Source organism: Podarcis tiliguerta, assembly GCF_965153285.1.
Source record: "Podarcis tiliguerta genome assembly, chromosome: 8".
In the NCBI taxonomy this organism is placed as follows: domain Eukaryota; kingdom Metazoa; phylum Chordata; class Lepidosauria; order Squamata; family Lacertidae; genus Podarcis; species Podarcis tiliguerta.
This window is the reverse complement of record NC_139541.1, coordinates 58,371,995-58,660,352: the sequence shown is the minus strand read 5'-3', so window position 1 is coordinate 58,660,352 and position 288,358 is coordinate 58,371,995. Positions and strand designations below refer to the sequence as shown.

The 288,358-nt window shown below is 46.1% G+C and overlaps 5 protein-coding genes and 1 long non-coding RNA gene across 12 annotated transcripts; 4 read left to right on the top strand and 2 right to left on the bottom strand.

Moving 5' to 3' along the window:
- Positions 1-2,652: 2,652 nt before the first annotated feature.
- SFPQ (splicing factor proline and glutamine rich) lies at positions 2,653-20,141 on the top strand. Of its 2 annotated transcripts, none has more exons than XM_083453271.1 (12): positions 2,653-3,677; positions 5,795-5,983; positions 6,106-6,407; positions 6,519-6,614; positions 8,147-8,343; positions 9,070-9,154; positions 9,356-9,473; positions 9,708-9,756; positions 9,839-9,960; positions 18,127-18,174; positions 19,523-19,592; positions 20,051-20,141. In XM_083453271.1, exons 1-10 carry the CDS (start codon positions 2,967-2,969, stop codon positions 18,148-18,150), a joined length of 1,893 nt encoding a protein of 630 aa, XP_083309397.1. In that variant the 5' UTR covers positions 2,653-2,966; the 3' UTR covers positions 18,151-18,174; positions 19,523-19,592; positions 20,051-20,141. The 2 variants fall into 2 exon arrangements, with proteins under 2 accessions (XP_083309397.1, XP_083309396.1); XM_083453270.1 differs by having other exon boundaries at positions 12,695-18,174.
- A 7,194-nt stretch (positions 20,142-27,335) lies between these two features.
- TMEM35B (transmembrane protein 35B) lies at positions 27,336-34,494 on the top strand. The gene is made up of 3 exons (XM_083453281.1): positions 27,336-27,642; positions 30,474-30,654; positions 32,718-34,494. The coding sequence occupies exons 1-3, from the start codon at positions 27,535-27,537 to the stop codon at positions 32,846-32,848; spliced, it is 420 nt and encodes a 139-aa protein (XP_083309407.1). The 5' UTR covers positions 27,336-27,534; the 3' UTR covers positions 32,849-34,494.
- Positions 34,495-45,376: 10,882 nt separating this feature from the next.
- Positions 45,377-53,136, top strand: LOC310683382 (platelet-activating factor receptor-like). Of its 2 annotated transcripts, none has more exons than XM_083453276.1 (2): positions 45,377-45,938; positions 47,789-53,136. In XM_083453276.1, the coding sequence occupies exon 2, from the start codon at positions 47,796-47,798 to the stop codon at positions 48,798-48,800; it is 1,005 nt and encodes a 334-aa protein (XP_083309402.1). In that variant the 5' UTR covers positions 45,377-45,938; positions 47,789-47,795; the 3' UTR covers positions 48,801-53,136. The 2 variants fall into 2 exon arrangements, with proteins under 2 accessions (XP_083309402.1, XP_083309401.1); XM_083453275.1 differs by lacking the exon at positions 45,377-45,938 and adding an exon at positions 46,200-46,513.
- Positions 53,137-63,180: 10,044 nt separating this feature from the next.
- On the bottom strand, positions 63,181-247,795 carry DLGAP3 (DLG associated protein 3). Of its 3 annotated transcripts, none has more exons than XM_083453267.1 (13): positions 247,689-247,795; positions 122,499-122,596; positions 99,027-99,149; positions 97,123-98,213; positions 85,475-85,680; positions 84,233-84,347; positions 81,881-82,124; positions 80,492-80,832; positions 75,241-75,326; positions 69,966-70,390; positions 68,365-68,456; positions 66,790-66,933; positions 63,181-64,677 (listed from the first exon to the last, which is right to left on the bottom strand). In XM_083453267.1, the coding sequence occupies exons 4-13, from the start codon at positions 98,146-98,148 to the stop codon at positions 64,459-64,461; spliced, it is 2,898 nt and encodes a 965-aa protein (XP_083309393.1). In that variant the 5' UTR covers positions 98,149-98,213; positions 99,027-99,149; positions 122,499-122,596; positions 247,689-247,795; the 3' UTR covers positions 63,181-64,458. The 3 variants fall into 3 exon arrangements, with proteins under 3 accessions (XP_083309393.1, XP_083309395.1, XP_083309394.1); XM_083453269.1 differs by having other exon boundaries at positions 84,233-84,299; XM_083453268.1 differs by lacking the exon at positions 99,027-99,149.
- A 4-nt stretch (positions 247,796-247,799) lies between these two features.
- Positions 247,800-271,091, top strand: SMIM12 (small integral membrane protein 12). 3 transcript variants are annotated; one of them, XM_083453283.1, is made up of 3 exons: positions 247,800-247,889; positions 254,188-254,297; positions 270,081-271,091. In XM_083453283.1, the coding sequence occupies exons 2-3, from the start codon at positions 254,291-254,293 to the stop codon at positions 270,374-270,376; spliced, it is 303 nt and encodes a 100-aa protein (XP_083309409.1). In that variant the 5' UTR covers positions 247,800-247,889; positions 254,188-254,290; the 3' UTR covers positions 270,377-271,091. The 3 variants fall into 3 exon arrangements, with proteins under 3 accessions (XP_083309409.1, XP_083309408.1, XP_083309410.1); XM_083453282.1 differs by lacking the exon at positions 247,800-247,889 and adding an exon at positions 252,486-252,565; XM_083453284.1 differs by lacking the exons at positions 247,800-247,889; positions 254,188-254,297 and adding an exon at positions 267,373-267,455.
- On the bottom strand, positions 263,547-267,164 carry LOC310683388. The gene is made up of 3 exons (XR_014514392.1): positions 266,978-267,164; positions 266,071-266,134; positions 263,547-263,938 (listed from the first exon to the last, which is right to left on the bottom strand). It is a non-coding gene; the product is annotated as an uncharacterized lncRNA (long non-coding RNA).
- Positions 271,092-288,358: the final 17,267 nt, after the last annotated feature.

Genomic DNA, 288,358 nt, shown 5'->3' with positions numbered 1-288,358 from the left:
GTCTGATTTTAATAAACCCAGACAGGACTCAGTAACTGAACTGTTACTGATCTGATGAGTCTCTCTTCACAAAAGTATCACTGCAATTTACAATCTATTAATAAAAACTAAATCTTTTGAAAATACAAAAAGCAGCTAAATCTAAGGCTTTCTTTTTTAAAATAATGCAAATAAGCACCCAAAGCTGAGACCTTAAAAAAAACCTGTTGAGACAAAAATGTTTTTGAATTCTGCTGGAAACTACAAACAGTTGGGTGCCTGTTGTATTTGTTCCATAAAACAAGGGCAGCCACACTGGAAGCTCTGCTCTGACCTGCTGTGGAGTGTTGGTTTTCTGATATTTTTAGGGACTTAACAGAAAGAAATACTCTCCTGCAAGACACAGTAACTAATGGGCATGTAAGGGGCAATATATAAAATATATAATAAACAAGCTTGTTAAAACGGTGTAAGATAAAACAGCCATCAAAGCAATGGATTCAAGTCAGGGAATCTAGAAAATTCTTGTCTAAACATGTGTGTCTTCAAGAGCTGGCAGAATGCCTGTATTGATGGGGAGTCCCATAGTTCAGCAGGGAGAGCAGTCCACAACACGTGAAAAAGTCTGGCTCCTTGTTACCACAAATGCAGTTCCATAACTGGTGGAAATAAATCCCCACCAGCACTCATGATACTCACTTCTGGTATTGTGGCCATTGTCTTTAGGTTAGAGAGAATAGGATGAGAGAAAACAAAGCAGGGGGAAAGGAAGGGGGGCTGCATTGTACGACAGTTTAATTCTGAATTGCCTTGTAATTCTTTACTACAATTCATTTTTCAGTGACAAAAATGAAGTCTGGAACTATGCTAGCCAGGAATGACTCTGTCATTGAGTCTGCCAGTGAATAAATAGTAGACTTAATGGATGAGAGCAATCCCACTTTTATCCATCTCAGCAGCATTTAATCTGACTATTATACATTGCATCAATAGTTTTAAAAAGAAACCAGGTTTCCAAAGTGGTATAATCCATGATGAATCTTCCAGCATTTACATTTACGAGGTAGGAACCACTGGCAAATAGGAACCGCTCAGGATAATTAAAAAGTCCCCCCCCCTTCTTACTGTCTTCTGGCAGTTAGTAAAGTTTAATTATTGCAGGGTAAATAATAATGAAGAGTTGTCTTTAATATGTAAGGCCTGCTTCCTTTTGTATTGTACCAATGTTGTTTTGCAACACCTTGATTTTAATTTGCTGCAAGCTGCCCACTTTAATGTGTAAGTATTAGAAGGGCAGATGGGTCAATATTGAAATAAATAACTGTTGCAAGAAAACCAATAACTGTTGTAAGGAGCATTTACAAACTGCTTTCCCCGCCCCAGAACGGGGAATAGCTGACCATCGCCTCCTGCGGCTGTGCTCTGAGACACCTAGTGGTAGGAACATTTTCTGTCCTTGGCTTATGCAGCCTCACCTCTGAAAAGGACCGTCCATTTTGTTTAAGCGCGGCCATCACCATCAGACTCATTCTGCTGACTGCTAGCACCACTATAATGTCAAACTGGCAATCAAGAGGGGGAAATGCCTCTGGCTTAAGGTCAAAATTCCCACTAGTACAGGGTCAGAACTCACAATCGTTTTGAGGATGCTTAGTAATTGGTAGCGACCAGTGTTTTTTTTTCTAGAAAAATAGGTTCTGGTACTCACCATGAAGTTGTTACAGTAAGTGCCACAATTTTTAACAACAACAAAAAAGAGGTGCTGGCACTGCGTACCATTGAGTACCCCCTTTAAAAAAATCTCTGGTAGTGACCATGCTGGGGGTTTACTTTTGAGCAATGGGGCCTGGTAATTTCACAGCAGGCTTACAATACAAACTTTTGCATGGGTTTGTCAGTTTCCTTCCTTCCCAAAGGACTCTGGATATTATGATTTTGTGAAAGAGGCAAGCAACTGCAAAGGAAATGGTTAACTTTAGAAATTATGATAAATGCTAAAATTTGCTCTTTTACGGTTGTTCTGGTCTTTTTTGCTATTAGCTCCCTTAATTTGACGCATACAAATACAGTACGTTTTTCACCCAAATACAGAAGGGTTGTTGTGTAAGTTTGTTTCAAGCAAAAATGAGTCTTGTTGCATCCTAAGTTGATTATGGCAGAAACTTTCCATCACATGCATGAGGTATTACCTTAAATTGTGCACACATGGATTGGCATGCGGTGGGGAACTGAAAGCAGGAACAGCAGGGCAAGTGAAAAAGGACCATGGTAGCAGTTTGGTGCTGGACCCACTTTAGCTATACAGTACTGTATAGCAGTTTTAAGATTACTGTCATGACCACGTTAACACAGCATTTATAGGAATATAATGGTAACAGTTGCACAGCTATTTATTATACGATGCACGCAATAATGAAACTGGGTTAAACCCATAGCGAACCACGTGGCACCCATAGCCTCCAGCTAGTCTGCAGCAAGGCTCTCTGGTATGCGCACAATCTGAACCTCTCTATTAGTTACATATATTAGTAAGCCACGCCTTCTGCTGATCAAACGACCCAATCAAAGCAGAGAGAAGTTAACGGACGTTGCCCGCCTTCTATCTACCAACTCAAATGCCTATTGTATAATTTCCCTGTCAATCTTTCTTGTATCGCGCCTCACTATTGGTTTAGTGAGTTGCATAGAGGGAGAAGCGGATTTTCCCTCCGCCCTTTTTTCCAGAGAGGGAAACAACTTGACAAACTGATTGGTTAATGTCCCCATCAATCCGACCAGGGCGATTGTTTATTGGATTGGCCGTGGAGGGGAGAAAGAGAGGCGGAGTTTGCGCTTGTACTGCGAGGCTATATAAAGGTGGGACAAAGGCGGCAGCGAGGCCGTTTTTACCTCAGCGCCTGCTGCCATTTTGATCTTGGTCGGACTCCGAGGAGGAGAAAAGAGTCGTGTCGCTGTACGGTACCACCCCAACCGCCACCATTTTTGCCATGTCGAGAGACCGTTTCCGTAGCCGTGGAGGCGGCTTCCATCGGCGCGGAGGCGGCGGAGGCCGAGGCGGCCTCCCGGGGAACCACGACTTCCGTTCGCCGCCGCCGGGCATGGCAGGCGGGATAGGCCAGTCCCGCGGGGGCCACCACCACATTGGCGGTGGCCTTGGAGGCCCCCCGAAGCCGGAGCCTGCCAAGCCACCCAGCTCGGCCTCCACTCCGCCTTCCTCCGCGGCCTCCGTCTCCGTTTCCTCCAGCCCAGCAGCCGTGACGCCTTCCGTGGGGCCCACCCAGAACCAGGTCGGCCAAGCGCCTCCGGTCTCTTCCTCCGCCCCCACTCCAAACTCGACCTCCGCTCCGGCTGCCTCCGCGGGGCTCCAGAGCGGCGGCCGAGGTGGGGATCAGCCGCCGTCTCAGCAGCCGTCTGCGCCCCCCAGCCAAAGTCCGGTCCAGGGGGGCCCTAAAAAGGGTCCCGGTCAGTCCTCCGGAGGCGGCGGGGGACAAAGTGGCTTAAAGGGCGGGCCGGGAGGCCCCCAACAAGGAGGAGGCCCCAAGGGCGGAGGGCCCGGACAGCACCGCGGCGGCGGCGAGAGGCGCGGGGGACAAGGCCAGCATCAACACCAGCACCAGCACCCTTCGCAGCAGCAGCACCAGCACTCGCAGCAGCAGCAACAGCAGGGTGCCGGCGGGGAGAAAATGTCGGATGCGGAGGTGGGTAGATTTGTGGGCCCTTAACAAGCCCTGTCATGACAGGCATTCGGGACAAGATGGCGGCTCATACGGCTCGCTATTCTCTCCTCGCCCTGTGCGGCGTTCCTCGGCGCCATTTTGATTGCTTGAGGAGCGCATGTGCAAGAGGTAGTGGTGTTCGGAGAGGCTCCGCGCGTTTGCTTCGGGGGAGTGGGCGTGGCCATGAGTCGCTGAAAGGGGTGGAGTCGTCAGTGGTGGGATTGAATAGGTAAAACTCACTCAACTTAAATCTTGTGGTATCTTGGTTTTTAAAAAAATATGTCCACCGTTATTCACATCTTGTCCCGAAGTTTACTCTGCCCCCAAATTCTTATTCCAGATTATGCATTCTGTCGTAGCAACAGCAATGGGAAATCTTGCTCTTTAAAGGTGGCGCTTTAAAGCTGTTAACAATGAAAATAAAGTGACTGGAAGTAGTTTACGGATCTTAAGATGGGGGTGAGAGAGGACAGGCATTTAGCGCTACAATATACTTAACAAATGAAATGATTTGTTTTTTGAGATAGGCGAATACCCATTGTGCCTATTGCAGTTTGACAGGGAAAACACTGTTGAGTGGAGTGGGAAATCATTAACGTCCCAAAGGCTGTGTAGAAGTGTGATGGGTGTGTGAGTAAAGAGCAAAGGAGAGCTTGCATTATGGTTGCTGATATGCTCTTACTAGTTCTTGAGAAATGTAGGCAGTTTAGCCCTACAGTAGTCTGGAATGCTTTTTGTTGAGAGGAGTTTTGCTCCAGATGAGGGGCTGGCTGTACTGAGGCTGCTGTAGAAAAGGCAGGAATTTGGCTTGTCATAGAAGTCTTTCTGTACTTGTGTGTAGGTATTTATTCTAGCCATGTATTGGTGAGCTCTGAAGAATGGTATTAACAGGATTATTTCAGTAAATGACATTTGAATGGACTGGAGCTTAAGTGCCTGTTCCTGTTTTGGAGGCGCTGTATTCACAGACTTGGGGATAGGCTGGGTTTGATGAGCTACAGTGGCCGTAAAGGGATAAAGCTAGTTTCCAAAGCAGGATTATACCACAGAATGCAGCATAGTATGACTGTGAAATGTAAGCATTGACTGTAGCACGCTATGCCACTGATAAAACTCCAATTTATGTTCAGTGATAATTCTAGTGAGTGTACAGATCGTATGCTTAGTAGGGATAGTGTTCAATAAGGAAATTAATGCTCTTTTTGACAAATACTTTTTGTCATGATTCTAATTTGGAAAAAGTTATTCGGTCTAGAGGAGCATATTTTGGTAAGAATTTGGTATGACGGGTGGAAAACTTTGAAGTACTTTGGAAATTGCAGTTGTCATAAAAAGACAGCATTGTGGCAGGCATCAATTAGAATATATTTCCTTTCCAAAAAAACGGACATACTGGAATAGGAGTTATTGAGTAACATGTACACTGATTGATTGTGAAGCCTAGTTGAATGGGAATGGAAAATGACTAACCAAGTGGCTGTAAAGCTGCTTGGTAGGGGTTTTTTTTCCGTCTAAGAGGAAACCTTGTTTATTAAAAAATTGCAACCATTGGTTATGTAAGCAAGGTGATAGCTTGGGGTAGGGCAGAAGAGTACGGTAGAACTGATTATTACAGATCGGTGTGCTGGTCTGGAATTTTGACATGCATGTAGCAAGGCACTGGAAGTGTGCAGTTCTGTAAATGTACATAAGAAAGGGAAGGTGTTAAAAGTAACTTGATTGTCTTTTAGAGCAGACATGGGGAATCAGGAACACACATACCCTGATGTTACTGAACCCTGCACTTCCTATCAGCCCCACCTACTATGGCCAATATAGTCAGGGATGATTTTTTTATATGTAGTTATAGATATTTGCTATGTATGTTTTTTGATATTTTTGATGTACAACGCAACTAAAACATTTGTTGAAAAGTGGTTTCTTAAGCTTTAAATGTAAGCAATAGGAGGTTATAGTTTAGCAAAATCTGGAGGGTGAGACAGATTAGCTGCCGTTATTCTCGGGAGTAGGTTCATATTTAGCATAATATTTGCAGAGTTGCATGGTTAGCAGTTCCTGTAAGCTTAGTAAATAAAGTGTGTCATTAATTGTATTTTTAGGGCTTTAAAGCCAATTTGTCGCTTCTGAGACGGCCTGGAGAGAAGACCTACACACAGCGCTGTCGTCTCTTTGTTGGGAACTTGCCTGCTGATATAACGGAGGAGGAATTTAAGAGGTTATTTTCGAAATATGGTGAACCTGGTGAAGTCTTTATCAATAAAGGAAAAGGCTTTGGCTTTATTAAACTGGTGAGTGTCATTTCTATAAATTTTTCATATGTGTTATACATAATATATTATTGCTTAACGTTCTGCATAGTTTGAAGGTTAAGAATTTAAAAGACGTAACATTTTTGTTAATCTATTCACAGGAATCCCGAGCTCTGGCTGAAATTGCAAAGGCTGAACTTGATGATACTCCCATGAGAGGACGGCAGCTTCGTGTGCGTTTTGCCACCCACGCTGCTGCTCTTTCTGTGCGTAATCTCTCCCCATATGTATCCAATGAATTGCTGGAGGAAGCATTTTCTCAGTTTGGCCCAATCGAAAGAGCTATTGTGATTGTAGATGATCGTGGCAGATCAACAGGAAAGGGCATTGTTGAATTTGCATCTAAGCCAGCAGCTCGGAAAGCATTTGAACGTTGCTCTGAAGGTGTCTTTCTTTTGACAACGTGAGTAAATGTAATAATTGATTGGAATTTGTGTGGTTATGGTATTTTTTAATCCATTACATGCAACTTGAAATTTCCAGCAACGATTTAAAGTGTCTTTTGCTCTTTTAGTACTCCAAGACCTGTTATTGTGGAGCCCCTTGAACAGTTGGATGATGAAGATGGTCTTCCAGAAAAGCTGGCTCAGAAAAATCCAATGTATCAAAAGTAAGCACATTTACCATTGATTTTACCATAGATTTCTAAAAAACTCTGGTTATTTGGGGGTCTGTCAGTCATGCCTTCTCAGTGATGTGTGTTTTCTGAACCTAAAAAGCTTTGAGAAATTTCCCATTAAGCTAAATGGATAGAGATTTGACATATTCATTTGATTGTTAATTTTGCTTACTAAATGCACATCATATTACATGATGTATCTGAAAAGTTTTGTTAATAGCTAAAAGTAGTTGAAGTGACATATATTGGCCGAAATTCAGTAAAATGCAATTAGTGTGCTGCTGAAATTAAAACTTTATGTGGGATTACTCCAAGACATGGGAATTCAATAGCATACTTTACTCCAGAATTGGGAAATTCTGAGACTCTGTGGGCCAAGTCCTTGTCACAATCAATCCTGCACACCAAATTTGACAGGTTTGTTGGATTTCAGACCTGTCAATCACATGATGTCACACAACATGATTGACAGGCGGGTTGTCTTAGCCACCCATCAAAGCCTCTTTCTTACCACCTGCCCAGTGCTGCAGGAGGAGCGAGCAGCAGCAGCTGAAGGGGGAATGAAGACAATAAAAAGTTTGGGGGTTTTTTGTTTCTGCAGTTCCCTCCTGTGGGAAGCACAAGAAAGAAGCCTGCAGTTTACATACTTGCTTTGGCTTTCTGTGCAGATATATAGCCTATGGCTGGCGAAATACTTAAGCAGCGCAATTCAGAATTTTACCCTGTCTTGCCATACATCGGCTGAAGTCAGCAGTGTTTGTCCATGGGACATGGGTTTCCCACCCCTGCCTTCCATTAAGGTTAAGAGGGAAAGGGCAATAAACCTGCTAGCACAACATAAATTCTGCTGCTTTGGGATAGCAATTTGAAACATTTTACATTTGGCTAGTATTGCGTATACCTTGAATTTTAAATACGTGATTTAATGCTGACAGGATTAGAGCCCAAATCAGAACCACTGAAAAACGAGAGAGGTATCAGTCAGTATGCTGAAGGGCACCCCAAGGTTTGCAGAAGTTTAAAAAATCAATTGCAACCCCCAGCATCCTAATGAGAACAGAACTCAGTAACTACAGGATACTGGATTTATTAGAAAAGGAAACAGAAATTAGTGTGGCCTTGTTCGGAGACAAGAAAGACATCCAACATGTTACTTTAGATTCCACTTATCTAGTTCAGTGGCTTATTAGACATGTTTTTGTCTTTAATTTTATTTTATGAAACAGCACCTTTATAAAAGTGGATAATTCTCTGCAGTACTTTTCCCATCCGATATTTCTGTTCATTTGTCCTAATCAGAAGAGTAACTCGCTGCAGTTTTTTTAGCTAGTCCTTTTTTCTATCATATATTAATGGTTCTCAGTAACTATAGTGATACCAATCTAAAAATTCCTTTATGTCCTAATTCTAAGTTTCCATATGGATTTTCACTAGTCCTGAATTTCTCATTTCTTCTTGCTGCTGACCATTTTGGCAAATTAGCTCTACTGTCATTATTAACTGGATTTTCAATTGGTATCTAGGGAGAGAGAGACTCCTCCACGGTTTGCACAGCCTGGAAGTTTCGAATATGAATACTCTCAGCGATGGAAGTCTTTGGATGAAATGGAGAAACAACAGAGAGATCAGGTGGAGAAAAACATGAAAGATGCCAAGGACAAACTGGAAAGTGAAATGGAAGATGCATACCATGAGCATCAGGCAAATCTTTTGCGCCAAGGTATTGTGCCAGTCATTTATTGATTTTCCACATCTCCTCCCTAGACTCAGAGCGCTTGCAAAACTTGCCTGAAGAGCATTATCAGCGGAACTGAGGCCTTCTGAAGCTATGTGAGCTTTTCTGGGAAGAAGTATCTTCACCTATTGGTAAAAGGGTTCTGCAGAACCTTCTGGGTCCACTATTCCTACAGAGGCTAAATAAGCTCTGGTTCCTGCATTGCCAGGGTTGTGCTAGACTACTATTGGGGATACCTTCCAACTCTATAGTGCTAGGATTCTGTGACCTACTATTGTATTCAAATATGTTATGCAGCGCAAAGTACATGATATCTTGCTGCAAGAGCTAACTGTAGAAATCTTTAAAGTACCTAAATCCCATTTACAAATGGAAGTGTAATGGCTGGAATGCTTCTTGGAGAAGCACTGCAAGATGTGAATGTTGTCCACTTCAGACCACCGGCTGGAAGTAGTTAGGTCAGTGCCAATGCATTGTTTGCCCCATATAGGTATATATGCCATCATAAATTTGAGGAGAACAATGCGAGTTTAAGCAGGGGAACTAGACAGCTGGTTGTATTATGTAGGGGATAAAAATTTCACTGCTAAAACTTACTTTAGCTTAACTTCACACATGACTGCTTTTTTAAAAATTCTGATTCTGTCTTGGAATGAGCAAGATGCTTATTATGTATGGTGAATTGGTGATAATGTTAAATCAAATTTTCAGATCTCATGAGGCGACAAGAAGAACTGAGGCGTATGGAAGAACTTCACAATCAAGAGATGCAAAAACGCAAAGAAATCCAGCTGAGGTAAAACTGCTTTTTTGTTTCGTGTCTTGGAGTGCTGTTTATCATGTTTGTTTCTTTAATTGTGTTAAGATTATCATTGACGTTGGCTCTTTCAACAAAGTTTGACAGTTTCGTGATACTTAATAAGTACAGAGTTTTAAGTTCACAGAGATGAAGAATTTAGTGATATTCTGGAATCTAATGGATAATCTGAATTTTCAGACAGGAAGAAGAGCGCCGTAGGCGGGAGGAAGAGATGATGATCCGCCAACGTGAGATGGAAGAACAAATGAGAAGACAGAGAGAAGAAAGTTATAGTAGAATGGGTTACATGGACCCTGTAAGTTAGGGCTATGAGAATCCCAGTAATTGGTTGCCCAGGTGCTTGCACCTCATGTTTTGATCCCTAGGAGTTCAAAATACATTCTTGATTCTGTACTTGGAATTCTAAATTATTCCTCCAGTTTTGCTGTCTCATGAGACATAGTGCTATCTTACTCTAATTTGTGTATCAAGAATGCAAAGCATGAAGTGTTTTACTCTTTCCTAAAACTCTGTATTTTGCTTTTTGTAGAGGGAGAGGGACATGAGAATGGGAGGTACCAGCACAATGAACATGGGAGGTAAATAATTTTTCAGTTAAACCTTTCACACAAGAATGATTGTAATCTATCCTGCATATAACCACCTGGATTTCTTTTATAGATCCTTATGGTACAGCTGCTCAGAAATTCCCACCTTTAGGAGGTGGTACTGGCCTTGGCTATGAAACCAGTCCTGGAGTTGGACAAGCATCTATAAGTGGCTCCATGATGGGAAGCGATATGGTAATGTATCCTGTGGCAGCTTGACTTCAATTCCAAACAAATTCCGTAGATGTGAAGCACCTCTTACCTGTTTTGATTCTAGGTGATCTGCATTTTGAGTTAGGCTTCCTTTTTCCAGAAGTGTGAATAGTGCAAAGCAAGGGGCTTGTTGGGCAATGAAAAGCTGAGCCATGTCTTTGCTTGGTATGGTGGGAGGTCTACTTGGACACTCCTGCTTCGGTTATTGCTCTACAGTAGCTGGTTGGGTTTGGAGTTCTTTGGTTAAGCTTGGAAGGAATTCATCAAGTTATGTCTTTGGAAAAATTACAAGTTCTTGTTGTTAGCTTAATGAGCAGAAGTGGTCTGTCACTTTCTGAACTTGAGTTAACTGTGGGACATAAAAGTGATAGTGAAATACTTGTAAAATAGATGGAGGCACACTCTTCCAAGCCTAATTATAATCACTGCACCCTGTGAAACCCATACTTTTTACTACTTAATGCAGCTGATTAGTCACTTGTAGATAGTAGTGAGCAGTCAAATACAAACAGTATACCGTATTGTATTTGTTGGCTTCTGCCATAGCATGTGAACAAAGCAGTTCTTGCTCGGGGTAGGCAGGTTCTCATTGTACGGTACTTCTTGATTAAGTTGCTTGTTGATGCTTAAAGGACAATATATAATTCGGTCACGATGTTTAGATACTGCTTAAATTACCTTACTTTAGGAGCCCTGTTGGATGAGATCAAAGGTTTGTGGCCAATCAGATGCATCTGGATGACCACAAGGAAGACGTGAAGGCAGTAGCGCTCTTTGAATTTGCTGCTCCCTAGCCAACTGGCATGTAGATGCATTGTGCCTCTGAATTTGGAGGCGATGCATAGTGCCTCTGAATTTGGAGGCTCTGTATAGCCATGGTGGACTAGTAGATATATTGATAGATTTTTCCTCCATGCATTATGTCTGTACTAGTACAGTAGGCCTTGTAAAAATATGCAGTCACACTATATGTGTGGCATGGTCTCTGGGCCTGCTTTGAATAACGTAATGGCATGGCAGCAGTGCTCATAACTGGAAAAAAAAATATTCTGTAATCCAAGTGTAGTCAGTGCTGGTGTGGTGTACACATACACCTTAAGGGTATGCTCTAATCCATGATTTAAAATTCATGGCCAAGTGTGGGGACAAGATGAATGTGTGCATTACAGTTTTTTGCTCACTAAGATAAACTACTAGTACCTTGTGTACCACTTTTTTTGTGGAAACAAAATCCTCCCCCCCAAGGAAAACTAGTTCTTAAGATGGTGTCCTATGAACTAAGTGACCTTGCAGTTTAAAGGATTAACAATTAGTTTTAGGCTTCTATTGAAATCGTATAAACAGTGCATATGAAATACTCAAAAGTCTTGGAACTGGTGGTATTGGAAGAATGCTTGAAGTTCCAGTGGGCAATGCTTTGCATGTAGCAATGTGCTGCCTTACCTGCTAATAATCTTTAAAATTAGACTTTCCTCACAGGATACGCTCATTCTTGGCCTTTGGGTATTTTAAAATAACCAGGAGGAAATTTTACTAAGGTTGCTTGTTTGCACACTAGGAATTCCAGACTCTTGGTGATTCCAAGATTGGATACCTATGCAAATCAGTGAAGGGCTCATGCATGTGATTTGTCATTAGTGATTTTTGTGGTTGGAGCGTTCTAGGTTTTGGTTTGTGGGATTACTGGGGAGAAAACTGGGTGTGTGTATATGAGCCTTTCACAAAATAAATCTGCATGTGTATCTGGTTAAAGGGATTCATACAGTTAGTTTTCAAAGGAGCCATGCTGAATGAATTGGCTTCTAGAAAGCCTTTTTTGTATGAAAGTAGTTCTAGGTTTAACATCACAGGACTAAACATGAAATATTTGATCCATTTCACTCTACTTGGTGCCTAATAGCTCAATAAAAGAAAATACAGCAGATAATTGGAAAGTTAACTGCTCTGCTTTATCATTGTCTGAACTTTTGTGAATCCATGGGAAACCAATTGAAAGCATTCAGTAACTGCAGAGTCATAGTGGACTTCTTGCTAAACCTCATGAGGTTAGGGACCTCCATGGGGCTGTTTAGAGCAGTCAAACTACTTAAAAAGCAAAAGGCTGTTCATATTACTTTGTCTTGGTTAGGTAAATCTATCATTAGGCTCATGTTATTCCTTGTTCTTCATTGGTGTCTTAACAACTTTTGCTCTCAGATTTCTGCATTTTCAGTAAGCAGACTGTAGTCTTGAGTCATGACAAAAAGAATGGTCTCATACTCTTAAACTGGTGAGTAGTCATCTGCTTTACATAAGATGACTCCTTTTGGGAGCTGAACCTGGCCTATGGCTAGGCTTACTTGGGCCTTGTTGACTGACAACTTTGTGCTGCAGTACAGATGAGCAAAGTAATTGTGGCAGACTCCCAGAACGCTCTTTTTGAGACAATTCTTAGATCAAGCCTATACTAATGATTACATTTTTAGCACTTCAGGGAGATCTTTTTGCTGAAGCAGGCATTTGAGAATGGATCAAGTTGGGAACATACCTCAAGGCATGTATTAAATTAAACTAATTATTAAATTACCCTTTTTTCCTTTCTATGTTCCCGGTACCCTGTGGATCGGCTCAATGGTGATTGTATCGACGAACGTTGACTACGGAACCTTCTAAAATATATACTTAAAACACATGGACATCAACTACATATAATGAACTCTTTAATATGTTCTAATAGCGCCCAGAGCGATTTGGGCAGGGAGGTGCGGGGCCTGTAGGTGGCCAGGGCCCTAGAGGAATGGGGCCTGGAACTCCAGCAGCTTATGGGAGAGGGAGAGAAGAATATGAAGGCCCAAACAAAAAACCCCGATTTTAGATGTGACTTGTAGATTTTCATTCCAGTTTGTTTCGTTTGTCTTGTTTAGACACTACTTTTTTTTTTAATTCTTGCATTTTAGTAAGAAAGCTATGTTTTTATGGATGTTAGAAACTTAATGACCTAGAATTTGTAAGTGGTCTGGGCAAGAAAAATATAATTATGTAATGCAGTGTTCAAAACCTAGCTTTTTTGATGTATAACGTCCCTACCTTGATGGCAGTGTACGGTGTGCCATTTGAATTCCCAAGTGTAAACTTTTTTTACTGTGCTAAAATAAATAGATTAAATGTAGCAATGGTTTTTATATCGTAAACGTTATCCTTCTTGGATCCAAGTATACAGAGCAAAGAAGCTGCACCTTCCATTGTGCATACATTGTTTGAAATCTAATTTGGTGTCTGGCACATGACCTGGGTGCTGCTTTGCTGTAAAATGTCTTAATTGAGCTACTGACCTATCAATATGCAATGAGACCTAATTAGATGAGTATGAAATAACTTAAGAGGTGGACTCACCTTGAAAATACACCTCTACGCTTGTTCTACCAAAGTTGCAATGCAGTTAGTGTTAAGGGGCTTAAAGGGCTTTAATTGCCCTGCAGTTAAGGAAGCACAGGCAATCTGATGCAGATACACAAAACTTAGACTTTAGTCTTGAGTAAGATGGTCGGAGAAGGGAAATGTGTTGGCAGACATTTGGTAGTATTTGCTGCTGAGTATCTTAAAAGCATCTCCCATTTCAGGTTTCATAACATGGCTTGTATTGAACTTCTATCTGAACTTCTTTTAAAGGATTGTTCAGTGAGACATGCCCCCAACATGTTCAGTGCTATAAGACCTGGCTGCCCTATTTTACTGTTAATGTTTAATCAGAATGCTTAGAAAACACTCAGAATGGGAGGGTACTTGTGTTTTATAACTCTTCTCGTTTGTGAACTGGAGTACAGAAATGAAAGTATCCTTTGTCACTTTGGGGTTAATAATGCATAGCATCCTGCACTGTAGTAAATTGCCAGACAAACCTGATGCTTGAGGTTCTAAATATTAAAATTTGGAAGTTTTGAACCTCAGGCCACACTATACATTTGGTGTTAAATCTAGTAGGGTGGTTAAATCTTTCATCCTTAACTTATTAAAAGACATGTATGAATTCAAGGTGTCCTGGGCTCCCTACCCCGATGGCACCTAAAATGCTGGGAGCAGTGTTTCCCAGTTCAAAAAAATACTGTGGTTGATGAAATGAAGATCAACCTGCTTGGTTGGACCATTCTCTACATTTTATTCTGGATGTCTATTCAACAATTGACTATTACAGCTTTTAATCCTTCAAATGTGTTGCTCTGTTTTGGCAATAACAGGCTATCTGTAATGTGTTTGCAACAGGAGCAGATAAACCTTGGTGCCATCAATTATTACATCTTGATCATACAAACTATTAGCACAAAGCTCTGTGCTGTGCAACATTTTAAATGCAAGAATGCTGGGAAATGGTGGTTAAGGCTGCTGGATGATTGTTTAGTGTTTCAGTTGGATTGGGCTACATTTCCACAACCTTTCAGGAAGTTAGATCCAAAACCAGCTGCTATAGGAACAGTAGGGAAATGTTTAACTTGCAGTTCTTGAGCTGGATACCTGTGTAGAGAAACCCTTGTATACAGGTCAGTGAAACGTAAAAGTTCAGCTTCATTGTCATTTGATATTAGGGGCTCAGTCACCTGCAGGTCATTTTCTGAAAGGGTGTTCATGTGACACCCGCTGGAAGAAACTCAGATTGACAGTGGTGGGGTCTCTGGACGTGGACACTAATTTTCAGTTTATTTTTCAGATTACATGCCATTTTTCCTTAGGATGCTGGCACATACCCTAAACCATGCTCTTTTCTAGTACTGTAATCTTGAAGAGTGAAGGAGGCTGATGGTCCCATTACCTTCCTAAGGTTCATTTCTTGTTTCATTCTGTCTAAATCTAGGCTGATGTTAAATCTGGACAGATATAGTGAGCTGCAGTTTATTCTTTTACCTTACCTGGCAAGTCTTGACAACTGCACATTTAAATACCTGTATAGTAGTTTGACTTCAAAGCATAATAAGCAGGACCCCAAGTACCAGCAAATTAATTGATTCAGAGTTCTCATTGAATTGGGTGTTCTATTTAGTTTTTATCTTTTTAAAAATGTGTTTTAAACACTTCTTTGGGCTTATATGCAGGTCCTTTTTGAGCAGAAGAGTGACTATTACACTTCTGCATGCCCACTATGCTTTCAGTCAACAAAAGGGCCTCCATACAAATTCCTCTATCTTCCCATGTTCTTATATACCTCTAGCATGCTATAACCACATCCTTGCCAGTTATAATGAAAAACTGAATTTATGTTTCTGTGCGTATTTTGTGGTATCTGCTTTTTTTAAAACAACTTCTTGGCATCTCCTGGGCAACCACTTGTGGCAGCATGCTTTTTTCTGGAGTTTGAGACTGCAATATGACACTGTTTAAAAAGTAGTGGCCTGCTACATAACAGCACTTAGTCAGCATTTTCGCAGTGCATAACTGTGAGGAACGTAGTACCACAAGTGGACATTAGGACCTGGAAGTAGTATTCCTGCTTGCTCCGAGATTCTCTTTGTCGCCTGCATACAGGTAGGTAAAAAGCACTATAATCTAACTTGGTGACTTTCTGTGTAATCTTGCTGTGGGGGTACTCTGGCATCACACTTCTGACCATGGGATTTCAGTGCAGCACTACTCATACTGTATGATGCTTAGATTTGAGGCCTAACCTGCAATCAGCATTAGGCAAGCTAACCGTGATGCTGAGATGTGTGCCTCAGACCCGTGATTCCTTCGTGCATATGACTTTTTTCCATCTTTACTGTGTACCAAAAAGATTCTTAGAGATCAACGGGGATGGGAAAGGGAGTACAACTTGTAAATATCTACTTAAGGTCCTGTTTGTTGCTCATAGGAATAAGTACTCTTAATACATTTTACACTTTCATGGCAAAATCCACATTTCAGCCCTTTATTGGCTAGAAAGCTATATATTCATATGTAACTTGCCCTGGTTTCTGGTTGGGGAGTGGTGTTTTGTAACTTTAGTGGTTAGTTATGTAATGTGTTTGGGTGGCTGTGGAATAATGGTTGTGGAATTTGTTCAAATGATACACTGATAAATCGAGAACTCCCACTTCTCATGTTCCATATACATCTTACCAAAAAGGTGTAGCTTCTTCTGTTTCATTGATGGTGAAAATACATAATGGGGTTACATACCTAACATGTATTACCCTCCAGGTCTGTTGGCTTTGTTTGCTAGGTAGTTCAATATTCTGTGTCTTAAAAAAAGTGTTTTCCATCTGATCTGGCACAAGAATTAGAAATATTTTACTTTGGGCTGAACTGTGCTTCTGTCAAACGTAGGTACTGTATTTCAAGGACTTAAATAATTGAGCAGGATTCATTAATGAATCTTGCGTATAGCAGCAGCAGTCTAAGACTGGATAAACATGTCTTCTGTACTTTTAACAGTTTGCCACCGAAAAGTGTGTGTGAAATACTGGTATGAGCAGCATATGCATTGTGCAACTAATTCCGCCCAAGCTTAAGCTAGATCTCCAAAATCTAGTGATAATAGTTCCACTAGGAATGCAATAAAACAACTGCAATAGTTGGATTGCAAATATGTACCAGCCACAGTACTCTTTTTTGACCAGTATGCCCAGGGTTTGCTTGGTGTGGGATGATAACCAGTAAGTGTGGATCTCTGCATAATTGGGTTTAATAGATATTTCTCACTTAGATCAGTTGAATTGGAATAAGGCTGTGGGGTACATACTTAAATGACAAACAGAAATACAGTACATATCCTAGGCAGTAACTCGTCTGCTGAAAATACCACTTTGTCAGAGTGGCATGATAAATAACAAAGTGCTTGCATTGTATTCCATTTTTAAACTCTTCATTCTGGTCTTTGAATACTTTTGATTTCTTACAAAAACTGACTTAAGAGCTCAGAAGTGTGGTGCCAGAATACATTATGCGTAATCTGCTAGGCGGTTCCGATTACTGGTGCTGTCAGGAGAGAAGCACTTCATAACCTTGTGGGGGAGGGAGGCTTTACTATACTGAGTGTGCAAAGCTTTTATTGGCTGCAGTCCCTCCCTGATAGCTCAACAGATGTTTGAGGATAGATCGGCATTCAAACAATATCTGCTAATGATCTTCAACTAATCAGGAAGGCCTATAGTCACTCATTCTAAATGGAGCCCAATATGAAGAGATTGTGCTTTTTTAGGTTTGTTTGGACCATTGGTTGTTTTCCACCATCACAGCTAGCAAGGTTGGAATCAACAGGTCAGTTGCAGATCTGCCTTTATGCCACTCAACTGGGGTTAAGCAAATGCTGTGAGGGTGGTGGGATTGGGAGGGGGAGGAGAAAAGGGAGACCTTTCCCACTCTGGATTGTTGCATTAGCATGTGCCTATGAAAACCCATGGTGGTATATATAAATTCCCCTCAGACAAAACTTGCATTTAATCCCTGTACAATGTGAGATGTGGGAATGGATGACGGAAATAGCTAGTGATTGAAAAGACCATAAATTTGTGTTGCTCTATCCTAAAATGTGTGTTCCTTCCATTTTGCAAAAGTACTAAGCTAAGATGTGGACTTGAGGAAACTGGCACATTGGCTGGCTGGCAGTGTCTCTTACCTCTTAAAGGGCTCTTTTAAGAGTTAGTTACAGGTGGAAAGGTTGTCTTTTCACTCTCTATATGCCCTTAATGAGACTGAAAAGGGACTTGGGGGGAATAGAGGGACAGCTGCAGAAAAAAAGCTAGAAAGATTGATAAACAAATTCCAATTTCTGTTGTGAAGATTTCAGGAGACATTTAGACTGGCCTTCCTTTAGTTCAAAGGACTATTTGCTTCGGGGTTGGGGGTGTATGGCAACAATTCAGAAAAGCAACCACATAGTTGAATGCAATGGCTTTGCATCTGCACGTAAGGGGTAACGTACCTCTGGCTGCATATCCTTATGCTTAGGTTGGCAGTTGGGATTTAATTTATTCAGACTAGTTGTGTTTGTTCACTATAATGTGTTTCAATATTTGAAATAAAGCATTCAGCTTCTACTTGTGCCCCATGCTACTTCCCAACAACTGAATATTGATAGAATTTGTAATTTCCCCTCAATTTACTATTCCATACATTACTCTTACGTTTAAACTTAAAACTTTGTTTTCAGAAACTCTGCAGTCTGTATTCCCTTAGTAACTTCCGTTCTTATCCTTATAGGTGAAGGCAATACCAGCTGGGTGAAACCAGAGTGCTTCTGTGTATGAGGTAAGACTCTCAAATGAATGCATTTTCCTGTGACCAGGTGCTAAACACTTAGGGATAGGGGCTGTTGATTGCTGAGATCAGACTTGAATGTTAACAGTGATTAAGGGTTGAGATTATCTCCATCATCCGTCTACCCTTAAGATGGAGGAATCCACCTATGCAGTCCTGCACCTTTCACCTGCAACATGGGCTGCAGGATCCTGCCACTTAGCTGGTTTCCACTGTGCATTGTGGAGGTTTGACCTTTCCTTCTGGTATAAGCAAATGGATGGGGTCACAGAAAGAAAAGGTGTTTCTGCCTGCTTTTGCTTTGTCTGCCCACTGCTGGTATGTAGCCCCCAACCATTTCCTCTGAGGAAAAATGCAGCCCTTTATTTGAAGGGTGTCTACCCAATATACCTTATATAATCTTTATCCTTCCTGTTGCGCTATCTTGTTTCTTCCCTCTGACTTTGTCATTGGCTAGCAACACTAGAGGTAGCAGCCGAAGAAGTAGCAAGTTTCTGTCTATTGATTCGTGCAATTTATGTACTATGTACTTGGTGGTGTATGGTAGGGAATACTAGCTCTGGGTTTTTTTCTTCACTTGATAAGGGCAAGCCTATTTTCTTAAACCGATCAACTATGGTTTCAAATTAACAAATGTACAGTGATGTCTGGTGTTTATTCAGAAGTAAGCCTTATTGTGCTAAGTGAGACTTTGAAACTTAAATAAATGATTTGCTATCAGAAAATTTGTAGCATTAAATACGGAGTGGAAAAGTGGCTTTTACCCTTGCATTTGGAAATGGCTACTTTGTTGGCATTTTATGTTTGTAAGTCCCCAAATCAAGACACAGGTTGACCATGATTTTAGAATTATTATCATGTATCACTTAAGAAGTATCCTGTAAGGGAGTCTCCTTTGTTATATTGGTTCAGGGAGGTAAGCAAGAAATTCTAATTGTTAGCTGTGGCAAAAAAAAAACCCCTAAACTATATACTAGCAAAGATCAGGAAATTCTCGCTTGATGCTAATAAAGTTACCTAAGGTTTGGCCATTCTTTAATGGTATATTTGTATAAGTGGTAGATCTTTATCCTGTGACTTCCTTTGATTACATTAATTGTCCCATATTGAATGTTAATACTACAATGAATTGATAACTAAAATTCATTGCATTGGAAGCATTTTATTTTGAGTTAGAAGTGAAAAGAGCTGAGAGTCCCTTTCCTAAAGAAGTGAAGTTTATCCCACCGTTAGCCAGTACCAAATTACCCTTAACGTACCTTCAGTGAAAAGCTTTGAAATAATGCCTATTTGGATTTTTTCTTAGTCATGTAGTAATTCAAACTTTACTTTTTTACAGTAAGCATTAGCCAGTAGGTCCCAGCATGATTGAATGAAGGAGAATGGAAAACCATAACTATGCTATAGAGGTATGTAGTAGAATAGCTGCAGCTAAACTTTAGGACATTTTTACCATAATTTGTTTTTGTAAGCAGCCATTTTCTAAATGCATACTTGGCATTACAGGACAAATGTGTTAGAAGGAAGAAAATTGCTTATGTGTAAGTTAATACTAATTCAAAACCATGCATGTGAAAATGCTGATAAGCATACAAATGATGCCACTCAAGTAGAAACATCCTTCTGAACAGTGCTGCAGTCCTGTTACTCTGGAGGGGGAAATAGAGAGGTTCAGAATCTGGTAATGTAGCTAAAATGTATGTTTCTCTTAATATACTTGCTGTGTTAATTTGTATCTGATATGCCAGGTTCTGATTTAATATTAATAATAGCATCACTGATGTTTAGCTGTTAAAACTTTGCTCTTGTTTTAGCTGTTGAATGCATACTGTTTCCTAGTGCTAAGCTTCTAACTTTTATTCCGCAGGAGAAAGAAGCTGTTCCTGCATTTCGAAGGAAAGTTTACAGGGCTTCAGTTGCAGTCTCTTAAATTTTCAATAAATTATTCAAACTTTGAAGTGTGATTACTCTCCTTTATAAAAAGTTCATGCAGTGCTCTAATATAATTTGAACTCCTTGAAAATAACAGATCAGGAAAAAAATTGATTCTTACTCTTGTTTATCAAGGTTTAGAAGTGCTAAACTTGAGTTATGTACTTTAAGTGAAAATTGCTTTTAGAAGGCTGAGTAGGACATGCTTAGGATTGTAATAGCAGAGGAAGTCCCACTGAATTGATTTTCAGAATGCTACAGCATGGTTACCAACAAGAATGTGATACCCCATCAACATACTACAACTGGATGCCTATTTGTTACTAGGCCAGGTTCAAAGTTTTACAATTGATATATAGATTGGGAACAGTTTACTTAAGGGATTGCCTTGCCCCATGCGTCACAAAGGAGCTACCTTTGGTGTCAATAAGACACCAGGGAGACACTGCTATATTGTGCTAGACACTTGCTGAAAACTATTTCAGGAAGTCCGCCCGCTTCAACAGTCATGCCGCACTCCCCCCCCCCCCAAAAAAAGAACCTTGGTTGTTACGGGTGCTGAGAGGTGCTATTACACCCCTTACAGAGCTACAGCTCAGCACCCTTGACAAGCTACAGTTTGCAGGTTTCTTTGGGGGAAATTAGGACTCTTAAATGTGCTCCTAAATCCACACTGACTAGGGACTCATCACACCCATGTCATACATTTAAAAGCACTTGGATCCAAATCCATAAAGGCAGAACAACTGAACTACTGTGAATCAGTTTGGATCCAGGTCTCTGGAAACTCTTGGACTTCTAACTTACATATATTCTTCCAGGAATAACTGATCACCAGCTGTGTGCAAATGGGGTCTCCTGTGAGCCTAAATGCAGCAAGATTGATGTTATGGAAGCAAAGCAATTAAAATAATTTCCCCATCGTTGTTGCATGGGAAAAGACCATTCCTGTGAGCTGTTACTGGCATGGGTTGACAGTAGTGCTTGCACCAAGAAACGAAATTTTGATTTGAAATTTTGCCTGTAATCTTATCATTTAGGAAATTCCTCATACAACCCTTTACCATCTGCTCATTAAAGAATAGTGGGAGATACTACCTTGTACAGTGGAGATTCTCCCAACACCATAACATTCAAGTTGACTTAATAGGATGTGTTTTGGGGCAGCAGGGGTAGCCTCATGCTCTGGTGACAGGCTGTCCTGAAATACTGTGATGTATTAGATGGGGTTGCCCTTAAAGATGGTTCAGAGGCTGCAGGTAATGCAGAATGCATCTCCTATGCTACTAAGTGGAACATCCTGATGAGACCATATGTCACTGGCCCTGAGAGTACTACATTGGCTGCCAGTGAGATTCTGGGCCAAAATCAAGGTGTTAGTGCTACCAGATAAAGCCCTAAATCAGGCGTAGGCAAACTGGGACTAGATGTTCTGTGACTGCAACTTCCATCATCCCTAGCTAACAGGACCAGTGGTCAGGGGTGATGGGAACTGTCCTAAATCCAAGTACCTGAAAGAGTATTTTCTTCAGTATCTACCATCTCAGACCCTACAATTGGCAGGTTGGGCGTTTGTAGTGGTGCCACAAGCGGGGGCTGCTTGGTTGGTGTTGATCTGTGATGGAGCCTGTTCACTGGTGGTTCAGTATTTGTGGATTGCCCTAGTATAGGGTCCAACTTTTCGTATCAAGTGGGCCACAAGAATACTTGGACGCGGAACCCACACGCTGCACACTGCAGGGGTGGGGGAGTATGGCCAAGATTTGATGCCTCCCCCAAGCCCTCACATCAAGGCTCTGGTAAGGTCCTAGAGCCTCCTATGTCTTTCCCAAAGCTGGGAAAGCACAAACTGCTTTCAGAAGGTGGGAGGACTGTAGGACACTATCAGCACTTACGCCTCGGTCTCAAAGCCCAGCACCTCACCAGGCTTTGGGAAGGCAGCAACAGGCTACCAAAGATGGCACTGGGGTGTCATCCTGCCTTAGTGAGATCATCCTGCCTTAGTGAGATGCACCTTCATAGGCTTTGAAAACACCTCTTTATCCAGGCATTTTATGACTAAATAACCATGTTCCTGGCAGCTCTTGAGTTATTGGATGAAAGAATGTTTTCAGTTCTCTACAGTGTTTTAAGACTCTTAAATTTTTAAAAATTAGGAATGTTTTTTTATAATGCACTTCAAAAAATTGTGGATGTACCGGTATTTGCTATTCTGGATACAATTTTTAGCTAATGTGTTCATCTTTTAAATTGCGAAATATCAACAGAAAAACACAGAACTTTTCAGGCTGTGTTTATTGAATTAATCCCACAGCATCCCCTTTGTTTTTATGAAAGCCCATTTTTAAAGTTTTTCTTTTGGGAAAGTTAAGCAAATTCCTAATAAAATGGGTTGGTTTGCTGATGTATTCTATTCCTGAAGGCAATCAAAAACTCTGAGCCCCTTCCTCACGCTTTGATATTTTTGTGCAAACTTAGGCTCTTCTCCCACTTCCATTCATGTTAGACTATTTTCTCTTAGTGCCGCGGCCATTTCTCTAGGAGGGAAGGGCTCCTGTTACAAAGCCTGTCGGCAAAATTAACCCCACACTGTTGCTCATAAATATTGCATAGAGTTCAAGTTTTGAATTATTGATCGTCAAACTTGGATCCGATGGAAACCAAGAGGAAAAAGCAGCTGGAGGTCATTCATAAATAAGACTGCAGTTGCCCTCCTCATTAAGGAGCCTAACCTGTCTGGTAGCGGTAATGAAGAGAGACTACAGTGCCGATATTGTTTTTGTGGGCACAGGGAGGGCTCCACTGATTCCATGCCTACCTACACGCTTTTCCCATCTTGGTAGTTACCAACCTGGCAGCTGGAAGTTAATGGAAAAGTATAGCCAACTCCTTCCTCAGGTGAGTTTTCTTTTCTTACTGCTCTTCTGCCTTCTGAGAAGCCTTGAGGTATAGCTATACATTTCCATTTTCTAAAATGAGGAACTTTGGCTTTGCCTGCTATGTGAATAGGTGGTGGTAAACCAAGACACAAAGTTTCAAGGTAAAAAGTTGACACAAGAAATTATGATGCAGCAGTATGGAAACAACGGTTGAGGATGTGTCCCAGGGTTTTGGCACACTGCAGCGCCACTGAATTATAAACTTAAGCCATTCAAAATAAAATTGTCTCTAACTTGATTCTCCTGGAATCTTAAATTGATCATGGAGTACTAATGAATAGTAGCTCCCTACCTCCCTACAACAAGAAAACCCCTGGTAAGTCTTTGCTTTGGGAAAACTTGCAGGTAGCTGAACAGAAAACAAATTCTGTAAGCAAAGCACCTGCCTTGTGTCCTTTAGCCCTAGTTTCTCATTTGCCTGCTCCCCACAGTACTGCTGCTTCTCAAATCTAAATTTCAGAGCAACGCGTCTATGTGACATTCAGGTGGAGCAAATGCATTGCCGGTAGGGATGTCTGGTTCAATACTTTGCCCCAGTTTCTGGAGGATAAGTTGTGTGAAAGGTATTTTAGAGAAGGGGTAAACAGGAGGGCACTGTGTTGGCAATCTTTGCTTCAGAGGAACCAGTGGTCTGGCTTTGTATAAGACAGTTTTCATGGAGACCACTGATGAAAAATGCAGGGACATCTATTAGCATATTTTTTTAATGGCTGCTTCAGTGTTTCCATCCAAAATGTTTTTTATGATGAAAAGTGAGTGCACAGCCTTCATTATTTAATAGCTTATATTTAAGTGTGGTAGCTGAAACACAACCCAGTCATTCCCCAAGTTGCCAGAGTTCAGGATTAAGTGATGTCTTTTAGGTTGTTAAAAATGTATTTATAGTTTATTTTGGAAAGTAACCTGCTCTTCAGCCAAAAAAGCTCCTTGTGCAGCTTACATACAGTCCCTACCTGGGGCTGCTAATCTAAAAAACCATGACACAGACAAGGAAAATGGGACAGGAAGGGAAAAGGAAAATAAAATTCAAAACTCGGGCACCGATTTCTAAACAGGTGCTCTTATAATGATCAGCTGGCACAGCGTAGGGGTAAGAGGTGCTTGGTGGAACGGGGCTCACTGAGGTTGACTGCTGATGGGAGACAAATTCTGGTGTTGCTGCTTAACCTAAACGAAAATTAGCAGTAGCCAGACTTCTTGACATGTTTGCTGTTGATCATGCCTGAAATAGGAGGGTGCACTCAGTAGGTTTGCACATAGGTTGTATAACTACAGAGCTGTGGAACTCCCATATTCCACACTCTTCAGCGAGCTCAGACTGCATATTTCCCTGTTTTACCCTTGCACAACAGCTCTGTGAGGTAGTCCAGGCTGAGACCTAGTGAGTGACCCAATGCCACCCACTGATCTTTGTTATTTGAGCAGGGAATTGAACCTATGTCTCCATTGTCTGGAGTGAACACACTCACTCCTAAACCCTATATTGCCATCTTCACTGGGTCTACCTCTGAGGTCAAGACCAGGCATCATCAATGGAATGGCCAGACCCTCATTTCCATAAAGATCACAAGCCACACTGCCTATGCCACTTGGCCACCAAAATCAGTAGTCTTACTAGAATCAGAATTGTAGAGTTGGAAGGGATCCCAAGGGTCATCTAGTCCTGATTTCCTGCAACGTAAGAATCTCAACATAGAACTGTAGAGTTGCAAAGTTTCTGGGATTGGTGTAAAACATTGCCAGTTGTTTCCAACCAGTGTTAGAAACTGAGATATGAAAGCTAGGCACTAAATGGCCTCTTAAACCTAGGTTATGGGCACAAAAACGGAATGTCTAGGTGCACTTTTTTAAATAACAAGAATACAAAGCTGAAAAATGAAGGAACTGCAGCTAACATATGTTCATTTTTCACATGGTCCTGTCCTTCACCTGCCCACCTCCCTAATATTCTTAAGAGGGTCTCTTCTCCAGTTTTCAGAGAGTAGCTGGAAGAGGGGAAGCAGAAAAACACCCTCCTTCCATTCCGCAGTTTTAATCTGAAATCTTAGGTGCAATACTGCGCCCACAGCCCAGAAACTGCTTGCGCTAATGAAATTCCCTGTCGCAAAATGCACCTAGAATAATGGGAGTTTCGAACACTGCTTCCAACAATCCAAACATTGAGATTTCTTTTTAATCAATCAGAACAGGTACAAAGGCTGGAAGAATGTAAAACTGCCTTTCCTAGAGCTTCCTGCTGGACCAGTTCAGCCAAAAGGTGTTGGAATTCTGAACAACCTCTCTTCTACTAGGAGGCCGGGCAGCTGCCTGAAGCAAAAATGCACCTATCTTCACTTTACCAGCCCTGTTCAGCTTGCTGTGAAGCCCTCTCCCTGCAAAGCTAGGTGTGATCTTCCACCAGGATCTCGCAGGCTGGCTGCTTGCTCCACAGTGCAGGACTTAATGGTCAGTGGGATGACCTGCATATCATCATCATCTAGAGCAAACTCGTCTTTGCTGCCCCAGATTACAAGACCAAAGACAGAGATCCATGTTTATGTCCCCAATGGGAAAGTGTGTCCTGATGCTGAGTCACTGGATGAAGGTTTCTTGGAAGAGATGGACAATAAACCCAAATGATCTCGACCTACAAGATTCCAGTTCCTGAAAAACATTCAACCCATAGCTAGCTGGGAATGGAGGGTGGGGGTTTGGAGGAATCTACTTTCTAGTGTGGTATCAGCGTGGATGTTAAGAGCAGGTCAGCAATAACTCACACAGTGCCTGTGAAGTTAACTATTCAAAGTAATCAGCTCAGAAGGCCAGGCCTAGTGAGCACAGGAACTCATCCTAGTAGATCTTGCACTTATGGGGCAGTTGTGGGGACTGAAGGTCGCTGCCTTCCCAAAGCTCTTTGTCTCCTCCTCTGGTTCCTTCCCAAATGGGGTGAGGTTCCTTCATCTTGCTTGTCTTTGCTCTGCACTCTTGAAATATAAAAACATAATAAAACATTAGACATTAAAAAGCTTCCCTTTACAGGAATTTCTATGGTAGGGTGGTTTCTCTTTGCACTAACACTGCCCTCTCCCAGCGGCGAAGGAAGTCGCTCAGGCACCTGGGGCGGGGCGCACCATGGGGCCTCCGGAGTCTGCCTGCTTCCTCCCACTCAGTTGCCCTACAGCTGGGGGGGAAGGCAGTAGGCAGACCGTCTGGGCAGCACAGAGCCTGCGTGCGCCGAAGCCACTGTGTCTCTCCCAGGAGAGACATGTGGCTCAGGTGCACTGCAGGCCCCGTGGTGAGTGCTGCCCAGCATTTTGTCACCCCCTCAGTGGTGACACCTAGGGTGGTCCGCACCCACCGCACCCCCTTCTTCTGCCCGAGCCCTCTCCACCCAGTCAAGCAAGAGATATTATCAAAGATCAAGGACACATACCTGCAAAGCTTTAGAAGAGGATTGGGCAAATTCATGGGGGAGATGGAGGCTATTTATTGCTGGAGACCACAAGAGGGGATTGCGCTCATGTGCTTATATCTAGCTTAAGGTTTTCCTGCAGGCACCTGGCTGGCCACTGTGATAATGAGATGGGCCATTGGCCTTAGCCAGCAACCTCTTACGTTCTTGGTGTCTTTTCCTCATCACCAAACAAATTATTTCCAGCGATTAGGGAAAGCCACTCTGCAGGTGCTCAGAACCACCTTCTTTGATATTGCACCTATTCTGAGGTCGAGAACTGATGAGTCCTAAGCTTGCCACCTGAAACACGATGGCCAGTCCGTCCCTGCCTGTGGAAGACCCCACCTGCAAACACCCACATAAGTACAAAATACATTTCTAGCACAAAACCTGCTTATTTGCCAAGGCATTTCAAGCAGTTGGTGATTGCTCTGTTGTTTTACTGCCTCTTTTAATTTGGTTTTGATGAATAACAATAATTTGTGTTTATCTTGCCACACGTTACATTGTTTGCATCCTACCATGTATTAATTAGGGGTGATATTACATAAAAAATGTATATTTAAAGAGTTGAACCAGAGCAGAATGGGTTTGGACACAACGTTCCGCTTTACAACATTAAAATACTATCTGTAGGTGGTCTTGATTTATTATCAATTTTCTCCTTAAGCATCGTTCTTCAAAGAGAAGTCCTTAAACAGTTGAGAGCAGGCAGCAGCGACCATCGGCTTTTAATCAAGCTCTCTGCACATGCTTAGGGACACCCTCGCCCGTTCAAAGGTGCCAGGCCGTTATCACACCGCCTATTTACTTGCAAAACAGCGCCTCATCTTTCACCCAACTCTGTCGCGACTGTGTCGCGTTTGCGCCGCCGGTTCGATTACCGGAGCCAGCGGTGGGTGGGAAAGAAGACAAGGAAAAAACCCATTTTTGGTGGCTGCGTTTCCTCCCCTCCCCGTTTCCAGTGTTTATTTCCCTCCCCCTCCCCCCGCCCCAGCTACCAGTAAGCCAAAGAAAGGGAAGGAGAGAGCGAGAGAAGCCAGAGCCATGGCGCTGCTCTTTTCCGCCATCCGCGTGCTCCTGGGCCTTTTCTTTTCCGTCTGCGGGGTCGTCAAGCTGACCGATCGGATTTCAGGCGAAGTTTATGAGCAGCTGGTGAGCGGCGAATCGGGTGTGCAGGGGAAGGGAAAACGGTTTAGCAATGGCTTTTTTTTGGGTGCGTGGGGGGAAGAAAGGGAAGCGTGCAAAGGAGCCCTCCTCCGCTTTGCTTTGCAATTTGTTGCAACTGGGTGTGGGCGAAGCTGCGCAGAGGCAATTAAAACCAAAAAAACACCGCTCTTTATTCCCCACCGGTATTAAATCGTGCAACCGATCCTTCATGCGTGCTTGCCCGGAATAAAGGCTTATTACTCCCGAGGAAGCGCGCAGCCCACCCGCAACACGCGTTTACTCGCAAGGAAGCGCCAGTGAGTTCTGCGGAGGGGAGGGGGATCCCTCGCCGGGCCTATTCCCGGGACACGTTCCTTAAGCAGAGGTAAAACGTCGCGGGGTTTTACGGGAGGGAGGATGCTCACTCTTCATTCAGTGCATGGATTTACTTACGAGTATACGCGCCAGATTTGCACGGTTCAGAGCCTGGTCGCTTATACAGTACTCGGAAGTACGTCGCCTATTGGATCCATCGGGGCTTTTATAAAAGCCCGCGTGTGCATTGCCTTTGGCGCGTTAGGCTGCAATCCCGTGCACGTTTACTTGGGAGTAAGCCCCCTCTCACCCGTGAACAAAGTAAAGCATACTTCCGAATGCACTTGCATAGGATCGGGTTGGGCACGCAAGGCATTGCAATCCTGTTAGAGACGACAGACAGTTGTTTATCGTTTTTGCAGTGTCCGCCCAACAATCATGCTTCTGCAGCTCTTAATCCCGCCTGTCGGATTTGATATAAGTGCGCGCGCGGTGTGGACGGGCTTTTAACAGTTTTGGAGCGGTCTTGGACTCCGGATTGTGTCAGAGCGAAATCTGTGATTTGGGGATTACTTGTTGGCTATTTTGCCATCGCAGAACCCCAGATTATTCGAGCAGGTTTAGATGATTCGGTTTTTGTCCAAATCTGACATCTCCGCCCTCTCCTGGCTGCCTGCTGAAACAGTTTTTTGTTTTGGCGCGAATCGGGTTGGGGTTTGAATTTTGTGAGCCTTTTCCGTTTCACTAGTCGAGTTTGGCGGGAATTCAACAGAAAAGAAGAAAACTCTAGCCAGTACCTCCCCAAACCAGATTTGCTCGCCAAACCAGATTCAATTGTAAACATGAACTTATCAAATGCTGCCTATTGATAATTGATTCAGTTGTACAATAGTGTGATTAGTCTATTTATTGAGCCTGCCATTAAATATATATATATATATAAGGGTGGACTCAGAAAGCCAAAAAGGTTGTAATGTGCAATTCAGAACAACAAATATACGGAACAATATCTAAAGTAGTTTGGGGTTGGATTGAAGAGTTTCATTCTGAACCTCTCTAAGCCTGTGACTTTATAGCTGCAACATTTCCCCACCCAGTGGCTGGAGGGGATGTCACCAAGATGTCTGCAAGGTTTGACTTGCTATCTGTGCTGAATCCAAAGCATTGGCCTTGGTGCCACCCCAAACCTAAAAGGGGAGTTGGATCATGTGTGACGCTTCCACTTTAAGTTCGGCCTGTATATGGGTGTACATAAACCCACTGCCATGTGTACCACTGCCACTTTGGGCCTCTCTGAAAAAGCTTGAGCAATGAGATGCAGCTTCATAAGGGATGGAAGGATCTGGCCCTGTCGGTTCTCTCATTTCTCATTTTTGCAGTCTTAAATTCAGTTCTCTACATTTCTGCAGCAATCATTTTTTTTTTTTAATCCTCATGAAAATTATTCATAATTTTTGGACAGATTCCTCCTAATAAACATATTTATGTATTCAGTTTACTAATAGGCACATTTTTGCAAATTCCTCTAATATTCATTTCTGCATGTTATTTTCACTAATACAGTATATCGGTTTGAATGCACACTTCTCCCTAATATGTGTCTGTTGAAAAGTTGTCTGTTTTGCCAGGCCTGAGCAGGCAGTCAAGAATGCATCCTTCCACAGTGTTTAATTAACACTGTTATTATTTTTTTATGGCTTTATTGGATGGTTTTTATTACTCTGGGATAGCTCAGTTGACACTCTTAATATCAGGGTTGTGGGTTCAAGCCTCATGTTGGGCAAAAGATTCCTGCATTGCAGGGGGTTGGAATAGATGATCCTAGTGGTTCCTTCCAACTATGATTCTATGATACTTGTATACCATATGATTCTATGGGGACACGCTTGCACCATTTTGTGGCCCTGTCACTTTTTCTGCTCTTTTTGATGTGGCAGACATTACGCCCCCCCCCATGGCATCCATTTTGTGTTATGCCATGTTCCCGTGGCTTCCATTTTGTGACCAGTGCCCATAACTTTCTCAACATTCCGGGTGTGCCAACTAGCTCAAAATAGGTCGGTGCCCTCTTGATCTAGATCAGTGTTTCTCAGCCTTTGGGGCTCCAGCTGTTGTTGGACTACAACTCCCACCACCCCTGACCACTGGTCCTCCTAGCTAGGGATGACAGGAGTTGTAGTCCCAACAACAACTGGGGACTCACATTTGAGAAACATGGACCTAGAGAGCAACTTGGAGGAGCTAACCACTCACTGGAAAAGGAGGGGCACTTCCTGTGTGGCTCCTCTCTTCACCTGCCATTCACCCCTTTGCAGCCATCTCACTCATGGGCCCAATTCCTGTTTCTGGGGATGTTTGCAAGGTAGGGTGACCACTGAACCACCACCCATTTAACTCTTTTACACTTATTGATTTATGGATTTATTATATTTATATCCCACTTTTCCTCCAAGGAGGTCCTAGGTGGGCACCCTAAACACTACACCACACTGGGGCTTTTTAAACTCTTTTCTCTATTCCAGAAATCGCAATTTGTACAGTTTGCCGACGCCTTTCCTCTGAAGGAGTTTGGCTACAAGCCAGAGCCGATCCAGTACCTGGAAACGGTGGGCTGGATAGAACTGTCGGCTGGTTTGCTCATGGCCTTTGGGCCTCAGCTGCTGCAGGAAATCAGCAATTTTGTGCTCACAATCGTCATGATAGGTAAGAGCTATGCAGGGGTCGGCTATTTCCCTTCCGCAAGGTGTAGAGGGGCTGCTGGAACAGAGTCAGACCAATGGCCCTTCTAGGTCAGTATTGCCTGCACTGACTGGCAGCCACTCTCCAGGCCTTCAGGCAGGAGTCTTTTTCCAGTGCTCCCTGGACATGCCAGGGACTGAACCTGGGACCTTTCGTGTGCAAAGCAGATGCTCTGCCACTGAAGTACAACTGTTCTTCAGGAGCTGAAGTCTGGCTGAAGGTCCTCGTTCTTGAGTGTTTCTGATCTCAACTACAGATGAGGCTGTATTGGTGCTGAAAGCAACAGTGTGTTTTGTTTCTCAAGTGTATGCTTATAAATAATGGGTGTCAGCCATATTGGTTTTAGGGTTAAACATAGTATATCACTTCGGTCCGGAATGGGGAACCTGTGACCCTATAGATGCTGTTGGACTGCAGCTCCCATTGGCCATGCTGGCTGGGGCTGATGGGCTTTGGAGTCTGCCAACATCCGGAGGGCCTAAGAATTATTCTCTGGCTCAGTTCAGCAGGTTGAACTGTGTTACAGAAGCATAGAAGTCTGCATTTTTCTCACATAGCTTCAAAACCAAGGAAATCCCCCTTATTACTTGAGTTTGAGCTCTGTCCCACCTCATAAAATTGTTTCTAAGGTATTCAGTTGATCTTGCTTGGGAAGCAGTGGTGCCTCAGTGCAGAGATGCTTGCTTTTCCTCTGCTCAACCTGTAATTAAAAAAAATAAAAAGTACAAATGGCACCATTTTCTCTCCTCACAAGGAAACTGGCATGTAATGTAGCTCTTCAGTCCCTATTATTTACATGTTGATGTTTTATTTGGTTACAAATAATAAACGTGACTCTATTAAAAGCTGCCCAACTTCTGCGCATGACAAAGAGTGAGTCTGTTTGTGCAAGTTCCAGTAGGGGGCACCAGAAGCTAATTAGTTATCCATGTTGCTTGCTAATTAAGCCACTGTTTTGCAAAAGTTCCTCACATCAACTGGGAAATTCTATTTTTATTCAAAACCCTGACCTTAATTAATGCTATGCATGCTTGTCTTCATGATGATACCAACCGCCTGGAACTTTTTAAAAATTATTATTACAGATGTACCATTTTTCTAGCTTTGGGTAATTGACTACTGATATAATCACTCCTGGCTCCCTTAAAGCTGCATTTGGATTTTACCAGGCCCCTGAGTTCCTATGGGTAAAACTGACCGCAGGAGCAGCAGATCTAGTCAGAGGGTGGTGGTGGTGAAGGGAAAGCTGGACAGCAACTGGGTAAAGCTGTTTTGTATATCAGGACTGGCATACAGGCTGATACTGCTCAGAAGGATACATTTTTCTTCTCTACATCAGCATCATTGTGTGTATGATGTTTTGCAGTGTTTCATGTGCCAGAAAAAGCAGGCCCCTGACCCAGGGAACAAACAGCCTGAACACCACAATCCTATGTATATTGCTCAGAAGTCCCAGGGAAGGTTTAATGGGCTTACTTCCAAGTAAGCGTGCATAGAGTTAGGAGCTGAAGTTTTCTAAAGCAGAAAAAGTAGGACCCCTGCTTTATAAGGGATGTCAGGAGACTGCATTATCTAGCTGTCTTCAATATCTTTTTTTAAAAACCGCTTCTACAGTGGGTCTCTTTTTACTCTTGTTGAGTTATTTTTATGCATCTTAATTTTTGGTTGAAATTTGGCATGATGAAGAAAGAGAGAGATTCCTAGGCAGGAAGTATTCCTGCCAAGGCAGACAAAGTGATTTCACAGAGTTCTCTCCAGCAAATTTTACAGGAAAGCTATGTAAGCCTTAGTCCCTTCATGTGCCTATCTGGCAAAACATGAATGGGCTTGACTGCAATAATGTCCCACAGGTAGATCCATTAAGATTAATGGATCTAAGTTAACGATGGATCTAAGTTAACGATGCCCAAAAACAGGTGCAAGTTGAGGCTAGAGATTGCCGTGGTTGGAGAGTCGTTTGGCCAATGAATCTCCTGCTTTTTTTTGCAATTAATTTTTTTAATATTTCCCCCTTTGTCTCTTTGCAGGTGCCATCTACAGCCTCTTGGTTTTGAAGGAGCCCATTGCCATGTGTGCCCCGGCCACTATCTCCCTGGGTCTTCTGCTTCTCCTCAATATCCGGGGAAGAGGCAGACCCACCAAGTCAAAGTTTGAGTGAGGGGGTGTCGAACTGGAGAGGACAGAAGGGGAGAGTTCGGAAATGGCAGCAAATCTCTTGTTGGCCCTTTTTTGTCTGTGTGCTTTCCACCCCTCCTCCCCTTGCTCGGTCCTTTTTAACTTGGTATAAACTGGGTCCTGTGGGTGTATGATCCAGGGGGTGTTTGTGACCTTGAAATCACCATAGATCGGGGGATGAAGCCCCTTTTCAGCCCAGGGGCCACATTCCCTCCTGGGTGACTTTCTGAGGGCCATATGCCAGTGGTGAGCAGGGACCACAGGCAAAAGCGGGCACAGCAACAAATGAAGATTTTACCTTTGTACTATAGGTTAATTTCTACACACACTCACAGTCCCTTTACCCTCCATTCAGACAAGCCAGAGACAATTATCAGACTTAAGGGACACTTCAATCAGGCAAAAATGGGTGTGAAGCAGAGCCAGTGAGGCCTGGGGGGTGGGGTGGGGTGGGGGCACAACCAGCAGAGTCCTAAGGGTCCCGACTCCTACTTTAAATCAATGGCAGCTAGACTTTGGGTCTTTCTCAGTTACCCCGTTCACCAGTGTTCTTTCCCATCTTAGGCCTGGCGTAAGTGCTAAATTAGCCAGGTGCTGCCTTAATCTTTGAATTTCATAGCTTGGGGAAGCAGAGGAAGGAAATGGAGGGGGATGTGTGAAATACATTTTGGGTAATCCTTGGGAGAAAATAGAAGCACACTTAAAAACAGCAACACCACCAGGCACAGGACAGTCCCTTTTTTGGCTCAGGGCAAACCATTTCTGTGGGGTTCATTGAGTGGCACTGAAGGATTTTGTTGGCTACTATGTGAGAGAAGAAGCTGCCCCTACCACTGACATATGGTCTGTCCACTAAGATACAGCTGCTTTCCTTTAAATATCAGATCATTGGTCCGCCTATCTCAGTATTGTCTACACTGACTTGCAGTGGCTTTCAAGGATTTCAGGCAGGACATTCCCAGCCAGGAATTGAACCTGGGACCTTCTGCATCCCAGGCAGAGCCGCGGCCTTTCCCCCAGTATTTCCCTGCTGGGAGAGTACTTCTCAGCAAGCCTGCCTCTGGAAAGGGTGACAAATGCTTTCCTGCACTTATATACTCTTTGGCATTCATGATGAACCTGGGGTGGGGAGGAAGTTCGCCAGAAGAGGAAAAGCTCTCGCCCTGCTGTGGACCTGTTAAGGTCCCACCATCTCCCCTCTCCACCTGCCTGTCCACTGAGATGGCCACCAGAGGCTCTTATGCAGGAGATCTTTCCCTCAGGGCAGGAATATGGGGACCAGCTGAGGCTCTCCAGCTGCAATTCCCTTCACCCCAGTCCTTTTGCCATGCTGGCTGGTGCTGATGGGAGTTGAAGGCTAGAAAACATCTCCAGCGTCACCGGTTCCTGCCCCTGTTCTAGAGATTAGGCATGAAATGAGCAGAGGTTGGATTTTTACTGTGGTTTTCTGATTATCAAAGTCCTTTACTAGACAGGTGCACAAGGCACTGTAATCTAAGAACCAGCCAAAGTCCATCTTGTTTCAGTCATTATATATTTTTCTGGTGCTGGCTTTACTGATCCGCTTTGGCAATGTTTTTCTGTTTCTTTTGACTCCTTGGTGATTAAAGTGTTGACTGATTTTTAAAACGTCGTTTCAGTTTTTCTTTGTTTTGAGGGATGCCATCAGAGGTTCGGATAGCCAGTGTTAGAGGAAGGGGGCAGAGTCTTTTTCAAAAGTAAATAAATAAAACAGCCGGTTGTCAGCAGGCAAGATAAAAAGACATCATGAATCTTATTTGGCCTGAGAGGAGAAAGAGAGCATCACCCTAACGTTGTCCTTTACTCTAGGAACTTAACAAGAGCTGAGCTGGGGGTGGAGGGAAGGCTGAAGAGGAGACACACCTGCCCTCAGTGAAGCTGGGCAGAGGAGATGGAAATGGATCAAATGAATGTTTCCTTACTGCTTTATCTCCATGCCAGGAAAGCCATCGCCTAGTCGCTTCCTCTGTGTTAAACTCTATATGTTAAAGGCACAGGCACTGAGCCAGTTTAAAACATTGGCAGCCCTTCAAATAGGGATCCAAAGTGCAGGTAGTCATGGAGCCCAAATACAAGACCCTTGCTACCTCTTTTATCCAAATGGCCTGTGGGTGGGCCGGTCATCCCAACAGTTTGGCTGTGCGGGAGGCACACCAAATCATTTTGAAATAAGCAGCTGGTATTTCTGCTTGCTTGCTTTGAAACAGCAAAGTGTGAGTGTGATGAAGTTGTGCTTTGTTCGTAAATGTGCTTAATTCCTTAAAAAAAAGGAGGAGACTGTCTCACCATGGCAGTGAGAGGAAGGTTCCCTGCATTTGCCCTCGGGCAACTTTCCTCTGAAAAAGGTCATCCATTGTGAGACTGAGCTTCAGGCACCAGTCCCTTTTGGTCCTGCCTCCATGTAGGATAAAACAGATATTTTTAACGTCTGCAACAGGTGTGATGGGCTCCTCCTGAGATGAGGCCAATTTGCTCACTTCTCCGTTGCTGGGTGACAAAGCAATGCTCTTGGCAGAGGCCTTCCTTGCCTTGTCTAGATTTCCCTTCTATTTCTCAAGGAGGCCTACCTTGTTCTGCTTTTGATAGGGAAACTTGTCAGTCTAAGAGAGCTTTCTTATGGACTTCTGACAAACCAGTTTTAGCCTCCCCCCTCTTGAGGAGAAAGCCACAAAGCCAAATTCCACATTCCATTGCCGGTTTAGTCCTTTTTGCCTATAGAAAGAATACAAATATGTAATATCAGGGCTGATGTTAGAGTAAATCATTTGTGGAGTGTGGCAAGTAATATTGTTTAGAGCGGTGTTCAGTTCCATACTTGGATAGCCTCATAATTCTACCACCAACCTTTCTCCAGAGAGAAAGATCCGAGCAGCTAACTACTGGGTCCATAATTTCTTCTCCTTCTTGGGAGTCTTTCTCCACTCCCTTTTTGCTACCAGAAGTTCAAGAATTTACTCTTGGTGCTACAAATCACATGCAATAATTTACACAGTGGTGATGAAGGCTGCAATTCTAACCCTAGATTCCCAGGGGTAAGCTCCATTGGGCTTGGCAGGGCTAACTTTTGAGTAGATGTCCGTTGTGTAGTGGACATCTCTTCATTGCAACCCTGAAGCCATACCCTCATAGCTAGGCTCCTAGACTACAGCAAAAATTAAAAAAAGTTTACTACATGATGGCATCCATATCAAGCCAGCTTTTCTCTCACTTCCTCTTTCCATTTTGCTGTTCCTGGTAAAGATGCAAAATAGATAGATAGAGGAGATCTATCTATCATCTATCTGCAGCAGAAATGTGGAGAACTGAATTTAAGTTTGGAAAAATGAGAAATGGAGAGAGCCATGTTTGAAAGATGCCTCTCCCCCATTCTACACACCAGCAGTGTGTGTGTGTGTGTGTGTATTGCTGGAAATGATTGTTGCTGTGGGTGAAGGAAGAAGAATCCCTCCTTTTCCTTCTCTTCCTTAGTGCATTCCCAGGCTCCTTAAGTCCTCTCCAGAAAATTTGCTAGCACATAGCTCACATGGTTGGGGAATGTTTACATGCCTTCCTGTTAATCATTTGCTAATCTCACACTTCCTAGTACATTTCACTCTCATGTTCTTAGCTGCAAAAAGTCCAGTTAAAAATAATAATAAACAGTTTGATTGGTTACTAGGGCAATGGGAGGCGGGGTGGGTTTTAATTTACTAAAGTTCTTGGTTTGGAACCCTGCAAAAGAGTGGCAGTCTGGAGGTCTGCTCAGAGTGGTTCTGCTTTTTGAAAAGTATAAAATTCCTTTTTTTCTCTGTAGTTTTCTTCCTGCACTCCTATATAGAAATCAAGATGAAGAAGTAAAAGAGACCAGAATGATTGTTACTGCTATTAATTAAATATATACAGCTTACATGCCAAAATGGCTTCTAAGTGGTTTATAAAAAATCGTTTATAAAATTCATACATAATTAAAATACACTGTAAAACAATTACCGGCACATTAAAAAGGTAAAGGTACCCCTGCCCGTACGGGCCAGTCTTGACAGACTCTAGGGTTGTGCGCCCATCTCACTCAAGAGGCCAGGGGCCAGCGCTGTCCGAAGACACTTCCGGGTCACGTGGCCAGCGTGACATCGCTGCTCTGGCGAGCCAGAGCCGCACACGGAACGCCGTTTACCTTCCCGCTAGTAAGCGGTCCCTATTTATCTACTTGCACCCGGGGGTGCTTTCGAACTGCTAGGTTGGCAGGCGCTGGGACCGAGCGTCGGGAGCGCACCCCGCCGCGGGGATTCGAACCGCCGACCTTTCGATCGGCAAGTCCTAGGCGCTGAGGCTTTAACCCACAGCGCCACCCGCGTCCCCTCACCGGCACATTAAATCACAAGTAAAGTATACATTAAAACAAAGCAATTAAATAGTTTTAACAGTAAAAACTATCAGATGGGGAAGTTCAAGTTCAGGGGAATGCTTCCCGAGATAGGTGTATTTTCAAGAGCCGGTGGCATGCCAATACTGATGGTGCTTTATATTTCAGCTGCTTTAGGGAATTGCACAATACCAGTGCCATCAGGGAAAAATCCTGGCTCCATATTACCTTTGGTGCCATCACTAAAATTGTCCATTGAAACATGAATCTATTGTGAGCACTAGATTGTTTGGAATCCACTAAAACAGATGGTAAAGAAACCCATTGGTAGCAACTTGCAAAACGAAACAATGCAGTCATACTTCATTTACTTAAATTTTTTGTACTTTGTCTTTCCTCATAAAAAGCACAAGGTGGCTAGCAGCATTCTCAAATCATAAATCAACAGTTGAAAATGTCAGGAGGAGCTTGCAAGCCTATATCCATTTTCCTGGGAGTAAGCCCCATTGAATTCAATGAGAGCTACTTCTGAGCAGACATGGGTCTGCATTGTAAAAAGCAGAGAAAGGTGCTTCGAATAGGCAGAGATGGCTAAAACCAATAAAAGCACCACCTAAACCATTTAAAAGGTTCTGCAAAGCCATGTAAGAGGAGCTGTACTTTCCCGTGAGCTGTAGAGCAGCCACCTTGTGGCCATTAATTTCACTGCAGACAGGTGGTAGTGACAATAAAGGTTTATTATTATTATTTATTATCCAGAAATTGCTGGACTCTGAGCTTCCCCTCATCTCTCACCACTGACTGCACTTGCTACTTAACAACAATTCTCAAGATCACTTACAATGATCAAATGAGACAGCAATACATAATAGAAAAAATTGGGTGATAGACCATGGAATCAGAGTAGACTCATTGAAATTAATGGATCTGTTAAGTCAATTTCAGTGGATCTACTCTGAGAATGACTAACCTTGGCTATCCTCTGTTTTATACAAGCAGCTCACAATAGAGAAGGGACTTTGAGCCTTAGATGGCAGTCATACCCAATCCTGGTTAAGGACAATTAAAAACAGAGTTTTGGAATTTTAAAAGGGGTTTGCTGCCTGTCTAGACATAAGCCATGATGGGGCCCTTTCTTCATTTTTGGCACCACAACTTCCAAATGGAAGTCGGGCAGGCATGTACTTAACAGTGAATTGAAGAATTGCACAAACTTACCTACATTCCCCACTCCTCAATGCCTTTTGCCTTTTAAGGGTTATTTCTAGGTTTATTGGAAGGTGGTGGTACAGAACAGTGCTTTAACCCATCTTGCTTACTGAAGCTGCTAAATTCAGACTTTTAAAAAATTATATCTTCTTCTGAATCCTCCACTGTGTTGCAAATCAGAGCGCACACTTTTTAACATAAGCATAATTCAGCCTTTTGGGTGTCTTTGATGCTTGGAAGTTTGAATGTCTCTTTGAAAAGGCAAAAGAAAAAAACAAAAAAAAAGCTCTAACTTTGATCTCTCTCTTTTGTCTCCCTGCTCTCTTCCTTCCACAGCTGTTACATTTGGAAAGTGAACCCCCACCCCACCCCCTGCCTCTCAGGCAGCTTTTATGCCTTTCTTATGGGGTGTTCACTGAGTCTCAAAGGGCTGAGCAAAGTGGCTGCTCAGTTAACTCTATGCCTGCTGTTTAGTTAGAATGCCTGGATTGGTGGTGCTGCTGGTTCCAGGATTTGGGAGCCAAGATGCTCCTGTAGGCAAGATGCTCACAGTGCCCCCCATCCTTGTTGTGTGCTCAACTCACCATCCTTGCAATTATTATTATTATTATTATTATTATTATTATTATTATTATTATTTCTCAGAGCAACTTCACCTCACCTTGCTTTTAGAACTTTGAGAAAGGGTCAGTGAGAACAGAGTGATGACGCTTTACAATTTTATTATATAGTAAGATAGGCTATCCCACCTTTCCTCCAAGAAGCTCAAGGAGGTATACATGATTTTCTCCCTCTGTTTTGTTCTCAAAGGAACCCTGTGAGGTAAGTTAGGCAGTTACTGGCCCAGTGTTGCTGAATGTGGATTTGAACTCTTGGCTCCTGGATCCCTAGTGAGACACTCTAACCCCTGCACATGAGCTACTCCTTGTTCTTTTTCTCTCCCACTTGCTCAGAGATGGCAGATAAGCAGGCAACAGCTATGAGGAAGAGGAACAGGAGGTTCCAGGGCAAAGGGAGGGTTCCTTTGTCAGCCCCAGGGCCACATTTCCTTGGAGGCAACCTTCTGGGGTCCTCATGACTGGTGCATGGGGCCGCGAGCAACAAGTGGTGGAGTGACAGATGTGATGCTTAACCTTTGCTACATTCCAGAATGAAAAAAATGGTGGGAGATCAAAATAGCCACATGTGTCCCATTGAGGCCAAAAAGTTTTTCTGGGCTTCCCACAATCGTACCATCAAGTGCTGAGCTTGCTGCTGGCTCTTCAGATAGATAACCTTGAAAGCAAATGGTGGATAATGAAATCTGAGAAGACCGAAGGGGGGTTGAGCAGGGCTTTAAGTTTCCAGTGCTGTCCATATTGGGTGCGAGTGGGGCTACAGTGACCAGCAATGCTCTTTGTCTTTGTCTATGGCTAGCGGGAATGAAATTAGTTATGGAAGGAAGCCAATACACACAAAATGTCATGAATGGTATAGTCAGGCTGCAGTGTGTAGTATCCAGAGACAGGCAGAAGGTAGACTAGGGCCTACTGGTGGATCTCAGGGATTCTTGACACCCAGCTGTTTAACGATCAACAGCAAAACAACTTTCCTCATGTAACTTAGGCTGTGGAAATGAAGAAAGCTTTGGGAACACAGCAAACTGCCTTATGCTGAATCAGACCAGTGGTCCATGTGGTTCAACAATGTCTACACAATGACTGGCAGTGGCTCTCCTGGATTTCAGACAGGGATCTCTCCAACCCCGACCTGGAGTCAAGATGCAGGGGACAGACCCTGAGAACTTCTGCATGCCAAGCAAATGCTCTGTCACTGAGCTGTGGCTGTATTCCCTTAAATTGCCTGTTTTAATTTTAGACTCTGAATGGTCTTATGGATGGGAATAAGCTCTTGTTTTACTTGCTGGGTTGTCTTAATGGGATTGCTTCATGGTGCATTTTAATTATGGCCATTTCTATTTTCATGGGATTGTTTTAATGTGCATTTTAATTATGGTGTATTTTTAATTATTCTGTATTTTAAGAATGTCATACTGTTGGTTTTTAGGCTTTGCAGGCCGGTCGAAATCCGTTTGGGCATTAAGCAGTATATAAATGGAATAACAACAGCAGCAAGACCTACTGTGCCATTGTACTTCAGGCTTCCTCCAGCTGTTGTGCAAGCTTACAACCTGTTATGTAGCAAACCTGGAATTGCTATCAGCAGTGGTACTGCCTCCTGAATCAGGGACCCCTCCATATTATCTACCTGTCTCCCTCTGACACAGGAGTTTCCCCATGAGATTCTTACAGAGAAGCTGCTGATATGTGGGCTGGATGAGCTAACTGTTAGGTGGATTTGTAGCTGGTTGGCTGAGCAACAGCCAGATAGTGCTCACTATAATGCTTCCTCATCATCCTGGGAAAAAGTAACAAGTGGGGTGCCGTAAGGTTCTGTCCTTGGCCTGTTGTTGTTCAACATCTTTATAAATGATGGATTGAGGGGATACACACCAAATTTTCAGATGACACCAAACTGGGAGGGAGAGCCAATGCCACAGAAGACAGAATCGGGTTTCAAGATGACCTTAATGGATTGGAGAACTGGGCCAACGATGACAAAATGGATTTCAATATAGACAAATGTAAGCCTACACACTTAGGCAGGAAGAACCAGTTGCACAAATATAAGATGGGGACACCTGGCTTGCCAGTATTACATATGAAAAGGATCTAGGTGTCTTAGCTTAAGGTGAGCCAACAGTGTGATGCAGCAGCAAAATACCCTAATGGTATTCTAGGCTGCAACAACAGAAGTATAGTGTCTGCTCTGTTCTGCCTTGGTAAGACCACACCTGGAGTCCTGTGTCCAGTTCTGGGCACTACAATTTAAGAAGGATCTTGACAAGCTAGAACATGTGCAGAGGAGGCTGACCAAAATGATCAAGGGTTTAGAAGCCATGCCTTATGAGGAACGGTTGAGTTTGTTGGGAATGTTCAGCCAGGGAAAGAGGAGACTGAGAGGAGATGTGATAGCTATCTTCAAATATCTAAAGGGCTGCAACATGGAGGATGGAGCAAACGAGGACCAAAACCAATGGATTCAAGTTAGAAGAAAGGCGATTCTGATTAAACACCAGAAAGACTTTCTGATGGTAATAACTATTCAGAAATGAAATGCCCTCCCTTGGAAGGTGGTGGACTGTCCTTCCTTGCAGGTTTTTAAGCAGAGGTTGGATGGCCATCTGTCATGGATGTTTGAGCTGAGATTTCTGAATTACGGGGGGGTTGGACTAGATGACCCTCAGGGTCCCTTTCTAATCTGATTCTGCAGTTCTGTGATGCTCTTTTTGTGCCTTTCCTTTGATGAGAAGAAAGGAGAGAGGGAGGATGAAAAGCTAAATGCCAAAATGGGACATGGGAGGGACAAGTCTACTCACTTCAGCTCACCAGATGAATATGTGTGCATGCATGGAAATAAGAGGAGCTTCCTTTGCTGGGATCCCACACTTTGGTTATTCAGCTTTCCAGGCACTGTACTGTTAAACTTTGCAGGATATGGTGGGCGACCTAGCTGCTTTTGTTTGCAGAGATCCTTTTTTCCGGTGCTGATTCATATCCTCTCCCCGTTTCTTTGTGCTCTGTTCTGCTGACAATCCCGCAATGCAAGTTCTGCCAAGACAAGAGCAATTGTGTATGTGCAACATGCATTGTGGGGGATGGGGCTGAAGTGGGGAGGGAACCAAGCACCACCCCAGAAAGTGTGTCATTTTGGGGAATGAGAGGGAGGAAAAAAAATATCACAAAGGTTTAAAGGACTGTGGCTGATTCTTTTTAAAGGCAACATTGTTTCCTCTATTTTCAGGTGGTGAGTGGCATTTTTTATGTAGCCCAAAACAGCTCCATGGGCACAAGAGAAAGATATCAGTAGGTTTGGGAGAACCTCAAGATTTGTAGAAATAAAAAGAGGGAAACCTAAAATCAACAACAGTGAGAGAAAGGCCTGCATTCTGCCCTGAGGATGCTACAATCAATGTTTTTGCCTCGTGGGGGTCATGTGCTACTGTATTTTAATACTTTGTTGGAAGCCGCCCAGAGTGGCTGGGGAAACCCAGCCAGATGGGCGGGGTATAAATAATAAATAATAAATTATTATTATTATTATTATTATTATTATTATTATTATTTGCGGCTGGGCTCGCTTCCTTGAGCCAGCTGCCACTATCTGCCCTGCAGGCAGCACAATACATTGGCAGCCCTGCTACTCCTCTTGCACTGTGTGTGATGTGTGAGGGGTAGATGAACACTGGGTTGGACTCATTGGCCTCCTGGTGTCCCCCCACCCCTAGCAATGCCACTCTGACTCCTGTTTCCTTTGGGGAAATCCGCTTTACATACACGCACAGGTGCACTGCCCCACGGCCAGCTGCTGTCTGCACAATTGCAAGGATTAACCTCTGACAGGGAGGGTTGTGCGTGTGGGGAGAAAGATAGAGGGAGGCCACGGGGGAGGGGGGCAAATCAAGACTCGCACATCAGAGAGAACACAGCAGGATTTCTTGAGAGGAACGCACCGTGGGAGCAGGGAATACAGACCACCATGGAAGGGTAAGAAGGTTATTTGGAAGAGACTTGGAGGTTTCCTGGGTTGGCAGGGAGGTGCCAAGGATGTGCTGGAGGCTGGTCCATTAGGGAAAACGAGGTGCTGCCCCACCAACCTTAGTCTGCCCTCAGGCAGCCCCCACCTGCCTTCCTTCTGGGGATGCAGGAGAAATTCGATACAGTTGGCCTTGAAAGGCAAATCTACTTAATTCCCAGTTTCTGAAACCAAAGCGCAACCTTCCTCCAAAAGGCGCACTTGTCCGAATTTTGCAATGCGGTTTTCCAGCCCAAGAAGTGTGTACAAAAATGCAATTGCTGTGCATAAGAATGGATACATTGGGGGAAATAACATACACAGAAGGAAAATTGCATAGCAAAAAATGTGAATGGTAGGAGAAATGGAGACTAAAATGCTGGTGAGTTTTCTTGAGGTCCCACCTCACCAAACTGATGAAGAAATGTGGAGAACTGAATTTAAGAGTAGGAAAATAAGAACCTGAGAGAAACCAAAACCAACAGACTTGTCCATGCCTAGACTGAGACTTGAGGTTTTCCTGGGTCGGCAGGATGGTGCCGAGGAGCAATGGTGGATGGTCCATTAGAGTGAACGGGGTGCTGCGCCACCAACCTCACTCTGCCCCCAGCCAGCCCCCACATGCTTGCCTTCTACTTACAGCCACTTCCAGGGATGAAACTACTCACCAGCTTGTTCCTCCTGGGGCCCTGCCAATCTGCTCTTTTATTTTGGGCGTATTCTGCAACAAGTTATTGAAGCAACTAAAATGCATCAGGTGGATTTATTCTGCATTAGTTTGTTCTGTATTGCTTCCCCAATGCAGGAACAAACAATACTAAAAGTGAGATCATGTGTGATCTCACTGATGGCATCAAGAGCACAAATCATCATGAACGTGCAAAAAAAAAGGATGTGTGTGTATAGTCTCATTGTTGTAGAACTCAGCAGGGAGGAGGATGGGAAGCGAACTAGAACTACAGTGGTACCTCGGGTTACAGACGCTTCAGGTTACAGACTCTGCTAACCCAGAAATAGTACCTCAGGTTAAGAACTTTGCTTCAGGATGAGATCAGAAATCGTGTGGCGATGGTGCGGCAGCAGCGGGAGGCCCCATTAGCTAAAGTGGTGTCTCAGGTTAAGAACAGTTTCAGGTTAAGAATGGACCTCCGGAATGAATTAAGTTCTTAACCCGAGGTACCACTGTAGTTGGCTCTGCCTGTCATTGGCTCTGGCGCCACCTACTGTTGGCCTCCCTGCCTTCTGCCCTATGGGGCACCAGCCACCACTTCCAAGGTGAAAGCACTGAAAGATTTTTGGAAGGTTCAGCTGGGCCAACTGGGGTGAAGTGGGCTATTGGAGCTGCAAGGATTTGCCTGGTTGTGTGTCTAGGTATTGAGTTGGAGGGAGGTTTATAGCCCCAGGTGCCATTTCAGATGCTAAAGCAGCCATCACCAGCCTTGGTTTCTTAAGCACTTCCATGCTTGGTTTTAAAATTAGAACTGCCACTCTTTGCTCTGCAAAAAGGGAGTGAACATTGACATAAAGGGCACACTGGCTGAAGTGTGGAAAGATATGTAGCTTGTGGGGGGGGGAAGAATGATGACTGGGCAATGCCATAAACTCTTAGCCTGGGAACACCTAATGGTCAAGAATGATGCTTATACTGGATGGTCCAGAGCAGAGGCAGATTTAGGAAGTGCAACTGGTTGTCCTACACTGGGTGCTGAGCTGAGAGGGCATTGCAGGGGGTGCCACAACAAGAAAGAATAATGGAAGGCAAGAGGGGGTGATGAATGTTGCTGTTGCACAGGGTGCTGCTGAAATTTGAGAGCCCAAAGTTTGCCACAGGTCCAGAGTGACCTAGCATCCTCTTTCTATTTAAATTATTTGAATGAAACCAACAATGCTATCTCCACCCCATTGCTGTGGGTACATATGCATTGGCCTTCCCCAATGTGGTGCCCTCCAGATGTTTTGGATTACAACTCTAATCAGCCCCACCCATTGAACAGGGGCCATGCCAGAGAGTCGGAGTATGAAATTCACTCCCACATGATAAAATGACGGCCAACAACTTGGATAGCTCAGTTGGTTACAGCGCGGTGTTGATAACGCCAAGGTTGCAGGTTTGATCCTTGTATGGGATAGCTGCATATTCCTGCATTGCTGGGGTTTGACTAGATGATTCCCAGGGTCCCTTCCAAGTCTACAAATCTATGATTCAATGAAAAGGGGATTTGACAAAATCACAGAGGACCAAGCTAGCATTAGCTGTCATGCTTTGTCCCTTGCCTTGAGGACACCTCTGCAGCCACGGCAAGATGAAGCCACATGTGCACATATGCAGAGGTTTATAACTTTCTGGCAGACAAAACGTAGCTCCCATTTGAACTCGAACTGTGCTTTCATCCCCCGGAAAAGCTGCCCTCCTCAAGACCCGTGCTCAGTCCCATTTTAAAGATCTCAACCATCTCATCAATTAACCCTTTGTAATGGGAATCCCCCCATGAGACCCCACACCCTTTTTGCTTTGAAGCCCAGCTCCCCTGACCCTGCATTTTTACATGTTGAGCCAACAGAAGAAAACAAAAAACCCTCCCAGCTACTTTTGCGCTGCCAAAGCTGGATTTTCAAAACTTTTGCGAATACTGTAAATCGACAACTGTTTCCACCTGCCTGCTCTATCCCTGCAGTGTTTTGCCCAGCTGGTATCGAAATGACTCAGTTGTGATAAATAACCACAAAAAATGATGACAGTCGTTTGCTAGCATGTTGCAGAAAGCTGGGCTTTAAGTGGGCTTCTTGTGCATGGGTAGTTTGGCTTGCTGGAAGCAGAGACAGAAAGGCAGAATTGCATCGAGACACACTGTGCTTCGCTCGCCAGGATTTCGACTGCATTTGCTGGGTAAGAATGGAACCTAAGCTGATTTAGGAGCACCGATCTCTGCTCTGGAAAGATATCGACTCTGCCCTGGAGCTCATTTCTGTGCAATAGATTCACTGAATTCCCCAACATTTTTTATTGTCCGGGCTCCTCTGCAGCTTGACCCAAATAAATGTTGCAGGTGGTATTGCATGGTAACTCCATGGGGGGGGGGGAGGGATGGGGGGGAAACCCCTCCACCTGCTCAAGATCTACATGCCAAACTGTTGCTAAAGGCACAGGAGCAAGGGCAGTGAGAAAGGTTTGGCAACCTCTAAGATCCATCAACTATAACTGGGACCAATTCAGACTACTTCTTATTTAGCTTTTATTTTATTGTTTTAGTGTTATGTTCACTCAGGAAGGCTTGATATGGAATGCTAGAGGGATCTTGGAAAAATGATGCCTGTGATTTTCTCCAGTGTGAGTGTGCTCAGGTTTGAGCAACTAGGCAAAACAGCAGAAGACGCCAGTCTGGTTCCAAATTATTTCATTCTGTTGTGGTTTCCCTTGCAGAACTGTATGGCAGCAAGAAACAATCACCCCAAATCTATCTGGTAAAATGCTAGCTAATCCATGTTTGTGTGTAGGGCCAGTTTAGTATAAAGCATTTTGCTAATGAAGAACTAGGTATTTTTTCTGTTAAAATGTCTGTGTGTCAGGTGTATTTGTTGTGTTTTTTAACCTCCTTATTTAAAAGTCAAATCAACTTTCTCTCCACTACACCAGACAAGAAACAGTTGATGATGTTATTGGTGGGAATGTGTGTGTGAAATAATAATTGAGCTACTATTAAACCCACAACTACCTTTCTTCAACCTCGATGGGGTAATTTTCAGCTGGATTTTTGTTGCAAGAATAATATATATATTTGAATTTGGCATCCACAATTTCAATTCCCACTTTGCCCCTAGTTCCCCTTTGTTCTGACCCAAGGAAAATAAACCTTGAACTACTTTTTGCTTTGATTAGCCGATCCATGCTTTGGATTGCATTTCCTTTTTCTCTGCCAAAGTTGGGGAGGAGAGAGAGAGAAAAAGAGAGCGGGAGGGAGAGGAGATTTCACTAAGCTAAATGTTTTAGCTCCTCCCGGCAGCTTCAGCTGTGCTCTGGCTTGGCAGTGAGACTCGGATAAGAACAGGTGAACTGTGTTGGGAGCTGGCGAGGCACGGGACTTTCCGGCGCTAAGCCCCGGCAGCTGCTGGCTGGAGCCAGGAGCCATGTCTCCACCAAAGGGTGGAAGCTCTCGGAGGCATCTCCTTGCAGCTGTGCTACCCTTTCCTCCAGAAGAAACTTCCAAGCATCAGAGCAGCGTGCTGGAAAGAGAGAGTCAGACTTCCTGGAATGCAAGTGGGCTTTTCCTGTGCTTAAAACTTTCTGAGGATTATTGCAGTCTCTCTCTCTCTCTCTCTCTCTCTCTCTCTCTCTCTCTCTCTCTCTCTGTGTGTGTGTGTGTGTTGGCTTCTTCAGTCTTGCCTATCTTGCTCATCCCTTTTCTGTCTGTGCCCATCTGTCCATCCATCCATCCATCCATCCATTGCCTTGATCATCCATGTACTAACTAACCCACCATGTCCTTTCACTAAGAAAGTGTTTTGTCCATCATTCAACCATTCACTAAAAAAGTGTCCTGTCCATTATTCATCCATTCAGTTGATCTAGCCATCTACCCACACTATCCATCTGCAAAGTGTTTCCCACCCGCCAGCCATAAACACCCACAAACTGGTGTGCCACCTTCTCCATCTCCCTATCTACCCCCTTCTTTCCTCATTGATTTTGCTTTGTTTTGGTCTGATGACGAAACTCCCTCCTTTCTCTTCTTCTGGCAGCATTGGGATGAACAACTCCACCACCTCCGGGCTGGTGGTTGGCCAGTGCCGGCTCAACGACCCTGTGCAGTTCATCCTGGTGCCGGCTGTCTACTGCCTTGTGTTGTGTGTGGGACTCCCGGGCAACGTGGCGGCCTTGCTGGTCTTCTTACAGAGCGGACGGGTGAGGAAGGCTATCCGCATCTACCTCATCAACCTGACACTGGCGGACATCTTCTTCAACCTCACGCTGCCATTCTGGATCCCTTACTATCTGGCTGAGGGGCATTGGGAGCTGCCGGAGGCCTTCTGCCGCTTGGCTGGAGCCACTTACTACTTGGCTACCTACAGTGCTATGGCCTTCATGACGCTCATCAGCCTGAACCGCTACTGTACTGTTGCCAAGCTGGAGATGGCTTTGAACAGGCCCTTGGGGGCACTAGTGGGCTGTGCTGTGGCCTGGCTGCTGTGCTTTGCCTGCGCAGTCCCCTCCTTGCTGACCCAGCAGACCTACCAGGTGGAAGCGATTAGCATGAAATGCTTTGAACAACACTCGGGGAGGAGGAGTTATGCCTGCGCCATGGTGGTTCTGTTTGCAGCCTCCTTCCTGGTTGTGTTAGGGGCCTACATGTCTATCATGAGATCTCTCTCGGCCTCAGCTGGCACCTGCCAAGGTGGGCACCGCCGGCGGGCACGTGCCATGGTCCTGGGCATGCTGCTGGTGTTTGTGGTCTGTGTGGCACCCTACCATCTTTCTCTGGTTCCCTGGGTGGCTGACCGCATGGCCAGTTCCTTCTGCAGCCCTCCGTCTTTCTTGGACAACCTGCACATGTTGAGTGTGGCTCTGTTGAGCCTCAACAGCTGCATCGACCCCCTCATCTATTGCTTCTCCATCAAACGCTTCCGGACTGATTTGTGGACGATGGTGCGGAAGGTCGTACGCTGCCTCCCGCTCCCCTCAGCGGTGCCGCCGCCACCACCAGAAAACAGATCTCCACCCAATATTCGGTCATCATCCTTAACTTCCTCATAGCTGGAGTGAAGGTCCTTCAGATGGAACTATCTCAACCTCCCTTTCCATCATTTGGACTTGATGTTTTTGAATTTGATATTGCCTACAGACCTCTTTTTGACCAGACTGTGGCTTGCAAATACCAACCATACTGTTCCTGTCTATCATCCACATGGAATTCATGAGGTTGAAAGGGGGTTGGGTTGGCAGAGCTTATACAACCAGGTTTTTCCAACCATGGTCAAATCAAGTGATCCACAACTGGTGCAGAGGTAAAGCACAATTTTAAAAGGATCACACAGAAATGGCTGGAAATGAGAACAGACAGTGAATGACCTGGCCATAGCTGTAAAGCTCCAGTTAATAGGTTATTTTCCTGGATGGCTTCATCATTTTAGTTCAGTGGTATGCAACCTTCAGCCTGCAGGCTGAAACAGGCATTATCAGATTTCCCCATTTGGCCTGTAAGGCTGTTTTGGCCAAGCCCCACCAAGCTGCCTGATGCCCACCTGATGTCATATATCGGGGCTGGGGAACCTCTGGACCTTCAAATGTTGTTGGCTGCCAATTCTCATCAGCCTCAGCAATAATGGTCAACGGTTAGGGATGATGGGAGTTGTAGTCCAGCAACAACATCTGGAGGGCCACAGGTTCCCCAACCTGGTCATAGAGGTGTGGGATAAATAAAGATGCAGTTGAGGTTGGTTGTGTTTTTTTTGCAGGAAGTGATGATCAGCTGATCAGTGGTACTTGCAAATCCCTGTGCACTGACCTCCACATGCACCAATCCTCAGTGATTGCTGGGGCTTTCAGCGTGCTGTTTGTGGGTCTTTGGAAGCCCTGTGCCTTTGCCTCCACCGTTGAAACTATGCAGGCAGAAACAGACCACGTGTTGTTGTGATGTCAGATGATTGACAGGTGGGTGGCCCCAGCCACCTGTCAGATTTGACCCATGAGGATTGAGGGGGATAAGAATCTGGTGGCTGGAACCAATGTCCCAACCCTTGTTTTAGGTTAGAAGTTGGCAAATAGGGGGATGATGACAAATGTGCCGACTCTTCGTTGGCCGGATATGGTTTCAGGGTGTTCCAGATGCTGACATAGGAACATAAGAAAAGCCTGCTGGACTCTGTACTGATTGCCCATCTAGTCCAGCATCCTGTTCTCAGTCAGATGCCTCAAAGGGAAGCATGCAAGCAGGACCTGAGCACAAGTAGCCTCTCCCCTCCTGTATTTCCAGCAACTGGCCTTCAGAGGCGGAGTGGAGGCAGAACATACTCACTGTGACTAGAAGCCCTTGGTAGTCTTATCCTCCATGACTTGGCCTAATAATGGAGGTCCTCCACCCCTGAAGGCCACCCTCCACTTCCCCCTCTCCCTTTACATTAACGTCCTTTTACTGTTCACAGACATTGCGCAATGAAGCTTCTCCTCCCGCACATCGCATCATCTCTGCCTGGGTCAGCTTCTCTTGTTTCTTCAGCCTCCCCAGTGTAGGCTTCTTGCTTCCCTCCCCACAACTTGCTTACCTGCTTTGACTTTTGGAAATGAACTCCAGCTTGCTTTTCTGGCTTTCAGTGGTGCCTCACCCACCAAGCATCTTGCCTTGGCTTAGCCTACTCTCTGAAGGAAGGCCAGACTGAAACTTGCCGGTGCTTCACAGATTAAAAATGTAGAAAGGACCGAAACATTGTCTTGGCCTGCTGTATGTGGAGTTGTCAGCTTTTTAAACATACCTTTGTTGCTGTGCCTTTAATCTCGGACCAGATCACTGCCACAGGTTTTACCCAGACATTCCTCCTGACTGAGCCTCCTCTTTTAATTACTCTGTTGTTTTAATGAGATCGTTTTATTGCCTGTTTTATTTATCTATCTATCATTACATTTCTATCCCGCCATTCCCTGCCCCCCCAGGACTCAAGGTGGCGTACATCATTCTCCCCCTCCCCATTTTATGCTTGACAACAACCCTGTGAGGTAGGTTAGGCTGAGAGACAGTGATGAGCTGAAAAGTCACCCAGTGAGCTTCAATGACTGAGTGGGGATTTTTGAAGCCTGGTTGGCCAAGTCCTAGTCTGATACTGTAACCACTATGCCACACTGTCTATACAGGTTTCTATTCCAAGGTTTTGAGTGGTTTTCATATTTCAGTGTTTGAATTGATTTGTGTACTTGTAAAACACCAAGAAGCCTATTTTGACATTAACCAGTATATACAGTGGTACCTCAGGTTACCAACTCTTCAGGTTACAAACGCTTCAGGTTACAGACTCCGTAACTTGGGTTAAGAATTTTACTTCAGGATGAGAACAGAAATCACACAGCGGTGACGCGGTGGCAGCGGGAGGCCCCATTAGCTAAAGTGGTACCTCAGGTTAAGAACAGTTTCAGGTTAAGAACAGATCTCTGGAACAAATTAAGTTCTTAACCTGAAGTACCACTGTAACGTAATCATAACTGAGAAAAAATGTAATTGCTGGAGCTCCTGCTACTATTGAAGGCACAGCTCCAGGGAATGGTTGAAAAGCTGGCAACTCTGGCTGTAGATATCCAATTTTTTTTTGGCAACAGACAGTTGTGTGCTGGCTCCTCCTGAAGCAGGAGGTGACAGTAAACTGACCATGAGCACATTTCCCTTCCCCCCCACCCTTTTAAAAAAAGCATCAATGAAAACAGGGGCAAGATACAGCCAGGGACACGTACCAGTGAATAAACACTTTCCCACACCAATGGGGACAGTCGGTGGGTGGGTGTGTACTCCTTAGAGTGGCCATTTATCCATCACCAAAAAAGAAAGAAAGAGGACAAAAGAGGATACAGATTTGCATAAAATTTGCATGTGCTAATTTATATGTACAGATGCAAACTTAGAAATGATTACTGTAATTTAAATAGAAATACAGTTCATCTCTCCATAGTAGGGAAGACTGTGACCAGGTGTCCTCTGTGCCTGCCTGCTCAGTCTGTTGTCCAAATGCTGATGGTGGTGGCTGGCCAACTCTGAGGCCTCTCTTGCTCTCCCTCCTTATGGTTCTTGTATCGTTAAATCATTCCTGGACTGGACACCCCTTCCATTAAAGCAGTAGTCTTCATCTGGGGACTTGTTTCTTAATTCTGTACCGTCTATTTGCTTGCTTGCTGCTGCTGCTGCTGCTGCAACCCACCTGAGATCAGGCCATGTCCCACCAGCTGAAGACCAATGAAACAGAGGACGGTTTCAAACAGACGACTGGCAGCCCTTCCAATGGAGGACCGTCCTCTGTAAAGTTGGACATGGGAGCCACCCTGATCCCATAGAAGAACATGGGACTTCTCCAGTGCCAGATTTTATTTATTCACTCTGGCCTTTTGAACAGTTCTCCATAATGTCTGCAGTGCCAATCATCTTTCCTCAAGCCAGCGGCAGACAGGCCACCTAGGAGAAAGGCCACTGCTCAGTGGTTAAACACCTGCTTTGAAGGCAGGAGTCCCCAGGTTCAATCGCTGACATCTCCAGGTGGAGCTGGGAGGGAACCCAGGCTGAAATCCCAGAGAGCCAGTCAACAAAGACAAACGCTGAGCTAGATGGACCCATGGTCTGATTCAGTATAAGGCAGCTTATTACGTCCCTATAAAATTCAAATAAGAAACCAGAGAGCCACGATGTCAAAGGTTGACCAGGCCCCTCAGCATGCCTCCCAAGCAATGCTCTGGGCCTGGAGTAATCAAACAGTAATTATTTTAATTCTTCTTATTAATTCTTCTTCTTAATAATAGTAATAATAATAATATCATAATCATCATCAGTATTGTTTCCATTACGGCTAAATTTCATTACAATAAAAATGGAACCACACGTCACAGTCACTGTACAGTAGTTTGTTTTGTCTTAACGAGTGGAAAGCCTTCTGCTTCTAGGCACATTGCTAAGAACTAAGATGTGGACAGAGGCTGAGATCGAGAGAAGACCGCCTCTCGGTTCCCTGGCATGGCATTGAGAAGACAGGCCGGGCACCAAGTTTCGGAGGTGGGTCGCCATCCCTTCGTGTCTCTAAGCTACAGGCAGATCTCAGCACGGTGGAGGCCCCGATTCCTGGGAGAAGCTCCTGAGATCCACCTATTTTTCAACAAGTTACTAAGACATGAGGTTGTTGTGGAATTCTTCCCACTGACTGGACAAGACTTGGCCCAGGGGGTTGAAAAGATTTGGGTGCGCATCCCACTGGGATGTCCTCCTGCACTGAAATGATGGTGCAGTCCCCATTCATTTCAGAGGGACTCATGGAAGAGACATTCTTTGTGGGTTGTGCCCATAATAACTAAGGTTGTTTGGGATATATAGATAGAATCCTTAAAAAAAAAAAAAACCAAGGGGGGGGGAACACCTTATGATAACTTTCATAGTTGATACAGTCATGGCTAATAAAATTAACATGTTGGATCTAGACTTCTCCATGCATGCTGCAACTGGGTGTACCCTCCCAATGTGTCAGACCACAACTCTTGTCAGCCAGAGCTGGCATGACTGGTGATGGGAGTTGTGGTCTAAAACATCTGGAGGGCACCAGATTGGCCAAGACTGATTTATGCACAAAAAGGAGGCCAATGAGAAAAGGAGGTTGCCAGGAAGAGCAGCACATTAGACACCCATGGAGGAAACTAAATAGTACAAAATTCAGCCAAGATATGCATAATTCCCAAGGCCTGTTGGAGATTAACACAGGTTAATGTGCACAATTCCTTCTTCGTGGAACGGTTATGCACACATTCTCCATGAACCCTAGTGAATGTGCACAGTGACTGGTTCTAATGCACATTAGCAGCTCAACTTACATTTTCCTTAACACACACACACACACACACACACACACACACACAGAGCAATCTTGCCCTCTTCGGCTATTGGGTGGAAAGTCTATGTTCTGTCAGACAAATAATTTCAATGTTTATCTTCTCCAGGATTTGATTTAGAAAATAGGGTGGACTGTGCAGTCCTGTATACGTCTAATCAGAAGGATGCCCTATTGAGTTTAATGGGACTTACTCCCAGAGGTGTGGGAATTGCAGCCTAAAAAATAACTGTTAGGAAAGCCTTTTTCAGAAATGTCATTTTAGAGGCTATTTATCAAAAGAAAGGACTATTTCTTTTTAAAAAACAAACAAACAACCAATCCACAAATGGCTAGAAATTTGGGTTATTCGGTCTTTTCCAATGCAAAATAAAACAAACAAAGGGTTTGGGATGAGCCTGGTAACCGTTATCAAAACTCTTTTAAAAACAGCAGCAGCAGCAACTTCCTTCTGATAAGTAAACACTGCAATTTTATGCAGAAAGAAAGAAGCATGATTTTTTGTGGTTTTTTTGTATGATGGTTGATACTAGATGGTAGATTTCTTAAGGATTATATGCCCTATGGGTTTCTTGCTAGTGCTACAGTTATGTGATTAAAAGTTAAACTTTTATACTATACAGTTATATATCCCAACCAGCCTTAGCTGTTGTGCTTGTCGGTCACTCAGAACCCTTCAGTATGGAAGTGACGTTAAAACCTTGCAGGTGAGGGATGGACGGCAGCCACTGAAATTATGAAATATCACTTCCACCTTGTGCCCTGAATATGGTTGGTTTGGGGAGCTCCAGACAGCACATTGCTTACCCGTGGGATTTCCCAGCATCTATCAGTCAGGAAGTTCCATACAGTCCAGTCACGGCAGCCAATCAGGGATCACGCTCCCAGGATGCCAGGTGGCACACAGTCCCTTGCCCTTGATTTGGGCCTGTCCTTGCTTGCGAAAGTGTGGCGAAGAGCAGGGTCCGTGGCACGTCTTCCATGGACTCCTTCCGGATGAGGTGGAGCCTCTCCTAAGTCAGCAGTGGAGGGTGAGATTAAAAAGGCGCCTCCAAAAGGTTTTCACAGTGCGGGGGTGGCGGTGGGGCTCCTTGGTTTCGAAGCCTCAAAAAGTAGCACTTAGCTTCATCTTCCCCCAGATGCCGGATTGCCAAAAATCCCTGCTCCCTGCTTTACTTGGATATGGCACCCAACTGCCTCCATAGATGGAAGAAGTTTGGGCAAACTCTTCCCCTACAACTCCATGGAACATGCTACATTGTGGGTGCGCTGGGAAGGGAGGGTGTGTGTGTGGACCATGTGACTGTGAGCAGGAAGAGAGCACAAGGATGCTAAAGGATGAGAACTTTGGGGATCACCAGGAGGAGGGCACAGAGGAACCCAAAAGTGCTGGGTCTCCATCAGCAATGCCTCCTGACATTTTTAACTCACTGGCAGCGTATGCTCAAACCCAGAAAACCAAGGACTCAACCCATACCATTTCTCCCAGCCCTCACCACTGGAGGCGGCACTTACATGTAGGCTGCCCTGAAAGATGGGAGGCTTGGTGATGAGGAGATATCAAAAGGTATATGTCCAGCCCTTCAGTGTCTTGGCTACAGATGTGTGTGATTTTTGTCCCCACCCACCCCAGAGTAATTCTGCTGATTTCCTAAAACGTTTCTCTCGAAATTCTTAAAGATGCTTTTGCCTGAGCAGGACCCCCCAAATCTACCTCGAATTCAGTTTCGGGGTGACATTTGGTGGCGACTTAGAGGTGTGTGGAACTCCCCTCCCCCTGAGAAATTTCATACATCTTATTGAAATTCTTGCACCTTCTTTGTAGACATTTTATATGCGAGCAAGCCCCCCTCCCTGCATTTTGCTTTGCATTCATCCAAATTGGGTAGCACCCCCTAGTCTTGACGTTTTGGAGATATAAAGGTATAAAGAAGAGGAAAGATCTTAACTTATTTGCAGGTCTACTCCTTTTACACTATATGTGGATACACAGATTATTTGGGCATTTATGAATGTGCTACCTTTGCGGCTTTATTTACTTATTTATTTTATTTTAAAAGTCCCCTGTAGCTTAGTGCTAAGATGCAATGAACTACTTCTTTCACTTCCACAAGAATGCTTCATACTGTGCCACAGCCAAGGATAGACTGATATGGGAAACTCTGCTACCGAAGAGGCTCACCTGTTCACTGTCCAGGCACTCTCTGGTGAAAGCCAGTTGCAACTAATGCCCACTACAGTACTTTACCTCTAAAAGCGCTTCAGTGTGGAAGGTGGGAATGCTCAAAAGCAAATGGAGTTAGTTTACTCTCCACTGTGTTGGTGGGGCAGACAGCGCAGGAGAGAAATCTCTGTTGAAATTTCCTCCTGGACTGAATGAACGTGCTTTGAGATGGCAATGAGGGAATGTGTCTCTTTTTGTGAATTGTGCCCCAGAGATTCAGGACACGCCTCAATGGTTCAACTCGGTCGACAAGAGGCACAAATCCAGGCACGAAGTCTGGAATCAAATCCCCACTAAAGGCAGCTGTACACAATCAAACACCCTTCTTCTTCTTACAGTTAGTTTTTTTTAAAGAACAATTTGTCATCGTTGAAGCTCACTTTTGCTGACATTGGACTGATTTCTATGAAAAGAGAGTCACGGATAAGCGACTTTCTGGTGACCTTGGCCTGTATTGATGAAATGTTGTAAAACAATTGCTCTAAAAGGCACAGGGGAAAAAAATAGGAATGGCGCGGTCATGCTTTTAATGCCCTTGATATTTTTAATAGAAAAACAAAAAGGGGAACTTCTTAGTGGCATCACATAGGGCTCTTACGAATCTGGTCAGAGGCCTTTCAAAATACCACTGTGCCTCCATAGCAGCCTCCAACCCTCACTGCATCCTTTTGGCTCTAGGCCAAATGGTTTTCAAAGTGTGTTTTGGGGAGCCTGAAAGATGGCTGGGTGGTTTCTCAGAGGTTCTTCAATAAGAGGACTTGGAACAGTGGACAGGTTTTCCTGAAAGAGTTCCAACCATCATCACAAGGCCTGACGCCACCATGTGGCATGGTCAGGTAAATGCTGGGGCCCATCCCATTAGCGGTGCCTATAGAGGACCACTGCTAGACAGTAGTCCCCTGCTCTGGCCCCATAGGGGGCCACTTGCACCTGACATTCTGCCTTGTGGGTGGAAAAAAGAAAAAAAAGGCCATTGCTACAAAAAACTCTGTAGCGGCCATTTTGTTAACCCACAGTGTGCTAGAACTTCCTATGCATTGTGGGAAAATAAAGACTGAGGGAACAGGTGCCCACTCAGATATACCCATAGGAGGAGGACCTGCGCTCTTCAACCTTGGGTTCTCAAAACTTGTTGGGCTACAACTCCCATTCTGTCCGAACTCTGTCTAAACTGGCTAGGGGTGATGGGAGCTGTAGCCTGACAACATTTGGGGCCCTTATGTTGAAGAATCATAGAATCATAGAATCATAGAGTTGGAAGAGACCACAAGGGCCATCGAGTCCAAGCCAAGCAAGGGGACTTTTGACCTGTTGCAATGTGCATGGGTTCAGTGGCCTTTGTTCAGCCTTGGCAAACAGAAAGATGTGGAAGCTCTTCCCTCAAGGTAGAAAACTTGAAAGCTGCTGGCTGAGGCTAATGCCAGCTTCACACCACTATCCCATTCCCAGGACTGAGTGCAAGCAGTGGAGACTGGAGACAGGAAGGAAGGGGCATCCGAGCAACCAGACAGGTTGAAAGGCTCTAGGGCAGAGAAGGCAGGGACTCTGCTAGCAGCTCCACCTATCTGCCAGCAGAGGGCAGTGTTGCATTTCTTTATAAGGCATCACTCTGTGGTCTTCAGAAAGGCTCACAGATAGATTGGCTACTTGCTTACAGCAAGGCAGACATTTGTGGGATGTCTGGTGTGGGTCAGAAGGTTTAATGGTGGAGCGTCTCAGGGTGCTTCCACATGGCCAGAATGGGCATGAAAAGGATAAGGGGGGGGGGGGGAGGAAGGTAGAAGGGTGGGTCTGCATGCACTGAATGTTGGGAGCAGTAGGGTATTCCCCCACTCACAAATAATATCGCTTCATATACCCCACTAGATGCAACTCTTGGAAATGACCTTGACAATGAACTATTTTCCCTACAGACTCATCACTGTGTTCTAAGACAGGAGTGGAGAACCCCTGGCCCATAGACTGAATGCAGCTCTCTAGGGTCCTCTATCTCACCCATGGGACTCTCCCCAGACTGTGCCCCCTTCTGGCCCTGGTCCTTCCCCTCCCCAAGTATGTGCCCTTGAGCAGGGACAGGGTCTCTTGCTGCCCATTATGCCAGGAACTCCCGCCTAGACCACTGGATGCCAAGTGTTGTCCTCCAAGTGTTGTTGAATCATAGCTCCCATCATTCCCAGCCACCATGACTGACCATCACTGTTGGTCCTGCTGGCTGGGGCTGATGAAAGTTGGGAGTCCAACAACATCTGGAGGACCACAGGTGTTCCCCATCTCTGATAGGTACGCAATGGCGATTGGCGCCCACTGGGACTGGTAGGGTGGAAGGCAAGGAGACTAGCAGTAGGTGGAGTCAGAGCCCATGACAAATAGAGCCACTGCCTGACTGCTTGTAAGTAAGAGGGGCGGCAGCTGGAGGCTGGCTGAGGCCAGGCTGAGGTTGGTGGGGCACTGCTGCTATGACCTCAGGTGGATGTACATTGACTGTGCATAAAGCTAGTCACCACTGCACCCAGCTGAAAGCAATGCACTTGGTTTACAAAGGCCCGAGGAATTTGAGCTCTGCTCATGCATTCGTTGAATGCATATAGACTTGCAGTGTGGAAGAAGGATGGGGGCAAGCAAGGAGACTGCTCCCCACAATGTCCCCTTTGCTGTGTCATCCACCCTTACCTTCCCACATTGGTGGGGAAGGTCTGAAGATGGCACACAGTTGCACACAGTTCCACTTGTGCAGGTTGGGTGGTTGGTGGTGCCAGAACTCAGAGACATTCTAGCAAGTTGAATGTTGGAAGATTCAGGAGAGACAAAAAAAAGGTCCTCCACACAATTCATAGTTAGAGAAATTCAAGGAGGAGATGGCTATCAATGGCTGCTCAACTGGACATGTATGTTCTTCCTTCACTGTTGGGGGCAGAATGCCTCTGAGTACATGCTGGGAACCATGAGTGGGGCCAGTGCTCTTGCACTTAGGACCTTACTTAAGGGCTTCCCAGAGGCATCTAGTTGGCCACTGTGAGAACAGGGTGCTGGACTAGATGGGCCTTTGGCCTGATCCAGCAGCAGGGCTGGATCCATTTTTCTAGAAAAGGAGGTGCTGGAACTCACCCTCTTTCTCTTATAATGGCAATGGTGCCCACCTGAGAGGGGCCGGAATTGAGTTCCGGCTGAAAAAAAGCCCATCATATTCTTGTGATTTTACTCCATGTACTTCAGGCAGTGACATCAACACAAGTCATGGGCCAAGCATCCACCGTGGCTCCTGAGGTCAGCAGGCTAGAATGGAGGCTGCAGGCAGTGCATCCTCATGATGCTTCATCTCTGTCCTCTAACAGAGGGAGATGACTGGGAAGGAATGGGAGGAGGCACCCAGAGGTGTGTGTTGCTGCTGTTGCTACTGCCGCCCCCTCCCCCAGCAACCATTGCCTGAGGCAGATCACTTTGCTCTGCCTAACAGTAGGGCCAGTTCTGTACATGAGCCATGGGTTACTGCCAACCCCAGGTCATTTCTTTCCTTCCTCTTCCACAATGCATTGTGCTGCTTTATTGCATGCCCTAATTATCACCATGCAGTGGGTGTTTCCCCTTTTCTATAGTACCGGTCACCAAGGGCCTGATATGATGACAGAAGGGAACAGGGTGGGTTTCACTGAGCACTACGGAAAGGGGGAGATCTCAAAACTAGGATGCCATCTCTGATGGCATGGTGGGTTGTGCTTCTCTTAACATCCCATCCAGCCCTGGGAAAGTTATGCAAAAAGAGCCCCCTGAATAGACAACCCAGCCTTCCTTAACCTGGTGCCCTCCAGCTATTTTGGACTACCTGCTAGCTGGGACTGATGGAAGTTGTAGCCTAAATCAGCTTGTGGGTACCAGGCTGATGTAAGCCCCTTGAAAGCCATTGATTCATCTCATGCATATTCCAAGCACGTCACCTGTCCTAGATCAGCAGTGGCTGCCCTATTCTCTGTCCAAATAAGGACTGGGCATAGCCTGAATCAGGGCAGGAGCAAAAAGCCACCTGACAATCGGATTACAATGCCCTAGCATGAATTACAGCTCCTAATTACCTTCTCAGCTCACCCTCCCTGCATACTTGATGTGACAGCTGATGTTTGAGTCTGCATCTGAGGCCATGTCGGCTCCGTCGCCGGATGAGCCATCCCACCAATGTACTTGTTTCCACTGGAACTGTGTGACACTGGACTCAGCCATCTGCTTGCGCAAGCCGGCAAAGGAGACCCACCAACACAGTGAATGACTGTCACTGGGTTCAGCTCAGGACTAGCTTTGAACAGGGGACAGAGCTTGTACTGGCTGAAGGCTGCACACTGGGTTGTATTCAACTTACGTTTCATACAGGCTAGACCCATGGGCATCAATGAACCTAGATTAGTCATGTCCATTCATTTCACTGGGTCTACTCTGAGTATGACTAACAGTGGATACATCCCCCTAGCTCTATCTGCCAAAGTTTGCATGATGAAATACAGGCAGAGGGCATCTGCTTTGCATGCAAAAGGTCTGCGGTTCAATCCTCGCTATCTCCAGGTAGGTCTGGGAATGCCCCTGGCCTGAAACCCTAAAAAACTGCTGCTAGTCAGTGTAGACGATACTGAGTTAAATGGACTAATGGTCTGATGGAGTAGAAGAAAGCTTGCTCTGCTCACCACCATGTAACACTATTTTTGCCTCATTCAAGTTGCAGGTTGCAGTGATGGGAGCAAGGCATGTTGCAACATGAGCACTATGCCCCTGACTCCTGAATATTTTACACTCCCTCTCCCATGCACACATCTTCTGAGACTTCACCAGCCACTGTCCCCACTTTCAAGCTTAGCATTGCAGCCATAAGGTCTAGAAACTTATTTCTTGGAAGATGGGAAAAAAGCTCAGTTCTGCGGCCACCTCAACACTCTGTGCTCCTCCCCAGCTCATGGATCCAGCCATTCTGTTGGTGGGCTGTTTATTTTGCGGTCACGTTTTTTTCATTGACCCAGTGGAAAGATTAACCCAATGGAAAGATACCCTGTCATATTCAATTTAAGCCTATGCTTCTCGGCCAATGCAATATGAACAAGATGGCAACTGAGTGGGCAGGAACTGAGAAGATGAAGAGCTCCACTGTTGGTTCAGATCAAAGGGTGGGCACCTAGTCCAGCATCCTGGCTGCCACTGTGGCCAAGAAGATGCTTCTTGGAAGCCTGCAAGCATGACACGAGGGCAATCACCTTCTCCTGCTGTTGTTCCCCCAGCTACTGGTATTCTGAGGAAATGCAGGGCTGTGATGCTTGTGTAGTTAGTGCTGCTTTTGGGAGGTCAGAAACGCTAAGCTATTTCATGCTGGTCTGGACTTCTGCTTCAAGCAGGACTTAGGATTTCCTCCTAAGGTACTGCAAGGAGAACGTGGATGGGGAGACGTGACACTAGAACTCATGGACATCCAATGAGGCTGAATATTGGAAGTCCTTCTTCATGCTAAACTATGAAATTCTCTCCCGCAAGAGGTAGTGATGGCCACCAACTTGGATGGCCTTGAAAGAGTTTTAGACAAACCTGCCGAGGATAAGGCTATCAATGGCTACTAGCCACGGTGGCTGTGTTCTACCTCTGCCACTGGAGACAGTATGCCTTTGAATACCAGCTGATGGGAATTGCAAGTGGAGCCGCCGTGCTCAGGTTTGCAGGCTTCCCACAAGCATCTGGTTGGCCACTGTGGGAATAGGGTGCTAGCCTAGATAGGTCTCTGGTCTGATCCAGCAGGGCTCAACCCTGGGCCTCCCTCCAACCCAAGCACTCTGGCTACTCAATCAATGGCCTTTGAGAGGCCTCCTCCATGCCTCCAGCCCCAAACCTTGAATTTGATTTGGGAGGGTGAGGCAAAGCTGGTAATGGCTGTTGGTGTTTTGCTAGGTCCTTTTTGTCATTGTGAAATCAACTCAAGTTGATTTCTCCATGAGGAACTGGATTCAAAAGTGCCGGCCTACGCTGATTTCCTCTGGCCTCCTTTTGGAAGGTTTTCTGTGGCATGGCAGTTCCAGTCTTGACATGTATTGGAAAATACCATCATGTCTCGTCCTGGAAGATAAAACAGCTGGAAGACCCTCAGGTGATCATCTCAAACAGGGATGGGCGACCTCTGGCTTTCCAGATGTTGGTGGACTACATCACCTCGGACCACTGGGTCAGGGGTGCCAACTTGAATGAAATATTGTGGGGGCCCAGGTAAGCCTGTTGATTGCATGACACAGTGCATGAACACCATTTGAATGGCAATGCCCATCATTTTTTGCAGGGCTCCAGCCCCCTCAAATATTTTATTCCAGCGGCCAAAGCCCCCACGGCCCCTAGGAGTTGGCTCCTATGCACTGGTCCATGCTGGCTAGAGCTGATGGTAGCTGAAGTCCTGCAACATTCTGGCAGACCACAGGCTCCCCACCCCTGATCAGGTACAACCCCTTAATATGCACCAATTATTATGTTAGAAAACACAGCCACACACACAGCCACACACCCTGAGTACAACCCTTTAACATGTGCCAATTCTTACGTTAGAAAACACATGTACACACAAACACACATGACAGAATGGTGGAATGGTGGGATCACTGAGCCCCTGTATGGTGCAGAGTGTTAGTCTAGGACCAGGAAGTCATGGTTTTGAATCCTTGGTCAAGCATGAAGTTCACCTTAAAGCAGCTCATTGCATCTAAGCCCAATCTACTTCACAGGGTTGAAGAAAATGGGAGCACCTCAAAGCCACTCCTCTGGTCTCTGATGTAGTCCTTCCCACATCATCCTGCTCCCCCACTGGGTTGATGCATTACCAGAGTAGTGTAGGAGAAGTCATGAGGCGTTGTCAACGATGCTGCTCTCACATCATAAGAATCATTGTCATGATACAATATATCCTCAACCTTCCAAATCCCAAAGTGATGTTTTCTGTTCCTCTTCTAGAAAATGCCATCAACCGCTCTTAGCACCCCATAACCGCACTTAGTAGCTTATTTTCGCCGTTTCTTCTTCTTACTCTTTGCTCTCAGTGGTGAGGGTGAATAATCACGCCATCTATTTTCATGTTGATGCCCTTTTAATTTTATATATATATGTAAATTAGTCCTGTTACTCTTCCTTTCTCTAAGCCAATGGCTTTTAAAACTGTGTCCCAGGGAACTTGGGTGCGTGTCTGTGTGGATCTGTTGATGAGAAGACCAGAAAAGGTGGATAAGCTTTCCTGAAAGATCTTATCCACCACCATCCTTCTTTCATTGCAAAGTGGAATTGCAGGAGGAAGCTAGGCCGGTTCTAGGGCCTAGTCTTAGTTTACAGCCACTCCTCCAGACCTGTAAGAGGGGGGCCAAACAGATCTAGCCAGTACCCCACGTGAACTAAATGTGCAGCTTAGATCACTTCCCAGGATCCTTTGGAATGAGCAAAGGTTTCAAAGCAGGCAAATAAACATGGAGTGTTCCCTAAAGGAAGGAAGCTTTAAAAGCACTGCTTTGAGCCCAACCTAGAATCTAGTTCCTTTATAATCCCCCCTATTGGACAATTTGGCTCAAGAAGATCCTTTCTCATAGGTGTAGCTCTTCTCTGAATCTGGCTTTCATTATCCTCCATGAGCTGTAAACCCCATAATTCTATACAAGACGACTCCCTGACATGCTGTGCAGAGTGGAATTATGACTTCCCGAGTCTTGGGAATTGTGCTCCTGCTGATGCAAGAGAATGAGTCATTGGTCATTTGAGTGGTATCACCACAGAAGAGTACAGCCAATGCTATTTTTTAAGAAACCCTCATCAGCTTCCAAGACTTAGGAAGTTATAGATGCACCACTCCTCACGGAACCAGTTCCACCAAATATTTGTTGACTAGCAGACCTTCAGCCAAGTTTCTGGGGCTGATGGATATGGTGGTGGCCACCCATCCCTCTAGCTGTCTCCCTTGCTTCATCCAACTTGTGTATTTGTGTGTATGTGTTGGTGGTGGGGGAGATCTTAGTATGTTTTGTGCGTGTAGGGTGTGGGGACTCAGGCTGCTGACACGGGACGGGACGGGGTCTCCTGAGGAGACGAGAAGGCTCTCGCCATCAGAAACACAGCTGTGGTCTTGGGCAGTTTCTGCCCTTCGGTTATATTTATAGAAGTACATATACATATAATATTTATAATATAAATATTGATGGGCCTCGAATCCGTGGATGCGGAGTGACGGGGTTGTTGATGGGGGCCCCGAGCCTGCAGGACAGTGAAAAAAGCTCATGGAAAGGGGGCGGGTTAAGGGGTCGTGGTGGTGGAAATGCCCACCAATGGGAGCAGGGGGCAAAGGTTATATAAGAAGAGAATCGGAGGAATAGAAGGGGGAAAGGTTCCGGTCTGGATGGACCAGAGGAGAGCAACTGGTGAAGGATGGCAACCGCCACATCTTGCTATAAGAGCGACGAGCGAAGGAGGCCAGTTTTCACATCTGTCTGGCTTCAGGTCCATGGATTGCAGAAGTTCTTGTTAAAAAATTCAGGGATTGCGATGAGGCCTAGAGTTGCCCTCCCTGGGGAAATGATGGGACACAGATCACAGTGGTGCTGTGTCTTCTGCACGTACAGGATGGTTAGAAAAGAGGCCCCTGCCCTCACAGTCTGGTCTGGGCCTCGGGGATGTAGATCTCAATGCTGTCTGCACTTTCGGTGGCTGAGCTCTGGCGGAAGGAGGCAGCCCTCTTGGCCGCCAGGAGCCTCTTGCGGGCCTCCTGCCTCTGCCGGTCCACAGAGTCCAGGGACCGGTCCTTCACTGGGTGCAGCCGGGAGCGTGGCGGCTTCTTTGGTATTGGCGGAGGCACCTTCTTTTCCTCCTGCAAAAGGATAGAGAGGGAGGGAGAGCGGGAGAAGGAGGGAAGGCATTAGTGGGAAGGGAAGGACCCATGACAGGCACAGCGCTGGGGTGGCGGCAATGGTGGAAGGTCCTTTCCTCCCTCGCCGTGGGATATTTACAATTCAGTCATGCCAACAATGCATGATTGCTAGATAGGCTCATGATGGGAGCTGAAGCTCACAGAGTTTTCCTGTAAGTTTGCTAGAGAGAACTCTGAGAGCTGCTTCCACTGGGTCCTGAGATAGAATATCATCACCTGGCTGGGCATTCTGTTCTTTCACCTCATTCCAGCAATGTAGAACAGGCATAGGCAAACTCGGCCCGCCAGATGTTTTTGGACTACAATTCCCATCATCCCTGACCACTGGTCCTATTAGGGTGATGGGAGTTGTAGTCCCAAACATCTGGAGGGCTGAGTTTGCCTATGCCTGATGTAGAACATACACTGCTCAGACTTAACCTTAAGCTAGACTTTGTAACTGAACTACTATTTTAAGCCTGCCTGAACAAAAGCAGCTGTATCTGTTACTCTTCATCAGGTATTCTGAGTGAGTAAATGCTTTTTTAAAAACCCTTTTACAAGACTATTGGTGTGATTATTGTTTTAAGGAGGAGAAAAGGCGGAAGAACCAGGAGAATCCAGTCTGCCTCAAAGCATCCTGGATTACTTAAACTAAAAGGCTAAAAGTAGCTTCCTTTTAAGCTGCAAAGGGATGCAGTTTGCTGAACTCACAGACGTGAGGAAGGAAGGATAATATCTAATAAATATGTCCTCTAGCATCTATATATACACATCCCTACACTCGCTTCAGTATAATACCCAGAGTCTGACAGTTTCAGTTTCTCTAGGTTTCTCTGATTCCTCGTTTTTCCAGCTTTAAGTTCAGCTCTCATTTCCAGATTAGGTTGTGAATTTTTTCCCCAAGTTCTCTCCAGGTGTCCTTTATAGTGTGCATTCATGACAGTTTGTGTTCATGAGGGTATCAAAGACCCTCCAAGGTAGCAGTGATGCGGTAACCCTGGGGATGCATCGCAGGAAAACCAATAAAGGAGAAAGATGTGTGGATGACCCAGCATAAACCCGCCACTCATGAAATATTATTGCATCAATGGCACGCTGCAGAAAATGACAGCCCCAAAAAGAGCTCCAGTCTGGAGTGTGTGTGAATGCAAGTATCTGCAGGAAGGGAACAAAAGTGTTAAGAACGACGTTTAAACAAACCAATCGGAAATAGCTTTTCAGCCCAGGCTGAAGCTGCTTCCTGCCTCTCAATTCAGAGGGAATAAAGAGCTTTGTTGTTCTGCAGTTTTAATTTTAAAAAAGAAAAAAAAAAAGAACAAAGGTTCATTAAAAATGCCCAATTATTTTGCTTCGACCAGCAATGCAGCTCTAGAGCCGCGGGGAGAGAGGAAAACAGCTGTGATGGCTTTATCTGAATCCCTCGCTCGAAATCTCACAGACCACCTGAGATAAGGCGCAGGGAGGGGTGCAGAACAGCAGTGAGCTCGGGTGAGAGGATGAGCACATCCCCACTCTGCGCAGGACACACAAAGAGGAGAGTGACATTGGAAGGGCTGCTGTGCCTTTAACTCTTCCGGGTTAAAGGGGCAACACAGGGAGTGTGTTGGGTAATAAAAAGCATCACTCCCCCATTATCACTAATATGCGCATACATATTTGCAAACTTTATCCTAGTATATGCACTTTTGTACACATTACTTAGCTGGAGAACTGCATTGCAATACTCAGAGAAGTGTGAATTTCAGAGGGTGGCTGTGTTTCAGTTTGCATATTGTTTCAGAAAGTGTGAATTAGAGAGGTGTGCCTTTAAATGCCAACAGTATTTGATTTCTCCCCCATCCCTAATCCTAATCCTGGGGAACGTTTTACTGTGGGGAAGCAATCTGGTCCTTCTGAATTCTAGTCAACTTGCTATCAGCCCACATGCACCTACTTGATGTAGAATTCCACTGGCCTGGGTGCAAGATTACTTACTCATTTATACTGAACTTCCAGGGGCAAAGAACCCTGTTACAACATGCACTCGGAACCATCTGCTTCCCTGGTTGCCTTGCCCCCTTTTCCTCTCACCTTGGGCTCGATGGGTTTCCACCCATTGGCTTTGAGCTGGTGAAGTTCAGCAAACTTCATGCTGACATCCTCAATGGAGAGCTGCAGGAGGTCCCAGAATCCGGCCAGGTCCTGGAAAGTGGGCATGGGGAAAGCATTGGGGTCCTGCCAGGAAGGAGAAGGAAGGAAAGGAAAAGGATTGAGCTGGTGTCAAAGGCTCCCTCCTGTTAGGAGGCGGAAATAAACCTGGATGAGGACAAACAAGAAGGAAGGAATGGGGCAGGCGGTTTTCTGAACTTTGAATGTGGAATTGAGATACAAAGTCACACTTCTTTCCCCCCAGGGTTCTGAGGTGCACTTCACTTTTGCAACATGAAAGGTTTGCATTTTGAGTAGGTAAAAATGGCTTGCACTCTGTTCACCTTATTGGCAGGAGACAAGCCAGAGTAAGAACTCATGCAGAGATGCAACAAGGCAGCATTCTCTGAGAATGGGTCATCCTGTCATGTCTCTTCCATTTGGAAAGGGACCCAATCCTGCCCAACACAGAGATATGGTAGAACCATCCACTTTCTGATGAGAAGGAGACAAAGCAAGGGCAGTGTTTCATTCAGAGACATAGCAGACCTTTGTGCCTACAAGAGTGCTTTTAACAAGCCTGTTGATTGATCTCTTGTAGCACACAAGTACTGAGCTGCTTTTCATGTAACTTCTGATTTTTTGAGGAAGTGCTGTTGGTGCCCCCTCCCCAGCCACTTACAGTAGAATTACCCTGAGCCCTGAAAAGTACATAGAGCTGGAAGAGGAAGTGGGAAAGATAAGTCACTCTTCCAACTTCCTCCTTCAGCTCTATATACCATATTTTTCGCTCCATAAGACACACTTTTTCCCTCCTAAAAAGTAAGGGGAAATGTGAGTGCGTCTTGTGGAGCCAATGGCGCTGCACAGAGAGGGAGAGCTGCGCGGTGCCCCTTCAGCGAAGCGCCTCTCCTGGCTTCTGCCTTAGCCGTGCGCAGCCTCTTCCAGGCAGGGGGAGCCTTCATCCCGCTGCCCAGGAGAGGCTTGGCGTGGCTATCCCAGAAGCCAGAACAGCTAGAGGCTATCCCAGAAGCCAGATCCCTCTTGCTGTTCTGGCTTCTGGGATTCAGAATATTTTTTTTCTTGTTTCCCTCCTCCAAAATCTAGGTGCGCCTTATGGTCTGGTGCGTCTTATAGAGCGAAAAATACGGTACTTTTCAAGGGAGAAGAAAGGGTAAGGATGCTCACCACCTCATTGAGGTGAAAGAGGGGCAGAGTTCAGAGGATTTGTAGGCACCAAGTCAAGACTGTAAGGGCACCATTCTGCACATGGGCATCTCATTGGCAATCCCTGGCGTACAATGACACCACATCTCCAGGGAAGAACTTAGCATGGGGAGATGCTGTTTTCTACAGTAGTCTCACATCCCTTGTAAAAATGTCATTCTCCCGCAAGAAAGGAGGCTAAACCACCCACAGGTGACATCAAAAAGTGACTTAATTTTAAAAGTGACAAAAGTTGGAGGACCTAACAACAACAACAACAAAATCTAGGCACACACAAGGAGATTCCCTGACCATGTTCTGTTGGCAGAGTCGGTAAAACTGCTGGACTTTCTGTGACATCAGGAGCTGGGCACTGCCCACCGCACTACGGATCTTCTCAAGGACTAGGGAGGTACACAAAGAAAATGAGAGGGTCAGTACCACATTGCTCCAGAGAACTCCCAATGCTGGAGAATTTCCATTGGTTACCAGAGTGTGACATTAACCGTGTCTTTGCATTTAACATGCAGTTGTTTTTTCAAGACAAAAAATTAAAATGACATCAACTGATGACAATTATCTGGATGGCATCAGGCAGGCAGGGAGCCTCTATTCTCCTCTGCTGTGTTCTGGAGGAAGACCCCCTGCTCTGAAGTTGGTATTTGCATTGGTGCTGATAGGGGATAACTTTATGCCCTGATTGTGGGCTCCCCCAAATCACCTGATTGGCTAATGTAGGATGCAGGATGCTAGACTACACAGATCTTTGGTGTCATCCAGTGGGGCTCTTCCTTTATCATTATGACAACAAAATTACAATCATATAAATCTTACATTCCAATGAGGGATGGACAAACCTGTCTATTTTGTTTCCCCCTCAATTTCTCATTTTTCCAGTTTCAAGCTTCAGCTTGCTACGTTTTCACATCAATTTGTAACAGTTTAAAAAAGTTCTCACAAACATTAATCAGCACTTTAGTATACATTTATTCTAATATACCTAATTCTGTGTGCAAATTTGCTTAATATACAGTGGTGCCTCGCAAGACGAAAAGAATCCGTTCCGCGGGTCTTTTCGTCTTGCGGTTTTTTCGTCTTGTGAAGCAAGCCCATTGACGGAGTAGCGCTATTAGCGCTATTGACATTTTAAGGGCTAAAAACGGCTTTTTAACGCTTGGGAGATTAGCGGTTTTGCTGCTAAAATGCTTTTAGCAGCTTAGCGATTCAAAATAAGGGGTTTTGGAGCGAAAAAAAATTTTTTCGTCATTTTTCGTCTTGCGGAGCAAGCCCATAGGGAAATTCGTCTTGCGAAGCGCCTCTGCAGACGGAAAACCCTTTCGTCTTGCGGGTTTTCCGTCTTGCGAGGCATTCGTCTTGCGGGGCACCACTGTACACGTTTCCTCATATTTGTTATTTTCATGAATGCATTTTTACGCATACTTCCCCCCAATGTGATTTGATTATTTTTTTTAATACACTGCCTCCCAAAATTTAGCGAAGTGTGAATTTTGAAAGATAGTTGTTTCATTCTGTCTATTGTTTCAGGGAAGCGCAAATTAGAGAGGTCTGCATTAAAATGTCAACCGGACCAAATTTCTCCCCCGTCCCGAATTCCAATAGACATTTCCACAACACTCCCCCATCAAATAAAGCAAGCTAGCATTTCTTCCTGACATGGTAGCGCTCTCTCTCTCTCTCTCTCTCTCTCTCTCCCTCTCTTTTTTAAAGAACACAGAGGAACAATTCACAGTCCAAAGAATGCTGCAGTCCAGCAACAGATTCTTCACATGGACCCACAATTGTATAGCTTGGTTCCCAACCCAACTATATCTGCCAGGCTGTACCAGCTTGTAAAAGGAAGCTGGCAGCCCCAGATGGGATCCCCCAACCCACAGCACCCGGTGGAGACTCACTCTCTTCCGGCAGATCATAATCTTCAGCCTCCAGTTCCATCTGTTGGCACCAGCCTTCCATCTTCTCCACCTCCGCCTGCAACAGCTTAATGAACCACTCGCCGTCCCGGTGGCAGGGCGATGCTCGGCCAGAATCAGGCAGGCTGCGCGACCCCCTGTCCATCCAGGAATCCTGGCGCGGCACTTCCACGGTGTCGTACTGCATCTGGTAGTCTTCCCGGTAGGCCCACTGCCCTTGCGTGTGCACCGTCTTGTACACCGAGTATTGCCGCGTGGACTCCGGCTCTGAGGAATGCCGCTGGAAGGAGCGCCCAAACTGAAGGGCCTTGTCCTCCGTCGCCACCGTCAGCCCCGCCAAACCCTCCAGCTCCAGGTCAGCCTGCACGCCGGCAGTCACACTGTTGGACCGCTTGAACCGAGCGCGCCTGCGATAGGGAGGAGAGAGGGTTCGGTCCCTTGCAAGGGCTGCAAAAACCAACCAGCTTGGATTTGCAAGCACTAGGTCCTGAGTTTGATCCCCAGTGGCATCTCAAGGTAGGACTGGGAAAGGCTGCCTGCCTGAAACCCTGGAGAGTTTCAGTATCAATGGACAGCTGCTGGCCAGTGTCAACAATACTCAGTTAGATGGACCAATGGTATGACTCCAGTATAAAGTGGTATCCTATGTTCTTACAGGTATGAACCCTGGAAGTTGTGCTATACAAAAAGGCAGCCCTGTTTAGGGAATCTTTTAATGTTTGATGGATTGCTGTATTTTAATATTTTGTTGGAAGTTGCCCAGAGTGGCTGGGGAAGCCCAGCCAGATGGGCGGGGTATAAATAATAAATTATTATTAATTATTATTATTATTATTATTATTATTATTATTATTATTATTATTATTACTATACCAAGTCAACCTGCTGGTCCATATCGCTCAGTATCTATGAAGAAGGTCAGGAGGCTGCAGCTGCTGCCAGGTGGTTATATGGGGCAGTGAGAAGCGATCATCTTTCTAACTTTGCACTGGCTGCCTATTAGCTACCAGGCCCACTTAAAGATGAGTGCTGGTGTGTAAGGCCCTATATGGCTTCCGACCCAAGTACATAAAGGAGTGCCTCCCCTGTGCTTTAAGATCTTCAGGCAAGCGGCATGGGATGGGGCCTACTTGATGGTGGCTCCCCAATTATGGAACTACTGCACTGCTGAGATTGGATTGTCCCTGACATTGCTATTGTTTCAGCTTCATTTGAAAATGTACTTATTTCACCAGGCATTTAGTGGCTGGCTGTGGACATTAATGGAATGATTTGCTTGTTTGGCTGCTCTGTGTTGTGTGTGTGGAATTCATTTGTTGTAATCTTAAATGTTCTTTTATGGTGGTACTCATATATTTGCATGCTTTTATTCTTAGGTCGTGATTGAAGAAAGGGCGGGATCCTGCTTGCAGGTCCTGCTTGCAGGTTTCCCACAGGCATCTGGTTGGCCACTGTGAGAACAGGATGCTGGACAAGATGGGCCATTATCCTGATCCAGCAGGCTCTTTTTATATTTTTATGTTCTTAACCAGCGAGGCTTAATTTGCGCCAGGGCTCAGCCCTGGAATACATTTCAAAGAGAAACAGAAGAGCCTCACTGACTATGTGCAAGTTTGCACGTTCCTCCTGCACCACGGAATACCCAAAGGATTCAGAGGCAGGGCTTTCCCATGTGTGAGATGGGGGCTTGAGAGATGCTTGAACCCTGGCTCCTCTCCTTACAGAAAGGAAGTGCTGGGGATGAGGGAGAGAACTCAGAAACTGACAAGCCGCCACTGAGCAGCATCATGCCTGCGTGGTTCTATCGCTCCCTCCTTCCTGTTCACTGGCCTGTTTCTATGACAACCAGCGCTGGATGGATGCTGAAGGACTAGAGGGAGGGAGGGAGGGAGCACACAGAGCAGAGGACGTGCCAGCCAGTCCCTGACTGAATGAAGATATGGGACAGCTACATGGTGATCACCTCACATGCTCTATGATTCAAGTGTCCGCGCAGTGAACTGAAGGGAAATAAATGGGGGAAGCAAGATGCTGGACATCTCAGAGAGTCCAGAGTGCATGTTTGAGGAGTGCATGCACACACCTCAAAAGGCTTCCCTTTACGAAGTCAGACCATTGGTCCCTCTAGTTCAGCACTGTCTACACTGACTGGCAGGAGCTCTGCATGGTTTCAGGCAAGGTTGCCTCCCAGCCCTACCTGGAGATGCTGAAGATGGAACATGGGACCTTCTTCATGCAAAGCAGATGCTCTACCACTGAGCTACTTCCCCTCAGGGGGATATTCCCAGAGCCCTACCTGGAGTCACCAGGGATTGAACTTGGCTGATGCTCCATTATAGGCTTCCTCAACCTCGCCCTCCAGATGTTTTTGGCCTACAACTCCCAGGATTCCTAGCTAGCAGGACCAGTGGTCAGGCATGATGGGAATTGTAGTCGCAAAACATCTGGAGGGCTGAGGTTGAGGAAGCCTGCTCTGTTACTACTATGGCCCTTTCCCAGACAATTAAGCTGGAGTCAGGTTGTTGGCCCATCTGGTCCAATATTTCAAATGCAAAGTGGAAGTGGCTCTCCAGGGTTTCAGGCAGGAGAATTTTCCAGCCTTGAACCAGGGATCTTCTGCATGCAAAGTATGTGATCTATAACTGAGCTATGGTCCTTCTTCCCCTGATGGCTTCTAGTTCAGTGTTGTCTATATCAGGCGTGGAGAACCTGTATCCCCCTGATGTGGTTGGACTCCGAATCCCATCAGTCCCAGCTAGCGCAGCCAATGGTGGAGAATGATAGAGGCTTCCCCAATAATTTGTAGTGAGCCCCTCACCCCACAAGCCCCATTATTGGGTAGGTCTATAGCTCAGTGGTAGAGCAAGGTAGAGCTTTGCATGCAGAAGGTCCCAGGTTCAATCTTGAGGATCTCCAGGTAGGGCTGGAAAAGACTCTTTGCCTGAAGCTCTGGAGAGCCACTGCTAGTCAGTGTGGACAATATTGACCTAAATGGACTCAATGTGAGTCAGCATCTTACGTTTCTATTATAAGAAGTTAGCTACCAAGGCTTCCAAGTCCATGGATGGCCCTCTCTGGGGGTTTTGAGCCCAGGAAACTTTTCTGTTGAGAAACTGTGCTTCTCTGTGATCAACCACACACTTCCATGGGCTAAGTTGTCTGAGAAAGATCTTAGCAAGAAAACCCCCAAAGAGTTTCAACCTGTTGCTGTCGAGAGTATTGGGCTAAATCAGGGGTGTGGACATCTGTGGCCTTCCAGATGTTTTGGGGCTCCAACTCTCCTCACTGTCACATAGCAGAGCCAGAGATTAGGCATGATAAGAGCTGTAGCCCATAAACATCTGGAGGACCACAGCTCACCTGGGCTAGATGAGCTGCTGGCCTGATCCTGTATCTACATACATCTACCGTGCACTTAGAATTTAAATCCAGACAGCCCACATTCTGAGCCTGGGAAAGCTGAGTTCTGTGACCCAAATATTTTAAGCACATCTGCATAATTATTTCATTTTCTGCACATTTTACTCATCTGCTGCAAGACTCTGTGTGTATGTGGGTTGCTGAAGCTCCACCTCCTGTCCCCTGGAAATATCATTCTGCTACCCTGACTGGGTTTCAATATTCTAGCCAAACTTCTCCTACAAGAGCTGTAAGATTGCTTCCCCCTCCTTCCAAGTGAAGGCTGAGATTCTTAGAATGCAGACACAGTATACCTTTAAGGTGTATTTGAGGCACATTTCCCCCTCAAAGAATTCTGGGCACCATTGCTTACCCCTCACAGAGTTGCAATTGCCAGAAACACTTAAGAAACTGCTGTACAGTGGTACCTTGGTTTGCAACTGCTTTGGATTACAACCATTTAGGATTACAACCACGTCAAACCAGGAAGTGTGTGTTCCTTTTTTTGGATTACAACCAATTTTTTGGGGGGAGGCCCCATTGGCGAAAGCACACCTTGGGTGACAACCTGTTTTGTTTTACAACTGGACCTCCGGAACAGATTATGGTTGTAAACCAAGGCACCACTGTACCCTGAATTCTTTGAGGGGAGAAATGTGCTATGAATGTGCTTCAAAGGTATAGTGCGTATGTAGACTTTGGCCAGGGACGCGGGTGGCGCTGTGGGTAAAAGCCTCAGCGCCTAGGGCTTGCCGATTGAAAGGTCGGCGGTTCGAATCCCCGCGGTGGGGTGCGCTCCCGTTGTTCGGTCCCAGCGCCTGCCAACCTAGCAGTTCGAAAGCACTCTCGGGTGCAAGTAGATAAATAGGGACCGCTTACTAGCGGGAAGGTAAATGGTGTTTCCGTGTGCGGCTCTGGCTCGCCAGAGCAGCGATGTCACGCTGGCCACGTGACCCGGAAGTGTCTTCGGACAGCGCTGGCCCCCGGCCTCTTTGAGTGAGATGGGCGCACAACCCTAGAGTCTGTCAAGACTGGCCCGTACGGGCAGGGGTACCTTTACCTTTACCTTTAGACTTTGGCCTCATTTACACCATCCAGTTTAAGCACTATGATTCCCCTTTAAACCGCCATGGCTTCCCCCAAAGAATTATGGGAGCTGTAGGTTGCTAAAAGTGCTGAGACGAGGCCCTTGTTGCACTCCTAGCACTATAATCATCAGAGTGGTTTCATAGTCCATCCCTCTTCTCAGGGGACTTTGAGAATTGTAGCTCTGTGAGGGGAACAGTCATCTCATAACAACTTTCAGCACTCTTAAGAAACTATACTTCCCAGGGAAGCCATCACTGTTCCAAGTGGTATCATGGTGCTTTAAAGGTATAGTTCGTACACAGCCTTAGTATGCTTAAATCCAGCTCTGTGGCTTTTTCTACCCTCCAGAACAGCAGCATACGTTGAGCCCTGAGTATAAAGCCTTTCATCCTGCTTAATATTCCCCTTCAGTTCTAGCTGGGAACATGTAGCATTTGAGTGTTTTACAAAAGCGGATGGCTTGGTGACAGGGGATGTCCCGGGTCACCTATTCCATCACCGCCAGCCTTGTGTGGGCATTTGCTTCTGCCTGGCACCTCTGTGTCTTGATACCCCTTTGTTTCATGAGCTGGGAGGGCAATCTAGCTGCCCTGAGCAGCCAGCATCCGTAGCTCCACGAGGTTCTCTTGCTCGATTCTCTGGTCCAGGCTTGTGCCGTGAATATTGATTTGGGGGCAAGGGCGCATGGGGACAGCTGTGCACAGATTGCAAAAGCTGCTCCTCCTGGTGGGAATGCAAAGGACTAAGAGGGATGTTTTGCCAGCTGTACCTTTTATCTTCTTCTACTTGCACCCCGATGGAGTGGAACTCTCTGCGGCTCCTGCTTTCTGTGTCTGAATCGGATATGGTTTCCACCTTTGGGAAAGAGAAAGAAATGAGGATGAGGGAGAAGCAAAGAGGAGGAAAGATAAACAGAGAGGAAAAGGGAAATCCAGAAGTGGTATAACTTATGGTGAATTGATAAGTGGCAGAAGCAAGAGATAACAGGGAAGGGGGGATTGATAAGTGGAGGAAAGAAAAATAATGAAGGAGATGGAGACGAGTGCGAGAAAGATTCAAAATGATCAAAATGAATTGAGAACAAAGTAAGGAGAGGGAGAAAGGGAAAGATGACTAGTTAAGTGTATTGAAGTACAGAAGGGAAGCATCAGAGAACGATTCATAGCTGTGTGGGAGGGAGAGGGAGCTGTGAGGAAAGAGCACTTGCAAAACAGGCGGGGGGCATTTTGAATTCCCATCACCAGATGCAAATGGAAATCCAGATAAACCATGTGAGTGGAGAGCAGAGATCAAGTACTCAGGAGCCCTGTCCTCCCCTTTCATCCCTCCTTCCCCCGGGGATGCTGAACCTCATTCAAAGGCACAGGCCTGATGAGCGCCAAGCCGCTCCTGCAAGCCGGGTGGAAGAGAGGAGAAAGGTCACCCCCACACTCCAGGAGGGAGCAGCTGGTAGGGAATTATTTTGCGCCTTTGGCCCAAGTGGAAAACTCCACAGCAACAGTGGGTAAAGTGCTGGGCTGTACCCAATATTAACCCTACTCAGAGTAGATCCATTGAATCTAAGGCACATGACTAGAAAAGCTGGCAATCCTGGCTTTACGAAAGGAAAAAGCTTTATCTGCTAGATTTCCGCATGCCAAGAAGTTAAAGCCACAGGAGCAGAGCTGGTAACAGTGGTGCCTTGTGGAAGGCAGGGAAGCCAATGGAAGGTGGAGGCAGAGCCATTGATAAACGGGGTCAACTCAGTCTAGTTTCATCCTCTACTGAGTTCCACAAGGGCAACACCAAGATGGAGGAGGAGGAAGCTGACAACCAGGGCCCCCATAACCCCTTGACTGGCTGAGGGCAGCCTGAGGTCAGCGGGATAGCGCGCCATTTGCCCTAATGGATCTGCCTCCAACTGGCTGGTAAAGACAATGGGGGAAATTCTTGATGGCCTCTATTTGCCTTCCATGCAGTTGAATGAACCCCTACTGGAGCAGAAATTATAAATGCAGCATTTTAATTTATAAAGCTTGCATTTCTGAAGTATTGGTTTCCTCTACGGGACGTGAAGCCTTGTAGGAGTACCTTTGGAAAATGGTAGCTGTGGCTTAATTGAATCATTTTGCATCAGCTTCTCGTGCTTCGTTAAGAGCCAAAGCCCCCACTCCCAACATTTTGACCTTGTCAAACAAGCAACTGCGCACCATGAAGTCGGATCAGACACTTCCTTTCCGCCAGCTTGCCCCCTCGGCTGAACCTCTCGGATACACTTGTCTGAACTTAATTTAACCTCCCTCCACAACACCTGTGCTGATTCTTACTGACAAGGGACAGGCCTGCTAACGAAGTAGGAACAAATGGCAAGCAAAGGAAATGCAAATTTAGGAGACTAATAAAAATTAAAACTAGCAAAAGGGGAGAACATGAACCAGGTGCCTGCCTTGGAGCTCTTTTTCATTAGAAGTTTGAAGTCATCGCCAAAAATTGGAATCTTTGCTTACTGAAACCATGAAACGTCACAAACCACTGGGATTTTCCACATCTGGTCAGAAATGGCTTGAATTTCACCCTACGGGCCTTTTCTGTAACCAGTGTAAGCTAAGATGAAAGTCCTCATTTCACACTCCCTTGTTCGTAAGATAAACAATGCCACCTTTTGAAAATGACAGTCTACCCAACTCTCTCTATGCTCAGGAGGATTGAACCAGTGAACATGAATGCCAGAACTGTCTACATTGCTCCTTTGAGCTTTGGCTTCCCCTACGGAGGAGTATCATTAGACCCTCAATTTGTAACAGATCAGGGTGCATGGACATTTTGTGGAAATGGAAACGAAAGGGCTTTATCAATTTCATTCCGAATTGGAACCAGTCAAGAAACGAATGCCAGAGGAATGGATGAGTTCTGATAACCATATATTCATTTGCTTCTATGTATCCCTCGTTTGCTTTGTTTGCCCCCTTCATAGCTGGAATAGGTCAGATGGAGATTTTCAGGGGGCATGAAGAAAAGAGCAGTTTTTACTTAAATCTATTTTTAGGCAAAGCCCTGGATGCCAATTGCTGGAATAAATCCAATAGTGTCTTTAAAGCTCTAGAGACTAGGGGACAAACCCAGCAACATCTCTGAGCCTTGGGAAAAAACAGCCATGCAGCCTCAGAGTTTCTCTAAGTAAGCTCAGAGTAAGCTTCCTAATCTAGTCCAAGACAGAAGGAAAGGCTGTTCCAGATTCTACCTCCTTTCCGGCTACCTGAGGTTCCCTTGACTTCTTTAGCTTATCAAAGGGACAAGGAATCTCTGGTCCAGGCAGCCTTCCAGGCTTCTCTGTCTTGCCTCTGGGACTCTGCCTCTGGGACTGGCCCTGCTTGGCATCCTCCTTGAGTCTTGTCTGGCTAGAACCCTGGTGGTGCTTCTTGCTTGCCTGGATGGAGGATAAAGAAGGATGTGAAGTGTGTGTAGAAACTAACCTGCTGTACAAAGGTAATATTTACATGCATTTCTCCACTCACTTTTGCTTCTGGCCCCACCCAGCACTGCCATGTGGTCCTCCAAAGGTTGACCATGGGGTAAAAAAGATTCTCCCTCCCTGCTTATACTCAAATTTCTGAGACTTCACCCAATTTTTCCTCCCAAGTACCTCCAGCGTATAAAGCATTACTACTACTACCACTACTACTACTACTACTACTACTAATACTACTACAGTTGAAAACAACTTACAATCTCAAAAATAAGGTGAATGAATCATGGATGATCAAGGTTTTATTCTGGTTAGACCTGGCATTTAGCAACACCACCACCAAGCAGGGGGCTGACGGACTAGCACCCACAGACTTTGAAATGCCACCAGTGAAACAGAGGGGGCATGGGCTTTGATGTCATATACTTTTGCTCACCTCTGTATCTCCCCTACCAACCACCACAGGGGTGGCAGTCTCATTCCTAACCCCTTCCCAACTCCAGCCCAGATGCATAATGAGCCTGACCTGCGCTCAAAAATACAAACACGCAGCAGAGGTCTGAACCCTTTGAGGCAAACAATAGGGCTGTCCAATGTAGCACTAAGTAACTTGCTCCATTAGCGCAATGATTTATGTGTGCCCAACAGAACTCTCCTCTCTCCACATGCCACCCCTTAATCTGTTTGTGAGTTGGTTCCCCCAACCCTCCAGCACAGATTTAGGGAGGGCTTGGGGCACTTAAAGGGGGAGGACAGGGGGGAAAGTTCCATTGTGCAACTGTAAATACTTAATGGAACTAGTACATTGGACAGCACCCAAAGTGCCTACAAATTCACAACTGATTCACTGCAAAGGGAAATAACAGATGGGAAGAACGAAAACCGAAGACCCCGTGCACAAATGGAAAACAAAACAAACGTGGCTTGAATGATCAACACAACCAATAAATTTTAAAAATGAATGGAGTAGCAAAGCAAATCGAAGCAAAGCAGCTGAGGAACATTGTCCTGTGATCTTACATTCTCTTGCTTTGCTAGCAAGGTATTTTTTTATTGGTTATGTATTTTTAAAATGTCTAATCCAGGCTGCATCCAAACAGATCCCAGGGTAGTATGCAACAGGATCAACCATCATAGCATATGATAAAAGCCAAACATAAACTGCCATGAAACCAAAGAACACACACAACATAAAGCAACACAGAACAATAAAACTAACCACCCAATGGCTGGGCAAAGGAGCTGAGAATGCGGTTCTGTCACCAACGTTGAATGAAATAAGGTCTGCTATCAGTCCAGCTGGCTTCTGTATGTGGAATGTATGTGGCTATGTATCTTGTCCTTCTCTTAGAGATGGATGGATCTGCCAGTTTTGATTCCTCTCAGATTCTCATTTTTCCAGTCCTAAGTTCAGTTATCCACATTACTGCACCAATTTGCAATTTGTTCTTCAGAGTCTTCATCAAAATTCATCAACATTTTAGGGCAGATTTCTCACCATGTACACAGCTTTGTATGCACTTCCTCCATGACAGACACATTTTGCAAGCAATTTCTCCATGTATAATGCATTTCATATGTTATTTTCTCTTCTGGTTGCCACCCTTCTGTCTCGAGAGACAATGGAGTATGCCTCCTCTCTGGGGTGCAAGCCTAGGCAATGTGTACCGCGGTCCTAGGCTACCCAGACAACAGGAACCCACTATGGATTTTATTATTTGTACGCATTATTTGGTTGGAAAACCTGCACCACAAAATCTGGAAAAGTGTGTATTTTGAAGGATAGCCATGTTTTGGTTCATGTATTGTTTTGGAAAGTTAAAATTAAGTAGGTTTGTATTAAAATCTGAACAGAACCAAATTCTTCCTCCATCCCTACCTTCACCATAGAGTCCACTGGCAGAAAAAGGTAAAATATAAGAAACCAATAAACCAATGTTTCGGGCCAGCCTTGCATACAACCTACTCTTCATAGAATGAACAGCCACTGAATTGTACTAAAAAAAAAAAAGTCAAGGTATAAATGAGCTGTCTTTTAAATCACAAGGTATATATATCACTGTAATTTAGGTGTGTTCAGTACCTCCTGATAGTGCCACAGGTGTTTCCACTTTAGCAAACTTCTTTGGTGGATTAGAGTGATACCATCTTTTGAACTGGGCAAGGGGTGTGAAATATTTGCTGATGTATGGACAGTATTAACATCAACAGAGTAGCTGGTTCACACAGTATGCAGCTCCAGAAATATATTTGAGCTTTAGGATATAATCTATGTTCATGTAAAAATTTTACTTTTGTGTATTATGTGATATAATCTTTTATGAGAGAACTGTTTCTATTAAAGGCTGAATGTGGACCTTTTGATGGTGGAATACTTTAAAAAAGAAAACAGTGATATATATACCTCATAGGTTGGTTATAAAAGACACTTAATTTGAAACTTTGACTTTTGGGTTTTTGAGCATATCTTTAGTAGTCAGGGAGAGGTTTCCTTCTGGGTTTGTTTTCACTCACTAAATTGTGCCCCCCCCCCAGCCCGAACCTCCCTGCAATCCTGGGCCCACCCTGAACCTACCTGAACTCCGATAGATGGGCGCCATTTCCTCTGACGAGCCAAACTTCTCAGCTCCTCCCTCCCCGGGATTGTCCTGATGATGAGGGTGGAGGGGTTGGGGGCAGTCCTGGGTTGGATTGAAGGCAAGTCCAGGGACATGGCAGTGATCTTGGTGCTTTCTAGGCTCTCTGTGGAGTTGCAGCGCTTGGCGGCCTCTTTGGACCACGATGGACTCCTTTTGACTTCCCTGGGCAGGAAGCTGTCATGGGCGGACTCAGAGCTGCTTTGCGTCGTCACCGAAATGAGGGGCTTGGCTTTCATTCCTGAAGGGAGGGGAGGGGGAGCTTTCCTGTAACTAAAGGCTACACGGAGGGGTGGGGTGCAGGGTGGAGAGACAGAGATAGGGAAGGAAAGCAAAATGTGTCAATAAGAAGGGAGCTCTCTACTCATACAGGCACCTATTGGACAGGGCTCATGATGTTATATGTGGTGAGGCAATGGGGACGAGGAAGGGCTGTAGCTCAGTGCCAAACTGATTTGAGTGCAGAAGGTCCCAGATTCAATCCCTGGTATCTCCAGGGAGGGATGGGAAAGGATCATCTCCAAAAACTCGGAGAGCTCCGGCCAATCAGCACAGACAGTACTGAACTAGATGGACCAATGGTCTGACTCAATATAAGGCAGCCTCCATGTCCTTCAAGCTCCCTCATCCCTCCACTGTTTGCCTTGTTTTGGAAATGTTTCACACACACACATTTTGTTGTCATGTAACAGCATTGGCCTAGGAGTGAGAAGACTCGCAGAGGCATTCGCTAGCTATGGGCTTTCCCACCTTCCTTTCCTATACCAATTTGTGAGCCATTAATTTAGCAAGGAAATTTGGACAGGCATTTTTAAACAGATACAATATACAAACATTGCACAGTATCTCTGAGAGTGGGTCACATCGGATCAGAACAAGTTTGGGGCAGGAGCTCAGATTCAACCTTAGCCATCTCCAGGTTGGGCTGGGGAAAGTCTTGTCTGAAAGCTTTGAGAGAGCCTCTGCCTGTCAGTGCAGAACAGGGGGAGCCACTGAAGTGCCCTCTCCAACTCGCTTCCACCTCAGCTCGCACAGGAGTTGGAATTTAGCCACATCTGGAGGGGAGGGCACCACATTGAATAACCCGTGTGAAGATGATGAAGCAACTTCCTGTTGTTGGTGAGGGGGTGCAGGTCAGGAGCCGAGCACCTGCTTTGTATGCAGAAGGTCCCAGGTTAAATCCCAGCATCTCCAGGTAGAGCTGGGAAAGAATCTGCCTCTGAAACCCTTGAGAGCTGCTAACAGCCAGGGCAGACTGCACTGAGCTGGGTGGGCCAGGAGTCTGACCTGGTTCAAATCAGCTTCCGAAGTCCTGTGTTGGTACTTACAGGTGCTTGGCTTGAGAATGCTGCTGGTGAGGGGCTGGCCAGGCTGGTGGGTGGTGGTTGCCATGGTAAAGAGAGAGAGGCAGTCATCGTCCTGGGAGCAGCCAGCTTGGATGGCTCTCAGGTAGCTATGGCTGCGCATGCGGAAGCAACCGGGCAGGTCTAAGGCCTCGACAGCCTGCGACTCCACCTCTCCGAAGACAGACTCACACACGGCCTCAAACTGGTGGTTCAACTCATCGTTAATCTGAGGAAAGGGGAAGAAGATGGAGGGGCATGGAAGGCCGTGAATGGAGCTAAGACCTATGGTGCCAGGATTAAAGGTAAAGGTACCCCTGCCCGTTTGGGCCAGTCTTGACAGACTCTAGGGTTGTGCGCCCATCTCTCTCAAGGAGGCCAGGGGCCAGCGCTGTCTGAAGGCACTTCCGGGTCAAGTGGCCAGCGTGACATCGCTGTTCTGGCGAGCCAGAGCCGCACACGGAAACGCCGTTTACCTTCCTGCTAGTAAGCGGTCCCTATTTATCTACTTGCACCCGAGAGTGCTTTCGAACTGCTAGGTTGGCAGGTGCTGGGACCAAACAACGGGAGCGCACCCCACCGCAGGGATTCGAACCGCCGACCTCTTGATCGGCAAGTCCTAGGCGCTGAGGCTTTAACCCACAGCGCCACCCGTGTCCCTTAGGTGCCAGGATTAGGGATGTGCAAATCTGTCCAATTTCTCTTTCCTCCCCATTTTCACATTTGGATCATCAAATGCACTAATGAATCTTGGCTCTGGAGTCTGTTGTGGTTCTGTTTCAGTGTCTGCTTGCAGAAATGGCTGGTGCATCTGTATGGGAGACTTGAGCAAGCATTGCGATTTGGCAGAGTAAGGCTCAGAGGCATGAGCATGGGCTAGGTGTGGGGAGGCAGGGATAACCCACAGATTGTGGAGAAGGTGTGTGTGTGTGTCTGCATGTGCTATGCACCAGAACACAGAGGAGCAGCAAAGAAGCCCTAGCCCCAACCCAACCCAACTGGTGCTGCTGGTATGAAACTGAATGTGACTGTTTTGAGCTGAGACTTAAGCCAGGCAGAGAGGGGGGTGCGGGGGATCCCTCCAAGCCTCTCTGTCTGGCCCTCAGAAAGCCCAGGAGGCAACACCCCTCACTGTCCCTGCTTCATATCCCAAGTGCTTTTGAATGGCTGGAATGCACCTTGAACTCTGATTAATGGCTTTTGCTTGCCTGGCTGGAGAATACATGGGGGGATATATGGGTGGTATCTAATTAATGTGTTCAGTCAGTGCAAGGACTTAAGCTTCCACAGCTTAACTTCCCTCCCCCATGTGTGCCATACATTCCACAAATTTGCTCCAGAGGGTTGGCAAAACCCCCTGAACAGATTTAGGGAACAAATGAGGGAGGAGGAGGGAAGAAACATTCCATTGTGTTAGCTTAAATCCTTGCACTGACGGAATGACTTACTTAGCACCACTTTAGATACAACTCTGTGAGTGTGAGTGAGCACTAATTTCAAGCTACACAAAGGAAGAATACTCTTTCCCCTCTTTTTTATAAAAAAAATCTGATTAGAGCATCTCCTGGAGGAATGACATTTGCAATATTCCGAGTTCTCTACAAGACAAAGATATGCAAGCAAATTCATTTTTTAATATAACTCATTATTTCCCCACAAAATCCCATCCTCCTCTGCACCCACACTTCTGGAAGGGGAAAAAAATCCTCACTTGGGGATTCAGGTGGACACTTGATATTTCAAACTGACTGATTATGGTGGCATTGAAATATTGACAGTCCACTTGAACCCCACTAAGGAAGGTGCCCCACATTTGAAGACACATGGCCCAATTTACACAGATGTCAGTTTTCCCCTCCACTCTCCAATTCTTGTACCCCAGGGTAGGGAACCTGTGGCTCTCCAGGTGATGCTGTACTCCAGCTTGCACCATGTCTCATCATTGGACATGCTGGCTGAGGCTGATTAGATTTGGATTTGAGCATCGTCTGGAGCGTCAACAACATCTGGAGAGCATCAGGTTGGAGAACGCTGCTTTAGAGTTGTTGTTATTGGACAGAGCAATTCATTGCATGAGTCACCCACATTTGGACAAGCACCCTTAAGGTGGCTTTCAAATCCAGATGTTTGAAAAATCCAGTATGGTGAAGTGCAGCCTTGCTCACTCTGGTGCCTTCCAGATTTTCACATCCAGTTCCCACCATCCCTGAAAACTAGCCAGGGCCAGCTGGAGGTGATGGGAGCCAGAGTCCTGTAGCCGGAAGGCCATAGATTCCCCACCCATTTCTACCCAGTCCCCCTCCTGTAAGGCAAGAGCTAAAGAACAAATCACCTCACCTGCCCGGTGGTAAAGGAACGTCCATACCCTTGTCCCCGTGGCCGGATTCGGGGTGACGTGCAGCAGCTGGGACAGTTACAGATATATGAGTCAGAATAGTGCCTACTTGCAAACCTAATGAGAGACATGGGGAAGAAAGGTTTCTGAACAAAACCCAAAACATGACACGATCAGAGCAGATGGAAAATGACTCAGGGCTGGCTGGGTTTGACTTCGCAAGCTCCCTGCCCTTATCCTATCAGATAGGGGTGGGGAACTTCAGGCCCCAAAGCCAAAGGCAGCCCTCCAAGTCCCTCTATTGGGCCCTTGGAATTCTCCACAGGCCACACCCCTTCTCTACAGGCCACACCCTCACCAGTTCTCCTTCACATCTCATTTTTTTTTCTTTCCCCAGGTTGGAATGTCTGTTGCTTGCCTGATGGAGGTCAGAGAGGGATGTTTGGAAGCCAGACAAGTGCAGAAAGGTAAACTGTATATTTTTGGTCTGCTCACCCATCCCTGGTATGTAATCCTTGGAAAGTTTCCTACAATAAAATGTGGTCCTTGGGCTGGAAAAAGGTTTCTCAGCTGGTGTGGAGCATAGTTTTAAAGAAACACAAAAATGGATGGGTAGAAGCTTTATATGACAGCCCCCATCCTTTGTCATGGATCCTGAGCAGGTGTGAGGACTGTATCAAAGGAGGAAGAGCCAGCTGGATCAGAAAGAGGTGCTGAGCTTGGCACTAAGCCTAGCCAAGAGCCCCTTGTGCCTGAGGTTGCCCACCCCACCAAATTGAGTCCACTATGAGCCATGTTCTTCCAAGAAACTGGGCCCCTTTACAGCAGGGGCCGGATGCTTCCCCCTGACTCCTGCTCAGCACTGACAATGAATAAAGTGGGAGCTGATTGCAAGGTGATGAAAAGCTAAGTTTCCAGAACTACCCACTGAAGATACTCCACCCTTTAGGAAAGGAGTCAAGCCTAGAAGGGTGTGGTTTGGTCCAAAGGAGATAGAAGGCCAGTTTCTCATTTGTGCAACTGCAGTGCTTGGTGTTCTCCAAGGTCCTGAAACTCCAGTCTGGCCCTACAAACCTCTTGCCTAAGCATCCCTTCTATGTACGGGCTCCTGCTCATGGTCAAGGCATCTCACTTTACTTATCAGTTGCCACCCACTAAAAATTCCATATATTTTTTGTTCCCTGTGCTGAGCATCCCCCCCCCCATGTGGTTATATGAAAAATGCCCTGTTCTCAGTTTCTTACTTGGTTCTGGCCTGATCTACACTGGAGGAACGGCGGTACCCCTCACGCCGGGTCACCCCCTTGGGAGACACCTTGGTGCTGGTATCCGAGTCCCCACTGTCATCATCTCCCATGGCCTTGATATAGCTGCCACTCCGCATCCGTCGACAGGGTATCTCTCCATCCTTCCCTGAAGCTGGATATCCTCCCCAATCATCTTGGGGTACCTGAAGGAAAAAGAAATTTTGTGCAATGTGTGTCTTGTGCACTTATGCTGGATACGTTGAGGTTAATAGGAAGTTCCACAGAAGATGTCGGTGACAATTTATGACAGCCCCAAGGATGCAGCTATAGCATTTGAGGGAATGATTGCATCTTGATAATGTTCTTCTACCAACCTGCTCAAACATCCCTGTGAGAACGATAGCACTCTGTTTGACTTAGGAGTCCACTCTACACAACAAACTTGTATTGGTTTAAAAAACCCTTAACTGTAATAATAATCACCGTTATTTATTTATTAATACCCTCTTTATCACTGACAGGGACTCTTTGTAGCTTGGTGAGAATTTTCTGCCAGTGATCGATAAGCCTCTTCAAACTACAGTTCCCAGGGAAAGATGAGCGGTTGGGGGGAAAAGTAGGTTAGATGCCCTGAAGCTCTCTGACATCTCCACTGGAGACTGCTAAGGGATGCAAAGGTTATGGCTCTCATAAGCTGTCTGTAAAGAAACTGCCTGCCTGCTACAAATACACTAAGATCTAATGGTAGGTCCCTGGGTGGTTTGTAGCTTGCTACAGGTTCTGATTTTCAATAATTTAACAATAGTAAGTAAAATATGGAAGAGCCAAAGCACAGTGACAGAGGACATGCATTGCATGCAGAAGGTCCCAGGAATTAGGTAGGGCTGGGAGAGACACCCTCTCCGAAACCCTGGAGAGCCACTGTTAGTAAATGTAGACAGTGCTGAGCTAGCTGGGCCAATGGTCTGACTCGGTGTAAAGTAACTTCCTCTGTTTCTGAAACTGCAAGCAAAAAAAGAATAGATCTCTGCCATGATTGGGCTTGTGCTAATTACTTCTCTCGCAGTGTCTGTATTCCTTGCTTGTAAGGGCTGTTCAATTGCTTTCGACCAGGTCTTTGCTCAATTCTGCTAACCTGCTTTAGATTTATATGTTAGCTGATCTGTAGCAACTCAGATGTAGGCTCAGGTTTGCAGATGCAGATCATCTCAGTGCATGGCTCCTGGGATGCAGCATGTAATTGGTTCCACCCCAAAGTACTGTTTTGGGTCTGGCTCCACCTCAAGGTCACTATTCTGCACCTGGCTCCAGGTTGCTGGACCCCAGGGTCCTAGTAAACCTTGTTTTCTGAACTTATTACACCTCAATACAAATGGGAAACCCACTGCCCTCCATGTGTTGCTGTCCTGTGACTCCCATCATCCCTTCATGCTGAAAGGAAGCCATATCAATAAACCATAAACTGGTTTATCTGCATAGAATGGATGTGTTTTTTATGCATCATAAGATAGAAATGTGCCCAGCTATTTTCTTCTTCTGTGGGTTTTTTTCTTTGGTGTGTGTATGTCATAGGACTGTATCTAATGTTCTCTGGTTGCTGGTGCCAAGGGCTTTTGTGTTGGCACATGGGTGAGTTTTAATGTCGTACAACAGACAAATTCATTGCAACAGTTGCACAAGGGGAAATCTGTTGCATGACAGACTGTGAAATCTATTGTGCAACAAAGTTACCAGCAACCTGCTTATGCATTTCCTTGTGCAACAATGTTCTGCTGCAGCAGAAACATTTTGCTAGTGGAAGAAGTACGCTGCCAAGAGACTTTGACTTAGTGCTGCAGTGGATGGATACAACCCTTATTCCCTTGCTTCTGAAAACATCTTCTCCAGACTCTGCTGCCTTCTATCTTCATGTGAAATGTCAAAATGAATATTGCTCTTTTTACTTAAAAATATTCACAAGGGGAAAATACATCTAAAAGGAAGTTGGATTTTTAAAACAACAACAACAGAGTCCACTCAAAGTTCTATCCCTGAACTTTAAGCAAAACTTTTTACATAAAGAAATGTTGGTATTTATATATTGTACGAGTTCAGAAAAAAGTGATCTTCTGCAGCCAAATCCAAGTCTGCTAATCAACTGTTAACCCATTGTTTAATTTATGGGGTTGATCCTGGCTAACATAGTTGCAGGAGGCTGCAACTGAAAGATACTTATCTGAGAGTGAACTGCACTCTCAGACGTCATTTCAAGAAGACATACATTTTTCATCAGAGCGCATTCACACATTCAGCTACCAGCCATCAGGTGGTGATGTCAAATCAAGGGATCTACAGGTGTGTGCAAACTGGATCTGACTTGGTGTTCAGAGTGTTCCGCTGAGTTCCTGTATCCCAAAATACATTAAGCTAAGTGTTCTTAGAAGATATCAATATTTTTATTAAGATTTACAAATAAATAAGAGATGTGTACAACTGCTAAGTTCTCTTTTGGGGTGATAAAATGTTGGTACTGCAATACATTAAACTAGCCTTCACCAGCCTGGTGCCCGCCAGGTGATATGGACCACAGCTTTCAGGAGCCCATACTGAGAAGGATGAATAAGATACATGCGTAAAATTGGTTGTCCTATGTGCCATATTTTGCTTCATACACTTAAAGCAATTGTCTCCTACAGCCAAATCATATGTGAGCTTTTTAAAGAGCGGAAACTTTTTTTAAAGGTCACCCCAAATGCACCAAAGAGGTGCCAGTACTAGTTCTGGTAAGTTCCAGCTGGAAAAAAGGCCCTGACAACACACACAGAGAGAATAAATCATGTACATAGCACTGGGGGAGGGTTATTGGGTTGTTGTTGCTTTTATTTTGATTGATTTTATCCTGCGAACCTCCCTGAGACTTGCGAGTATGGGGAGTATATAAATTCTAATTCTACTTCTAGTAATAATACAAATCACCCAAACTTCAATTAGCCAGCAAAGGTGAAAATACAGGTAAAATACAGATGAGCCCTCTCTACCTCCACAGCTGATCTAAGCTTTTTTTGGGGGGGGCACACATGGAAGAGTTAAACTGGGGAAACAGTCTGGGGAAATGCATTAGTCCCCCTACCTCAGTGGCTCAGATCAACTTGCACCCCACCCCCCAGATAGCTGTTTTTAAGTTTTCTAAAAAGCCAGGGGATCTAGTGATGGAACTCCTGATACCCTGCACAGTCTGGCAATTAGGTTAGCCACTGAAGTTATCACCACATTTCCATATGCAATTCCAAATACCCAAAACATGGACTCATCAAGATCTTGCAGCTAACAGAGCTCTTTGGCTAGAGGCAACCAAAGCTGGCTTCTTAGCCCCCAGAAAGCTGGAAGCTGCCTACTTGTAGACACAACCTGACCTATACATCATAGTTCTCTAGAGCATCCTTTGACAACTTGGTGCCCTTCAGCTGATGGAAGTTATAGTTCAAAAATATGTGGAGGTTGCCAGGTTGGCAACAGAGCTTGAACCTTGCCTACCCTTCAGTTCAAGACTCTCCAGATGTGATGGACTTTCCCCAGACCAAGTTATTACATTTCCCACCCCATGGAAGCATGTCTGCTCTAGAAAGAGGCAGGGCTTTCTCCCATCCAGAAATCCTCACCTCATAGCTCCTCCGGCAGATGAAATCCCACCCATAACCAGAGCAGCAAAGCAGACAGGCAAACATCTGTCTGCACCGATGACACCCTTACCAGTTTCCGGTGACGAGTTGGCATCCCTTGGGCTATCGGGAGGAGGGCAAAACAGGTGGATGGGAGCAAGAGGCAGGAACAGACACAGTTGCCTCTTTGTCTCTTTCTCCCAGGAAACATCAAGGGATGTTTCTTTTCATCCTTGGGCCCACCCCCCTGCTGCAGTGGGCTGAGAGGGTGTCCTGAGAGGGACAGCCAAAGCGAGGGTGGGATGGGCGGAGTGTTCCCTATACAGCGGCCCCTCCCTCCAGCCCCTCACTCTGGATGGGCAATCAAGTCAAGTGTCATTCAATCTCTCCTTCCCCCTGGGGAAAACACACACAGAGAGAGGGAGAGCGAGAAGAGTTAATTAGCTTTTAATTAAAAAAGAACAAGCCCGTCATGGAGCTGGCTGGCTGAGTAAGCCTCTAAGCTGGGGGTAAGGGGGGAGTTTGGATCATGTCTGGGAGCAGAAGGATTTAAACAGAAGGAGCAGGATAAGTTTTGATATGTCCAGGCTGAGGGAGATCCTTAGGCAGGACTTTGACTAGTGCCACAGGCTGTGGAGGGTGGTCTCCAATCTTTGTTGCCCCAAGCTTGGCACCCCCCCTCCATTAACTGGAGCCTTAAATCTCAGGCTTGAGGGCTGCGATTGGCTGTTTCTGCTGAACTAGTTTTCCAGTGTGAGCAGACCCCTGTGATTGGAGAATGCTGGGAAATGGAACACTCAGGCCTGACCAGAGTTTCACATGAAGCAAAACTTTACTGTGGATTTAGCCACCTTCAGATGTTTTGGACTGCAATTCCCATCACCCCTGCCAGCAGGATGGGAATTGTAGTCCAAAACAGCCAGAGGGCATCTGCTTGGGAAAGGTTAGAAGTAGCTCAGTCAGTAGAGTAGGAAACTCTCAATCTCAGAGTCATGGATTTGAGCCCCACATTGGGTGAAAGATTATTGCATTGCATGGCGTTGGACTAGACGACCCTTGTGGTCCTTTCCAACTGTGATATATGCATACAGTGGTACCTCGGGTTAAGTACTTAATTCGTTCTGGAGGTCCGTACTTAACCTGAAACTGTTCTTAACCTGAAGCACCATTTTAGCTAATGGGGCCTCCTGCTGCCGCCGCGCTGCCGGAGCACAATTTCTGTTCTCATCCCGAAGCAAAGTTCTTAACCTGAAGCACTATTTCTGGGTTAGTGGAGTGTGTAACTTGAAGCATATGTAACCTGAAGCGTATGTAACCTGAGGCACCACTGTACAAACAAGGCTTGAGTAACTTGTGCCTCACTGAAACAAAAGCAACCTACTAACCAAATCTTTGAATTTCCTTCTCCATGAATGGGGATGTTTACTGCATCCAGTTGGGAAAGATAATGTTGTGTGGGAAACTGGTAAGAACACTTCTAAGAACTTTGTCTGGCGGGGAATGAAGACATTATTTTCATGACAAGCTTTCCCAGCTGGATGAATAGGCCTCTGCCAGCAGTGTCCATTTCATATTGTTTTAAAAATGCATATTCTGTTGCTTTCTGTGCTGTTCCTAATTGGGTTTTTTAAAGTTGTTTTTATTGCTCAGAGCAGACCTATTGAAATTAATGAACGTGACTAAGTTAGACTATCAAGGCAATGTACTAAATATAATGGGTTATATCCAACTAAGTTTCACTCATTTTTGTACATTGCCTTGATATAACTGTCTATCTGGAAGGCAATTAATAAATATCTATAACAACAATAATAACTTTTTTAAAATGAAGAACTAGTATGAGAATTTGCTTTCCTCCCTCCTCCCAACCACTGTGTCATGTTTTCAGAACTCTATTGGTTTTTAGGAGGTTTTTGCAGCTGTGGAATGGGGTAGAAATACTGTAGGATAAATAAATAAAAATGATGTTTGGTTCAAGCAGAGTAATGCTTGTTGTTGTCAGGATGTGATCTTGAAATATATTGAGAAACGTTGGGCTGTGGTCTTAGCTACTGATAACACAGGGCCCTAGAGACTCAGTAACTCACCAGTCATCTTGCTGTGTTCTCCTCTGTCATATTGAGAGAGCACAGGTTATTTGGTGAATAAGTGGGAGGGGATTTGGAGAAATTCACACTTCTGAAAACAATACATGAATGGAAACACAAATATCCTACGAAATTCATCCTTCTCTGAATTTTGCAATGCAGTTCTCTGGCAGAACAAAATGTGCACAGAAATGCATACTGTATATCAATGGAAATAGCATACAACTACATTATATTAGGGGAATGGATGGCAAAATTATGTATATTACACTAAATTGTATACAAAATGTGTTTATTAGGACTGTGGTTCCCAAACGTCCCCCTGCCCTCCACGGACCACTTGCAAATTGTGAAAGGTCTTGGCAGACTGCTTAATGATTTTTCTGTTGGCTGCAGCATTTGTAACGTGCTGTGATTGTCAATTGCATTTTAATTGCTTCTTTCATTGGACTACTACTCCCACCCACCCCAGCCAACACAACTGTGCTTGCTGGGGCTGATGGGAGATGTAGTCCAACACCATCTAGAGGAAGGCAGGTTGGCAAAGATTGACTGGGACGGTGCAAGACAGTCCACATGGAACACACAGCTTTGTCTTCCCAGCATAGTTGGGGTATTGACCCCACTGTGCACAGCATTTGCCACCTGAGGGGATGATTTCACTCTACCTAAAGGGAAGGGTTGGCCTTGTATCTCAGGCATGAAAAACTGCCTGACTCTGATCGCTTAAGCCAACTGGAGAACGTCTACTTGTGGCATTGCACTCTATAGAATACCATAGGGTGGTGGCCACAAAATGGGGCATTCTCTGCTGTTGACCCTGTTATGTGGAATGCCCTTCCCTCTACCACAGGTGAAGCAGTAGCTACCAGCTGCTTCACACAATGTCTTGAAAATATGTATCTTTTTGCTCAGACATTCCCTAACCCGTAAGATTGGACCCTGAATTATTTGTATGAACCCTCTGAATCACTTCTTTACTTGCTCTTATATGGCTCCATTGGTTTTAGGTTGTATTTTGTTTCACGCATATTGTTTTTATATTGTACACAGTGTACACTGCTTAGAGATTTTTAAAATATTAAGTGGTTTAGGGATGCTTTTAAATAAGTAAATAAATGCATATTTACACAGCTACAGCAGCCACATGCTAGAAGATCATAGAAGCAGCTCCAAAATAGCTGTTTGTGTGTTAGGTAAAAAGGTAAAGGACCTCTGCATGGTTAAGTCCAGTTATAGGCGACTATGGGTTTATGGCACTCATCTTGCTTTCAGGCTGAGGGAGCTGGCGTTTGTGCACAGAGGGCTTTCCAGGTCATGTGGCCAGCATGACTAAACCGGTTCTGGTGCAACGGAACACAGTGACGGAAACCAGAGCATAGGGAAACACCGTTTACCTTCCTGCCGCAGTGGTACCTATTTATCTAGTTGCACTGGCATGCTTTTGAACTGCTAGGTTGGCAGGAGCTGGGAGTGAGCAATGGGAGCTCACCCTGTTGCGGGGATTCGAACCGTCGACCTTCTGATTGGCATGCCCAAGAGGCTCAGTGGTTTAGACCACAGTGCCACCTGCATCCCTGTGTGTGTATTACGTGGTGGGTCTGTGTTCCTAAGGAGGGCTAGTTTCAGGATTTGGCGTCCTCCTGAAGCAGCATGTCACAGAAAGGACTAGATATGCAAATTGAGAGCCCACCCAGGAGTCTTCTGCCAGATGATTGAAGCAAACAAACAAATATAGGGGGAAGGCATGGCTATAGGGATGATGGTGAAAACGGGTTGAAAACTTAGTAGCTGCATGGGGTGCAAATGCTCCTTGTTAATTCACCCCCCAGCTTGGTTTTAATGCATCTATGTGGGCTTTTTGTTCATTCGTTCGGTTGTAAGTCGCTTTGGATTACATTGGGCAAGATAAAGTGACCAACAAATTTAATAAATAGTAATATTAATAATTTCTATTTTTATCCTGTAAGTTACTTTGAGACACTTTGGTTTAAAAAGTGACAAATACATGTCGTCGTTGTCATCATGATGTAACTTGAGTATCCCAGCTCCATGAGGGGATATATGTACATTTTCCAATCACAGTTCCTCAAACAGCAGCTGGGATGAAGAGTCCTGGTTCCTTCCAGCAGCAGTTGTTCATTTATTTTAAAGAAATACCTTTAAATGTTTTATAATAGGAAGCAAACCGGGAGAAAGAAGGGAGGGTGGTGATGCAGCAGCTGCAGCAGCTGCTAGGCTCATTCAAGCCATCTAGCCATCCAGGTGTGTGCTAGGGGAGGGGGGATGCCCTGATGATGCAGGCTGAAGGCCGGCAGGCCAGGGACCTCTGCAAAAGTCTGTGAGGTGCATGTTAAAGAGGAAGACAGGAGGAGGGGGGGGGGATGCAGGAGGAAGCCAGGGACTGAGGCAGGCAGATTGCAAAAGGCAAGCAAACCACAACCCTAGCTGCACAAGGCAGCCTGGTTGGATCTAGGGAAAAGGCAGAGGATAGGGACCGGGCAAGTCTGTCAGTTTCAGGTTCTCCCAGCTTCTCATTTATCTTGTCTTAAATTCTTTACATTTCTTCACCAAGGGGTGTGTGTGTTTTAAAATCATCCTAAAAATTCATTAGCATACCAGTGCAAATTTCTCCTACAATGCACATTTGTAATGCATTTTTTTGCATTAATATACACTGATACACCTTTTGCCTAATAGAACTTTGTGAAACAATTTCCACTAAAATTCGTATATGTTCTTTTCACTAATACATGCATTTTAATCAATGCTTGTACGTATATGTTTATGCACATTACTTGGCTGGAGAACTGCACTGCCAATTTCAGAGGTGTGAGAATTTTGAAGGATGGCTGACTTTTGACTCACATCTTGTTTTGGAAAGTGTGAATTGGGTAAGTTCGCCTTTCAATGCCACCTGAATCAAAGCCCCCCCCCCCCAGGGCAGAGATATGTGTTACAGAGTAAACATGGAGCTCCCAAGCCTGACTTTGCTACTTAATGCCAAGGCCAAGTATGCGGCAGAAGTTAACCCTCTCCCCACCCACAGTTAACCTTTTCCCCACCCACTGAAGTTCCCCTGAAAATGCCTAATTCTAACCTGATCTCCCCTTCCACCAGCCAGTATCTGAGACTGGGAGTAATTCTGGCCAGTGAAGGCTGGTCCATTAGGCTGAGTGGGGTTTGGCTCCAACAACCTCAGCTTGCTCTCAGCCAGCCCTCACCTGCCCATCTTCTTACTTACAACCCTGCTAGCAAACAAATAAGCAAGCAAGCAAATAAAAACTTTATTTACTTGCACAGTCCTAACTGTAAGAGGTTCTGGTTGTTAACAGTTGGATCTAAGCAAGCGTGGGTTTTTGTGGGGGTCATTTTATTTTCTACATTTTATCTGTACAGTGAACTGGGCCTACTGCTTGAACAATATTTCATTTGTATCAAATCATGGAGAGCTGTCTTGAGCTTTGGGAAGAGTCAGGGCAGAGATCGAAATATATGCGAGGCTTCAGAAGCAAGGAATTGGAGTGAGATTCTGGAATCTGGCTGCGTTTTGAGATGGGGTCAGAATCTTGCTTAATTTTCCACCAGGATCAAGCACATCCACCGGTAGTGCGCAGCTGTGCCAAGTCGCATCTCTGTTTCTGTCAGCCTCCTAGCCAAATGAGCGCCAACACTCACTCTGCGCATCCAGCCAGGAAAATGAACAAGAGATCCGAGGAACAAAAGGCAGAAAACTGGGAACTCAGTCCAGGAAATTAGGCAAAATTATTCTCAAGCCCTTGACTAAGAGGAATACTGCTGGGTTAACCACACAATGCACCAGACCTGTCCTTACCTCTTTAGCATTTCAGGAACCTTGGTTCCTAGGGAGGAGGACAACAGATTTACAAGGCCCCTAGGTACAAGAGCACCCACCAAATTCACCTTTCTTAATGCCTCTGGCAAAACCTTTAGACAGGGTCGGCCCTACTAGTAGGCAGAGTGAGGAGATGACCTCAGGCAGCAGAACCAGAGAGTGTGTGTCCAGATGTTGCAGTGGTGCCCAGATGTTGCCCTTTGTGTTGGACATGTTCTGTCCTGTGCCCCCTAAGGCAGCTTACTGCCCTTTGATAGAGAACAAAGAGTCCAGCACCCTAAAGCTCAAGGTGTGGCTAATCGTTCCAAGTCAATGTGCAATTCAGCCATCGACTTCTGTGGAATTCTATGGATTCCAGAGCAAGCTGACCTGACCCACACCTCCTAGAGGAATGCACAGATCAGAATGAAACTATCCTTCGGATGTTGCACCTCTCAGAATTTTGTGATACAGTATTCAGTTCAAGAAACATAGAATCATAGAAGTTGGAAGGGACCCTGAGAGTCAATGCAGGAATCTCAACACACGGTCTCCCATTCAAGTTGAAACCATAGTGGACCCTGCTTAGCTTTGCAAATGCGCTAGCAGTTTTATTGTTGCACCACTATTCAAATGTGTGGAGAAATATATTTTAAGATAAAACATGTTTGAAATGTGAATAGTTAGATAAAATATATTTATATGTGACAAAATAGGCATTTAAATAGACATTTCCATGTAGATTCACTTTTATAACTAGCTGATTAAGGTAGAAACAGGATGGGTTGGACCTGTTTGTTAGGGGGTGCGTAGTTTTTAAACTGTTTTGAGACGTTTTAGTTGTCTTGTTTTAGCACTGGCATGTTTCCCATCCCGGTTTCCTTTGGAGTAAGGGTGGGATATAGTATTAATAATAACAGCAGTAATATCAACAATAATTTAGCTTTGCTTTCTTCTAATATATTAGTGGGCCTGCACTTCAACCTAGGCCAGCCCTCCAGATGCTTGGTTGGGTATACCTGGTTCCCCTCACCCTACATGCTTGGCCCTTAGGAGACTTAGAGAAGAGCCAAAGGGGAGAGGTTTCATGCATCTGCTTCCATAAGCAACTAATTCTGGAGAGATCCTTCAGGCCCCCATGCGTTTTCTCTGGCTGCCTTGTCCCAAGTTGCCCTCCTCATTAGCGTGTGGAGCCCATTGATCAGGCCTGCGCAGAAACCGCCCTCCGAGAGATGAGCAAGGTGGTTCATCTTAATTGTTTGTTTGGGCATTATTAGCAAGAGCAATGCGATGCTCGGATGTCTTCGGACACCTTGGTAAGCTGACGCAGCCAGCGGCTCCTCAGAAACCTCGGGCCTTTTAAAACAGAGAGCCGCCTTTGTGCTGCTTCTTCTTCTTTTTGCAGGCAGAGGCTATTATAGCCCTGACATTTCTCTAATCACCGACATCAAGGTGGAGCTGCAGTGCATCATGGGAATGCAAAGGAGAGCAAAGGGAATAGAGAGCAAGACTGCAAATGGGGGGGGGGGAGCTTTCGGAATCAGCAGGAGGGGAGTCTTAAGCTTGGGGAAGAAACTGTCCAGCGAGAGCCTTTGAAAGTGATCCAGACTGGCCATTCATTGGATAGATGGGCATTTGCCCTTGGAAACAGCGTGGCAGGGAATCCGAAAAGCCCAAGGCTTGCCCCCCCACTTTCCTTTCTTCTTGCAGGCCTGGTCAGTAGGAAGGGGCTTATTCCCTGCATGCTTTTTAATCCATGATCAAACCTACGATGGACTGACTTGCAATCATGGAAGGGGGCTCCTCATATGCTGCTTGGATCAAGGCATCAAGCCCCTTTTAACTGGTACACATCTTGCAGCGCATGAGATGCGCTGTCCCAGTTTTACATGCCTGATCAGCCCATCCCATCAGCCCCAGCCAGCACAGCCAAGGATGCTGGGGACTGTAATCCAAAAACATCCCCATTCCTGATCAAGGTATAGACATCTATATCTCTGTATCTAAGGGGCTCTATGGAATGGAACTGAAGACACAAAGCTTGCTCCTCCTCTACAGCAGCGCAGCCTCTACCCACCTCCTTACCTGAAGATAATGATAGGATCGGTCCTTGGCCTTGGCCTCCTGGAGCATCAAGGCTTTCTCCGGGCCTCCTCCTGAGCTGGGGTAGGCCTCCCGCGCTTGGCTGACGGTCATGGTATGCCAGGAGCTCCGCTTGAGCGTCTGGCCATCGAGGGACATGGACATTCCTGCGCAAGCCAAGCACTTGCCCTCCCCACCTCCGCTCTTCAGACTCTTCAAGGTCAAGTCTCTGAAGGCACTTTCAGGGGTGTCCACGCAGTACTGGGTGGCCTGGTCGATGGCGTGCTGCCTCCCGGACACCATGTAGCTGCTGTCGCTGTCCAGGTTGTCGTCGGAGCTCCACCAGCCCATCATCTTGTTCCGGTGGCGGGAGGAGGAGGAGGAGGAGTCCAGCTTGCGGTCCTTGCTCTTGCTGCGCTTGCCGTGGCGCGACTGGCGGTGGTGGTGGTGAGGGTGGTGGTGGTGGTACCCTCCCTCGCCCCCCCGGCCTTCCATCTTGGTGCCGTTGTACTCGCGCTTGGAGGGGGCCTCCAGGGAGTGAGACTTGGCAAAGAGCTTCTGGACCGAGTGGACGAGGTGGCGGATGCGGCTGGGGCTCTCGCTCCGCGGCTGCTCCGTGCTGCTGGCCCGCTGGTACTGCAGGGTGTGGAAGCCGTCGTGGTGCAGGGGCAGCTGCTTCTCAAACTGGTCGAGGAGGGTGGGGGGCAGCCGGTTGATCTTGCCGGAAGGGTGGGTGGCCGCCATGCACTCGTCGCAGGAGTCGTACTGCTGCGGTGTGTGGTGCATCCTAGGGAAGGTGCTGCTGCTGCTGGCGGCTGAGAGGGGCTCCGTTAGGCTGAGCGGGGCCTCGGCAGAGCCCCGCGATGGGCAGTAGTGGTCCAGGGAACAAGGCTCGCTGGGGCTGAGGAGGTATGGCTGGCGAGACTCCTGGCTATGGTGGATGTATTCCATCGGCTGGTCGCAGGCCTCTGGGACGCAGTGGCAGGGGTGTTCTCGTGACTGGCTGCGCTCCCCATGGTAACTCTTCATGGTGTCATAACCGTGCGCTGCGTGGCCTACTCATCTTGCCATTAGTGGAGTGGCAGCAGACGAACCTACCAAGAGAAATACCAGCAAAAACAGGTAAGGGGAGAGCAGAAGCGGAGTGGTAGAACACATTTCATGCATGCAGAAAATGCCAGGTTCAATCCCTGGTGCTGGGGGGGGGGGGAATCTCTTTCAGAAACCTGGAAAGGTTTTGCCTGCTGGTGGAAACCAGGGCTAGCAGACATGCTCTCCATATGCTCTTGTATTCCACCTCCCGTAGTCCCTGGCCACTGGACATGCTAATAGAATAATAGAATTGTAGAGAGACCATGAGGGTCATTTAGTCCAACCCCCTGCAATACAGGAATCTTTTGTCCAATGTGGAGTTCAAACCCATGACCCTGAGATTATGAGTCTCATGCTGTACTGAGACAAGGAGGTGGTCTCCCATCCAAGTACTAACCAGGCCTGACCCTGCTTAGCTTCAGAGATCAGATGAGTTCAGGAATGTTCAGGGTAGTATAGCCATATACTATATGACTATAGCATGGCTGCTGTTGGAGTGCCACAACATATGGAGGCCACCATGTTGGCATTTAAAGGCTAACATAACTGATTCGCATTTTCTGAAACAACACACATGATTTCCATTTCCCCAGATTTTGGAATACAGTTCTCTAGCCAAGTAATGTACAAAACTGTATATACTTCGATGATGTGCGCCTGGAAATGCATGTGTTAGTGAAAACAACACATGCATTACTAGGAGAAACTGCTTTGCAAATCTGTGTATATTAGGCAAAATTACAGAGAAAAATATGTAGATTAAGATAAATTTGCACTAAAACGTGAGAAACAGAGAGGAACCAAAATTTACTTGCCTATCCCTAGTGTGGGGGCACATATTCAGGCTTTCTTTTTTTAAGAACAGGCATCCAAAAAGCAAAAGCAGGTGAGCCTGAGCAAAGGTTTCCAAATCTGTCTCCTCCTTGGATGATCAGCATCTGAAACAAGATGGAGAGAAGGCAGAGGCCATGGAGCGATTGGAGACCTTGATCCATACCAATCCAACCTGCAGGAACTTCAATCAAGCTCAGCACCACTGGAGAGACCTCCCCACCCCCTTAGCTCTTCGTCAAAACTTTGACTCAAAAGTGACTGCAGCTTGCAACTGGAACCAGATTTCAAAGAATCAGGGAAGGAAAAGGGGCAAAAAACCCTGAGCTGATCGCACACTTCTCAATTTCAAGCAGGAGAATTGAGTGGTGAAGCTTTTCCTGCAGGTTGGGAAGAAGTACGTTTGAATCTTCACCCACCATAACAAAACGAAGCAACCCACCACCAACCTGGGGTGGGCAAATCTGTCACTTTTCAGGTTCTCTCAGTTTCCCAACCTTCAGTTCTCCACATTTCCATCTCAGTTTTAATTTTAAAAAGTTCTCATGAAAATTCACAAGCATTTTGGGATGAATTTCTCCTTATATAGGTATGTACAATTTTGCCAAATATATACATTTTTGCAAAGCCATTACCCCAAATATACAATATATAAATCAATACACGATTGTGTATATTGTTTTTTACTTACATATGCATGTCAATGCAAACTTTACACCACTATGTGCATTTTTTTTGTACACATTACTTGGCTGGAGAACTGCATTGCAAATACAGCGAACAGCAAATTTTGAAGATGGCTGTTTCAGTCCTCATATTGTTTTGGAAAATGCAGATGGTGTGGGTTCAACTTTAAATGCAAACTGCATCAGATTTCTCCCCCATCCTCTGTACATATAGATAAATACACTTTGGATTGTGCTAGGCTCCATCTGGCAAACTGTTTGCATGGGGAGAATCCGGTGGATGATGGGTGGAGCCAGCTGGTCTAGGGCAAAGGCTGAGTGGGATGTGGGAGAATGAGGATGGAGCATTGATGTGCTGGGGGTGGAATCTAGCAGGCTGTGGGTAGAACCTGGTGTATTCAGGGTAGAGTCTGATATAGTGCTGTCAGGTGTAGTATGGCTGGAATATAGCTGGTTTGTTTATTCATCATTTAAAAGAAATTCTAAGCTGCTTAATATTTTAAAAACCTCTAAGCAGTGCACAACATTGAAACAATAAACAATATCATGAAAACAAAAATGCAGCCTGAAATCAGCAAAGCAGTAAATCAAGATGCGCTACATCCAGAGCATTCCCCTGATCCACCAAGCCCGTAACTCTATCAGAAAAGGAAATAAGATTAGTCTGGCATGACTTGTTTTTGAGACACCCATGCTGCAAGGTAGGTCTGGGAGAGACCCTTGTCTGAAATTCTACAGAACCACTGTTAGTGTAGAAACCACTGAACTAGATGGACCAATGGTTTCATTCAGCCTAGGATTCAATTGCCAGCTTATATCCTACCTTTCTTCCAAGGAGTCCTTGCTCTCACTTCCTTTCCCTCATATTTTATCCTCACAACAACCCTGTGAAGTAGGCCAGGCTGAGGGTCTGTGAATGGCCCAAGGTCACCCAGTGAGCTTCATGCCTAACAGGGGATTTGAACCCTGGTCTCCCACATCCTAGCCTGACACTTTAACCACTACACCATACTGGCTCTTGAGTGTCGGCAACCCTAAAGAAGAAGCTGGTAAGTCTGGATGCAAAAGCTGGTCGCTCTAGTCTTGAAAAGGAGATATCTGTGTACCTTCCCATTCCAGGACAAAACATTATGGCAGGAGTTGAGAAGCCCCTGTGGATAGTTTTTCATGTTATCACTCCCCCTGCCCCCCCCTTTTTAAAGTGGATTCATTTTTAGCTATTCATAAAAAATGCAAGGGTGGACGGATAGATGAATGAATGTAAGGGGGGGGGGAGAGGAGGCCAAAGGAAAAGAAAAGCAGAGGGGAGAGAGAAAAGGCACAAGGTCACTCCATTCTTGGAGCAGATTTATGGGGGCGCCATGCAGCCAGGCTCCTGCAAGCCACAAATCACACTTCAATTATTCATAAATATAAAACTGCAGCATTAAAAAGCGGGAGGGGAAGCAACTGCGGCAAGAGGCATCCTCAAACCTGCATGACGGCTGCCTTGTCAGTTCAGCTGGGATGCCAGGGAACTTGTCAGGCAAAGGCAAAGCACTCAGGCCACCCACAAAAAAGCTCCACATCTTCAAAAATGTGCAGAGGGGACCGCGACATTTCAAGCTGGGAGGATGTTTCTCTGTCACCATTGCCCTGAAGTGTCTTGGCAAGGCGCTGGGAGCAAATGTGAAGCGTAATGCACACATGCCGGGGTCTTATTGGGACCCTGAACTTAGCCACAGTTCTGGGCGACGAAATAGATCTTTCTTCAGCTTCCACCTGAGCTTTGCTGGATGGCTGCCTTTTTAAGGTTGTTTGAATCACTGAATACAAATGGAGGAGTGAAATAATTCCCTTCATTGGCTACAAGTCTAGAGCAGGAGTCCCTCCCCCCAGCACAGGGGCTGAATGTGGCCCCCAGGCCTCTTTCTTTTGGCCCATGGCACTCTCTGCAAGCCACACCCCTCATCTGCCCTGCTCCATGCCCTTCCTGAGTGCTTTTGTCTGGCTGGGATGTGTCCCTGAACTGTGACAATGACTCTTGCTTGCCTGGGTGGAGAAACGTGTGTGTAGAACCATAAGAATACAAGGAGAGCCTGCTGGAAGAGGCCAATGGCCCACCTTGTCCAGCATCCTGTTCTCACAACAGCCAACCAGATGCTTTTGGCTTCCAGCAACTGGTATTCAGAAGAATTATTGCCCCTGACTGTGGAGGCAGAGCAGAGTCATTATGGCTAGAAGCCTCTGACTTTAGTGCTGCTGGATTAAAGAAGTAGGGAGAAATTCAGCTCAGTTCACCTTTAAATATGAATCTACCTAATTGGTGCTGTGGGTGGCGCTGTGGGTTAAACCACAGAGCCTAGGACTTGCCGATCAGAAGGTTGGTGGTTTGAATACCCGCGATGGGGTGAGCTCCTGTTGCTCGGTCCCTGCTCCTGCCAACCTAGCAGTTCGAAAGCACCTAAAAGTGCGAGTAGATAAATAGGTACCACTCCAGGGGGAAGGTAAACGGCGTTTCTGTGCGCTGCTCTGGTTCGCCAGAAGCGGCTTAGTCATGCTGGCCACATGACCCGGAAGCTGTATGCCGGCTCCCTTGGCCAATAAAGCGAGATGAGCGCCACAACCCCAGAGTCAGTCACGACTGGACCTAATGGTCAGGGGTCCCTTTACTTTTACCATACCTAATTCACATTTCCTGAAACAATATGCAAATCGAAGCATATTTGTCTTTTGAAAACTGTGCTTCTCCTAATTTTATAATGCAGCCAAGTAATGTGCACAAACATGTATATATTAGGTAAATTGTTTATAAAATTGCATATATTTATGAAAACAGAGTACAAAGATGCTTTATACTGGAGAAAGTTGCTTTGCAAAAATGTGTAGATTCAGGAGAAATCCACATTAAAACGCTAATGAACTTTTGGGAAAACTTTTTCTGAAAAAGAATTTGCAAATTGATGTGGAGAACTGATGTGGAGATGGGAAAAATGAGAAGCGGAGATAAACCAGAGCCATTGGACTCTTCCACCATTAGCCTTCAGTACCTTTCAGTACCAAGAGTTGCATCAGTTACTCTGCCCTCTTGTGGCTCTAGTCATGCCACCACTGGCTCCCATCCCTGGAAGCCTTCTTCAAAGAATCCTGGGAACTGTAGCTTGTTAAGGGTGCTGAGCATTGTTAGGAAAGACCCTTATTCCCCTAATGTAGCCTTGGTCCCTATGTCTACTCATGCAACGCTATTAAGGACCTCAAAACACCCACAGCATCAGGGGTTCATCTACCTGCTCAACTTCCAGCATGAGCTATAAACCCCCATCTACCTGTGTAGCTGCTTTGCATTCTGCATAGGCCAAACTGGCTAATTCCTACTGCAAAACAATTAAAAATAAAATAAAATGGGCATGAATCTGACATTGGAAATGGCATTAGGGAAAAGCCAGTGAGGGAATATCTCGGGCTCCCAGGATATTCTGCAACTGATCTTAAGGTGGCTATTGAACAAAAGAATTTCAAATGGAGACTGCAACAGGGAACTGCCAAATTATAACCAGAAGATTCAAATCTGCATCTTAAATCAAGATAATGCTTTTTTTTAAAAGCACATGGTGTGTGTCAGTTAGGTTGCCAATGCTAGAATTTCCAGAGTGGTGCCATGTTAGCCTTCAATCCTAACCTTTATATCTCAGTAGACATGGTTAGATTTGTGTTGTTAGTCTCTTGTAACAAAATCAACAAAGCGTCTTGTGATACCTCAAAGATTAACAAATGCCAGGACTTGGTTATTACCAAGGCAGCCCTGCTAATTGCTGTTGTAGCTATTTGCTTTTGTGTAATTATCTGTCCTTTTTTATTCCCTCTGACCTTCCTCTACACACACACATCCTTGGGTTCCTCTCTCTCTCTCTCCATTCATTCATTAATTCATTCACTCAAAGACATTTTACTCCACACATCAGTTCCTAGTGTGGCTCCCAAATCAATATCAACAGAACAGTCTCTTCCCACAGGTTTATAATCTACAAAGACATGATACAAAAGGAAAAGGGACTGGGAGGGCGAAGGGAAAAGATAACTTTGACACTATTTCTTAGTAATAATTTGGGATTGTTTCATGCATCTAATGAAGTGGAAACTGGTCCATTAATGTTTATACCAGGGGTGGAGGGCCCTGGTGCCCTTCTGAGGTTGTTGGATTCCAGCTCCCATAATCTCAAGACAGGATGACCAATGGACCTGTAATGGTTCTAGGGGTTGCTCCTGCGTACATCGGCGCCACACCTGGGTGGGTTGCCTGAGTGAACCCTTTCTGTCTGGACAGCCACTCGCCCGTGGCTGTCTCAATCACTGGCAGAATCCATCAGTGGGCGTTTCTTGAACTTCTTCCAGCATAAAAGTTCTTTGACGCCTAGTCGCCGCCTACTCTCCCTGCGCAGAAGCCTTCTGTGCAGGGAGGGTGTGGGCATCGGAGGACCCGTGCTCTCCCCGCTGGTCCCCGGTGAGGAGTCTTGGAGCCACCTCGCTGATTCCCCCATCTGCCCCCCTCCTCCACTGGTGCTACGCTGATTTCCTTCCCCAGAAGATGTGCTGCTTCTCTACCTCCCGGGACGCTCTCCGGAATCCCTCTGGAGCCCTCCCTCTCCTTCTGGCTCCGATGGCAGTTCCTTGACAGGTCCTTTAAGATAGATACCTTACAGCAGGGGAGGCAAAAGCCAGGCCCTCCAGTATTCTGTGGTCTGGGGAAAAAGAAGGTGGGCAGAGACACTGCATGATAGAACTCTATAGTTCTGTAGAGTGGGGGAGAATAAGAAAGTAGGCAAACGTTGAGACTGTATGAGGTGGCCAAACAATGTTATTTGAAACTTAATGTTGCTGACCATGAGCAGAGTCTGGGACTTCCTGGAGGGATAACAACCTCACTAGGTCACCTCTAATATCCCAAAGCAGACTTCCGTAGAAGGTACCTTGGCTGCTAAAATTGGCAGGACCTCTCAGAAGGAGAAAGCAAACTGTGATGGAACAGTTTTATTCTGTTTTTAGTCCTCTGTTGGGATCCACCCAGAGTGGCTGGGGAAACCCAGCCAGATGGGTGGGGTATAATTATTATTATTATTATTATTATTATTATTATTATTATTATTATTATTATTATTCGGTGCTCCAGAGTTCCTTGCAGCTGTGCATAGAACATTAATCCACTAACATTTCTTCACAGCCCTTTCTGGGTGGAGCATCTGCTGCAAATACTCTATGTTGTATTCATTCACTCTGCACTAATGCTAAAGCAAAAGAGAATAGTTGCGCTCGTGGTTGAAGATCTATAAATGCAACTGTACTATCCTATGTAATCAGCAGTTCAAATTATATCTCAGCAGCTGCGGTGTGTGAAACAGCAGGCTGCGTGCTGCAATGCGCTTTAGTGTTCCAGTGCATGGATGTGCACTAGGGATTCATCTGCACCAGGGGTTGCCAAGGGATGCCCTCCAGAGGTTGTTGGACTACAGTGCCCATCTCCTCCAGCCAGCATAGCCAGTGCTCAAAGGATGATGGGAGCTGGAGTCCAGCGACATTTGAAGGGCACCACCTGGGCTACCTGATTTATGCAACCCTCCCCCCCCATTCAGAAATTTAACTTCCAGGGTTTCCAGCGAGGGAGGTGAATGCTGACTCATGGCTACCATAGTCATTCAAGCAATCTCAATTTTCATTAGTTAGTTTGCTCAAAAAGCAAACTTTGGGATGAAATTGGGACCATGTTTTACCAGAGGAAAAACCTTTTCTGTCTGTCCCCCCATCAGCAGAGGGGCCCTTCTGAGCCATGTTTCCAGAGGACACCCCAAAAGCTGGAGCCAACCTCATGGGTTGCATTTTCCACGTCGTCTATGTGCAAAGCAGTATGCAAGGGATTTGTTATAACCTCATTAGGACCCTTCAGAAAGCTTCCTTCCAAGGAGGAAATGACTTCGTTCCGTGCGTAGCTTGACTAATTAACAGGCATCATTAGCAATCTTGTTAGCACATTAAGCAGGGGCGCCATAGGCTACCTGGCACTGCTATTGCAACCGGAAAGGTAAATTGTACCAGGGAAAAGGTATTGGCGGAATTATGCCTTCTTGGGCTTACAGAAGAAGCAACGGTGGCGTTAGGAAAAGAATCGAAAGGCAAGTGGCAATACTAGGGCTGCAAGCTCACCCTACATAATACACACCTTAGCATTCCTATCAGGGGTGGGGAGCCTTAGGCCTGGGGGCCAAATGTGGCCCTGCAGACTTCTCAATCTGGCCCTCAGACTCCTTCCCCTTCCCACACCTCTCACTCCCAAGGCCTGGCTTCACACCCTCCTGGAATGTCTTTGCTTGTAACTCTGATAACGCCTCTTGCTTTATTGGGTGGCATATCAAGAGGGAGGTGTGAGCTTGTGTAGAAATTAGCCTACTGTACAAAGTAAAATTTGCATTTATGGCCCCACCCTCTTTTGCCTCTGGCCCCGCCCACTCCTGGGATGTGGCCTTCCGAAGGTTGCCCATAAGGGATTGCAGCTCTCAGACAGAGAAAGGTTCCCCACTCCTGATTCATATTGTGCTTCTGAATGGTCAAAGTACTTCTCGTATGTTATTTTGTACTCCTTACAAGAAGAAGAAGAAGAAGAAGAAGAAGAAGAGGAGGAGGAGTTTGGATTTGATATCCTGCTTTATCGCTACCCGAAGGAGTCTCAAAGCGGCTAACATTCTCCTTTCCCTTCCTCCCCCACAACAAACACTCTGTGAGGTGAGTGGGGCTGAGAGACTTCAAAGAAGTGTGACTGGCCCAAGGTCACCCAGCAGCTGCATGTGGAGGAGTGGAGACGCGAACCCGGTTCCCCAGGTTACGTGACTACCGCTCTTAACCACTACACCACACTGGCTCTCTGACTGCAAAATTTATTGCTGGCATCTGTCTGTCTTTGGGAGGCAATGGAGGACTGTGTCTTTGAGGGTAAGGTCACACTGTTGGAAGGTTGCAGCGCCTGCTGTGGCTGTGGAGACTGATATGGGAGAGACATGCTTTGCTGTAGCTGGGGCAGATGAAGGTGGAAGCCATGTCTGGTCCTGGAAAAGGCAGATCTGACCATGGTGACCCATGCTTTCATTACAACCTGACTGGATTACTGCAACACACTCCATGTGAGGCTACCTAGAAACTACAACTCTCCAGAATCCAGTGGTTATAGATTCTTGAACAGAGCCAGTTATCTAGAATATGAGCATCTCTTGCATTGGCTTCTGAGTCATTTCTGGGGCCCATTCAAAGTGACGCTCATGGCCTTTGAAGTCTAATGTGATACTTAAAGGATGGCCTTAGGAAGCTGCCTTGTATCATCCAAGTCAGAACATTGGTTTATCTAGCTCAGCACTGCCTACCCTAGGGGCTAGCTAAAATGGCACTTCAGGGTGTTGTTGGAGTGTAATTGGGATGGAAAAGGAACCTGCAGAACTCAGATCTCAAAGTGGATTCACTTGATTTGATCTGAGCAGATAGTGGCCTGAATCGAATCATAAGGCTCCATTAGTCTTCTGTAGAATCTGCAGTCCTAAGGATCCCATTAAAAGGTATGAGCTGTAACTCAGTAGTAAAACATCTGCATTGCATGCAGAAGGTCCCAGGTTCAATCCTTTGGTGTTTTGGGGTAAGGAATGTCCCCTGCTGGAAACCATGGAGAGTTGCTGCGTGTCAGTGTAGACAATACTGAGCTAGATGGACCTCCCTATGGGAGCACAGCTCTGATGCTGTTTTCGGGACAGCAGCGATGATGCTATATGCTGGAGTGCCAGGGTAAGTGATGGCATGCTATTGGGCGTGGTAAGTGATTGGGTTGAACATGAGGCTTTCAAGCTGGTTTGTGACATGTTAGTATTGAAGAAGACAGAGGATGAGGACAATCACCAAGGAAAGGTTGAATACTAAGAGCTAAACAGACAAATGGTCTGACTAAATCTAAAGCAGCTTTCTTTGTTCCTATGGCAGGCATAGGCAAACTCGGCCCTCCAGATGTTTTGGGACTACAGTTCCCATCATCCCTGACCACTGGTCCTGTTAGCTAGGGATGATGAGAGTGGTAGTCCCAATACATCTGTAGTGCTGAGTTTGCCTATGCCTGCCCTATGGTATCAAACCCAGGATGTTCTGCATGCAAAGCATATGTTTTATTACTGAGCTTTGGCCATATTCTCACCTATGACTCTATGTATTAAGATTGTCGACTGATGCAAACTGTGCAAAACGTCAGCCTCTGCAGGTGGGGCATAGGACCTTTTCGCTGGCTGCACTTACACTTTGGCACTCTATAAAGGCCTTTCTTTCTTTAGACAGGAATTTGGCCTGGCCTGCTGTTAATTTTAGCTCCCTCTGGCACATGAATCCTTGGTTTTAAGCTATTTTGCCAGCTGTCTTTTGTCATCTTCTTTTGCTGTTATTGCTAAGATGTCCTTTATAGTCTTTTTATTGCTTCTTGTGAGCCACCTTGGACATTTTATGGGGAAGACAGGATATAAATATTTTTAAAGAGGCTGCAACAAGGATAGCCAATGTGGTGCCCTCCAGAAATTGTTGAGTAACAACTCCCATCAGCTGCAACCAACATAGCCAGTGGTCAGCGTTGATGGTATTTGAAGTCCAACAACAACTGGAAGGCACCATGTTGGGTATTCTTAGGTGAAAAGATGATGGTCCGTTGAGAGCAAGTCTTGCTCCAGTCCAAAGGAGCGTGATGAAGTCCACTTAAAGCAATCTGGAGTCCATTCCTGATCGTTCCTATGGAGCACCACCCTTATCTTCCCCACACCTGACAGCATGTATGATGTCGGGTGTGGGGCATGTGCTTCCCCTCCATGGACTCATGAGCCATGTTTGACCTGTGGGTCAGAGGTTCCCCATCCCTGATGTAAGGAATGCACTCTGCCACAGAGCTATAGTCCTCCCTGAGTTCATCGGCCACTGACTTCTCAAGTGACAGCTTTCTCATGTGATTGAGTCACTAGATATTAATCAGTACAGGCAGAAATTCCACCTCATTTGTCTGCCATTATATCTTGCCAAATATTGAAATCTGATATTGTATGATGTCAAATAAAGATGGGAAATCTTCAGCAGCTATCTGGAGAATAATGGGGTGAGGGAAGAAATTTGCTTTTGTTTGCATTTTAATTTGAAACCACCTAATTAGGACTTCTCACAATATGCAAACTGAAACACAGCTATCCTTCAAAATTCATACTTCTTCAAACTTTGTAATGCAGTTCTCTACTTGAAAAGTGTGCATGAAAATGCATATATTAGTGAAAAATAACACACAAGATTACATACCACAATGCATTATATTGGGGAAATTGCTTGCAAAAATGTGTTTATTAATCAAAATTGCATACAGAAATGTGTTTATTAGGAGAAATTATCACTGAAGTGCTGATGAATTTCCATGAGGATTAAAAAGGGGAAAAAACAATTGCTGAGGAAATGCAGAGAACTGAATTTAAGTTTGAAAAAAAAAAAAGATATATGGAGAAAACCAAAATGAACAGATTCATCTGTTCCTACTTGGGCATTTTTAGAGGAGAATGCTTTGGAGAAAATACTTTTCAGCTGCTCTGTTGAATGTATACACCTGGGCTGCAGTTTAGTTGTTGTGTTCCTGTCCTCCTTTGACCAAGAAGAATTTCAGAAGCTGTTTCTCTGCATGACAAGCCCCTACTCCATTTACAGGAGACACACAGAGGTTCAGGGTTCCTTGTAAGGGAACAAGCTCCCCAGCTCCCAGACTAGATGAAGGATAAATTGCCTCTTGCCAGGAGGCTGCAGTGCTGGACGCCCGCAGATTGAAAATTGGTAGCTTTTCTTTGCCATCTCTGATCCCTGGCAATGTCAGGGTTTGCAATGCACTTGAAATAACAGAGCTGCAGGGAACCGCATTACAGGATGGAACCATTAGTCAGATGGCCCAAGGCTTTGGAATACCCTTAAGAAGAAGAAGTCCCTTTAAATAAGCATCCAGTTTGCAAGCTTCTCTTCACCTCTCCAGGTTTATATTTTAATGGGACTGTTTTATTGTGCATTTTAATTATGGATGTTTACATTTTAATGTTTGTGTAATTGTTTTTTTAAAAAACCAACTATTTAGAAGCCTTAGAAGCCTTGTTATGGCATTAAGTGGCATGTACACCATAAATTTAAACCAACATGATACTGCTTTGAATACACAGTTTACCCCAAAGAATCCTGGGAAGTGTAGTTTGTCAAGGGTGCTAAGAATTGTAAGGAGACCCCCTATTCCTCTCCCAGAACTCCAATTCCCAGAGACCCTTGCAAAGATGGATTGATCGTTAAACCCATCTGGGAACTGTAGCTCTGGGAGGGGAATAGGGTGTCTCCTAACAATTCTCAGCACTCTTAACAAACTATAGCTCCCAGAGTACTTTGGAGAAAGCTGTGACTGTTTGAAGTGATATCATACCACTTGAAATGCATGGTGTGAATGTGGTCTAAATTAAGTACTACTAAAAGTAGTAGTGATATAAAATAAATAACAGCATGCACATGCACCCCCCACCTAACTTGGTGGAACAGCTTTAAATATTGCAACCACTACAGCAAAAAATATATTAAAAAGTTAAGGGAGGGGGGTCGGAAAAAAAGAAAAGAAAGAAAATCAGAAAGTCACAACAGCCAACCAAGCCTGTCATTATGCAGTGAGCCAGCTTTTGTGCAGACAAATTAGATGTAATAAACAAAGTCGGGCCTGGGGATTGTGTGGGTGAGGGAGCCTTGCAATTTTCTCATAAAGATGTTGGCGCTGAGCTGTCATCCCCTGACGACCTGAAGTGCAAGGGAGACGCCTATCTGGGCGGCTCAGCACATGAGTGCCAGCTCTGGGATTCAAGGAGCCTTCAGGGCAAAGCCTCCCCTAATTCTCTGCAAACTAAGGACTCTCTTACACCACCAACCGCCTCCTGTGCTCTCTGCCATGCGACGGCAGCTGTGCACTTAGGGCAACAGGGCCTTTGCCACCATAGAGGTCCTAGGCAATGCCTGAACTTGCTGACATCGGGAGCTGACTTTGGGGGGCTCAGGCAGCAAATGGGAAGCAATAAATTTAAGGATGAAGGAAGGCTGGGGGCCAGAAGTAGGGATGGAGCATAATAGCTGAGGTGACCCTGCCATGAGGCAGCAGCAGAGTTCAGACACCATGAAGGTCTACAGCAGGGATAGGGCACTTTTGACTATCCAAACATGGTTGGACACCATCAGCCAGCCTAGCCAATGGTTGGGGCTGATAGTTAAAACTATAGAATTTACTCCCACTAGATGTTGTGATGGCTATCAGCAACTATTAGTCAGTTCTAGCTCCACGTTTGGAAGCAGTATGCCTCTGAATACAGTGGTACCTCGGGTTAAGTACTTAATTCGTTCCGGAGGTCCGTACTTAACCTGAAACTGTTCATAACCTGAAGCACCACTTTAGCTAATGGGGCCTCCTGCTGCTATGGGGCCTCCTCCTATCCTGAAGCAAAGTTCTTAACCCAAAGTACTATTTCTGGCTTCGTGGAGTGTGTAACCTGAAGCGTATGTAACCTGAAGCGTATGTAACCCGAGGTACCACTGTACTATTGATGGGAATCTCAAGAGAGGAAAGTACCATTACACTGCAGGCTTCCCCTTTGGGCCACTGTGAAAACAAGATGGTGGACTAGATGGGCTTTTAGCCTGATGCAAAAGCAAGGCTCTTCTTATGTTCTTAAGCACCACTGCTTCCGGCCTAGTGCAAACTTCATGTGCTCTCCTTATCCCACAATCCCCTTGATTCTTTTTAATGGAGGATGTAAGTGGCCTTCTTTAGCTTCTTACAGTTCCCTTGGATTGAGTTCCCTTGGATATCACCCAACAAAATAAAAACCAGGAGTGTGGAAACTGTGGCCCTCCAGACACTGATCTCAGGGAGGGATTGGTGTGTTAGTTGTGGCACCTAGTCCTCTAATATGCCACAGCCCTGTTACACTGTTCTGGGAGAATATAAGAAAGAAACCACAGTATTCCCAAATGTCAGATTCCCACAGAAGCCTTTCTGTTTTTATTTAGTGCTCCAGTAAAACAATCAATATTTTAAAACCACATGAAAAATTCATTTCCTCCTTAGTGTTGCCAGCAGGATTTCTAACAACCGGGTGAAAAACAAGAAACCGCCTGCACCTTGGAGTTAAGACTTCCCAAAGTAGGGAAGATATTTTCTCTCTTCGACTTGGTAGATCCATCACAGAAAGGCTCCAAAGTTTTGTGTCCTCTTAGGCAAGAGGCCATCAATGAGCTAGAGGAATAGAAGCAAGGCTGTAGCTCAGTAGCAGAACATATAATCTGCATGCAGAAGATTGCAAGTTTGACCCCTGGCATCTTCAGGTAGGACCGGGACAGGCCACTGCCTGAAACCCTGGAGAACTGCTGCCAGTCAGTGCAGGGCTGGGGAACTGGATCCAGCCTCTACAGGGCACTTTTGCCAGGTCACATGGTACCAGGTGATTCAGCTTCAAAGGACCAGGAGTGGATTGCATTCCTATTGCAAGCAGGGCTTGCCTTTGGCACTGGATTTAAATTCAATGCTGAATAGAAGCCTGGCTGGGATTGGGCCCATGCAGGAGCTCTGATCAGAAGCAGTGTCCGGCAGGATTGAACTTTCAGCCCTGCTTTCTGAAGGGGTCTGCTTCACCAGCACATCCCCTCGAGGAACATGCTGGTGAAGCAGCATCCAGTGGGTTCAAACATTAATTAAAACATGCTTGGGATGGGGTGGGGAGGAGACATAGCACCTCCTCCTTCCCCATCCCCTTATCCAACAGCAAGTTCAATTAGTGTTTAGAAGCCCTGATTAAACGTGTGTGTGTGTGTGAAGATGCAGAACCTCCTTTTCCCCCCTCACAACCCACCACCACCACCTCATCCGTCCCGTTTCAAGGTCTATTCTTTATTTTGTGTCTGTTTTAGTCTGGGTTTAGAGACACCGCATATATTTCCTCCCCTTTAAAATGAAAGGACTGAGTGTCCCTTACCCTGCAGGTAGGCTTGTCAGGTGATTATGACGCTGGGGTAGGACAAAGGATGCCAAACACATTAATAAACCTGTCCTGATGGTTGAACAGTCCCTACCATTCCTTCTGTCGAGAATTCCCTCCAGAAAATGATAAAATTGGAGGTCATCTTGGACACAGGACAGCACAGTTTCCTTTCTCTTGAGCTAACTTGTTTAAGAAACTTCATCTGTCTTTGAAACCTTTAAAGCAGGCTGACCTAAATCAGCTTCATAAGAAATTAAAGGATGAATTTATAGAGGCAACATTCTTGTGTACTTAATATATGTCTCTATCTCTCTCTGTGTGTATATATGCATGTATGTATGAATTATATATATTCTATATTCTGCGCCAAGGTTATCAAAATCAACATCTTCAATGCAAATTTCCACATGCTGATCTCTTTGAACAAATGCATCTTTTCAAAGGATTAGGAACTTGGGGTGGGGGCAAAATCAGTGTGAAATAGAAGATGGAAAGTGTATGAAAAAGAGGGGAGTACATGGTTGTGCAGGGGAGACACAGAATAAAATAAAGACAGCTCTCACTGCTCTTCTAGTTCACAAGTAAAGACTATGATCTTATCTAGTGTTCATGGCACCTGGAAAGTTTCTCTCCCAGGAAGGTATATTTTGCCATCATCCAACAAAGATTACCAGTTTAATCTGAAAGACTCCTAGGGTATGTTCCCCAGTTATCATGGTCCTCTTGTCCCTAGTCCATGCAGTGAACATAGCTGGGGTGAGGTGCAAGCACATGCCAAGTTTCATTTGGGAGCTTAGGCATCAGCAACTGCTCAGGCTCAAGCAGAACACATGAAAGATGCAAGTGTTGGATACAGGACCTGAGACAGCTCCAAGTGGAGCGCAGGCTGGGTGCTAACACACAAGCAGGGCGACTAGATGTTGCTTCACCAGTTGCCTGGAGTTGGCTGAGGCTTTGAACAGGATGCAGTTTGATCTGGACCAGGGCTGTGGAAACTTTGGCTCTTCAGATCTTGTTGGGAGCACAGTTCCCCCCAACCACATCCAGCATGTCCAATAGTCATAGATGGTGGAAACTGTAGTCCAGCAGCAACTGGAGGTTGTAGGTTTTCCAAACCTAGCCTGGAAAGCTCAATCCATCACAGGCAGGAAAAGCCTTCTGTATGTAAGCCCAATTGTGTGGGCTCTTGTTTTTGTTTTATTTTTTTTATTTAAAACATTGTTATGCTGCCTTCTACTAAAAAAAGCAACATTCTAGGGTAGTTCACAACAACCTAAAATGCAAATTAAATCAGCACTTTAAAACAACTTTATTTTCATTTGGCATGATTTATATACTGCTTAATTAACCAAAACAAAACACCTCTAAGCAGTTTACAGCACATACAGGAACATTTAAGGCGCTAAACTGAAATATTAGCCATAACACTAGTGAGCCATGAAGAAATGAGTTTTCAGCAAGAATAGGGTATGTTGAATTTTTCAGTTTCAAATTCCAAAAATGAGAGGTGCTAAAAAGTTCTAACATGGCTTGGGAATTCAAAAGATGGTAAAATTACTATAATTTAGTTTTGCCTGGTAAATAAAATGTGTGTAAAATTGCATAGAAATCATTAAAAAGAAATTAATGTTATTTTTATTTACATATTATACATATTTTATATTACCTGACACTTTCAGAAGGCAGAATTTAAATTATTTGGTTTCCTGGGAGCAGTTTATTTGCTGCTTAATCAAACATATACTTACCAAGCTAAATGTTGCCCAGTCACAAAAATAATGGCACATTTGAATCCCTCATACCCCAAAACATATTTTAAAGAACCCTCTCTGAAGAAATTTGCAAAAAATTAAGTTTCACCCCCTAAAATGACAGACCCTAATGATCTAATCTCTTTGCCCTGAAAAGCATCAGACAAATAAAAATATCATTTTAATGAAGCTGTTTCTTTGAACATGTCAGCCTGAAGAACAGTTCTGTGTGACTCACAACCTTGCCCCTGACACTTCAAATGTTAGTTCATTCAAAACCGAGAAGACAATCTAATTGACAATGCACTTCTTGTTTTGTGGCACGTCTCACAGCATAGCTACTTAGGCACCAGGGAAATATAGGCAGCAATAGCTAGCCTGGATTGGTTCCATGCTCTGCCTAGCCAAGTAGCAACAACAGGAACAGCTGCTTCCGAGGAAGATACAATGCAATATGAGACGATTCCTTCCGTTTGTATCTCGGTATGTACCCGAGCCCTGAGGCTACTCGTATTTCAAGATAATAAAGCTTAGTATAACAGATCCCCAAGTGGGACGCTGTTGGAGAAGTCCAGAAAAAAAAGAAGTAATTCTGAATCCAGAGCAGGGAGGGAAAAAGCAGGGAGTCAAGTCAGTTAATGGTTCCAGGCAAGAGGATTTATAAGAAAGAGGAGCTGGAGTTTCTCAGCCAAATGGAACTTGTTAAATGCACAGACCAACAGCAAGATCATCAAGTCTTAATATTGTGCTGTCGAAGGCAGGAATAATTACCACCACTGGGAACCTCACGCCCACATAATGAAGGGCCCAGGATAACATGGTCGAGGATAATTGTCATTACAAATAACTCCCCCCACCCTGTGCTTTTATATTTGCTTATACAGGGAGAAACCAGCACCCCCCCCGCTGCCAAGCTAAGCACCCACTTTGGGTTTGGGGCATTATGGGTGGGTGGTGCCAAATCCAACTTGGTGGGGGAGTAGGGGAGCTTGTAACCAATGGCTGTGGGGCTTTGGGGTGGGTGGGTTGATAGATGGGCCCTCCACCAATTGCCGACAAGCATTAATTTCCCACGGGGGCTGTAGACCTTATGGTGCTTAGCAGGAGGAACATTATGTTCATTGTCAGGCACCCCATGGCTAGAAGGCTCTGCCTAACAGCACCCGCTGTGTTAGCAATTGGAAGGCACCTGAGGGGATGCATCCACCTTGGGATGTAGGGAGGGGCTGGGAGCCAGCCAGAGATGCAGCCAGCTTTAGGGCAAGATCTTAATCTGCAGAGCAAAAGAAGGGTTGAAACACCCACCCACGCCACCTCCTTAGACCCAAAGCACATGATGTCAGAAGATCACTTTGCACATGCTCAGAGGCTCCATGATCTTCAGGCATTTTCCACTATACACCCAGATCAGTACCGGTTCTGCTGCCTGAAGCCCTTTAACTGGACCTTCTGGGGGCTGAATCAGGTATCTTTGGCACACAGAGCCCATGGCTCCAGTAACGGCCAGCCTTGGCAGAACTTTTGGATGTTCCCCAAAAAACTACCACATCCTGAAATTCTAATGGAGGCTCTAAAGATCGTAGCTGTAAGTTTCCCTGACCTATTGAGGCTCGAGGCTCAGCTTCTAGAGGAAGTGGAAGCAATAAAGAGAGCCTCATCAAAGCAGGTGTCATCAGGAAAGGGCAGGCCCTAATGAGCTCCCTGTGGACACAGCTAACTGGGATATGGAGGATGTTGTCTCAGCCAAGAGCTGATGGTGTCAAGGCTTGATATTGGCTGAAAAGGCCTCTACTGCAGTTGGCCCTGTGTCCTTGAGGGGCTGACTGTGCTGACTTAAAGGGCGCTTGTCTAATTCTGCTGGCACTGATTTCTACCCTGGGGGCTTGTCCTCTGAGTCTGAGGAAGTGAGGGAGCTCAGTCCTTACAAGGGAAAAGTCCAGGGAGAGAGTCTACCTGTTGTATTTCCTCTCTCCCTGTATTTTCCTCAGGGCAGTGCAAGGAGCCTGGGTTGGGGATCAAGACATAATTGAGCTATCGCTCACACCTTTCAGCATCATCGAAAGGTAGATGTTTTCATTGCCTGCATATATAGTTCAGTTTAATCAGTTAATTGACCAATTAGCCAGTTAAAAGAAAGTGCATTTTTTGCTGCTACCACACACAAGGTTGAAATCGTCATCGAGCTATCTACCTTAAGGTCTCATTCATGGTCAGTCACCTCAAGTTCAGACCCCCTAAGTGTATATATTAGGGTTGCCATATTTCAAACAGTGAAAATCAGGACAGAAAAGTTTTTATTCCACCCAAAGTTGTTGAGCTTGTTGGGCAAAATCACTTAAAAATTCAATTTTGAGCTATTTTTATGGAAAAATGGCAAAAAACCAGCACTGCCGACATGGGCTACGTATGGCAACCCAGACATATGGCAACCCTATATGAAATAATACATGTATCACTTTATATTTGTTTACACTGAATTGCATTTGCAATTTTATCACACATATCTGTATGCAATTTAAAATGCACAATTTTGCAAACAATTTCCCTAACTTAAAGCTTTTTTATATGTTATTTTCACTTATATGCATATGTCTGCCTTTACGCTGGCCATCTGCATTTTTTTGTACACATTACTCAGCTGGAGAACTGAATTGCAGAATTCAGAGAAGTGTGAATTCTGAAAGCTGGCTAGGTTTCAGCTTGTGTATTGTTTTGGAAAGTGCAAATGAGGTATGTTTGCCTTTAAATGCAACCTGAATTTAATTTCTTCCCCATCCCTAGTACCTAGGAACAGGCTTGAAATAAGAAAACACCATCACAGATCTGCGGATTGCAGCACCCCTTCAACTCGGTTCCCTTTTTTTTAAAAGAGAAACTTGGTTCCTTTTTTTAAAAAAGGGAAACTCTACCAACAGACACAGGGGATCAGTGATAACAAAGGCTCCAAAGGAAAATTAGTGAGTTTCTAGATTCATTTGAGGGGGGCAAATGTTTTCCTTTTCTCCCCACCCACCCATTCACAGCATACATGTATGGGGAGGGAGCTGGTAGCTGGTTTGAGTGTATTATCCACAGGACAGATGCTCCAAGATTGAAAAGCAATGGAGCGTTCAAGAAAAAGATGGCCTGAAAAGTAATACTGCATTGCCCAAGTTGTCCGACAGCAGAGCCGGACTGGCATTCATTTCCGAGCAATTCAAGGGGAGACTGAAATGTAAGTTGTAACAGACTGAAAAGTTGTCTTTGAGGAAGGAGATGGCTGACTACATGAAAAGCCACGCTTAAGGTATCATAAATAGATATGTGTGGTTGAAAGCACTTACAGAATCCCCGAGTAGACCAGCATAGTGTTCGGAAGCTGCCTTATACTGAGTCCAGACCATTGGTCCATCTAGCTCAGGCATCCCCAACCTTTGCCCCTCCAGATGTTTTAGTCTACAATTCCCATCATCCCTGACCACTTGTCTTGTTAGCTAGGGATCATGGGAGTTGTAGGCCAAAACATCTGGAGGGCCAAAGGTTGGGGATGCCTGATCTAGCTTACTATTGTCAACACCAAGTGGCTGTAGTTCTCTAGGATTACCTTTCCCAGTCCTACCTGGAGATGTCAGAGATTGAACCTGGGACCTTCTGTATGCAAAGCAGATCCTCTTACCTCTGAGCAACAGCCCTTCAACTGAGCTATGGCACTTCCTTTCGATCATGGAAAAAAGAGGAACTAGTAATTGAAGTGTACCTGGTCCTCACCAACAGGGAGGAACAAACCAAGGAAATGGAAGTCCTGGGAAACCTGAGAGGAAGTGATAATGTCCTCTTGGGTTTCATGATACAGAGGGTAGGGCCCAAACCAAAGGCTTCAAGTTACAAGAGGTTCCAACTAAACGTCAGGGATAACTTTCTGACAGTAAGAGCAGTTCACCAGTGGAATGGACTCCCTTGGGAGGTAGACTCTCTTTCCTTGGAGGGTTTTTAACACAGAGGTTGAATGGCTATCTGTCATAGAAGCCTTAGTTGAGATTCCTGCATAGCAGGGGTTGGACTAGATGACCCCCAGGAACCTTTCCAGCTCTACAGTTCTATGATTCTATGTCGTAGATATTCCTACTTATTAAAAAAAGACGCCTAAGGAGATTTGCAGCAATAAAATACAGCCACTCAATCGAGAAGCCATAGAATCAAAATAATCACAATGTTACAACCTCATTAAAATCCCATATTTAAATCCAATAAACCATTCTCCGTAGAAATTAGGATAATAAAGCCTTACTAAAAGCATCTCACAGAAAAACAGATCTGCAGATGCCTTTCAAAATGAAACACCAATTGCCGTTGTCTTCTCCAGCATTGCTCATCCTTGAGCTTCAGTCAGCTGCAGGTCACCCCTTCCAAAATAATGAGGTGACAAAATACAAAAAGATTCTGCCTTGCCTGTCTCCCAAAAACTTTAACCATGAGCTAAATCTGAACATATCACTTTCCATTGGGCTCCTGTTGTCCACTTTCTTTCTTTCTTTTATAATAATTTTTATTGAGTTTTACATGCTTATCATAGTAACAACATATTAAATAACAAAAAAGAAATACAATCTCCCAATTTTCCCCTCCCTTCCAGACTTCCCTCAACTTCCTCTTCCGGTTTTTTTACATATTAACTTCTCCTGCTTGCTTTATTGTATCTTAATGTTCAATTCCTTTATATTAAATATTGTTATGCTCTTATCATTTTAACATCCTCTTGTAATTTCTGTCTTTATTTTGTTAATTGTAAGTGTTTACTCAAACCCTGCTAGTGAGTCCATTTCTTTACATTGTTTCTGTAGATACAACATAAATGGTTCCCAATCTTTTTTAAAGTCTCTACTGTCTTTTTCTCTAAGTCTTTCTGTTAGCTTGGCCATTTCAGCATATTCCATCAACTTTTCTTGCCATTGTTCTTTAGTTGGTATTTTGTCGCTTTTCCATCTTTGGGCTAGCAGTATCCTAGCTGTAGTTGTAGCATACATAAAAAGCTTCTCTCTCTTTTGACCTGAAATGTCTAAAAAAAAAAGCTGGTCTCCTGTTGTCCACTTTCAATGGTTAGGAAATTTCCTCTAGTTTGCACAAGGATGATGCCAATTTTTCAAGTATGTCGCCATTTTGTTTGATGTTATGGTAATAACAGCAAAATAGCTCTCTCCTCTCTTCTAAAATGATACTGCCAGAAGCCTCCCTGAATTATGGTAACACATATACAGATGTATTTATTTCAACCATCTATATACCGGCTTAACATCGTAGTCTGAAAATGGTAGTCTCTAAGTGGTGTTCATTATCCTGCAATGGAATAAACTGGCCACTGTATTCTGTGCATTGGTAATCTCAAGATTGGACTACTGCAATGTGCTCTCTATGTGGCTTCCCGTGGGCCTGGGATGGAAGCTCCAACTAGCGCAGAATCCAGCTGCCAGACTGCTGATGGAAGAAGATGGCTGACAGCATGCAACACCTTTGCTAAAACATGTGCACTGACTGCTCATCTGCTACGGAGCCAGATTCAAGGCTGTTGTGTTGATATACAAAGACATGGACAACGTGGGCCCAGGATACCTCAAGGATCTCCTGAGCCCTTCCCCACCCCCAGCCTGATCCCTGAGATCATCCGAAGGAGCACTGTTTGTCGTTCTCTGTGTTGCAGAGGCCGGACTGGCTTCAGTGAGAAATCAGGCATTAAATGTCACCTGTGGAATACTCTCCTGGCAGAGATTCAGCTAGCTAACCTTCAGACATCTCTCGGAGGCCCTTTCATGCTGATAGGCCAATGCCAGTTCCACTTTCTTGATTAGCCAGTCATTCAAATGATTATCTTGCATTGTTTTTATGGTGTTTGGGGTTTTACTGTGCTCTTATATATTACCATATAGTAACTTAAATGAGCAAGCAGTAAACAAATATTTTTTATAAATAAATAAGGTTAATAAAGATACAGCAGAGATAAAATCAGTTTAAATCAACTATAAATAAAAAATGCCTGCTGGAACTGGTATATGCAGGTCATTCCAGTGTACAGTTCTGGGTTCTGCAGGCAATAATTTCACCCTAAGCCAAATATTTTACATGTGGCTTTATCTCCCACTCCAGCCACTATTTTGAACCTAGCTCTGAATGCTGTCCTGGCCTCCTGTAAATGTTGCCCCACAGCCCCACTCCTGCGTCAGAATAGTTCCAGGTGAGCATTGGGTCTTTCTTTGAGCAACATCCTGATTCTGGCTCTCTATCCAATCACTTGTCTCTGCTTTATCTGCTCCTCTCATCACTCTTGTAATCTTCCTTCCCAGTCTTGTCCACCTTCCTGCAAGATCTGCCAAAACATTTCTCCCTTTAATAGAAATAACAGGGAAATATTGACATCCTTAGAGGTACTCTGAAGTTTGCTGAAGTATGGATTTTTTTTATAAAGTAATAATAATATTAAGAACAACAACAACAACTATTTATTTATTTATTTATTTATTTATACCACGCCCATCTGGCTGGGTTTCCCCAGCCACTCTGGGCGGCTTCCAACAGAACACTAAAATACAATAACCTATTAACCTATTAACCTATTAATTAGTGGTCTCCAGATGTTGTTGGACTACAGCTCCCATCGTTCCTGAGAACTGCAAATGCTAATGTTGATAGTGCAACCTCTGGAAGACATCAGGTTGGTTACCATGGCTTATGTTACCCTAGAGGAGGGCAAGGCTGACTGGCAGGAATCCTGAACAGGAGCACTTCTGCTTGGAAATAAATATACACTGCAATATTTTGTTGCAGCAGGTATTACTTGCTCCCTTGAAGCTCCAGTCCTCTTATGGCAGATCTGGGTACTTTAACATTTTGAACCAGCATTATCAGCCTCTTGACTTGATCCTTTGTGAGATGACATTTGTTGCTCAGTATCTCCAGGACAGCTCAGTGGGATTCTGATGTCCCATGATTAAGGTCAACTGGGAAACACAGAACAGGGATCGGAAATCTCAGGATCAGGGTCCAAATGTGGCCCTCCAGGCCTCTCTGTCTGGCCCCTGAGGCTTTCACCAGGCCACACACCTTCCTGAGCCACAACCCTCACCTCCCCTGCTTTGCACCCTTCCTTGAGTGTTCTTTGTCTGGCTGGAATGTGTCCCTCAGCTCTCAGTGCTTCTTGCTTGCATGACTGGATGTGAGACTGTAGAAACTAGCCCAGTGTATGTGGGTAAAATATACATTTTGTTGGTCTTCCCACGTTTGCCTCTAGCTCTGCCCCCTTGAGAGCCAGTGTGGTGTAGTGGTTAAGAGCGGTAGTCTCATAGAATCAAAGAGTTGGAAGAGACCACAAGGGCCATCGAGTCCAACCCCCTGCCAAGCAGGAAACACCATCAGAGCACTCCTGACATATGGTTGTCAAGCCTCTGCTTAAAGACCTCCAAAAAAGGAGACTCCACCACACTCCTTGGCAGCAAATTCCACTGTCGAACAGCTCTTACTGTCAGGAAGTTCTTCCTAATGTTTAGGTGGAATCTTCTTTCTTGTCTCGTAATCTGGGAAACCTGGGTTCACGTCTCCGCTCCTCCACATGCAGCTGCTGGGTGTCCTTGGGCCAGTCACACTTCTTTGAAGTCTCTCAGCCCCACTCACCTCACAGAATGTTTGTTGTGGGGGAGGAAGGGAAAGGAGAATGTTAGCCTCTTTGAGACTCCTGAAGGGGAGTGAAAGGCGGGATATCAAATCCAAACTCTTCTTCTTCTTCTTTTGTCTGTGGCTCCTAGCAGGTTGTCCGGAACGGAATGTGGCCCTTGGGCAGAAACAGGTTGCCCACCCCTGAATTAGTGCACCACTGTCATCATCATCAGAGGAAGGAAGGAAGGAAGGAAGGAAGGAAGGAAGAAAGAAAGAAAGAAAGAAAGAAAGAAAGAAAGAAAGAAAGAAAGAAAGAAAGAAAGAAAGGGTTTCTAACTCACCAGCTAGTTCCTAAAGATCAGTTCCTTTCATATCCCCAGGAAACCCGATATCCTTAACCAGGAAGATCCTTTTCTTCCCCAGCAACAAGGAAGCAGTTCTGGAAATGAAAAAAGGCGAGTGGTGAGACTTCTGGGGAAACAAGGCAAGTAGGGATGAGGTGGAAGCCATTTTAAATGGATTTATCCATGGTATGTGGACTTAGGATTGGACCACCTCTTGAACTGGGTGCCCACTTATGTCCAAGCTGTTTGTCCATTGTAAAGTTTTTTTTAACCTCCCCCAACTAATTATATACAAAAAATACATATATGTATAATACACAGAAAAGATTCAAGCCCCATGTGGCACTATATTTCTGCGGCATAATTTTAGAATGCAGAAGTCTTTTCATAGAGCTATACGATGTACACCACCTTGACATATTTTAGGAGCTGATGGTTTGTAAATATTCTCATAAAGAAATAGAAAAATAAATACACATATAGTCCAACCACCTGCTGTGCAGGAATCTCTTTTTATTGATTTGCGTATTTATATTTTATTGAAATTTTTCAGTGGACAAAGAAAGTGTAAGAAATGAAAAACAGAAACAGGATGTCCTTGGCGTGTATGAACTGAGCTGGGTGATGGATCCATAAAAAGTTGCTTGGAGGGGCCTGATCTGGCGCTAAGGCTGGCACACAGGGCCCTGCATCCCATTCTGCCTTCACAAAAGCCCTATTAGGTAGGTTAGACTGAAAGGAGTGAGGGTGTGACCCAAGGTCACCCAGCAGGTTTTGTGGTCAAGGAGAGATGTGAACCTGGGTCCAAGTTGTCATCCGAACCACTACACGAAACTGAATCTCTCCTCACTTGCTGATGACTTGAGCATGATCTCCTGACCACCTTGCCAGTTGCCAGCTGTCCTGCACCCCGTGGCACAAAGCATACACAGAAGTGGTTGGTTGATTTCAGTGGCGCCTCCCCTGGGTTCACAGCAACTGAGGCACTGGCCTGCATATGTTCCCCCCCAAAAAGAGGGAAAGTCTCGCAGCTGGAGTTGCTGTTTTTTTTTAAAATGCTGCAGCCTCCTTGCATCAAACACCGTTCTGAAGTATAAACAGAATTTAGATTTATTGGAATGCTCCACTCTTGCCCTTGTTGTTCCTTGTAACAGGAAGTTATTTGTCGCAATTAAGAGGGAAATGAGTTGAAGAGCAGCAGGAGGTAGATTTTCAAATGCTTCTGGAAATGAGCAAAGCCTCACAATCTCCAGGACCCTCTGCCCCAAGCCAGCCAGCTGAAAACAAGGGAAATTGCTCCTGCTCTTTTGCTTGTTTGTGAAAAGCCTCTGCTGCATTTCGGGCTTGGAAATAAAAATGGGAAGGAGATGTCTTTTTAAAAAGTGCACTTTACACTCTATTCAGTGTGTGAGTGTGTAAATCAGAGATGTTTCCTAAAACTCTGCGATGTTCTTGCACCCTACGTTGATCATGTAGAGGCAGATTTTGCTCCTGCCAATATCTTACAAAGAAACTGAAGGATAGGATTGCAACATCCTCACCTCCTCACACCAAGGAGTGTTTGGAGGACACCATGCTGGCTAGTAGAGGTCAATAGCATGGGTAGGCAAACTAAGGCACAGGGGCTGGATCTGGGCCAATCACCTTCTCAATCCAGCCCACGGATCGTCCTGGAATCAGCGTGTTTTTACATGAGTAGAATGTGTCCTTTTATTTAAAATGCACCTCTGGGTTATTTGTGGGGCATAGGAATTGGTTCATTTTTCTTCTTCAAAATATAGTCCGGCCCCCCACAAGGTCTGAGGGACAGTGGACCAGCCCCTGCTGTAAAAGTTTGCTGATCCCTGGTCAACAGGGCTGGGGGCCTTACACTGACCCTCTGTCACTGGCATTGCTGTGGCTAATTGGGAGAGGGGAGAAGTGGCAGCATGGTCAAGAGAGTGCAAACTCACTAGCAGAGTCAGTTGGCACTCTCATTGGGTTTGTTGCATCATGCCATCCACGCCGCTGCCTCTCCCCTCTCCCTCTTCTTGGTAAGCTACATCCACACCCTGCCAACTGCTAGTGAGACAAACAGCAAGTTGCATATTAAAAGCATCCCAGGCCTGGCTCACTCTGCAACTGCGTGATTAATACACCTCTCCTCCTAAAATGATCCATGTACCTAACAAAGTAGCATGTCAGGAAAAACAGTGCTAGCTTAGCTGCTGTCTAATATGCCCATCTGGAGCCATGTGTCCAGTTTTGGGTACCATAGTTTAAGAAGGATCTTGACAAGCTGGAATGTGTGCCGAGAAGGGCAACCAAAATGACTGAGGGTCTGGAAACCAAGCCTTAGGAGGAACGGTTTGAGGGAGCTGTGGATGTTTAGCCTAGAAAAAAGGAGTCTGAGAGGAGATATGATGGCCATCTTCAAATAGTTTTAGGGGCTGTCACATAGAAGATGGAGCAAGCTTGTTTTCTGCTTCTTCACAGGGAAGAATCCAAATCAATGGATTCAAATGACAAGAAATGAGATTCCAACTAAACCTTAGGAAGGGTTTTCTGATGGTAAGAGCTATTCAACCGTGGAACAAACTACTTCGGAAGTGGACAGTCCTTTACCAGAAGTTTTAAAGCAGAGGTTGGATGGCCATGTGTTAGGGATTTTTTAGCTGTGGTTCTTGCATCACAGGGGATTAGACTAGATGACCCTTGGGGTCCCTTCCAATTCTACAATTCTATGCTAGTTTTTCATGTAACGGCACAGTCAAGCATTCAAATGACCTACAGTCATAAATAGTACAGTTAGAGAACAGTTTTCCTTGTGAGTGTGCAAATTCCCTCCCAATTTCCATATTCTATTCATTTTGTAGATTAAAATTTCCTTTGTTAAATTATACATTTGTTAAAATCAGGCACACTTCATTTCATTCACTGCTCAGTGGGGGACCCAAGAGTTCTTCTGCTGCCTGCAACTTTTGTTTTCCACCTGTTTGACATGAATTTTCAGGCATTCTCCTATCCCTTCTGAGATTGGATCTGCCAAATTTCAGATGGGTGAGCAAAAAAGGTCCCCCGTATAATAGATAATTAGGGCTACAGCCTTGTACCCCCTTACCTAGGATTAAATCACCTTGAACTCCATGAGTAGATATGCATAGTACTGTGTAAAGGTGCCAACTTGAATAAAATATTTGGGGAGCCCAGGTAAGCCCTGCTCTGCACAATCAATCACATAGTGTGGCACATGCACACCATTTGAATGACCAATGCCCATCAACTTTGGGGGTCCTTGGTCCCCTCAAATATATTATTGGGAAGACCAAATGGATCTTGGCCCCTAGGAGTTGGCTCCTATGGTACTATGCTATAAGAATAGGAACTACACGCTTAACAAATTCTATATCCAGATGGCAAACTCATCCCCCAGTGTGAATCATTATTTATTTATCTTACTGCATACTGTATTTATTCTGCTTTTCAAATCACTACTATCTCTCAAAGTGGCTCATATCAATCAAAAGAGACAGATGGGTCCTGCTATCAGGCTTACCAACTAAAAAGGCAAGACACTCAAGGGAAGTGGAGTGGAAGGAAAGGAAAGAGGAGGGAAATCAGTCTTTAAAGGCCAGAACAAAGTGGTAAGCTATAATGGGCATTTTTATCCAGTTCAGGCCAAGATGATCTTCCCTTCCTGATTTATGTGCTTGAGTAGCAATTGGTGACTCTTGTTCTTCTGCCCAACGGATGGAGTCAGAGTGCTATTCTTCTTTCCCCTGTTCTAAGCAAGATGGTGCCACCCAAGTGGGAGTTTGCAGAAGTAAAAAAAAAATTAGTGGCAGGGAAAAGGGAGGGAAAAGAGCCCAATGAACCCAAATGAGGAGTAATGCCTTTCTGACCAGGATGGAGCTGCTATGCTAGCTTCCAGGCAGGTGGGTTGCTGTGACTTACTGAGAGGGAGAGAGGTGAGGAGATGGGGAGGTTTCCATGGTGCAAACACTCCAGCAGGAAAGGCTCCGCCAGAGTGCTTGCACCACACTAATCTCCCTGCCATTGGATTCTTTGTCGTTTCTACTACAACAGACATAGTTACCTCTAACCAACTAAACACTACACACTGGCTTTCCATTATTATTTTTAAAAAAAGTTTTGTTTTGTTTTTGCAGGGGGAGTGGTAGATTTGCACTTGGTACACAGGGTCCCAAAGTCAGAACCCAATTTTGCTTTGCAGGAAAAAAAGAGCATCCAATCTAAATATGATTTTTCACTACTGAAGCAGAAATGAGGAAGAATGCAACGTTCACCCCACACTTCTTTTCTTAAAACATGCTGTTATGTGAAAAAAGAATAATGGAATAATTCACTTTATTACATTACTAATTATGGTGTTGTTTTATTATGCCAGGCTAAGTACAAAAACATATTCTGTATAAAAAGAAAATAAGAAGAATGGGCTTGGCGTGGAATCAGCTAATTCAGTACATAATTTTGTAGCAAGTAATTATTTGCTTAAAATGAGAATTAGCTGAAAGAGGATCAGATTCGCTCTCTCTCTCTCTGGTGGCTCACACACAAGGAAGGTGAGGATGTAATTTGTTATGAATGCATCAGCTTGTTAAATAAATACTAGATATGTTATTTTCAAAAGAGACTCTCTGCAGTGTTACAGTAGCAAGAGCACTGTGTTTTGCTGTAGCTAACCCAGCATAGGACTCAATCTGCTACAAACAGCAGCCTCTTATCTGTCACCTGTTCCATAATTTTATTTATTCATTTGCTATCACATTTATAATAATAATAATAATAATAATAATTTATTATTTATACCCCGCCCATCTGGCTGGGTTTCCCCAGCCACTCTGGGCGGCTTCCAAAAGAATATTAAAATATTGTGATGCATCAAACATTAAAAGCTTCCCTAAACAGGGCTGCCTTCAGATGTCTTCTAAAAGTCTGGTAGTTGTTGTTCTCTTTGACATCTGGTGGGAGGGCGTTCCACAGGGAGGGCGCCACTACCGAGAAGGCCCTCTGCCTGGTTCCCTGTAACTTGGCTTCTCGCAGTGAGGGAACCGCCAGAAGGCCCTCGGTGCTGGACCTCAGTGTCCGGGTAGAGCGATGGGGGTGGAGACGCTCCTTCAGGTATACTGGACCGAGGCCGTTTAGGGCTTTAAAGGTCAGCACCAACACTTTGAATTGTGCTCGGAAACGTACTGGGAGCCAATGTAGGTCTTTCAAGACCGGTGTTATATGGTCTCGGCGGCTGCTCCCAGTCACCAGTCTGGCCGCTGCATTCTGGATTAGTTGTAGTTTCCGGGTCACCTTCAAAGGTAGCCCCACGTAGAGCGCATTGCAGTAGTCCAAGCGGGAGATAACCAGAGCATGCACCACTCTGGCAAGGCAGTCCGTGGGCAGATAGGGTCTCAGCCTACGTACCAGATGGAGCTGGTACACAGCTGCCCTGGACACGGATTTAACCTGTGCCTCCATGGACAGCTGTGAGTCCAAAATGACTCCCAGGCTGCGCACCTGGTCCTTCAGGGGCACAGTTACCCCATTCAGGACCAGGGAATCCTCCACACCTGCCCGCCTCCTGTCCCCCAGAAACAGTACTTCTGTCTTGTCAGGATTCAATCTCAATCTGTTTGCCGCCATCCATCCTCCAACCGCCTCCAGACACTCACACAGGACCGTCACCGCCTTCACTGGTTCTGATTTGAAAGAGAGGTAGAGCTGGGTATCATCCGCATACTGATGAACACCCAGCCCAAACCTCCTGATGATCTCTCCCAGTGGCTGCATATAGATGTTAAAAAGCATGGGGGAGAGGACAGAACCCTGAGGCACCCCACAAGTGAGAGCCCAGGGGTCTGAACACTCATCCCCCACCACAACTTTCTGAACACGGCCCAGGAGGAAGGAGCGGAACCACTGTATGACAGTACCCCCAGCTCCCAGCCCCTCAAGACGGTCCAGAAGGATGTTATGGTCGATGGTATCAAACGCCGCTGAGAGATCCAGCAGAACTAGGAAACAGCTCTCACCTTTGTCCCTAGCCCGCCGGAGATCATCAACCAGTGCGACCAAGGCAGTTTCAGTCCCGTGATGAGGCCTGAATCCCGACTGGAAGGGATCCAAATGGTCCGCTTCTTCCAGGCGTGCCTGGAGTTGTTCAGCCACCACTCGCTCAATCACCTTGCCCATTTCTTTTCTACCTTTCCTTTAAGGAGGCTAGACAGCGTATGGGCTTTCCATCCTGTTTTATCCCCACAACAACCCTGTCCAGGTGGCTTAGGTTGAGACAGGGCACTCTATTGCTCTAAGTTTCATATGCTGGGGAGAGTCCACTAGTCAGGAGCAGAGTACATGCTTTGCTAGCCAAAAGTCCCTCATTGCATTTCCAGATAGAAGGATTTCAAACAGAAAGTTCTTTGTGAGACCTCAGATAATTGCTGCCATTCGGAAGCAGCCAAGCCTGGCCTGGGTGGACCATGTCTCCTTGGATAGAGCTCATGCTCCGAATGAATAAGGTATCAGATTAAATCCTCAGAATCTCCAGTGAAACCAGAAATCAGGGATCAGGAAAGGCAAGTGTGAGGAAGCTTTGGCCTTCAAGATGTTGCTGAACTACAACTTCCACCACCCCTGTCCACTGGCCGTGTTTACTGGGGTGGATGGGATTTGGAGTTCAGCAACATCAGGATGGCCCAAGGTCCCCCATGCCTGAAGTAAGGAGAAAAGATTTCTGCTTGAAAACCTGGATCAGCCTTCCCCAACCTGGTGCCCTCCAAATGTTTTGAGTGACAACTTCCACAATCCCTGACCATTGGCCATGCTGCTGGTGGTTGCTGTTGCTGGGGCTGACATATACTTAGGCCTCTTTATCTGGCTGTCAGAACTCTCCCCAGGATGCATCCCTTCCCTGGTTACACTACCTCTCCTCAAGCCACACTCCTCATGGTCCCTGCTTTGCTGTTCCTTTAGTGTTTCTGCCTGGCTGGAATGTGTCCTTGAATTCTGACAATACTTCTTGCTTGTCTGGATGGGGGTTAAGAGAGCCTACTGTACAAATGTAAAAGACCATTTTCTTGTGTAACAGCAGCAGACCCATTTTTTCATATAAAAAGTTTCAGGACTTCAGCCGGAAGTTGCATGTCACGCATGGACTGGAAACAAAGGCATAGGTTCACTCCCAAACCTTTGAAGGCATAGACGGTATTGAAAACTGGAATGCGTATAACTGCCTCAGTACCGTCATGAGCACAGACCTTCATGATTGTGCCATGAAAAGGATGTCTGGAGGGCCCCCAAAGCCGAGGGACAGCTGTACGTTTGCCACAATCCTGGTGGGTTTACTCAAAGCAGAGTAAAAGGGGAGGAAAGTGTGATGACGAGTTTGGCTGGCTTTGCCCTCGGCTGCTCTGTGTCCTGTTGGGAAGACGTTCTCCCGAGGAGCTGAATGTAAAATCTTTCACTCTAAGCCTGCTGACAGCAGGATAAAGCAGGATGGAAATTTGCTTAGTGCTACCCCGCGAAGGCTTTAAAACACACATATTGTTATCTCGCTGCTTGCTACAGTGACCTACATAACGGCTCAGGCTGGCTCCTGAGTTTTCTTCCCTCTTTTCCACACCACACTATTCAGCTCCCACCCCCACCTTCTCTTGCCAGGCAGATATTTTGCTAGGCCTCACATTAGCCACATCTCTCTCTCTCTCTCTCTCTCTCTCTCTCTCTCTCACACACACACACACTCAATGGCTCAGAGCCAGTGCCTGGTGGACATCGTTGTAAAAGGACCAGTGGACCCAAGATGCTGTGCTTCTGACGCTGAAGCAGTCAGGGCCCAAGTGACCTGCTCTGTTAATTCCCCTTCAGCATTCATGAGTCTCTATGTGCTCACTGCCTAACAGCATTTTCATCAATGTTAGGGTAGCAAAGGAAGGAGGCCTGTGGATCTCGAATGTTCCAGGACCCTACAGTATCTTCCTCCCCCCAGACTTTCATTTTCCTTGCTGGAAAGTACTGCTTCTTGCCATCTAGCTGCAGAAATGCAGACTTCTCTCTTGTTCCCAGGTTGCATTTAAAGGCACCTAACACTCTCATTCAGCCCCCACTTAGGCATGCCATAGGTGGGGTGTGTCACACATTCCAGTAGCTAGTAGTCACAAGCTGCTAAAGCTCTTAAGCAAGCAATAAAGCTAGAAAGATGCCCAGAGAGAGAGAGAAAGAAAGAAAGAAAGAGAAAGAGAAATTTCTGTAATTTCCTTGACACAACACAATGGTTTCTAGGGATCCAAAGTGGCATCATGGTGAAATGAATAGACTCAACCCCTTTTGGTGCAAGGAAAAAATAGGCAAAAAATAATTATTCCATTTATGAATAATTTCCTATGAAGCATCTTCAAGTGTTTTCACAACACAATAAAAACATATGCAAAAATTGCATATATTAAAACAGCAACAATTACTCTCTCTCTCTCTCTCTCTCTCTCGCACACACACACACGCACACACACACACACACACAATGCAAATCTAATACAGATATTGACCGGGATATGAATCTCCACTTATCAAAAGGAAAGTCTTCAAGTGGAGCTGACAGCAGAGTCAGTGCCTGCTTGAAATGTAATAGCAGGGAGCTCCAAAGTTCTGCAACATTAAAGGTCTGATTCTTGCATTGCACAGAATGGATCTCCTGATGAGGTGGTATCTGCAGGAGGCCCTCTGCTGCAAAGTGCAGTGATCAGTTGGGTACAAAAGGGATGAGATGTACAGGGCTCCGTGCCCCACTACCAGCCCCTTGAACTTAACCAGGTACAGGGAGGATCTACAGCTGTATAAGACAGCAGAGAGGAAAGCGTGACTGCAGGTAGAGGCAAAAGTCTCCAGGACTGGAGAGGGAGAGGATGCATGGCGAAAGGAAGATGGGGCACAACTAACTGGGAAGGCAAGTTGGGTCTGGCACTCCACTCGCCCACTCAGCTACAGCCTGCTTTCCCAGCTACGCAGAATCCCATCATCTGTTGGACATGCTACTAGCTTGGAAGCAAGGACCAATTATTGCTCATTGAACTGGCTAAACAGATAAACCTCATACCAACTTGTTCAGAAGAGGTGGGTGAGGCAACTATAAATAGGAATCAAAATTAAAGTTTGATAAGTCCTGAAGGACAACTCGCAGTTGCACCAAAGGTAGGTTGAGCAGAGATGCTTGAAGAGACAACCCCCCTCGCCCCAGCAGATAGGAGACAATGGCTTAGAGCAGCTTTCCCCAACATGGTGCCCTACAAATTGTTTTGGACAACAACTACAATAATCGCTAGCCATTAACCATTTTGGCTGGGGCAGATGGAAGCTTGGGGTTGTCTCCAATGCCAGACCTACACAGAATAGACCCATTGAAATCTGTGACTTTAATGACTAAATTAGGCACATAAATTTCAATGGGTCTGCTCTGAGTAAAACTCAGTGCATCTCATGAAGTCTAAAACATCTGGAGGGCACTCATGCAATCTGGTCTGAAGGAGCCACCTCCTGTCTTCTCCTGAGCTTTGATGATGCAATTACTTTTCTCATTAATTTGTGGATAATGACACAGGACAGGGGGATCCAAGTAGTGCCCTCCAGCTGTTGTTGGACTACACCTCCCATCATCCCTGACCAAGGGCTACTCTGGCTGGGGCTGATAGTTCACACCATTGGGAGGGCATCCTACCCTTTGCAAGAGCCTTGGAGATTATTATTTGTCGCTTCTTTTCCTCCCTCAAGAAAAAAGTTAGACACACACACAGAGAAAGGTAACCCATCTCCTGACTCTTTAAAGCAGGCATAGGCAAACTTGGCCTTCCAGATGTTTTGGGACTACAACTCCCATCATCCCTGACCACTGGTCCTGTTAGTTAGGAATGATGGGAGTTGTAGTCCCAAAACATCTGGAGGGCCAAATTTGCCGATGCCTGTTTTAAAGCATGACAAAAGATGGTTGCAAATGTGGTACTGTTTGGAGGTCATGTGAACTTCTCCAGTCACTTCCTCTGCTTGCTTCATGGCTGCTGAAAATCATACAGCTGTGAACTCTAAGTGAAGACAGTTACACTAATACTCCCCCCCCCCGATTATGTAAGAAGCAATGGATTCCAACTGCCCAGAAAAGATGTTTCATTGTAGGCAACACTGTACATTAAGTAGGAAGTCCTGAGGAACCGTTTCATTTTTAATTAGCAGAACATTTCCCTCTAATTAAGAAAGGTGGAGTGGTAGGGATGGGCTCCCTATAAAGCAGGAGCAAGAACCCCCCTGACTCAGCTTGGTATTTCCTTGGAAGTAATGTATGGGGGGGCACATGTAGATCGTTGGTGAGGCTGAAACCCGTGGTGGGTGGGGGCTGAGCAAAATGTGAGTGGCAGCATTCATTCTCTCTCTCTCTCTCTCTCTCTCTCTCTCTCTCTCTCTCTCTCCCTCCCTCTTCCTCTCTCTCCCCCCCACACCCTCTCTTTGTCTCCCCACTTCCTGCCAGCCCTCTTCTCTTCCCCCTTTCCATCCAGCAGGCTGGCAGTGGAGGGACAAGATCACTCTTGTCAGAAATCTACACTATTTGCTTGCAGAGGGCTATTAAATTTGGGATGAGGACTGCATATAATTAGCCCACATTAAGGCCAAATGTTGTCCACCTGTACATACATTCTTCAGACCTCCCAAATTTATTCCGGGCTACTTGTAGTTCTCCTGCAACATAGTAAGGTGACAAGGCACATGTGCGGAGGGGGTGGTGGTGGGGGTACTGTGCAATGCAATATAGCAATGTAAAGTTACCCACCCCACTTTGTAGCATTCCTTGATCATTGAGTTTAGTGCTGAGGCAACAGACTAGAACTTAAGAAGCTCCGAGGAATGAGAGAACAGGGTGCACTAGGGAGCTATCCTTGGTGCTGAAATCTTAGCAATTGAAACTTCTTCCCCGTGAGCCTTGTAGAACAACTATACTCTCAAGATTCCCTGATGATAAAAGAGTGGATCCCTCTGTTCCTCTATAGCCTTATGTAACACAGACCTTCAGAATAGGTGAGCCCTACTGATCTCCCCTCCACCAAAAAAGAGATAATTTTTTTATCTAATCTAAATTGTTTGCTGAAAGGGAGAGAAATGCAGATTGGTAAGGATTTTATTTAAGTTGTCAACCAGTTAGGTGGGCTGGATTCATAGATAATTTTGGGGTTACACAAACTATGTCAGGAACATGGTACATTCTCAGGGACGCAACACCATGCAAAGTCCCCAGTTCTCACCATGTGTCTTTGCTGCTCGAATGAACATATGATAGGCTCAGCATTGGTTTCTCCCCCCTGCATGGCGCTATCAGCCACTTCATTTTCCACTACCAGAGCCCTAAAAACAGAATCTCCCTTAGCTAGAACTTAATGAGTTAGAAGACCGCACAGCCATAGGCTAGGCTAGGCTTGATCTTTGTCCTTGTTGCTAAGACCCTTTAGACATTTCTTCCCTACAGGCTTAAACTTGTTTAGGAGTCATGTCCTCTCACTAGGAACCCTGGGAACTGTATTTTGGTGACAAAAGTGGCTGCTAGGGAACTCTAGGGAACAAAGGCTCCTCAGTAAATGAGAACCCCCAGGAGTTATTGGAGGAAGTCATAGCTGAAAGTAAGTTCATAGTGTAGATATACCTCCTCTTTTGCTTTTGCAGAAACGCAAAGGTAACAAGGTGTCCAAGAGTTGCAGTGCTGCCTCTGGTAATCCATCCACTCACAGCCTGAAATAACTCAGGACTCCTTGCTACCACATTATTTGAATACAAGCTGTATCCCCCCCAATAAATGTCCCCTGAGAGTGACAGAGTAGAATTCCTATATCACATTCAAATTGTGTGGTAATAAGGAGCTAGAGAGTTCCAGAAAGACATCTACTTCTGCTTCATTGACTATGCAAAAGCCTTTGACTGTGTCAACCACAGCAAACTATGGCAAGTTCTTAAAGAAATGGGAGTGCCTGATCACCTCATCTGTCTCCTGAGAAATCTCTATGTGGGACAGGAAACTACAGTTAGAACTGGATATGGAACAACTGATTGGTCCAAAATTGGGAAAGGAGTACGGCAAGGCTGTATATTGTCTCCCTGCTTATTTAACTTATATGCAGAATTCATCATGCGAAAGGCTGGGCTGGATGAATCCCAAGCCAGAATTAAGATTGCCGGAAGAAATATCAACAACCTCAGATATGCAGATGACACAACCTTGATGGCAGAAAGTGAGGAGGAATTAAAGAACCTTTTAATGAGGGTGAAAGAGGAGAGCGCAAAATATGGCCTGAAGCTCAAAATAAAAACCCCCGAAGATCATGGCCACTGGTCCCATCACCTCCTGGCAAATAGAAGGGGAAGAGATGGAGGCAGTGAGACATTTTACTTTCTTGGGCTCCATGATCACTGCAGATGGTGACAGCAGTCATGAAATTAAGACGCCTGCTCCTTGGGAGAAAGGCGATGGCAAACCTAGACAACATCTTAAAAAGCAGAGACATCACCTTGCCAACAAAGGTCTGTATAGTAAAAGCCATGGTTTTCCCAGTAGTGATGTATGGAAGTGAGAGCTGGACCGTAAAGAAGGCTGATCGCCGAAGAATTGATGCTTTTGAATTATAGTGCTGGAGGAGACTCTTGAGAGTCCCATGGACTGCAAGAAGATCAAACGTATCCATTCTTAAGGAAATCAGCCCTGAGTGCTCACTGGAAGGACAGATCGTGAAGCTGAGGCTCCAATACTTTGGCCACCTCATGAGAAGAGAAGACTCCCTGGAAAAGACCCTGATGTTGGGAAAGATGGCGGGCACAAGGAGAAGGGGACGACAGAGGACGAGATGGTTGGACAGTGTTCTTGAAGCTACAGATATGAGTCTGACCAAACTGCGGGAGGCAGTGGAAGACAGGAGTGCCTGGCGTGCTCTGGTCCATGGGGTCACGAAGAGTCGGACACGACTAAACGACTAAACAACAACAAAGGAGCCTTGGATGGCTGGATCACCTGCTTAAAATAGTTTAGAGGCAAAACAATCTTTTACAGGAACACAGAGGCAGCCCTGCAGCCCTGGGGCTACATTGTAAAGAGTTCTGTAGAATTCTGAAGTGAGTTCATGATTTGACTGGGTCACAATCTACCTCGTTTGAAACAGGTGAGTCCACTTTGGAGTCCACATTTGATGGGTTTTCTTGAAATAAAAATTAGTTTGAAAAGTGTTTGTCTTTGGCTGCATCATGCCAACGGCTGCACAAATCAGAAGGAGTCCAGGCAGAGTTTTGGGGGCAGGAGTCCCACATCACATCTGACTGCCCCTCTTTGCTTTCTGCAGCTGGGCCCTTGACAAACGACTTCATTCTTCATCCCACCTCAAATTGATGAATGTGCCTTGCTGAAATGATTGAGCGCGTCCAAGACAGCAAGGTTATTAAACCGCAATGAGAGCAAGCAGCAAGCGATTGCCAGCCTCGTTAGCATTAAGTACGCTTTCCTCAACAATTCCCTTTACCTTCAGAAGACTGACATGGCCTGTGCATAAAGAAAGGGGCTTGTGAAGAAGAGCTGCATGAAGTGCAGAGAGATAGACATTATTAGAGGAACAACAGCAGGGATCGAATGGTTTTGACTTGTGGCCACCATTATGAAAGTTGTTACGAGTGTCCTGAGCCATTTCCTGCTCTATAAGGGCTTTCTCTGTACTGATCCATCTTCTTCCACTGTTAACCTCTCCCTTTCCTAGTGCTTCCCCTTTCTGCTGCTCTGCTGTGGCAGAGCAATTAGAACAGGAGTTTCAGGTCAAGGGAATGTCTGTGTGTAAGCAGGTGCATCTTCAAAAGCCAGCAGAATGCCAATACAGATGGGCTTCTCACATTTCAGCAGAGAGGGCATTCCATAACGCTGGTGCTACCAGTGAAAAAGCCCACCTCTGCATTTCTAGAGGTAGAATCCATCTTTTGCATACAAAAGCCTGGCATTCCCAGGTAGGGCTGCAACCTGTCTGCAACCCTGGAGAGCAGCTGCACCCTATACCATGTACAGCCTCATCCTGGATCATGCTGGTATGTGACTCAAAGGCACCACATTGAACTGTACCCAGACAGTTCCCTTAGCCAGCAACACCTTTATCCAACCTGGTGCTGCCCAAATGTTGTTGGGACTCCATTGGCCACTCTGTTCAGAGCTGATGGGGGTTGGAACCTAAGCACTAGTGTGCTGGAGTGTTTAGAGTGCTGGACCAGGGTTCAAATCCTCACTCACCTGTGAAGCTGGGACTGGTCACTCACTTATCTCACAGGGTTGTTTTGAGTATAAAATGAGCAAGAGGAGAAGTAGGTAGGTCACCTTGAGGAAAGGTGAGCTATTAACACAACTAACTAACTAACTAACTAACAAACTAACACCTTAGGAAGAGGCAAGGTGGAGCAGGCTGGCCAAGAGTCTCAGCCTAGTTGTTTGCATTGCAGGTTTCCAAGTTAATATCTCCCCCTGCCCCACTGCTCCCTGCTTACTTATCTGATGGTGTCTTGCTTTTCAATAATGAGATTTGAGCCATTGGCTTATTCTGATGCTGGATATCCTACTACCAGGAAGGGCAGCTTTGATGTGAAAGGTATAGTTAATTAAGCACCTGATTAAATTTGGCAGCAGCTGCTGGGGTTGATTGAGAAAGCAAGAGAAAGATCATTACTTCTGCTGAGGCAGCAGTTGGGGAGCGGGCAGTGTTGCGGGAGGGAGAAGGGGGGCATCGAGAAATCCTACAATACAGCATTATTTCTTAATGACCCATTTGTCTTCTTGGCTCATTAACATTCCAGGAGAGATAGGAGTTGCCATAAGCTACAACCATGCAGTAATTCCTTGTAAAGTGTTAGGGAATACCTGCCACTGGGTTGTAGTCCTACTCCTACTCAGAGTAGGCTCACTGAAATAAAGCCAGGCCTATCAATTTCAATGGGTCAGATTTAGTCGGATACAACCTTCTGTTTCTTTTTCACTCTCACTCACACCTCCTGAACATGCTTGGTTATTAGATACTTAACTTTCCCCCAAATATATATATGAAGTGACATGCCCTCAAGTATCACCCATACATCTTCAAGCTCATCTTCATATCCATAAGGACTAGTAATTTGCATGGGAAACCCCAACCCTGATTTAAAATGTCCAAATGGAACTTCCAGTGTTGTGTGATAGTGAGAGTGTTGGACTCAGACCTGGGAGGCTGGGGCTCAAAACCTGCTCAGTCATGAAGCTCACTCAGTCAGTCATTGCTTCCCACAGCCTAACTTACCTCACAGGGTTTTTGTGAGGATAAAATGGGGGAAGAGAGGGTAGAACTATGCACACCACCTTCAGCTCCTTAGAGGAAAGGTGGGATATAAATGCAATAATAAACAAACCATTATCATTTGTAAGACATAGTTTGCTCATTAATTAGATCTTTGCTATTTTCAAGAGTTCATCGGTGCCATATCTCTAGATCTTCCAGCCTACCAGTTGTGTGGGTAAGGAGGCTGTATAAAATTTACAAGGAAAGAAAAGAAACTGTGTAAAATTTACAAGAAAAGAAAAGAAAACGTTGTATAAAATATTCAAGACATCTTAGAGTAATAAAAATGCATCTGAAAATATTATAATAAAAAGCAAAGGACATCAATAGAAGCAATAGGCTATATCCGATTCGTAGTCATGTGCAGCACAGACCCATTAAAATGAATGGACATCACTAAGTTGGGTCCATTCATTGAGTATAAACTTAGTCTGATGAAACACAATGGCTTCAACAAACAAAAGCCCGGTGTTGCCTTTCCCTTTAGGGGAGCTGCCCCAGTTCCACAGTAATTTTGGATGTCCTTTCCCAGCTCTACGATTTCCTTTTTGAGGTGAGACAGCCAGAAACAGTACGCGGTATTCTGACTGAGATTGTGCCATATATTTGTATCAAGGCGTCACAATATTAGCAGTTTTATTTTTGACACCTTTACTAATGATCCCTAACACAGAACCCACCCTTTTCACAGTTGCTGCACAGTGGATTGACGTTTTCAAGGAGCTGTTCAACACAATCTCTTTACTTATCAAACCCTATCAGTGTAAATATAGGAGGTGTGTGTGTGTGGAGGAGCATTGTCCTAATATGCATCATTTTAAATTTGTTTAAATCCTGTTTACCCAGTTTGGGGAGCTCTTTACAATCCCTTTAACAACCCTGAACGATTTGCTGTCATCAGCATATATAACCATACAAGTTACTACATTGGTTGCAAGTTATTAGACGGGACAGGGTGGATTATATGGTTAATCCCATCACGGCACCCTTGACCCCAAGGTGAGGGTAACGCTGATATAGAGATATATTCAGGATTCACCAGTCAATCCAACATGATTTACTGTATACATACTTTATCAGCTCGTGGACTAGAACCAGAGTGAAACAACAACCACAGTATTAGAACAACACACTGAAGAGCATTGAAATAAGAAGAGCCTTATGAGGAAACTGAGTATGTTTATCCTGGAGGAGAGTAGACTGAGAAGTGTATGATAACCATCTTCAAACACCTGAAGGGCTGTCACGTGGAAGATGGAGCAAACTTGTTTTTTGCTGTTCTAGAGGGTAGGACCCAAACCAATGGATTCAAATTACAAGGAAGGAGATTCCAGCTAAACATTTGGGAGAACTTTCTGATGGTAAGAGTTGTTCAGCCATGGAATGGACTATCTCGGAAAGCAGTACACTCTCCTTTGTTGGATTTTTAAAACAGAGGTTGGACGGCCATCTGTCAGGGATTCTTTAGCTGTGATCCCTGCATTGAAGGGGTTGGACTATTTATTAACTTTCTACCCTGCCCTTCATTTCTCGGATTCTAAGGGGAAATGATCTTTGATCGACCCTGAAGGGCAGCAGCTCTCTGGGGTTTCTTCCAGGAAATCTTTCCCATTCCTATCCAGAGATGCTGAGGATTGAATCAGGGACCTTTTGTACACAAAGCATGTGCTCTACTATTAAGCTGCAGCCAGTGCTGGGTTTACATATAAGCTAAACAAGCTATAAAGGGGCGCGGGTGGCACTGTGGTCTAAACCACAGAGTCCAGGGCTTGCCGATCAGAAGGTCGGCGGTTTGAATCCCTGCGACGGGGTGAGCTCCCGTTGCTTGGTCCCTGCTCCTGCCCACCTAGCAGTTCGAAAGCATGTCAAAGTGCAAGTAGATAAATAGGTACCGCTCCGGCGGGAAGGTAAACAGTGTTTCCGTGCGCTGCTCTGGTTCGCCAGAAGTGGCTTAGTCATGCTGGCCACATGACCCGGAATCTGTATGCCGGCTCCCTCAGCCAATAAAGTGAGATGAGCGCTGCAACCCCAGAGTCGGCCACGACTGGACCTAATGGTCAGGGGTCCCTTTACCTTTAAACAAGCTATAGCTTAGGGCCCCATCCTCTTGCCCCCCAAATATTTCACTATTAATATACTTATTCTTAATTGTATTTCAGTTCAACAATTACTTTGATAAAGTACATATTTTGTCATGTTCAAATGGCTTTAGATGCCTATTAGGTCCATAAATCACCATATAGCATATATTCAACACAAAAAACAGTGACAATTTGTTGTTGACAAAGTACAACTGGACATATAAAGGGCCCCATTACCTTCAGTAGTTTAGGGCCTCATCAAACCTAAATCCGGCCCTGGCTGCAGCCAGCACAAAGCTCCCACAAACACACATCTCCCAACACAGCCAGCTTTTCAAGGCAGACCCAAGGAAACTTTCTACTAAAACTAACCACAATCAGGGAACTTGACCTGCGTCGTGACTGGGAAAAATCTTGGTCCTAACAAAAACGGGCTGATCTCTCCAGCCCCGATTTGCAGCCAAGAAACATCTCCGAACAGCAGCAGCCTTCAAACAGTACAAGCTCAGCAAGGGAACACAGAACAGAAAGGGAAGAGCAGGGAGTTCAGAAGCCCACAGAGAAATTGGCTCAGAAATAAACAGCAAGGAGACAAAAAGGAACTCTGAAAAAGAAGCAGAGCCTCCTACGGAAGAACAAAAGAGAGTGAGATGCCCACGTGCATTGATCTTTAATAGCTGAACAGGCAGCTGGAGATGGAGCAACAGAGGGGTGTAGAGGCCATGTTGCTGTGACAATCCTGAACATTTTTGGTCGAGAGTATGCTGTTCCTTGCTGTCTCTGCGGGTGAACACAGATGAGCCATTTACAAAAAGCCCAGGCAGACAACCAAAGTACCCATTTGGTTGTTGAGGCAGATATGGATGGCTATTTCAACACACTTTCTGCCCTGGGTTGGTGCCACCTGATGGGAAGCAAATTCCTCACCACTTGGGCAGCTGGACAGCAAAGAAGCAGCCAAGCAGGACAAGGATGCTCATCTGAATCAGGGCTATGGGGGTCCTCCCTGCCCTTGGTCAAGGGCCACCCACAAGCAAAGCACAGAGGGGAGTGACCTTCTCTTGGTAAGCTTAGGCCAGCTAGTAATGAGAAAGGAGAGGATTGTGGAAGATGAAGAACAGATGTGATATGCATATGGTGCTCAAAGCACATTTCAGTAACTCTTACAACAACAAGGTAGGCTGACATTATTCCTCTATGGGACTTGCTGGCAGAATGGAAACAACAACTTCTGTCATCTAGAGTGTGGATGGAGTCATTTCTCTGTTGAGGGCCACTGGGAATGAGCAGAGCTATGGTGAGCATGAGCAAACCCAAATATGGACTGAATCTCTCTCTTTCTCTCTCTCTCTCCCCCTTTTTCCGCTACCCCTTTCTCTCTCTCTACCACCTCCTATCTTCCTCCTTCTGCCACCTCCTTTCTCTCTCTTTCTGCCATCACATCGTTCTCTCTGCCCCACCTTTTCACTTTCTGCCACTCCCCTCTCCATCTTGCCAAGGGGCACAGCATGCTCAACCTCTGACCTAGAGCATTCATGGCAGAAGTGAAATTTACACCAGGACTCCCAAGGCACACACTCTTCACTATTCCATGCTACCAGCTCACTCTGCGCCTGTCCCAATCTGTGTGGATTGCCTTGTGCTGCCGCTGCTGCTATTTCAGCTGAATGGCCTCCCCTGCATTCCCCACAGCATTACCAGGCAGAGAGAGACAGCCTTGTATCCATCTTCCCGGGGACGCCTCTCCTTGCACAGTCTTCCTAATAAACCTCAGAGGTGTCACCTCCAGCAGCCGTGTTGACAAACTTCTCCCTCCTGCCAGGTTCCATCTATCATGCAGGGAGCATGAAACATCTATCCTGACTCTCTTTTTCTGCCTCCCTCCTTCCCTCTCTCCACAAGCTTGCAGGGAATCCCTGCATTTCACTTCTGCTAAAAACCTGCTGGGCCATCATGGAACCTGACAAATAATGAGTGTCCATTTAGCTCAGTATTGGGGGTGGGGTATTTATTTCAGACCTGGGACCACATTCCCTGTTGGGCAACCTTCCAAGTGCTGTACAACAGTGGTGTGAAGGGTCAGAGGCAAGTTAGCAGAGCACACAGATGCACATTTTGCCTTTCTACTCATGCTCACCCACCTGACTCTGCTCCATCCAGGCAAGCAAGAATCCTAGAATTGTTGCGCTGAAAGGGACATTGAGGGGCAACTGGTCCAACCCCCTGCAATGCAGAATTCTCAACTACAGCACCCATGACAGATGGCAGTCCAATGGTCTGATCTAAGTTCAATGACACATTCTGTTAAGACAGAAGCACTCAAGCAGGGGGTGAAGCAGAGCTGGTGAGGGAGGTGGCCTGGGGAGAGTCCCAAGGGTCATACAGAAGGCCTTGGGGGCCCTTTTCTCCTTGGGCCTTAGGTTCCTCAACCATGGTCTACACTGACTGGCAGCAGCTCTACAGAGTTACATGGCTGGAGATGCTGGGACCTTCTGCAGGCAAAGCATTTGATCTATCCTAGCACTTCATCTCCTCCTCAAAATAGATGGTAAATTTTATAGGACAGGAAGCTGCATTATAACCATCTAGCTTGAACTTGTTGAAGGATTGGCAGCAGCAGCTCTCCAGGGTTTCAGACATTGGTCTTTCCTAGTCCTACCTCGAGATGTTGGTGACTGAACCTGAGATCTTCTGCATGCAATGTCTATGCTCTGCTACTGAGCTATGAGCCTTTCACATCACAGTGTAGCACTGCTTTGTTTATATGGTCTATAAGTGCACTCGAAGGAGGTCTTAAGGAAATGGCTGAGTGCTCCTGTGGTGGTAGAATGGACTGTGTCACTTTAGGCTGCAGGTGGGGAATCACATTTCCTTACTTGTGATTTGAAGTGGTACAGTACATCCCCAAACCACTGAATACTACTATCCTGTTCTGCTCCATGCACAAACAAGCCAAAGAAGATCCCAATGTGATGCTAAACTAACCTATATACTGCAGCTTGTATAAGCACATCATGTTTTATATCTGGAATAATTAGGCATTGGATCTGAAGATTCCCTTCCATTGTGGGTACACATTGCAGGCCAAACCACAGTTCGATGCCTGAGTCAGGTCCAAAATCCAGATCAGGTCCCTTACTTACATTACTCACAAATTCCGCTCCTTTTGCTACAGATGAGGAGGACTTCAAGTGTTTTACGATCTACAGAGGCTCCCAGGGGAAGCGTGGCTAGGCGCCAAACAATAAAGCAATAAAACTATCAAGATGCCATTTTAGAGGGGAGCTCAACACTTCCTCCTGAGCTCTCCTCCTAGTCTGAGAACATCAGTCCTTCTGCCTTCTTTGGACCCAGAGGCCAGGCCCCCCCATAACACAAAACACACCCCATTTGCAGATAGGACCAGAGTTCTTTAGGACAGCAAAGCCAACTCCCCCAAAGGAGTTGGAGCCAACTATAGTACAGACTTTGCCAGCCTACTTAAGGCTTTAGATGGCCTCAACTCTCTTTTGCAACAATATCTCCCCACTACTTGTGATTCTGACTTCTCCCTATAGAGTCCTGCTTTTGCCAGACCTGCCTTCAACTGGTCTGTTTTGCTTTGCCTTTGCTTACTTGACTTGCCTGGAAGAAACTCTGTTTGATGCATTCCCCTTCCCCTTCAAGTTGCAAGCCCCAGTGGAGCAGGCTACTAAGAGGCCATGACACCATTGCCATCCTTCATCAAATCCTGGGAGCCAACTCCCTGCTTTAGTTTTTTGGCCAAATGGGACCCTCTCTGCCTCCTCTTCTGTTACTTCTTAGAGGTAGCAAAGACAACACAGAGAGATGCATTCATAGTCTGAAGGCCCTAAAAGAGTCTCAGACTCAATGCCAGCATGTATGGACAATGGGGCTGGAGGAACTCAGCTGTTAGGGCAAGGCTGAAGACATGGATTGCTGTATACAATCCAGACTCGGAGTGTGTGCTGTTCAGCCCAAAGTCCCAGCAGTTACACTAAGTGTAGAAATCCCAGAGCCAGCACAGAGAAGGTCTCGTCCTATTGACCGGGTAAGAACAAAAGGCAAAAGGCTGCTAATGTTTATCCATGTCTGCCCAATGCAGAGGCTTCGTTTTGCCTTCTAATCACAGGGTCCAGTCTCACACACAACCCTATTTCCTTCTGTTGCTGAAGTGGGCTCAGAGGAGAGCATGTAAACATTGCCAGGTTGCTCAGCAGGTTAGGTTCCAGCTTGGACCCACAAATTTCCTTGTTCAAATCCCTGTTGTTTAGGGCCATTGAAACGGCTGGTGAAAGGTCAGTGAGCCCTAGTGGAAATTCTAGTTACAACATTTAATCCTAGGAAGCAGCATTTGCACACCCAGCCACCCAAAATAACTTGTGTTAAGCAAAGCCTAAAGCACCAAAATTCTAGAGAGTTTGATCTGGCTGCAGATTGCAGAGGATGAAATATTTTATTTATTTAGTATATTTTTATCCTGCTTTTCACATCAAGGGGTGGGAGGGGAGGGAGAGAACAGTTCTGAGATCAGGCTTACAAACTAAAAAGACAAGGCACACGAGGGAAGGAGAGTACAGGGAAAAGGTAGAGGGAGATCAATAATAAGGCTTTGCATTTATTGCTGAAATGGAATGAGATGCGATTTTGTGACGGATGTGACTTTTATGCAAATATTCCCCCTCTGCTCTCTTTCTCCAGCTTCTGCCTCATCTCTTCTGCCAGTGAATAAACGTGAGCATCTTGCTCTATAAAGAGAAGCTTTTCAGATGGAACTCTTGCATGCTAAAGTATCTTTGTTCCTGATGAGAAGCTCCAGCTGAGTCCCTACTCCCAGCCCTTGGTGTGTGTGTGTGTGTGTGTGTGTGTGTGTGTACTCTCATAGCTCAAGGGGGTTATCATTGATTGGTTTCATGCTCCACAGAAGCCCCCACTCAGTTCAATATCTTACTTTCATCTCAGTCCAAACTGATGGTTTTGAGTGACCCAGAAATGTCGACGCAGCAATCGGAAAACATCAAAATGCCTTCATGCAATGTAGAGTAGTCAAAGATGAAGTGTTTCAGCCGGCACCTGTTTTCAGAAGTTGTGGATGATTTTTTTGTCACTTTCAAGGGAGTTGGCAGGTTGCATCTTCCCCTCCCTACATCCGTTATGTACAAAAAATCTGAATGGCACCAAATTGTAGGATATCTCACTTCCTACTCTCCTGTTATTCTGTTGGGAACTCAAACACAGACATGTTTCAAATGACCCCGTTGTGTGAAGGGTACCAATTGTTTCTGGGACTAGAGGGTGGGGATGACGTCCCTAAGCAGTAGGGTGGCTATGTGCCCGACTTTATAGAGGACAATCCTCTATCAGAAGGGCTCTCTGATCCAAGGCTGATTTAAATATAAAAGAACCCTTGGAAGGGAGAGAAGGAGTGGCCTTGGAGAGGCCCATCAACAGTGAGACCCTGGGTAAGTCCAGACATGGATGACTCTGGGGTTGCGGTGCTCATCTCACTTTACTGACAAGGGAGCTGACGTCCCGCCAGAGTGGGACCTACCGTATTTTTCGCACTATAGGACGCACTTTTCCCCCTCCAAAAATGAAGGGGAAATGTGTGTGCGTCCTATGGGGCGAATGCAGGCTTTTGCTGAAGCCTGGAGATCTAGAGAGGCCTTGGAGAGGCCCATCAACAGTGAGACCCTGGGTAGCTGCTCCACTAGGGTGAGATCTATTATATAATTGAAAATGCACACTTTATGCAAATCTGTGTCCTTATCTGTCTTCCATTTTTATGGTGATGTGTAAGCGGCCATCCTAATTCTAACGGGAGTCTGACTCAAAAGGCTGGCACCTTGGTAACCGGTCAGATTCAAAACAGGAGAAGGCTTTTGCTTCTTAAAAAGCTGTGTATTTGAAGAACCATACAAACTCATTTGGGCCCAAAGTCAACCCGAGAGCTCATGCTCTCCAGCCTACCATTATGAAAGAGCACATTGACAGGTATCAGGCACAGGGCCTTTTTGTGGTGGCCTCACGTCTTTGGAAATTCCCCCGTTTCTTCCCTACTTCCCTCGCTCCCTCCTTTTTTAAAAAAAATAAAAAAGAGATCTTAAAAAACCCCTTATTCCACCAAGATTCTCTTGATTTTATAGCTAGTTATTTTGATTCTAATTTGATGTGTTTTAATGACCAAAAGCTTATCAATTGCATTTCACTGATTTTCAAGTTTGTAAGCCACTTTGTGAGGGCCTTGCCTGAAAAGAAAACATTTTTTAAAAAAGGAAATGATTTTTTGTGTGTGGAGGAGGTAACAGTGCCAGCTTGGAGACAGACTTGGACACCTCCTGGGTGGGTAGAGGCTTGTCAGCAGAGGCTGGTGAGGGTGGATGCTCTGGCAGGGAGAGAGGTGGTGCTTGAATTCCTCAACTGGCAGCCCGGATGAGTTCTGGGGTCCTGATGCAGCTTGCTCCAACCTGCTGGGTCTCCCTTCCCCGGGTCACTTCCTCAAACTCCCCTCACCCCCTTTTCGGATTAGACCAGCCCATCCAGGATGCTGTCTTGGGCCTTATGACACTGACCTCACCACTGCCTTGCCAAAACGCCTCTCAGTAAGTGGCAGTGGTGCTGATGTCTGAGCCACCCTTGCAACAGTCCTCACTGGGTGCACTGCCATCTTCACTTGGCCCTAAATGTCTCCAAAATCCAGAGCTTCCTCCCTTCCTAGTGGGATTCTCCAACTTGGCTAAGTTGCAACAGCAGGCAGGGGAACCTAAGGCCCTTCAGCTGTGGCTGCACTACAGCTCCCATTGTCCTGCCCACTGGACATGCTGGCTGGGATTGATGGGAGTTGGAGTCTGGGTTGGGCTGCTGCTGTTTATCACCCCCCCCACACACTATAGGCCAGCCTCTCTTTTACTGGCATTGCATGAGACCAATACAATTTCAGCAAATTGAATTGCAGCTGCTTTGGTTGCCCCCACACGCCTTGGAGAGATGGGGAAGAGGGATGTTTCCCTGCTCTCTGCCAGCCTCTGGTCCTTGTTTGCTTGGGAAGTGTGCCTCATTCCCTGCTTCATTTTCACCCTCTGCCGCAGCACAATCCCTGGCACCTGGCACTGGCACTGGGTGCCACCAGCATATACATCTCTATCTCCCTTGAGCAGCAGGCGGCTTAGCATTCAAGGAGCATCTGTGATTAGCATGGTTATTGCTTAGGTAACCAAAATAAATAAAATTGTGTGTGTGTGCGTGTAAGAGAAATAGACATGGTTTGTGCGAGTAAGAGGAAATCAATGGGCCCCTATCATTGCCAGACAGTCATTACTGCATTGAGAATTCATGGACACAATAAAACCACGGACAGGAAGCAGAGCGCCAGCCGGCAGTGTGAATTACGGAGTCATCTTCCTCGGAGCAGAGAACACTCTCCGGGCGTGACTTTCCTTTCATTGACTCCAGCATGGAAGGATGGTAGCTGGCTATCGGGCCACCAACGTATTACTCAAACTAACTCCATCTATCTTGCTTTCCTACCTGAATACTATTCCCCCAACTACCAACGGTCTTGGCGTGCGCGCGCGCTGTGCATTCTCTTCAAGGGCTTTCCTAGGTGGAAGCCCTTTTGAATTCATTCTACATACATCAGTGTTTCAATCAGTGGCATAGCTGGCTGCTCGGGTGCCCGGGGTGGCGCCCTGCGCTTGGGAGCAGAACTAGCTGGGACAAGACGCACTGCCCGGAGCCTCGCTACTGTCAGGGGCCGTCCTACACTTGAGTACGACCCTGGTAGAGACACATGCCCGACTGGCATGTTCTCTCCCTCATGGTCGTTTGTTCGGGAGCTTCAAAAGCTTTCTTCAGCCCGAACATCACAGCAACTGATGCCAACAGACATCAGCACACTTAGGGATCCGCAGAGTGTGCGCAGAACTCAGTAGCTCAGCATTTTGGCTAATCTACTTTATTTACATATAAACACACTCAGAGCATTCTGATTCAGCTCCTTCCTCTTTCTCATCAGACAGCAAAGAGAACGAACAAAGGACAATAGTCCCACTTCATGGAACACAGTAACACAAACATCCTGTCTTAGTCACTTCCCACCCTGTGGAGTCAAAACATACACCGTCATGTGATAGACAACAATCCCATGACTGCAATCACGGAGCAGGAATCTTAACAGCTACCACCTCCCCCTCAGCTGTAGGGCATCTGAGTGAGAGGCGTCGGGCAGATGCAAGGCCCATGCTGCTGTTTTGGGCAGCGCGGAGCCTGCAGGCGCCCGAGCCACTGCATCACTCCTGGGAGAGATGTGTGGCTCAGGTGCACTGCAGGGCCAACAGTAAGTGCTGCCCCCCATGGTGTGGTGCCCAGTGCCCCCCCAGCTATGCCTCTGGCTTCAATGGAAAAGATGTGTGGCTGTCCAGAGTCCTCAAAAGAAAAGGAGGCAAATGGATGAGGGTAGAGGTTGCGGTAGGTTTGCTAAATAGAACTTCCAGGTTCAGAGGCAGTGGATCTGAATACCAGTGGACATGTTGCAGGCAATGAAGAGGATGGCTGCTGCCTGTGGCTCCAGCTATAGGCTTCTGGGTGGCATCTGGTTGGCCAGAGCTAGAAATGGGATACTGGTCTTGATGGAGCTATAGTCAAATCCAGCAGGGGATAGTTCTTATGCGACTGGAGATTTCCACTCCATTCACTTGTATGGTGCAGCTATCAAGGCAAAAGAGTGGGGTTGGGGTTGAGGAATGGACCCCAAGTTGTCCCCCAATTTCTGACTTGTTACTCCGAGAATTTGGGATGCAGGGAGTTATGTCCTGATTTGGGGCCCAAGAACAAAAAAGAACTCCATAGTCTGGGAGCTTCATGGAAACAATATAAAGCAGTGTCCATGAAGAGGGTTAGAGAACATGACAAAGTGATCACAGGCAAAATGAAACAGGGAAGATGGTTTTTAAAAGAGGAGAAGAAAAGGCAACCTTCTTGCAGAAGCAGCTCCAACTTCTGATGTTTCCAGTCACTCTACATGGAAAGCTCTCTCATGTGGGAGTTGACACACAAGTTGCCACATGATTCAACTGCACATGAGTGCATTTAAGTGTGTGCACATGTGGGTGGCACATGAGTTCAACCATGGAGGCATTTTTCATGGAAGAGCTTTGTGGCGTTTGCAAAGATAGATCTGTCACATCTTCTCAGGGTTTTCACGTTTTAAACAGGAGTCTCAAGAATGCCTTGCCCAGGCGCCTAGACTGCTGGGTGGTAGCAGAACGAAGGGGAAGGTGGGGGCTGAGCTGTGCATGCTGAGGGATGGACAAAGTGGTCAGTTTCGATCTCTCCAATATTAAATTCAGTTTGCCATATTTCTGCATCAGTTTACATTTTTTTAAAAAGGGAATCATGACAATTCATTAGCATTTCAGTGTGCATTTTGTGTGCATTTCACCTAATATACTATTTTTTGCTTGCAGTTTTGTCTAGTATGCACATTTCCCCAAGCAATTTTCTGTAATATAACACATTTTTGCATGTCATTGTCACCAATATGTGCCTTTCTATGCACACCTTCTGTGTTGCATGCTCATTTTTGTACAAATTTTTTGCTTGGAGGACTGCATCAGAAAATTGGAGAAGTGTGCATTTCGAAGGACCACTGTGCTTCATATTGTTTTGGGAACTGTGAAAAAGGTGAGATCAAACTAAATGCAAATTGAGAGGAATTTGTTCTCCCATTTCTACACATACTAGTTAAAGGAAGGACCAAGAGAAGCTCTGTCAAGCCCATTTTCTGAGCATCTTGGTAAGAAAGGATCATCATTCAATGCAATGGAATTAAATTGAATTGACTCTGACTTTTGTTTTTTTATCTTCTCCTCGATGGTTGCTCTGTTGTTTTCTTGTACACACTACCCTTCTTCTGGCCTCTCCGGAACAAGAACCATGGGAATCAATTGGTTAATAGCAATTTGGGGTGGAAAAATTCTGTCCAGAGACCCAAGGTGGGGCTGAGAGTCGCTCTTAATTTCCCTTCCATTAGACACACAGGAGGAGGGAAGGACACAGAGTTCACATTTAACAAATCTGGAAAGGGAATGAGGGGCAGGAGGCAAAGGGCAACACACTGGGTTTTTATGTTTCCAAAGGAGGAAACAGCGCTGAAAGTGATGCATTAACAACAGCTCAGGATTTGCCTGCGTGAGTTCCATCTGTTAACCACCGTTAGCAACTGGAGGAGAGGGACACCTCGCCCCCTGCTGGCCACTGCTGAGAGCAGATGCTCAGGTTTAATTTGGCGTGCTATGCTAAACAGCCCTGTTGCAACAGTGTCAGAAAGAGAAGGGTGTGTGTGTTTAGTACACTGCGGTTCTGCAATGGTACAGAGGAGGTGCAGAATGTAGGTGCAGAATCACAGGAGGCGGGCACTTTTTGGGAATCTGGGTTTGCATTTTTGAGAAGAACACGTTCCTAGTCCATAAGGACACCAAAGAAATGCTTGGAAATGCGTGGGTAAGGCCTGAGGAAATCTTTGAAGCCGGAGAGGTGGTTGAAATAGATCTCTAGTGGTTAGAGACCTTGCCCTGCATTTCCACCTCCATCGCAACGAAACCAGTGCCCGTTCCTCAGAGCCCTTTAAAATGCAAAATAATTCATGCAGAATTAGAGAAAGTCTGCTTATTTGGCTGAAGTGTGTAATTTATGCAGGCTATGTAATCCAAATAATCTTGGCTATATATAGGCACTTCCGTGGCTAGGGCATGGAGAACCAGCTCCAAAAGAGGCTAAGAATAGTTTTGCCCTGGGGATGGGGAAGCTGTGGCCTTCTTGGACTCCAGCTCCTGTGAGCTGCAGTCAGCATGGCCAATGGTTGGAGTCCAGCAACAGTTGCTGAGCAGCCCTGCTTTACGCCTTTGAGAATACCGCTGCTGAATTCCTCCCTTCTCCTCTCTGGCTGCTTTCGAGTATTCCTGCCACTACACAGTACCTCCTGTTCCCTCCTTCCTGAAAATGCTACTGAATGGCTTGAATGTGCTGTACTGTATTAGGCTGCAGGCCACTGAGAAGCTGCAGCAGTGACACTCTGCAGGACCCACTGCCCTCACAAAGTGACACATTGATTTCTATTATTATTATTATTATTATTATTATTATTATTATTATTATTAAGCAGCTGCAGTTGGAACAGGATCAGGGCTAAGTGCAAAGAGGGGGAGGTTCTAACCTAGTGCTGTTAAACCTGTGCATTTAACGTAATGTGTAGCTTGGCCCTCAACCTCCCTGCGAGATGGCAGCTGGCTTTTCATCTCCCACCTTGAAAAATGTGCTTAATGTTGCATATTGGAGGCATCATTTAACGGCTATCAACATGATATGGGGTGCCCATTTTGCGCTCCTCTCCCCATCACGACAAAGGGAGAGGCCCCATCACAATGTGACCCTAGTTGCAACGCTGTTGATAGGGATAATATGAACCATGTCCCCCAAAGGGCTTATTAGCAGTTAGTTGCCAATTCTCCTCTAAAAACCAGCCATGCATGCTGCACAAGTTGGTTTCATCAAACCCACAAAAGGAATAATGGGGGCATTTCTCAGGCTCATAGAATCATAGACTTGTGGAATGGGAAAGGATCCCGAGGATCACCTACTCCAACCCTCTGCAGTACAGGGATCTCAACTAGATCAAGTATAAAAACCAGAAGGAACTACGTATGCCGTTTTGAGCTCTTTGAAGGAAGCACAGGATAAATGATTTTACCATGAAGAGACAGGGGATATTTTTGTATAAGTAAATAAAATTCTAATAGAACTGCTGTCCCTATCAGGCCTGAACTAGATGGCCTGAACCAGCGCAAATGCAGATACCAGATATGAGGTCTCTCTGTGGGTCCAATACAACAATTTTGCATTGCCTGCCAGGGACTATAAATGCAAGAGCACTGAGAACTGTCTGGTAGGGTGCAATACATGACATGGGGACTATGTTCAGCTGCGTGTCACAAGTTGTCCAGGCACATTTTGTGTCCTTTGATAAGGCTGGAACCTTATTTATTTATTTAAAATGAAAAAAAGATTCTTGGGATAGTGAATTCTGCATCATCCCACAGTTGCATGGCATAACTGCAGAAGTGTAGCATGCCAGAAGCCAACATTTTGTTGCTGTGTAACAGCAATTTCTTTCTCGTGAAGCTCACCTAACCTCATTAGCAAGCATATTTCACCCGCATCAACCCAGGCCTGCCCATTTCTTGCATTTAGGAATAAGGCACCAAGTGCTGGAGGACATCACTATTATCTTCTCAGTTAAATGAACTATGCATGATTTGCATGACCCTTGGCTGTGTACCGGACGTCTTTCCTTCCCCTCACATTTCTTTTTCCTTACAAAAAAATAAAAATCTGACCCAACAGACCAGACACAGGTATGCTCCAGCTGAGCATGTCATTGTAAAACAACCCTAATATAGGATGCTGGTGGTGTGCATGCTCATACATCAGGGACTGAATGACTGTCATACCATTAGCTCACTTGAATTTGAACTGAAGGACTAGAGAAGACAAAAATGTACGATGGGGAGAATTATTGTGAGACTGGAAAAGCTTCTACCTTGCACTTGTTTCGCAGTGAGGAAGGTTATATTTGTTGATGTTGCATATTTTATTTTCAGCAAGCTATATTATTCTGTGCGATGCCATCCTCCTGTTTGGTTTTATTCGTTACTTCTTTATTAATCTGCTATATATTTTGGGAAATGGTTTGTCTGGTTGTTTGTTTTCTATGCGTTCGGACTCCTCTCGAGATATTGTTGCTACACTCAGCACAAAGGTTCCTAACATTGGGGAAATGGCTTGAGTCAATGTTGGGAAACCAGCCATCGTTTTGAATCAATGTGGTAAAGCAAAATGTGACTTTGCTGTGACTTTGCCCAATTTTGGACTTGCCAGGTTCAAACTGCACCAATTTCAAACTTGCCACGAGGGTTCCTGACGTTGGGGGCAGTGGTTTTCATTAAAGCTGGCTGCCATTTTGAATCAAGATAGTGGACAAAATGTGACTTTGCCCTGATTTCACCCAATTATTGGTGTGACAATTTCACCTTGTGCCAATTTGGATACCTCTGAAGATATTCTTGCCCAAATCAGTAAGAGGATTACTGAGGAGGAGTGGGCAATCTTTGTCTACATTTGGATTCCAGGCCATTCTGAATCAAGAAGGTGGACCAAAATATTATTTAGGCATCGTTTGGCATCAAGGTTCCAAACTGTGCTGTTTTGTACACCTCTGAAGATATCGCCAATTTTGGTGTGATGGTTCCAACCAGTGCAATTTTGATGGCTTTGAAGCCATTGCCCAATTTGATGGGGCAGTTCCAACCTGTGCCAATCTGGATGCCTCACCCAACTTGGCACAAGGGTTCCTGAGGTGGAGAAGGAGTTCTTTGTCTATGCTCAGACTCCAGATGCCATGTTGAATCAAGACGGTGGACCAAATAAACCATACTTAAACATTAGAACACCCCTCCCACAAACTGATACATTACACTGTGTGTGTGTGTGTGTGGGGAAATAACATAATACGTCCCCTACATCTTAAAAGCAAAACTCCCCATCAGTAAAAATCTAGCATGTCAGGGAGAAGGGCATTATCCTTGACATGCTAGCTTTCTATGTGCTGGCTATGAACCCTGCATCTAGAGCCATGCTCTGAAACCTATGCATCAAAAGCGCATCCTACTTCCTTAGTGGACCCAGCAGTCCAGCCCTCCATCTCCCGCCCGCTCCCTTGTCGGTAAGGACCTGATTTCTTTTTTTGGCTTGGCCCGGCCTTGCCAAAATCCTCTTGTGGCAGGTGGCCAACAGCTCTTGTACTATGTTCTGCCAACAAGCCCCTGGATAGTAATAATGAGCAAGTGAGGCAAAGGGCATCAGAGGCTCCCTGTCAAAAACCTTGTCAGGGTTTAGGAAACCAGAGAAGCTGAGCCAGAAACTGGCTGCAGTACCCGGTGTGGGCAGATGGAACACAAGGGCATCCATCTTGGAACCCCAACTTTGAAGCGGGGCTCGTGATGGGACCCCTTCATATTTTCTCAGCCTTATAGCTGGCTGTGGCTATGAGCTCCCAACTGGCATAGGGATAGCACCTTAAAAATCAAAGCAGAACTAGATTTGCTCCTGTGCCTCTGACAGCAGGCCTGATGCTGCAGGGATGTTAATCACCTGAATGAAGCAGTTATTCCTGGGTGGTAGAAGATTCCCTTGAAATCTTCAGGGGGTTGGACTAGATGACACTTTGGGTACCTGACCATACTACTTTTCTGTCAGTCATCTGCGGTGCCATGGCCCTTGAATCTGCCAGAAACAGATGTGGAGGCGTCAGCTATTTCAAACCCCACCTTTTCCCCTCAAGGAGCTCAAGGTGGTGTACGTACATGGTTCTCCTCCTCCTCCTTTAATCCCCACAACAGCTCTGTGAGGTAGGTTAGGCTGAGAGGCAGCTGCTGGCCCAAGGGCCACCCAGTGAGCTTCATGGACAAGTGGAGATTTGAACCCTATTCTCCCCAGTTGTTAATCTGATGTTCTAATCACTGCACCAGACCGGCTCTCAGAGGGCTGGACCACATTTAAGGCTCTGGGCTGGCTGATGGAGATCAAGAGGCCACGGCACTCAAGGTTATCAGGCAGGAGCCACCAGGACAACCTTCCGCACTGCCAGGGCCTGCAAGGCAGAGCAAGGGCCCTCACTGGCACCTTCCCTTCAGCCACCCAGTGCTTCCTGCAACACCTCATGGACCCATGAGGTGCAGGGAAGCTATGGAATGAGGACAATTGGGCATCTTCAGACCAGTGGGTTGGCCCTTTAAGAGACTAAAGGTATTCACAAGGGACTCTAGAAGATCCAGTGTGGAGACAGAAGCCTAAAAGGTCTTCGCCTGCTCCCAACCTGTGAAGGAACAAGTTACTCACTAGGTGCTAGCTGCAGACCTGCAACCTCTGACCTGCTCTGGCCTTGCCTTCTTCTCCATGGGATCTGGCATCAGATCAGAAGATGCCATCAAAAAAACTGGGGCAGCCCCCCCTCCATGGGGCTGGGATGAATCAGTCCCTTGTTGAGGAACTACTGGATGCACTTGGATGCTTTTTTTCTTCCAAACGCTTATTTTCCTTCCTTTTCCTCAGTGGCAACTAAAGGAAAGACAAGGAACTTAAGCATAAATTGTGCAGGAAGGAAATGCCTTGTTAATGGAAAAGTCGTCTGCCTAGTGGATATGGTTCTTTGCACTTAGGGGTAGCACTTAGGGTTCACATACTCAGTGAACCGAAAGCAGCTAGGCTGCCTCCTGGAACCTTTGTTTCCAGAGCTGGTGAGGACCATGGCCTGGGGAGAGTAAGTGTGATGTGGGAGACACTTGAGGACCAGACAGGGAGGCTTGGAGGGCCACATTTGACCCCATGGGCCTGTGGTTGTCACCCAAGCTGTACCTGAATCCACCTTCCATTTGATTCCGCTAAGTTTTATCTTGCCAGTCCTAATTCCTGCCATAGTTATTCAAGCCCCTACAAAATCCTTGGCCAACCTCCCCCAACCTCATGCCTTCCAGGTGCTTTGAAGGTGACTACAGGCAAAGTTACATAATACTTCACATTTTTTCAGTGCATTTAAAGTATTTCCCCTTCAAAGGCAGTCGACATGATCGGAGGCTGGGGAGCACTGGCTGGGGGAAAGAGCTCTTGCACTCCTGCTTGTTGGCTTTCCACAGGCACCAGGATGGTCATTGTGAGGACAGGATACTCTGGTCCAATCCAGCAGAGCTCTTCATACGTTCTTTTATCTCACCAGTCATTGCAATAGCTCCATATTGCAAGTTCAGGTTTATTACTATTAATTTGTAGGTTGCTTTTTGGCTAAAGTTCTTCATGCTAGCATTCTCCCCCCCCAAAAGGATTAAACAAATACAAATTAAAACAACATAATAAAACCAGTAAATCTTGGGTCTTGCACCTTACAACTGGTTTGTTTTCAGCCTACCTTCAGAACCAATTGTGAAAGTTATCCGGCAGACACCCGGTTCACAAAGCATGCAAACAACCTGACAGCTGGTTTATTGCTTCTTAATCGAATTCCGTAACTTGAAATGGGTGGGTGGTTAAAAAAACAACAACAACAAAGCAGCATCTAATAAAGATGATGGGTTAAGATGTTTGCTGGATCATGACTGTAACTCAGGCAGAGAGACGCTCACTTGCCAAGGCTCACTAGTGAGTTTGAAGCTGAGACGGCGTTGAAAGCAGAGACTTTTAACTGCTGCTAAGACTTCTAGGGCTGAATTATATGCTACCAGTTTGCTCACAACTGGCTGCTCTTTCCTTAACAAAAAACAACGAAGAGTGGTCTCAGTCTGGAGTGGTAGCACAGTGCAAGGGGGGTGGAGTTGCTATTTGGAGAATAAGGCTTTCAAGGGCTACTAGCTATGATGTCTCTATTCTCTCTCTCCACTGTCAGAGGTAGGATGACTTTGGATACCAGTTGCTGGAAATCACAAGCGGTGAGAATGCAATTGAACCCTGCAGCCCCTCTTGTGAGTTTTTTCTTTCATCAATTACTGCCAATAGAAAATATGCCATTGTCATAGCTGTATATTTTTCTTGCCCACTCAGTAAGTGAACTATAGACTCAGAGTCAGGCCTCACCCAATTGCTCCCTAAAATCTGTCCCAAATACTGCTCTCTCACAGCATTATATAAAGGGCAGCGTCTAACAATACGTAGAAGGTTTTGACCTGGTTTAAACCACAGGACGGATGTTCAGAGTCCTGTCTATATTTTGAATACCTTAAAGCAGTTGAAAGCAACAGTTTTAATCAGGCTTTACTATCTCTGTTTCTGGAAGTCCTTACACGGGCAAGGCAGTGAGTGTCAAAGGAATATAAGGGGAAAAAATATACAATAGAGATAGTGTTGCTCTGTCTGTTTCAAGAGATTCATCACACAATTGCTGCTTCAAGGGTTTTTGGTTTTTATTTTTAGCAAACTCTGTTCCCAAACTTTTAACTTATTGTTCACAGGACCCTAATTTCAGCACTAAAGTTGAGGTGAACCTTTTCTAAGAGTGATTCCTCATTGCCTTAAAACCTACTCAAAATAGACAACATGGCTCACTACCGGAATGTTTTCCCTCAAAAGTTTAACATCATTTTATATGTTGTTGTTTGTGCTGTAATTAATGCAACTTCAGCTCTGTGTAGATGAGAAGGGGCAATTTGAAGGGGGGGGGAAGGACCACCAATGATTGCAAAAGCTTATTTTGGACTTAGTAACTTCCCAGAGGCCCATGCCTAGGCTCCAAAAAGAAGTTGAGGGATACATGATTTCCAACTGCACAGTTAGTTGTATCCACCCTTAGTTCTGTGAAAAGATGTTCCATGCTGCTTTGCCCACACTTCTTGTGTGAAAAAACACCCTAGCCCCAAATATCTAAAGAACTGTATTTACTCAATTTCCACTGCATCTAATCTCCAAAGGTGTTTGTGAGGTCTTTCCTGTTTTTGAAAAAGACCGTTTAGTAGTTAGGCTGCAAATCTTCATTTTTATAGTAGTTACTGAAGGACTGCAGAAGCCTCATCTGAGCTAAAGACATCAGTGCTGTGCCATCTTAATATAGAAGGGATGAAATGAATTCATCATCTGTTCTTACATGAATGTTATGTATATTTGTGGAGGGGGAAATACTGAGGACCCGACAGCTGTGTAACCACATCATGTCTATATAAGTTGAAAAGGAGAGGTGCCAGGGTACATCCTTGATGGATGCCCTTGGTACTTTTCATAGAGTCAGAGAGCTCCCTGTGGACACCCAGCCTGACTTTAAATGAAGTGCTACTATAGAATTTTCAGGACCTCGAAATCTTTGCACAGCTAAAATGACTAAGGTAGCAAACCTAACTATGGGAAGCCAACGCAATTCATGCCTGCTTAAATTTAAAATGTTTTACATTGCTTTCAACAGCTTTCTAACTTTTGTGTTTTAAATTTGAGGGTTTTGTTGTTTTGTAAATTAAGGGGTGTAAGATGTGCCTGGGAAGAGAGGAGTTTGGGAGAGCAGGGGCAACTCCAATTGCAGAGCTTCTGACCAAGGGGTGGTATGATGTGGAGAGTGGCACAGGGAGAGAGGAAGGGGCACATGGCACAAGCACTTAGGGACATCGGGCACCTTCGCTGTACTCTTTTCAGCACCTGCTGAAAATATTTTTGTTCAGACAAGCTTACTCCAATACGTCGACAGTTGACATGCGTTTAGCCTGTTTTTGTTTATTGTTGATTACAATTAGTTTTTGAATGTTTTAAATAGTTGTTTCTAACTGTTCTTCTTCTCCTTCTCCTCCTCCTTTTTTACTGATAATGTTTGATCCCTTTTGCAAACCACTTAGAGGAGGTTTCTTTTATCTGCAACCCAGCGGCATATATGTACCTTTTGTGAAAACCCCCCCAAATAAATAAAGTTCCAAAAAGCCGCCTTTCATTTTTGCGAAAGCAGGATTAGGCCTCAGAGCTCTTCGGCTGCCCTACACTCCTTGCCCCCAATCCCTGGGTCAGCTTTCATGTCCCCCTGGCTTGATGTGTAAGCTCAGTGTCTGCTTTATACAATAAGAAAAGAGGAAGGGAAATGATGCGCTGACATGGTCTTAAAGCGACTGCTATCTCCCCCTGCCACATGGCAAAAATGTCTTAAGCTTGGTATTGTTCACAAGTGCCTCTCCTTAGCTTCCTCTGTGACACTCGATTTAAAACTGCAGTCCTGAGAGTCTGCCAGAGGGACCCTGCTTCTTTCCGTCCCCTCCACCCAGTTTATCACCTCCTGGTGCTTTTCAGCGCTTTGTGCTGACTCAGCCATGCAGAAAACCCTGAACTTTAAAAAGGAACTCTTCACAGGAAGGAAATCCAATATTCAATTAGGTCAGTAACATCTGAAGAATGGTTTTGGCCTGCCTTTACAAAGCTCATGCCCTCCAGCTAATTCTGGACTACAACTCCCATCAGCCCCAGCAAGCACAGATTGGGTTGGTGAAGGCTGGAGGAGCCTATCCAGGGACTCCAAAAATGGAAGAACCAGCCTTAGCAGAATTGCCAGAGTAAAACATCCACCCACAAACACCATGTGGGGGAGTGTGAAGCCACCATGAGATGAATTTAGGTGCGGTGATCATTATTTATGTGAGCACTCTGCTGCTCCTGCAGCTAATGTGGTAAGGTGGCATCTCGCCATCTCTGGGAATAGCTTTGACCTCAAGGCTCTCTTGTCAACATCCCTTATGCCTTCCAGATCACCATATGCAGTGCCAAGTCTCTCCCTTCTTGCAAATCCTCAGCATCTACCTCTCTCACAAAGCTTTTGGCTCCTCCATTAGCCAGCTTACAGTGCAATCCAAACCCAAGATCTGCCAGGAAGAGAGTGTTTGGATTTGGTGGATCTCAGGCTTTACCCACTGAACCAGGGCTCAGCCAGCCTAACTCCCCCAAAAGTGCCATTCTGGGGGGTGGGGGGTGGGGCAAAGAGAGACGCCTTTTCCCAACCCCTTTAATCTCAGTCACATGATTTACCAAGCTAAGGGAACTTACGTGGCAAAAAGGGTGGTATAAATCAAATTCCTCCTAAACAGAATGGAGGTAACGTACAATGGCTTTCGACAGTTAAGTTTGTGCTGCTAATCTCCAACTAAGTCTGCCATCTCCACCAGTGGAGGCAGGAGCCTCTCTTGCAGAATGATCAAGGGGAACATCCCTCGAAGATCATCTTGCCCAACTCTTTCTGATGCAGGAATCCCTGACAGGTGGCCATGCAGCCTCTCCTACCATAGGATCTTCTGATGCAGCCTCTTCCACTGTCCAACAGTTCTTCCTAATGTTTCACTGGCAATCCCTTTCTAGGTATTCTGACCTATTGGTTTAGGTCCTACTCTTTGGAGCCACAGAAAACCAAGATGCTCTATCCCCTGTGCAACAGCCCTTCAGATACTTGACGATGCCTATCGTGTCGCCTCTTCATAATCTTTTCCCTGGGCTAAAGACACGCAGCTCCTTAAACTTTCACTCATAGTATATGGTCCCTAGACCCCTTTGTCACTTTCTCCCACCATCTTAGACACTCTGTGAAGTGTCACGTAGCTTAATGGTGCAGTACAAAGGACTATTACTATTACTACTACTATTATTAATTTGTTAACCACCTTCTAAACCATCATCTCAAGGTGACTTATAAAGAAAAAAGTTAAAAACACAAAAAACAACAAATACATTTAAAAGAAAACTAAATCCCTTACAGACACTGGTGGTAAGGACCCATGTATCCAGCTGGGAAGGCCTCTTAGAATAAAAACATCTTCAATGGTTTCCAGAAAGTGCAGATAAATGGGCACCTGTTGTATCTTGACAGGGCAGCCACATTAAAGGCCCTGCTCTGGGTTACTACAGAGCGGGTTTCTGAGATCTTTGCAACTGGCAGGAGAGACTCTCCCACAGACCACAGCAATTTACTGGGTGTACAAGGAATAATAATAATAATAATAATAATAATAATAATAATAATAATTTATTATTTATACCACGCCCATCTGTCTGGGTTTCCCCAGCCACTCTGGGCAGCTTCCAGCAGAATATTAAAATATAATGATTCATCAAATATTAAAAGCTTCCCTAAACAGGGCTGCCTTTAGATGTCTTCTAAAAGTCTGATAGTTGTTTATTTCTTTGACATCTGATGGGAGGGCATTCCACAGGGCGGGTGCCACTGCCAAGAAGGCCCTCTGCCTGTTTCCCTGTAACTTCGCTTCTCGCAGTCAGGGAACAGCCAGAAGGCCCTTGGCGCTGGACTTCATAAAGTGGCGTCTAAACGGCCCTAAACGGCCTCGGTCCTATATACCTGAAGGAGCGTCTCCACCCCCATCGTTCAGCCCGGACAGAGGCAAAGACATCTGAAGGCAGCCCTGTTTAGGGAAGTTTTTAATATTTAATGCTCTATTGTTTTTAACACTTGATTGGAAGCCGCCCAGAGTGGCTGGGGAAACTCAGCCAGATTTGGGGGGGGGTTATAAATTATTATTATTATTATTATTATTATTATTATTATTATTATTATTATCATATCTGGTTCTGAGCTGCACAGGGACTTATATGTTAATAGTGATACCTTGAACGTGGTCTGGTAGCAGATTGGCAACCAATGCAGAGCCTGGTGTTATGCAATGGTGTAAGCTTGCCCCCACAACCAACTTAGCTGCCATGTTCTGCACTAGTGACAGCCTGTGGATCAAACCCAAGGGTGGCTGTGACGTTACCAATGCATGGTATATCAATATGGAGTAAACCCCAGATGCCCACTTGCTGCTTGAAACTTAAAAAGAAGAGTTGAGTGGTGACTGGTACCCTGCAGTGGCAGGAACTCCACTTCCCTCCGTCTTGAGTGTGCTGCTATGCATGAGAATCCCTTCCTTGTCTTCTTCTCTCTCCCTCCCTACAGTGTTCCTAGAAGACGCCTCCAGAATGTCTTTCGATGTCCCATGCTTAGCTCTGGGTGACAGGAAGTGACCTGCAAGGCTGTTTTGGCCAAGCCACACTCATCTGCCCTACACCTGACATCATATTTGACCTCAGGTGTGGGGCAGGTAAAGACTTGGATGGGCCCAAATTGGGTTAGTGGGTGCTGCCAATCAGCTGGTCCTGCCAATCACTTGCCCATCCTGTGCTTTGCAAGTGGGGATTTCAAGCAGGCTGGGCAAAAAAGATCACCTGACATTACCAGCTCCTGGGGATGGGGTGGGAGAGAAAGACCCGGGCGGCAATTCTGCATCCCTGCTCTTAAACATTGCTATAAGCCCAAACAACAAACATGTGGTTACCATAATAACTCCTAGAGGTAAAGGGACCCCTGACTGTTAGGTCCAGTCACGGACGACTCTGGGGTTGCGGCGCTCATCTCGCTTTACTGGCCGAGGGAGCTGGCGTACAGCTTCCGGGTCATGTAGCCAGCATGACTAAGCTGCTTCTGGCAAACCAGAGCAGTGCACGGAAATGCTGTTTACCTTCCCGCTGGAGTGGTACCTATTTATCTACTTGCACTTTGATGTGCTTTCGAACTGCTAGGTTGGCAGGAGCAGGGACCGAGCAACGGGAGCTCACCCCGTCGCGGGGATTCGAACCCCTGACCTTCCGATCGGCAACCCCTAGGCTCAGTGGTTTAGACCACAGCACCAGATCCAAAATAGGGAAATACAGCAGAGGCAACTAGTCCGACCCACCAAATACACCTGCATCTTTTTTTTTGCAAAAGCAGCAGCACTCTAATTTCTGCTGCTACCTCCCTAACTCTGACAACAGCAATACATGAGATAAACTAGCAGAGAGAGAACTCTGATCATGCCACGTTTCTCTCACAGCGCTCACATAAATGGTTGGGGCACTCCCCCCAATTGCCTGTGGGGTGCTCTCACTACCTTAGCTGTTAACCTGGCCCACCTATCCCCCAATCCAAAATTACTAACAAAATGGAACATCTCACTGCAGCTCCTGCGCCAGCCCTGGGCTCAGCTGAGCTCCTTGACAGGCGTGTACACTATGTTTTATTAAGCAGAAAGCTGTACAATTAACAGGGAAGGATGCAGAATCCCTAATGAGGTTTAGCGTTACATGGCTCCTGAAACCCTCTCCCTCTTACATCTCCCACGAACCACATGAAGGAAACAGGTGCGTGGAGGGGAGCACAAGCAAGGACCTGACAACCATTGTGGCTTTTTCTTGGATTTTTTTTTTTTTTAATATTATGAGTTGCTGGAGAAACCGCCGAGGGGTGAAGGTTTTTCTGAATTGATGGCTTTAATTTGCAAAGCTGATGAACAGCTAAATATTTAAATACATAATTACAGCTCTTTGCACCGGCCCAATAAAAGGGGGAAGGGAGAGGGAAAGAGAGAAGTCGCAGCTGAAGAAAATGGTTAACCCCAATGAGGGCAGAAAGGCAGAGAACACAATTGTTTTTCTATTTGTCAGTCGCGTGGCACGCTAGCAAGGCATATCCACAGGAACCACAGAGTTAAAACTCTTTTAATAGCAATAGAATCATAGAATGGAAGGGACCCCAATGGCCATCTAGTCCAACCCCCTACAATGCAGGAATCACAACTAAAGAATCCCTGACAGCCCTTCTCCAGAGAGATTCCTGGGAGATGTAAAAACAGCCAAGAATCTTTCGGCAGCTTTCAGCTGTGGCTCAGTGGCAGAGCACCTGCCTTGTAAGCAGGAGGGCCCAGGTTCAATCCCCGGCATCTCCAAGCAGGGCTGGGAAAAGCTCTTGCCTAAAACTCTGGAAAACTGCTGCCAGTCAGTGCTTGATGGACTTGCCTTGGCATAAGGCACATTCCTGTGTTGTAAATATTAACACCTTTATGATGGCCTAAAGTTTTGTGGGCTCAAGCCCACTTTGTCAGATGTAGCAATGGTGTGCTGTCATGTATGCCTGGTAAGTCTGTGGGGCATGGAGTTTGCGGAGAGGAGAAGTAGGAAGCTCTAATTTAGGGGTCAGCAAACTTTTTCAGCAGGGGGCCGGTCCACTGTCCCTCAGACCTTGTGGGGGGCTGGACTATATTTTTTTGGGAAAAAATGAATGAATTCCTATGCCCCACAAATAACCCAGAGATGCATTTTAAATAAAAGCACACATTCTACTCATGTAAAAACACCAGGCAGGCCCCACAAATAACCCAGAGATGCATTTTAAATAAAATGACACATTAATAATAATAATAATAATAATAATAATAATAATAATAATAATTTATTTATACCCCGCCCATCTGGCTGGGTTTCCCCAGCCACTCTGGGCTGCTTCCAACAAAACAATAAAATACAATAACCTATTAAACATTAAAAGCTTCCCTAAACAGGGCTGCCTTTAGATGTCTTCTAAAAGTTTGGTAATTATTTTTCTCTTTGACGTCTGGTGGGAGGGCGTTCCACAGGGCGGGTGCCACTACCGAGAAGGCCCTCTGCCTGTTTCCCTGTAACTTGGCTTCTCACAGCGAGGGAACCGCCAGAAGGCCCTCGGCGCTGGACCTCAGCTGATTCCTGGACCGTCCAGGGGCCGGATTGAGAAGGCGATTGGGCCGGGTTCGACCCCCGGGCCTTAGTTTGCCTGTTGTTGTTTAGTTGTTTAGTCGTGTCCAACTCTTCGTGACCCCATGGACCAGAGCACACCAGGCACTCCTGTCTTCCACTGCCTCCCGCAGTTTGGTCAGACTCATGTTTGTAGCTTTGAGAACACTGTCCAGCCATCTCGTCCTCTGTCTTCCCCTTCTCCTTGTGGCCTCAATCTTTCCCAACATCAGGGTCTTTTCCAGAGAGTCTTCTCTTCTCATGAGGTGGCCAAAGTATTGGAGCCTCGGCTTCACGATCTGTCCTTCCAGTGAGCACTCAGGGCTGATTTCCTTAAGAATGGATACGTTTGATCTTCTTGCAGTCCATGGGACTATCAAGAGTCTCCTCCAGCACCATAGTTAGTTTGCCTACCCATGCTCCAATTGCACCCAAGACTGTAACAAAACAAACACCCCCAGTTCATCACCCACAACTGCAAGCGGGATATCAAATCCAAACTCTTCTTCTTCTTCTTCTTCAAGAGGTGAATTAGAGAAACAATTCTGATTTGAAGGGAATGGAGTGTTTGTCTGTTGGGGTTGACTATATTGGTCCTTCTACCCCACCCAGAAAAAATTAAAATGACCATCAGAATCGGCTGTTTAGCAGCAGCATCTTCTTTCCCCCCATAGACAACTTCTCAAATTCTGCTGCTTGTGATGGTGGTGTCTTTCCTCTCCTCTCCTCTTCCCCCATGTCCGGGATAGGGAATCTTTTTCAGCCTGAGGGCCATGTTCCCAACCTATTGGAGGCCACATGCCAGTGGCGGGTGGGGCCAGAGGCAAAACTGGATGGAGCAATGAATGCAAATCTGCCCTCTGTACAGCTGGCTAGTTTCTATACACATTCACCAGCACCGTGACCCTGTTCTCTTTGCAGGCAAGCAAGAGACATTATTCCATTTTAATATTAATAATGTCATCAGACAGTTCACAGGCACATTCCAGCAAGCCAAAGGCAACCGGGGTAAGAAGAATGCCAAGTGAGGGTGTGTGGCTGGGGAGGAATCCTGAGGGCCACCAGAGAGACTTGAAGGACCACATTCAGCCCCTGGACCTGAAGTTCCCCTGTGTCTGCTTTAGCAATTTAAATGGCAGCGGGTGGAGGGGGCAGAGCAAAAGCTTGGCTGGCCTCTATGCTTGCCTCCCTCCCAGAGCTAGAGCTCTTGCTTGGGTCGACATGGCTTGAATTTATGATGCCGGGTGGCGGGTGGCGGGGCAGATGAAAGATCTAGAGAGGAGAGAAAGCTCACTACCTGCCCCAACAAGTCATAGCATTTATCTGCTTGATTGACTGACTGACTGACTGACTGATTGAAAAGAGGGTTGGAGCCCTGAATCTCAGTGGGGAGAATGCTGTTGAGCTCAAGTTTTGCTTGTTGGATTCCCTCAGACACCTGATTGGTCACTGTGAGGACAGGATGCTCAACTAGACAGACCCAGTAGGCTCTTCTTATGCCAAAACAAAATGCCCTAATTTGTGTTTGATCACACTTACTTAATCATTACATTCCTGTGCTGCACTTCCCTTCCAAACAAGCCCAGGGCAGCAACCAACCAACCAACCAACCAACCAACCAACCAACCAGAAAAGCAATATAAAGGGCTTTCTAGTCTGGCCACTTACTTACTGCAAATCTCACTTCACCCAGCCATCTCCCTACCTGCTTCATCAGCCTCAAATTATGTCTCACTCTGTTTTGGTGCCTTATTTTGCTTTCATGTGCCATCATTTTTATTATCATTTATTACAGCTGGGGCCTCAAAAGCTGGGCATGGCCCAGGCCTCTGGACCTCTGAGTCTAGTTGGCACTCCTCTGGAATAGGAGAGAGAGAGAGAGAGAATGTGTGGTCGGTCTTTGGGAGATCAGTGCAGCTGGTAGGCTGTTACAGAGTGAGAGGAACCCATTTGCACAGAACAGAAATATCTGAATGTTCCACGTCTGAGTGTGGAATCTCCAGAGAGAAGAGACCGACATCTCTCAAAAGAGCCGTCCACTTTTTTTTTGCTTGGCAAAGGGTTGCTACGGCGAGTCATTAAGACACAGTTGCAGGCAAATCCAGCAGAACATGGCACAGATCAGGCACTTTTGCAAGGGAAATGAGGGAGTGCTTAAAAAATTAAATTCAGAGCAGGGATTAAGGCTCCCAGCTGGGCATTTTGCAACTTCCAGGGAGAAGAGGAGTACAGTGTGGTTGCTTAGCAACTGTGGAACCTCTTTGCCAAGCTCGTTCATTTACTCCAGAAGTAGTTGGAGGAGAGTGAGCTGGGGTGTGTGTGTCCTGTAGTTGTCAGGCAAACACACACACACTTATGAAAAAGGTGTGAGAGTGGCTTCAGAAGTAGGGATGGGTGACTAACAATTTCAATTTCTCTGAGTTTCTCATTTTTTTCAGTCTTAATTTCAGTTGCCCCATAAGTTTACAATATTTGGGGAAAAATATCCTGAACGTCCACCAGCATTTTAGTGCAAATTTTTCCTAATACACACCTTTCTGTATGCATTTCCCCCCTAATATACAGTACATGTTTTGCAAGCAATTTCCACTAATATAAATGCACTTTTTGTAAACTGTTTTTACCAGTATTTTAACCCACCCTATCACATGCATCTTTGTGCACATTCCTTGGCTGGAGAGCTGCAAAATTCAGAGAAGTGTGAATGTCCAAAAGTGGCTGTGCTTTCGTCTGCATCTTGTTTCAGAAAGAGCGGATTAAGGAACTTCATCTTTGAATGTGCCAAGATATCTACCCTGCCCCTATTTATGAGGCTGCTTGGATATGCCTTGGATCACTAACTGGTCAGGAAAACCACCTTGATATGCTCCTGTGCCTTTAACAGAAGTTTGCTCCATAGGAAAACATGATCACCTGCTAATGTCTGTACACATCCAACTGCTGTTAAAGGCACAGCTTAAAGGCCCATTTTAAAAGTTGGCAATGCTGGATGCATACCCTCCAACATTTATCCAATGAAAACAGGGACGTCCCGTTCCATTATAATAATTTTACTATTTATACCCCACACATCATACTGGGTTCCCACAGCCACCCTGAGCAGCCTCCAACATATATAAAAACATAAGTAAACATTAAAAAAGCTTTCCTACACAGGATTGCCTTCAGATGGCTCGGGGGTCAGATAGCTCCATACCCTCCAACATTTCTCCAATGAAAAGAGGGACTTTCCTAAGGAAAAGTGGGACATGGACATTCCAGGATCAAATCAGAAACAGGGATGGCTTCTCTAAATCAGGGGCATCCCTGGAAAATAGGGACACTTGGAGGGCCTACCCCAAATGAGAAAGTTGCCCTTGTTAGGGATTTAACAGTGTGGAGTTTTTAGAAAGTAGGTATTCAGTATCTCTTAGTAGACTTCTCCTTGAAAATTTGGTTTTGGCTTTAAGAAGCATTTTAACTATCAATATATATGGAACAGGGGAACTATCAGTTGTTAGTGGAACGGAAGAACAACAGGGCAACAACAGCAATAATATCTTGTGGTTAAAAGGAGAAATAGGCGGTCACTTAAGAAAAGAAACTAGTCAGTTTGTGCTGGTCAAGGAAATGGGAAGCTGGCTGGACAATTTGGGAACATTTTGATGACAAACATGTCAGTTCCTAGAAACGGGGTTGTATAAGGTTTCAGTTTCTCAAAAAGGAGGGAAGTATTGGGATGCAGATGTTATTTGACCAATCAACTTACAAGATTTAGCATAGAAATCAATAGTTGTGAGGCAGGCTAATAAAGGCAGGACTCAACCATTGTTTGGGACAATTCCCTGGACACTCAAGGCAGACTCTGTGCTGCTGTGATCTGAACAGGGCATGGTCCTTACTCAGTGAAGCTCTGCTTTTCTACTTTGTGCCTGTTTGTAAGCATGTTTTCAGTTGGTAAGCTTTGGCAGTGCAAAAAGGGTGCGATAGTCTATTTGACTTTTTTCTGCTAAGAAATAAAAGAAATTTATTGAGCACTAGTTGTCTGAATGTTGATTGGGTCTGATCTGATTAAAACTTCTGCTGAACCTCAAAAACCTATGCTGGCTTTTGGGTGGGACTGCTGTGAATCCAGGCACTGTGCCCCTCTTGAGGCCTCTGAGTTTTTAGGAACCTTTCAAACCCTAACAGTCGTGAGACACAGACATTAAGAATTAAAAGCCCCTGTGCCCAGGCACAGAATCTTTCTCCGTTTTAGAGTCTCGTTTCACACTGCACAGTTTTTAAGTGTACATTGAAGATGCTTTAAAAACATAATGGCTAAGTGGAGCAAATATATTTTTGCAAACAAGCATAGCAGGTCAGGAGGCTGAGACTGGTTGTGGCTGTTTTTATGGTACACTCAGACCATCTTCAGCCTTTCAGCCTGGACATGTGAAAGCAAAAAGTGTGCAGGATGGGGGTGTACACATCGGTCCCACCCTGAACTTGCTGGGCACAGCCCCCTCCTCTTCCAACTTTTGCATGATTAGCATGCAAAAGACTTGCTTCCAGGTGACCTGTTTATTGCACATTCATCCAGATTTGTTTGCAGGGAGGCTGGATGATGTTGTGTCAAGCAAATGTCATCTCACGCTGTCTAGTGCATTTCCCCATTCATTTCCTAATTGCAAAAAGTCTGATCTTTTAATTGCACAACATGAATTTGTCAGAATGTTATTGAATCCCAAGCAAAAGTCCTGCATCCAGAGTTATAGTGGGATGGGCCTGATGCCTGTGACCCTGGCCCACTACACACTTTCACCCTTGTATAGCCAGGCTGGATGATGATGATGATGATGATGATAATAATAATAATAATAATAATAATAATAATAATAATTTTATTATTTATACCCCACCCATCTGGCTGAGTTTCCCCAGCCACTCTGGGTGGCTCCCAACAGAAAATTAAAAACACAGTCAAACATCAAACATTAAAAACTTCCCTAAACAGGGCTGCCTTCAGATGTCTTCTGATGCCTGAAGCCTGCTTCCATGCCAAACCCACAGATGCTTCTGAATAATGTGTGGAGCCATCCTTACACAGGTCTGGTACTTCTTGTTTCAGAAATTAGACATAAATTAGATTGTGATCTTTCTCTTCATTTTCTAGGTTTCCGGCTAGGGGTGGGGAGAGACTTCAGAGTTGCAAAGCGTACTCTGCTTAAGGCAGACATAGCCAGCAATTCTTATAATCTCAACATGTGAAACTGGGTCAAATTAGAATACAGACAGGTGGGGCCTGAAACAAATCTTGCAGTGTGCAGTAGGGGTAGGCAAATACGTCAATTTCAGTTCATATCGGTTTCTCATTTCCCCTCATCTTAAGTTTGGTTCTCCAAAATTGCACACCAGTTTACAATTTTGTGCCTTTTGCCCCAGGGGCCCTACTCTATTCTTGACACTTTCTCTCTGTCCCACCACCCTCACAGGGACATGGGAGAGGGCCTTTTCGGTAGCTGCTCCCAGACTTTGGAACTTCCTCCCTAGAGAAGCTAGATTGACTCCCCCTTTGTTGTTCTGCTACTGTCCTTATTCCAACAGCTTTTGGGAACTGAACACTTTTAATGAAAGGGATGGTGCCGTGCTGTTTGTATCGTAATTTATCTGTATGCTTTAAATAGATCTTTTAGCTATATAATTTTTTTATTCTATTAATGTTTAATTGTTTTGTCATTATTGTTGTCCATGCCCCATAGTTTTAGTGGATCTTATTTTATCTGTAAGTCCCTGTCAGGGAAAAAGTTGGGGTTAATAATAATATTCATTACAATAATAATAACTGAGGTATTCCTGTGAGTCATCCTTTCTTGATCACTCCAGGATATTTGAATCCCTCTTTGCAAAAAAGGACAACCTTTGTTAATCCATTGGGAGGGGAGGAAACCCCCTACAGATTTTTTCCCCCCTGAGGACAATGTCCATTTAATGTCCCCTTTTTTTTCTTCATGTGCCTAAGGACTGGTGAACATGTCTGGGACTACTTAATCTTATTTCAAATGTTGCACTCCTCATCCACTTACCTGACACATTACAGTAGAAAAATTGAGTAGCATCTAATAGCTCTCCCTGGAAAAAAATCAGAGGCCATCTTCCCCATCCAGCACAACAGTAAAGACCGAACACTCATATGTTTGCGATCAGGCAGGAGGGAAAATGAGATGTTATTTCTCAAGCACTGTTGAGAACTGAAAGCTAATACCCCTGATGGTTGCTTAAACAGTAGCTAAAAGCTGCTTCCATCCATCAAGTATTCCCACCCCCCTGCCTTTTTCTTTTCTGGGGAAACAGCCAGGAGGATTTCCTAGGTCATTCTTAGATCATTCCTCAGCTCTCTGAAAGCATACCATGTCTTTAAATTTGCCTCGGTGGCAGCTCTAACAGAACTGTCTCTCTTTCTGTCCTCCATGCTTTAAGGAAGGCTTGCAAACAGCTACCTGCCTGATCACCTGTGGTGAGCCAGGACTGCTTCCAGGTGACTAGGAGACAAGTGTTTTCAAAACAAGAGCTGGATTCCCCCATTTTTTCTTCAGACCACTGGTGTTCCCCACATGACTAACTTTGGCTAAACAGGTAGGCTGCGGTAACCTTTGCAAACTCAGCTGCAAAGCCCATTTGTGGTTTACAAAACCACTTTGGCGTATTTGTGAATTGTGACTTTGGCACAATTGTGCACTAGCACAGTCCTGAAGTTATTTATTTAAATTAGTGGACTACGATGCAGCAGAATCAATATCAGAAGACAGTAAAATCCAATGACAAAATGATCAGTGTCCTATGGTATCCTGTTAGGTGCCCTTCTCAAGAATATTCCATCCCCCAATTTTCTGTTTTTTTCTTTTGTAAGTGATGCGCAACACTCTATTACTATGGAACATACTCAGTCTTCATTGGGCTTTATTTTCTTTTAAAGTTTATTTTGCCTTCTTAGTTTTCTTAATGGAAATCTTATTTGTACACATGCAAAGTTCTGGGTTCCCTGCGCACGACGGCACCACCCTCTTCCTTCTCTGTGGCTTTGCTTTGGCTCCATTTCTGCCGGCTCTCACCACTCGAGTTTGCTATTAGGGAGAGTGATAAACAACGGTTTCTAGGCAGGAATCCAGGTCAGGCTTGGGACTGGAATCCAGCTCAATCAAACCGAGCAAGTTCTTGAAATCTGTTTCCTGGCCTCCCTGCTGTCTCTAGGTAATGCAGCCCATATGGTCCCAGGGACCGCATCCAGCATCCGAGCCTGCAGCCACAAGGCAGAGCAAAGCGAGCTAGCAGGAAGGCAGCGATTAACCTGCCTCTGTTTGCCGGGCTGCTGCTGCTGCTGCTTTGGAAGCCAGATGACTCAATTTGACTTCCAGGCCCTTTGCAAAGATGCCGCCGTAAAGCTTCTTACATGACGGGGCGGCAAAGTGGCAGGACCACTCAAGTTGATCCTCTTGGCATCGTGTCTGGTCTTGACAATGCTCTCATGTAATGGAGCAGCCAAGAGATGGGGCTGTGAGTCAGCACGTCCCTGATTCGCATCTCATGTCTGCCATGGATGCACTTAGGTGGCCTTAGGCAAGCTAGTCCCTCCCAGCTGTGCTCTCCCCCAGCTGCAGACCGAGCGACAGTGCGGTGGGAGGAGTACTGCACATAATGGAGAGAGCTCCATCCATTCCTTAAGAATATGTGGAGAGCTCTATTAGATGGTCACCTGATTCAGCATTGTGTTTGCATAATTGCCAAACAGGTGCCCCTGGGAAACCCCAAAACAAGACTTGGGTGATTCTCAGAAACTGGGATGTAGATGCATGCTGCCTCTGGCAGTGGACATACAACATCACCATTTTGGCTACTGATAGACTTATCCAACATAAGTTTGTCTGATCATCTTCCACAGCCTTTCAAGCTGGTGACTGTTACTGCCACCAGTGAGAGCACATTCCATGGCTCAACTATGCACTATATGAAGAGGTTCATAAGCTCAGTGGGAGACCATGGATGGGTCCTTTGCTCTCTGCCTAACATGTCTCACAGGCCTGGTTTGAGGATGGAATGGGCAGAAAGTCAGGAATACTACCCTGAACTTCTTGGTGGAAGGGTGGGATAATCAATCAACCAACCAACCAGTCCATTTCCATCATGTATCAAAATGGAAGATTATTCAAAGGACCCTACCATCTCCATCTATTTTCACCCTAAAATAAGAAAGAGGGGAAGCTACTGCTTGCTGCAGTGTCAAATATCCATCCCATAATAAGTGCCTTCCACTAACACCATTAAACCATTCAGTCCAACGTCGAAAATCAGCAAAACATCCCCCCTCCACACGCACATTTCGCCATCTGCAAATCGGGGAGCATTTTCAGGGACAAGTGGAATGATTTCTAAAGAAATTCAGCATAAAAGGTTAAGATAACTGAAATGTACTCTGGATTGAGGAATGAATGGATCAGTCCATGGGTTTTCTGCATGTGACTGATAGTCTCCATTTCAAGTGCTTGTCCAGATTCTTTCTCTCTCTCTCTTTTTTTTTTTTTAAAAAAAGAATCCAGACAAAATTCTCATAAAAATGGTGGGCAGCTGTCCTAGCTGATGAGAGTTGTATCATCTGAAAACATATGGAGAGCACCAGGTTGGAGAAGGCTCTTCTATGTCATTGCAAACTACGAGAGTGTTTTTCTCAGCCTTGAAATTTCTAAATGCTTTCTTATTCCCCAAGAAAACACTCCTGTTACAATATTTTGGAACAAACGTCGGTGTAAAGGTGATCACAGACAGAAAGGGGGAGTGAACTGCGCCTACGGGCTGCTTCCGATGTTACATTTCCCCATTTGGCTTGTGCAAACACATGTGCCAATGTGGCATGCTTCTGAAATATTAGAATGGTCAGATGGAAATGCCGGGATGCACAAATCGCAACGAAGGTCCCGGGAGCGTTGCAAGATGTGAGCCTCGTTTGTGCGGCTGACCCTTTTCAACATTACAGAGCTGAGCATCTGGCGCAATATTCTGGCTGCTTTTCTCTCCGCAGCATAAGTTGGGGGGGGGTGTTATGCCTACGTCGCTTCACATATTCTCACCCTGACCCAGGCAGGAACATCCATGCGTACAAATGACACAGTGAGGGATGAATCCTCTTCGTGATGCTCATCAGTCCAGGCCACTGCTAAACAGGATAGTAGCGTGTCTTGTTGGAGATGGGGATGTGCAAGATTTGGGAAATGTATGCCTGACTATATAGCTCAGGGGTTGCCATCCTTTGAGGGCCAGTGGGCGTGTTTGGAATTTTGAGGAAGTGCCATTGGTGCCAGTCATGAAAACACAAAATGGCTGCTGTGGGGCATGGCATGACGCAAAATGGCTGCCACAAGGATATGGCGTAATGGCTGCCCCATCTAAGTGAGCAAAGAGAGAGAGAAAGGACCACAAAATTTTCCAGGTATTCTCTCCTGTCAGCTTGCCCCATCAAGGATGAAACAGGCATCCACATCAGCCACTGCTCTGCTCGCTCCCAGAGAGAAGTTCTTTGCACCTCTCGTCTGCTCAGAATCCTGGCATACAATGAAATGCGGGTGTGTTTAAGGAGGCATGTTCAGTGTAGGAGAGGCTTTGCAAATGCAAACATGAACTAAGCAAGAAGAGCAAACACTCCCTGGCTTATTGTGCATTTTGAGGGGATATTTTCAAGACCGTGTGTTGGTGTCAAATGAAGATACTAGCAAGTGCACTGGGACCCTGGGGTGCCAGGCTAGCAACCCCCTGCTTATAGCTGGGTCATCATGTACATAGCATACCTGTATGACTGGACCTGTAAACGTTATGTACGGATGTGAATGGTATGGATCAATGGCTATTTTCCTTTCTTTTCTTTTTTTTAATTAGATTTATATACCACCTGTCAGAGCTGGCTCCGGGTCCCAGCTCACCAAGGACCCACGCTAGCCGGTAGTACAGTATCAAAGTCTTTATTGAAGAATAGTCTCCATTTCCAAGTCTCAGCGTCCCAGCTCTACGTCTGGACTTTAGACCGGCGAAGCTCTGTCTGAGTCTCCGCCCCCTGTGACCAGTTTAAGACTCTAATCTTACTCCACCTCTTCCTTCTCTCTCTCTTCCTCTGGGTCTTACTACCCCCCGGGGTCTCTTCCCTCCTGGACTCTTCTGACGCAGACGTTGACCCCTCTGACTCCTCCCCCTCTCTTCGGCGGGCTTTAGGACCTGGCTCCCTACCCGGGCTGCCCACCTTGCCGCCCTCCTGTACATTTGAACTTGGCGCGCGCGCGCGTTTAACTTTCCTGATGACCGTTTCCTCGCTCCCTGACGAGGGTGTGGCCACTCCTGCCTCACGTTCTCCCTCTGCCTGCGCGCTCCCTGATCCCGATGCCTTGGACTCCTCCCCCCTACTGCCCTCTGGGGGGGACGCTGGTCCGGATTTCCAGCTGCTACTCTCTGAGTCCCCTCTGGCCCCTTCTTCCCGAGGTGTCCCCCTGGGCACTCCCCTTGCCCTGACTATGGGGGCCCCCTCTGTGAATCCTGCGAGTCACTGGAGAGACTCAGAGACCTCGGACTACTGTCGTAGCTGACATTTCCTTCGGACTCCTCCCCCTCGCTCTCCGTTTCCTCCCTCTCCTGTGACTCTGCTCCTGAACCCCTGACATCCATCCCCCCCTCGAAGCCCCCCCTTCCCCCCTCCCCTTCCTCCGGCGGGGGTGCTGGGTGCTCCGTCGTTGTGGGGGTGAATGGTGGATACAGTTCGTCCCCCGTGGCGTGCATCCAGTTAGATAAATCCGGCTCGTCCTCCGTGTCTTCGCCGACCTCGTTCTCCTCTGCTTCCATCTCCGTGCCGCCATGCTCGAACCCAACGTCCTCCCCCATCACGTCCGTGTCCATCACACCCTCGTTCCCCTCTGGGTCCGTTGCCTGCCAAGGGCCCCTCAGCCACCTCTCCTCTCCTCGATTGTCCCACCAAAACGAGCGGTCTGAGGCAAACCCCGAGGGCGAGCCCTCCGGTGAACGTGTTTCTATTGCTGGTTCCTCGTCCGAGGTGAATCCCTGGAACGTGCTGGTAGAAAGCGTGGGTGTGAAAAGCCAGTCGTCGAAATACTCGGCTGGCATGGGCCTGTGTGGGAACAAGGCATGAAACTCCTCTTTGAGGAGAGGCTCGTCCAGGGCATAGTCCGGCACCCAACTGTTGGCGCTGGCCGGGGTACCTTCCCTTGCGAGAAAATATTCTACTCCCTCTTCCCCCCATCTCGAGTCTAAAATCACTGTGACCTGGTTGATGGGTTCCCTTCTTGGCGACTCCCTCCTTGGGGGGGTCTCTCTATACGGGTCTGGTGCCGTGCCCTGCGCCTGAAATCGGTGAGGTGCTTTGTAGGGCGTGAGCACCGACCTATGGAATACTGGGTGCATTCTGGATCCCTCCGGAAGTGTCAACCGGAAGGCCACCGGATTGATCTGTGCCTCAACTAGGTAAGGTCCTAGCTGCTTATGTCCGAGTTTCTTCTTAGCTAAGGATCTGGTCGGCACTGCGTGGGCCGCTAACCACACCCAGTCTCCCACCTGTATGTCTTCCCCAACCCTTCTGTGCTTGTCAGCCTGCAGTTTGTATGCGTGCTTTGCAAGCTCTAACTGCCTCCTAAGCTGTTCGTGAACTTCCTGCAATTCTGCCGCCAAGACTTCCGCTGCCTGTGGTTCCCCCTCCCCCAGTCTCTCTAATCCCGGGAAGGTTCTGGGATGCCTCCCGTTGTTGGCGAAGAACGGCGTCACCCCTGTGGACACGTGCTTCGTGTTGTTGTAAGCGAACTCAGCGAGCGGCAGGTAGTCCACCCATGTCGTCGGCTGTTGATTTGCATAGCATCTCAGGTACTGCTGCATGATGGCGTTGACGCGCTCCGCTTGTCCGTTGGTCTGCGGGTGTCTCGCCGACGCTAGGTTGATCTTGACGTTCAGGAAACCCATCAGCTTCTGCCAGAAGCTCGAAATGAACTGGCGCCCCCTGTCGGACAAGATAGACCGTGGCAGTCCGTGCACCCTGAAGACGTGGTCTATGAACAGTTTGGCGGTCTGTTCTGCCGTGGCCACCTTCGCGCACGGAATGAAGTGGGCCATTTTGGTGAACATGTCCACCACCACTAGCACTGCCGTTTTACCCCTTGAGCTGGGTAAATCCGTGACAAAGTCCAGGGCCACCCTCTCCCACGGTTCGCTTGGGGTCTGAAGCGGTTCAAGCAGTCCTGCCGGAGGTTTGTGCACTGACTTGGCCCTTTGGCGGGTGTCGCACCTCGAGACGTACTCCGCGACTTCCCCCCTCATCTTGGGCCACCAGAAATCTCTGGCAACGAGTTCTGCCGTCTTCTCCTTGCCGAAGTGCCCAGCGGTGGGCGCGTCGTGCAACTGCTGCAGTACTTTCGCACGGAGGTCGTCTCCCGGTACATAGAGTGCTCCTCTGCGGATGAGCAATCCGTCCCGTATTTGGAACTCGTCGTCTTTCGCCGTGCCCTTGCGCACCTCCTCCATCTTGGCCAGTGCGAAGGAGTCCTCCTGCAGTGCTCGACGGACCGCCTCCAGGTCCACGGTTGCGGAAGCGCACGCCCACGCTTTCGGGGTGAAAATGTGCTTGGCTGCTGCTGGTGCCGCTTCTTTGAGGTATTGCGGCTTTCTGGACAGTGCATCTGCCATTATGTTGTTGTCGCCCGGGATGTATTCTATCCTGAAGTCGAAATCTGCAAAGAACTCTGCCCATCTGATGTGCCGCTGGTTCAGGAACCTTGCCGTGCGCCAGTACTCCAGGTTCTTATGATCCGTGCGAACCTGCACTGTGTGCTTGGCCCCGATGAGGAAGTGCCGCCACGCCTTGAATGCTGCATGAATGGCCAGCAACTCCCTGTCCCAGATGGTGTAGTTCTGCTCTGACTTGCTGAGCTTCCTAGAGTAGAAGGCACACGGTCTCCAGTCCCCATGTGGGTCCTCCTGCAACAGTACGGCGCCCACGGCTCTGTCTGAGGCGTCCGTCTCAACTCTCAGCGGTTTGCTGGGATTCACATGCAACAGCTGCCCTTCGGACGAGAAGAGACGCTTAAGGTTCTGGAAGGACTGCTCCGCTTGCTCCGTCCAGATGAACTTCTTCTTCTTGGAGCTGAGCGTGTCGGTAATGGCCGCTGTGTGCATTGCGAACCCCTTGATGAACTTGCGGTAAAAGTTGGCAAACCCCACAAACCGTTGGACCTCCTTCCGATTGCGCGGGCTCTTCCAGTCCAACACTGCGCGAACCTTGGCGCTGTCCATGGCGAGCCCCTTGTCCGACAGCTTGTAGCCCAGGAAATCCACCTCTTTCCTGTCGAACTGGCACTTCTCCAGCTTGGCGTATAGCCGATGCTCCTACAGTCGCTGCAGAACCTCCTTGACGTCCCCCTCGTGGGTCTCCTCAGATTCTGAGAATATCAGGATGTCGTTCAAGAAGCAGACGCATTTCTTGTAGAGGAGACCCGCCAGGACGTGATGCATGAAGGCTTGAAAACAGTGGGCGCCATTTTGTAAACCGAAGGGCATAACTCTGTATTCATATGTGCCCAGGGGCGTGAACATGGCAGTCTTCCACTCGTCCCCCTCCTCCCGTATGCGAACCAGGTTGTACGCCCCTCGCAGATCCAACTTTGTAAAAACGCGTCCTTTCCTCACCGTTGCAAGCAGGTCATCTATTTTGGGCATTGGAAAGGCTGTGGGCTTGGTCTTTGAATTTAAGAGCCTGAAATCCACTACAAGCCTCTTTTGGGGCGTGTCCTTTTTCTTCACAAAGAATACAGGGCTGCCCCCCGCTGCTTTCGACTCCCGGATGAAACCGCGCTTTAAGTTGAGGTCTATGAACTCCTTGAGCTCCTGCAGCTCGTCTTCAGACATGGAATACAGTTTCCCGGCTGGCAGCGTCGCCCCTGGCAGGAGGTCAATCTGGCAGTCATAGGGCCTGTGGGGAGGCAGCTTGTCTGCTTCCTTCTCGCAGAAAACCTCCAAAAACGCTGCGTACTTGCGTGGCACTGCTTGCAGCGTGCTTAATTGTAGCTGCGTGTCTTCCCCTCCTTCTTCCGGGCTAGGAAGAATGCAATGTTCCGCGCAATAGGATGAACCGAAGGTCAGTTGGCGCTGGTACCACGCCAATGCTGGACTGTGCCTGTGCAGCCAACTCATGCCCAAGACCACCGGCGTGCCCGACAGTTTGGTGACGTTGAAGCTGATGACCTCTTGGTGATTTCCAATCCGCATCACCATTGGCTGCGTTTGTTGCACCACCTGCCCCCCTAACAAGTCTCCGCCATCCACCGTGACAACTTTCAGGGGCAGCGTGGCTGGTAGCAGTGGTATATTGTGCTGCTGAATGAAATCCAGTCCTATAAAGTCGGCGTTGCTGCCGGAGTCAATGGTGATCGGCACTTCCAGAGTGCTTCCGTTGGGCAGTTGGAGAGACGCTGTAAGCTGCACCACTGGTTTGGGTGGGAGGGGGTCTGTGGGCTGCAAAAGTGCTGGGGATTGCTTCATTGACTTGTCTGACTGGACCCCAGTGCCTCTTCCTCCAGCCAGACTCTGTCGTTTAACTGTTGCTGTGTTCTCAGTTGAGTTGCTTCTTTGACTGTTGCCGAGGCTGCAGTGTGCTTGTGGAGCCTCTGGGGACACTCTTTCGCCATGTGTTGAGCACTGTCGCAGATGTAGCACTTCCTGTTCCCTCTAGGAGGCTTCGTTTTGACTGCTCCCGGCGTTAGGGCTCTGGTAGCTGACTGAGCCCTGGCACCTCCGATCTCCATCGGTTCCTCTCCCCCTCCCTGCGAGGGTGTGGATTGCGCACGCGCTGCTTCTTTGGGATAGAAGGGAGGTGCTCTGGTTGGTGCCCTTCCCCAACGTCCTTCTTCTCTGTTGCAAGGACGTTCCTCCAGATGCACCCCGATCTCCAGAGCCCTCTGGACTACTTCCTGGGTGTTCCTTGGCCTCTCCCCCCTTCCAATCTCCGCTTTTACCTCTGTATTCAAGCCCTCCCAAAAGAGGTCTCTCACTGGCGCAGAAGCTTTGTCCCATCCCAGTGCATGGACCAGTCCGAAAAAGCGTGTATGGTACTGCCGCACGCTGGCTTTGCCCTGTTTAAGTCCATGTATGTCTCTCCTGGCAATATCGATGTCTATCTTTGATAAAAAACACGAATCCATTGCTTTAATGAAAGCCTTCGCATCTTGGAGCGCCGGATCATTATCCCTCCATAAATTTCTCAGCCACGTTTTGGCTTCCCCATGCAAATGGGATAGGATAAACCCCACTTTCTCTCTTTCATCTCTAAAGTCTTTGTCAAGCAGATCCAGCGCAAACAACAGGTCTGCTCTGAAGTTGGGGTACTGCTGCAAACTCCCGTCAAAATGAGATATAAGGCTGCCTCCCCTCTTTCCCAAGCCAATGCCTTCTGCTTTGGATCCAGGTGGCCCCTGTTTAGAAAGCACGTCCAACCTTACTTGGAGATCCCGGCAGGCGTTACTCATTTCCTCCTCTCTTTTTCTGGATGCAATTACCTCCGTGCTGAGTTGTGTCACAGCTGCTTGCAGGGCTGATATCTGCTCTTCCGTCGTCATCTTGCCTGAGTTTTGTGAGCTCTGGAAGCACCCCTCCTCTGCCCTCGCTGCGTCGACTCACGTGGCGAGGTTCTTGGTGCCAAAATTTTAAAATGAGACAGAGCTTACTGTCAGAGCTGGCTCCGGGTCCCAGCTCACCAAGGACCCACGCTAGCTGGTAGTACAGTATCAAAGTCTTTATTGAAGAATAGTCTCCATTTCCAAGTCTCAGCGTCCCAGCTCTACGTCTGGACTTTAGACCGGCGAAGCTCTGTCTGAGTCTCCGCCCCCTGTGCACCAGTTTAAGACTCTAATCTTACTCCACCTCTTCCTTCTCTCTCTCTTCCTCTGGGTCTTACTACCCCCCGGGGTCTCTTCCCTCCTGGACTCTTCTGACGCAGACGTTGACCCCTCTGACTCCTCCCCCTCTCTTCGGCGGGCTTTAGGACCTGGCTCCCTACCCGGGCTGCCCACCTTGCCGCCCTCCTGTACATTTGAACTTGGCGCGCGCGCGCGTTTAACTTTCCTGATGACCGTTTCCTCGCTCCCTGACGAGGGTGTGGCCACTCCTGCTTCACGTTCTCCCTCTGCCTGCGCGCTCCCTGATCCCGATGCCTTGGACTCCTCTCCCCTACTGCCCTCTGGGGGGGACGCTGGTCCGGATTTCCAGCTGCTACTCTCTGAGTCCCCTCTGGCCCCTTCTTCCCGAGGTGTCCCCCTGGGCACTCCCCTTGCCCTGACTATGGGGGCCCCTCTCTGTGAATCCTGCGAGTCACTGGAGAGACTCAGAGACCTCGGACTACTGTCGTAGCTGACATTTCCTTCGGACTCCTCCCCCTCGCTCTCCGTTTCCTCCCTCTCCTGTGACTCTGCTCCTGAACCCCTGACACCACCCTTCATCAAAAGATTTCAGGGCGGTTCACAAGATATTAGACATCTCTCTCCAGCCATCTATCTCCACTGTTGGTGGCTGTATGTGTCTGAATGCCAGCTGCTGGGAATCACAAGTGAATAGTGCTGTTTTATTTACATCCAGCTTTTGGGCTGCCCACAGGCATCTTGTTAGTCATTGTGACAACAGGATGCAGGGCTAGATGGGTCTCTGGCCTGATCCAGCAGCAAAAAGCTCTTCTTATGTTCCTTCTTACATTTGTATACTATTGACCCGGCCAGTGTTCAGTGATAAAGCACTACTACCCCCAGCTCACAATAGCGTATTGTGCTGCAAGCCGAGTTCTCTTGCCTTGAAATTTTTTATCCATTTGTAATAAAAATCAAGATCAATGGTGAGCATAAATAATAGTGAGCATAAATATGGCGAGTAAATAAAATTTATATGATGATGCCAATTTTGTGTTTGGGTGATTCGTGCTCATCAAACTAGGGATCCAGTGCCACTCACCACTCAGACACTGAGTATTTTAAACCTTGGCTACATTCACACCAAGCATTTAAAGTACTATGATACCACTTTAAACAGCCATGGTTTCCCACAAAGACTTGTGGGAAATGTAGGTTGTTAAGGGTGCTGAGAGTTGTTAGGAAGCCCCAGTTAACCTCCCAGAGCTATAATTGCTAGAGTGCTTTAACAATCAAAGAGCTACAGTTCTCAAAACTCCTTGTGAAGAGGAGAATTGGGGCCTCGTCTCATCATTACATAACTTTAGGCGCAGGTAAAAACCTTTATTTTATTTTTTACCAGGTCTTTGGCGCTTAATTATATGTGGTCTCCTCCAGTGGACGGGGTGTTTTAATCCTGCCTTTAAAAATGGGATTGTCTTTTAGATCTTTCTTAGTTTTTTAAATGCTGGTTTTAATGTATGTATGTATTTGTTTGTTTGTTTGTTGTCGTAAACTACTTTGAGTTACTTTTGTAAAAAAAGCAACTAATTATTATTACTATTGTTATTTGTTAAACTTAGATCAGTTAAAAACAAGCAGTGATTTTCATAGCAGTATATCACACAATAAAAAAAAAACCTGTGAATGGTGGGAATGCAAGCTGCTTTCCCCTTCTCTAGATCAAATTTCTCTTGCTAGCTTTGAACCACCAGAACAGTACTTTCCTGTCACCTCACATCACCTCAGAAGCAATAGGCTTCAGTAAAATCCACTAACACATTCAGCTGCAAGACCTCAAACACCAAGTGCGAAATCAAGGGATGGCCATGAATGCACAAGAATGCTCACGACTTTCCTCTAGATGGGGAGCTGTCCAAGGTACTGAAGCTTTAGGTTCCTCAAAGTTGCAAGATATTCCTTCTGGTTTGGGCACACATACAACTTAAGAACCACAGAAGAAAACAAAGCACTCAGCACTGATTATGGGCATGAGCGGCTCTTGCTACTAGGGCTTAAAGATAAAAGAGGGTTTAGAGCGCTGTTGTACAAATTGATAATTAATTTTAATAGCAGAGAGGGAGCCTCCTTAGAGATCACAGACCATTCAAAGGATGGCACACCTCACAGGACAGGGATGCAAGCTAGCCACCAATGAGGAATTGTTTTGATACACAGTTCTCTCTTCCATCCATCCAAACAAGCAAGCAAAAGGCAGACAGAGTTGAAGGACACACTCCAGCCAAAGCCAACACACCCAAGGAGGCTGCAAAGGGAGCAGCATATGGGTCCTAGGCCTGCAGTCCCTCCATCCCTGGTGTAAATATTCTCTAAGCAGTCTGTGTGTGTTCACAACACTGTCTTAGAGCACAGGAAGTTGTTTTTCCCCTAGACATTTTACACCCCCCCCCCCGCTGTTCACATTAGCACAGCTTCATTAGTGTCTGATTCATCTATTTGTGTACACACCAGGGGGCATTGATGGGGTGGGGGGTGTCTTTGCCCTATGCAGATGTGCTCACACCTTGGGCTAGAGATGAATTAGGAAAGGCTTATTGGTGTGAAGCTGGTTTGAGAAACAACACATCAAAGAGTAGTACCTCATAACAAGGTACAGAATGCAGATACATTATCCAAAATGCATGTGAACATAGATTAAAAACCAAGCACTGTTGCTGTTGGCACCTATCTGCCTCAAGAGACAATGGAGTGTGCTTCCAAGGGTGAAGTCAAACCACTGCGTTAGCAGCACCAAAGTGACCTCCCTGGGATGCAAGCCTGGGCAGTGTGTATGAAGATCCAGGGCTGTCCAGACAACAAGACCCACTCTCAGCCTCACTGATAAGGTCCAAAGGAACAGAAAGTCAGCTTGGCTGCTGGAGTTGCCAGAAGGAAGTGTACAAGGCACCATCCAACTGTCTTAGGGACTCCACTCTGGATTTGTGTAGGGTTCATTCCCTGGCCTTTTTTTCTCCTAAATACATTCCACAAGGCGTATTTTCTGGCTTGATGGGGACTGCTTCAGGGGTGTATGGGGTGTTAGGGGATGGGTAGTAGCTGTGGTAGGGATGTGGGTGGTGCTGTGGTGCCGATCAGAAGTTTGGTGGTTCGAATCCCCATGATGGGGTGAGCTCCCACCAACCTAGCAGTTCAAAAGCACGTCAAAGTGCAAGTAGATAAATAGGTACCGCTCTGGCGGGAAGGTAAACGGTGTTTCCGTACGCTGCTCTGGTTCGCCAGAAGTGTCTTAGTCATGCTGGCCACATGACCCGGAAGCTGTCTGCAGACAAACGCTGGCTCCCTCGGCCTATAGAGCGAGATGAACGCGCAACCCCAGAGTCGTCCACGACTGGACCTTATGGTCAGGGGTACCTTTACCTTTACCTTTACCTTTAGTAGCTGTGGTGGGGGACAGACAGAGGAGTAGGGAGGCTTCTGTGTCTGCAAAATCCTGTACTAACCAACCTGAACTACACCTCCCGGACTCACGTGTGAATTGGAATCTGGTTATTTTCCGGCTTTCACACTTCTTGAAAGTTCTGACTCAGTTCTTGGCTTAAGAGATGTTAAAAAACACATTTAGAAATGTGTATTTTGAGAAGAAAGTACACAAAGAAAAGTACATCCTAAGCATAGGCACGCAGATGAATTCAGTAATGGGAGGGAATGGACTTGTTCTTTATTTGTTGAAATGTATATTCCTTCTTTCCTTTCCTAAGGGAGCCCAGGGAAACTCACAAAAAATTACATAGAGACAATACAAAACAACATTATATGACAGACAGCATTTAAAACCAACAATATAAAAAACTTCATAAAACTATTGATCAAAAGTCTGGAATAAATAAGAATTGTTGCATGTCTGCTGTAGGCAAGTAAAGCAGGGAGACTGTATGATTTCCTTTAGTGGGGAATTCCATAGCTGGGGTGTCACCACTGAGAATACCCTGTCCTAGGTCCCTGAGACTTATGGTTGAACACATGGTGGAGGTAACACTGGTTAGAAACACACTGGAACACAGGAAGCTTCCTTATACTGAGGCAAACCATTGGTCCATCTAGCTCAGTACTTCCTACACTGACTGGCAGTGGTTTTGCAGGCTTTCAGACATGGGGGCATTCCCACCTCTACTTGAAGCTGCTGAGGATGGAACCTTCCACCTTCTACATGGAAAGCAGATGCTCTGATTTGTGCACAACTCGGGTGGTGCTGTGGTCTAAACCACAGAGCCTAGGACTTGCCGATCGGAAGGTCGGCAGTTCGAATCCCCGCCATGGGGTGAGCTCCCATTGCTCAGTCCCAGCTCCTGCCAACCTAGCAGTTCGAAAGCACGTCAAAGTGCAAGTAGATAAATAGGTACCGCTCCGGCGGGAAGGTAAATGGCGTTTCCGTGTGCTGCTCTAGTTCGCCAGAAGCGGCTTAGTCATGCTGGCCACATGACCCGGAAGAACTGCCAGTGGACAAACGCCGGCTCCCTCGGCCAGTAAAGCAAGATGAGCACTGAAACCCCAGAGTCGTTCATGACTGGACTTAACTGTCAGGGGTCCTTTCCCTTTCCCTTTAGTGAGGCATGCCCCCAAGTCCTCTGTTTAGTCTTCTAGAGAGAAAGCACTACTTTGATAATACTGACATGGAAGTATAGCTCAGCCATAGGCTTACCACGTGGGCTGTGCACAGCCTTCTTCTCAGCAAATGGTTTCCAAAACAACAAAATAACGTGCTCATCAGTTTCAGGCTGACCAATTAATCAACGAAATCTTGACTGATTCATCTTCCAATTAAATCCATTACAGTTTTCAGTCCTAATGTTGTGTCCATTCCCTCCCCTGCCCCATCTCAGATGGTATCCACTTCATGCCTCCACTTGAAAAAGTGATGGGTAATTACTGTCCCCGGAGGTCCGTGTGCTGGCTTCCTTTCTGATGGCCCTTCTGCTTATTATTTGCCAGGGATGCTCCTGGTCACAGTCTGCTAAATCTCAGGGATGAGAATTTAGTAATGAGATGTGTGCAAATATTATACTTCCTCCGCTTTGCTCAGCTCTCGCCTTACCCAGCCCAGGAGGAGTTTTGTTTGCAGGGGGAAGAGGGAAAAAACTGTTTGAACAGTTGGCTTGGAAGGAGAGGCAAAGAACAGCTGAGATGAAACCCTGGCTGGAGCTCCAGGGAGGAGAGGAAATCAAGAAGCAATAAGGCAGGGATGTGGGAACCTCAGGCCCAGGCACCAAACATGGCCCTCCAGGCCTCTCTGTCTGGCCCTTGGGACTCTCCCCAAGCCATGCCCCTTACTAGCCCTGCTCGAGTGCTTTTGCCTGGGTGAAAAGTGTCATTGAATTCTGATCATGGCATTTGCTTTGCCTTGGATAGAGAACAGAGAGGGGTGTGTAAATTTGTGTAGAAGCTAGCCAACTGTACAAAGGTAAAATTCACACCCATTGCCCTGCTCACATCTCCCTCTGGGCCTTGCTCTCGACTGGTACAAGGCCCCTAAAAAGGAAATGCAGCCTTCATATTGAAAAATATCAGTAGGGAAACTCCTCAAGGAGACAGGGACCACAATGAACCTGGGACTGAGCCATTGTTGGGGGTATCAACAATGTTACAGCACTTTTCCGTGAGCAAAGCTGATTTTGGTACACATGAAGTTCAGGAAACCCTGATTACTTAAAATAAGAAGTCTTAGAAGAGAGGACATGTCTTGAAATGGGTGACAAAGTCATTCAGATTGTAAGCTCCTAGAAAGCAGTCTGTTATCTTGTGCACATTAAGAGTGTTGTAGTAGTTACAAGAATAATACTAATAATGAAAGTTAATGCTTGATCTTCTATTCAATCAGACTGTAATCTTTAATCAGTTGGTCATTTAGATAAAAATCTCTTAAATCAACATTAATCAACCTCTTAATCAACCTTCAATCATTTTTAATCTAACAAAAAAATCACCCTTGATCAATTGGACTCTCACAATGTATCTATCCTTAAAAGATTTCCCCAGTTCTCTAATCCAGGTGAGGATGTATCTTCTAAGATATTTTTCTTTTAAATTTTTATTGCGTTCTATACTTGCAAAAAATTGTGTTCTGTTACATATAAAAATGACAAACTTGACACCCCCTCCCCACTTTTACCTAACCTGATGCATAGTTCACATAATAATAATAATAATAATAATAATAATAATAATAATAATGATGTTTGTATAAGCAGTGAAGTGAAGAAAGTTTGAAGGTGGCTGATGTTAATATAAAGAAAGATGTTAATGCACCCTTATGTATCACAGATCCTCTAAGATGGTGCCAGCTGCAATATACAGATGAACCATCTCAGAATAAACTGTTTCATTGCAATCAAAGGGTATGCAAATGTTGTGAAATGAGAATAAGCACAATATATAAAGAAGGCTTGCTTGAAGTCATGTGCCAAATCATGGAAATTAAATCCATGAATAGGTTAGTATGATTCATAAAATCATAGAATTGTAGAGTTGGAAAGAATGCAAAGGGTCTTCAAGTCCAACCCCCTTCTTTACAAGAATCACAGTTAATGAATTCCTGACAGGTGTTTCCCCCAATTTTCACACTCATGATTCAGTCATGAGAACCAAAAGGCCCATCTAGCCTACCCTAGCACCGGGTTCTCACAGTGGCCAGCCAGATTCCTGTGGGAAAGCAGGGAACAAAACATGAGCACAAGAGCACTCTCCCCTCCTGTTGTTTCCAGCAACTGATGCATAATCAGATGCTTGGTTGCCTGAGCCAAAGAACCTCAGATGGGGAGGCGGGGCAGGAGGAGGGAAGGAATAGAGTGGCAGGCATAGGAACCAACTGTGAGGGGCCGAGGTGTCTTCATCCCCCCATAAAATATGTGAGGGCCCTGGGCACCCCAAAATAAATGGGCATTGCCATTCTAATAATAATAATAATAATAATAATTATTATTATTTATACCCCACTAATAATAATAATAATAATAATAATAATAATAATAATAATAATTCATACACTGCCCATCTGGCTGGGTTTCCCCAGCCACTCTGGGCAGTTTCCAATAGAATATTACAACTATGATAAAACATCAAACATTAAAAACTTCCCTAAACAGTCTGAATATCAGACTGAATAAATAGTTACTAGCAGAGGAAGGATAATGTTCTCAGATTTGATGCCTATTTGGAACACTTATCCATCGTAATAATCACAAAAAAAATAATGGATATTCACAAAGCCCTGATCCATTTTTTTTAAAAAAAACCTCTACCTAAATTGGACTTTGCTTGTAGGAAGCTGTGTTTCATGAGCATGGGCTGCACCATTATGTGCCGTGCGCATGGGCTGTCATTTGTGTGCTACTATTCACTGATCATGTACAGGATAGTTGAATAATAATAATAATAATAATAATAATAATAATTTAATTATACTCTTCCCATCTGGCTGGGTTTCCCACTCATGATGTGTGTGTGCTGCATCATGTGATCAATTATGCAGAGCAGGGCTTAACTGCCCCTCCCCCATATTTTATTCAGGTCGGCACTCCTGGTGGCAGGCAAAAAAAATACAACTCAAGATCCTTCCAGGAACTTTGCAGCCTGATCTTTGGGGGAATTTGAATTACAGGAGTTCCACCCCCACTTTGCACAGCTGAATCAAGCCCAGCGGGTGGCAGCCAGGAATGTGTACCCCTGCTTGCAGAAGAGCAGCTAGTTCTCTTGCAGTAGATTTAAGGGGCTTTCTTGAGATAAGACAACTGGCCCTTCTATCCTAGTGCCAACTGCTCCAACAGGCAGCAAGGAAGCTGCTGTATACTATTTGCACATCATCTGCAGGTATGGCTAATGTGGCCTCATCCCAGAAGTTGGACTTCAACTCCCATCAGCCCCAGCCAGCATGGTCAAAGGTCAGGGGTGGCTGGAGCCCAATGACATCTGGAGGGAACCCCATTAGCTAACCTCCTAATGTGACAGGCAGCAGTTCTACAGGGCCTAGAGGTCTTTCCCCACTACCTTCTACCAGATCAGTTCTTAAAGTAGAGACTGAGCTTGGTGCCTTCTGCACGCTGAGCTACGGCTCCCCTCTTTTCAGGAAGATACCTGAGATCCTTTAATAAGAGATGCTGAGGTTGAATCTGGACCTCACTAGGTTCTACCTCCTTATCTATAGACCTCCCGCTGCTCCATACACAGGGCAGCAGTGTGCACACCTTGCTGAAAAGTTAAAACAAAATAAAAATTAAATTCCACACCCAGGCAATCCAAATTCTTTACTAAGGAAAGTTAAAATCCCATGACCTGTATAAATTATTCAAATTGAGCAAATTTGCATAATTTGACTCATTTGCACATCACTCTCCTTGCTTTTTATTATTTATTCTGCATAATTTTTTTCAGGGCGGGGGGTGTTGTTCAGCATGTTATGAGGGAAAGAACTCTGTGGGCACAGCAGCCCTGCTCCCGACCCACCAGAAGGCTGCTTCTGAGGTTCTGTCAGGTGCTGCCCATGCACTTTGAAGCACAGCTTTGCAGCACTAAGGACTAGAAACTTGTCATCTGTTTAAAATGGAAACGAGATGGTCAAGAAACTGGAGTGTGTACTCAGTCCTGCAATCATGGTTTGTTTGCTTGTTTGTTTAAAAAAATGGTGTCCTGCAAAAATCACCACAGGCCACAACTCTGCCCCTTACCCTCGTTTACTTGAATGCATTCAGACATGCAGGGAGCAAAATAATAATATTAATAAAATGTAGCCTGGTAGCACTGGAATGGGGAACCTCCACCCCTCTCTAGCTGGCTCTCAGGACTCTCCCTTGGCTCTGCTTCACCCCTCAAGTGTTTTGCCTGCCTGGAATGTGCCCTTGATCTCCGATAATGCCTCTTGCTTGCCTGGATGGAGGATACAGACTTGTGTGAAAGTGTTTGCAGGAACTAGCCTACTGCACAAAGGTAAAATTTGCATTTATTGCTCTGCCCACTTTTGACTCTTGCCCTGTCCATTGTTGGCATGTGGCCCCCAGAAGATTGCCTAGAAGGGAATGTGGTCCTCAAACTGAAAAGGTCCCATTCACCTGTTGTAGCCACACACATCCATTCATTCATACAGGCCACCAGCAATTCACCAGGGCAAAAGCCTCCTTCTCCTCATTGCTTCAACCTGCATAGTCACCCTTAGAAGAGGAGGAACAGCAGGTGAACCGAATTCTCCTCCTTGGCATTGCTGCCCACTTGTCTTGTGGTCTGAGCAGTGGTGTGGGCATTAGGCTTGGCCTGCACTGGCCATCGCACTGAGGAGAAGGAGGGGGCAGGCAGGCTGAAGGCTGCTGCTCCCCTTTGCTGCGATCATCCCCGTCTCCTCCCCTTTGGCCAGAGGGAGGGAGCAGAAGGGGATGGTGTGGCTCAGTGGTATAGCATCAGCCTTGCATGCAGAAGGTCTTGGGTTCAGTGCCTGGTATCTGCAGGTAGGACTGGGAAAGACTCCTCGTCTGAAACCCCGGAGAGCCATTACCAATGAGTAGGCAATCCTGAGCCAGATGGGCCAATGGTCTCACTCAGTATAAGGCTCAGCCTTCCCCCAGCTTGGTGCCCTCAACTCCTAGTTGTCCCAGCCATAGGAGCTGAAGTCCAAAATGTCTGGAAGGCATTAGGTCGAGGAAGGTGTGTCTAGTGAGGATGAACCTTGTTTTCAGTTGGACATAGCTGGTCCACACCAGCTTTGATACCGAGATACATAGTTGGAAGTTCCAAGGGGAAACACATACATGTACTTTACTTTCAGCACTGCATGTCTGCAAGCCCTTTTCTCCATCTGAACTCCGATCTTTGGCACAGAAGCCGATGCAAACAGCTGAGCCGGTTGGAAGTTCAGCCAGCTGGCGTTGCAGCCACAGCCAGCCATGGAGACTTCTCTTCTCTTCCAAGAACGACTTCTCCCCCATTACTCATTCATTAACCTCTTCAGTGCTTTGGCCTCAGCTAAGCCAACTGTCAGCTCACCCTCCTGATGCTTACAGATGAACTAGTAGGGACCTGGTCAAGCATCGTGGGCTTGGTGCTTTAAGTGTTGCCAACTCCTGTGGGGTTGGGTGGCCAGGAACATATAGCAAGGAGAATTTAAGAGCTATGGGACCACCTTGACACAGGAGGCAGTATACTACTAATGCATCCTATCAGTGCCAGGATTACTGCTTGTGCAATGGGACTTTCCCCCTCTCTTCACCCCACTCTCTCCCTAAATCTGCTTCAGAGGTTTTGGGAAACCCCTAGAACAGATTTATGGGGCACACAAGGGAAGGAGAGGGGTAAAATTCCATTACGCAAGCAGAAATTCTTGTTCTAATTGGATATTTGCCTTAGCGCTGTGCTGGATATCACCCTGGGGTAGTCTTCTTGAAATAGAGGGAGTTTTATTATGCAACCTCATTCATTTTGGTGAGTGTACTCCGAGTAGGACTAACACTTGTTATAATCAGTGCTATTTTTCTAGAAAAAGAGGTGCCAAAACTCACCACGAACGCCTCCCTTGTTCTCTTACAATAGTGCCCACCTGAAAGGTGCCAGAACTGAGATCAGGTGAATTTCGGCTGGGGAAAAAAGCCCTGGTTACAATCCATTGAAACTAACAATATATTGAGCCACCTCTTTCCACGTCAGCTAGGAGGACCATGTACCATACTTTGCAGAGGTCAGTGCTCTATTTGAAAGGCTGCGTGGTACAAATCCAATTTAAAGTGTGTTTTTTTTTAAAAAAGAAAATAACATAAGAAAGGGGCCTTGGAATTGCTCAGTAACAGCAGTGAGCACCTGAATGGCAGACCGAGCAAGTACACAGGCCACCTAAGAACATAAGGAGATCCTGCTGGATCAGCTCAATGGCCCATCTAGTCCAACTTCCTGTTCTCACAGTGGCTAACCAGATGCTTGCGGGAGAACTGCCAGGAAAAGCTTAGCACAATAGCCCATTCCCCTCCTGTGGCTTCCAGCAATTGGTATTCAGAAGGCAGAGCATAGCTATCGGGGCAAGTGGCCTTATGCTCTATGAATTTGTCTAATCCCTTTTTTAAAGCCATCCAAGTTAGTGGCAATAACTGCCTCCTCTGGGAATAAGTTCCATAGTTTAACTATGATCTATAACTATAAATTGATCCAGCATGGTGAGATGCAATTGCTGTAACTTGAATAGAAATAGAACGCATCTAATTTTGCATCTCTATGTACTGATTAGCACGGGGAACTTTTATACAAATACTGACTTTTTTTTATTAAGTGGTACAGGAGAGTCCCCCCCTAAGATCAGCTCTGCTCCTGATACATCTGTTGATAGACGCTCATTCCTCTTTGTCAGAAATTCTACTCTGAAAGGGTGCGTTTCAGAGAAGACATCCATTCGGTTGGCTTCTTTGAATGCCCATCCTTTGGATTCAAATGAGAAACCTTTTTCTCAGCCTCCTTAGAGTGTTGTAGCTGCCCTGCACAATTCTTCCAATGGAAGGAAAAGAGGAAGCTGACAATTGCCAGGTCAGATCCATCTCGCCCAGGATAGTCCCCACAGGGGACAGCCAATATTGTGCCCCCCCCAGATGCTGTTGGACTCCAGCTCCCATTATCCAAGACCATTGACCATGCTCACTAGGGCTGATAGGAGTTGAGTCCAAGAACATCTGGAGGATGCCATGTTGGCTAGCCCTAGTGTGCTCTGACTGGCATTAGTTGTGTAGGATTTCAGCCAGAAACAGACTTTCCACACTACAATGCAACTGGAGATGCCAGTGAATGAAGCTGTGACCATTTTCATGGAAACCATGCGCTCTGCTAGTGAGCTACAATACATCCATGAATGTATGCATGCACGCACACACGCACCCGCCCACCCACCCACCCACCCCCTATCTAAGGGGCAGTCAATGTGGTTCCCTCCAGATGTTGCAATGGTCAGGTCATCTCTGACCATTGACTATGCTGCCTGGGGCTAATGGAAGCCTCTACAACTCCTGTTGTATTGTTAAGAATTCACTTGCCTGCCCCTTGAAGTACTGTCACGATGCTTCAAAAGGTACTATGGCATGTACCTTCATCCTATGACTGATTGCTATGCCTCTGCATGGCCGAGAAGGAATGACCTTGAGGCCAGAGGGTTGCTTTGGCTCTTACAGTAAGCAGGCTGTCTGAACAGAAAGGTGGAGAAGGCTGCAGAATGGCAGCAATCCAGGACATGAGACTCCTGCCGGGAGCCAGGGGTAGGTGGGGGGAAAGTGGTTGATGAATGAGTGACAGAGGCCGGTGCTATTGTCTGGAAAGTAGGTCGAGGGCCTTTCATACTGAGAAAGTTATTTATATAGCAACGGCTTGGCCCTCGCAGCTCAAGGAGGTAGCAGAGCAGCGCACCTTTATCATGGACCCAAATGCACTTTCGAGTTTCTGGTTCCAAGTTGCATTGGCTGAACCAGCTGGATTGCTGAACTGCTGGTAAGCCTTGAAGGGCTCCCAATGATATGTGATAGGCCTCCACTTATGGCTCTTCAATTGCCACTCCAGACTTTGCTCTCTGCTCTCTCTATAACATTCCCTGGCACAGAAAGCCTTTTACGGTTCTTCCTTGGTTTCACACTTGCAACAATCCCCGGAATGTAAAAGAGGAGCTGCAGCCAGTATGGTCACCTAGAGCACTTTCTTGGGTGAGAAGGTTTTGTGAACCTTGGGCTAGACCAGTCTTCTTCAAACTTGGATTCCCAAGATGCCGCTGGACTACATCATTCTTGACCCTTGGCAAATCTGACTGGGGCTGGTTGGAGTTGTAGTAAAACATCTGGTGACCCAAGGTTGAAGAACTCAGGGCCAGAGGTTCTTTGCAGGGCTCCGTCCATGAGAAGAACCACCTCCTTGTCCCTGTCATCAGTGGCCCATTCCCACCACCATCCAGAAGGAGAGGCCAAGGCAATTAGAGACTGCTGCTGTTTCCCGCTTGCTACTGGTAAGCATTTCTCAACTGGTGTCCCCTTAGATGTTATTGGACTACAACTCCTATCACTCCTGGCCATTTGCTATGCTGGACAGGGCTGCTGGGAGTTGTAGTCCAAAACAACTGGAATGCAACAGGCAGGGGAAGTGGCTCTTATCAATGCTCACACATTTGGGCAAGGAAGGTGAATAGGCAGAACAGCAAGTAGGAGGACGGGCCACAGCTCAGCAGTAGAGCACCTGCTTTGGATGCAGAAGGTCTCAGGTTCAATCCATGGCATCTTCGGGTAGGGCTGGTAGAAAACCCTGTCTGATTCCTGGGAAGCTGCTGCCAGTCAGCGTGCTTAATACTGAGCTAGAAGGGCCAAAGGTCCGAGTCAGTAGAAGACAGCCACCTCTGATCCTGTGATTAAATAGTTTGACTGCAGCTGCAGAAAGACAATTATAGGGAAGGTGTGTGCCTTGACTTAAAAAATTTCATTTCAAGTTTCTTTCTTCTTTTTCTTTCCAAGATTCAATTAATTAATACTCAGCTAGATGGGCCAATGGTCTGACTCAGTATAAGATAGCTGTGTATGTCCCTGTGAGTCACAGGGCAATGGGAGGGGGCGGGTATCAGCAGTGGACGCTGGCCTTGAGTGAGGGGTTTGTATCTTGGCATCCCACTTCCAAACCAACTCCTCATTAGTTTTCAAACTGCATTTGGGGGAGCTCTGAAATTTAGTGGGCTGGATGCAACCTGTGGGCTGCAGGTTCACCACCCCCGTTGTACAGTTTTTTTTGGAAACGATCTTCCAATGGCCAGGCTTTTCTTCTGTTCTTATTCATGCACATCTCACACAAAAAGGTAAAAGGTAAAGGTACCCCTGCCCGTACGGGCCAGTCTTGACAGACTCTAGGGTTGTGCACTCATCTCACTCTAGAGGCCGGGAGCCAGTGCTGTCCGCAAACACTTCCGGGTCACGTGGCCAGCGTGACGAAGCTGCTCCGGCGAACCGGAGCAGCACACGGAACACCGTTTACCTTCCTGCTATAAAGTGGTCCCTATTTATCTACTTGCACCCGGGGGTGCTTTCGAACTGCTAGGTTAGCAGGCGCTGGGACCGAGCAACAGGAGCGCACCCCGCCGCGGGGATTTGAACCGCTGACCCTGCGATCGGCAAGTGCTAGGCGCTGAGGGTTACCCACAGCACCACCTGCGTCCCGTTTTGCACATCTCACACAAGAGCCACACAATTCATTCTCACATATACCCACTCATTTATTCATTCAGGCATACATACACACACACACACGCACACACAGGCCTATGCATCTAAGCAATGCATAAGACCGACCCACAGTCTCTCTGGGTGTTTTGTGCACAACCCCACCTAACATCTTGTCCCTTGCTCCTCTGCCAGCAGCTAAGAACTTTTGCAACCAAGGTCACATGGATTGACTGCAAACAACCAATCAGATGCAACTGGAGCACAACAACACCCACTGCACAACTCAAGCATTAGACAAAGACACACTTGAGATACCTGAACCTCTGCTTGGCAACAGAGCAATTAAGTTTCCGGAATTTATGGGCACGTCTTCAGTGTATAATCATCTTATTTGAATGTTAAGTTGGAGCTCAATTTGGAGCGGGATTGAAAGGTTTCTGTCCTCTCTCTTTCCTGTGCCCATTGCCCTATAAGCAGCAGGGGGCAGAGGGAAAGCCAGGCAACTTTGCTGCTTCTGTCTACTGGTGCTTCTCCATTCTCAGCACCCTGCTCTGCCCCCAGCAGTCATTCAGGGTTCAGAATCAGTTTTCGAAAGAAAGAAACAAAAAATGTGTGAGAAGTAGGGGTGGGAAACCTGCAAGCAGTACCCGAGTACAAGAACACTCTCCCTGCTTGCGATTTCCAGCAACTGGTATTCATACTGCCTCCAGCCTTTGGCACAGCATAACCACTATGGCTAGTAGCCTCTGATGGGGACACCAGGGTTCAAATTCCCACTGAGCCATAAAGCTGACAGCCCCTCAGCTTAACCTACCTTACAGGGTGTTGTGAAGATAAACTTCACACCTTGAGCTCCTTGGAGGAAGCTCCCTCCTTACTTAGGCTTCCCCATGACTGTGTAGACCAGGCATAGGCAAACTCGGCCCTCCAGATGTTTTGGAACTACAACTCCCATCATCCCTGACCACTGGTCCTGTTAGCTAGGGATGATGGGAGTTGCAGTCCCAAAACATCTGGAGGGCCGAGTTTGCCTATTCCTGGTGTAGACAGCAGTAAGTCACCTTGAGATAACAACCTCTGAATCCTGGATGTGTGTAAATATGCCTCTGGACTCCAAGCCCATTCTGACCTTTGACATCCCTTCTGCTCCAAGAACTCATATCACGTCAGTGCTGTCATTCTGAATCACAGCAATGCCTTTATGAAAAGGAGAGCAGAAGCATTTCCAACTCAACCTTGTTTCTAAATGCTGTCAGGAGCTGCTGAGGCCAGAGCTGGAAACAGTCCCACATGGTGAGCCACCAGGGATACAGATTGTGGCATCTCCCTGGTGGGAAAAGAGGTTCCACATACTGAAGGAGTGCTAGCCTGGCCTTGGGCTCTCCTCAGCAGGCAGTGCTGCCTCTATCAAGCAGCAAGGGGAAGTGGGTGGCTTCTGGTGGTAGAATTTAGAGGGACGGGTGAAGGCAGGAATTGATGTCTGAATGCTATGGGTGAGACTTTTCAAAGAGGGGTCGGGAAATGTATTCAGTCCAAAGGCCACCATCCCTCTTGGGTAGCTGTCTGGGGGCCACATGCCAGTTCTGGGTATGGCCGGAGGCAAAAGTGGGCAGAGAAATGAATGCAAAATGGACCTTTGTCCTGTTAGGTTAACTTCTAAACACACTCACGCAGCTCTTTCCATTCTCCAGCCGGGCAAGTGAGAAGCATTCTTAGAGTTCAAGGACACAATGCGCCCAGGCAAGTACACACAAGAAGGGTGCAAGCTCAGTCTAGCAGGAGCTGTGGCTAGGGAGGAGACATAGCCTGAGGTGTCCCAAGAGCCACATAGAGAGGCCTGTGGAGGGGCCCATTTAGCCCCAAGGCTCGAAATTCCCCATTCTTCTTTTAATGGGCTGCTCCTAGCATGGAAGTGGGGATTTGGTCTTCCCAAAGTCAGATTATCCATGGTGTGGTTACAGCAATTGCACAAGTGCTCATGCCTGCAAGGTAGACAAGGATCTGAGCTTTCATTTTAAAAAGGGCAAGTCTGTAGTCCTCCTGGAAGGAAAGTTATCCACCTGACTGGATAATTTCTTGACGCAAGGGGTACAGGTTTCGTATTGGAAGGGCTCTTTTGCTTCCATGCTGATCGGCTGCCAAGTTTTCCTCTCCCTTTCTCTTGGGTGTGTGTGTGTGTGGAATTCAGAGAGTTGGTGTGGAAGATGGTAGCAGCAGCCAAAAGTAAGCCTATTTGCCTTTGGTGGGTTTTTTGGAGGGCGAGGGTGGTGGGGCAAAAAGATAGCAATGAAGTGTTGGCAGTGGACATATTTTGTTGCCCAGAACTCAGGCTTTTGAACAGAGTGGGAGATAAAGAGGGGCGGTAGAAAGGACTTCCTCTCTAGCTTCACCTCAACCTCATCCCATTGCCTGTGTGCTGGTGGTGCATTACATATTTACTGTGGACAGAAGAGCTTTTGAAGGAAGGAAAAGAAAGGCAGTGAGATGCTGGGTTGCTCCCCACCCTCCTCCTGCCTGCCTATGTGTTCATAGAATTGCAGAGTTGGAAGGCACTATGAGGGTCATCTAGTCCAACCCACTGCCCACAATGGGGCTCCAACCCACAACCCTGAGATTAAAAGTCTCATGAGCAGTGGATCTCCTGTTTGCCAAGAAGGAGAGGGGGAAGAAAATGGTGTGGAATGGTGCCCCAATACTAATTCATTGTATGCATTCCTTTGTGGGGGCAGGGGAATCCTATGTGGGGAATTGCACCAGGGCCCTCACCTTAATCCAGGTTTGGGGTATTCCACTTAAGGCACCAAAATGTCTGGGGCCAGCATTATCAGCAGAGAGAGGCCAGAAAGTGTTCTTGTTCAGCATGGAACTGCTGGGGCAGTGGCAGATTTTGGATGAAGATAGATTTCAGTGGCTCTGGTGCTTGGTTTGTTCTTTGGTTCTGACCTCTGGGTTTGACTCCCTCCTAACTCCTGGCTCCTGACTTCTACTCAACAGCTGCCTACGGCTCAGCTCTTAAACATAGAAAACAATGTGTGAGGACTGAGGCATTTACTTTGCTTAGCTGCTACCAGCCTATTTCCCCCATCTCCAAAACTGTGCACAAAAAAAGTAGACACTCAGGCCAACTCAACAATCCTGCTGCTGCTGAAGCCAAAGGCTCAAAGTGCCCGTGTGTCTTGTTGCCAAGAATTATTTTTAATTCTATGCTTCCCCCTCCCCCCAGGCATCACTCTACGATCAATCGGCAGTGCAATAAATAACGGTACCTCTTGCCTCCTGCCATTCGCTCTTAGCTGCAGCTCATGTATTGCTAGTGATTAAATTAAGAGGCTTTAATTCTGAACTGGTGACTGGACACATTTCACTCTGCAGTGACCACACCTCCAGGCATGGGTGCTGCCTCCCCCTCTTTCTCTGATTTCAGAGTCTCGTCTTTCTAGGAAAATAAACCTGCGATGCACAAACTCTCAGCATTTCCAGCACATAAACCAGCTTGTTGCAATGGTACGACTGGGGAGCTGCTGGCTTCTTGCCAGAGTATGAAATCAGGCATAGAGAAATATGGTATATGCAAATCCTGCTGATTTAGGCTTCAGGTTCCCAGAACAATGGGAGCCAGCAACGTCCTTTCCATATGAACTGCATAAGTGCCCCAGAATGCATCCAAAAATTCAGAACAGAAAATGATGGTGTGCAAAGTCTTTTAGCCATCACTGGCCTTGCCACTGAATAAGTCCCTGAGAAACTTTGGAGAAGCCCCTATAAGGTGATCTGCAGATCTGTGTGAACCAGGGCTCCCAGTAGCTAGTAGCAAAGCACACAAATGCACACACACACCCCTCCAGCAGCCTGTCTGTACAGTGGTGCCTCGGGTTAAGAACTTAATTTGTTCTGGAGGTCCGTTCTTAACCTGAAACTGTTCTTAACCTGAGGTACCACTTTAGCTAATGGGGCTTCCCGCTGCCGCCACAAGATTTCTGTTCTCATCCTGAAGCAAAGTTCTTAACCCAAGGTTAACCCACTTTCTGGGTTAGCGGAGTCTGTAACCTGAAGCGCCTGTAACCTGAAGCATCTGTAATCCGAGGTACCACTGTACTCCAGTCTATGGATGCTTACTGAATCAAGGGTCATTTTCATAAAAACATTATGAAATGGGGTGGGGGGAAGCAAGCAAATGTGCATTTGGAGGCTAGAAATCTCATGAGAAACAGCACGTGCAAGGCCAATTACATTGCATATATTCCATGGAAGGGACTTATTTCCCGTCATTAGCTTTATGATGACTTCTTGTGCAGTTTGATTTTCCGCTGTGGAGGAAGGATGCAATTTTGGGGGATGCAAAAATGTTCACAGAAAACCCCCTTCTAAACGTCTGCACATTTTATTCTTCTGACTGTAGCCGTGTGTCTAGGGAGCGAACTCCTGTGGACTATGTGTGCTCAGCTCCCTCTTTGCATGTGGCAGGGAATAGGGCAGAGACGGGCAACCTAATTGTATGTGTCCCTCAACCTAGTATCAAAAGCCCACTGCAAGTGATCCATTGATAAGAGTGAGCTGTCCCTTTCCCTGGCAGCCTGCTGGGTGGGGAGAGAAGGAGGGGGAAAGACACACAGAGAGAAGGGAATAGTGTAAAGAGGAAGAGGTGGAAGAAAAAGAGAGCAAATGAAAATGTGGCGGCAGAAAGGGAGAATAAAAGGAATGGAAGGAAGAGAAGGGGAGATGAAACTCAGTGTGGGAGGGAATAGCAGAGAGAGAAAATTAAATGGGGTAGTGGAGAGAGAGAGCGCAGAAAGAGAAGAGGAAGGCAGAAAAAGAGCAAAGTGGAGCTTCCTATGACCCTTTGCAACAGCTAAGAGTCCCAGGGACCAATTAACATAGGACCCCTCAGAGGGCAGTTTGGATAAGGACCCCTCAAACCTGAAGCACTGCAGTGCAAAGGAACAATTTCTGCATTCAGGTGCGTATTTGGGGTGTGAACAATTGTGATATTGGGTGGTGGTGTCATTGTTAAGGGGGCTGATCATAGAAAGCACCACCCTACTTTGACTCAGCCCTACCTATAGCCATGTGTAAACCTGGGGAGCAAAACGCAAGGGTGAAGCAACCCCCTTTCCCCCCACTCCATGGGTCTGGGCTGAAAGCAGCCTGCCGAGCTGTACAACAGAACTGATACGAAACTAGGGTAATGGACATAAGGAGCAAATCTGAAGATTCATTTCCATTATTGAGTCTTCTAATTCAATTTTAACAGACTTCAAATATTCATGAGGGATGCTGACTTTGTTAAGTTTGATTAGTTCCGTTCCTAACAAAGTAGATGAATGTGTTTGATTAGGTCCGCGATTTTGATCAGTTTGGCCTGTGAAATCCAAGGTTGTTAAGATTCAATTGTCCCTGCCGCAAGAGAGGCAAACCCATTGGAGATGGAGGATGACTATAGAGAGTGGATGTTAAGGGTAAAAAAAAAAGGGGGGGGGGTTAGATCATGTTATTGAGAATTTAAGAAATGAAGATGGATAAGATAAATGATTTTGGATGCACACAAATCCTCCTTGCAGTAAGAAAGATTCTTCAAGGTGTATTATGTGGGGGTGTGCTCTTGTGATGTCTTCTTTCTGATCAGCAATTATTGTTTGCCTTGGAAATAAATCTGGATGTTTATTTGTGAATGTTCATGCCCTCTTAAATTATATACCTGAGGTGTGAGAGCTCACAGATGGACAGTGAAAATGAACCCTGTGAGGCCCTGTGACGACAAAGAAATGTACTGCGAAACTGGAAGAATCAATACCCAACTCGCAGCTTGAAGATCTCACTGCCCTTTCTACATCTAAACAAAAAAGTGTGTAACGACCAACTTTACTTGGATCCTATTTGGACATATGAACTACCTATATTAATTCATATGTTTCAGTCAGGATCAATGGAATATTGTTATAGGTCATGTTAGCTGATGTTTCGTTATGTCCCCCACTAATTATATATGCAAAAGTTAATTTTTAAAATGCCTGGCACTTTCATTGTATTCCTTTAGTCATACGCAGGGATAAATATTTTTAGGATCCGTTCTAATCTTCTGATTCCAAACTGTTTTAACTGATTTTAATGTTACAACCTGCCCTGGGCCTGTCTGGTGAACAGCAGCAGCACCAGCAGCATTTTGGAAAGGTGAAGAAACCTGCTTCCTGCTACTGAGAGGATGCAACTCACCTGGGCCTTGCATCCCTGGATGGTGTCTATCCAGGTGTGCCCCAGGGCATAGGTAGAAATCAGAGAGTATTCTGCACAGATGGGAAGTAATGAAGTTATAGCATAAACTCATTCTACCCTGGAGGTTCAACACAGGTTCTAACATAAGATCAAAAGCCAGAAATACATAAAAGGAATTAAAAAACATAAAAGGATCTATCTAACATGTTTGGATAAAAATCAACAGAGCCAAAATAAGATTACAACCTTTTTCTTTGGCTTCATCCTCTCCAGTCGTTTTCAAGGCTCCTTCTCTCCAACACAGAGGCAAGGTGTTTCAATCACAGGGGGAATCCAGAAGGACCCCAAGTTCTTAATGGAGCAAGGATGGAGTGGAGTCCCTGAGGCATAGACATACAATGCCATTACACACCCCATTTCTATGAAATGTCTAGTCCCCCCATTGTCTCCTAAAACAGATGGATGCCAAACAGCCAACCAATTGTCTTGTCCCTCTCCTGACACAAGAAGCCCTAGCAGAATGAAACTATGGTGAAGGAGAAGAAGAAGAAGAGCAGCTGGATGCCATGTTTGGGCTAGAGGTGAGTCCCAGGTTGAAGACTGTTCTAGAGCAGGATCCACTGGTGTGGCACCCAATTCAACAAAATATTTATTGCTTGTAGTCACAGGGAATTGCAACAACGCGGCATCCATGTGGTGCCCATTAGCCTCCTTATCCCTTGGTCAGTTTTCCAGCATGTGCTACAAACATTTTTATTTAGGGAGCCTACACAGATATGTAGAATCTCTGTGTTTTTAAGCTGTTTCTAGTTTTGCTGATTTTAATTTTTTTGAATGTTTAAAATAGTTGCTTTTAACTGTTTTTAGTGATGATTTTATTCTTACTGTAAACTACTTTGAGGGTTTTTTAAAAAAACAACAACAACAAGCAAACAGTATATAAAATTTATGAATGAATGAGGTGGTGAGGTTACTGTTTAACCCATGAAAAATGCCTGGAACTTGAGGAGGAAGTTGGAAGAGTGGCGCTCTTTCTCACTTCCTCTTTTCACCTCTATGTGCTTTTCAAGGCTCAGATTATTTTAATCAGATTCCTTGGAAAAGCTAAGTGTGCGGGCATGCACTTTCTCTCTGTTCTGGAGACAGGGGGTAGAGAAGCACTCACTCAAAAATCCCCACGTGCCCAGGGGCCTAAAAAGGATGGAGAGTCTTGCTCTAGAGCACCTTAGTCACCTTGAGTCCTCTTCCTTTCCCTTGAGATCTCCATTAGCGTGAGAGGCTCCAGCAAGTAACTAATGATCAGTTCCATTTTCCTCTTCAATGATCAGAGGTCACTTCAGGGGCGCTTCTTTGACGTCTCAATACGTGGACTGGGCTGAAATTGGCAGCTTTCCCAAGGGAGATTTCGCTCACCCAGGAAAGTGAGGCAGCTTCTCTTCAAATGGAAATCCCCATGTTTCTGTGCACATGCCAAAGTATTTTCCAGACTGAGATGAAACAAGTGAGGTGTAGCACACTCGAGGCGGGGAAAGGAGACAAAATCTCCTGTAGCTTAATTTCCCTCTGTCTGTTGCCACAATATCTTTGCAACTTCAATGGACAATATTATTCTGACTTTGCTTTGACTATCTTCTTGACTACTCTGAATTCTGCACCTTTATTTTCTTTTATTTAAACCATTTGCCTCACCATAGGGGACACTCAGCATTGTTGTTTAGTCGTTTAGTCGTGTCCGACTCTTCGTGACCCCATGGACCAGAGCATGCCAGGCACTCCTGTCTTCCGCTGCCTCCTGCAGTTTGGTCAAACTCAGCAATTTGCAGTGCTGATTTTGACCTCTATATGGGCTGGGATCACCTTCTCTTGTAAGAACATGCCCATTGTTTATTATTTGTTTATTTAAAACATTTGTTATCACCCTGCTCTTCAAATGAAAAAGGTGTCCAGATTGGCTTACATATCAATAACAATAACAGAGAGAGACTGTCTTTTACAGCATGAAAGAAACAGCACAAAAAGAAAAAGGGTTGGGGAGGGTAGAGGGGTGTGGGTTTGAAGCAAGCTCAGGCATTGGTTCTTAAGGTTATCATTCTTATTCTGACCAGCTGGGATGGAAACAGTACAGGGAGCTTGATAGATTGTCTATTGCTAGGTAATGGATGAGAGAGAAAAGCTAAAGGCAATTGGTGTCTTAGTACAGCCAATGGAATAGACATGTTTCCCTTCCCTCCCCCAGCTCTGCAGCCTGATAGAATGGCTGTTGGAATGGTTGTTCTCTGAGATCTTTATCTGAAGCCTTACTCCAGAGGTTAAGTGGATGGCAACTTGGAAAACGACCCTTTTCTCTGTGATGGTGCCTCATCCCTAGAACACCTTCCCTAGGAATGCATACTTCGTGTGCATACAATTGCATTCATTTAGGCACCAAGTGGACATTATATTATATCCCTGGATTTGGGACTAGTTGAGTAGTTGGATGAGTAGCCTGTCCTTTAAGATGAACTGTTGCATCCCTCTTAGGTGTGCTGTTGCATTCTGAGGCAGGGTTGGTTCATGGAGCATAGAGCTACTGAAGGCTACCAACCATGATAGCTTTATTGTACCCTCCACTGTTGGAGGCAGTATGCCTCTGAATACCAGTTGCTGGGAATCCCAAGTGAAGAGAGTCCTGCTCCACTTCAGGTTTTCCTCCCTACAGTCTCTGTCAACAGAGGGTAGTTCCGCTGCCCTCAGAAATGGTGGAAGGGCATGGCAACCTGTTAGTTCTGGAACTCCCTAACTGCAGATGGAATTGTGCAGTTTCCACTGTGTGCTTCAGATGCTCCTCTTTCCTTGTCCCGGACATGTCAAATATAGGTATTTAGGATCCAGCCTACTCTCTTGACTATAATTTGTTTTAAAGTGATTGCTATATTGTGCTTTCAAATCGGTGTAACCCGCCCTGGGGCCTTCCTCTTCATTTGTGTCCTGTTGGAAACTGAAAACTTTCCTTTTTAAACAAGATTTCGATTCTGTTGCTGCTCCAATGTATTGATTGTTGGTACTGTGATTTGTGTCTTTGCTTTTTCTTGCTGGTTTTTCCCCCAGAGTTTTTTTTTAATTAAAAAAAATGTTTTAATGGTTGTCACTTTTACATTTGTAAGCTACTTTGAGCCCCTCCTTAAATGGAGGGGAGAAGTGGTGTGTGTGTATTAACTAGAACAAATAAATAGTGATGTTATGAACTCCTCTTTGTTGCTGCTACCATGTCACTGTAGCCGATTCTCCCCATCTGCCTTGTTAAATTGTTATTAATCTTACATTGTTGATGGATTTCTTTTAAATTGCCATTTCACGGATTGCAGGGTCCTTTGGGCCCAAGCTGTGGAAAGGTATTTTAAATCAACCAGAGGCAGCCCACTGTCCTGATCAATCTATTCCATTAGACAGGCCTTATCTAGAGCACGGCAGCGGCAGGGGCAGACTTCAGGCTTGTCAGATCTGCTTTGCTTTTCCATAAGACCACAAGATCTATCAACCAGAGTCAGGTACAAAAAAACCCCATATAGTTAGAATCAAAGAACAGGGTGCCTCCGAGCCCATTCTGAGCTAAGAATTTGTTTAAAGCACCAGTAATGACCTGAGCTCACACAGTCTGTTCACACAACAGCCCACTCCTGGTTACCACAAGTTTTCATCATTTCAGCAATGAGCTTTAAGGAGAAAAAAGTCACATCTTTGTGTTGTATTGAAGAAGTGGGAGTCAGAAATGCTGGCTGATCTGCTGTGAATCATCTATAGATCTACCAGCAGATTGAAATCTACCTTCTGCTCACCAGTAATATGGACACCACACTTCAAGATGGATTAGGGCTGAAAGAGAAATTCTGTTCACTTCCAATTTTAATGTGGAGCCATCTAATTTGCACCAGCCTACTTTTTGAAGCAATATGTGAACCGAAACACAGCTATCCTTCAAAACCGGCACTTCTCTCAAATTTGCAGAGCAATTCTGATGAAATACTGCATACAAAATGTATACGTTAGGGAAAGGTATGCACGAGAAATGCATAGATTAGTGAAAGCGAGATATTAAAATATTAGTGAACATCGCTTGCAACGATGTGTTAATCAGCAAAATTGCACACAAAAATGGATATACCAGGAGAAATTTGCAACAAAATGCTGACAATTTTTCATGGGTAAACAAACAAAAACAAGCAAGCAAGCAAACAAAAAACCACACAAAAAAACCCAAACAAATGCAAACTGATGTAGAGGAGGCAGAAGGACCAAAATCCATGTTTTGCTTGGAGAAGGCCCAAGGTTCAGTCTTTGGCAACTTAAGGTTGAACTGGAGGGACCCCTGCCTGAAAACTTGGAGGCGATACTGCCAGTCAGTGTAGATCAGGGGTTCCCAACACCTGTGAGTGTCATGGTGCCCACAAAGGTTTTCATTGGTGTCCCCAGGCAGGTGCCCCAGACTCTGAGCTTTCATTTTTTTAAAGCAAGTCTTTAGCCCTCCTAGAAAGAAATTTATGGAGCAAAAATGTGCAGGTATCTTCTAAATGCTCTCTGTAAAATGAGTGTGTGTGTGTGTGTGTGTGTGTGTGTGTGTGTGATGTGGCCACCTTGCATATTTTTCCTGGTACTTAGGAATACTGCCTGTTCCCATTAGGTAGCAACAGCATCTCTCTCTGTGTCTTTCAGCTCAATACTGTGTGATCTTCTAATCACAACCAGCAGGACATAGCTGACTTCCCATGGTCTGTCTATGGTTGTTGGGGTGACTGTCTCTCTAAGTGTTATGCCCCTTCTGCCTACAGCAGCTATTTTGTGACCAGTGTCCCAACACTCTCTCAAGATTCAAAATGTTCCTACTGGTCCAAAAAGTTTAGCAACCCCAGATGTAGATAATACTGAGCTAGATGCACCAAAGGTCTGGCTCGGAATAAGGCAACTCCCTGTGTTCTTCCTATTAATAATTACATTTGTATCCCACCTTTCCTCCAAGGAACTCAAAAGTGGTCTACATAGAACTCCTCTCCATTTTATCGTCACAACGGCCCTGTGAAGTAGCTTAGCCAGAGAATACGTGACTGGCCCAAGCTCACCCAATGAACTTCACAGCTGCGTGGGGATTTGAAACCTGGTCTCCCATGTCCTAGTTTGGTGCTCTAACCACTGGCAGTCTGTTCTCCCCATAAGCATTGAGCTGCTTCCCCTGGTTTGCCACTTGCAAATGAAGAGAGGTATTCACTATGGGCCTACAATAGAAACACATCTGTCTTTACTCTATATGGGCTGGAGCAGAGTTCCCTAGCAAAAGGCAAGCGGAGCTCGCAAACTTGTGTACGTGTGCTGGGGAATCACTCGCCTCACTAAGCTGACAATCAGTAATTCAGCATGTGTGATCCATGCCCTGTAAAGCACTCCTAGCCTCCTGCCTTGTGAATTGCAGCGATGGGGATAAAGACTGAGCGGATTAGCAGAAGGGAGGGAGCGAACAAGCATCTTTCAAAAGGCAGATTAAGAACTGGGAAAGGTGAGGTACTAAGGCTTCTGTTTCACAAGGGCTGCTTTCGACTCTGTACATTACGCTGAGCTCAAGTTCCCATCTTGACTCGCATCACAGCCTTGGACAAATGTTCATGCTCCCCCCCAATGCTGCAGCTAAATTCCATCTGGGTGGGTTATCAAGGGTCAGCATGAGCAAGTGAAAAGACACATTAATGCACAAGGAACCCTAACTTCACATATGCGCTGATGGGCGCCTGAACTAACAATGACTGACCACAAAAGAGGACTTGGGGTCGTGCTGGGTAGCTCGATAAGAATGTCAGCCCAGCATTTAGCAGCTGTGAGAAAGGCAAATTCCATGCTACGGATCAGATTGTCAGGAAATGGGGTGAGAATGAAATGCCTTTATGCAAATTTGTGGGGCATCTGCACCTGGAATATTGTGCATAGTTTGGGCTGTTGCACCTCAAAAAGGATAATGTAAATCTGGAAAAAGTAAAGGGGCAAGAAAAATGATTAAGGGGCTGGAGCAAATCGCCTAAGGGGGAAAGTATGCAACATGTGAGAGTCTTTTAAGTTTAGAAAACAGGCAAGGGAGGGCAGGACAGAGATATGGAAAGTTATGCCTGGCATGAAGGAAGAGGGTAGGGAGATGCTTTTCTCCTTGATACTAGAATGGTGGCAGATTTGGGACAGGCAAAAGGCAATATGTTTCCATACAGCACATAGTTAAAACTATGGGATCTTCTACCATGAGATGCAGTGACAGCCACTAACTGAGATGGAATCATGGTTTTAAAAGCAGATCAGAGAAATGAATGGAAGATAAGGCTGCCAATGGCCACCAATCATGATGATTAGATGACTTCCACTAGCATAAGCAGAACACCTCTGCATACTAATTGTTTGGGATCAGGAGCAGGAGAGAACTATCACGCTCATGTCCTCCAGTGGGCTTCCGTTGGGTATCTGGGTTGCCCTCTGTGAGAACAGGATGCTGGACTAGAGTGGTTTGATCCAGCAGGGATCTACTTATAACTCCTACAAGGGTGTATCTTTCTCACTCTAGCATTTGTATTTCTAGTGTGAGGCTGGACAAGAAGGGAAGCAAATGATGAAATGTAATGGCCACAGTGGGATAGTTCGGTCACATCCACACTACATATTACCAGAACACTGAATGCACATGACTTCCCCCAAAGAATCCTGGGAACTGTAGTTGTTAAGGCTGCTGGGAATTGTCACTCTGTGAAGACTTACTACAGTTCCCATGATTCTTTGGGGGAAGCTGTGTGTCTTAAATATGTGTTAAATGTATGGTGTAGATCAGTGATGGCCAAACCTGGCCCTCCAGCTGTTTTGGGACTACAACTCCCACCACCCCTAGCTAACAGGACCAGTGGTCAGGGCTGATGGGAATTCTAGTCCCAAAACAGCTGGAGGGCCAAGTTTGGCCATCACTGGTGTAGATTCAACCATGGAAATTTTTGTCCTGGAAGCCTAGAAGCACTGTAGGGCATATAAATGCCCTTCATCCTGTTTCTCTCTGTCCTTATTGTACATGCAATATAAACTTGTAAATACGTATATCATCCACCCTGAGAGGTTTTAACTCTGATTCCATTTTTGATTCTTCATTTTGTGTATCATTTGCACTCATTCCCTAAGATACCAGGAGGTCAGTTTTGGACCCAGCCCATTTGTGTGTTCTGAATGTGAAATTACTGTATTCTACATAGTAATAGGCTTCCAGGGTAAGTAAAATTTGGAATGTACCAAGCTAAGAATGTACCCAGCAGTTTGTTCTGCTGGCAGCTTTCTAGTCCTCATGCAGACCAAAGCCTTGAAGCCTCTTGACCTCTGCCTCTATTTCTCTTTTGTAGCAGGTTTGTAGGGAATGTGAAATTAGCTATGCATGGCAGGTGCCAAGCTGAGAATCTCAGTGTTTTATGTAGTTCAAAAGGAAATCTTCTAGCCCTCATGTTTTCCGATCAAAGCTTAGAAACCTCTTTCCCTAGTCCTAGATTCCCTCTTGACACTCACTTCTTTGTCAAAGCAACTGGAATCAGAATAAAATGATGCCAAGCTAAGGAATATATGCAAATGTACTCTAGATTTTGGTAATGTATTCTGACAGGAGAATTTGAATCCTTCTTCCCCCCCCCCCCGCCACCCATTGCTGGATGTGGGATTATTTTCTGGGATGCAACATGTGCTGGGTCTTAAGGAGCTGGGTCACAGCAAGGATGGGCAGTTTTCAGACGGTGTCTGATGAGTTCACTTCAACCACATAGCCTCTGATGCATACACATGCGCGCGCGCGCACACACACACACACACACACACAGACCAGTTTGTGGATTTAACAGGGGAGAGAAGGTTGTTAATGTGACCAGAAAAATCAGCTTCCCCGCGGCACGGCAAACGCATCACAGAGGCTCAACATTCTCAAGGCATTGTGTGTGCTTTGCTGCTGAGTCACGCGTATGGATTACATGACAGGATAGAGGACAAAGCTTCCATTGTAGCCACACAAAGCAAGCTGAGTTGACTCCAGGCGAACACAGGCCCCAAAGAGAAATGTAGACTCCAAACATCACTTCCCTGATCCCACCTTTGGCAAGCTTCCAGACACATGCATTTTCTGGTCAAATGTCATGACCTTTCCCCAAGGGAGGCTTGAGATTCAAAAAAAGAAAAAAAAGGTTCACAGGAATCCAGACATAGGGGGGTGCCCATTGGGACTGGTAGGGCAGACGGCAGGGAGCCCAAACAGTAGGTGGAGCCAGAGCCAATGAGACGCGAAGCCAACTAATGTCAGTTTTGCTCCCAACCTTCCTCTACAAGGGAAACACTGAGACTACAGAGGAGGAGGAAGCTGAGAACCAGGGTCACCTCTGGACTTGTTATAAATAAGAAGCCAAGCAGGAGTGGGCAGACTAAGGGTGGATTGGGGTTTGGGGGGGCACTGCCCCCAAAGCCATAATGGATTAGCTTCCACTGGGGCAACTCCCATCCTTAAAGAACATCTAGGCATAAGAAACAAGCATCTGTAAGGATCTTGCTCTTATTTAGAACATGCACATTTCAATTTCAGCTGAACTGCAGCCATATAAAGAGTTACCTTCAGCTTTGAACATGTTAGGCTCCTTGCCTGCTTAGTGAGCTTGATTCAGTCATTATTATTCAACCTGCAAAAGACAAGCTTCAAACCTCAGTATTTTGAGGGTCAACTTGAGCATCGTTTGAAATGGGCATTCATAGGAATGAATCGCTCTCAATCCCACCAGCCACGGAGTGAACTGAGGTGATCCAGTTAAAAATAAGATCCAGCCAAGCTCTGGGGGATCCATGCAAACTGCCAATATTCTGGCGCCTTCATACAGAACTAGGGTGCAACCATGTTTGGAAAACTGTGAGCTATTCTGGGCACCAGACCTCAAAAAAGGATACTGTTGTGCTGGGGAAAGGTGCAGAAATGGGCAACTCAGCTTTTTTAAGGGGATGGGGCAACAATACCCCTAACAAGGAAAGGTTACGACATTTTTGCCTCTTTTAGATAAAAAAAGAAAAAAGAAGCAAATGGGAGAGGACATGGAAAAAGATTTATAAAATGCAGAGTGTGAAGAAAGTAGATAGGGAGAAAACTCTCTAGTATTAGCAAAGCTAATCTTGAAAGAATCAGGACAGACAAAAGAAAGCACTGCTTAGTTAAACTATGAAACGCTCTCCTGAAAGATGGATTGATGGCCACAGGCTTGGATAACTTTAAAAGAGGATCAGACCAATCTATGGAAGACAAGACTGTCAGTGGCTACTAGCCAGTACACTTTGGAATACCAGTTGCTGGGGAGTAATAGCCACAGAGGACGGAATGTGTGTCCTGTGTGTGATTCCCATAGGAATCTGGTTGGCCATTGTGGGGCACAAGAGGCTGGACCAGATGGCCCTATGGTCTGATGCAGCAGGTCTCTCCTAATGATAATTCAGAAGGGGGCAGAGTGGTACAATGCCCATCTCTCTGACTGGAGGGCAGTATGAAGCTTCTCAATAGTTTGTATGAAGCCAATGTACTTGCCACAACAGGTATAAACAGAATGCAACCTTCTATGCTTGCCAGGGCATCACAGAGATTTCTTCTGACTATCACATATCAGGCTTCAGAAATGGGAATCACAGGGAGCCCTGAGCTGAATTAATTTGAAATTTGCCCCAAGTCTCAATTGGGTGAGGTTGCTGGCCTGGCCCCAACAAAGATTTCAATAACGATGAACATTTCTTTTTCTCCCCATGCCTTTCTTTCCAAGTTCACTACCACAGCTTATATCTGCTCTTCAGAATCTCAGCAGAATTCTTCTGTGGGATGATAATGATCTGAGGTCTTCTAGTATGTTACAAGAAGGAGAGAGGAGAGGGTGGACAAAGAGGAAGGTATGCAAAGATTCTGTGCTAACTTGAAAAAAAGCGCTTTGATCCAAAGGTGTGGTTTTTTTTGTTTACTTGATACACAGCATGTCATAAATACACCCTGGCTGGGTAATTATGGAGTCTAGGTGCATTCTTTAGCCTCCATAAAAATATCGGCTGCTTCAATTTGCCTAATTTAATGAGACTGGAGCGTGATAAGGTGATGCAAAAATTAGGAAGAGATGATTGCAAAGCACCTCCTAATCTTTCTGTGCCCCTGACCCTTCCCCAATCTGGCTTCCTAGAAATTTGCTAGGCATGTTTCTGCTTCTAGCAAAAGGTGTGTGTGTGTGTGTGTGTGTGTGTATTTCTATATACATAAAAAATGCAAAGTGTTGTCACGCCCTGCAGTTTGAAAAGCTGCAGCAGGAGGAATGGCTGGCAAGCCCAGGGGAGCTGTTTAAGAGAGTGGGGAAGGCCCACCACACAGCAGTTTGAAATGCTTCCCTGTCCTTTAACAGCAGGAGGGGAGGGGCAGAGCCTAGGGCAAGGTGTGTTGTGGGGAGGTGTAAACAAAGGGTGTTTGCTCAGGTGTTGGGAAAGGGGAATGGTTAGGTGGATTGGCAAGCAGAGTGAGTAGGGTTGGCGGCCCTTAGCATGCACATGAGCATGTACAGTACATACACATGTCCCATTCAAACAAACTTGCATACCCTCCAAGATTTCTCCTATGAAATAGGGACATCCTATTCCATAATGGTAATTTTACTATTTATACCCCACACATCATACTGGGTTGCCCCTGCTACTCTGGGCTGCTTCCAATATATATAAATACATAATTAAACATTTTTAAAAACTTCCCTATACAAGATTGCCTTCAGATGTCTCAGGAGTCGAATAACTCCTTCCCCTCCAACGTTTCCAGGTGAATAAACAAAGAAGTGGTGATTGTGACCATGATACCCCCCACCCTCCTTCCAACATCATCGCTGGGCATGTGTGGATGCAGCCCATGCTGCCAGGACTGCCTACATCTGTTTTCATTTGCTTTCAAATGAATATGCTGTGGGGTGTTCCAGAATCAATCTGCAATGAGCTTTGCTTTTTGGAATGAAACCAGCTTCTCAGGAAGCAGTGTTCAGGGGCAAAAAACCCAAAAAACAAAACAACAACAACAACAAACCATATCTAAATTGTGTGCAGGCTACATGGAAAAAGCAAGAACTTAGTCTCCCTTGATTGTAGAATAAAACATTGTGTATACACAGCTTCTCTGGGTTCTGATTCAATAGATGAATGCATTCAAAAATTAAGATGACTCCCGACCCCCCAATCCCACTAAAAGGTGGGACCCACACAAACATGTTTTTTGTTTTTTTTTGTCCACACTGTATTTCATGCTGTGATAGGCATATAGGGCAAAGGCAGCTTTATCTCTGCTTTGGCTCATTAAAACTCAACAAGCTCAGCGGAGTCTCTGAAGCAGAGAGTCGGAGCCCAGCCAGCTTGCACAGTGGCAGATAAAAGGCTTCCCTTCCTTTTTCCTCCAGCTCTGCACTTTCTCTGTGGCTTCAAGCAAAGGGGCACGAAGTCAGTGCTGGTTCGCACGTGCGCAGCATCGTGGAAGAGCACGTGCTAAGAGCGGGAGGGCTGCATCTCTGCTATGTGTTGGGGTGTGTGCCTGACATCCTAGAGAAAGCCTTGGTCTGCAGCAGCTAGGAGTTCCAGGGAGCTGCTTTGAGCAAGAATGTGTTCTTGCAGAAGGCAAAAAAGGTAAAGGTAAAGGTACCCCTGCCTGTATGGGCCAGTCTTGACAGACTCTAGGGTTGTGTGCCCATCTCACTTAAGAGGCCGAGGGCCAGCGCTGTCCGCAGACACTTCCGGGTCACGTGGCCAGCGTGACAAAGCCGCAACTGGCGAGCCAGCGCAGCACACAGAAACGCCGTTTACCTTCCCGCCAGTAAGCGGTCCCTATTTATCTACTTGCACCCAAGGGTGCTTTCGAACTTCTAGGTTGGCAGGTGCTGGGACCGAACAAAGGGAGCACACCCCGCCGTGGGGATTTGAACTGCCGACCTTTCAATCGGCAAGCCCTAGGCGTTGAGGCTTTTACCCACAGTGCCACCTGGGTCCCATGCAGAAGGCAAAACAACAACTCTATTTTCAACTTAAGAATGGAAAGCATAATGACAGTGGACAACAAAATGGGTTTAAAGATGCTTTCATGGCAAATCTTAAAAAATGTAGTATAAACACTGACAACTGGGAAACACTGGTCTGTGAGCGGTCCAATTGGAGAACAGCCTCTACCAAGGGTGTCATGGACTTTGAAGATGCTCCAACTCAGGACAAAAGGGATAAATGACCTAAGAGGAAGGCACGTTTGGCAAATCCTCACCATGATCAACTCCCACCCGGAAACCTATGTCCCCACTGTGGAAGGACGTGTGGATCCAGAATTGGACTCCACAGTCACTTATGGACACACTGTTAAGACCATATTAATGGAAGACAATCTTACTTGGCTATGAGTAATCACCTGATAATAATAATAATAATAATAATAATAATAATAATAGAAATTCATTGAAGGATACTGGTGACTATTAACCATGGCAGCTATATACAACCTCCAGATTCAAATGCAGCCTACCTTTTGATACCCACTGTTGAGGAACAACAATGAGGAAGGGTCCTGCGTCTGGGCTAAGCAGCATCGGGGGGGGGCAGTGAAGGATGGTTCTTCACTCTGATCCAACCAGGTTCTACCCTGGGGTGGGGGGTATTTATTTGTTACTTGTTAAATTTATAACCTGCTCTTCCTCCCAACAGCCTGATGCATTCTGCGATTGTCAAGTATGGTCACACACACCTCTCTGCATTATCTGTGCCAATGGTCATGGCAAGGTATGCCCTGATTCCTCAAGTTTGTATAAGCCAGTGGAGCCCTTATGTGACCGTGAAAGGAGAAAATGTAATAAGGAGAAGCAAGGCTGTGGAAGGGAAAAGGTGACTCAATGTGTGTTTTGACTGCTGGAAAGCTTACTCCATACAAGCCGCCTGAGAAATCTTAGCTGAATAAGTCTCAGAATGGGCTCTTGCCAGATAGTGGGGGTTGGCTGGGAATCACCATTTCGCCACACTTTCTCTCGTTCCCAGGATAACTCATCCTCATCAGTTTTGATAGAGAAAAGCCTAAACAATTATCTCATGATCACACACACAAGATACTCAGGCACACATGACCATGATCAAAGCACTCCCACGGGAATCAGCTTTCCAAACACGTTGATAGGAATGCATCCCCTCCACCTTTACTCACACATGCACACATCTCCCCACTTCAGAAACACATAAGGGTCTCTAAATGGCCTTAGGGGAAGGCCGGTAGCTCAGTGGTAGAGCATCAGTCATCTATGCAGAAGGTCTCAGGTCCAAACACTGGCATCTCCAAGTAGGGCTGGGTAATACTCCCTACCTGAAACCTTGGGGAGCCACTGCCAGTCAGTGTAGACAATATTGAGCTAGGTGGTGGTGGTGGAGGTGATGATTTATTACATTTGCATACCACCCTTCCTCCAAAGATCACAGGAGGGTTCACAGCATAAAAATACAAAATGAGAACACAAAATGCATAATAAAACAGACAAAACAAACCAAAAGCTCCCATCTCACAAGCACATTAAAAAGGCCATAGAATGTTTAATCAGCCAAAGGCTGATGGAACAATGACCTGACTCTGTATAAGGCAGTATCCTATGTTCCTCAGTGTGGAAGACAGCAGAGATGCTTGCATTTGCCCCACTCCTTGTGTGCCTTGTTGTGCCGGGAAGGTCTGCAGGGGACTTTCACTTGAATGCAAGCGGAATCCTCCATGCAGTTGGGAATGCCAATAAAGCAGGGTTCCCGATTGTGCAAGGTATTTGATTCACATTCAATTGACCTTCCCTTCATAATGTGGAAAGGTTGTGGATGGGCTGTCTGGGGAGGAGACAACTTTGGATGGTCAAGGACACAGTGGCACATGGGTAACTTGGGGTGGGGCTTGCTTACCATCCACAGATACAGCACTTGCATGTTTAGGCACTTGCCAGATCATGCCTTATTTATCTATTTGCAAAAATTCCTATACCGCCAACATTAATGATAAACCATGTCAACGAAGAGCATAGAACAATACACATAAAACAAGTATGAAATGCATCACAAATCAGATCAGATTAAGATATCAACAAAGCTGAAAAGTCCAGGTGAACAGATGATGATGATTTAAATCTATATCCCACCCTTCCTCCCAATGGAGCCTATGCAGCAAACACACAATTAAAACATCCAAGAACAATTCAAATGCAGATGCACACTGGGAAAGATCTCAATTTAAAAGGCCTGCTGGAAGAGGAGGACAATAGAGATGGCACTGTTTTAATATTTAACCCGAGGGAATTCTAAAGTATAGGTGCCACAACACTACAGGCCCAACTTCTATATTGTGTGGAGTGGACCTCCTGATAAGGTGTGAGTGATTGATTGGATGAGAACAGATGAGTTTTCACCAGGTGCCTAAATGCCAGCACTGTAGCTGCCTGCTTGATGTCCAGTGTGAGCACATTCCAAAGCGCAGAAGCCACCACACTGAAGGAGGTCTTAGTGGAGACAAACCTTGGGGAGCATATGCACCAACAAGAGTGTCTTTCCTGAAAATCAAAGATACTGCATTCTGAAATGTCCTGCAGAACTGGAGTGGGACTCACAGGAGCTCAGATGGGCATGAATTCCAAAGACACCCAAACCACCAGAGTGACCCGCTCTAACAATTTATTATAGAAGGGTATGAACTTTCAGCCTGATAGCTCCCTCCTCGCAGCATTCCATGGGACAAACTCCACAGTGAGCAATTGGCCTGTCTGCACCCAGGTAAAGGTACACACAATCTTTATAGGTCCAGGCAGGCAATGTTACATGGGAACACAAGTGGTTGGTATTAACCACTACCTCCCCCTCTAGCCGCACCCAGGGCCTGTGGATACACATGAGCTAAGCACTACAGCTGCTATCACTTAGACTGGGGTCATCTTAACCATCAATATGCTTCAAGCAGAGGCTTCCAGGCCAGCTCACCTTTTTGGGTCAACGCACATTCTCAGAAGTAACTGGTCTCAAGTTGTTCAGGGCTACATAGTCTAATAGCAAGACCTTAAACTTGGCCCAGCAGCATTTTGCCCGACAGTGCAGGTATTGGGTGCTGTCAAACAGAACAACCACTTTAGCAGCCTTGCTGCAGCATCTTGCACTTGCTGCAGCTTCAAGGGAAGCCCCACATGCAGCACATTGCAGTAATCTGATCTGGAGTTTACCAATGCCAGGATTACCACAGCCAAGCTATCCTGATCCAGGAATGGCCACAGTGGAGGGTGCTCCTTTCTAATGAATCCTCTTCGGTCTCCAGTGACAAAGGGGAATCCAGGAGCATCCTTAAGCTGCTTTGCACATTTCACAGAAGCAGTGGTGAGGGCATGTGCAAGTGGACATGAGCCCAGTTCACATGTTCCTCACATTTAGGACAAGGTCATGTTGAATCTAGAGTGGAAGCCAGCCTCACCCAGGTGATACACCTCCTTCCTCCAAGAACCATTTGTTGTGCATAGTTGTCTGCAAAGAAGCCCCAAACATGGCAGCTGCTCTCACAGAGCGGGCTCTGCACAATCTGCATGCACATCCCCCATCTGTCCCAAAGAAACCGAGAAGCATTGTCAGAATTCAAAGACACATTCTAGCCAGGCAAAAGCATTCAAGGAGGCAGGGCTGGTGAGGGATGCAGTTTGGGGAGAGGCAGTTTGGTCCAAGGCCTGGAGGTCCACATTTGGCCCCCAGGCCAGATCTTTCCCACCCCTGACCCCTTGAGCCAGAGCCCCATGATCTGGGATCCCAAGAGATAGCACCCCTGGGGTCTGATTCTCTTGTGAGAACTGCCCACCCTTTTCACCACGGTGCCCAAGCTACCCAGTGCAGGTAATGACCAAGGTTGGAGCTGACTGAGATGTGATGGAGTGTTAGATTCCAAGCAAGAAGGCTGCCCCTTTAAGGCTCTTCATTTTTATGGAAGAAGGTGGAGTCTGTGATGAAAGCAAGATCAAAGGCTTCAGCTGAGCTCTAGAAGTCATGGTTAAGGCAAGTTATCTGCTTGGAGCTATCCAAGGTGCTGCAGCTTTAGCCTGAGTACTACTTTCTCTGACTTTGGCTTCAGTGCTCACCCCCACTTACCTGGAAGTAAACCCCACTCAACAGAACTTACTTCTGAGTAGATATGGTTGGGATTGCTACCTAGCTGCTTGCCTGACTTACACCAAATCAGGTCATCAGTACATCTAGCTCAGTTTACACTGACTGGCAACAGTTCTCCAGGGTTTCAAAGCAGGATACTTTCCCAAACCTACCTACATGGGAATGGAACCTTGGACCTTTTGCATGCAAAGCTGATGCTCTACCACTGAACTACACCCGCTCCCAGTAGGGAGATGCCAGCGGAGGTGGTATCCATCATTTGATAGGTGACAATGCTTGCTACAAACATCTCTGTTAACTGAATAGCAGTTAGACTACTGTTCCTGTAACATGGAGATGACAGCTCTTGGGGTGCTGTTCGGATAAATATGGCTTGGGATGTGAAGTGTTCAGTTTCTATGGTAATAGATGTCATATAAACACCATAGCTTGATATATCCTCACTGTCTCCTTTTCAACACTCCTATCAGACTGCTTATATACAAGGTGCCACAGACACTCATAGATCAGTAGTGTGCATGCATAGCCCAGGCACTGAGGTGCTCAGAAATACAGGTCCCCTTTTCTCCACACCTCTCTCCTTCTCTCTCTGAATTAATGACTGCTTTTGTTCACCATCAATGGTCATTGCAACATAAACACAAGAAGGGAAATAGCACCATGGTTTAAAGCAAACACAAAAATTATCTAAAATCTGGTTATTGCAATTTAATCATAACAAAGGTTAAACTATCCCCCAATTACATACAGATCCCTGTGACACAAGATCAAATAAGAGAATCATAGAACTAGAAGTTGGAAGGGACCACAAGGGTCATCTAGTCCAACCCCCTGCAATGCAGGAATCTTTCACTCACCATGGGGACTGAACCTGAGATTAAGAGTCTCATGCTCTACCAACTGAGCGGTTGTCAAATAAATCTGTCTCAATTTCTGGGCTGCAGAGGCATGTGGATGGATTCCCTGTATTGATGTGGCTATGCTGTGTGGTCCTCCAGAGTTTGGCAGACTGCAATTCCCATCACCCTACTTGTTGGCCATGCTGCTTGGGGCTGATGGGAGCTGTAGTTCAGCAACATCAGGAAAAGGCACAGGTTCCCCATCGTGCCCCAGGTTACACACCTTATTATTCGATAATGGTAAAGGGTAGCACACTATCCCATCCCGAAAATCTGGAAAGCATATTAGAAAAGTAATCTTTTCCTAGGATTAACATATTAGTGACATGAATCGCAATGAGCCTAATCTTTTAGAAACCTTGTGTGTATGTGTGTTGCACCAGTTGACAGGCACTCGGGCCACACAGCACATTGATCGCTGTTGCCAAGCTAAATCTAGGCCACAGGTATATGCACACATGCAAGCACGTGTGTCCATTTCCCACAAAGGTAACTTCAGTAATGTGTTGTAGACTACACACAGGAACCCCCCATATATATATATATATTTCCACATCAAGTTGATCTGCACTCATTTGCCCTACCGATCCTGGTTTCTAGAATTTTAAACAATATAGAGTTGGGGAGTGGGGAAATGGAGGAAAGGAAGTGCTTCACTCACCCCATCTTTTGAATTTAGGGCAGATCACTGTTGAAAACACTTACATTAAAATATCTGCTGCAAAAACATTTTAAAGAAATCAGCAAAGCCCGACCAAACCAGAAACACAAGCTAAAACATCCCACTCATTAAAATGAAGTACTTTTTTTCTTCACACAATGCATTACAGCTGGTGGAATTAATTGCCACTAGATGTGACAGCCACTAACATGGAGAGACTTTTTTTTTTGGGGGGGGGAGGAAGTGTTAGATGAATTAGCAGAGGATATGTCTTTCAAAGACTGTTGATCAATTAAGTCTAAAATCAAACCTCCATGTTTTCATGCACCATTCCTCTGCAAATGAGATGCTTGAAGATTCACACTGCTTGGGAGCTTCCCATGAGCCTTTTGCCTTTTAGTTCCTCTTGGTTACAGAGTGCCAGAATAGGTGCTCTGCGTGTCTGAATGAACGAGCTTACTTTAGCTTTAAGGTCTAGAAACTTGGTTTTCTTCTTAAAACACGGATGTAGAGATATTCACAATAACAAATGCAAAGCCAGATATTTGATTCTGCACTTGTACAATAAGTCCAGAACCATAAAAACTTTGACCATAGGTACTGTGTTATGGTGAAAGGGGAATCTTAGCTCCGGAAGCCTCCGGGCCAAATCTGTCCCCTTTGGGAAGGGTTCGCTTCCCTGCTCCTCTACATGCAGCTGCTGGGTGACCTTGAGCTAGTCACACTTCTCTGAAGTCTCTCAGCCTCACTCACTTCACAGAATGTTTGTTGTGGGGGAGGAAGGGAAAGGAAAATGTTAGCCGCTTTGAGACTCCTTAGAGTAGTGATAAAACGGGATATCAAATCCAAATCCAAAACTCTTTGGCGTCTAGATTTGCCTGCAGGAAACTTTGGGAGAAGGGAGTGAGGACCTGGAGTCACTACCCATTAACTCCATTTCCGAAGTGGCATACCAGAACAGCAGGGTTGCTGGCCAGGGGGCTATGAAAGGGTTCCCCCACATTTCTATTTGTCCCGTGCCTAGAAAGCACAGGTCTGAGTAGTTTCCCACTTGCCCCATGCTTCCTAGACATAGGTCTCAGCAGTTTTGCCTTTTCCCCTCTGCTTTCCCCCAGGAAACTCACCGTCTAGCAATAAATTGGAGAAAACGCCGATCTGCGAAAAACCCGACAGATGTTTGTTCCAATTCAGCAGTAAAGATCAGGTTTCCCCAGGGGGAAAGCAGCAGGGAAAGCGGAAATGTGGATGAGCCCTAGAGGTTATGTGATTAGAAAACATAACTTCACATGCTCATAGCAAACACATTCTGAGTGTAGATCCTCATTTAGCCAAAACAACCCCATCCATGCACAAGGAGGCACCAGCAGGCTTCAGGGAACTGCAAGGTTTGCAGAAGAATGAAAAATTGTCAAGGAAGCAGCAACAATACCCTAGTGGGGACTCAGTGGCATGGGCATGCTGGCTGCCTACTGGAGAGGGGAAGCTTCATGGGAGGTGGGATGGAATGGAGTAATCTGGAAAGCGCATGGCTGACTGGTTGGCTGGCACACTGAACATGAAGCACTCCACACCACAACATTCGGTTTCAGGACTCCCTAGCAGCCTTCTAATTCACATTAACAGTTCAGTCCTGTGTGTGTTCACTAATTAACAGTTCAGTCCTATGTGTGTCTACTCGGAAGTAAGTCCCATTGAATCCAGTGAGACACACTCCTACATTAACTGCAGTCTCATTTTTTTAATAGGCTGAAGCTGGTTCTCTGTCATGTGTAACAAACAAATGTCAAATTGCTGTTATCAGGGGGCGTCCTCCACCCCCCAGGCTTTTGCCCCATGGTGAACATGGCCCTGGAAAGCTCCCTCAGCTGAAATGACTCCTGCTAAAGACATGTCAGCTCTGCCCTTTACATTCAAGGAGACAGTGGTGACCTACAAACGTCAGACTGATGGGTTAATTAATTTTCTGCTTCCATATCAGATGGAAGAAGACGTCACCTGAGACACTTAATTGAGATGATTATTTCAGTTGCCAGGTTTGGATAATTATTTACTGTGTTCCATATATATATATGTGTGTGTGTGTGTGTGTGTGTATTCACATCACACACACAAACAGGGGTGTGTATGCGTAAACATACACATATACATAAGCCCCCCTATAGGAAAAGAAGACTGAAATGAGATGGAAACTGCTAAGGACAGCTGAATCCAGATTTCGACCCAGTAGGGACAACTTGATTTGTTTGCTAATCCTGGGACTGGACTCATTATCCATGTCTAGGGCTGGCCCTACCATTAGGCAGAGGCAGGTGACCACCCCATGTAACTGATATTGAGTGGCATATAAGGGCAGCTAATTCTTGGCTGTTTAGACTGCAATCCTGAATTCAATGGGACTTTATTGTTTCAGTAACCTGATTAGGGTTGCAGCCTGAATTCATTGTTGTGTTTTTATTGGAAGGAAGGTGGAGGGGGCATTTATGGGCTTTTCTGCCAAAGTAACTTAGCTGGCCTTGGATTTTATGCACCATGACCTGGGGGGAGGAGAGAGGAACGCTTGCTTGCTTGCTTTTCCAGCTCAGGAAGCAAATGCCCATGACTTCCTCCAAAATCCAGGTTTGGGGGTCTCTTCACATTTGCCCCATGGGTGTTGCAGAGCCAGCTGTTCCAACCACCTGGTTATTCTGCCTTTTTCAGAAAAGGTGCAGGAAGTGAACAGCAGCCCTTGAGGTTGCCTAGCAATGGAGGAAAGACTGTGCACACACCATGGGGAGTGATGTCTTTCTCATATCACCTTCAAGATCCTGCAAGAAACAATCCCTGGTTCTCTAGTGTAAGAGACCTGGAGTGCTTCAAAGCATGTACAGTGTGTGTGTGTGTGAGCGCGATCAGAGCTGAATGCAAGCAACTCTGGAGAAGCACCTGGCTGTTGCAGCTGCAGATTAGGGTTGCCAGCTTTGGTTGGGCAAAATAAAGGACAGGTTGAGCAAAATATGGGACAGGTCAGGGGGAATGGGAGGCCCTCTATAATTACTTTACCTAGTGCAGAAATGACGTCAAAGCAATCCATTACAAAACCATTGCCACATTGGAAACAAAACCATTGCGCCCTACATAAATCTCATTTTCCAAAAAAGAAACCATAAATATAACCAGAGAGCAAAAATATGAGCTCACTCACCACCACACCTTTGCAAGGAATGAGTTTTTGGGGTGAGTGCCCTCGCATTTTAGCTGCTATGTTGCACTCAGTTATTTCTTTTCTTCTGATCTTGCTCTTCGGCCAGCCACCCTTGTTGCTTGCTGCCTGTGCAAACTCTCCACCACACCTGACGGACCAGGCCCATGCAAGGTGCAACCCCCATCTCGCTTTTCACACACACCCTGCTTCTGTCTGTGCAAAAACTATCTCCCTGCCCCGCTGCTCTCCACCGGACAGACCAGGTCTGTGCAAAACCCCTCTCTTGTTTTCTCCAACCAACTCTTTGCCAGTACAAAAGCTCTCTCTCTCTCTCTCATTCCTCCTCCCTGCCCCACCTCACCCTTTGCCCATGCCCCATGATAACTCTCACTCTCTCCTCTCCTCCTCATGGACCACCCTCTGCCTGCATAAACCCTTGCTCTGCCCCCCCCCAGACCCACCCTCTACCCATGCAGTTTTGAGGAGGAAAAGCTTGAATATGTGAAAAAGTCATCCCATTTGAAGACCAAACAGGACAGGGGACACTTTTCGCCAAAAAAAGGATGATCATGTTTTTCTAGCAACCCTACTGCAGGTAAATGAAAAGTTTTGTTTTTTTTAATGGTGGGGAAAGCGGGGTGGGAAGGGACAGAGAAAATATTTTCCATTTGTTGGGAGACTATTCCCTTCATCCTCCATCACAAAGGAATTGTCAGGATATGAAAGATAAAGGATAGACAACCTGATTCTCCTGGCAAAGCCCTGGCAATGGGGGGCGAATCTAGGGGTTGTTTGCATGTTGCTGGGTTTTGAGTCTGCAGGCTTCCCCCTCCATTTAAAACAAAACACAACACAGCCACTAAACGCAACAAAAAAACCCCCTTTTTTTGGTAAGAATACAGTACAGTAATTGCTTAAAGGTCTCCTATTAAAAATCCATAAAGGAAGCAGAAGGAATCTGTTTTTGACCCTCATTATCCAAGGGGCAGTGATGTTCCCTCTGAATCTCTCAGTCCAACACGCAGCAATGCTTATGATCAGGATTAAAAGGCCAAAGATAATGAAGCAAACCAGAATGTTAAAGGAGCTGTTGCTGAAGAGATGCTGTCCTAAAGCTTCCCTCTCTCCACAAAAGCCACTCCCAAATGGGTGGGACTATGCCACTTCAGGGTGGGGTCATGCAAATTAAAAGGCAGGGCCATGCAAATTATGGACTTGGACAGACACTTAAGCAATGTAAAGGTAGGATTCTCCAGGTATAATACAGCTGGGGCTATGCCCCACCTTGCCCTGGAAACCAGACTTCTATGATACTGAGGAAGCTAATGAGGAATATATCATCTCTATCTCAGTCTCTCTCATTCACTCTCTTTCTCACACACAAAGGTGTCTCTCTTCACCTCTTCCTTCTCTTAGACACACTCAGAGGGACACAAACAGATGCTCATATAGTCAGGACCGGCTAAAAGGAGCTGATGTGAGCTTCCTCAATGCACAAGTGCACCTCCATTCAAACTCCTCCGCAGATTTCCACCCACACATCCGACGGCTGGCTATCCTCACAAAGAGGGAGAGGGAGACACACACAGACACACACGTCCCTGCCTGCTGAGAGATAGTTATCAACCAGAGATACCTACCCACGCAGGCAGAGTAATGCAACCTCAGAGATCCATACCCATAATCCAAAATATTCACACGCTCCTGCACAAGGAACATGCAGTCTTCAAATGCACACTGGGGTTGTAAAGAAACCTATACCAAAAAATATGATCTCTCTCTCTCTCTCTCTCTCTCTCTCTCTCTCTCTCTCACACACACACACACACCCCTCTTCCAAATGCAATGCCTGTGAATGAAAGGCAAATGTCTTAATCAGACTTCTGTAACCAGGTGCCCACCAGATCTTTTGGACTACAACTCCCATAATCCCTGATAATAAGTGATGCTGGCTGGGACTGATGGGAGTTGGAGTCCAACATTATCTGGCGGGCACAGGATTGGGGAAAACTAGCCTTATTTTTTTTTTTTAATGACAATTGCAGCAGCAGCAGCAACAACAACAACAACACATTTATCTTTTATAATAGTGGACAAGCTCGGAGGACTTCTCCTTTATGGAGTCCCCATTTTCTGCATCCCAAATGAAATCAATTGGACACAGCCTACCCTCCAGCATTCCATAGACACAACAGGAGATGCAGTGTTACCATCCCAAGACAGCCATTGTTGATAACTTTACTTCACTTTCTGGATCCATTTACTCTGCAGTCATTGTCTCCCACCAATTTCACAAGCTGAGACTGAATCCTGGCAAGACAGAGGCACTGTGGGTGAATGCAGAACTTGGCTGAGGCCCAGGGTGGGATTCTTGTTCTTGATAGCATAAGTCCAACAGTCCCCCAGTGCAGCCCTCTGGCCAGCTTAGCCCTCTGAGGCCTGGGACAAATAAATCCAGCTGCCCCCCACTCTGCACAGGCCTGGGTGAATGGTTTCTGTGTCCGAGACACTGGTCAATTGCCTACCCTGGGTGGTGTTGCACTCCTCATGAAGGAGAAAGTTCACTGTATGGTGCAGAGTGGTGGTTCTAGATCCATCTCTATCATGGGTGGCGCACGTAATTGCAGTGGCTAGAAGTGTCTTTTACCAGCTGTTCCTGGACTGGGAAAACACAGTCACAATAGGCTATGCATTGGTTACTTCAAGAATGGATTTTTGCAATGTGCTTGATTGGGGTTTTTCTTGTCCTTAATCCGAAAGTTGCAGTTAGTGCAGAATGCTGCAGCATGGTTGCTGACAGGAGTGAGAGACATTGTCAGCATGTAGCACCTGTGCTCAGAGTTCTGCACAGATCTTTGATTTGCTACCAGGCCAAGTTCAAGGTGCTACTACTTGTGTACAAATCTTCTAAGGGTTTCTGCAACCTCCTACTTCTGCAGATGCAGGTTAATGCATTTTTAGGATGAATAAAATATTGAGAGCAAGTCTTTCAGTTAGCTTGTTCAGCTGGAGAAGGTTAAGTGATAGTTGTTGTACACGTAACGGGTATTTGCTTGTTAAAAAATATTACATCGCTACATCTAATATGGAACTTCATGCAGAAGACAACACAAGGTACCAAGAGTGAAATAATATTTGTGGCCTCCTTCATCTCTCACAAATGAGGAAGCTAAGAAATGGAGGAGGGCGAAGCTTGAGTAAAGCAGGGATGGAAAGACACTGAGAGGGGGAAAGTGGCAGTTTTAAACAATGACAAAGGCTTGAGTCAGCAGGGAGGAACACTGAGAGGGAAAAAGAAGCGGCTTAAAGCAAGGTTTGAGTACAGTGGGAAAGGTTTTGTGGTGTTAGTATTTTGGTGCTGGCTTCTGTGTTGTACCCTTCTCCTCTGTTTTTACTTGTTAAAACCATTTCTCCCTTCCCAATCCATTTCCAATCTATTTAGGCCTCTCCTATTCTTTTCAAATACCACTGTTGCCTCTCAGTGTCCTTCCGTTCTCGCTCCCACTCCATGGTCACTGCTATTGTACAGCCTGCCTTCTCTTTTGCTCCCCTAAGCTGCTTAACTTCATTCAAACCTAGGGCTGTGCTGAGGCACTCCTAAAACCCCAATCGGGGTTGCACTCTGACTTCAGCATTGTGATGTAGTGCTACAAATCCTCCAATATGAGTTGTGTGAAGATGGACTAGTACAAATATAGTGCAAAAAGATGCACATTTTTGCAAGCAATCTCCCCAAATACATTATTTCCACGACTGCATGCATTTGTGTGTCTGCTTTCCTTCCATATATACATTTTTTTGGACACATTTCTATCACTAAATTCAGAGGAGTGTGAATTTTTAAGGACACAGCTGCATTTTGTTTCACATCTTGTTTCAGGAAGTGAAAATTAAGTAGGTTTAAACTGAAATTCTTCCCTCTCTCTCTCATTGGCACCATTCCACAATTGTTCCAAGAGAATGGTGGCAAACATGCCTCTTTCCACTGTAAAATATTTGACTGTGGGAAATGATGGATGCTGAAAGGCATTGGCAGGTGCGTAATGGCTGACTGCTGCTTTATTGTGGCTACTTTTCGTGGATCTTGATAGTTTCCTATTGGTGATTAATTAGCAGATTAGTCAGGTAAAGCTTTGAATTGCAATGGTGGCAGTTTTAATTGCTGTGATAGCAACTGTTAATTGGTGGGTCTGCAGGGTGAAATTCGTGTCTCTTTTGAAGCTGTTTTGGTGCCGGTGTGTTCTTTCTCTCTCAGGGAATGAAAAAGAAACTATCAAAGATAGCTGTTTCTTTGAAAAACAAAGGGTTTTGTTTTTTAAAATGTAAGTTAGCTCATCCTTCCCTCAAAATGCGCAACTATATTTTGGGCAGGGAACAAACCATATTTTTAAAGCAAATTAAAAGCACATTCTCCCCACCCCAAGTGTAGTTTGTTAAGGGTGCTTGGAATTGCAGCGCTGTGAGGGATAAACTGCAGCTCCCAGAATTCTTGGGGTGTGTGTGCTTTAAATGTGTGGTGTGTATTACAGCCTACGTTCGCTGCAATACTAGCATAATAAATACTTATGTTCTATTACATAAGATGAGTCTCTGTGAGATTCATCTGTTGCTGGGATTTGGGAATTCAGAATGTTCCCTGACTAGATGGTTTGCTAATCTGGATATGACTTCTTCATGTTGCTTTAGTTCCACTTCATTAACCTTTTACAGATGATCTAACATCCAAACCCTGCAGGAGGCAGGGGGCCGTATGCAGTGGCCCCTCCACCTTCCAGCTCTGGCTTCCGCTCACGGAGCAACCAGGTCTGAAAGGGGCTTGTAAGTGTGTTTGCCTGAATGCACTTGCAAGCCTCCCTGCCACCCCTAACCCCTATTGTTTAGGGCTGCTGATTTGCAGAAGGGCTTGTCAATGCATCCAGGCAAACACACTTACAAGCTGCCTTCAGAGGTTGCCACTCATTCTGGCCCCTGCACACAAGTAAAATTCCGAAATACTCAGAGGGCTGTTTCCCTTTCTGTTGGTTAGGCTGTGATCAGGCAGCAAGAACTAGAAAAAGAGCCTTGTCTTGGCTCTCAAACAAAGTTATCCATCCCTCTTCCACAGACTGTTTGGGGAATTATTACTGCAGCCTACCCTATAGGGCTCTTGTAAGGATGACTGCAGCAATGTATGGAAAGGGCTATAGAAATACTATGCATTATGAAGTACTTGGCACTGGGGGAAAAGAATGGAAGCAGCAGCTTGAATGCGTTTGCTCACTTCCTCTGTCTGATCTTGGGAAGAGCTATTCTCTTAACTGGTGTGTGAGTGTGTTCCTCGCCACCAGCCAGCTAAGTGGGCTCCTGTGTACTTTAATCACCGAACAACTGCCAGCTTCAGCAATTCAGCTAAGGTTCCAGAAGATTAGTGTGGCTCCCCCTCAGCCAATGAGAATCTCCCTGGCTTTTAACTAATTCAGCACCTGCTGTTGGAATGGAGCCTGCACTTAGGAGGAAGAGAAGATGAGCTATTAGTGGGGGGAGAAATGCAGGGGTTATATCATCTAATCTTTAATGAATTAGCCAGAAAAGCTCCAGGCTGCTCCCTGTAAAAGGCAGCACATCCAGCTTTTGGGTGCGTTTTCTTTAACCATGAACAAATACTCTCACCCTGTTTTCTTTCCCCCCACATGGGATACTTTGCAGTATTTCCTCTCTCTTTGCAGTATTTCCTCGTTCCCCCAAAAGGCACAAATCTATCTATCCAGTGTGGTGTAGGGCTTATAGTAGCCTTTCTCAACCTTGGGTCCCTAGATGTTGGACTACAACTCCCATCATTCCTAGCTAGTGGTCAGGGATGATGGGGGTTGTAGTTCAAGAACATCTGAGGACCCAAGGTTGAGAAAGGCTGAGTTAGAGTGTCAGACTAGACCTAGGTTCGAATTCTCATTCAGCCACATGAACATTGCTGGGTGACCAATTACATTCTCTCAGCCTAAGGATCTCAGGGAGGCAACCATAGGTTTCACTGTTTTATCTTCCCAGTGACCTTACATGGTGGGATTAGGCACCATGCTGGCTCAGATTCTTAACTAAATTCTCCTCTGTTGGCACTGAATGCTTGTTCACTTTATTCTGGGCTGGGAAACCAGTGGTCCTCCAGATGTGAAACTCCAACTTCTATCAGCTCCAGCCAGTATGGCCAATGGTTAGGGATCATGGCTGCTGTAGTCCAGTAACATCTGGAGGGCCACAGGTGCCCCAGTTTTGACACTACCTTTGCAGCAGGGCAATGCCAACTCAGGTTTTGCCATTGCCTTTGCAACAGAGAAATCACTGTGGTGCATCTTCTCACCCCAAACTTGGTTAATGTCAGAAGCCCTTGTTCATGTAGGAGAAGACCACGATGTCGCTCCACCCAATGCCAGTGTTGCCCCTGTTTCAGGGTTGCATAAAGTGAGATAGTTAGGCCCTCTCCATCACTGTGGATGGTAGGGAGCTAACACACTGAATTAGACCCTAGGTCTCATCTAGCTGAGTAGATGTTCAACAGTGGGATGGGCTTCTTCAGAAGGTGGTGGATGTTTCTTCATTTTTAGTTTTTAAGCAGAGGTTGGATGACAATCTGGCATGCTTTAATTGAGATTCCTGCATTGCAGGGGGTTGGACTAGATGACCCTCAGGGTCCCTTCCAGCTCTACGTTTCAGGCAGACCTACTTGGGGATGCTGGAGATGGAATTTGGGTACACATGGAGGATAAAGCTCTTGAGGGCTGCAAGCCACAATGACTATGTTCTACCTCCATTTTGGAGGCGGTATACCTCTGAATATCAGGGATTCATAAGCCAGGAGAGTGTTGTTGCTCTTAGTTCCTGCTTGTGGGCTACCCATAAGTGCCTGGCTTTGAGAACAGGATGCTAGGCAAGATGGGCCTTTGGTCTAATCCAGCAGCTCCTCCAGTCTAGTACAAACTCCACCAGTGGCCATATCTGACCTCTGCGTGTACAGCTTTTCCTCCTATCCCCCCCCCCTTTTCTTCTTTTACTCTGTGTAGTGGCAATTAGATTGTAAGTCACTCCAGCCTTGATGCGCCTGTTTCAATTCTCTGTACGGAGCCCGGTAGAATTTTAAATAGGGATGAGCCAAAAGAACTCACAGTTTGGGGGAGAATATTCTCACTGCAGACATTTTGGCGGACTCTGTCAGCTGTCAGTGAGTTTGGTCCTGTTGTGTAAATTAAAGCTGGGCAGCAACATGCCTCTGCTGTGAAGCCATCAAGGACACGATCAAATGCTTGGTGTATATGATACAGCTGGGTGTGTGTGCATTGAAACACTGGAGGTTGCTAATACCAAGTTGAGGGGCAAATTCCAGGTGTTTTGGTTGCATATCTTTAGCTATTCCACTGACAGCCATGGAGTGGGGTTCATGCAGCAGCCCTGAGTGAGATTATAATAGCTGAGGAAATAGGAAGAATGCCATTTGAGGACAGAGATCTGCTGTGTGTGTGTTGCAATCTTGACATATGTTGACACATTCACAAGACTGGCTTAACACATGCCGGGTGACTCAATATTGATGGTTAGCATTGGGGAAACTCATGTTGATGTCAACAACTTGCTTTACAAAAAGAAGAATGGCACAAATGCCCCCTCTTTGGAATGTTTGGCAGTTCAGTCAGCATCAACTTTCCCATCGCAATATCTTATTCACCTGAAATTATGAGGGGGTGTGCAAACCATCTTTTTAAAAAGAGCCATTTCTGGCTCACAAACTAAAATCAATTGACACAATAGGAAGAATGTGAGGGCCCTTCAGACATCCTTTTCTGTGTCTGCATTCATGATTATTTGTATTCATAGTGGTATCAGGGCCGTTATATATGATACTGCTTTCAATGCTGTTTGCTCCTGGAAAAGATTCAGGGCAGATGTATTGCTTTGTTGCCAATCAGTGCATGTCCTGTAGCTTCCAGCCATAACCCTCTAACATTATCCTGAAAGAAGAGGACAAAACCCTGGCCATACCTGCTCCATTGTGTCACCATCACTGCTCCTGCAGCCCTCTGGGTGCTATACTTTTGCAGCAGGGACTCCATCTTTTCTACTCATAGGACCACGGAGAGCTGCCTTACACTGAGTCACACCTTTGGTCCATCTAGCAGTGTCTTCCTAGGGTTTCAGACAAGGGTCTCTCCAATCAGGGATTGCATCTGGGACCATACAAAGCAGATGCCCTGCCACTGGCCCTTCCCCATGTGGACTCCCAATGCAATTTAGAACCTTGATGGTCCAAGGTTCTAATTCACATGGGAAGCATGCATAGATACAGCAAGTTGCAGGCATTCAGCAGAGGTTCAGCAGAGGACTGAGGGAGCAGCCATGGTGGAAGCATGGTGGAAGTATATTTTAAAGGAAAGTGTCATTCATAAATATGTACATGCTAGGGGCTGCCACCCCTGCTCACCATCCGCACATACCTGCAACCCCCTCTGCCAAAGGCCCTTCCTCTACGCCTGACCAAACCCAGCTCCCTTTGCACATACCCCACTGCCTCACCTTCCCTCCACAGCTTGCCCCAAGTCCCTCTGCCTCCCCTCACAGCTCACTCCAACCCCGACCCCTCTTAAACGAGGTGGGAGCTTCACCAAGTAACTTTCTAAACTGCTCTGCAAAGCTCCTCTCCCACCCCAGTTTAAACAGCTCCCCTGGGCCGCCTGCCACCAGTGTTGCTTCCTCGCTTGCCTGGCTGCTCTTCATTGTGGTGGATTAGGCGTGGCTGCCAAACTGCAGGATGACAACAACCTTACATTTTTATGTATATAGGAAGGAAGGAAGGAAGGAAGGAAGGAAGGAAGGAAGGAAGGTAGGTTAGGAATAACAGGTCTGGGGACTCTTTTTCTTTAATATTTTCTTGTTCATCTCAGTTATTGTAACATGCTGGTTGGTTAGGAAGTGTCATTGGCTCTTTCTCTCTCTACATTTGTTCTCCCTCTGACTTTGGTCCTACCAGTCCCATTGGATAGCAGCCCCAATGCCATATTACTTGTATGAGGTTGAACACCACCTGAATAAGACTGCATGGTTTGATACAGGCACCCTCCCCCGCATTAGTGTTCCTACAACTGTACTCAGTAATGTTCCTTCTTAGAAGGATGTTGCAAGGTTTCATCACTTTAATTGGTCGATTAATCAACTAAAGCTTTAATTGATGAATGCCAATTTTAATCAGAATGGGCACATTTTTAATCAGAGAGGAGAGAGCAGTTTAAGAGTGCACTTATTCGATTTGGAGGCTATTTTGGTTCCAGTGTGTTACCGTAATTGGGAACGAAGAAAGAAAATATTAAATATGTCCTTTCCTTCTAATGAGAACCTGCAGCTTGGGCTCGTTCCATTGCATGTTATCTCATAATTCCTCCAGCATCTTTTTTCCTTTCTTCCTTAAAGGTGCCCATCTTGAGGTTTATTAAAATGGAATTGACACACAAATCAGTTAAAAGGCAGGTCATTAATAAGCTAAAAACTCTTTAATTGGTTGACAGCGCTCTTAAAAAGATTCCCCTGAGCATCCCTTCGGCAAAAAAGAAAGACCAGAAATTGGTGGGTGGGAAAGGGTCTTTTGGCAATTTGTAAAGGAAAGTCTGGTGAAATCAAGTTAACATTGTCATGGCCAGTGGTGCAGTGGAGCAGGGACAGAGAACCATCACACAAAGCTGCCTGATATAAAGCCAGACCATTGACCCATCTACCTCAGTATTGTCTACACTGACTGGCAACAGCTCTGCATGGTTTCAGGCAAGGCTGCCTCCCAGCCCTACCTGGAGATGTTGCGGATTGAACCTGGGACGTTTTTCATGCAAAGCATGCTCTACCACTGAGCTATAGCCCTTCCTCAGAGAGGAGGGGGAGAATCATGTATGCCAGGTTGAACTGAGGAGAAAAGATGGGATAGAAATGTAATATTAAAACAAATGAACACATAAATATCCAGGCAGAGGGCCTTCTTGGTAGTGGCGCCTGCCCTGTGGCATGCCCTCAAGGAAATAAGCAACTTATGGAATGCTGTCAAGGAAATAAGCAACTATCTTACTTTTAAAAGGCATCTGAAGGCAGCCCTGTTTAGGGAAGTTTTTAATGTTTTTAATGTTTAATGCTGTATTGCCTTTTTAATATTCAGTTGGGAGCCACCCAGAGTGGCTGGGGAAACCCAGCCAGATGGACAGGGTTTAAATAAATCATCATCATCATCATCATCATCCAAAAGGGAAGGTGATGCTCTCTTCTGCCAGGATGACATCTCTCAATCCTCTGCAAGCCAAATAAATGCCCTTTTTGCAAAGCAGGCCCTCCTGTTGGTACAGAGGTACCCACACCCCTTCCAGCTTTTGAGGCCCCTGACCATAATAAAAATTAGTTGTGGTTTGTTTATCTAATCAGCTGTCCTGCGAGGACACGTTCATCATGGTCTAATCCTATGCCTTCGAAACAGATGTATTTTAATTAATATTTATGAACATTTTAAATTCTTTAATATGACAAAATCTAGATCAGGGTTTTTTAAAAATCATACCTTTTACCAAATCACAAGTCTTATTTGCTTAGATTTGCTGCTCTAAGCTGAGAGTGCATGCCATGGTTTTGTCAGATGTACCATATTTTTCCATGTATAACACGCCCCCGTGTATAAAACGACCCCTATTTTTTGGGATTCCAAACTAAGGAAATGGGAGATTGTCCAGAGTTGTTCAGTGTTTTTTTGGGGGGGGGGGCATTGCCCAGAGTTGTTCAGCTTTTTGGGGGGGTTGCCCAAGGTTGTTAAGCTTCTTTTTTTGGGGGGGGATTGCTGGCATTCGCTGGCCCGCCTGACCACCGCTGCCAATCGCACTCCTTGCCAAAGCCACCAATCATCATCATCATCCAGTAGACAGCAGGCCTCGCCACAGGCACCAATCACCCACCCGATCGCTGCTGACAATCTCCTGCTCGCGGCTGCCACCAATTGCCCATCCCTCTTTGGCACTATCCGTGTATAAGACGACCCCCAATTTTTAACATTTCTCTATAATAATAAAAAATCTTATACACGGAAAAATACGGTACATAAAAAACGCAGTGTGAAACTTCTTAAATGCCAAGATAGCAACAAGTGTTAAACCTGAGCTCCACATACACACCCTGCTTTGAGTTTGAGGGCCATGTCAAGTACCCTTCCTGCCCCTCCTTGCAATTCTCAGAAAGTTCTCTTGTAGTCCTGCTGTTGGCTTTGATTTCTCTTTAAGATGGTTTTATAATTGTTAGCTTAGTGATGATCTGCTTTCTGTGGATGTGTTGTTTTAGGGCCACTTGGTGAGGAGTGGACTCGAAATGCGTATTGACAAATAAAGGCAAAGATGAAAAACGATGTACTTATCTTGCTTAAAAGCATTTTTGAACTGGTCAAATTTAAAAGTCTCTTAGCAGTATACAAAAAAGCCCGAAACAATAAACAGTATCATAAAAATAGAGACGAGACAACCCCCGCCCCAGTAATACAGTATTTTAAAAGCAGATTAAAAACAAGAACTCAGTATTACATGCTCCAATCTTACAGGTCAAGGAAAGCCTGGGCAAAAAGATCTGGCATTACAAGGCGTCTGTTGGATGATGTTTCACATAAGGCACAGGGAAGATTATTCCAGAGTGTCGGGCAAAGGCGGAAAATGCCCATTTTCGGTCACTGCCCTGTGATTGTTTTTTAGGATGCAGTGCCATTAGTAAAATATTCCCAGATGATCTAACTGAAGGCATGCAGCTCAGAGGTATGTAGAGCGTCTGCATTGCATTCAAAAGGTCTCAAGTTCAATTCCCCCCATCTCCAGGTATGGCTGGGAATGTCTCTGTCCTGATACCCTGGATTGTTCCTGTCAGTCAAAGTAGATATATAAAACTAGAGGGACCCAAAGGCTTCCTATGTTTGCAAGTTACAGGTGAACCTACCTAATTTGTGCTTTCCTCGAATTACATGAACTGAAACACATCCTTTGAAATTCGCACTTTCCTGAATTTTACAGTGCAGTTCTCCAGCCAAGGAATGTATATGAAAATGCATATATTGAGGTAAAGTGTGCATAGAAATGCTTATATTTGTGAAAATGGCACACAAAAATGAAGCATATTAGCCATAATGGTACATTCAGCAAAATTGCGTGCAGAAATGTACCTACTAGGAGAAATTTGCCTTAACATGCTGATGTACTGGTGTGGGGACGTGGAGACTGAACTTAAGACTGGAAAATTGAGGGGGTGAGAGAAAATGGTCAGATTCGCCTGCCCCTGTGCTCTGTTCAATAACCTGGTCACTGTGCTCTGCATCAAAGGTGGAAATAGCTAGGGGGATAAAAGGGCACCAAACAACAGCAAAATATTTGGAAAGCGGAGCCAGCCCGCCAATGAGGCTGGGTGAAGCACCTGCCTCAGGCAGCAGAAGCAAGAGAGGCGGCGCCACACCCATCCCCCTGTCACTGGCATTTTGGCGCATGGTTGTCGCCGTTCATCTTCTGCACCTCTGAGGCAGAGAAGATGAACAGCAACACCTTGTGGAGTGCCCCATTTCTTGCCAAGTTTGTCAAGAGCTGAGGCATTCCTGTGCACAGCATTCCCACTCACCTTCCCTGCCTTGTGGAGCACCTGGGCTCTTGCCAAGTTCAGCGAGATCCAGCCGTTCTTGCACATCGCATTGCCGCTCGTCTTCCCCACCCTGTCCACCCTAAGTTGCAGTGAACTTGAGCATGCTGGAAGGAAGGGGATACAAACCCTGGTAGTGGTAGGCCATGGATGGGGAAATTATTTCAGCCCAAGCACCATCCTTCCTAATGGACAACTTTCTGGGGTAGCACATCAGGGCTGAGGCAGAGGCAAGAGTGGAAGATGCAATGAATGTGGCTGCTCCATTGGTAAGCTACATTCCAGCCATACAAAAGGCCAGAGGTTTCTGCACCAACCCTCCATCCAGAGATTTCCACAGTTCAAGGTCACATACTTCCTCCCAGCAAAAGCACTCAAGGAGGGTGTTGGGTAGTGATGGTGAGGGGTGTGGTTTGGAGAGAAGTGGTGTGGCCTGGTTGATTGGTATGGCCTTGGGAGAGAGTCCAGAGGGCCAGGAAGAGAGATCTGGAGGGCCACATGCTGTCCCTGGGCCTGGGGATCCCTATCCTCCCAACGGTAAGTAGACTGGTAAACCTTACCCATGTATCAGGTACTCAGCTTTTGCCCATGCCAGCTAACCACAGGGACTAGCCATGTTAACACATGCACAGGAATTCTGCCCAAGCCCTGAAGCCTCAGGAAAACATGATAGCCACCTAGCATGCAGACAACATGCCCATGAAATAGAGAGGAATTAATTTGAACGAGTTGCGGATTTATCTGCAACTGGGCTGCCTATGAGAAGGTCAATGATAGCAATATCTACGTTGGCCGGCCTCCTTCCAACCTCCCCTTGAAACTTCCGCATGACATTTTCTATAGTGCCTAATGAAACTGGCCACATGGTTCCGCTCCCTCCCTCCCCTCCTCCTCCATGCAGTGGCAAATGCTGAACCAAAGAGCTGGTCCTGACGTGATTTTTAATCAGCCTCCAATTCATATCTTCCCATCCCGTTAGCTCTGATGGCTCCAGAGGTCCTTTGTTTTGCAATTGCCCGAGTGCCGGAGCCCGTCGTTCTCATTATCCCTTTGAAGCGCTTCTTGTTGCTCATGCAAATGTTTTGAATGTGCTGGGAAATTAATAATATCCTAGCGCTCGGGAGAAACAATGGAAGCAGCTCCTAACAGCTGAGTGGGGGAAATGGAGATGCGCTCGTCAGCAAAGTGGCGCGGAAACTATTTCGATAGATAGGTCATGGTGGAGACATTTGCAGCTCGGGCGGCTTTGGCCCCAGTGCACCTATCTGACAGTGAGAAGCCAGCAGAGAAGAAGAAGGTGAGGGAGGAAGAGATTCGCCAAGGCCTGAATGTCCTTTACAACAGGGGTGAAGAACCTCAGCCCAAGGGCCAAAGGCCCTCAGGACTTTCCTCAGGTTATGCCCCCTCCCACAGAGGACTCCCCACTTGAATTCCTAGCTAGAATGTGTCCTTGAACTCAGGACTGGCTCACCCATTAGCCTTGGCGAGGCAGTTGCCCCAGGCTGCAAACTGGTGACAGTAGGGAGTGATGGCAGATCCGGGCCCCCAAGGAGTGTGTCACTTACCACCTCATGTGCTAAGGAACAACAGGGTTGCTGCCACCTGCAACTCCTCTCCAACCTCCTTTCTTCTCCCTGGGCCACCTCCAGTCACCTCAGGCGGCAGTGGCAGAGGAGGCGGCAGCAGAGGGGCACCATTTTCTGTTTTGCCTCAAGTGGCAAAATGTATTGGGCTGGCCCTGCTTGAACTCTTGCTTGTCTGGAAGGAGGATGGAGGAGTGTGTGTAGATACCTCTGCTTTATACAGGGCTGGAGGGTAGCATATGCTACAAAGCTAAGAGTCAAATCCTTTGCTCCATCCATGTTTGGCTCTGGCACCATGCATAACAGGCAAGAGGCCTCTGGAAAGTTGCCCTCAAGAGCGAAAGTGGCCTCTGAGCTGAAAAGGTTTCCCCTGATTTAGAGGATCAGAGCCAAGGAGGTAAGTGGAAGGGTAGAATCAAGGTGGGGATGTAAATAAGGTAGGGTGTGGGCTTAAAGTCGCCAATTCATACATTGCTGAAGAAGCTTCAGAGCCATTTCCCTATAGCTCAGGCAGCTAATCTGTGGCTAATTTAGGCTGGCTGAGGCTGATGGAAGCTTGGTATGGAATGTTGACAGGCTGTTGTGGGTAAGGAAACACAGAGAGGAGGGGAAATAGAACAGAATATCCTGAAACAGGGCAGAGGTCCCACTTGTCCATCCCTGTGTTGAGCCACACACCACCACTGCTGAGATCCACCCCATCAGTTCTCAAACACTGCGCCATCTCCATTATTTCAAAGTCTCCATGTCAGGAGAAGTTTGGGAGAAGACAACTAGACAAATTCATGGAGGATAAGGCTACCCATAAGGGACACGGGTGGTGCTGTGGGTTAAACCACAGAGCCTAGGACTTGCTGATCAGAAGGTCGGTGGTTCGAATCCCCGCGACGGGGTGAGCTCCTGTTGTTCGGTTGCAGCTCCTGCCAACCTAGCAGTTCGAAAGCTCATCAAAGTGCAAGTAGATAGATAGGTACCACTCCGGCGGAAAGGTAAACAGTGTTTCCGTGTGCTGCTCTGGTTCGCCAGAAGTGGCGTAGTCATGCTGGCCACATGACCCGGAAGCTGTACGCCGACTCCCTCGGCCAATGAAGCAAGATGAGCGCCGCAACCCCAGAGATGGTCACGACTGGACCTAATGGTCAGGGGTCCATTTACCTTTACCTTTAAGACTACTCATGGCTGCTAGCCATTATGGCTATTTCCCCCTCCACTGTCGGAGGCAGTATGCCCCTGAATCTCAGTTGCTGAGAATCACAAGTGGGGTGTGTTGCTGTCACACTCAGGTCCTGCTTGTGGGCTTCCCTTTGGGGCATCTGCTTGGCCACTGTGAGAACAGGATGCTGGACTAGATAGGCCTGGGTTCTGTTCCAGCAGCAGGACTCTTCCTATGTTCCAATGAGATGTGACTTCCTTAATGACAAACCCAAAGGGAGTTGCGCCATTGCCATTTAAAACAACAACAACCACCAAGCAGCTTGTTTAGAGTTTGAATCCCCCTCCCCTACTCTGAAACAGTTCTGTGAGTGCTAAATGAATATTCAAAGGGAAAATCAGACTGGGCAATTTTCACCTATGTGCCAAGTGTAAATTAAAACACTCATCACTTCTGGCTTCTACACATCATCAAACCTCCCCCCTCCCTTTCCCCTCCTCATTAACAATAGAGATGCAGAAACATGTACAGGAGATGGGTTTGAGGCACTGGCTCCTTAGTGGGATAAGGAGAGCTGGATGTTTTTGCCATAAAATCAAAGCACATCTTTCAGGCACCTGGGAGAGGGCCGTAATATACATACATTGTGAGGTGTGTGTTTTAAAAAACCCCCATCATTGTTTTATCACTGCCAAGGTTGTCCTTTGCAGTCTGTGTTCTTTGCACAGACTCAATTTTTAAAAATGAATTTGGCTTCTTTTTAAAATTTGTTTCAGCATTTTATGGAGTGGAAGAAAAAGGTGCAATGTGTACACATTTTGAAATCAGTATGGAAGTTAGAGGTGGGGGAAGAGAGCTTTTTTAAAAACATGAAAGTCAGATCTGGGCAATGCAAGGGGTAGGCAGGGGAAGGAAAAATGTATTGAGTTAAAGACTGGGTTGGTTTCATCCTCAGTAGAGCTGGGAGAGAAGCTTCCACCTCTCAAACTTGGCTTGCAGGTTGATAGTCCAGTCCCAGTCCTACCGTAGGGACTGCCTGATCCTTAAGATCTACATCAGGAACCTTACTCCATGAGCCACACCTTCAGAGGTGAGGAAGGTGGTTGCTGAGTGTATGGCCTTTCCAGCGAGGGCCCCTGTCTGAAACCCTGGAGAGTGGCTGTCAGTCAGTGCCTACAATACTAAGCAAGGTGGCCTGACGGTGGGCTTGTCGACACTTCTGCTTGTCTCGTGCCTAGAAAGCATGGATCCAGGCAGTTTTCCTCTTGCTCTTTTCCCAGGGAAACCCCACTCTTTAGCTATAAATTGGAACCCTCAGTTCCCAAAGAAATGCTACCTATTAGAAAGGAACCAACCCCAAATGCCATGCTATTTTGTTAGACAATTTGTCTTTGGCTTTCATGTGGGCTGGAAGGTGGGACAGCAAATCTAATCAACCCAGCAATATTGAATGCTATTTTTCCCCCAGCAGCAAGCGCCTTGGAAGTGAGCTAGGAATCTTTAAAGGCTGGGGGCGGGGAGGGAGGCGGAAACCTGTGGACCTCCAGATGTAACACACTCGATGACCCATCAGCCTCAATGCTCAATGGTCAAAGATAATGTAGTCCAATGATGTCGGGAAGACCACAAGTTCCCCACCCCTTGTTTAAAGAAAACAGATGAGCCTGGTGAGTTTCAAAGCATCCTTGGGCCTTAATGGGAGGTTTGGGGTCTGGTTGCAGTTGGGGCTGGTAGGGCAGAGGGCAGAGAGATCAAACAGTAGGTGAAGCCAGAGCTAATGCGACGCAGAGCCACCTTATGTCAGTTTTGCCCCCAACCTTCCTCTGCAAGGCAAACACGGAGACTACAGAGGAAGAGGAAGCTGAGAGCCAGGGTCAGAAGCCAGGAAGGAATGGGCAGACTGAGGAAGGACTGGGGTTGATGGGCCACTGCCCCCAAAGTCATAATGGATTAGCTTCCACTGGGGCAACTCCCATCCTTAAAGAACATCTAGGGATAAGAAACAAGCATCTTTAAGGATCTTGCTCTTATTTAGAGCATTCCTGTTTCATCTTTCACTGAACTCCAGTCGCAGAAAGAGTTACCTTCAGCTTTGAACATGTTAGGCTCCTTGCCTGCTTAGTGAGTTTGATTATTATTCAACCTGCAAAAGGCAAGCCTCAAACCTCAGCATTTTAAGGGTCAATTTGAGCATCGTTTGAAATGGGCTTCCATAGGGATGAATCGCTCTCAATCCCACCAGTCACAGAGTGGACTGAGCTGATCCATTTAAAAATAAGATCCAGCCAAGCTCTGGGAAATTCACCCTAATGGAGCATCCTCTACTGACTGGCTATCACTGCTCAGAAGCAGGGGGAAAGCACTCTGTACATGCCATGGGGAGCTTTCCTTTATGACACATTTTGTCTCAAACTCTGTGGTCATTGGTTTAGGAGGGACCTGACAACATATTGGAAAGGGGTCCTGCTAATTAATTGTGTGTAATTAAAAGGAAGTGAAACAGCACAGTCCCAAGTGACAGTTTGACTCTCTGTCCTTTTTGAGCCCTAGAGAGGGAGCAGCCACCAAGTCAGGCAGAGTACCGTATTTTTCGCTCTATAAGACGCACCAGACCACAAGACGCACCTAGTTTTTGGAGGAGGAAAACAAGAAAAAAAAATATTCTGAATCTCAGAAGCCAGAACAGCAAGAAGGATCGCTACACTGTGAAAGCAGCAATCCCTCTTGCTGTTCTGGCTTCTGGGATAGCTGCGCAGCCTGCATTCACTTCATAAGACGCACACACATTTCCCCTTACTTTTTGGGAGGGAAAAAGTGAGTATTATAGAGCAAAAAATATGGTAACTTTCTGCAAGTTCTGCTTCCAAGAAAGACCAGCAGATGGAAATCTCTTTCTCTCTCTCTTTCTCTGCAGGGCTGTGAAACTGTCACATGGGCAAGACAGAAGGATTTATTTCAAGACAACCCTTGAACTGACCTCACCTCCCCTTTCGCACAATCCCTCCTACCACAAAAGATGAAAAGCAGACATTAATCTCACAGATGCCCGTCCATTGATTTATTGATGTCTCTTTTGTAGCTGAAGCCATTTCTGCCCGGGGTGTTCCCCGTGGAGAGTGCCAGGGGGAAGACATGAAGAGTGCTGTAAAAATACCTCCCTCTGGGCATTTTCCTGGCACCAGCTGATGGAACAAGCCACTCTGATCTTTTAATTACCTTTACCAGCCTTCTTCCTTTGGCTGTTAGATTCCTTTGGCTAGTAATTTTTGCCTCCTCCCCTCCCACAGGGCTTAATCCGAGCCTGGGCAAAGGTTGTGGCCTAGCGAGAGTCTTCAGGGCTGGAAGGCTGCATCTGGCCTGCTTTCTGGGCAGGAACTAGCCTCCTTCCCTCATTGCCATCATCATTCCAACAGCAAACTCAGGTAGCGAGTGCCAGCAGAAGCGGAGCTAGGATGGGGCTACTCAAAAACTGAAAAAGAGGATCTTCCCCCTTCCTGAAAAAGCAGCCCGACAAAGACTGAGTATGCTAGTCATGAAACACTGGAAAAGGGAAAAATAGTGGTGATGGGCAGTGCTATTTTTCTAGAAAAAAAGATGTGCTGGAACTCACCATGAACACACCACCCTTGTCTTAGAATGGCAATGGCACCCACCTGAGAGGTTCTGGAACTGAGTTCCTGTGTGTTTTCCCTGAAAAAAAGCTCTGGGGACAGGGAGAATGGAATGCAGTATCCCGGGAATGGGCATGGCTGGCTGGAACCCTGAACACTCCCGTTAGGGAGAACATGCTTGTTGAGCGGGGAAGGACAACCCTCAAGGGCTGTTGTTTTCATGCTCTGTTTGTGGGTTTCCTAGAAAAGGGTCCAGTGGCGTAGCATGGGGGGTGCAGGGGGGGCCGGCCGCACCGGGCGCAACATCGGGGGGGGGGGGGGTGCTCGCACTCGCAGCTCTCTGCCCCTACCTGGCTCACTCACACTCTCTCACTGCTGTGCGAATCCGATCCGAGCCGCCGGGTCGCCGCCCACTGTGGAGGGGAGGGTGCCAGGCGTGCGGTGCAGTGCGGAGAGAGAGCGAGGGACTATCTGGGGGAGGGACAGTGCAGCGGGGGGGGGGGGGGCGCAAATTACTTGCCTTGCCCCGGGTGCTGACAACCCACGCTACGCCACTGAAAGGGTCATCTTGGCCGCCACTGGAAACAGGAGGCCTGGAGTTGACATTTTGGGTGCACTCAGACACTGGGATTATTCCATTAGTTTTCCTGATTATAATGCTAGTGCTTCTACCATGGACTCTTGTGCTCCTTTTACACGGCTTTACCAGTTGCATTATGGAACTGATCTATATACTGGCAAGCCTCGCTACATTTTAAATGGCAGGAAAGAACTGTGTGCTGGAATACCACCCGAAAGCTCATCACATGAAATTACAGTGCAAAAGTCCTGCTAATTTCAGGGTTAACAGGGCTGCAAGCGGATTATCCCCCCCCCCCCCCCCCCCCGGAAGCAAATAACACAGAAATGAGTGCTCAACTTGTTGCAACATGTCTTGCCAAAAACCAGGGTTGCATCCTCAGGAAGCCTGAGTAATGCTAACAGCACCAAGGGACAGGCCAGTGGGTGAGCAGGCTGTCAATTAACTGGGTCAATACACTGCCTGATGGGTTTCTGCCTACTGAACTATTGTGAACCAGTTGCCTGGACCAGAAAGCCAAAGTGTCCTGAGGAAGGAGTCCCATCAGTCACGATGAATGATTGAACTATGCATTCATAACAAAAACCAGGAAGCCTGGAGAATGGCTGGAGCATATTATTGCAAAGTCTTGCAATAAAAAGGCAATTTTAAATACTAATGGACTGAGGGGAGAGATGATTTGATAATCATGCAAGGAACTTGAAAGGAAATGTCGCTCAGTTCTGAGAGCACCTGCTTTTCATTAATTGCTGCTGTTGTTGTTATTATAATTATTACTAAATTTATATATTGCTCATATGCCGTTTACTACTACATGCAGAAGGTCCTTGCTTCAATCCCCGCCATCTCCAGGTAGGGCTGGGAATGTACTGTCTGAAATCCTGAATACCTCTGCCAGTCATTGTAGACAATAATTGATCTGACTCAGTATAAGTTAGCTTCCTAGGTTCCTACCAGGACTGCAATAAGGGGTGTGAGAAAGGGCTTGCAATAGATGTCCCCAGCATAGGAAGTGAAGGATGCAATAAGAGAGGCTGTCCCAATTTTCATATAATGGATTTTTAGAAGATTCATTCATCTCAAAGAGTTTAAAAGTGCAGGTTTGTAGAACTCTCCTGGGGAGAAAGTGGGACACCACAAAAAAGACAGCCCTGGACCTTGCAACGTGCTTTGGTCACATGTAGGCTTGACTGTTGCAACACATTCTATCTGGGGCTGCCTTTAGACTTTTTAGAGAGTTCAGAAATAGCCATTGGTGCAGGATGCTGCTGCCAGGGCTCTGCTATCTGGAGCATATCATCATCTGATCTTGCACTCAGCACCTGGCTTGTTTCCGAGCCTGATTCAAAAGTGCTGGTGATCACTTTTCAAACTCTAAAGCAATTTGGGGCCAAGGTGCATAAAAGGCCACCTGCTCCCAATTGTCTCTACCTGTACATCAGTGGTAGACTCCAGCTTCCATCAGCTCCAGCCAGCATAGAATCACAGACTCGTACAATGGTAGCATTACCATTAACCCTTAGAAGAGATCCCCCCAAAGGGTCATCTAGCCCAACCCCCTGAAATACAGGAATCACATCTAAAGAATCCATGACAGATGACCATCCAGCATGGTCAGTGGTCAGGAATGATGGGAGCTGTAGCCCAGCTGCACCTAACGGTCCACAGTTTTCCTACCCTTGCTGCACACCAATATTTTTTTGGGGGGTGTGTGTCTCTTCTTTGTGTGTTAGTACTATTTGAGGTGCAGCCAGTTGCTACCTGGGGCAGGGGTTTCTTGGTTGCAGGGTCCAATCCTGGAATTGCCTCCTGAAGGAGTCCTATCCAGCCTCTTCCTGCGCCCCAGTTCAGAGGTAGAGCATAAGTGTTGCATGCAAAGTGTCCCGACTTCGATCCCTGTTGTCTCTAGGCAAACACCCTGACAGGAACCCTGGAGAGCTGCTTTCGGTCATTGTAGACATTACTAATAGACCAATATAATCTCATTTGGTATAAAGCCATTTCCTGTGCTGCAAATATTAAGAAAGGTGGCAAAGACTCATTGACTTCAATGGGTCTTCAGTGTTACATTTATTTATTTATTTATCTATTGATTTACTTCATTAAATTTATACATTGCTTTATTGTTAGAGTGGTTTGCAGAAAGAATAAACCAATAAAATTATTGTTAAAAACAGCAATTCAAAACATTAAAAAATTAATTAAAATCAGTGACAAGCAAAAACAGATAAAAATGCATGCCAGCATTCTGTGTATCAGGATAAGGTAAAGGTAAAGGGACCCCTGACCATTAGGTCCAGTCGTGGCCGACTCTGGGGTTGCGGCGCTCATCTCGCTCTATGGGCCAAGAGAGCCGGCGTACTGCTTCCGGGTCATGTGGCCAGCATGACTAAGCCGCTTCTGGCAAACCAGAGCAGCGCACGGAAACGCCGTTTACCTTCCCACCGGAGTGGTACCTATTTACTTGCACTTTGACGTGCTTTCGAACTGCTAGGTTGGCAGGAGCTGGGACCGAGCAACTGGAGCTCAACCTGTCGCGGGGATTCGAACCGCCAACCCTCTGATCGGCAAGTCCTAGGCTCTGTGGTTTAACCCACTGCGCCACCCGCTTCCCTTAAGGTAAAGGTAAAGGGACCCTTGACCATTAGCAAAAACAGCATAGTGAAGGCACCTGCCTGATGTCAATAGGCAGGGAGTTCCAAAGTGTGCTTGCCGCCACACTAAAAATATCGATTTCTTACATCCCACCCAGTGCAATTCTTTTTCTCTCTTTGCCTGTGTTTTTCTTTTTCCTGGGATGCTCTTTTTTCAAAGTTAACTTTACTGTTGTCTTTCAGTGTTCATCGCACTTTCTGACTGCTGTACACTGCCTAGAGGGCCTTTTAAGGGTGAAAACTGGGTTTACAAATGGGCACATAAATGCAAACCTAATTTCAGATGGCAGCGCTCGGTGGCGCAAAATCTCAAAAAGTGATCTAATGACTCTGGGAAGGAGCTCATATGGGATGATCAGCTGATTTAGGTTTTTAAAGGGAAAAGGCAGAACATTAAATGGTTTGTGGACAGTGTGACACATTACACCTGCGCTATTCCTTAAGAAACAATCACCCATTTTTAAAAGTTCTCCTGTGATTATGTGTTACGATTATGTGTAACTGGTTGCCAGCTTGATTTGGGCAGAACAATATGCTGCTGGAAACACCTTAATGGGACTAACTCTGTCATGTCAAGCATTCTGTGTCCACCAATGTAATCAAGGACAGAGAGAAATTTGGTTCAGTTCCCATTTAAAGGTGAACCTATGTAATTCACACTTTCCAAAACAATATGAGAACCCAAACTCAACCATCCTTAGAAATCCACACTTTTTGCAGTTTGCCATGCAGTTTTCCAGCCAAGTAACAGGTACAGAATTGCAGATTACCAGGGTAAATCGTGCATAAAAATGCATATATTTGTGAAGATAACATGCAAAAATGCACTCTAGTAGAGGAAATTGCTTTGCAAAAATGTGTGCGTCAGTCAGGCAAAATTGCAGACAAATGTGTATTGGTTGGGAGAAATTCGCACTGAAATTCTGAGGAGGGCTTTTAAAAAAGAAGAAAGAAAATTGCAAACTAATGTGAAGAACTGAAGCTAAGATTAGAAAAAAATGAGAAACTGATAGATTTGCCCATCCCTAAATGTAATGGAGCAAAGGCAGAATGGCACATTTTCCAGGTCTGAGACCCTGCAAAGAACCCTCTTCTCTTCTCATTCCTGTGTCCCTTTAAGTTTTGCTCAATGCCCAAGTATAGAAGTTGGGAAACTTCTGTCACCCCAAGGGCTGTAGTTCCTTTCTAGGCATCCTCTCAGGGGCCATGTGCTGGTGGTGGGCAAGGCCAGAAGCAGAAATGGGTGGAGCAACGAATATTAATTTACTCACACATGCAGCTGTGCTCTCCATCTAGGTAGGCAAGAAGCATTATCAGAGGTTGCACCCACAACTGAACATTTAAAGCATTTGCATGCTATTTTGATAGCCATGGCTTCCCCTTCCCCAAAAAACTTGGGAACTGTAGTTTGCTAAGGGTGCTGGGAGCTATAGCTCTGGGACAAACACATTTCTAGGAAATTTAAATGGTAGCTCACAAATGCAGAGAGCAGGCTTAGCATCAGTGCTGCTGGGCCCTGACTCTGAGGTGTCTGTGGGCTCTGGGTGGTGACACTGAGCCTGGCAAGATGTGTCACATGAAGAAGCAAGTGGCACAATATGTCACAGTGGAAGATGGGAGAACCTGGCACCTAGGGGTGCCATTTTTGGGGTGGCAGCCTCCATGTGTCTGACAGCATGTGTTCCACTCTTAAATGAATGGGTAAATGGAGTTCTTTTAACACATGCGAGCGAGCGAGCGAACGAGCGCACGCACACACACACACACACACACTGCAAAATAAAAATAGATTTTTGAAAAAATCACACACATTCAAATGCAATTTGTTCCCAATGTTTAGCACCCGTTAACAACCAGTCTGCCACATTCTGGACCAGCTGAAGCTTCTGAACGGTCTTTTCAGCTTCCCCAGCTGTTACCCAAATGCTCAGCAGTGGGGGGATTCCAAAGACATCTTTTTTAAAAGCTGCCTCTGAGAGCTACAGCACCCCCTCTCTGATCCCTCCTGGATGAGAACAAGAGCCCACCTAGTCCACCGTCCCATTTCTAAAGCAGCTTCTAAATCAGGCATAGGCAAACTCTGGCCCTCCAGATGTTTGGGACTACAATTTCCATCATCCCTGACCACTGGACCTGTTAGCTAGGGATGATGGGAACTGTAGCCCCAAACATCTGGAGGGCTAGAGTTTGCCTATGCCTGTTCTAAATAGTAGACAGCCAGATGCTCCCAGGTTGAAAGTGACAGGCCCCTCCCTGCTCTTTGCTTCCATAACACCTGGTTTCAGAGATGTAGACTGCCACTGGACCTGGAAGTTCCATATAGCACTGTAGACTAATTCCCTTTTATGCCTGATCACCTGTGAATTCTTCGAGCCCCCTCTTGGAGCCCTCAAAGCCAGCAGCCATCATGTCTTGTGGCAGGGAATTCCTTAAGGCAATAATTACGCTTTGTGTGAAGAAGACCTTTCCTTGTGTCTAGCAGATCCTGAATCTCCTTCCCAGTCAGTTTCACTGGGAGACTCTTGAGTTTCAGTACGATCAGAGAAGGTGAAATGTTTCTCTTGTCTCCTTCCTCCATTCATAATTTTATAAACCTCCCTCCATGAATAAAGACCCAAGTGCGATTGCTTGTCCTTCTCCAACAGTGTGAGAATCTGGAGAGCTCCACATTAGATTGTCTTTCTAGCAAATCGCTGTCCACATCCCCAAAGAACATTCACACAGCATGAAAGAACTTTTCCTCTCCCCCCTCCAAACAAAGGCCTTCCTTCCCCCTGCTCTTTCTTCCACCTGAAACCACCTTGGGCAGCTCTCACAGCACCCCCAGCAGTGTCTTACGGCTAAATTCTGCATGCTGCACAGAGCTCTCTGGGTACCCCATGTGACGGACCAAACGACAAGACAGAGAAGATTTGCTTAGCCACATTTCTTGTGCGCCCCAGAAGAGCACATCTCTAAAGCCTAAGCAAAAGATCAAAAGGGAGAGGCACAATGGTTCTGGAAGCAACCTCACCTGCACATTGTACACCCACAGGCTGATCCATGCATTTGCTGGCAGTGCTTGTGACAAGTTGCCACCGCTGACAACTTTCTGTCAGGAGAAGCCATTGATCTCTTGCCGTTGTGCAAATGTACCTAGAATCATAAGTGTTGCGAAGGACCTCAAAGGCCATCTAGTTTACCCCCTGCCAGAGCAGGAAAGTCTATGGCTCTGGGGAGCATGAAAGACACACCTGAGACACATTATGAAAAGCATAATTTCCAAACCCAGCTGAGTGATCTCTGTTTCACCTGGCAAAGAAAGGAGACCCACAAAAGTAAATGCATGCAGGATGGCTGGGCCACATGTTTCCCAGCGCAGCTCATCCTTCCGACTTCATATATTTTCACATCTTACGGAGAGGCTTGGTCGTTCCCCCCACATCATGCAACCATTTCACAGCCCATGACCTCTTTGTGAGGGTATTTTTCCGCTCTCGAGAAAATCACACATGGTGAGACCCATTAAACAAAAACAACAACCCTGAATCTCACTGAGGACTAGTCTCTTGGCAGACACGAGAGAAAGCTTAGCGCATTCAGCACCAGGGAGAGGAGAGAGGAGGGTCTGTTGGTTTGCTTGACAATCTCTTTCCACCTCATCCTTTTCAAGATAGGGAGAATTGGGATGCCTTTGAGAGACCTGCAAAGGCTCTTGTCTAGCTAGGCATTTGGCCCCTGCTTTTATAACCCTGTGAGGTTAAGCTGAGCGTCTATCGGGAAGAGGGGCAACCCCCCCTCCCGACTCCCTGTAATGTGAGAATGCAGCTGGGGTGGTGGCAGCGGATGCTCAGCCACCGCCACATGGCAGGAGTGCAAGGCGCCACCGCGATCCGTAGTGCAACGTGTGGAGAATGTGGGACTGAGGAAGCACACCCCCTCTTTCTCTCCGCTCCTCTCCCTGGGTGGCTCCCCCTTCGCACCTTGGGCGCAGTGGGTGCCCGTCACTGACGCCAGATGCGCAAGGTGCCTGGCACTAACTGTTGATCAAAGCATCCACAGCTCCAAGTCCCATCCCTCCTCCACCTGGGAGGGTGCGGGGGGGGGGGAGCCTCCTTCCTGCCTGGACACAAAGCCATTCTCCCCACCCTCTCGGAGCCACTGGCACGAGAAAGGATCCAAAAAGGACAAGGGGGGTGGAAAATCTCCTTACCTCGCCTGATGGGATCCAGGCTCCTGGTCAGGGTACCGCTGCTACATCCTCCTGTCTTTTTTGTTTTTTTAAGGGGAACAGGGATTGGAAAAAACCCTGCTCCGTGAATATCGTCTGTCCTTCTGAGAAGAAGCGGCCCTTCCACACACTCACACGAGCACCCCAGCCGGCAGGATCCAAGTTGGTCTTCGATGGACTGAGGTATGGGAAGGAAGGTGTTTCAGGGAAGAAAGCCGGGCGGGGAGGGGGGCGATTTGGAGAAGAGGAGAAGGCGTGGATGCTTCCTTCAAAGATGCTCTCTGTCTCTCTGCCTCTCCAGCCCTGCACTGCAGATCTATGGGTTAATAGTAAGAAGATGAGGCTTGAGGTTCCTTTACTTACTGAACCACAGAGAAAATGAGAGGGGGGGCCGGTTGAGTGGGAGTGGGAGGGGACAACACGAAGATGCGGAGGTGGATTTCCCAGGAACTGGGCAGAGCGGGGGAGGAGGGGGTTTCTCTTTTTGATTGGCAGGTAGACTCTACACGACTTCTCCTTGACGGAAGGCCACGATCCCGGCCTTTTATCGCTGGCAACTCACACGCACACGCGCGTGGACGCGAACGCACACGCACACACATACACACACACTGGCCCGGCCTTGCGTGTTAATAATGCCAGCCGTGCATCTCGACACGAGCTTCGTGGAACCTGCAGCCCCCTCCCCGCCCTCTCTCCGCCGCCTCAACCCCCCCCCCTCCTCCCCGCTTTCGGAGCTCTCCTGGGCTCTGTTTTATCTTCTCTGCAATGGGAATCCGGAGCCGTTATGGCTCACAAGAGTGTGAGCAAAAAATAAAATCTTTTTCTTTTCTTTTTTTTAAAAAGATCCGATGTAAGAACATCCCTTCCAACAGCCCAGCCCAGGAGCAAGAGATGTTGCGAAGGGGGGGGGAGTGGGGGGGAAGAAGAGATTTGCATTCAAGAAGCGAGGATGCGCTGCTTATTTTTAGGCACTCGGAACAAATTGCCTGCTGTTTTTCTGCTTTGTTACACAGCTACAGAAGCAGCAGGATGGGGCGGGGTGGTGGTGGTGGAAGAGGCAGAGCCTTTTCGGGATGGGGTGGTGGAAGGAAGAGACGTGGTTGGAAAAAGAGGGTGATCAAAGCTCACGAGGAGGAAGGGAAGGGGGAAGGCACCGCGGGTCTCGCCCAGGCAGGGCCTGGCCATTGGGGATTGGCAAAGCGGGGAGGAATTTCCCTCGGGACTGTGGGGTGGGGTGGAGGCGGGGGCAGTTCAGAAGGAGCCCTCCTCTAGGATTCTTGCAACACGCAGCTCAGCCAAGTGAGAGTGGACTCACTCTGGCGGGGTCAAGACTCCAGCCACTTCCGCCAGGGGGAGCTCCTGAGCTCTGTAGCAGAGCACCTGCTTGGGCCTCAGAAGGGCCCTCAGCATCTTCTGGTAGGAGTGTGCAAGGCTCTCTGCCTTAAACCCTGGAGAGCTGCTGCCAGCCAGCGCAGACAATGCCAGTGGCATAAGGCAGTCCTCAATGTTCCTTAAAAGATGAGCTTCCAGCCACGGCTCAGTGTTAGAGCACCTGCTATGCATGCAGAAGGGCCCAGGGTTCTGTCTCGGGCATCTGAAGGTAGGCCTGGGAAGGACCCAGTCCTGAAACCCAGGGCAGCTGCTGCCAGCCAGTGTTGACCGTACTGAGCCAGATGAACCAATGATCTGACTCCATGCAAGGCGGCTTCCAGGTTCCCAGGCCCGATTAAAGGGTATGGAGGGGCCTGAGGCTGATAGGAGCAAAGGGCCTAAGTAGCATGTGCTGCACAGATTTCCAACAGCAATAAATAAAAATAACTCCAAAAGGCACCAGACAAAACAAATCTCGAATTCACAGATGCATTCAAATCAAAGAAACAACTAGCAAGCATAAATCATTCGCTGCAATCAAAACAAAACATTTCCTCCCCTTTGATCCCCTGGCTTTGGTTGTGGCAAAGGCACAAATGGCGTCATTCCTCCAAGGGGCCCCAGGAGCAGCAAGCACTTGTTTCCTACAAACCCCTGGAGTGAAGTTGCACCTGTGGAATTGTGGGGAGTTTTTAAATGGCAGGTCTTCAACCCAGTGGCTTGGAACAGGGCCCCAGGCAGAGGGACCACAACGTTGCCAGTTGCTGGTGCCGGGCTTTACTTCATTCTAGAACTGAAAGGTGAGTGACTATGCTCTGGGCACAGGACTTATCTTAGTGTGAGCCCAAGTATCTGTTTTGGATGTGTGGACTCCACTCTAAAATTGTAGCTGCTATCAATTCTGGGAAGAACTGGGTGGCAGGAACAGCCTTCTCCTCTGGGCCTGCCTTCTCCCTCAAGTACAGTATTCCAGGAGCCAGTGGTGGATGGGGCCAGAGTCAAAACTGGGAGGAACAACAGGTGTGGCTCTCACTTTGTACAGTAAGCCACACAAAAGACAGAGGTTTGCAGAGTCGACTCAAGACATTTTGCTGCCTGAAGCAGTGAGCCAGGCTCTCTCTCTGTCCCAGGTCAAGGTACTTAGCAGCCAAGGCCAGCAGGTACTTTAGGCATCTGAGGCAGAACATCCAGCAAGCACCTCGTCTTCCTTCCTGGTGATGAAAAGTGCAATAATAGCAAACCTAATAACAAAACCACCTGCTGTCCTTTCAAGACACCCAAAGTCAGCCTAAGGCTGATGCCTCACATTGCCTAACAGGAGGGCCAGCCCTGGAGGTTGGTTTGAACATCTTCACACACACACCTCCCCAGCCTCCATCCAAGCAAGCAAGAGACATTGTTGTAGCTCAACTTTCCAGCCAGGCAAAAGCACTCAAGGAGGCTGGGGTGGGATGTAACCCAGAGAGACTCCAGTGGGTCTCCTCTGACCGGCTGAGCCTGTTGTTCTTCACCTTTGCTTTAGCTGCAAGCACCTGGCAATATCTGTGGCATTTATGCTGAACCCTACGGATGCGCCAAATTCATTTGGCTTTGGTTCAGGAGATTGCAGCACAAGAAGCAGGCCCCCTTATTCAGATTACTTCCCATGTTTTGCTTGTTTGCTTGTAAGCACCCTGCCCTATCCAGGTCAGAGGTGTGCCCTATCCAGGTCAGAGGTCAGTGGAAGGAAGTTGACTTGTCTTGAGTCAACTCTGCAAACCTCTGTCTTTTGTGTGGCTTACTGTACAAAGTGAGAGCCACACCTATTGTTCTTCCCACTTTTGCCTCTGGCCCCGTCCATCCCTGGCTCCTGGAACACTGTCCCTGAGCTAAAGGATTTTGTTGAAGCTTCTATGTAGCAGCAACTGATTGAGTTGCTCTGAATGTCGCAGAGGAATGGGACCGGCTAAAGGGTCTCTGCCTGCCATTGGCTAAGCTGCTCTGGTGCCAAAGAAGGGTGAGGCAGGCAGGTAGGCAAGAAACAAGGGCCAAGGAAAGGAAAGCCAGGTGGTTGGTAATTGAGTGCTAGCAGGCCAGCCAGGAGGCAGTGATGCGGCCCACTCCTAAAGAAACCTGACCAGGATCTGATGGTTTTTGGAAACTATTGCCCATTTGCTAATACCTGTTTTTTTTTGGGGGGGGGGGAGTTGATAGTAACACAGGAAGCTGCCCTATATTGGAACAGACTATTTGCCCAGCTAGTTCAGTACACTGCTTGGTAGCATCTCTCCAGGGGTTGGGGAAGAGATTGTCTCTGGTTCTGCCTAGAGAGGCCAGGGATCATCTGCACACAAAACAAAGGCCATGCTCCTGTGCTTACAACCTTAAAGTTGGTGGCAATGCAACTGCAAGCACTCTTGAATGATACCTGTTTTCTAGACCTTTATCTGGAGAAAAGGCACAGAGTGTGTGTGGCTTTTGACCACGGAATCCTGCTGGATCGGCTCAAAGCACAAAGAGCTCTGCCACCCAAGTTCAGGAATGATTTCTACAGAGGTCTCTATCATCACCCCATCTTTATATGCGTACCTGTGCAAAATGAACACATGGCCACGTCCTCCTCTTTATTTCATTTATGAATCCCTTTGTGTCAGGCATCCCCAAGTGTTTTACAATGTCACAACATAGAAAATCAGTTGCAGATATAAAAACGAGAGAAATACAGATTTAAAAATGATTTAAAACAACAGGACATGCATAAATCAAATTGATTCCAAGACAGGCAACAACTGAGATAAATATCTTAGGAGGCTTGTTGAAAGAGGAATGTCTTTGGCAGGCATCAAAAAGACCACAGAGAAGGCACCTGCTCTGTCTGATATGCAACAGGGAGGGTGTTCCAAAGGACAAGTGCCACCACACTAAAGGCCCCATTCTGACATAATGCAGAACGGACCTCCTGATAGGACGGTATCTGCAGGCCCTTCCCTCTCCTGCAGAATACAGTAATTGGTTGGGTATGCAGCGGGTGAGGCAGTCTTTTAAGCATCCTGGACATTAAAGAGGCCTTTGGAGGAAGCTGTACCAATGAGGATGCTACCTTCCTCCTGGGCCTTATTGACTACACTTTCTGTTCTAACTGCTGATGTTTTTCGAGACTAGCTTTTCCCAACAAGTTTCTCTCCAGATGTTTTGCACTACAACTCCCATCAGCCTTAGCTAGCATGACCTGGGAAAGGCCACTGTACCATTTTCTTCTGTTGTTTCTTTTAGTTTGTTTTGATATTTCTACACTGTTATCTGTTTTCTTCCTCGTGGAAGAAAAGCAGAGTAGAATTATTATTGTTATTATTATTATTTTAAACACTCATAAATAAAACAAATGGCGGTTGCCTAGCAACATCATCTCAACATGGAAGTGGCTGAGCAAGGCAACCCGTGGTTGCCAGGCGATAGGACCCTGCGGCAACACATAGCTGAGAATGGGTAGCATGCGGTGGGTTGAGGTGAGCAGAAGGACAGAGGGAGGACCCAGAACCTCCTTCCTGAAAACTGACCACCTCTTAATGACACTCGTATGGGTCCACCAGAGGGTGGCTGAACTGCCACACCCATAATCTCTGAGCATTGGTCCTGGTGGCTGGGGCTGATGGGAGTTGGAGACCAACTAAATAAGGATATTGTAAAATTGGAAAGGGGCAACTGAAATGTTCAAGGGGATGGAAAACTCCCTTATGAGGAAAGGTTGCAGCATTTGAGACTTTTATAGTTTAGAGAAAAGGCGTTAGTTTCAGAGAGAGGAGGCAACATGATAGAAGTTCATAAAATTATGTAAGAGGTGGAGAAAGTGGATAGACGAAATATTTTCTCCCTCTCCACTAGCAATGCAGCTGAATGTCGGAAGATTCAGGGCAGACAAAAGAAAGTCCTTCTTCACACAAACTGTGGGACTTGCTCCCACAGGAGGCTGTCACCAACTTGGATGGTTCTAAAAGAGGGTTAGACAGATTCATGAAGGAGAAGGCTATGTATGGCTACTAGCCAGGATGGCTCTTCTCTACCTCCATTGGTAGAGGCTGTATGTCTCTGAATGCTAGTTACTGAGAATCACAAGTGGGGCCTGTGCTGCTGTGCTCAGTTCCTGTTTTGGGGCTTCCTATTAAGGGCATCTCATTCACCATGAGAGCAGGAGGCTGGGCTAGATGGGCCACAGGTTCTTCTGATGTTCTCGGGAACTGGGCAAATCTCTTCATATGTTCTTAAATTCTTAACAATGTCTGAATCCAGAACTGGGCAGATCCATAAACGGCTTTCTGCCCTCACTCCTGAACACCCATCCATTCTGAGCATGGCCTCCCAAGACATTTTGGCACATGAGGCAGACCCCAAAATGGTGTCAGGGGAGAAGGAGTGAGGGAAGATCTACATTAGGAACAAACTGAGGGAGGAAAGATTGGCATTGGGATCTGCTTCCCTGGTGGATCCTGCCACTTGAGGCAGTCACCTCACCTTGCCCTCATGGGAGGGCTGGCCCTGCTTCTGAGGTACAGGCCTCAGAATTAGGGGCCTGAGGCATCCTTGGCTTTCACTGCTCTTAAAGCTGCCATATTCCCAGGCCTGGTATCAACAGCAGGCAACTTTGGGCAACCGCCTGGGTCCTCATGCTGCACCAGGGCCATTCTGCACTGATACCTGCTCTGGGCAACCAGGCATGAACAGTGGTGGGCGGCCATTTAAATCTCCCATGATGCCAGAGGGAGAAAGTCATTACATCAAGCACTCCTGGGCATTGTGGGAAAGTTATATGGCAACCTGCCACTGTAGCTCGCTGGTATATGAGGAGCCTACCAGAGAGAATTCTGCTGGACACCCCTTCCAACCCAGAGCTGACCTTGTGTATTTCAACCAGGCCAGATGACTGTATTTTTACACCCTGGCAAAAGCCCATGGAGAAGTACACCTGTGGAACACTTGCCTTCCCCAGATCTCTTTAAAGGTTGGAAGACGTAACTCAGTTGAAAACAGCAGCCTTAGCTGTTCTGATCTAAAAGGAGGGATCTAATGGTTTTATTCATTCAGGTATGTTGAAAACTTATGTTTGCTTGACCCTGTTGCATCATATATGTAGGGCGAAGCCTGGATGGTTTCAGAGAGCCCATCACTTGATCACTTTGACATGCAGAGATAGCCAACATTTAGGTGCACCTAACACCCCTATCCTGACCAAGCACATGATGGGTAAGTAAATCTCCACAGATTTTCCCTTTGTCCATGTAAGGAGCAAGGCGAAACCAGAGCCACTCCCTTATTAAGGGAAGCTTGCATTCAGAAGTGCATTGCAGTTAATTTACCACCGCAGTAGGTTACATGACATTATTTGGAACTGTTAATGTTATACTGTTATTGGTTATACTAGCAAGATGGAACTTCCATGTGCAGCAGCTTAAATTTATTTTATGAAATAAATTGTATGAAATAAACAGCTAGAGAGCTGCTGCCAGACAGTATATACAAAAGCTAGATGCACCAATGGCCTGATTCTATAGGAGACAGCTTCCTATGTCAAGCCAATTCCTGTTTAAATTTATTCACAATCAATAGATACATTAATTAATTTCCACCTTTCCTGTCTTCCCACTTGTTCAGCACAGGGCCTGTGGCTCATTCCACCAGCAACTCTGTGGGGAATTTTGAGGAATGTTAGGATGAGAGCAACTGCCCCAGGGGCACTTGGGGAGAGTTTGGTAGCTGAGTGTGGATTTGAACCTGCTGCCTGTGTCCTACGGCAAATGCAATACGAGAGGGGTTGGTTCTTTCAACTGATGGACTCCTCCAGATGACTTGTTCATTGAGCATTCATCCTGATATGCTTGCACGAAGCATGCAGGAAGGTTTAACCCGTGGAGGCTGGCCCATTGGGGCAATTGGGGCACTGCCCCACCAACCTCAGCCTGCCCTCAGCCAATCCACACCAGCCTGCCTTGTCACTTACAACCACCAGTCAAGAGAGTTCTGCTGCAGGCCAGCTTCCTTCTGCTTGGTCTCCAGGTTGCTACATACAACTCAGGAGGGCAGAGGATGGAGATAGATGACTGTCCCTCACATTAGCTCTGCCTCTGCCTACTGTTGGTCTCTCTGCCTTCTGTCCTTCCAGTCCCAGTGGGCATATCTGGTCTGTATTGAGTTATTATCATTTGGATTTGTGTACATGGAGGTTATTCATTTTCCTATCTATCAAGTGTTGTCCCACACTTTCGGATGCATTTCTCCATTACTTTCCTAACTGAGAAAGGTCCACTTGCTGCTTCTTCTTTTTTTAAAAAATGGATTTGTTATGCCAGAGCCATTTAATCTACTTTAATTGTGCAAACCCAAATAGTATGTGATTGAATCCTCCCAACCCCAAATAGTGACAATCTGGAGGTGACCCATATTTGCATAAATGTGTTAAGAAGGGGTTAGCAATGTGGCTATGAGGAATGCCCCCCCATTTAAAAAAAAAAAAAATCCAGAGAATTGTCACTAGTCCAAACTTTTTGTTTTCCTTGAACTTCCCTGTTGTTTAGCAGGGACCTAAACATCAACCTCAAAATTTCACTCTAAGTGAAACTTGGGAGCACCCCACCTTTAACAATGTTACTGAAATCCTTTTGGCCTTTCGGATGTTTCATCCAAGCAAGAATATCTGTATCTGCTTTAGAATTTCGCTTTAGGCAAAATTTGGCTGTTGGCTCTAATGAGCAGGACACGACATTCAAGGAATCTCACCTCCCTATGTATTTCAAAGTGATGCCTTCATATTAGATGCGCCAGGTTAGTCAATGGAAATTAACCCGCTCTCTGTTCTGTTCCGCTGAAAGATTTGAATGGGCCTGTTGGGCCAGAGTGCCTTCTAGTGGTGGCAATGACACTCTGCTTTCCTTCTCAATGAATGGAATTGGTTCTTTTATGTAGCTATTGCCATTCATAAGTGTTTGGAACTTCAGTGGTGACCTATATAAATTCCAAAATCTGTTTTCAGGGCTGTGTTTCACCTTTGAAACAGATGAAATCATAAGAACAAGAGTACCTCCGATTATGTACAGAGTGCATTTCCTCATTGGCACCTCCATTATACATCTTTAGGCACCAGGCGAAAATGTTCCTCTTCAGCCAGCCCTTGGGCTGATTTACAGCCTATGCCCTTTTAAACGTATTTATTAGAAGGGGGTTGTTGGTTTGCTTTGTTTTTGTTCTTGTTTCTGTTATGTTCTGTGGTTTTATTTTGTATTTTGATGCTGTGAACTGCCCAAGATCTTTGAATGAACAGCGGTTTACAAATTTAATTAATTAATTAATAATTGGTCATGTTGACTGACCTGATGGGAGCTGCAGCCCATCCATGACAGCCGGAGTACAACAGTATTCCCACCCTTGATTTAGCCCAGTGCTGTCTACTCTGACTGGCAGTGACTATCCAGGGTCTCGAGCAGAATGTCACTTGCTATCGGGTCCTTTTAATTGGAGATGACAGGAGCTGAGCCAGAGACCTTCTACATGCACAGCAAGTGCTGTGCCATTGAGCTGTGTACACAACGCTATTATAGCACCTTGTATTGAATGTCCACTATAACTGGCTACCTGCTTTCCAGGTCTCTCTCTTCTCTCTCCTCATTTCTTACCAAGTCTTGGGACTGAACTGCAACTGAGCTGTAATCCTAGTGCATCATACTCACTTTCCCATTATTCGGACCAAGGGACACGGGCCTTTCCATTCTTCCTTTGAGTGTCTTTGTGTATGTGTGTGAGAGAGAAAGAGTTGGGTGGGGGAGAGTCAAGAAACTCCATTTTCATGCCCACCAAACATGCAGGTTCAGCTGCTTTCAAGAGATTTGCAGAGCACAGTCCATCAAAGCAAACGTACAAAGAGTGCTGCCTTTAACTAGATATAACCAATTCCCAAACTATGGGAAGGTACAAAATGGAAATGGCAAATATCTCTCTGGGCATGCTGCTTATAATCTAAACCAATTTTTATTTCTCTGTTTGTGAGTTCCATTTGGCAGTCCCCTCCCCCCCATGATACGTGAGCAGACTCAACAGAGATACATAAGAACGAACTGCAGAATATTTTTTGTGGAATGCAAAGATCACTGGAGACATTATCTGCTTGCTGTTTGATTCTGCAAGGTTGCTTGATTCACTGTTCTGCATGCCAGGTGCCGGCAAGTCACCACCCACTTGCAGTGAGCCCCAGTTCTGTGCAAGGCAGATGTCAGAAAAGGCAGGTGGTGCAACTGGACATATGGGAAACTGGCACATATAGCCATGAAGCCATTTATGCATATAGCCATTTATGATGGGAGAGTGAATGGGGCCCCTTCACCAGCCACCACTATGCAAATATTGCAGAAGCCCTCCAGAAGCCCAATTTGCTTCCTCAAACTGGCTTTTGAATTCCTGCAGAATAAAGTAACTAACTGAAAGAGAGTTCATCAGGTGTGCAATTAAATATGGCACCTAGTGCAAGGCCAAAATTTGGCGTATAGTCTCAATTATGGATCTTCTCTTTTCAATTTTGACCCCCCTCAGTTCAGTGCCCTCTGCGGGCACCCACATTGCCCAAAAGCTGGCACTGGATAGACAGACAGATACCCCAATAGAGCAAGGAGCAGGGCAAAGGCCCCCCTGCCCTTAAACCTTTAGCTGTCACTCCTTGAGAGCAGAAGAAGTAAAATTCTTTCCAGGAATGTGCAAGACTTGCTGTTCAATTATTCCCCATTTATTCCTTTCGACAGCGCCTGCCTCCCTTTTCAATATGCCATATAATTTGCTAATAATAATAATTACAGTGATCGCTGGCCCAGAGTGCAAAGAGGTAATCAACTCCTTAAGCCCTGACTGTGCACTACTAAAGAAAGGGAATGCAAAAAAAGAAAAGAAAAACAGAGCTACTCAGCCCATCATTATTCAGCGTAGCCAATCCATGGTTCTTTGTTCACCTCTCTATGATGCAATCCCAATGAAGGTTTCTGATATACTGGAGGACCATGATGGAATATCCTGAGGGAAGCCCAGCAGATCTGGGTCAGATCACTTTAGCAGCTCTATGCCAGCTTTTGCCAGTCTAGTGCCCTCCAGATATTTTGGGCTGCAGGACCCATCAGCAAAACCTCCAGAGGACACCAGGATAGTGGAGGAACAGCCAACATTGTGCCCTCCAGATGCTGTGGACTGCAACTCCCACAATTCCTGACTGCTGACAATGCTGGCTGGGGCAGGTGAGAATTGTTGGTGAAAACATCTGGAGGGAACCCTCATATTGGCTACCCCTATTCTACACCATTGCCATTACATGATGGGATATCAATATGATAAATAAATCCTTGCCTCCCATTCCCCCAGGATTCAAAAATGGTGGCCCTGCCAATAAGGAGTCCCTACCCTGTACTTGCCGATCAGAAGGTCGGCGGTTCGAATCCCCACGACGGGGTGAGCACCCGTTGCTCAGTCCCTGCTCCTGCCAACCTAGCAGTTCGAAAGCACGTCAAAGTGCAAGTAGATAAATAGGTACCGCTCCAGCGGGAAGGTAAATGGCATTTCCGTGCGCTGCTCTGGTTCGCCAGAAGCGGCTTAGTCATGCTGGCCACATGACCCAGAAGCTGGACGCCGGCTCCTTCAGCCGATAAAGCGAGATGAGCGTCGCAACCCGAGAGTCGGCCACGACTGGACCTAATGGTCAGGGGTCCCTTTACCTTTACCCTGTATTGTATCTGATTGCTCTACCAACATTTCCTAGGATGCTTTCGGCCACTGTCAGATAACAAAACACTGAGCTAGGTGGACTGTTTGTCTGACATAGCATGGCAAATCCCTCCTACCTACAGAACCAGATCAGCCTTTGCCAACCTGGTGCCCTCCGTGTTTTGGAGCACGGCTCCCATTAGCCACAGCCGGCAAAGCTGTGAGCTCCCAAATTATGTTTGTTTTTTCTCCTGGACTCTGCACAGAATGCATCTTATTTGGCCTGTGGGGGAACAGAAATAGAATTTGCTTTAGTTATGTGGAACAAACACCACCTGTGACTAGAGATGGGGACATTTTCAGTTTCTGTTTATCTCCGTTTCTCATTTTTCTATCTTAAGTTCAGTTCTACATCAATTTGCCATTTTTTTAAAAAAAAAAACCTCATGAAAGAATTAACCAGCATTTTAGCTCACATTTCTCTTAATAAGCACCCATCTGTATGCAATTTTGCCTAATATATTGTTATGATTCTTTTAATAATCTCTACATTCACTGAATGGTTAGAATTCAAGCAAACTCATAAATTCAGGGCAACGGCTTGCTGGGGCTGGGTGCTGAAGAAATAAAAGGCTGGTAATGGCCTGGTTTGTTTGATAATGGTAAGCCATCTGCAAAACATCAGACCCTCTGCCCAGTAGCTTTTTGGGGTAGGTTAACCACTGGCATGATGTAAGCAACAGGAAAGAGAAAATGCCCTTTGCAATGAGAAACAGAGATACAGAGGCTGTCAGGGTGACGGGGGAGGAGGGGCCGGATGCTGGAAGCGGAAGGGGAAGAGTTGCTATCATGCTGACCCCGTGTGGTGTAGTGGTTATAATGTTGGACTAGGACCTGGGAGACCAGGGTTCGAGCCCCTCCTCAGCCAGAAAGTTTGGACCAGAATTCCCATCAGGCTTAGGCAGTCCCTGGATAGGACCATAGTCCAAAAATCATGGCTAGCCCCATCTCCAGGAAGGCTGACATATGAGTATGAAGGCACACATGCCTACCCAAAGCCAGCATCACTCTCTCTTGCAAACAAGACAACATAAAGCATTGCTGTGTACCATTCTGTGACTTGCCGTTAGCGATAAAATGAAGCCTGAAAGACGGGAACAGTTTCCTTCCATTTCCAGTGCCATGTTATTAAGAGTTGTACAAGGTTCCTGCATTAAAAAAAGGAGGGGGAGGGAAGGTGGAATTGGGCTTAATCCCAGGAGAAAGGGGAACTTCCTGCACTGCATCCCATTTTGACAGTGGGTGGAGTGGCTCTCACCCTCCAGAAAAGGGAGGGACTGAGTGAGATCCTTGTCTCAAATCCTGGAGATCCACTGCTGGTCAACAATACTGAGCTAGATGGACTAATGCTATAAGGATGCATCCAATGTATCTTTCACTTGACACTGTGGCTTCAGGTCTGGCAAAACCAAATGCATCTTTATGTTATTCATTTCCACAAGATGGGATGATGGCTGCCTAGTGCCAACGTGTGCTGGTGTTTTTTTAAGTGGACCTATGAGCTTTTGGGACGCGGGTGACGCTGTGGGTAAAACCTCAGCGCCTAGGACTTGCCGATCGCATGGTCGGCGTTTCGAATCCCCACAGCGGGGTGCGCTCCTGTCGTTCGGTCCCAGCGCCTGCCAACCTAGCAGTTCGAAAGCACCTCTAGGTGCAAGTAGATAAATAGGGACTGCTTACCAGCGGGAAGGTAAACGGCGTTCCGTGTGCTGCGCTGGCTCGCCAGATGCAGCTTGTCACACTGGCCACGTGACCCGGAAGTGTCTGTGGACAGCGCTGGCTCCCGGCCTCTAGAGTGAGATGAGCGCATAACCCTAGAGTCTGGCAAGACTGGCCCGTACAGGCAGGGGTACTTTTACCTTTATGAGCTTTTATGGTGGCTAAAAGACTTATACTGTATTTTGAGCCTGGAAAGATAAATGCCCATCATCCAGGGCTTTTTTTTCCAGCCAGACCTTGCTGGAGCTCAGTTCCAGAACTTCTCAGGTGGGTGCCATTGCCAGGATAAGAGAACAAGGGAGACGTTCATGGTGAGTTCTGGCAGCTCTTTTTCTAGAAAAATAACACTGCCACGATCTATTATGAAATGGTTTGAGGACCTCACTGCCCTGGCTACGCTCAAAGGGCTTTCATATAGGTGTCAATCTCACGTGGACATCTATTTGGAAATCTGAAGTGCTGATTAAACTCGAATGTTTAATTTATGATTCACGTTGTGATGGCCACAGTACTTGCAATATGAACTGATGGTGATTAGCATTATTTGATGATGATGAATACTTTTCTTATATTTTTCTTTCTCCTTCCAATTTCCTAATTTTTCTTTTCCTTTCCATATTAATAAAACAAATAAGAAAATGGGATTGTGGAAACAATGGACTCTTTAGTATAAGATGCAGGGCTCACAGTTTCTGAGCATGTGCAAAATGCCTTCTTGGCTTCAGGTTTATGTGCTGCTAGGTCTCTCTCTGTCTCTCTCTCCCCCCACACCCACCCACCCACCCACTCACCCTTTCAGGCTCTCTCCAGTCTCTGTGCAAATGGAGCAGATACGGTAACTAAGGAGGAGTCGGTTGTTACTAAGTGGGGGACCGACCAAAGATATACAGAGAGATAACTAGATCATCCGTTGCTTCCATCCAAGCCCTCCTTTATCACAACTACATAAATTAGAATGAAAATTTAATTTGGGGCTTTGAAAAATTCATGCACAGTCAAAGCAGCGATGCCAATCTGCTCCAAGTTTGAATGTTTCCTTCATATTATGAAAGAGTGAATGGATCACATGTTGGTGTTGATCCCTTGGGAGTGGATTTAAATATTAACCCCTTAGATATTAACTTAAGAACTGGTGAGATCATTAGATCCCTGAGATTGTCAGCAGCAGCTCGTAATCCCATTCATGAAGCCTGTTCAGTTTGTGATCTGGCAGGTCAAATGCAGCCCACTTCTTGTGCCCATTCAGATACTTTACCAATGCCAACAACACCAATACCCTGCTGTTGCTCTTCATGGGGCTGGAGCAATGCCCCGGAACTTCATTTCCAGGCCTGAGTTTAGCAAACTTCACCAGGACCTCAAATTTTGGGGATTGTCTGGTCTTCTACTTGTGGAACTGCTCCTCTGGGGTTGCTTTGTTTCAGCCTGTGCTTCTCCTGATACTGTTGGACTCCAGCTCCCATTATCCATAGCCAGTATGACCAGGGATGATGGGATTTGTAGTCCACAAACATCTGGAGGATTACAGGCTCTCCATTCTTGCTTTATTTGCTTTTAGTGGTGTCATTTTGGCCACTCTAACATAATTTGCTGTTAGAGTGGGGAAAGAAGGATGTATATCTATGGACTAATTGCTAAAAGAATATGACATTTGTTTTATAGGAACACAGGAAGCTGCCATATACAGAGCTAGATCATTGGCGCATCTCCCCAAGTTCAAGGTTTGGGTACTAACATATGCAGGCCCTATGCAGCTCAGAACTAGGTTACTTGAGAGACTGCAACATAGAGGTGACCATGGTCTTTGGGACTTTAAGCATGGTTTGCTTAAAGTCCCCAAAATATTAGAAGCCCATTCCACAGTTTTCAGTGTGGCTGCCCCGTTCTGTGGAACAGCAACACTGCTGAGATACACCATAGGCACTCACTCTCTGGAAACAACCAAAGACATGTTTGTTTCAACAAGCTTTTCCAGCTGGATGAAAAGGTTTCTGACTTAGGTGTGATTTCCCCCCCCAAAAACTATCTAATGGCATGTTTTTAATGGCATGTTTGGAAATTGCCTTCAGACGTATGTAAAAGGTGATTCATTAAGTAACAACAGCAGCAACTCAGTACTTGATGGCAATACATCTCCAGGTTTTCCAACAGGGAATGGAGATGCTGGGGTTCAAACCTGGGGATCTTTCTGCATGCTGAGTGTGTGCCCTACTATTGGGCTCAGGACTGTCTAGGCTAAGTGGCATGCAAAGCAGATGCTCTAGTCTACACTGAGCTATAGCCCTTCCTAAATCTTAGAGACAATATTAAGCTGGGGTGCTGCTGATCTCTTTGCAGAACCTGCTGTCAATTTACATTCCTTTATGTTTTACTCATCTATTTCCAACCTACCCAGCTAAGAAAGGCACTCAAGACTCGTGTTTTCCTAGCAAGCTTTTAGTTGCGTATTGTCATTATGATTTTTGATAGGCTCCTGGTGCTGCTGTCTTCTTGTTCCGTTGCTGCTGCTATTTATTTCTGTACAGTGGACGCTTGGGTTGTGAACGTGATCTGTGCGGGATGCACGTTCGCAACCCACAGTGGTGCGTCTGCGCACGCGCGGGTTGCGATTTGGCACGTCTGCGCAAAGCACAATTTAGTGCTTCTGTGCATGTGCGACCGCCGAAACCCGGAAGTAACCTGTTGTGGTACTTCTGGGTTTTGGTGGGCCTGTAACCCGAAAAAAAGCACCCTCAAGTGTCTGTAACCCGTGGTATGACTATACTTTATTCATTCTGTTACAACAGAAGGAGTTTGTTAGCCACTTTGAATGTTTCTTATAGACAAGCGGCTTGCCCAAGCCATTGAAATAAACAGGCTCCTTGTAAACTGTCCCTTCTCTAACAGTAAACTAGAGTAGCTGAGTGTGCCTAACAGTTTGTAAGCAAAACAAGACTACCCAAATTAAGGGGGTGGTAAATACAAAGCCAGAAGACTGGAAATTTAAGGGGGTGGTAAATACAAAGCCAGAAGACTGGAAATTTAAACAAAAATGTGAGACTTCGCCAAACAGCCTGACAAGTATTTCTGAACCTGCAGGTGTCAAGCTGTGATGTATTAGTTGAGAAAATAAAATAAAATGAATGGGGTGGTTCGCTGCCTCTGATGTAGACCATGATGAGCCAAGTGGACCAATGGCCATAGAGAAAGAGGTAGAGCCTCTGCCTTGCATGCAGAAGATCCTAGGTCCCTGGCATCTTTAGGTAGGGCTGGGAGAGACTCCCTGCCTGAAACCCTGGAGAGCCACTGCCAGTCAGTGTGGACACTTCAGAGCTAGAGTGCAAGATCTGACGAAGTATTAGACAGCCTCCTCTGTTCTTGTGATTCTTGGACTGCAGCTGCAGAAAGACAGTTAAAGGGAAGATGTGAGCTTTGACTTTGGAAGTTTCCTTGATAGTTTCTTCCTTTCTTTTTCTTTCCAAGATTCAATTAATTGGAGCCCCCAGAGCAGAGATTTCTCCCTCCCTGCACCGCCTTTCCTAGAAGGGTCACATGGAGTACAGCTGCCCAGGGGAGGAAGGGGCGGGGGTGCCCACAAGTGCCCCCCCTTGCAGGGGAAGCTGCTGCGGAGGAGCTGACAAGGCTGTCAGGGAGGCAAGCCCCCTCGGGATCTCCCCCACTCCCAATTTCCCTGCCTCTGTGCCCCTAATTGGCTAATTAGTGCTTGCTTTGTTTCGAGCTGGTGCTTTCGGATGAGAGGCTGGGGACTCTCAGGGAAAGAGACAGATTGTCACACTGCCCTCCCACACGTTTGATCCGTTGCCTGGCCCTGCTGCGCAGAGCGCAGCAGCCAAGGAGTGTGGGGCCCAAGCCTCTTCTGCACACGCAGTAGAATAGTGTGGGGCAGTGGAGTGGTGGGATTGTAGAGTCCCGAGGGGATGGAACAAACTGTGCCGCTTCAGGGTTCCTGCCAGGGCCTCATGTTCCTGCACACTCCCCTATGCTACTCAAAGCTCCCCGCAAGTAGAAAATTAGTGTGCCAGGGACATAGCTGGGTTGGATCCTATTTCCCTGAGGTGCTAGCTTTTTTTACTTGCACTTTGGGTTTTTTTTGGGGGGGTGGAGGTGGGGAAGAGGCATTTCAAAATAGCAACCCCCACTTACTGTGTGGAGCAGTATATATAGTTCACCCCATCAAGAATTCCTCCAGCTCATTCCGCCCCATGTGTAGACAGGGCTTCAGATAGCTATCCAAGGCACCGACTGAGGTGATAATTCTTCCTCAGGAAGAACTCTGAGGTGATAGGTTGTCTGAATGCTTTGACATGGTGTGGCACTAATGTGTCACTATGTAAACCCTTTGCACCTCCTGAACCGGGACAGCTGATAAAATACGACTCAGGAGTCTAGTCAGCAAAATCACACACTAACCAAATTCGCCCACAAAGAGCATCCGGAAAGACCATTTTAAAAGAGCACAATATAACACAAAGAGGTGGGGAGGGGGGCTACCATTGCCACCCACAGAACCCTTTTTGTTTTAACATTAAGCTTGCTGGAAACCACAAGAGGGGAGAGTGCGCTTGAGCTCAGGTCTTGCTTGTGCGTTTCCCACAGGGGCATCTGGTGGGTCACTGTGAGAACAGGATGCTGGACTACATGGGCCATTGGCTTTGTTCCTGCAGGAAGTTGTGTCCCTTTTATTGTGCATTAACAATGATTTGTTCTCATGATGCTATCAGAGGGGTCACACATGATCGCGCTTTCAGTATTATTTGCACCTGTAAATGTTTGGGGGCAATCACACTGCTTCAGTGCATATCCAGATGGAATTTTGCAACTTTTCATACCACAAAAGTTCTGGCTTATTTTTGTCCCGCTTTTGTTGTATTACAGCCCCTCTGGTGTTAGCATAGAGGAAGTGTTGCAAAACAAACGAAAGCTATTCTATACCTGTCTGCTCAGAATAAAACCCCATTAAAAGCCAGTGTGGTGGTTAGAGTTCAAAAGCAGGGCAGTGGAAACCCAGATTCCCATTCAATCATTAACCTCACTGGACAGCAGGGCCACCAGCAGTGAGGGCAACCGCACTGTGGCAGAGACGCAAGAGCAGGGCCGGGTGGGGCAGATCTGCTACCCAAGGCAAATGGCTTCACCTCGCCTTGTGGGATGCCCCTGCTGGATGATACATATGCAGTACACTGTGGGCTTGATGCAACACAGCTTGCCCAACAAAATGCACTCCCCCCTGGGGATTCTTCTAACCCTCCCAAGCAAATTGAGGGTGGCTGGGGGTGGGGGAGCATGAAGGGAAATCCCATTGCACTGGCTTCTGCTAGTGCAATCATTTACTTGAATACAGCCCCAATACATTTAATGCACATGGTTTCCCCCAAGGAATCCTGCAAACTTAAGTTTACCCCTCACAGAGCTACTGGCCCTGGCACCCTTAAAAAACTAAAGTTCCCAGGATCCTTTAAAGAAGCCATGTGTTTTAAATGTATGGTGCGTACACAGCAGCTGAACCTACCTCACAGGGTAGTTGTGAAGACAGAATGTTGAGGGAGGAGAACCTTTGTGTCACTGGATGAAAGCTGTAAATATAAGAATGACAGGCTTTGGAATAGAGACGCCTTTGGCAGCCTTAGCTCATTAAGCATAGTTTTTATCAATCAAACCTGTCTAAGGTTGTGTTTGATTTAAAGAATAAGAGGATGTCTGCCATCCACTAATTTACAAACAAAAGAAAAAGAAATAACATTTTTTATAATGCAAAAATAAAACATCTGCTGTCCTAGCAAAGGGAGCGCTCTTAGATCAAAATATTTAACCATCAACCAGTCTCATAGATACATTCGTTCTACTTTGCAACGTTCCTTAAAATAAACAGGGAAATCAAGCTGCACATTGGTGAAAAGCCATCCACGACCTGTACTCCGATTTTTTGTACTACAACTCCCATCAGGCCGTGTAAACAAAGCCAATAGGCATTACGTATAGTAACGGTAGTCCGAAAGGTCTGGCGGTCGCTACGATAAGGAAGGTTCCACAACCCGATGCACGTTTCACCGGGGCGTCAGACCCACTAGACTCAGCGGGGCTTACTCCTGAATAGACACATATCGGATTGCACTCTGATGTTGCGATCCTATGCACGCTTCCCAAGATTAAGTCCCACAGGATTCCCATGGGGCTTAAAGCTGAGTAAATAATTGCAGCCTCACTACCAAAATAAATAAGGAAGTTTATTTGCAAAATACAGATGTAATTGGTGAAAACCCTCTGATCAATAGACTTCACTCACAACCATATCTATTTCACTACTCCCCCCCTTTTTTTTAAGTAAATAAGGCATAGGGTCTGGGTTAAAGGCCGTCTAGATCCGCCTTTTACCTTTTCCCATAAGGCATATACATCGCTCAATTAAACAAACAAACCTCCAGGCGGTTTATATAAAATCTAAAATATTCATAATAAAATGCCGATAAAACCAACACTTTCGAAACGAAACTCAGTGGGATTTTATCTTTCAGCAGGCACGTATCCGATTGCATTAAAAACATAGATAGCCCTGTCGATCCTTTAGAAATATTAGATATCATCTGAATTATGGAAACAGTTCATTAAGGTCCGTTTGCACTGCGAACGCCGCGGAGAAAAGGTTCCGAGGCTCAGCCAGGTCCGCCCGTCTGAGACCCGATTCCAGCGTTCGTTTCGGGCTCGGCTCCGCTTCCTCTCCGGCCGGCCTGGCCGCCTCCTCCTCAAGGGCCGCCAATGAGCGCCGGCGGGAGGAGAAGCGCGGCGGCCAATGGAGCTGCGGCAGGAAGCGAGCGCCAGGGCCGGGGAAGTAGGCGGCGGCGCGCCGGATCAAGTCCAAGCAGGGCGGGAGGGCGGCCTGGCTCGGTGGCGGCGGAGGTGAGTCGGGGGTCGGGGAGCGGCGTCGGGAGCAGGAGGGGAAAGCAGCCGGCGCCCTCCGTGCGCGCTCGCGTTGGTGCCAGATGGACACCCAGGCTTAGTGTCCCCGGCCACGTGTCTTTAGTTCCGGGGTGCGCAGCGTGGGGGACCTGAGTGTGCTGAAGCACACCGCCCAAAGAGGTTTTGTCTGCCGACGCTGGTAACCCCAGATCCCAGAGGCCGCTCCCATGGCATCGCTGTGGCCCAATGGGGGAAATAGTTGGGCCTTAGGAGTTTGGCGAGACTGCAGTCGGTGGAGTGGGTGGGTGTCTCGGAGGTGGGGGGTGTGCAGGGCCCAGTTTAGGTTTGATGAGGCCCTAAGCTACTGAAGGTAATGGGGCCCTTTATACGTCCAGCTGTCCTTTGTCAACAACAGATTGCTGCTGTTTTTTGTGTTGAATATGCTATGTTATAATTTAGGGACCTAATGGGTATCTAAAGCCATTTGCACATAACAAAATATGTATTTTATCAAAGTAATTTAGGGAGCAGGCTAGCATCATCATAAGAGCCTACACAACACAAAACACTGTTGCTGTATGTAGGTTTTATTTTAATTGCTTTTTATCTTATATTTTGGAAATGTACATCCAGGTTTTTCCCCTTTAATTTTTTTGGGGCCCCCAAGAGAGTGGGGTCCTAAGCTATAGCTTGTTTAGCTTATATGTAAATCCGGTACTGGGTGTGTGTGAAGGGGTGGTGGATTCAGATGGCACTGAAACACTTTGGAAGTGAGCAAGAAGCTCCTCTGCTGACCTTGCCAATTCCTTTCTCCTCCCCTGCAGGGACAACGTGCAGGGTTGGGGTTCCCCTCCTCCCCACTTCCCACCCAGAAGTCCTGGTGTGGATGAGGTTGGACTGGGAATCCCTCGCTCCAGAAGTCTGGCCACCTTAATCTGGCAACCCTGAGAGATTATTAGATGGAATGATTATTTTAACTGTAGCTGCTTCTTTATAGATTATTTAAACTGTTCTAGAGTGCCCTTTGCTTTTTGTACTGGGTGCCTCCTTGGAGAGGAAGGGCACACTATGAATTCAGTAAATAAAGAATCCCACAAGTGCATTTGAAGTGCTATGATGCCACTTTTTTAAAAAGAAAGTTATGGCTTCACCCAAAGAATTCTGGGAATTGTAAGGAGTTGTTAGGAGATCTCAACCCCCCCCCCCATTCCCCCACATAGCTGCAATTCCTGAAGTTCCCTTTGAAGAGGGATTGACTGTTAAACCGCTCTGGAAATTGTAGGTCTTTGAGGGGAATAGGGGGTCTTCTGGCAACTCTTAGCACTCTTCAAACTACAGCTCCCATGATTCATTGCAGGGAGCCATGACTGTTTAAAGTGTCTCATAGTGCTTGAAATGTATAGTGTGAATGTGGCCCCAGAGTTATTCGGAAGGAAAGGCCTTCTGCTGAAACAGTGAGCCTTGACTCAAGTTAAGGGGAAGAATCCTGATAAGCCTTAGTAGGACAGAGTTCGCTACCCTAACGCAAACTCATGGAAATCAATTCTACTGCCTCCATCTTCTCTCTACTGTGTCCCACAAAACTGTAGAGTGTTTAAATTTTTGGTGGTAAATATTTTATTCCTAAACAGTAAATTTCTCTGGTTAAGTAGGCATGTTGCTCCTGCCTTCTAGGGGAATCCTAAACTGGCAGAGTTGAGAACCAGTGTAAGCCACCAAAAGAGCTAACCAAGTGAATTTGTGTGTGTGTTTGATTGATACTTGAAGATTAACATAGCTGAATGTGTGAACAGCCTTCTTGAGAAGAGGTGGGGTTGGCCAGGGGCCAGCCAGATGCTTCAGACCAGCTCACAAGGAGGGCAGGAAAATGCATTGAACAGCTTCTGTAGGTTTGTGAATTGTGAGTTATGCTGGACATGGTAATTATGCTCTAGATAAATAAATTCGTTTTTATTTCCAGCTCTCTGCAAACTGCGAGGCCAGGGTGGGTGACAGCACTTCAAACAGCAATCCAGTAAAAACAACAAACGAGTCTTGTGGCATCTTAAAGGCTTAATTGTATTATCTGTCTCAATTATCTGAGTGCCAGATACCGATACAGGCAAATGGCACCATCCACATGCAAGATGGAGGGACTAGGCTGCCTTTCGGGGACCCAAAAGTTTTCAGAAGAATAACAACAACAACAAAAAATAGAGGGGGGAAACCATGGGGAACGCCCCCCCCCAAGTATCCTAGTGAGAGCTGAACATGCCCAGTGGGCATGGAATGCTGGCTGACCGTTGAGGGTGGAAAACTGTAAAGGAGCGTGGATAGAATATCCTGGAAGAAGGTGTAGCTCTCCACAGTGCAACCTTTTGTTGCAGGTTCATTTGTAGAGTTAATTTTTTGAAAGAGCAATCAGGCTGTCCTTGTTTGTCCTACTCCTCCAGAATCCAGTTCTGAGCATAAAAATACCCATTGATCTATGAAAATGGCTGCTCAGCCCTGCTATTAAAAGCCAGCACCAGAAGCACCATCAAAAAGTATTCGTAGAGATTGCTTAAGCTCTGATTCCTTTTACGTCTCAGAAGACAGGATCTGGTAAGAACGCTTAACTCACATGCTCTCCTTTCATGTTCGCAGGACCCGCAGGAGCCATGTGGCCAGTCCTGTGGGCAACAGTGCGGGCCTACGCCCCTTACGTCACCTTCCCTGTGGCCTTTGTGGTCGGGGCGGTGGGCTACCACCTCGAGTGGTTCATCCGTGGCCAGCCACCCCCTCAGCCACCTGAGGATGAGAAGAGCATCTCGGAGAGGCGCGAAGACCGCAAGCTTCAGGAGAGTGCAGGAAAGGACCTCACCCAGGTGGTCAGCCTCAAGGACAAGCTGGAGTTTGCTCCCAAAGCTGTGCTCAACCGGAACCGTCCTGAGAAGAACTAGCAGAGCTGTCCTGTTTGACGGATGGGGCTTTTGATTGGTTCCATGCGGTCTTGATTGTTAGTTTCCTGGTTTTGTCATTTTTTGAGCCCACCGAACCCAGCCAATGACTTCTCCGCCAATCTCGCCACCTTCATCCTACTTTTGCTTCCATTGGAGGATTGCTAAAGCCACTGAGACCCATTGGAGGTGGAGGGCAGACTTTGTGACTCTGCACTTCTTGCCTTTGGCAGCAGAATGACCAATTCTCCTTGGAGGTTATCGGCCAAGAGATGGAACTACCCCTGCAGTCTTTGGCGAAGGTTCAGCCAGGACAAGGCAGGATCCCCTCTCTCTTGCCATATGCTGGCAGAGGCAGGATTTCACTTTAAAAGAGCACCTCTGAAATATGGTACCACCATCCCCTCAAGTAGGGGAAATCCCTTGCTTTGGTGGCCTTGGAGACCGCTACCACCTTGCCCCAATTCTTGGTTTAGGTCTTGAGTGACCTTAAAGATTGTTCAAGACTTCTGGGTGCTACAGGAGCAGTAACTGCCACATGTCATGGCAACTGAGCTTCTCCACACTGCTGCTACTTGGGCAAAGATACATCTCTTTTTCTGAGCAATTTCCATGTGCAGGATTTGGGGAGGTGTGTTTTTGTGTGTGTGTCTGCTGACTTCTTGGACATGGGCCTGCTGTTGAAACTGAAAAATAATAAAAAATAGTTTGGAAAATATCAGGTCTTTTCATTTCCTGTAGGTGGCTGACCATTGGCTGTGTTGGTTAAGGTTGATGGGAACTGCAGTCCTACAACATCTGGAGGGTCAGAGTCAAAGTAAAAAGCGCCATGTTAGGTGTGTGTGGGAGGGATGGGAAGAGAAGAAGGGAAGAGGGATGGTGTGGAGGTGGAGAAGCTGTGGCCCTTTAGGTCACTCCCAGCCAACATAGCTTGTAAAATGTGGAGGGCTACAGGCTCCATCCCTGGAGTGGAGCAAAGCAACTGTTATCCAACTGGGCTTTAGAAACTGGTCTGTTCCTCAAACAACTCTGTTTTATTTTATTTTTAAATCCCGTTACTTCAGTGACGCTTGCTTCCACATTGCCGTGCTTAGGGCCCTAGCCTCAATATTTTATGTTCTGCATTCATAATGCACATGAAGCTTGCAACGTTGATTGTGTTTTAATTAGTTTGTGGAAGAGTGGAGTTCTTCTGAGGGCTGTTGTGTGTTCATGCCACTTATGATTAATTTAATTAACAAATGTGATTTAATTATGTGTTAAGAACACAAGGAGAGCCTTGCTGGATGAGGCCAGTGGCCCATCTAAGGCAGCATCCTGTTCTCCAGATGCCCCTAGCCTAGGAAGCCATCAAGCAACAATGCTCCCCCTTCCTTTGTTTTCCAGCAACTGGTATTCAGAAGCGTTCTGTCTCCAGTAGACGTTGATAGCCTCGTCTTCCACAGGTGTGCCCAGTCCTCTTTTAAAGCCATCTAAGTTGGTGGCCATTGCTGCTTCTTGTACAAGTGAATTCCAACTATGTGACGCCTTATGAAGAATGACTTTCTTTAGCCTGCTCTTCTTCCTTCTTTCTAGAATGCTCAGAGCAGTTTGCAAGGAGCTCTCGGTGATCTCTGATTCAGTGTTTGCTGAGGTCCACACAGTTTAGCTACAGCCCTGCAGACTTGTTCACACATGGCATATAAGTGATCTGAAGAGCAAAGTGGAAGGCAGCCTCGACTGCAGGCTCCCTCAAACTCAGCCCTCCAGATGTTTTGAGACTACAGTTCCCATCATCCCTGACCACTAGTCCTGCAAGCTAGGGATCATGGGAGTTGTAGGCCAAAAACATCTGGAGGGCTGAGTTTGAGGAAGCCTGCTTTAATGCTTTGATCTCCAGCAGCTCGGCTCTTGCAGAGTTTGTCCTCACACACGGAGGAACTTGTGCATCTAGTTCTCCTTTGATGTAGTGGCAGCTTTGCAAATAAGGATGGCAAACTCCATAGCCTGTTGGCCCACACAGCCCTGTATTAATCTATAATCAGAACTGAATGGATATTTACAAGCCTGGTTCTCGGGGTGGCACTTTCACAACATATCTTAATTGACAAATAAACAGGACAGTGGTACCTCTGGATGCGAATGAGATCCGTTCCGGAGTCCTGTTCGCATCCTGAGTAGAACATAAGACACGACTGCGCGTGCGCGGGTCACGTTTCACCGTTTCCACGCATGCGTGTGACGTCATTTTGAGCGTCTGCACATGCGTGAGCGGCGAAACCTGGAAGTAACGCGCTCTGTTACTTCTAGGTTGCCACGGAGCGTAACTTGAAAACGCTCAACCTGAAGCACATTTAACCCGAGGTATGACTTTTCTTTGGAAAACCCACAAAAAACTTTTCCTGGTGTTTAGGAGTATGAAACTTTTCTCCAGCCCCAAGGGCCACATTTCGTTCTAGACAACCTTCCAAGGGCCACATGCAAAAGTGAGTAGCTTTGGCTAGCAGCAAGAGCAGCACCTGTTAATTTACACTAACACCCTCTATTCTCCAGCCTGTCAAGGAAGAAGCACTATCAGAGTTCAGGGGTACATTCTAGCCTGGAGTGTGTAACATTGGGCTGGGGAGCGGTGTATGCCCTGGGAAGGGTCCCAACAATCATATAGAAAGGCCTGGAGGGTCATATTTGACCTCCACCCTCATGCTTGGAAGTTTCCCATCCCTGTTTTAAAAGAACTAAACAAGGACAGACAAATTCTGCACAACCATTGATTAAAAAACCCACAACAACTAGCAGAAAGCTCGGTGAGTTCAAAGGATCTGTTGTGTGTTAAGAGAAAAGGGAGAATTGACTGCAACTTTGGCCTCAGGGCTTCCCTGTCACCTCCTTTCTTCTACCCCAGGCTGTGTTTTTCTTTCCTGCTTCATAGAGATAAATCTGTTGCCTCCATATCGCAGCATCCCTCCTGCCAGCCTGCTTGCTCAGCTTACTTGGTTGCTGATGACAGATCCATTTCCTCAGGCCGTGCTCCAGGGTCAGAGGGCACCTTATTTCCTGCAGATGGGGGAAAGGCTTGAGCAGCCATGGCTTTATGATTAGCAGATTACGGCCTGTCACTCCTTCAGGGTGTAAGACGTGCTGTCCTTTGCACTGCCTTACACATAGGGGACCTGTGTAAACAAGAACTGCTGAGTGCTTTAAGCAATTGCTGGAGAGATTTAGGAGTCCCTAGAGGAAGGGAGAGACTCAAAGACACTTGTTGATGTTAAAAATTAGATTCTTAATGGAGTTGGAGCTATTTTTCTGGAGTGACTCTTGCACTGGTGTCTGGATTTCCTGTGTCCATGCAAAGATTTTTTTTGCCAAGTTTTGCTAAGCGTTTGGAAGAATGAACATTTTAGCTCTCTTTGGCTCCTTGCTCCATATTGCTTGGTGTCGGCTAGTTGCCCCTTCACACACCCGATTTCTGAATTTCCCTGTGCGTTTGCACGCTCTGCTCAACATCTGTCTCCTAAATCTGCTTACTCTGGAGTAAACTGGCCCCCTTGCACAACAAGGTCAAAGAAATAGATCTGGAGCATTTGCGGCGTGAAAAGTTACTGGATATGTCCTGGCTGGAAACAAAATAGGTTGGCACGCTTGAAACGTTTGCAGGCGAAAACAGTACATTTATGTTCACTCTTATTTGTGCATGACCACACATACCTCCGGTGCTGGAAGTGGATCCAGAAAATGGGGAGCCCCCTGAAGAGGAGTCCTGACTCGCAAGGAGACCCTTCCCAGAGTCCGAAGAAGATGTCCTCTTGAGGCTCTGGGGTCTCCTCATGAGCAGGAGGCTTCCCCATCTAACAGCTGGTATGTGGGGTAGTGCAGCAGCAGCCGCTTTCCCACCCATCAGCTGTGTGAGAGCCAAGCTGTCCCTCTGCTCTCGTGTGTGAGCTGCAGGAATAGTTTCTTCCTTGCCCATCAGCTGAGCTGATACAGGCAACTCCCGATTTTATGCGATTTCACGTATGCGCTCGGGGGTTGCAAAAACCACCAAGTGTTCCCAATAAGAGGCTCACCTGAAGGGGTCCACAAGCTCCAAGCCTTGGCTTGGACTTGAAAGTTGATTGGTGGCCCCAGGATTGTATCAAGAAATGGTCGCTGGAACCATCAGGCCCTGCCCCCCAGAGCTGACGCTTGCATAGCACATAGTTAAACTATGGAACTTGCTCCCATAGGAGGCAGTGATGGCCACCAACGTAGATGGCTTTTAAAAACGATCACACAAATTCATGACATGGGCTGCTAGGCATAAAAGGTTATGCCACAATAAATTTGTTTGCTTTAAGGTGCTGTAGGACTCTTTGTTTGTTTTCCTGCAACAGATTAAACCTTTTTGAACTTTCTCCCATGTTCCTGTATGAGTCACTGTTCTATATCTGCCTCCTTTTTTTGAGAACAGTGACCTATACAGTGGTACCTTGGGTTAAGAACTTAATTTGTTCTGGAGGTCCGTTCTTAACCTGAAACTGTTTTAACCTGAAGCACCAGGGCCTCCCGCTGCTGTGTGATTTCTGTTCTCATCCTGAAGCAAAGTTCTTAACCTGAGGTACTATTTCTGGGTTAGTGGAGTCTGTAACCTGAAGCGTCTGTAACCTGAGGTACCACTGTACAGGGATGCAACAGGCAGCAAAGGAAGATCACTTGGTTGCATCTCTTGAATGACAGAATGAGTCGATCACACCTAATGCAGAGAAGAGTAGAATTTGGCAGCCAGACCGAATAAGAGGAAGCGAGAGTGATGAGCTCATGCAAAAGACAGCATGTGGTCTCCAAGGAGCCCTTTGTTATTTAATTTATTCCTTGAGGCACTTGCAGTTCCTGCACAGTAGGACACCTCCTAACGACTGAGAATTTGCTGCCTCCAAGTGGACACTGCAGAGAATTTCAGAAACAAAATCTAAACTCAAGACTCAAGTGCACACCTATGCGTCTGAGTTCATACTGAGTTCAACAGGACTTACTGTCAGGTAAATATGCATAGGATTGTAGCAATAAATAAATCCCTGCAAAATTTGAATTTGTACTCATTAAATAACACCTGACAAACAGTGATACGCTTTAAAACTATTGAATAAAACGGGCTTAGGCAAACTCGGCCCTCCAGTTGTTTTTGGCCTACAACTCCCATGATCCCTAGTTAACAGGACCAGTGGTCAGGGATGATGGGAATTGTAGTCCAAAAACATCTGGAGAGCCGAGTTTGCCTAAGCCTGGAATAAAAAGTGGAGCTGCTATCTGACTATTCAGTACCCTCCACCCAAAGTGATGTGAAATACTTCGAACAACCAGCATGGTGTTGTACTTTTAAATGTACTTGCATCCCACCTTTCCTCAAGGTGTTCTGCACACAGTCAATTATACACAACCTGAAATAATTTAGTGCAGGAGAAGCAGTGGTCTTGGAGTTCAGAGAGAGGAGGTTTTGTGCTGCTCCAGATGAATGCACAGTTCTCTCCTGCTGAGGGAAAAAAGCTCTCTTCTGCCCAGGTTCTTATCCTCTCTCCCCTAGGTCTCAGGGATTAGTTGTTCAAGCCTTCTTACTTATGCAGGACTGACTGAATATGTCATTTTCTCTCTCAGTGCCTAATTTTGCAATCTTAAGTTCAGTTCTCAACATTTCCACATCAGTATGTGTGTTTTAAAAGTTCCTCATGGAAATTCATCAGCAAATTTATCCTTGATACACAATTTTGTTTGCAATTTTCCCTATAGATACATCTTTTGCAGGAGATTTTCAACAATATGATGCATTTTTGTGTGCTCTCTTCACCAATATATGCATTTTAACACATGCTTTACCTAAATTATATGCATTTCTATACACATTACTTGGTTGGAGAACTGTACTGCAAAATTCAGAGAAATGTGAATTTTTAAAGATGGTTGAATTTTGGTTTGCATATTGTTTTGGAAAGGGCAAATATGGGAGGTACCACTTTAACTGAAAACTGAATCAAATTCCTCCCCCATCCCTGTTTCACACTGGTCCTGAAAGACCTACATTGGCTTCCAGTATGTTTCCGAGCACAATTCAAAGTGTTGGTGCTGACCTTTAAAGCCCTAAACAGCCTCGGTCCAGTATACCTGAAGGAGCATCTCCACCCCCATCATTCAAGCTGAGGAGTGTATCCACCCCCACCATTCATCATTCAGACACTGAGGTCCAGCTCCATGGGCCTTCTGGCGGTTCCCTCAATGCGAGAAGTGAGGTTACAGGGAACCAGGCAGAGGGCCTTCTTGGTAGTGGTGCCCGCCCTGTGGAACGCCCTCCCATTCAGATGTCAAGGAAATGAACAACTATCCGTCTTTTAGAAGACATCTGAAGGAAGCCCTGTTTAGGGAAGTTTTAATGTTCGATGTTTTATTGTATTTTTAATCATTTGTTGGAAGCCACCCAGAGTGGCTGGGGAAACCCAGCCAGATGGATGGGGCATGTATGTATGTGTAAATAAATAATCTCTGTTATCCTGATCACAGGTCGTTAGCATGCAGCCAGAGACACATTTGTCCTAGAACACTGGTGATGGATTGTGTCTTGAACATGGGATGCTCACCTGGGCTGAGGTCACACTTGGCTGAGTGCTACTCCTTATCGCTCCAACAAGATTAGGCATCTTCAATTTTGATGTGCATCTTTGCCATGTTAGCTTCACTATGAAACTTGGTCTTCCAACACCTTGTGTTGCTTTTTGTCCTGGTTGCCAGTGTGCTCTTTTCCAAGCTAAATATGGAAGGCTGTTACTCATGGACAATAGTGCATAAAATAAAAAACAGTTTTTACTTATGAGCTCGACTGGAATCCTTAAAGGCTTCTTATAAATGAAGAGCATATATGAGCCCAAACCTCATAAAAGCATACGCACCTTATTCAAATGTGTAAGAAAGGCAGTAGATCTGGTTCTCTACCACGAGAATATTTTGGGCTACAACTCCCATCATCTTCAACCCAGTACAGCTGTGCTGGGCGCTAAGTTTGCCAAGGCCAGACTCTGTGTTTCTTTTTCATCTAGCCTGAATCCACTGCCAACCCATTTCATTGAATCGTTGAATCAAAGGATTCTCTTATTCACATGCCATCATTTTATAAACTTGCATCAGGCCATGTTACCTCCTTTCACCCCCACCCCAAATAGCTAAAAAGCTGCAAGTGTTTAAATAGCCTTTTCTAAGTAAGAAGGAAGTCCCCCCCCCACCAAAAGGAGGCAGTGTTTCCTGAGATAGGGAAGGGGAACATCCCATTTGTGTATGAGCCGTTATCTGCCTGTGCCTGCAGACTCAGGTTTTCTTGCTTGCTTTATCGGAGAAACCAGAAACAGCCAGCAGCTCCCAAGAACTGACGATATGAAGCTGCCACAGAGTCAATCCCAAGGCGGGATTTAACACCGTATTCTCTGGCTGCGGCATTCCAAGGCCTTGGGGAGACAGTCCAAATTTGCTACCTGACATCCTTCTATCTCAGAGCTGCATTCCCTCATGGGTGAACCTCTGGGGGCTTCTTGGCCACAGTGGGTGAGGCCAAAGGTTAAAGTGGGTGGAGCAATGTATGCGACTCTCCAGCCACCCCAAAGCCCAAGGCTTCTTCACCCCCTCCTACACCTCTCTCTTCATCCTGGCAAGCAAGAGGCATTCTCACAGTTCAAGGACAAAGTTCAGCCAGGCAAAAACACTCAAGGAGGGCATGGAAGCAGGGCTGGTGAGAGGCGTAGCCTGGAGAGTGCATCCCAGCAACCATCCATTTTTCTGTTCCATAAGCTGCTGAAGAGGCTTTGCTGCTATGGACAAATTATGGATAAATTTTCCAACATAATTCACCCCCCCCCCCAGAAATCTCTGGATGTCCTTCTTTGAGCCCCTTGTGTAATAGTCACTGTCTGAGGACATGATCTTTGATACCACAGATAATTCTGTCCCTTATCAAACTCTCTCTCTCTAGTCAGCAAAATGACAATTCTTACTCAAGCTTCTTAATTCGGTTCTTAATTTATCAGAGTTTGGTCTACTTTTTGTATGCACCTAAAGAACTTATTTGAGTCTTATTCTTTTTAGGCCTGCAGTGTTCTTCAAACTTGGGACGTGGGTGGTGCTGTGAGTTAAACCACAGAGCCTAGGACTTACCGATCAGAAGGTCGGCGGTTCGAATCCCCGCGACAGGTTGAGCTCCCGTTGTTCGGTCCCTGCTCCTGCCAACCTAGCAGTTTGAAAGCACGCCAAAGTGCAAGTAGATAAATAGGTACCGCTCCAGCGGGAAGGCAAACAGCGTTTCCGTGCGCTGCTCTGGCTCGCCAGAAGCAGCTTAGTCATGCTGGCCACATGACCTGGAAGCTGTATGCCGGCTCCCTTGGCCAATAAAGCGAGGTGAGCGCTGCAACCCCAGGGTCGGTCATAACTGGACCTAATGGTCAGGGGTCCCTTTACCTTTATTCTTCAAACTTATCAATAATTGCTTTCGGTTTCATATTCTCTCCTCCAGCCGTCCCAAACTCTCTGTTCTACATGAAAAAAAATGGAGAATTTGATCATATCCAGGGGTTTTTTCCTTCAGCCCCTGTTGCTACCAGGTACAATTCAAACCTTTGTCGAAGCCTCCTCCAGTTATTTGCAATATCATCTGACGATTTCAGGCTTGAGGGAAGCTGCAGAAGTTCCATTTTTGCAAAGATTTACCTTTACCTATATAAACCTTGTTGTTTTCTCTTGGTGTGATTCCCACAGCTTCTTATCTTCAGTATCTGGAACCCCTCAGCCAGGAAACCTCTGCCAGTTAATACAACATACTCACCATTCTCCACTTTCTCACACCATGTAAAATTTCTACGTTGAAGAACAAGCACCAAAAATGAGGAATAGTTAAAAGAAAGAGCTATATGCAACCGAGCCTCTAATACTCTGCTGGAAGGCCCAAACGAGGTGCCCAGGTAATGTGACTCCAGGGCAAATGCTTAAATTGCCAATTCCTTAACACTAAGGGAGTGTCAGCAAATCACAAGCTCTATCATTACGGTACGTAGGTGTTTGAGATGAAGGAGCTGGAAGAGCCAAACACTTATTTTTATGATTTTCAGTTGTTGGCAAGGTCTCCAGTTTACTAGCCAAAATAGTTTGGGAGGCTGCCCAGACGCAGTTAGCATGACCACTTAATCAACTCAAAATAGCTGTTGTTCGTCAGCCTGCTCCATTCTCCCTTGCCTAAGCTTCCACGGGGAAGATGGTATTTGCACACTCCACAAGGCACTGGCCTGTCTAAGCTGCAAAAACTATTGTACAAACATGCTATCCATTTCCTGTCCTTGAACCATCTGCCTAAAATACACAGAGCAGCTGTGCATGCCTAGTTTCTAAACATCAACAAGTGCCACAAGGCCAAAGCTCCCTAAACCAGATGTGTGGAGATTAGTTGTGGTTACTTAGTGGGGAGGGCAATGCATCCTCTGCACATGTGCAGATGCACTCTTGCATGCAGTTATCCCGTTGTAGAAAATAACACCCAGGGCTGAATATCAGTGAGTTCTGGCTCAGATTACCTGCAAACGTATCGTGGTTTCAACACTTTCCTCTCTGTCCTTCCCCCAGGACTCAGTTTGAACCAAGGTTTTTAATTCTGGAACTGGATTTCAGCCATGCCACATGCCTCTGAGCATGTGCAGAGAACCCCATCTCCCTTATGAACAAGCAGCCATGCACAGCAGTGGTATCTGGTGCCCGTTGGGGCTGGCAAAGCAGAAGGCAGTGAGATCAACAGTAGGTGGCGCCAAAGCCAGTAACAGGCAGAGCCACCCTGTGACTGGTTGAAAGGAAAAAGGCAAGGAAATGGGGGCAGCCTGAGAGTAGACTGAGGCTGGTCTACTCAGTGGCTACCCCATTTGCCCTAATGGACCAGCTTCTGTTGAATGAACAGCCTCCATGGATTTTGGAACTGAAAATCCAGGGGGAGAAGAGATTTTAGGTGGAACTGGACCCCGGCACCGTCCCAGCTCCACCTTAACCACTGTACCCTTTCCCTATAGCTTTGAAAAGCTGGTATCACTGGATCAAATTCATCAGTTTTGTTGAACTAATTAAACTAAATAGTTTTAACTGGATTTTGAATAAATGCGCAATTAAGTGTTGCTGTTTTGAATTCTAATTTATTATTATCTTTCTTAGTGGGTTGTGCAAATCACTATTCTGAATAGTGCTTTTTATAGGGTAGGGGGGCACTGGGGATGAGTTTATGGAACAAAGGGGACAGTGGCCCAGAAAAGTTTAGGAACCACAGGGCCTGAATCTCCTTTTACTCAAAGCTCAGAAGAGCACCCCCAGTGGTGAAGCTGAGAGCTGCATTGGACAAAGGAGAAGCTGGTCTGTGTTTGGGGGTTTCCGTTCCCTTTTGCTCAGTTGGGCCTTCAATTAACTGAGTGGCTTGTTTCCTTTTCCTCAATTGACGTGACCCTTGTGCATTGTCAGGACAGGCAACAATGAGTTGTTTGCGGCAATGAATGTTATCCTTGATGGGACAAGACAGGTGCTGAACGACACTCTGATGTTTTAACAGAGTGGGGGAGCCAGCAGGTCTCTGACTCCGAGGACCTTGCAAACCCAATGCACTTGCAATAAAGGAAAGCCTGGTGGTACAGCATCTGCTTTGTGTGGCAAGCAATCTCCAAATTAGTTCATCTTATCATTTCCTTCTGCTGCCATCAGGCTTCACGTCAAAGTGCCCCACCCAACTAGTCAGGTGCCTGGGGCAAACCACACAAGCCCACCTCACAAGGTTGTTGTGAGGTATCTCACCAGGTTTGGTTCCCTGGTCTGCTGTGTCCCGCCTCTTAGTTCTCAGGCTCTACCCACTGCACCTCAGCCTCAGAGTACCACCAGACTTGGTAACCCTAGCACTGGGCCCGCTGGGATGCTCAGAGCTCCTGTATCAGGTGTGCCAATGCAAAAACAGAAAGCACCCCTCCCCGTTTGTGTGTTAGAATCTGACTCCGGCCTTGATGTGCCCATTTCTGTTGCTGCTGGGGGGAAGGGTGCACCCATCAACACTGGTTGAGGATGGAAGAGGCAGTGGTTGCCCTTGGAATAAAAAATAAGGATCTCGCAAAAGTGTCCCTAATTTCATCTTGGAGCAGTGGCGTAGCGTGGGTTGTCAGCACCCGGGGCAAGGCAAATAATTTGCACCCCCTAACCCGTGGATTTGCGCCCCCTAACCCATGGATTTGCGCCCCCTAACCCTAACCTCCAGATGTTGCGCCTGGTGCGGCCGGCCCCCCCCTGCACCCCCCACGCTACGCCACTGTCTTGGAGGAAATGAAAATGCTGCCTGCCAGCCAGCAGTCGGTTCTGGTCTCCAGAGCTAGGCTCACCCTCCCCTCCACATATTTCCCTTCCCTCTAGAGACAGCTGCACCCAGCCCAGGGGCCTCTCATTGTGAGACTTATCGGGACTCTGCCAACAATTGGCAATTCGGGAAAGCAAAGGCCCAAACAATCCGGGAAAGCAAAGGCCTGAACAATAAGCGAAAGCGAAGGCTCCGACAATCCCCTTTCCCCCTTCCGCTGGGGAGCGAGGGTTAAATATAATGTTGCGGTAAGATGGGGGCGATCTCAGACAATGGGGAGCCCTGAGGTCTGGCTGGGCCAGAGGCTGCTGACAAATGTATGCGAACAGCCCGGCCAAAGGAAGCCTCCCTCAATAGTTACTTGACAACTTCCTGTATCCTGACATTGTCACCCACCTCCAGACACACGTCCGCGGGATCCTTCATGAGACAGGTCTGGGGGCTTGGTGCCACCACACTTGGACTCACCTCCCAGCCACCCCTTCTCTGCCCAGTGACATAACCTGTCCTGGCAATGGGTATTGTTACAAAACTCGTGTGCCTCCCCCTCTCTTTTTGCTGAGCGGTAGCAAGAATCCAAGGGGTTCCAGTCACTCACACAGGGTCTGTGTTCCTCTGGAGAATTGAGACACAGCGGAGACTATCATAGCTTTAAGAAATAGGGCTTATTCTCCTATTTACACCTTCAGTCTGCATGGAGGGAGTCCAGATTGTACAGCATGGTCATTTCTCGCACTGCAGCACAAAGGTGTGCAGTATGGTGATTTTTTCAGGGGGGAGGGTGATATAGCTCCTTGCCAAGGGGGCAAGGGATCCTAGGTGCGCCTCTAGGTGAGCACTGCAATCTGTGTGGCCTGTCGGAGAATCACAGAATTGAAGAAATGTGAGGGACCCCAAGGGTCATCTAGTCCAACCCACTGCAATGCAAGAATCCTGCCCACAGTCATCCCTGGATGGGCTCAAACCACCAACCTTCTGGTTAACAGCCAGATGCACTGACCCACTGTGCCACAAGTCTCTTTAACAATAATAACAAAGTAAGTTTCTGAAAATAGTTGCATTCTCCGACCTAGCCGTATAATTTAATTGTTGATTTCTGTTGCCCCCCCCCCCGCCCGATGGATAAATTGTTAATTAATTAAGAAGGAGGAAGAGGAGAACAGATACAATTTAGTTACACATTTTGTAAATAAGATTATTAAGTTTAAAGAATATGTATTATTGTATTTAGCCCAAGAACCACGAGTTAAGTGGCCAGTGGTGGCATACATACATACATACATACATACATACTTTTATTACATGCCACATTTCCACAGCTCAAACCATACTCAAGGCAGCTTACAACATGAAAAAAACACTTGACTGCAACATAACCAAAGTAGTCATAAATGAAACATTAAAAAATACACGACCAAACCAAACAATTTCCACAAGATCTGAAACGAAGATACAAAAACCCAGAGCAACAACAGCAACAGCCCCCACAAACACCTCAGCCCCTCCCTTATAGTTTCCTTTCCCCCCTAATGCTTCAATAATTTGTTTTCTTTGTTTTGCTTTTATTTCTCTTTGTGTACATAAATAAAAGTGAACATGGAAGATCAGAATGCTTGTTGGGTAAGCAATATTAAGAACTCACACTCAAAAAACCCCTTTAAACGGTATGTCCGTTGTGTCTCGTTTCCTGGTTGCCAGAAATGAGATGCATCAATGGAAAAGGGAGTCATGTGGAGGCCACCAGGGACTGTGACAGGAAAAGGGGACAAACTGTAAGCCAGATTCCCACGGTGTCAGGGGGAAAGGGCAGAAAAGGAGCATGGGAGGGGAGGGGGGAATCCACGAAGCGGAGGGAGGGACAGTGTATCCCCCTGGGAATTCAAGAAGAATGTGATTCTGGACTTTCTTCATCTGTAGCATAGCTCTTTCTTTGCTTGACGTGGTGCTTCCATCTTCTCATAACAACCTAGGAGGAGCCTGGCCACTGGATCAGGTCAAAGGCCCATTTAGCACAACATTCTGTTCCCACAGGGGCCAAGCAGAAGTCCCACCTGTGTTCTTTAGTGTTTATTCTTCAATAAGTGTCTTTAGGACTGGCATAGGGTGGTCTTATCCCCCTTTCTTTAAAATAATAATAATCATGTGGGGACAAATGAGAATCTTTTCATCTATCAACTGTGTATAAACTATTTCATTTGCGACAAAATGAAACGCAAAATCCTTCCTAATAATAATAATAATAATAATTTATTATTTATACACCCCCATCTGGGTGGGCTTCCCCAGCCACTCTGGGCGGCTTCCAAAAAAATATTAAAATACTGTAATACATCAAACATTAAAAGCTTCCCTAAACAGGGCTGCCTTCAGATGTCTTCTAAAAGTCTGGTAGTTGTTGTTCTCTTTGACATCTGGTGGGAGGGCGTTCCACAGGGAGGGCGCCACTACCGAGAAGGCCCTCTGCCTGGTTCCCTGTAACTTGGCTTCTCGCAGTGAGGGAACCACCAGAAGGCCCTCGGCGCTGGACCTCAGTGTCCGGGTAGAACGATGGGGGTGGAGACGCTCCTTCAGATATACTGGACTGAGGCCATTTAGGGCTTTAAAGGTCAGCACCAACACTTTGAATTTTGCTCGGAAACATACAATGTACAAAATGTTGAAGGAAGACTAGAAATTTGGGGACATTTGTCTCCTTCCAGAGAATTTTGTTGTTTTACTTGGTTTTTCTGTTAAGGGGTCTAAACTAGGAACTGAGGTCTTAGTGGAAAATCTTTCACCCCCTCTGAGCCTTCTTTGGAGTACAGCCAGCCTTCTAGAATTCCACTGGGAAAGAGAAGACTAGATTGCATAATAATTCAGCCTCCTTTTCTGTGGCTCTAAATGCTGGATGCATTTTTGTTGACGGAAGTATGAAGGAAATTCTAGGGCAGTCGTTTGGAAACGGTCTCAACTCTGTTTCCCAGAGCCACACTACTTGAGAGACTTAAGAGGAAATATATTAATGAAGTGCTGCTTTTAAACTTTAACATCCTGAATGGCCTGGAACCTGGGTGCACCAATATCTTCTATATTTTCTTGCCCGTATGCTTCATGCAGCATCTGAGGCCTTGCTCCAGGTTCCACCAGGATGATCCTACTTTGCAGAGAAGAGTCCTCTGTTTGAAAGGGTCTCCAGTCCAAGTCTGCTTTAAAGATAAAGTAAAGCAGAATGAAGGGACACAAAGCAGTTTTAACAAGGAGAAATGGCACTGAAAGTTGCAACACAGATGCCAACACCATAAAGCTAATGCAACAAAACCTCTCTCAACTCCTTTCCCAGTGTACTCAACACCCCCTCTCAGTTGTACCTCCTGCTCACTACCGTGGTACCTCGGGTTAAGTACTTAATTTGTTCCGGAGGTCCATTCTTAACCTGAAACTGTTCTTAACCTGAAGCACCACTTTAGCTAATTGCAAATTACTCTTGCAAAACTGTAACAGACCTGCTAGCTGGGTAGACTGCTATACAGTGATACCTTGGGTTAAGTACTTCATTCGTTCCGGAGGTCCGTTCTTAACCTGAAACTGTTCTTAACCTGAAGCACCACTTTAGCTAATAGGGCCTCCTGCTGCTGCCGCGCCACTGGAGCATGATTTCTGTTCTTATCCTGAAGCAAAGTTCTTAACCTGAAGCACTATTTCTGGGTTAGCGGAGTCTGTAACCTGAAGCGTATGTAACCTGAAGCGTATGTAACCTGAGGTACCACTGTATACTCAAACCCCTGCCATTGTTTAAAATCACTTCTAGCCTCTCATTGTTTCAACATTTCTGCTTTATTCAAACCTCTTATTTTAAACCTCAATTTTCCTCTGTATTCCTCCATCCCTGCTTTACTCAAACCTCTGTTGTAGGGGAAAAAAAAACTATTTTCTTCTCAGTGTAGGCTAGTAGTAGAGCTGTAGGTTAGTAGTAGAGCTCATTCTTTGCATTCAGAAGATTCCAGGTTCAATGTCCAAGTAGGGCTGGGATATACTCCTGTCTCGCACCCTACTGCTGCCGGTCAGTGTAGACATTACTGAACTAGATGGATCAATTTGGTATAAGGCAGCTACCTGTGTCCCAATGACTCCCACAAGTAGTTTCTGAAGCTCTGTTCATGTATTCTGTGAAATTCCTGGCTTGGGTGATAGGGATGGTGCCTGACATCTCAGCTCGCAACTTCTACTTTCTACTGAAGCTCTAAAGAACTAGACATTGTGACCAGACTCTCAGCATTTTCCCAGGGCTGCTCTAAATTGCTAGCCTACCTGCTTAACCTGGCATTCCCTGTGGCTCAGTGCCGCCAGTCCCACCCCACCCCTTGCTTGGCAAAGGCATCCTGACCTACTGTGAATTTACTTAGTGAGAAATTTATTTCCTTTGTTTATTTAGATAACTATCTCTATAGTGCCATATCATTAAATGTCAGGGAGGTGTACAACTATAAAATGTAAAAACAAGACAAATCAAGACGTTGAGATCTTTCCAATAGCCACCCTTTTCGGTCTCTCAGAGGGAGACAGAGGGACTTGGTTTTGTGATTGTTGGTGGGATTTATTTTTAAGCTAAACAAACAGTTTAGCAGAATATTTTGGTAACTGTCATTTCTGGAATGCACAAGTGCTGACTCTCAGGTCGCGGGAGAAGTGATGGGGGGGACGGACGAGTGTTTTTAAAAGGGACCACTCGGGAATGCTCTGTGGGAACAGAACATAAGTTTACGTAGGAGTCGCTTGTGGAATCAGACCAAAAGTCCAATATCCCATTTCCAGGAGTGGCCAGAGTAGTGGGGCTGCCTTCCTCACAGCAGTGTCCCTGTGGTTTAGTGGGACAGTGCAGCCTTACAGGAGGGTTGCTGTGAGGGAGGGGCTACATGTGCACAGGAGACCAGATTGGCTCTTCCAATGTGCCCCCCCATGCGCTCACCACTGCCCTGGAAGCAACAGCAATGCTGCTGTCTGGAGGGCAATTCTGCACCCTTGTATCAGCTGTTCCCGAGAGCGTCTGGACAAGCCAGGTGTCTCTGGGAAGCTAACCAGGACAGTATTGTGTCGGGGGGCTTGGTCAGCCTGCTGATATCCTGGATCCCTTCCATGCCTGCTTATAATTTAGAAGAGACTGCTCAGCCAGTTTTAAATAGTTGCTTCTAACTGTTAATGCTATATTCTCTTTGTAAAGCACTTTGAGCGGCATTCACCTAACTAGCCCTATCCGTGGAAGCTCTTCACGAGGACTTCCACTTGCAAATTTGGGTTTTCCTCCTCCTCCTCCTCCTCCTCCTCCTCCTCCTTCTGCATGCCCTGGCACCTCTTGAAATGGGCTCTGGGCTCGGGTGAACCCTAGAACAGCACACAAGGGAAAGAGAGGGGAGATGGTTCCATCCAACAAGTTGCAGTGCTTGCACAGATAGAACCAGTGGAAGAGAGCAATGTTGAATTCCAGCAGTTTTCCTTAATCTGCATTGATACATACAAATCAGCATGTTTTTCAGTTGTGTTTTTTTTTTTTTTTTTGTAGTAACACCCTAGAGCTGACCCACAAACATGCAGTTTTCTGTGCTCCCACAGAATTGTGGTGCATGCGCAACCCTCTTCTGGGTTTTTAAACACTGCTGGGAAAACATGCCCATGGAAACAGTGGCAGAGGCAGGGGTGGCACTCATATTAGCCGCTTTGTCTGAGTCTCTTCCTTCCAGCTACCCATCTACTTTCATAAGCAGAGAGTCCTTAGCTCACTGGTGGAGCTTGCAAGAAAGTCCCCGGCTGAATCCCTGAAAAAAGGGCTGGAAAAGGCTCCCTCTCTGAAACCTTGGAGAGCCTCTGCTAGTCAGTGTGGGCAATACTGAGTTAGATGGGCCATTTGCATGACTCAGTTTCCTGTGTTTCTGACTGAGAACAACTCTATCCCCCGCTTTTTTCTCTTTACACCAAGGAGCTCCGCAGCTGCTGAGTTGCAAGAGAATGGGTGTTTCGTCATCTTGCGTTTTTTCGTTTCTCCCAGCTGGTCTGCATTGTGATGGGCTGCTTTGTTCTCTCTGCTCCCCTTTTCTTTGCCTTATCGTGAAGCCGTTTCCTGCGGGTTCCGAAAAGAATGGGCAGCAAAGGGGAGTTTATCCAGTAGGTCCCACCCTGGCTTGCCGCACAAAAGGCCTTCTAATCATCATGGCAAACTTTGTATTGCAGAGAGGGGCGGGGGGGGGGGGGAGACAAAAAGAGAGACAGACAGAAGGGGGGGGGAAGGGAGAGGAGAGAAAATTGCAGGGGGGGGAGAATACAGTGGTACCTCAGGTTACATACGCTTCAGGTTGCATACACTTCAGGTTACAGACTCCGCTAACCCAGAAATAGTGCTTCAGGTTAAGAACTTTGCTTCAGGATGAGAACAGAAATTGTGCTCCGGCGGCGCGGCAGCAGCAGGAGGCCCCATTAGCTAAAGTGGTGCTTCAGGTTAAGAACAGTTTCAGGTTAAGTACGGACCTCCGGAACGAATTAAGTACTTAACCTGAGGTACCACTGTAATAAAATAGCACCAGTTAGAGGAAGATGGGGTGATTTGCATTTCTGCACACTAGCCTCATCATGGACAGCCTCACATAAATTTATTATTTTTTCCATTTGCCTCC

Bases quoted from the DNA above. Each gene is read 5' to 3' on its own strand.
- SFPQ (XM_083453270.1), top strand. From the start codon at position 2,967: ATGTCGAGAGACCGTTTCCGTAGCCGTGGAGGCGGCTTCCATCGGCGC. The intron at 6,408-6,518 runs GTGAGTAAATGT...TTGCTCTTTTAG, and splicing joins GGTGTCTTTCTTTTGACAAC to TACTCCAAGACCTGTTATTG. The intron at 6,615-8,146 runs GTAAGCACATTT...ATTGGTATCTAG, and splicing joins AAAAATCCAATGTATCAAAA to GGAGAGAGAGACTCCTCCAC.
- TMEM35B (XM_083453281.1), top strand. From the start codon at position 27,535: ATGGCGCTGCTCTTTTCCGCCATCCGCGTGCTCCTGGGCCTTTTCTTT. The intron at 27,643-30,473 runs GTGAGCGGCGAA...TCTCTATTCCAG, and splicing joins GCGAAGTTTATGAGCAGCTG to AAATCGCAATTTGTACAGTT. The intron at 30,655-32,717 runs GTAAGAGCTATG...GTCTCTTTGCAG, and splicing joins GCTCACAATCGTCATGATAG to GTGCCATCTACAGCCTCTTG.
- LOC310683382 (XM_083453275.1), top strand. From the start codon at position 46,356: ATGATGCCTGTGATTTTCTCCAGTGTGAGTGTGCTCAGGTTTGAGCAA. The intron at 46,514-47,788 runs GTAAAATGCTAG...TTCTTCTGGCAG, and splicing joins AATCACCCCAAATCTATCTG to CATTGGGATGAACAACTCCA.
- DLGAP3 (XM_083453267.1), bottom strand. From the start codon at position 98,148: ATGAAGAGTTACCATGGGGAGCGCAGCCAGTCACGAGAACACCCCTGC. The intron at 82,125-84,232 runs GTGAGGTGATTT...CCCTTTCCTCAG, and splicing joins GTTCCTTTACCACCGGGCAG to ATTAACGATGAGTTGAACCA. The intron at 70,391-75,240 runs GTACAGCTGGCA...TCCCTATCGCAG, and splicing joins CAAGTAGAAGAAGATAAAAG to GCGCGCTCGGTTCAAGCGGT.